At 34.4% G+C, this 288,358-nt stretch overlaps 14 protein-coding genes and 6 non-coding genes across 21 annotated transcripts; 12 read left to right on the forward strand and 8 right to left on the reverse strand.

Moving 5' to 3' along the window:
• Window positions 1-1,805: 1,805 nt before the first annotated feature.
• LOC128987797 (peptidoglycan-recognition protein LF-like) lies at window positions 1,806-11,768 on the forward strand. Its single transcript, XM_054408823.1, has 5 exons — window positions 1,806-1,888; window positions 3,037-3,152; window positions 9,035-9,153; window positions 10,458-10,585; window positions 11,550-11,768. The coding sequence occupies exons 1-5, from the start codon at window positions 1,879-1,881 to the stop codon at window positions 11,657-11,659; spliced, it is 483 nt and encodes a 160-aa protein (XP_054264798.1). The 5' UTR covers window positions 1,806-1,878; the 3' UTR covers window positions 11,660-11,768.
• Window positions 11,769-13,129: 1,361 nt separating this feature from the next.
• LOC128986846 (kallikrein-11-like) lies at window positions 13,130-70,939 on the forward strand. The gene is made up of 11 exons (XM_054407403.1): window positions 13,130-13,216; window positions 24,142-24,283; window positions 59,830-59,911; window positions 62,139-62,266; window positions 63,635-63,745; window positions 64,451-64,635; window positions 65,370-65,503; window positions 65,785-65,981; window positions 66,861-66,995; window positions 67,424-67,648; window positions 69,196-70,939. The coding sequence occupies exons 2-11, from the start codon at window positions 24,188-24,190 to the stop codon at window positions 69,472-69,474; spliced, it is 1,572 nt and encodes a 523-aa protein (XP_054263378.1). The 5' UTR covers window positions 13,130-13,216; window positions 24,142-24,187; the 3' UTR covers window positions 69,475-70,939.
• LOC128986847 (uncharacterized) lies at window positions 38,007-39,069 on the forward strand. Its single transcript, XM_054407404.1, has 2 exons — window positions 38,007-38,152; window positions 38,677-39,069. Exons 1-2 carry the CDS (start codon window positions 38,024-38,026, stop codon window positions 38,863-38,865), a joined length of 318 nt encoding a protein of 105 aa, XP_054263379.1. The 5' UTR covers window positions 38,007-38,023; the 3' UTR covers window positions 38,866-39,069.
• Window positions 70,940-80,223: 9,284 nt separating the features above from the next.
• LOC128987912 (delta-like protein D) lies at window positions 80,224-103,572 on the forward strand. 2 transcript variants are annotated; one of them, XM_054409003.1, is made up of 9 exons: window positions 80,224-80,342; window positions 94,034-94,211; window positions 95,593-95,712; window positions 96,253-96,313; window positions 97,546-97,676; window positions 99,256-99,316; window positions 101,151-101,281; window positions 102,323-102,459; window positions 103,011-103,572. In XM_054409003.1, exons 1-9 carry the CDS (start codon window positions 80,235-80,237, stop codon window positions 103,125-103,127), a joined length of 1,044 nt encoding a protein of 347 aa, XP_054264978.1. In that variant the 5' UTR covers window positions 80,224-80,234; the 3' UTR covers window positions 103,128-103,572. The 2 variants fall into 2 exon arrangements, with proteins under 2 accessions (XP_054264978.1, XP_054264977.1); XM_054409002.1 differs by lacking the exon at window positions 80,224-80,342 and adding an exon at window positions 93,092-93,276.
• Window positions 103,573-109,818: 6,246 nt separating this feature from the next.
• Window positions 109,819-114,877, forward strand: LOC128987866 (uncharacterized). The gene is made up of 4 exons (XM_054408927.1): window positions 109,819-109,839; window positions 112,787-112,906; window positions 113,187-113,916; window positions 114,779-114,877. The coding sequence occupies exons 1-3, from the start codon at window positions 109,822-109,824 to the stop codon at window positions 113,910-113,912; spliced, it is 864 nt and encodes a 287-aa protein (XP_054264902.1). The 5' UTR covers window positions 109,819-109,821; the 3' UTR covers window positions 113,913-113,916; window positions 114,779-114,877.
• Window positions 114,878-117,318: 2,441 nt separating this feature from the next.
• Trnav-aac (transfer RNA valine (anticodon AAC)) lies at window positions 117,319-117,391 on the reverse strand. The gene has a single exon. It is a non-coding gene; the product is annotated as a tRNA-Val (tRNA).
• Window positions 117,392-118,123: 732 nt separating this feature from the next.
• On the reverse strand, window positions 118,124-126,782 carry LOC128986842 (zinc finger protein 512B-like). The gene is made up of 3 exons (XM_054407398.1): window positions 126,725-126,782; window positions 119,159-119,491; window positions 118,124-118,659 (listed from the first exon to the last, which is right to left on the reverse strand). The coding sequence occupies exons 1-3, from the start codon at window positions 126,734-126,736 to the stop codon at window positions 118,321-118,323; spliced, it is 684 nt and encodes a 227-aa protein (XP_054263373.1). The 5' UTR covers window positions 126,737-126,782; the 3' UTR covers window positions 118,124-118,320.
• Window positions 126,783-157,138: 30,356 nt separating this feature from the next.
• Trnav-aac (transfer RNA valine (anticodon AAC)) lies at window positions 157,139-157,211 on the forward strand. The gene has a single exon. It is a non-coding gene; the product is annotated as a tRNA-Val (tRNA).
• Window positions 157,212-161,610: 4,399 nt separating this feature from the next.
• On the reverse strand, window positions 161,611-192,915 carry LOC128984864 (uncharacterized). The gene is made up of 5 exons (XM_054404234.1): window positions 192,904-192,915; window positions 188,159-189,157; window positions 163,769-163,905; window positions 162,661-162,931; window positions 161,611-162,105 (listed from the first exon to the last, which is right to left on the reverse strand). Exons 1-5 carry the CDS (start codon window positions 192,913-192,915, stop codon window positions 161,710-161,712), a joined length of 1,815 nt encoding a protein of 604 aa, XP_054260209.1. The 3' UTR covers window positions 161,611-161,709.
• Window positions 176,702-176,774, reverse strand: Trnav-aac (transfer RNA valine (anticodon AAC)). The gene has a single exon. It is a non-coding gene; the product is annotated as a tRNA-Val (tRNA).
• Trnav-aac (transfer RNA valine (anticodon AAC)) lies at window positions 180,837-180,909 on the forward strand. Its single transcript has one exon. It is a non-coding gene; the product is annotated as a tRNA-Val (tRNA).
• A 2,113-nt stretch (window positions 192,916-195,028) lies between the features above and the next one.
• On the forward strand, window positions 195,029-203,943 carry LOC128984865 (apolipoprotein D-like). The gene is made up of 6 exons (XM_054404235.1): window positions 195,029-195,033; window positions 196,044-196,137; window positions 197,384-197,523; window positions 201,920-202,011; window positions 203,129-203,239; window positions 203,621-203,943. The coding sequence occupies exons 1-6, from the start codon at window positions 195,029-195,031 to the stop codon at window positions 203,746-203,748; spliced, it is 570 nt and encodes a 189-aa protein (XP_054260210.1). The 3' UTR covers window positions 203,749-203,943.
• A 3,739-nt stretch (window positions 203,944-207,682) lies between these two features.
• Window positions 207,683-214,817, forward strand: LOC128986900 (apolipoprotein D-like). Its single transcript, XM_054407506.1, has 6 exons — window positions 207,683-207,843; window positions 209,775-209,880; window positions 211,281-211,420; window positions 212,420-212,511; window positions 213,926-214,030; window positions 214,496-214,817. Exons 1-6 carry the CDS (start codon window positions 207,839-207,841, stop codon window positions 214,621-214,623), a joined length of 576 nt encoding a protein of 191 aa, XP_054263481.1. The 5' UTR covers window positions 207,683-207,838; the 3' UTR covers window positions 214,624-214,817.
• Window positions 214,818-218,316: 3,499 nt separating this feature from the next.
• Window positions 218,317-222,187, forward strand: LOC128987468 (apolipoprotein D-like). The gene is made up of 6 exons (XM_054408327.1): window positions 218,317-218,379; window positions 219,267-219,396; window positions 220,400-220,539; window positions 220,918-221,003; window positions 221,473-221,580; window positions 221,948-222,187. Exons 1-6 carry the CDS (start codon window positions 218,375-218,377, stop codon window positions 222,079-222,081), a joined length of 603 nt encoding a protein of 200 aa, XP_054264302.1. The 5' UTR covers window positions 218,317-218,374; the 3' UTR covers window positions 222,082-222,187.
• An 862-nt stretch (window positions 222,188-223,049) lies between these two features.
• Window positions 223,050-226,186, reverse strand: LOC128987440 (zinc finger protein 512B-like). Its single transcript, XM_054408283.1, has 3 exons — window positions 226,160-226,186; window positions 224,434-225,340; window positions 223,050-223,152 (listed from the first exon to the last, which is right to left on the reverse strand). The coding sequence occupies exons 1-2, from the start codon at window positions 226,169-226,171 to the stop codon at window positions 224,447-224,449; spliced, it is 906 nt and encodes a 301-aa protein (XP_054264258.1). The 5' UTR covers window positions 226,172-226,186; the 3' UTR covers window positions 223,050-223,152; window positions 224,434-224,446.
• Window positions 226,187-239,452: 13,266 nt separating this feature from the next.
• Window positions 239,453-239,998, reverse strand: LOC128984866 (uncharacterized). The gene has a single exon (XM_054404236.1). It carries the CDS (start codon window positions 239,996-239,998, stop codon window positions 239,453-239,455), a length of 546 nt encoding a protein of 181 aa, XP_054260211.1.
• Window positions 239,999-249,495: 9,497 nt separating this feature from the next.
• Window positions 249,496-249,568, forward strand: Trnav-aac (transfer RNA valine (anticodon AAC)). The gene has a single exon. It is a non-coding gene; the product is annotated as a tRNA-Val (tRNA).
• Window positions 249,569-250,988: 1,420 nt separating this feature from the next.
• On the reverse strand, window positions 250,989-251,061 carry Trnav-aac (transfer RNA valine (anticodon AAC)). Its single transcript has one exon. It is a non-coding gene; the product is annotated as a tRNA-Val (tRNA).
• An 829-nt stretch (window positions 251,062-251,890) lies between these two features.
• Window positions 251,891-259,593, reverse strand: LOC128987295 (uncharacterized PPE family protein PPE40-like). Its single transcript, XM_054408065.1, has 2 exons — window positions 259,552-259,593; window positions 251,891-254,230 (listed from the first exon to the last, which is right to left on the reverse strand). The coding sequence occupies exons 1-2, from the start codon at window positions 259,573-259,575 to the stop codon at window positions 253,094-253,096; spliced, it is 1,161 nt and encodes a 386-aa protein (XP_054264040.1). The 5' UTR covers window positions 259,576-259,593; the 3' UTR covers window positions 251,891-253,093.
• A 7,974-nt stretch (window positions 259,594-267,567) lies between these two features.
• On the forward strand, window positions 267,568-271,277 carry LOC128985261 (tetra-peptide repeat homeobox protein 1-like). The gene is made up of 3 exons (XM_054404652.1): window positions 267,568-267,627; window positions 269,171-269,286; window positions 270,678-271,277. Exons 1-3 carry the CDS (start codon window positions 267,604-267,606, stop codon window positions 271,156-271,158), a joined length of 621 nt encoding a protein of 206 aa, XP_054260627.1. The 5' UTR covers window positions 267,568-267,603; the 3' UTR covers window positions 271,159-271,277.
• Window positions 271,278-288,358: the final 17,081 nt, after the last annotated feature.

A 288,358-nucleotide genomic window follows, 5' to 3' on the forward strand; every position in this document is an offset into this window, starting at 1 on the left:
ATACAGTACAGCGAAAAATCACTTTCGGTACAAGTTGTGAATGATACTTTTCATCAAACTCAAAACTGATCTGTAAAATAATAGCTATTGCATTTCTTATTTAACATTATTTAAATATGACAGTAAAAGTCATGGGTTATAGCAAATCTACATAACAAGCTAAAACTTATAAGTTCAAAGTTATGTTTATTGTGCAGTTAGAGAAGTTTAGCCTAGACTTTACTTTAGCCCGGTCACGTTTTTGATTGGCGTTTTTTGCAACCGTATTTCTATTCTATGTTAAAAATATGTGTTTGGTGTTTTATTTATTGAACTCTGTTAACGACCTCCACATGAAGTAATCACCTGACACCTTGAGGCCTGATGATGGTTCAGAAGAACCGAAACTTACCAAAACAGCAACAAAGGATAACCATATGCAGGTATTGTAAACCTTTACAAGTTAAATGCAATATAAGCTTAAAAACTAGCTTAAGCGTATTTTGTGCTCACATTTTTCTTGTAAAGCGGTAAAAATCAGCTGATTTCAATTAAATCATTTGCAAACAAACACTATCGTGCGTAGTGAGAAAAGGTATAAGTGATTGAGATCATCGGATAGTAAATTTAGATCAAGGGAAAATTAGGTTATCGTTTTCCTTTGCTCTGGTCTGGTCTTTTCTGTAAGGAGTTATGGAATAGTATATTACGTTACTAGTCCTGAAAATAAGTGTTTACCGGACGAGTGTGGTCGTTCCCGTGCGAGACGAAGTCGAGTACGGGATTACCATACGAGTCCGGTAAACACATTTTGGACGAGTTACGTACGATAGTTTACGCCATATTACTAAATCTGTACAAATCCTTATATATTTCTACCAACTAAAGGACTAAAAATCACTAGTCATAACCTCTCTTAGGGGTTATGTTTTTGTGCATAACCACTTATTGCCACCTAAATACAGTTAAATCAGCTGATTGGTGTCCGGTAAAACTTATTACAGTACAGTAGTACGCAATGAAACCCCATTTGAATAAGCTGGTGGCAAACATCTGTTTTCTGGACTAAATCCTTGCGTGGGAAGTTCGTCAAACTAATATAGTGTGGCGTAATAGTATATTTCGTACCTAGGGCCGAAAATGAGGTTTTGCCGGCTCGAGATAGTTTTTAAATCGATCGAGAGCGGCAAAACCATTTCGGTCCGTGGTACGAACGCTATTTTTCACCACACTATACCCTATTACCACTATTCACCACTATAATAATGCACTCTGATAGTCAACACAACCAGAACTTTAAGGTTATGTGAAGAAATAATTTGAGGAATCAGCAAAAATAAAAATAAATAGTTGCTAGGCAACGGTGACAATAACACAATTCTATTGCAATGCTATGAATTTTGATTGTGTATTTAAAATGCATTCATGTTTTAAGTAAGTAAGCGGACAGCTGATTTTGCGGCACCGGCCTGTAAAAACCTGCTCGGTCCCCAAATTACGATGAAACTTTCAGCCACCAATTAACGCATGTAATACAGCCAAAAACATCATAGTGTGGTGAAAAAGGAGTTTCATAACAGAAACATACGTTAACATACATTGAAACGTGTGTCGTGTTGAATTATACCATGTATCAGATACGATCTTGTATAATTCATTGAACTCTCCAATCTTATCTCAAACGTATTTATTGTATTAGATAGGGATATGGTCAAAGTTAGATAAACGCTCATAGATACAGAATGTTGCTATGTGTTAACATGCGTGTGATTTGACTAAAAGTTTAGTAGTGTTAAAAATGACTATTTGTTGTGTCGACTACTTGTGTTATGTGAAATTAAACTTTATATTGATCAGTATTTAGACACTTAGGCCTGCTATCGAGTTGTGAAAGACAAAATGGACGGACGTACGTTCTTTTTTGTGAATATAAATTTTAATTTTCTTAACTATAAATTAATGTTAGGCAATATACTTAAATTTACTGATTATTTTACATTTAAACTGTGTAAATTAACGTTAATCAATTGATTTTCTTTTACTTATATATATATATATATATATATATATATATATATATATTTGTTTGTGTTACTACTATAATAAGGGTTCAGATTTTCTGATGACAATTTATTTACATACTAATATATTAGAAATGATAATACAGCAAACCTACAGAGATTATGTGGGTTTTCTGTTTGGGAAAAGTATACTAAGTATAGTAGTTGTAAGCTTGACTGCTAGATTGCACCAAATTCTCATGTCAAGAATATTCAGATAGGTTCAGCTAATTTTATTGAGTTTTAAAGGTTATACACACAAAGATATTGCACGGGGAGGTTTATGTAAAACTTTTAGTCTTTGAATCTATTAGGTTTAAAGTTTAGTGTGACTTAAGGTGACACTATTTTCATTATTTTCAGCGCTCCCGATCGACATGTCAGTGATAATTTCAAACAGTGTTTGTATACTGTTTCTGGTTCTATTAATATTCCATTTGGGGACAAACCTTGTGTAGTGGTAGAGCGTGGAGCTTTGGAGCCCGAGTTCCCGGGTTCAAATCCCACCAATCACTAATGGACCAATCCATGTGATAATGCCGCAGCCCACTGGCATCCTGAAGTAATGTGTGTAACAGATCTTAGCTAGAAACGCTCTAGGATGTGAAGGACATGAAAAAAATTGTCAAACCATATAGACTATGTGAGTCGTGTTTTAAAAATATACAATTTGGATGGCATTATTATATCCGACCGACTATGAACCCAAAATCTCTCCCAAAATCAGCTGTAGGTGGCTTTATGACATGCTGCTGCTATCCTGAATGTTTTTTTTTTTCTCCTAAACATACTAGGACGATAGGTTTTAGCCTGGAACTGCTTTCACATTGCTGTAAGCTAGGCATAGAGGTGTCGTGGTATTAACTAGATAAAATCCATTGGGTGGATTTGAACCAAGGCCTTCTGAGACCGAAGCCCCGTGCTTTACCACTAGGGTAGCTCGTAGGCAATGCTCTTAAAATTTTCTTTCATATATCCGGAAAATTATTTTTTCTAGCGGGTTGGAATCCTAAGCCCCAGACGACGTCGAAGCCCCTGGAACTACTGGGGAGAACAGAATGGGCAGCACAACCTCCCAAGTGGACGGACGCACTTGATCTGCCTGTCAATAAGGTGAGAAAAGCATGAAATATTACCTCGTTAGTGTAAATATAACCTTCAAAATACCAACTAACGAGTTTAAATCACAGATTAGTACAAAGGCGCTTTTTACTTTGTTAGGGAACAAAAGGTTTTTTAGGGATTCAAAAACTTCCCTAGGGCCACATTTTTAACACTCAAAATACATAAAAAATGTGCTTGTAGCTTTGGGTCATGATGGTACCCGTATGCATATTTGAATGTCAATTTGTGCAACGATTTTATTAAAACTAGTGTACATGTTGCTCGAATTCGAGCAATTGCAAAGTATTACAGGAGTTATTTCAAAACGAATAACAGTCATATTTACAATGAGTTTAAAAGAGTCAACTCAAAGATTACCAGTGTGTAACTCAGATCATATTTATCTTCGTTGTTGATAAACCTAAAGCATTCCGGCCGATTTTCTCCTTCTCAAAGTGCCTCGTTGTACAGGCAATACAGGTCATTGATAGAGGGCCAATTGAGAACGAAAAGTCGTTTTGGGGTAGTGTTAGGGCGCGAGATTGACCAGGGTCAGGTGCTGACTGGGATGAGTTAAGCCTACCATCGATGTATAATAACGCCCTTTACGCGCCACTGTTCTGTAGCTGCGGTCGTTATCACGATTACGCCTCTTGTCTAGTTTCGTTGTCGTCGCGTCGGAGGCATTTAAAAGGAAATACAACAAATAAACAAATTATAGCTATACAAAACAACGATAAATGCACAAATTTAAGTTACAATCATGCTAACTCGATCCGTCATAGCGACACAAAACAACCATAAATACACAAATTTGATACAACAACCATACTAATACGATCCATCTTGGGGGTTATGTTTACACAAACTCAAATAGTAAATAAATGTACTCAATGCGTTTCATTGAATTGAAAAATAAATAACAGCAATTAAATTATACAGCTGATCAAAATGTAAACAATTATGTTCTTCATAAGGATAACATGGGACCTTTCAAAGCCACTGGGGCAGAGCCCAAGGGACTATTCCAAAAGGTGTCCTACTATTTGCCACCAGTGTCGTTTGCCACCAGTGTCATTTGCCACCAGTAGGGTCAGTTCCTGGAATTCCCGCCGTGGCCGTTCCTATGAGTCATAACCATGTAGATGTACTTATAATTTTTTTGGATATTAAATAAATGTTTATAATTCCAGTTACAACTTTGGAAGTGAAAATTAATTTCACCATCTTGTTCGGCAAAAGAAAACGCACATTTTGAGTCCAAAATCACATAATCGCAAGTTAAACAGTATAAGCCTATCTATGTTAAGGTATTTTAAGCTATTTGAATATTCCTTACATGGCCTAAGATTAGATAAATAATACAAAAATAACATTTGGCACAGTATACAACGCATCAATGAGATTAAATCCTATTAAAATACTTGAAAAGACGCAGTTTCAGTGTTTAGTATTCTGCGAATATACAGGGCGAAGAACTTAAATGTACCACCTAGTTGCAATCTCAGAAACTATTTGATTTAGAGAAAACATTATATGGGGAATTTCAACTACTATCTTATGACATTCAAAAATATGAATTCTCTTCCTTTAAAGTGTGATATTTTCATTATTTAACTTAAAAATTTCTTATCGGACACCATGTATTTTATGACGATTTTAGACTGTAATTTCAAAAATGTTTTCAGTTTATTGTTTGTAGCTTTTGGTTACATTCAGCAAGATATAGCTCCTAAACGAGTAAGTTTGGAGAAAAAGTGCAAAGAATAAATTATAAATGTTTTAAAATTACATCTACATTCTAAAAATATCATAAAATATATTGAAACTAGCTGTGTGCCCGTTCTACGCACGGGGATATTATTGTAGTCAGTTATTGAAACCTTTTTATTAAGAACAGAATTTGGTTTGCATATTTTCAGATATGCTGGCAAAACTATTATATACAGTATATAAACCTTCGCAAATACAGTATCTGACAGTTTCAAGCCAAAACAAATGCTTCGAAATTAAATGTAACCTGGGTCGTGTTGGTCCATATGTTAAATCCAATGATTAAACTAAAAAATGCTTTATAGATCTATGAGGCATAGCCCTAATGTAGGCCTATAATTGAAAGTTACCTTCCACAATGGTTAAAAGTATTTAAGGTACTACTTCAACCTCCCAATTTAACACTTTATTCGTGTTGACATTTTCATTATAAAGGTACTTTTGTCCTTTCCGCGAAACACTGAGAAATAAGGACATTAATGCTTTACTAACAGACATACACACAAAAATACAGAACTTAATTAGGGGGTTTGATACGCTTTAAGCATAACAAAGTACTTGTAAAGTTAGTATCTAAAATATTTTGTTAATGTCATCAAATTTCATCATAACAATGTATATTTGCTTGGACCGATGATGACCCGAAATGACGGCTTACTATATGAAATGAAGACGACTGGTCCAGGGTGGTCCAGCCACCCTGGTATAGACGATTGGTAATTTATAGTAAATATTACCAAAATAGGCCACGAACTATTGATACATAAACAACGTAAAGCGTTTAAACAATTCATTATGGTTAGCTGAATAAATGTTTTACTAAAGTGCGTTATCGTTTTCTTAGCATAAACTAACATTTTGGAATCAAGAAAGAAAAAGCAAAAATTGTACAGTTAAGACATCAATTAAATTGAATACGCCTGTAATAATAAATAAGGTGCAACACCAACGATAACTAATTTGTAAAGTACAGTGATGTGTTGGTACTTAAAAATGATTCTTGCTACTACCAACAGTACCAACGGTTCTAAGGAATAGAACCGGTACAAAAAACCAACGTTCACAGTTGAGAACTATAGTACAGCCGACCAATTATATGAGTTAATCAAGTCCCGAGGTTATTGATCTCTTGGTTTTTGATTTTCTCGTAAAACGTTTTAAAACGGCAATCAAAGTTATTTCCCAATAATTGCTTTATTTGTAAAAAACTTTTAATGTAAACTTATCGGTGTTAGTTTAAAAAAAAAAAACAACCTCATACAAACAACTTTTGTTATTTAATAGATTAGGCCCTACGTACCTATTCTCTAAACAATGATTGGTAAAGGCTATCTTAGAAGGAAATGTGACAAAAATCACACAACGTTGGGTTTTTGGACGTTTGTAATTTTATTTCTTAAGTAGGTAGGCCGTGTATTCTAGGGAAAAGTACCGGTATCAAGGATCGTCGTCGAACAGTTTGTTATGAATAATGGGTAGGCGTACGTACCCAAGAGCATGGCTGTATGGTCCAGCGATTGCATCACACGGTGAGTAGGTACTATTGACTATATATATATAGTCAATGGTAGGAACAGAAAATAACACATTAGAAAAGCGAGTTTAGCATCATCCGTAAACCTCTGTTACAATCAACCACTGCAGTTGTGATTTTTTACTTACCACTTTACACAACCGCCATTGAAGCGCCGTGTCAATGAGTGGAAACCATATTTCTAAGCCATTGGCGACGATCATTATTAAATTTAAAGTTTCCCAGCCGTATACAACACTGATTCAAGGTCTTCTTTCTGGTTATCAAAACTCAAGAACAATTTATACACAAAGAATCTCTGGTTCCTGAACTGGATGATGCCTAGTTATTTCATTTCATTTACACGGTTACACTATTACACTATATTATTGCACTTTCGATTAATTAAATCCGTTATGTAAGAAAAACGTTTTTAATCACTTGGGATTTACATTCAAAACGTGATTGAAAAAGGTTGCGGTATTTGTAAACAACATTTGTAAACATATCAGTGACAGCTAGGAAAAATAATCTTGATCCGAACAGCTGTTCGTTATTTCATAGATGATTATGCAATAAAAATTGGACGAAAACTTGACATAAATCGCACAAAACTACATTTTTGAACGTTCGTAATATTATTTACAAAGTAGTGAGGCCATATTTTAATGGCTAAAGACAATCTCGCCAATCCAGTGAATACATTAAAATGACTGGATCTTGATAGGTACTCTCGTTTTCCAGGAGAAGATAGCGTAAAATGCCATCTTGAGTGTTACAGACAAAGGGAAAGACAGACAGACAGACAGACAGACAGAAATTGAGATAAGACTCGTTTCTGCTTATTTAATGTATAAGACGTAAAAATAACCTAAAAATATATAATTCTGAGCAATGTACAGACAAAACTCTAATTTTATTTATATAGATTATTCCTTTGAGACGTTAGGTTCATGTAACAGTTATGGGATAAACAACAGACCTAAAAACGGTGTTTTGTTATCATAAGTTATCTTGAAGTTCTTTGGAAAGAATCCTTCATATGTCGGTATTATGTTGTGTAAAATTCTGCCTGATAACTTCTTAAAAATAAGCAACTAAAACATTTATGTTAACCAAGTGCGTCTATGGTATAAATTAATTTATTGATTGAATGTGGTTTATTTAGTACGTTATTAGTTTACATTTTTATTTAGCCGCTTTAGATTAAGTTTGTATTAAAGATTCATTTAACCGTGATGTCATTCTTGTGCAATATGCATCTACTTATGTATAATTCAACTTTAAAAATCTTTGTACAACTAAACCTAGAGTTTTAATGGACCGATTTATTAATTAGTGGGTCATTGGAAAGCTTAATTCATGTAGATTTGCAAATAATTATGAACGTTTTTAGCGAATTAATAAATAAATTAGACTAACACTTTGTAAAACTTGAAGAGAACAGCACTAACTATGTCGTAACACTACAAAACCACAGATAGGAATGAGCGTTTCCGTTATGTATTCCCCTACTCCTAGAGAGAGTGTTGGAATTTTTACCATACAAATGTTGCAAGAGAGGGTGATAGTGTGAATTATAGGTATTCCTTGGTCCATCGGCCGGTGCCTAGAGGGGTGATGACCGACGGACTAGGGTTGGGGCTGATGACTCACCCAGCCAGGTATAAAGTGGTGGCAAATGACACAAATCCTAGAGTGGTGGCAAATGACACTGGTGGCAAATAACACATATTCCTTTCAAAAATGTAAGGCCAGTTTGCAAATCTACGCGACACGCTCTTTCCAATGAGACGTCAATGGATAAAATCGGTTAAGAAATGGCGGAGGAGTTCAACCGACAAAGTTTCATGTAGCGTATTAATTATATAGATATGTCTAGTGAAAATGAATTATTTAAGTCTAAATTGCAAAGGGCATATACACTATAGTAAGAAAGTTAGGATTACGCAATTGTTTTTAAATGGGCAAATTTAAGTTTTAGCTAAATAGTTGGTCATTAAAAGTTTAGTATTTCATCTAAACCACGGTTTACTTATCTTTAAAACGGCGCAAAAAACCAGGGGAAAACCAGGGGGGTTAAGGATGGCTTTAGAATTGATCAGGTACCTTTTTGACCTTAGGGTGTGTTTTGTTGTTGTGTTTTCGTAAGGTAACAGTACAAACCCTAGATTTTACATATACCTTTCGTTGGATACATTAGCGTCAATTGTTAGCCTATAACATACTGCAGTGGTTTGCCTATAGTGTCTATAGTGACTACAGGCATCTGGGTCAGAATCGACTTGATCCAACCGTATCGTAACACTTCGGCCCAACTTCGTCCCAAAAATATTTGACATAACTAACTATTTTTTTGGAGGATAGTAAAAACTAACAACACTTCCCTCTTACTACTTGAACTGCTTTCCTCGACCCTTTTCAATTTTTCGTACAGCCGAAATGTTACTCTGTTAGTTTATTTAATTAACTGTAAAAGCGAGTGGGACGATGTATTAGCCTACTGTTTTTCCAAGAAATCTGAGCTCTGCCGAAGTGTTACTACACTGATTAAACCAGTTAACTTTAGAAAATGAATACAATCCAGATATTTTGTCTTTTCCAGCTGTTCCTCTCGGCCACTGGCAGGCAGACTTGCTACAGTGTGAGGGTATGCACTGGCGAACTGCAGAGGATACAAAACTTTCATATGAAGATCGAGATGATACCTGACATCAGATACAAGTAAGTTTGAACGTCATTGTTTTAAATTGTTTCTTTATATTAAAACTACAGAAAAAAATGTGTGTTCCGGATGAACACACATGGTTGAACCATTAGGCTGAAACTTGTAAAACTTAAGTAAATAACTTGGCCTATAGGCGTTTGTATATTCTTAAAATCCTATTTGGCTGTACTATGTGGTTGTCCAAATTTTAATATGGATTTGTTTTTAAAGCAAACTTAATCATGAATTGGTTCCAATGGTAATGTGAGAAAAACACATAGTTTACGTTTTAGGCAATCTACATTATTTTCTTTGTTTGCATTAAAATAAATGTATCAACCCAACTTCCACACAATTTAGTTTCCATACTCGCTCTTCGGCTCTTTGGATATGGAAGAGGGTGCTGCAGAAAAGAACAGTTTGGTTCTAAAAATCGAAATTAGACAATCGTTACTCATCCATCAAAGCCAAGCTACATCTTAGTTTTATAACACTTTTTGCGTTTATACGATGATATTTTAAGTTTTAGGATGTCAACAGCAACAGGCAATTGAATAATTATCGACTCCTTCAATATACGCGCTACACAGAACCGTCCAGACTTTTACTAGCCACTAGACCTTTTGAAGGCGCGGTTCAAGCAACACAGTAAATGATTCTTTTAGAATATAAACATTTATACAATGCCAGCCGACCTGGTTAGCCAGGCAAGTAGGCTAAATGATGAATATTGGACCAAGAATAACAATAACTTTGTTGCTGATACTAAAATCAGCTGGTTCTTCAGGACTATTAATGAGAATCCGGGATCACAGCCTGCTGCGTATTGTTTTAACCCATGCAAAAATATAAAACTTCTCATAATTAAACCAGGAACTTTATGATTACTCAGCATTATAACCACCCTGCTAGCACACACTTAGATTTTTTCATTTTGTATACTTATGTCATTTCACGAATTGTTTGAACTTTTTCCATCACTGTGGGCTTTGTTCACAGTTATTTACTTATCATGATGTTAATATCCACAATAGTAACGGCTGTAAAAATTGCTGTTGACAGCTATAAGTAAATCCACTGTGAAGCGAGCTGGTCTAGTAGAGATCGGGACTTCGGAGACCGAGGTCTGGGGTTCAAATACCGCCAAACACCAATGGATTTTATCTTATGCCGCGATCCTTTAGGACTAGCCTGAAGTTGTACAACAGTTCCGTGTTACCTAGCGTACCATCATGTAAAGGTTGGACATGAAAAAATGTCGATCCATATAGGTTATGTGTTGGTGGGTTGCTAAAATAAATTTACATATTTTGTTTTCCAGTTTTATCATCGGTGGCAAAGGTATAGTTTATGAAGGTCGGGGCTGGAATGTGAAGCCTAACCTACCTAAAATGTACGACTCTCTCGAAAACAAAGCACTCTTCATTGGATTTACAGGCGATTTTAGAGGTAGGAAGTAATTACACTTAGAATACTGATAATCAATTAATAACCGCATATAAAAATCAATAAAATTAATCTTTTTGTGACAAAATAACTACATAACACGACTTAAATCAGCTGCAGATGAATTAAAAGACTGCATGAAGGTGTTTCATAAAAAACCGCTGTTTCCTAAAATAAGACTTGTAAGGTAAATAAAAATTGTTATGTTACTTACTTACTCCTATGTCAATGTAAATCCAAGATGGTTTTTAGCCTCACCAACAATCCTCGGATCTTCTATATCTTCAGTAATTTCCTCTCTTGCTCTCAATCTTCTTACATCCTTCAGTACCTGGTCACTCCACCGCAGTCTTGGTCTTCCTAAAGGTCTTCTATCATTGGGTCTACTATTATAAGTCAATTTTATCAGGCTGGAGTTATCCCTTCTTAAAACATGACCCAGCCACCTCAGACGTTTACTTTTTATTATTGCAATTATGTCTGGCTCATGACAAATCTATCTCAGTTCTCTAAGTTTTCTTATCCTTCACACTCCTGCTTCATAAATAGATCTAAGTATTTTCTTAGTACCTTGTTTTCATAAGTTATGAGCATTCTTTCTGAATACTTATTTAATGTCCAAGTTATATGTTAGTCATTAAAAATACAATACTGATAAACTATACTAAAATGCATGTACGACTCATTGCATCACAAAATATTATTAATGTTTCAGTCTTTCTAAATCTTGGAAATAACAAGGTAAAATGAACTCAGGTTTAATGAGTATCACAGAAAATGGTGCATTTATTAATTTCTTGTGCAACTGATTGAAACGATGAAATAGATTGGAAAATATAATTAAAGTTTTATTCATTATTTGTACACGCAAACTGGTTGGGAAAATATTCATTTTACAGGTCAAAGGTAGAATAATTACTTTACTAATACAATGTTCAGTTCAATAACAATAACTTTTTCTGTCTAGATCCAAAGATCGCAGTGCCACCGGAAATGCTGGAAGCGATGGATCTCCTAATTAAACTCGGGATAGACTACAAATATATTTCACCTGACTACGAAACATTTGATTTGTAATTTGTATAAATATAGTTTTAAATTCACAGAAATTTCAATGGTTTTGGATCAAACAAACACTAATTGGAATTACGTCGAATTTTTACGTTTCTTAAGATTTTTCATATAAGCAGCCATTAAATTTGTTTTAACGTGTCTAACTTTACTCCTCCCTTCCTCAATTATTTTAATTTTAAATTGTAAGCTTACCTTTTCCCGTCCATGGGCAGTTTGATTGTTAATAATTAACCCTTTAAACTGGAATAGGAGTGTTATATAAATTGTGAGTATTTCCATTAGTTAATAATCTTTAGGTTGACTCTTTTAAAATCATCGGAAATTATGACTGTTTATTAGTTTTTAAACAAGTTATTTGTTTATAAATAACTCCTGTACTTCTTTGCATGTACACTAGTAAGAATTAATTCAAGTCTGTGCTCTCTGATGTGACATTTGCAAAATTAACCTTCATCTACTGGCATAAGAAGCAATGAAAAAATTTTAATTTTTGTAAATTTGACTCTTTTAATATAAAAATTACAGGATCACAACTTTTTAGATAAAGGGGGAACGTTCCCTAGAGATAAAGGGGACCTACACAATGCATCCACTGCCCTAGCAGATATCTTCCCACATAAACGTCCAAGCGCAGGAACGAGTTTGTGTAAAAAATGCGCGAAAAAAGCGAAAGCGCGTGGGTGGGGCCATATATTCATCAGGCGCGACAGGCGAGCCAATAGCCCCCGATGATTTACAGAGGTACCAACCTTGAGTTTCCGGTAGCTGACTGTCTTACCAACAAAACAAACTCAATTTTAAGACTTTAAAGCTTGCTGAGTTCATTGTATGCATTATTTAGGACAATAATAATTGTTTTTATTGTTACACTGCAGTAATTTGATTTTTTAATGCATTCTGGTCTTAAGTACCTTGTTTTATCCCCTAGAACCAAAAATATTCAGCTGCGGTTAGGGACATTTTAAAACTATATCTATATAGTAGTCCATTTATTTTTTCCGAAGAAAATAGTACAAATTAATTTACTATAGGCCTACTACTTGTACTATAATTCATTTTTGTTTATCATATTTTATCGGAACTATTTTCCCCATCAAAATCTGTACAATATGTCCTTGGCTTAGGCAAATTTTTTCACCACAGGTAAAAATAAAAAAAAGTACATATACCATTATTGCAAAAATAAACGTGTACTGTTCAATAAGCAACATACTTTTGAATCATCCTTGAATCCTTAAGTAAGTAAGCAAATCCGACGAATGAAAACATCCATAGTTATGGGACATAAACATATAACTGCATATAATTCCTTAATTCCCGGATATGTAACATAAGTATGAGTGCCTCGTAGTCCAAATTGCCATCCATGCAGCATAACTTGTACAAATTACACGTGACCAAGTGCATGTTATATTTACCAACACCCGGGCTGCATACCAACAATGAAGTGATAAGTGTGGTTCTGGTTTTGGCCGCTGCAGCGCTGTAGTCGCAGGTAGTTGGAATCAGTCACTGCGCGCGCGCCCATGTGCGAACATCAGCTGTTAGATTCTGTCACAGGTTAGTAAACTCTTTTTAAGACGAATAATTATCTTAAATTGTTTTATAGTACAACCTACTAATGGTTTGGGTTTGGTATTTTATTTTTAGCGATTATTTGATAAAGTTTATAATTTGAAATCGCTTAGGTTATATTTTATTATTAATTGTTTCACCTTAGTCAAATCCTAAAAGTGTTAGATTTTAAGGCAAAATATAATTTGTTCAATAGTTCACTGAATGTGTGTTTGCGAAATTTATACAGTAAAAAGATTTGGTTTGGAATGAAATCCTGTAAAAACGTAACATGTACTATTGACGTAAACAAACATCAAGGAAAAATCAAATAATTCAATTCTTTAAAAGATTAATGTGTCAAAAAAAATCAGACGTTTCTTAATTGATTCCACATTTAGGGTTAAATGTTAAGTAGCTGAATCTGAGTGATTATAGTAATAGCCTATTTATCTGGATGTAGCTAGTTCGATCCTAACATAAGTCAATAAATATTCGTAACTAAAACCATAGTTTTTGGCACGAATTCTAGAAAAGACCCGTTATGAATCATAAACATAAACAAATGACGTTTTTGGACCGAAAGTTAATTAATGCTATTAGTCTAGGGGCTTTGTTTACTTTCGGGCCAAAGACGTCATTTGTTTATGTTTATGATCCATACCGGTATTTTTCTAGTATTCGTGTTCTTGGTCATAAGGTGGTAAATAAATTAATCGTAGCTAACGAAACAGCTGATTGTAGTCAGCAAACAAAACTACACAAAGCATACAGTCATGTGCTTCTCTACCATAAAATATATGGGTTATGAGCCCATTATATTTTTTATTCATAACTCCGTTTCACAAAAACAGTATTGTAGCAAGATAACAACTTTAAAAAGCACCCTAGTAGCTAACAAACACAGTTTAGAGGAAAATTGTCGCAATTTGAAAACTTATTGATAACTATTTAACTAAGACAGCACACCTATAAATAGGACGTGTTCTGGTATAATTATTTAATTTTGTTGTCCCTAACAAAGTTATGTGTTGAATATGAAATTTTACTGTTGAAATGTTTTTAATAACTCTCTAGAACAGATGGATTAAGTATTCCTACAACAAATTTTTTAATAAAAACAAAACCCTGCTAAATACAAGGAGTTTAATGAATACAACCACTTAGGGAATAGGTTTTATGTTTTTAAAAGGAGAATCACATATTTACCCAAAAACGCCTTTTTAACAAAATAAACCCATATTTAGAATTTGTTTTGAAAACTTTTTTTAAATGGTTAGAGATACCATGATGAAATTTGGTATAGTGTTAATTTGGTATATCTTAAATACAGAAAAATAATTCACACACAAAATCTATTATAGTTTCAAAATTATATGTTGGATATTTTTTATACCTGTTGTTATAATGTTTCTAAGTCAAATAAATATAAAAAATCTGTTGGTTTAATGGAAAATGCAAAAAATAGCTATTTTGGATTTTTATATTTCTTATAAGACAACACCGATCTAAAATGTTTCGATTATAAAAATTGCTGGAAAATCACGATTTTAGTTATACAGACTAGGCGCACGCTAACAGCTTGTCCTTATAACCTACAAAAATCAGCTGATTAAAGAAAACACATCGCTCCATTGTTGGTAAACATATGTTTTGCTATTTTGGTGAGACTTTAGCGAATAAGATCTTTTCACATTATCCCCCTATAACAAACGGATAAAGTATTGTTATCATAAAAATTTTCAAGTTTGGAATTCGTATGAAAATTACACCTTTTTGTGTCACACTGAACCCCAAAAAGTGGTTTTGGAGTAATTTATGTCTGTGTGTGTACAGATCTACGGACCACACCTCCTGTCATCCGATTATGATAAAATTTGGCTATGGGGCTTATGAGGATAATAATCAAGTTTTCCCATTTTTTACCCTCAAAATGTCAAATGTTGCTATTTATTTCCAAGACATTTTATAGAATTTAAAAGATAAATAACATAGTGTAATAAAACATTGCTTTACGTCCAATCGTTTCAAGAATCTTTAAATTTTCAACGTTTTTTTATAGAGAAATAGTTAACTGTTTAAGTTTACTTTTTGTGGATTTATTTCGATGAATTTGACATTTTTTTTGTTTAATTATAAGCTATCAACATTTTACTAAATCACACTATTACCTTCGCTATAGCTATAACCCCAAGTACTCAAGAAAATAAATCTGACATTTAAAAATATTTGAGTGAAAATCCATTTAGGCTACAAATGGCAATGCTCAATCTGTAGGGTCTTAGTCTAAGGCAGGGTTATATTTATATTACTCTTTAAACGCCCGGTATATGCCATACTAGTATAACTTCAGGATTAATTTGCTCCAGTGAGGCACCGCTTAAAGCTTAGTAGGCAAGGTCAATGTCTGCTCACACACACACACACACTCAAGACTATTTTTTATGCGTCCGTTGTCTCAAAATATGAGTCCAGCCGTCCAGACTGCATACTGTACGCTACATTGGGCTTGTTCTGCATCTTTGATTCTGATTGTTTAGACAATAATAGTGCTGTTAAGTAATAGAGGAGGTGGAACAAAATAATCTTATGATTACCACCGTTAATTTATATGTAAAACAGTAAATTACAGATACGGAAGGTAAACAATATATACTTTGGTGCCATTTTTTTCGGTGGTCCTCCTAGGTTTTTTGTGATTAACTTACGATCATACACACACTGCAGTAAGTGTTAGAATTTTGGAATTTTATGGTTGGGTAACAAATGTCTCTACGTAATTGATTTGAACAAATATGAAGTGAAAGCTTCCTATTTTAAATTGACAAAAGCTCAACGCCAAAATAGTCAGATAAAGAATAGGCCTCGGCGTTTGCCATTAATTTACTAGTTTTACATGGACCAAATTTTTTACAAATTGATCTCATTGGTTGGTATTGTGTAAGAAGACAAATTTAACAACTATTCTAATTACGATGGAAACTGTAAAAATTTTAAAAGTTAACTTTTCAGTACTTTTATGTTATTTTGACTCTATAATTAAATGTAGATAAAATTAATTCATAGTAATAAAATATAAAATTTAAATACTATTGAGTTATCTTGACGTGTGTATTATTTAGAATGACTATGTAACCTTACCTAACATGACAACACAAATATACAATACAATTGATAGGGTCAGGATATTTGAAAAGGACTGTTCTTAAATTTTAACGCATTTTTCAGTTTCTATCTGGACAATTTGAATTGGCAGGTAATAGGAGTTTACTGTATTAAATCATGTATATAATCTCGAACCATTCTAGATCAATGGTAAGACTATCAAAACCCATTACAGTAAATTATGAGTACAGAATATTTCACAATATTCCACTTAACACTTGCAGTTTCCTTGGGATCCCTCCCACCATCTCATTATTAGGTCATAGTTTACGTACAAGAGGTGTGATAAACCCTGGCAATAATGACTACAATAAAGTCAACTGAAACACCCCTTGCTAATCACCTGAGTCACACTTCGCCTTATAAGGAAGTGCCTTTTACACGTTTTATTACGAGCTTGATGATAAGGTAGAATGTTATTTGAACTTCAAACGTGGGAAAATTTATGACTTTGATGTTGAAAAGACACTCGAATTCTGAACATGACGTACTTGTAATACAGAAAAATATTATAAATGTTTTTAGGATAAGTCGCCCTGGGCGTTACCAATCTACTGACGATTTTGTCTTTATTTCTGTTATTAAGTACGAAAATGTTTAACGCGTAAGGCAGGGTGCACACTGGAGAAATCCGTTTCAGGAAACCGATTTCATGAAACGAGAAACTTTAGTTGCTCGCAACAGATAGATTAGTTTAACACAGGGCAGTGCACACTGCGTTGCATGAAACTGTAATTTCATTTGTTTCTTGCAACTGGTTTACATGAAATCCAAAAAACAGATTTCGTATAGGCTTCAGTTTCACGTTTCTATTGGTTTATTGACTTCCTCAATGTACCATTGTTATTTTTCCTCAGCACTAAGAGCTAACCTCCGGTTGGTGTCCTTCTTTGTTATTAGTGGGCTAAGTAATTCCACCAAACGTTCAAAAAGAGGCTTTGGCATTCTAAAATATAAAAAAATTGACAGGATCACTGCATAATTAATGAGCTACAATGTAAGTACTGTGTTGACCATCCCTAATCAACAGGTGAACCCAATACTTCCTTCTTTTAGTTTCCTTTAGCCACCACCAATGTAGTCACATAATCATCATCCGAATTCATATCACGAAACTGATGGAATCCCGTTTCTTCTGTGTGCATTTGTTAAAGAAATGGTTTCCTTGAAACCAATTTAATGAAACCAGTTTCCTGAAACGGGTTTCTCCAGTGTGCACCCTGCCTAAGCGAATGCAAAATAACTAATATATTAATACTTATACCAATTTAATGTACCAAATATATATAATGAATACTTGTAACACAAATATTTATAGCTAGTTTTATTTTGGTTTATTTGTTACGATACTTCATCGAATTCATACTCTACGAAACTAGGTTTTTGGTGAACGAATTATAAAACAATTAATTTTAACTCAGTATAATTCAAGACTTTTAAATTTTAAGTACACCTCAATTGTTTCTTGGCAGCAAGTGTTTCTGTTTTTAATTTGAACTTCCGATATTTATTTCAGTGTCATATTTTTTTGCTAGACCTCAAAAAGAATAAGAGGTGGTCCCTACAAGACACGGTTGTTTTCTAGGGGTTCTCTTCTGAAAATATAATTGTAGGGTTCATCTTGTTTTAGTGATTTATTACTTGGGGTAGGCCACACCAGTTGTTTTTACTGTGATAGATGAAACGCCTTTGTTCTGTATCGAATGTTGAAAATCAACAAGTTTTAAACAGCATTAGTTTCTTTACATTAAAATAAAAAAATTAACTAGGTTTTACGTGTAGTTTAATAGCCTTATGCATGTCTAGGAGTAAAACTGTATCTAAAGCTGAAGATAAAGCTTCATTTTTTAATTTAAAAATATATACTGTTCTTACAAATTTACATTCGCAATATTAGTAATAACATTGACTATATATATAGTCAATGGTAATAATTATCAAAGGAAAAAGTATACTTACAAAATGTACAAACAAAACAATTATTGTTGTAACAGAATTCAATTGTAACATCTGGCTTATTGTTTCTTTCTTATATAGAGCTTATGTAAGCGTACAACTATTTATTTAAGTAGAGAAAGTATACCAAGCAGCATTTTAAAAAATTATAAATGTAAAAACAAATAATGTACTGGCCCATTGAAACTTAAGGCGTAAAATGTAACGTTAACCAAATCAAATAAAAACTAAAATTCTAAGATATAAGAAAAATCAAATATAATGTAGTATTGATAGGTAGCAGCAAACACTGTCTCAAAATAGATGAGAAAATGAGGACAAATTTAAAAACTAACTATTAAAAATTAAATTACTGTATAAGCAAAATTATAGCGAATTCCCCATATAGGGAATAAGCTACTTCTCTTAGTAGCAACTCGAAGAAGTTATCATTCAAAAGACATTTTTTTTAAATTCACTTTACAATTTCATCCTCTATCCTCTATTTGGATATTATTTTCAAAACAATATGTAACCCAATAGAAAAAGGGTTTTGCATTAATATATCGTTGGAATATATTTTTACTGGGATTGTAAAGGTCGAGGTAAATTTATACTGAAAGTATAGATGAAAGAATGTCAATAGAGTTATCAAACAATGTTGTCAATACCTGTCACAGGAGACTCTAAGCATCCGTTAGGTAACTATTGTCACATTCTAAAAGTTGTCACTTAGATAAACGGGTTAAAATGCCATAAACTGAATGAATACGATTAGTAATTACTTTATTAAATAGTTTGATTGATTTATTATCTGTTGAATTTATTGAATACACGAAAGCAAGGCCTGTTCGCCAGTTGAAGATCTTAATCTGCGTATTCTCTATGCCACATAGTTATGAAATGAAAACAATTTTTGAATTTTTTCACTCTATACATTGAGAATAAAAAAAATGTATATATTAGGTACTAAACTTTCTTCGCCACCTAACTCTTATACGTATACTTAAATAATACGTAAAAGATCGATACTCAACAATTTAATTACCCAAAAATCGTTTGACCTATTGCATAAAAAGAACTAACTTTGTTAGTAAAATACAATTTAAAATCTGAACTACACAACTATGCATGATATAGTGAAGAATACTTTACACTATAATACCATGATAATGCACGGTAAAGTACGAAATGAAAGTCTAAGAATGAAAGAATTTATATTTCCCAAAAAGTTGTAAGATATCGTATATTTTATTTTTCAATAGTAAAGAATATAGTAGCTTACGGCCATCTAAAAAACAACAAAACTTACTGTTTGAGTAATAATACATTTTACTAGAGAAATCGTTATTGTTATAAAGCGCAGAATTATAAACAATTCTTCATTATTTTATTATATTTCTTTATACAATATGTTTGTAGTTTTAGACAATTTATTAAGTATAGTAACTGAAGCCAATACTATATTTCAAACCAATTTGGAATCCTTTTTTATGTCCAAGTAAAAAAATATGGTCTCCAACAGAAAGGAAACATTTTCATTGTGAGGGTATATTTCTCTTGGTTATAGTTTTGCAGAAAATGATGAAGGAATTTATAGAACCAAATATAGGTTGTAAGTATTAACCTATATTATTGTAACTATTATCCATTCTAATAAAAACACAATTACATTCATATTAGTGGTATTATCTGAACAACAATTATTAGTGTAATGACCAGTTATTAACCAGTTTATATCTACCATTGTATAGAATAATAAATATACTTTGTAAATTACAGCGAAATGAAAGATATTCTTTATTCGTTTTGATACTTTTAAAGGTCCACCGGCTATCGCAATGATCTACTCGACCTATATTAAAATACCTAACTTAACCTAACCAATACAATAATGACTAATAGACCGTTATTCAAGCTGTACATGTATAAGCTCTGACTAGTAGACTTGCTAGACGCTGGAGTTATATCGTCTTTTATTGAGACAAATGGTGTCTGGGCGCTCTCAGGCATAAATCTTATACATTCTCCATTGGCTGGCGATTGCCGCTCAAAACACAAATGATTTATCGGCTCTACAATCCAAATCTTTGTTTAACTTTTAATTTGTTGGGACGTCTCATGAAATTATTTCAATGTTTGAAATGTCTGTGTATCAGTGTGTAGTGTCAGAACGTTTACTCATACACATTAAATTTTTTTAGTCTTTAAAATCCCCTTGGTATAATGCACGTCCAATGTTTTCGAAGTGAAAAATTTGCAAGTAAATATTGATTGGTGCAACAAAAAAGATAACGCGTTATGTTTACATATGTAAAATCTTTGGTTAAAATTTACCTATCACATTATAATCTAAAACTATTCTATTGAATAAAATGGGATTGCCACCAAGCATCACACATGACATAAGCTCAATGGTGATTAAGGTAGTCTGTTGGACAATATCATTGACTATATAACACTTCTTGTAGTGTTATATAGTCAATGACAATATTACATAGTTCATTTTATATTTGTTACCTGCAAGCCAATATGAAGTTTAGACTTAGTTTTACCTTATGAGTGAAATATTTCAAACTTTTTATCACTTCTGATTATGTATAGATTATAGTAAAGTGCACACCAGGTGATCAGAAGGCCAAGAAAAGAGAAAAGCCAAAAGCTTCTTGATAGTTGAAAGAAACAGAACCCAGATGTTTTCTTGGTAATTGAATTTCTTTAACTTAAATCTTTGGACGTTTAATGAGATCCAGGTTGAAGAAACAGTTGATCTCAGTAATTATTTTTGTCTATGATCTTAGTCAGTAAAAAGGTTACACAGAAGGTTACAACGCTCGTTTATCAAAACACGCCGTTGTTGTTACTAACTGTGCCCTTGAGCGTAATAAAATGTAGTTTGAAATTTAAGTGTCACTTGTCTTCAAAATAGTTCTAACGATTTTTGGGTAGACTTCCCTATCTGTTGGCACAAACAATCGAATGAAAATATCGATTATTCGATTGTTTCATTCAATATATCGATCGATATTTTGATTCGGTTGTTTGTGCAACAAGATATGGAAGTCTACTCCGATTGTTTTCGGTATTATAAGTATGTCATGTGCAGCATTCGAGTGTGTCTTCTACGTCAAACACATACATTCCTCCACGGTCATAATTACATTGTGTCTTATCAACTTCATTATAAAATCGCGTAAAAGGCTTATCCCTAAAAGGCAAAGTGTGACTCAGGTGTTTAGCAAGGGGTGTTTCAGTTGACTTTATTGTAGTTATTATTGTCAGGGTTTATAACACCTCTTGCACGTAAACTATGACCTAATAATGAGACTGTGGGAGGGATTCCAAGGAAACTGCAAGTGTTAAGTGGAATATGGTGAAATGTTTTGTACTCATCATTTACTGTAATGGACCTTATTGTTAGGAGACTTACCATGGACCTTGAATTGATTAAAACTAAATACATAATTTTATATAATAAACCCTTACCAACCTGCCGGTCCAAATTTTCCTGATTAGTGGAAACAACAATTTCGTTAAAATTAATGAACAGTACTTAATGTTTATTCCGACCCCTACTAAGTTTATGTTATATTTTTTCAGGGTAGGAATTTAGATGTAGTTATAAAATATTTCTGCATTGAGATGATTCAAAATTACCTTCATATTTTATATTATATTACACTATATCAACCTAACTTAAGTTTACAATACTATTACATTAAACTGTTGAAAACAATGAGAACAATATTTCCATTCGATAAGATTAAAGCTCAAACGATCCAACCAAAAATTCTAGACCAGTAGTCAACAAAGACAAAGGACATGCCTTCCCAGAACTTTGACAATGAGTTGAATCTGAAATTAGTTGGAGTTTTCAATGACTCGCCCACGATTCCAGTCATCTTTAAATATAAATTTACAACAAGATAATTCAATTCTTAAACTTCACTACACTTACTGTCACTTTTCGTATTGTATTTTTAGACTTGCAGATTAACTTTTTGACAGTTGGGAATTCTATTTTCAGTCTTGTTTTTTAATCAAATCTAGTAAAATGTGGTTATATTTTGACATTGAAATTAAAAACATCATTGCGTACATTTAGGAATAAATATAATCAAAAATTATATGAAAACAATATTAAAACAGTTTATATGTACTCTTTATAGCTTTGGTTAGTCAAACATCACACTATTTAAAGAAAAAAAAAATATCAAGCATTTTTCATCAAGCTCAGGTTTAACGACCGATGTAAAACAAGGATTAAAATAAATATATTTTTGGTCCGTATAGTGAATTAAATTTTGGTCATACTTCACTATTTTTCTGTTACCTAATATTCTAACAATTTCCCGTACAACTATCCTAAAATAAAAGTATTCTGTTAACGCACTCAAATATCAATATGTGAAATAACCTCAAAAAAACTTAGATTTACAATAGGATGTTAAGTACACGTACACTACTCAAAGTCAAAAGAACTTTATTGAGAAATTCTGTTTTCTAACCAAACGACGACCAAACCAGGACAGTTTGAATAAATCCATTAAATCCTTGTAAACCTTGTACAGAACATCACTATCGTAAACAAACAGAGATGTTCGCGTATAAGTTATACACGCGTACACGAAACGGATAAAATAAAGACATCTTAAATCCAGGACCTCTGTAAGGTCACTCAGCGGGGGCTGACCTTTCACCCTTAGTAGTTGTCAAACACAGCACGCCAACAAACTTGTACTTCTAGACATCTTGGTCAAACCCCACGGAGTCAGCAACGTCGACAGCAACTCATCGGGCTTTTATTTTGTGTGTATAAGCCTTTGGGATTGTTTTATTTTATGTAAGGGAACGGTCCAAAGACGGATTTTGTTTACTTATGTCAACCTTTAGTTGGATAGCATTGATTGATAGCGAAATGACAAATACGGTCCAGAACTACCTCACTTGGGAATCGAACCAGCGACATTCATAATTGAAGGCGAATACTATAATTTGCTCGATACAATTCTGACTGTTATTGAATAGAAATATTTTTGTACCAAAGGGATAGATTTCTTTACGTGCCTGTGTGCTTTATTAACTTTGTATGCTGCAATCAAATTCCTTCATTGCTGAGTGGTTTTCAGTTTAAAACTGTTTTGTAGGAATAACGTCAATAGTTACAAAATGTCGTACTCACAATACATTAACATAAATCAAATTACAATAATAATCACCCTTACTTTCAGCATAGATTGAAGGAGTACACACTTTTAACGTAGTGAGTGGTATGTATACTCTTTTAATCTATGTTTAAAGACAGCAACGAACACCAAGGTGAGGATTTTAAGCTGAAGAACACGTGGTGAATTTATAATCATTGTAGAATTGAGTGAGTTAATTTGTGTAGCTTTGTTAGACAATCAGCTGTTTCATTATTCTTAGAGCCCAATGACTAGGAACAGCTGGGTTCAGTTTCGAACCATATAAAGGTAACTTTAAACAATATTCTGCAAGCTAAAATTAACTTCGACGTTTAATTAACACTCTCACGTTTGTTTTACAATACCGGGCCGAAAACCTCCTCCAAAATATTTAAACGTTAAAATTAATTATGACTTTTATTATAGTCTGTATAATGAGACCTTTCTCCTGATCCGTTCACCTGGCCCGACGAAAAATCAGGGGACAGATTCCATCATACAGACTATAACAGAACACATATTGAGAATGTTAAAACCTATCTAAACTCATCTCTCTGGTACAAAGTCTACTGAACTTCCCAAACACAAACTAAGGGTTACAGCTGATAAAATGTAACGAAGAATAATTTAATCCATTGTTTTCAGAACACTTGTGCGAAATGTGAAAAAAATGGTTACATGAAGAGACAAAATGATCAACCGGAAACCGAGCCTGAACGCAGCTGTTTGGCTTAACTTCCTGTTGGTATCAACAATGGCTGTGGAACAACAGCTGAGCAACAATCAGGTGAGAAATACTATGTAAATATGCCTTGTTACTACCAAGGACCTCTGCCTCTTTTCAATGAGGCATCAGAAATGTCTAGGTTGATTGTTTACCTATGAATTGCAGTTAGGTTAGGTTAGTTTATTTCTGGTTTTATTTGGTTTATATTTTATGCCAGTTGTGGTCTTCCCGTTGTTTAGTAGTTACCAACCATTGTTTTATACAGTTCTATCGATTATAGTCTGTATAATACAACCTGTCTCCTGACCATCTGTATCCCTGGAACCGGCCCGGGTCTTATACAATTGGCCCAAGGTAGATGGATAGTCAAAATATAGGTTGCATCGTACAGACTATAGTGGTTACGACCTAACCTAAACTATTTCTTGAGAGTTTTAGCTTTGAGTGTTGGTAGTTTATCATCACCATGTTAAATTTTTAGCCATTTCCAGAATAAAAATGAAAGAATTTGCTGCTGCCAAATTCTGTGTATCAAATCCTCCGACTTGTTATTAAAACTAAACTGAAAGAGTTTACTGTAATGTAATCTATTATGTCCAGCTATACTATCCTAGATAAATTTTGAACATTACTTAATCTGATAAAACCAAGCGAAGAGGTTGACATCTAAGCCAAACACAACCTACATACCTTGGACTCTTGCTGAATGGACAGTGATAAAGTAAATATGCTTACAGAATGCATGTGTTTCAGTAGGATTGTTCAGTTAACTAGATTTCCCAGTTTCAAGGACACAAATATTACTTAACTTATAACAAATATGTACTAGAAGTTTTGGATACTTCGATTTCATCGTTTCCTTGGTCTTCAAAATGCACCAGTTCCACTGTACATGCTCTTTATTGCACATAGTTTGTTGGTAAATACTTAGAAAACTCATTATATTTATGTTCTGAAGACTAGGCAGTATACTCAGTAAGCTAACCTACTTTGCAATTTTCTTATTTATTAAAAGCCCTCCTCTTCATCAATTCGTTCTTAGTTTTCTTAAAGGTTTAAATTGAATTTACGAACATAACACTATTTTTCTTGAGAAAACTGAACAAATAGGAAACTTCATATTTGCTAAGGCATCTTCTCGGTTTACTTAAGCAACACCACAAGTGCATCGATTTGTCCAATAAATAAGATCCCCAGGCCATTGACGTTGGCCAATTTCCTCAAGCCATAAAGACTGACAGCTCTATGCTATTGGCTCTGATTGAATTGTAAATTTTAACGCCATCTTGGAAAACCACGTCAAATGAGGCTAGTCCTAAATGCTGCCCCCGGGGCTGAAATCAATTTTCGACTCCGCTGCAATCTTCCGTTGATTAATTTATGTATTACGAGATCGTCGCTTTTTCTCGGAGTTTTTATCAACGCCGAAGAACCTGCTAGACGCCCAAGGCGGTCCTACTAATTCGTTGTCCATACATCTTAATTTGGGTAAAACAATCAAGAGGTCCAAGACAGTAGGTAGGTGTAATTTATATCGTGGACAAAATTGAAAATTACAGACCAATATGTCTTCTGTTGAATTAATGGGTGGAATAAGCTAGTTTTCGAAGAAACACGGGTTAACGCTTTCAATTTGTAATAAACCTATGAGATTGTTCTGTATGTAAATAATTTACTTTATGAAGTTCGATACAAATGAGCTGATGACGTAGGCCTAATAATTTATGAATCAGAAACTTTATTTCATATCATTTATCAAATTCAAGATGCATTCAAAACATACAGGATTAGGATACAAACGGTAAGTATTTCAAGGGAAATAATCCACCCTCTTTAGGAAAAAAAAAATTTTTTTGAGACCCAATATGCATTAAAAACAAATGTATCTCCTGACTGTGTATTTAACACCTCCCTATTATTAAGACCCGAATACCTCTCCAATTAGGACACTCCCAAAACTCTCTCTGTTTTGAATTATTTAACAGAAAGACAATTGCCTTTCTGTTAAAGCATAACAGAAGAAAGCTGATCACCTTTTCAACTAAAAGAGTGTTTCTACTCTTGCCGGTTCTTATACAGATACAAGGCAACTATTTATAGCTGACCAGCTGAATATTTAGTACTCAGTGTAAAAAAACGTCACCGGCTCGATCCTGAAAAAAGTAAGTACCTTTTTGATGGTTCGAAATTGGACCCATCTGACCTTGATCAGTGACTTTTAATAAATGGCTCTGGCACTAAACCAGCTGATCAGTAAAAGCTACACAGATCATCTCACTCCATTCTACTCTCATCCTCCATCATATTTGGGTATAAACATCTAGGGTGTCACGTAATTATGGCAATGAACTTCTTCACTAGTTTCTCTGTTGCCCAAATGATTTTCCATCGCAAAGGAATGACTATAAAACTACTTTAGCTTCTCGCCTGGTCCATTTACCATCAGACGTATGACCCTATATCTACAGTAACTGTCCACATTGCGACGAAAGAAACCAGTTTGGTTCACTGAGCGATTGTCGCGGTATTCTTGTCCCGGTTGACCGATAGAACTCCGAGACATACTTTGTGATTGGAGTTAACAAGAGAGGAGAGGTCGTTATACGCGATAGACAACGGTTTTTATGTTTTTTAGCGAATTTTCCATATAAGGAATAAGCTATTGTAGGTCTCATAGTAAGGCCCGGGACTGATTTACTTTTTCGTCTTAATGTAATTAGCAGCAGCGAAAAAACCCAACCAATAAAATAAATAAATATTTGTATACAATAAACTTACATAATATGTGTCCGTTAGAACGGTAAAAAGAGTTAAATTGTTCTTAATTCGATATATGGGAAAACGTGTGTTTATTTGAACGTGTTCGCGAATAAGCATGACCGAAATACGAAGATGAGGATTTATGGGGTAAAAATTGTGCTATGTACTTCAAATTGTCATTATGCAAAATAAATTATCAATTAAAATTTTCTGTTGAGAACAAACCGTCGTTGGGCGAAGAGTGCGAATTCATCACCTGAAGTCTCGACCAAGTTATCAACATGAGGTGGCAGCTAATCAGCTGCTAGGTAGTTAGCACTACCCACGACAAATTTGTCCTCGATATCTCAAAACGTAATTGAACATGGAACCGTTCAAGATATTGGGGTCGGCCTACGCTCCACCACAAGGCCTGTTGTATCATATAGAACTGTCAAAGTATGTCTATCTTATTGAAGGAGGGTGTACACATGACATCACATCTATGAACCAGCTGTTGATTGAATAAATTCGCTGGTGTTCTTCTGACAACATTCTATAGATTCTTTCTCAGCTGTTTCTAATGAGAACAATCACGTGTTTTACACCTATCCCTTAGGTTCAGGCAGCTAAATTGGTTTCTTCCCTTTCAGGAGAAAATTAACTATTGATTACCGTGCGTATCTTACCAACACTGTTACAAGTGCTAACGCTAGGCATTAAATAAATAGTTCAACTAAGAGTTTAAATAGAAACCGACCCTTATGGACATAGTTTTTTATAGCATGGATTTGTCAATAAGAAATGTCATCGTCGACCAGAGGTTGAGGAGTAAGCTGATCTAGTGAACACGGTAGGTCGGTCCCAGAAATCCCTGGTTCAAATCCCGGCAATCACCAATGGATTTTATCCAAATGATAATCCCCCAACAATCTATGCCTATTCTGAAATAATGTGTAAAGCTTCTCCAGGCTAGAGCTGCCATCCTAGGATGTGAGCGACAACAAATATGGACCAGGTGCTGCCAATTTATTTGAAAAGAACATACAGTAGTTGAAGCTCTGACTATTTATAGAACTAGAGACTCCATCTCCATCTTTAAGTTGTCATAGTTTTTTGACCAAAACGGACGTAGATGAGGCGAGCAACCGACGGATCTTGGTGACGAAATTACTGATGTCTGTCGAATATGCAGACTTTTAAACCAAAAGTCTCATCAGACTCATCAGAAAACTTATTGTTGGCTACAGCATCTTTTACAACCCTTTAATTATCTCAGTAAAAAAAATAAGTTATAACATTTAATTTTAGACACTAGCAGGCTGAGAATGGCTTACAGAAATGTGTTATTTTTGAATTAGTAATTGGCAATAGCTGGTCCATATGGGATGTATACTTCAGTATCCCAAATAAAGGTAAATAGTTGAAGCCATTCACGAAAATTCATTATTGTTATACACCATCTTAGTAAATCTACGGATGGAGATTAAATTAAATTACTTCCTCTCGTAATGATCTAGTCTGAATTATTTTCAGTGCGGTTGAAATCCTGTTAACCCAACAAGAAAGCCAGCTAGTGTATCACTGTCTGGATCACATTTCCCACAAGTTTTGAACGTCTAGAAGCCACTCAAGCAGAAGTGGATTCCTCCGCACAGTTATTAATTACGACAAGCTCTGCAACTTCCTGTTGAAAAAATGCAGCGGAGACAGTTTCTATTTGCTCGGCGACGGAAAACTGACGGCGGTCTACGTGATCTGAAGACTTACAAGTGTGAGAAGACGGCGACATCGGTGGTCTGCAGTAAGAAAACAGTAGTGATTGGCTGAATGACAGATAAATGCAGCCTGATCCCAGTAGTATGGTCCATTTGGATGAGATTGGAGATGACAGATTTGATACCACAAACAGTACCTCTTGATCAGCATCGTACGTGTTATTTAAATTACCTGGAAGTACAAAAAATAAGTCAAATAGCACTTGTAATAATATATTTACACTTATACTGTTGCTGTTTACTCACACAACGTTAGATAAATAAAAAAAATGGTAAGTGGTGATCGATTTTGATTGGACACTGCAATTATCATGATACCCAATAGACGAATGACAAGAATCTCAATGGCATCCCTTATTATGTGATCCCTTATTATGTTATGTTGTGTGTCTTGATGCCAAACAATAATTTAGGAACGAAAGGAATAACTTCTACTGACAGTGTTCATTATTAGTTACTCTCAATAAAGTCATTGGCATTTTCCAACTAGAGTTTAGGGAATAGACCCAATACAGAAGAGTTCAATCAGCTAATCAATTTCGCTAGGGTGCTATTGCTCAATGAATGCTTTAGGTAAAGGAAGAAAAGAAACAAGAAAATATTGGATTATGTATTTACTAATGTTTTCCCTGTGGTTGTATCAGTATTATTAAACACCTAGCTGCATAAGAAAGAAAGTTCATTTTGGAGGTGAAAATACTTCCATTAGAAAATACTTATGAGGCTTCTAACAAAGACAGCTACGTAGAAACATAATATGGAGATATTTAAAACTTGTAAACCATATACTCAGGATCACTTTTGCAATACTTCGAAGACAAAACACTCACTCTACTCACGATGCAAACATGGATATCCTTGCCGAAGAGTTTGAATCCAAACTACTCGTCAATCACTGCCCAAGGAATCTCCAAGTAAAAAGCCACCCGGGCCCAGACACATGCCCCATATAAGGGTACGGCCCGCACGGGTCTTCCCATTTAAGGTCTAGGATAGGAATTCCTATTTTCGCCGATTCCCTCTGATCTTTAGTACGCTTCAGTACGTCAATCAAGGACGCTATATAGGGTTTTCAATACGGCCAGGAATCTATTTATATTCCCGATAATCCTATTAAGGATGAAACAATGGAATATTACTTTTTTGTTTTTGTCTTCGTGAATAGGTTTTACGCGGTTTGCGTAAATGTGCATTTGTGTTTTTTTGAAAACTACTTGATTATTCTAAAGAGGCGTTGTTGTAGTGTGCTGTTTTATCCATTTATGGAGATATTTTAAAATGGTTGTTTTGTTCATAAAACTATACTTATTTCATCAAAACAATCTGAGCAACAATATATAAATTGATTTTTATTTTATACGAGTTTTTGTTTCTCCGCTCGTTGCAAAATGTCCTTAATCGCCATGCGATTAAAATTAAACATCGAAAAGGAATCCAGTTCATTTTCAAGGTGTGACAGAGGTGTGAGCTCTATCACACCTTGCTGTATTCAATAATCAAAAGCTCAATGTTTTACCTTTTCATAATTTGTTTGAGTCATAAAACACGTCGGATTGTTTTTCATTTTCGTGAAATCTGTGGTCTAAAAGGTTTTATTGGCGATACAAATTTAGATTTCTCGACATTGTCATTATTGTACCCATCCCATCAAGTCGAGCTTATTTTAAATTGAATATCAGAAGAAAATAATTAAATAATGGATTGAGATACATTGTGAAGCATTTTTACTGTCTAAGGCTGATTATTTGTACCAAAACCATTAAAACGCCCAATAATCATGACAATTAAGCTCAGTTTAAAGTAATTACAAATCTACTGTCTTTTCTTAAAATGTTTAAGTACTTTTGGAAGAAAAACTAATAATTTAGGTTCAAATAATGGAGCTGAAAATCTCAGAAACTTTGTTACTAAACTAAGACTGTTCCTTCATCATGGATCATATTAAAAGCTGTATCAACACATTTTGTTCCAACGTCGAACTATCAAAAAGATTCACTGTCAAAACGTTTACCTTATGAAAACTCTTTACTCTCAATTTTCAAAGCGGATATGATTCAGAATAAGCTGTTCTGCAACTCGTCAGTCCAGCGCCAGACGCCGAAGTTACCTTGAATTACTGATCACTCTGCCATATCGGAAACTCCACTTCTTATCGACTCTTATCAGTCGGCATTTGGCTGACCTCATCTCGTGTAAGAAACCAGACTTGGAATATTCTGGTCAGTGACCATCTTGTCTGACGTTGACTCATCGGAATAAACTGAGGGAACTTTGATAGACGTTCCATTATAAACACTCTCAACAGCGCTTCGTTAAACATGTTTGTTTTCAGCCTGAATAAGTTGATTTTGAATCTAATTAGTAAATAGTTTTCTGGAATACAAAGTTTTGAGAAAACCATAAGCCTTACAACTATGAAGCTTGAATGAGAAGTCAAAATGAGAAATTCATAGTCGATGTATTATATTTTCTGTAACACTCTCCTAATGGATAGGATTTTAATTAGAGGTTTGTACTAGAAATTTCTTATAGCCTATTTATTTTAATTTTTCATGAGCTAATTAATAGTGTAAACTAACTTCAAATATGAACCAATTCTCAATAAAGTTAAATAAAATCAGTCTCAAGTTAGTTGGAACAAATTTACTATTTCTTTTTTCAACACACAATGTTTTCATGTTTCTTTTTTTAACCATCATAATTAAACATCTGTTAATACATTATTTCTTTGCAAAGAGGATAATATTGAATTATATAACAATATTACATTTTATAACAAATAGTGTTAATGTTAGTGATGAAATTTTCAATACAAATAGATAGTCTTGATTCTGCCACACAGCTGATTTCGAATACCAACAGAAGAGATTCATTTTACTGAATCTCTTCTGTAGTGTATTCGAAATCAGCTGTGTGGCAGAATCAAGACTATCTATTTGTATTGAAAATTTCATTACAATGGTCTTAACTTGCTTTTTTGCTAACTTAAGTTAGCAATTGTACAAAAAATCCAATTAGCTTAGTAAAATTAAAACTAATTTTTCCTTTTCGTGTTGCTAATATATCTGCCTTGGTCTACAAGACCACTCGATCAGATATGAATGCGTTATGTGAAATAGCTCAAGCAATTTAAAATGCAACAAAAGCAAAACCGCTGTCGTTAGTCAGTTTATGACATCGCCCACAAGTTATGTTATGCAAAGAGAGGCTTAAATGTTATGCAGAGACGCGAGATGTTATGCAAAGACACGACGGCAAAATCTCACTAGCCGCATAAATCCACTTACTTATTGGTCACATTGTAAAATGAAAGTTTTTCGGACTGTTCAAATATTTTAGTAGTTTAATTTTTTACCTTGGAATACAAAAGGTATGGTTGTAAAAATTTGAAGTGGGTCCCTGAAACATTATCCTGCTACTTCATTGAATTTATAGTGACATGTGATCTAGATTTTGAGTGAAATTTACACCCAAGCTGACAGCTGTTTTCTTAAAGTATTAAGTTTCATTACAACATATCTCTAAGAATTTATTTTTTTGTATATATTTTCTTAAAATGTTGTAGATCTCTTTACATCATGGTAGACTTTGGACAATTTATGAGAACATTTTTTATATCAAATCGGAGCAATCGTGAATACTAATTGAGCGAATGTTACTTAATAAGCATAACATTGTTTATTGTTAACTTTTTTGATTGAAAAACAAATTATAATCTGCAGGTTTTTTGCGGGGAGTATAGGAGTCGCGGTCACTGGTCGTAAATTCAAGGGACATATTTATATAATCTAACTTAACCTAGCCAAACTCCTATATGCGGATTAGGACCAGAGGTGGCCGGTTCGCCGTTACCCCTTTGCGGGACGGGTATATTCTAATATTGTAAAGGCATTTTTATTTTCTTAGTATCAAACACATTGTGGCTATAGATGCTGAATACCCTGGCCTCAGCAAACCTGCAGACCAAGCGAATTTCCATTTACCTGGCTGGATTTCTACTAAAATATTCCCTAAGAATTGCCAGATTTATTTCTTATTTATAACATTAATTTTAGTGAGTACCTAGGTTTGCTGCTACAGGGAAGATATTGAGACGTGTTTTTTTATTGCAATGTCGATAGCTTAATAAATAAATAAAATTGTATATTGAAGCGTTTTATGCCCAACGGTTACGGAGATAATTTTTACAAATTGTAAATTTAAAATTCCCATGTTATTCTAATGGAGAATAAATAAACTGTTGTAGTTTGCTTGTTTATGGATATATTTAAACCAAATTTGGAAATTTAGTTTATTATGAAATTATGTTGTTTTTATGGTAAATAAACATAAACAACAACACACTAAATAAACAAAATTTCCAAATTTGGTTTAAATATATCCATAAACAAGCAAACTACAACAGTTTATTTATTCTCTATAAGAATAACATGGGAATTTTAAATTTACAATTTGTAAAAATTATCTCCGTAACCGTTGGGCATAAAACGCTTCAATATACAAAATTATTTATTTATTAAGCTCTACAAAATGGTTTAGGGAGAAATTATGAAATTTTGTTGTTTTTAGGGTCAAAAATAGGAAAAATCCATTTTAACCCTATAAAACCAACCCCCATTTGCTTTAACCCCAATTACCATTGTCCGATTAAGCTGGTTCGCGAACTCGTTCGAATAAACGTAAGTTTACACGTTTGTACCAAATTTCATCAAAATCGGATCATTTTTGCTCTAATTATTGCGCTCGAATTATCGCGCTAACACATATTAGACTTTGAACGGATGGTGTTTTGGCCTCTGGGGACCTCAAAAAGAAAATGTAAATCTTCCCGGGTCTAGGTCTTACTATGAGACCTGCTCTAATAACTTATTCCCTGTATGGGAAATTCGCTAAAATTACACAGACTACTTGTAGAATAGACCCAAATATTTGTCTTGTGCCGATTGTTGTTTGTTGTCTGTTGTTGGTTGTTTTCTGTTCGTTGTATTTGTATTGTTTGTTTTTTGTAGTTCTGTTGACCATGTTTGTGTTTTATTCACATTCTTCAGTTAACATGTATCATAGTGTGCTGTACAGCTAGTGTATATGTTATTCACAATGTAGCCGTGGTTTATCACTATCCCAGTGTCCACAAATTACACAACTCTAAGCGGGGCAAGGCTCAACTACGTGGGCAGATGTGGCTACAGATTGTCCAAATTGCTGGTTTTGATAAACTACAACTTAATTAAACAGGTTGTATAAACAAACCCAACACTTTCTTGGCTGGTTTTGATGACAGGATGATGTTATCTTTGCTACATCTTTGAAAATGTGCACCTCTTCGTACAGAAATGCAGAGATAGTTGTGAAATATACTTTGTTTATATTGTGAACACACGTGTTCTAAGTACGTGGCATGATACTATTTTGTGGTACAAACACAGACAGATGGTGACGTTTAGTTGGTTAGTTACTAATATTTTTGCCCCAGTCAAGAATTAGTTGCTACTATCAATATTTCGACGTTGGTTGTGTCATGATCAACCAATGTAATTGTCAAGAATATAACATTCAAACAACATTAGATCTTTTTAAATGTTAGTTTATGGACTTTTCCTATTCTAATTCTTTCGACTACACTAGGAAAACCCCTTCTGTTTTTAAGAGACTAGCTACTGTCTTAATCTACATTTACCTGATTGCCCTTTCTAACTCCTACCTAATGGGGATTTCTTCCACACATGGATTGCATTTGATATACTGTGTTACGTAATCTGAAGAATATACAAAAGAAAACAAACCAAATCCAAACACAACTATACTTATTGATGGAAAGTCTCCAAGCTGGAAAACAATACACTCGCGGTCTCTACTAACACGTCACAGGAGCCACACTGTCAAATACTTAGCTTAGGAAAAGTTATAGAATTAAAATAGTTACCCTTCGTAACTATTGACCTTATCACATATGATTTCTATATAATGTCTATATGAAATATAACAATGGTCAGTCGCTAGGATGTAGTCAAAAGGCTTATCATACACACACAAACACGTCACTCACATTGTATAAATGAGAACATAACGTCCTTTAATTTGGTGTGTATGTACAATGAGCGAATTAATGTTGCTAAAATTTGATATTTTTGAAGACGGCATATGCGAGATCATGATGCAACCCGGTTTAGTTGCTAATTTTGGACTTTGATGTAAATTGAGGTAAATAAACCACTAAATTTGTCTTGCCAGTTTCGGGATAAGACGCAACAACGAGTGAGGACTACAAAATTATTCATACATCTCTCCGTTTAAGTAAAAGCTGTCAACTATCTTTTCCGCTAGTAGTTCTCACTTCTCACGGCTATCGCTGAAGGTCATGACCCCACTTCACCCCCCCCCCTAATTTTGTTTACGAGGACGAAACTTTCATTCATCATTCGTGTTGACGAAATTTGGGCTTCGTAATTACGTCCTTTAAGGAAGAGATAAAGGAAGTCTTCCTGACGCATGATTTATCAAGAATAAGCTGACGATAACCATATTTTACGTAGCTTTGCCAAATTTATTTATTAATATTAAGTGACTTTACCAGGTAAATTTACTCGTCGTAATTTTTTTTATTAGTGAATTTCCCATGTAGGGAATAAGCTACCTTTGTGTGTACCTTTGACTATTTATACAACTAAATGCTATTACCGTAGGTCTCATGGTAGACCTTGGCCCGGGACCGATTTTCTTTTTCTTGTTGAGATCACATAGGCAAAAAGCCACCATCCGTTCAAATTCATATTTATATAGACTATGTGTCCGTTCGCACGATAACTAAAAAAAACATTAGATTTTGGTGAAATTCGGAAAAAAACGTGTAAATCTAATAAGCCTATGTTTATTGAAACAATTTGACGAAACCAATTCCCCGGCATTTCACTTCTTTCTTTCAAAGAAACTTTCATTACAATTCCGTAAAACTATTTAATAGTCTTCTTTCATTTTACAGCGTCCGGGAATACTGTACCTACTTTAGTGGTCATTCACAAAGCCATGTGCGTATGTTTAGTTATTTAGTTATATAGTTTTTTTCAGTAAGGAATTTAGGTTTATTAAGATGTACAGTACTAAATTTATTTTACTTGTATTGACTTGGCTAATGCAAGTACTGTATTGTCAGTTTTGGCCAAATAAATGACTTATTGACTTATTGAAACGGTATGTTCCATGGGAAAGGGGGAAAATTGGGGTTCAAATTTTCGACCCTTAAAACATTAAATTTCCCTTAAACCATTTTTAAGAGTTAACAACAAAATAATTTAGTCCATTGAAGTGTTTTAACGGGTATTGGCTACGCAAAAAAATTAAATAAAAATCCCCATATTATTGTTACGGAGAGTAAGTGGTAAACTTAGCTTTTTAATGGAAATATTTTGATCAAATCTGGAAAATTTTCTTTATACCAATCTATTTAAGTTTCACTATCAAACACTTTACCTTTTACCATCCCTGCAGCAGCAAACCTAAGTTCTCGTTAAAAGTAATGCTATTTAAATACAAAATAGATAAACCACCAAATGGAGGAATTTCACTAAAAATCTAATCAAGCAAATGGAAATAATTTGGTCTGCAGGTTTGCTGCGGGGAGGTATTTATTACGTCGCAGTATGTAATTTTATCTCAACTAAGGAGCGATGACTGAAACCGCTAGCGCTTCTGCGGCGTTGAGAGGCAACTGGCCTAATAGTTTGTGTATTCGCCGCCGACAAGCGCTAGCAGTTTCCTACCACTTAGTTACCCACTGTAGTTTACATTTACTATTAATTTAAAGGATATAGACATTTTAAGGAAAAAATTGCTTGAGCTAGAAAGAAAATAAATGCTACATATTGTACATGGCACACACTGTGTTTCAAATTAAAGCTGTGGTATTTAACAAAGACGTCTTTGTAACCGTTGACTCTCGCAGTGAATTTTGGTGACTAAATCCTAAACTAGCTCACTTGGTGCGATATCACGCAAGATTGTTAGAGAATGATTTTCTTTATATTACTACTAGTTGTTGTACCCGTGCTTTGCAACGGGAAGAGGACACAAAATAGAAACATTTTAATCTTTACATCTGTTGCATATATAATAGTTACACATCCTCCAATGCTTTTTAGAAACAAAAATCAACTTTTATAGCCTTAATAGAAACGTTTAAGTTATGACTTTTAAATCTGGTAAGTAGTGGATACCACCATTTTGGTTTATGCTTAATTTTAAATCTTGTGTAGGCTGATATGAGAAAAACTGACCAAATCTTCGAATAAAACTTTGACATACATGATTTACCTTCATCTCCCTTAATTATATATATTTTAATTTATTATTGACATTTTAAATTTCAATTTCGAAGTTGCAAAAATACTAATTAAATATTAAATTTAAATGAACATTAGTAGGGTAAAAATGAGAGAGCTAGCACCACCGTGTTATTAAACGGCTGAGAGAACTGGCACGGGGAGAACGTACATGGGTGAGAGAGCTGGCACGGTGAGAGAGCTGGCACACGGTGTCGAAAGTTTCCGTCGGCGTGTCGGGGTGGACGGTTGAGAGAGCTGGCACCGCGGAGGCTGGCACACGGGAAAGGTGTCGGAGGTGTGTCGGTTTGGAAGGGTGTTTGTTACCTGATGTCGGGCGTACGACAAGATGTATTATAAATATTTTTATTTAAAACTCGATTTTTAAGGTGGTAACGTTTGACTGACAAACGCTTCTCGCTTCTGCCATTTAGTGTTGAGTGTAGATAGTTTTCCAAATGTGTGGAGTAAATAGAATGTTAAATTGTTAGCCTTATGTAAGAAATAATGGATAAATAATAATATCTTAATAAATTAATTTAAAAACACTTATGGTGGACTTAAAAGCGCTTTTATGGCATGTCATTTAACGATGACGTTGTTTACCATGAAAACAATTTGTTTAATAAGGATATTTGTACATTTATATCTGAAATTCATTTATATCATAAAACTACTGTTTGTATATTTAAATAAATATTTAGCGCTGAGCTGATAATTATCCTTGATGATGCAAGGCTTATCGTGGCGTGCAAAAACTCTTGATAGGGATTATCATGGATGCAGCATTAGTTTATCAAAACATAATAATTTGCGTAACCATTACAAAGTGCAGCGTTGCAGCGTGTGTGTTTAATGACTTCCGACTGATAACGTAAATACCACGTGTGGAGGTTAAGGTCAAAGACGTCATATCTTATCAGTATATATATAGATATATAATTCGCGCACACAAAATCATTATCATCATGTCTTCCTCCAACGCGCTGACCACACCCTCCACCTGGGACGTTTCCATCGTCGAGGGATCAGGCCTGGAGAGTCTTGAAGACCTCTACATTATCTTGAAGGCAGTGTTCCCTCAACCTAATGTTCAGGTAGGAAAAAAATAAAAATATTATTGATAAAAAACTTTAGATTTATAAACGTTATACTTTATATCTTTAAAATGTTTTCAACCAAATTCACCTAAGATTCAATAGTGATGATATGTTATATCACTATCTGATAAATACACTGTATATTAAACTTATTTGCAAGTAATAATACCCTAAATTAAATAATCATACTTATGAATTAAATTATCAATGTCAATTTCTATTTTTATATCTACATTTTGAATTATGATTATTTCAAAAATGATTGCCCAAAAAACTAAATTGTCATTGTATGGAACAAGAAGGCTTTAATTTATCGTTTCATGTTCATCATTATTTTCTTTGTTAATTAATGTTTAGGTTGATTAATTATTTTTTTACCTATAAATTAAACTTATGACTAAACCTATAACTAAACTTTGATATATTTCTAGATAAGGTACAGAAGATAACAGCACTTAATTTATTTTAACACACGTTTAAAAAATATTATAAATTAATTTTATTTTACATGTTTGTTTAAGTTTGAACGGAGGGATGACCAAACATACAGAGTACGGCTGCCGTATTGTGTGAAGCTCACATCGCTCCAGGCCAGGTTTGGGGAGTATGCTGGGGCAGTGACAATAATCTCCGCTGCGGCAGACCTCACGTTGGCTCAAACCAGACGCCTGGCTGAGCTGCGCTCGAAGATCATCAATAGTAAGAGATAGTGAAAAACCATCAATTACTATAGTACAATTCATCGTAGGGACTAGCCAATTATAGAAAAATACATTTTATAATTTGAATAAGAAATACTCCATATCATTGTCAAATATAAATTACTATTCTATTGTAATCTGTTAACGATGCAAAACTATCTTGCAACGATTAAACTCAAATTTTGTAAACCATGTAATACGTGGTACAGAGAATCTGACAATCACCCTGCAAGTAACACTCATTTAAAAAATACATTGGGCTATTTGCCAATTATTGAGACCGGTCTGCTGCAAAATGTAGGCTTAAAACCTATTACTTAACAAATGGTGAAGGATACATCGATATAGGTAATTTTTTAAAATATCACACGAAACCTTTGATTATTTCAAAAATTCAAGAACACCTTCTTAAGTCGAAAACTCTGAAATGTAATATTATTTTAAAATGTATCTATGCAAGAACTGAAGGAGAAGAAGATGAAATCAAAGAACTGTCATTTAAGACTGCAAACGAGCCCATACTACTAGGTACAGATCTAAACACGTATTGTAAAAACGCTTTTGATAAACTTTTAACAGAACAATCAGAACACCAAGGTAAAGGTTCAGGATGGAGTCTAAAGAGTATTATAGGGCTGGAACTAAGAATTAATAAATACTATCCATTAAGAGGATGTAAACATATATCCTTACCAGCTTTCATTGCAAACAAGAAAGCTGTTGTAAATGTAAAGAATCAGGATGATTATTGCTTCAAGTATAGTATATGGGCGAAAAATGTACCTCGTAATCCACAAAGAGTCCGCAATTATATTGATAATGCAGAAATGAATGCAGCGTATGACTGGGACTGTATTAACTATCCTGTAAAACTTAAGTCAATACCTAAATTTGAACAGATAAACAATATGTCTATAAATATATTTGGAATAGAAAAGAAACACAATAGTGAGGAATATATTGTATATCCTATTAAAGTAACAAAACAAGAAAAAGATGATCACCGTGATTTATTACTATTGAAAAATGAAACAACATCTCACTATGTGTGGATTAAAAACTTTGATAAATTAGTAAGCGCGCAAACCTCTAACCACAACGGAAGAAAATTTGTTTGTAAATCATGTTTAATCCATTTTAATGATAAACCTACCTTCGATGTACATAAACAGCTATGTAACAATCATGAACCTGTTGCTGTAGAAATGCCTAATGAAGATAATTGTAAACTTAAATTTAAAAATTTCAAACACCAACAACAAGTCCCGTACATTGTATATGCTGATTTTGAAAGTATATTAATACAAAAAAGTCCATGTAATAATTGCAATTCTTTTACCTGTAAAAATCCCAATGAATGTTGTATTAACTGTTTCCGAGTCAACTGTAAAAATTTGAATCAATGCTGTTTGAACTGTAAAAGACCGAATTGTAAGAACTCCCACACCTGCAAAACTAAACATGCTACGCAAAATCAATCTACCTCTTCAACTGTTGACTATCAAAAGCACTACCCATCAAGTTTTTGTTATTATGTTGTTTCAAGTAATGGTGAAAAATCAGAACCAGTCCTTTTTCGCGGAGAAAATGCTGTGAAGGTATTTTGCCAAAAGATCAGAGATGAAGCTCTTAAAGTGTACGAGATGTACAAAAATAAGTTGCTTATGGAGTTAACGGATGAAGAAGTGGACATGTTTGAACGTTCATCTTGCTGTCACATATGTGAAGAACAGTTTACTGCCGATAATTTAAGGGTTAGAGATCACGACCCTAATACAGGGAAATTTAGAGGTGCAAGTCATTCAAATTGTAACTTGTCATATCAAAATCCACACTTTTTGCCCGTAGTCTTGCACAATATGTCAAATTATGACCTCCATTTTATTATTAAAAGTCTCGATTATGATGAAATGGAAATAAAGGTAATCCCTAATACAGAAGAACGGTATATCTCTTTATCAAAGAAAGTTGCTGCTAGATTTGAAATTCGTTTTCTTGATTCGTACAAATTTATGTCTAGAAGTCTTGATGAACTAGTCAAAAATCTTGACAAAAATCAATTCAATGAAACACTTTCTTATTTCGGTTATGATAAACTTAATATTGTTACAAAAAAAGGCTGTTTTCCCTACGAATACATAGATGGCTGGGAAAAATTTAATGAGACTAGCTTGCCTTCTATTGATCAGTTTTACAGCTCTCTAAATAAGTCAGAAGTTGCTGTAGAAGATTATAATAGGGCTGTTGAGGTTTGGAACAAATTTAACTGTCAAACCTTAGGAGAATTTTCTGATATCTACCTTAAGACTGATGTGTTACTATTAAGCGATGTATTTGAAAATTTCCGAAAAGTTTGTAAATCCAATTATGGTTTGGACCCAGGTTGGTATTTCACAGCTCCTGGCCTTTCGTTCGACGCGTGTCTTAAATTGACTAAAGTTGAAATCGATTTGTTAACAAGCTATGAACAGTACATGTTCATAGAAGCTGGTATTCGTGGTGGTATTTCTATGTGCACTAAACGTTACTGCGAGGCATCAAATAAGTATTTAGTTTCAGAAACAAATCTTGACTCGGAATCACAACCTGGTGTCAAACCTATGGATCAGGGACTCTGGACAGTTGATAATTCAAACTTTATATTATTCCTAGATATAAATAACCTTTATGGGGCTGCAATGGGAGAAAGTTTACCGTTAAAGGACTTTAAATGGTTAACCCCTGTTGAAATTGATGAAGTAAAAAATAAAATTAATGATATTGGTGAAAATGATGAAGTAGGGTTTATACTTGAGGTAGATCTAGATTATCCGGCACATCTACATGAACAACACAACGACTTACCATTTTGCGCCCAAAGAAAAGTACCACCAGGTAGTAAACATTCAAAATTGTTAACAACTTTAGAACCTAAACGTAATTACATAATTCACAGCCAAGCGTTAAAACAGGCCGTAGAGCATGGATTGGTTTTGGTTAAAATCCATAGAGGTATGAAATTTGTTCAGTCTAAGTGGTTGTATGGATACATCGAAAAAAACACAACATTTAGAAAAAATGCGCAAAATGAGTTTGAAAAGGAGTTTTTCAAACTCATGAACAATTCGGTTTATGGCAAATGTATGGAAAACGTAAGAAACAGAATGAATATGGAAATAGTTTGTAGCACTAAAAGGCTCGATAAGCTTATTGCTAAGCCTAATTTTCGTGATAGAACTATATTTACAGAAAAACTGATAGCAGTTCATCTAAATAAAACTAAAGTAAATTTTAACAAACCCATTGCAGTAGGTATGGCTATTCTTGAACTAAGCAAAATCGTAATGTATAGATATTTTTATGATATTTTTCCTCGTGTATTTGGTCAAGGAAATGTAGAACTATTATATACAGATACGGATAGTTACCTTATAAATGTAAACTCAGTTGACGTATATGAGCAAATCAAGGAGAATATACATTACTTTGACACTAGTGAGTACCCAATAACACACGCTTGTTTCTCTCTCGATAATAAGAAAAGACTTGGTGTTATGAAAGATGAAACTTTATCAGTTCCCCTAAAGAAATTCATTGGTCTTAGGACAAAGCTATATACTACTCTTAGTAAGAATTATGATTGTAAGAAACGTGCTAAGGGTGTAAAGAAAAGTGTTGTTAAAAATGAAATAACTTTTCAGGACTACGAGAGAGCTTTGTTTTGTAATCAAAACCAGTACAAAGAAATGAATATAATTAGGAGTAGGAAACATGATGTATACACAACGAAAGTACGAAAACTAGCGTTATCGTCTCATGATGATAAAAGATTTGTATTAAATGATAATATCCATACCATGGCATATGGCCATTACAAACTAATTGAGAATAAAAAAAGGAAAATTGATTTACACAAAGAACTGATTGCAAAAAAAGCTAAAATGACCAATGATTCTTGTTAAGCTCAAATTATTTGTTAGATTTGTATGTAAGTTAATTTAGTTTTTTACTTTTCAGATAATGTTTTTTTGGAAACTGTACCGGTCAGGTACGAACAACTTTCTGTTGACGAGGGCTTCCTTAATATGCCTGAATACGAGAACATGGGTCGGGTTGCTATACCTCTGCACGCATTTTTCCCTTCCTGTATTTACACTATAACCTTAAATCCTGGAGAAAGAAAAACCATATCTGCGGGTATAAAAATTAGAATACCTGAAGGTTATGAAGGACAAATTCGACCGGTAGCATGGCAAGCGGAAACTTTCGGGGTGACAGTTTTAGACTCTCCAGCGTCTATTGACTCCAACCATACAGACGTAGTCAGGGTTAACCTAATAAATCATGGAAACGAGCCGTTCAGCATTAATTACTGTAGTCACATCGCAGATCTTGTCCTAATAAAGGTTGCTAGGGTGTGTTGGGTCTTAAACGGTGGTTCCGAAGATCACGATGATCCGGACTGTAAATTAGAGGAAATAATTGTTGACAATCATGTGTCTGTCATTGTAAGAAGGGACATTATCTAGTTACAAATAAATCAAGTAATTTGAGCTTTACAGTAAATTTATGTAAATAGTGGAATAATAGAAAGTATTATGACTGTAATGAAAAAAACTGTAAACTTAACTTATCTATTTAGTTTGATTGTTTATGTTTTTAATTACTGTAACCATTGAATCTTCAAATTAATACATAGATTTTTTTTCATAATTTTGTAAGTGTAACAATTATATTTGACATTTGTTATGTATATTTGTAATTTTGATATGTTTGTAAATAAATATAAATTATTTTGACATACAATCTGTGTTCAGTGTTATTTATTACCTACCTTGTTTCAGATTAATTTATCTCCCTTTCATTTATCTGATATAAATATATATTTATACACAATTAAATATTACGTCATGAATAAAAACATAGTTATATCAATCAAAATAAGAGAATAGCATCATTTGATGTTTGACTTTCAAGACGATGAAACCAAGTATCGACAAGTTTGGAGGTTATATAGGTTTTACTTCCAAAGAAAACGTTGTAGTAGGACCTTCAGGAATAGGTTTCAAGCTAACTGATAAACAAAATTTTAATATTGAAAACAAAAGGTTAACAAACGTAGGGGAAGCTGTCGATTCTAGTGATGCCGTTACTTTAAATTATATTTCATCAAAATGTCTATTGTTAGAGGATAAACAAGTTAATTTAAGAAAGAGAAAAATTGTTAATGTCAATGATCCTGAATCAGACATGGATGTTGTTAATAAGAGGTACTTTCAAAATAGTATGGACAAAGAACTACGAGATACTATTAAGTTTGATAGAAAGAAATTTATTATTGATTGCGAAAATCATAATATTAAAAATATATCAAACCCTGTAGATGGAAAAGATGCAATATCTCTCGATTATTTCAAAAGCAATACTTTAATGTATGAAAATGGCAATTTTAATGCTAAAAGAATGAGAATTAACAATATTGGAGATCCTACCGAGTTAACGGATGTAGTTTCTAAACAATACATCGAAAATTATGTTAATTCACAGATTAATTTAAAATGTGTGACTTTTGGTATCAATGATGAAATTAATATGAAGAATAAACGATTGAGCTTTTTTAAAATTGAAAAAGATCCAACCGATGACTCTGATGCAATAAATAAACTTTATCTAGATAAAGAATTAGTTAGGGTAAATCAAATAATTAGCAAGACGGTGGAATCCTTCATTAAACCAGAAAAAGGAGAATTAAACTTTAAAAAGTTTATAATTAATATAAATGAAGCCATAAATAATTATTCTCCCATTACTTTAGGTCAGGCAAGAACACTCATGCAGAAGTATTTATACATTGATGACAAAAGTGAAGTAAATATCAATAATTCAATAATAACAAATGTCAAAAAGCCAATTGAAAGACATGATGTTGCAAACAAAGAATATGTAGATGAAACAGTACGAAGCAACAATACAACTTTAGTTGAAGTGGTACTGAGGGAAATGATAAAGGATTATATTAAACCTGATATGAATGGTGTCATAGATTTAAAAAAGTATAATATTCAATTGGTTGTCAAAGCGAGCGAGAATGAAAATTCACCTGTGACTCGTAAACAATTAGATGCTTTCAAAAACAGGATAAACTCTGATATGTCACGTATTGATGAAAAGCTTAAGGTTTTTTATCCAGCTTCTTCGTTGACTGCAAGGTCCCGAAATAGAGAAGGTAAGCCCATATCAGATGTCATGAGTGCAATGATAAATGACTTAGCTTATCTTAGGTCTGAAATAAAAACCTTGAAAGAAAGTAAATCAACAGAAGATGATGATAAAGACGACTTTTGGGATAGGGTAGGTAAGTTGAATAGCAAGTAGGACTGGTCATCAGTATGGTTCTGAGCTTCAAACGAGGTGGAGGTCTAATTAATAAGCTTATTGATAACCTACCTTTTGAGGCACATCTGTTGGGTGGATACCAATTTTGTGGGGCTGGTACTAAATTGGAGAAACGTCTGGCAAGGGGCGACAAAGGGATCAATCCACTTGATAGTTACTGCAAGGAACACGATATAGCATACGCTCAGAACAAGGATTTAACGAGTAGACACAAAGCTGACAGGCTGCTGGCCGATAGGGCGTGGACGAGAGTATCGGCTCCGGACGCTAAACTCGGTGAAAAGGTAAACGCTTTTTTAGTAACGAACGCTATGAAAGCAAAACTTAAACTCGGTGCTGGTATGAAGAAATCGAAGTCAGAAAGTGTTACAAAGAAAAGGCAGAAAAGGAGTCCGAAACATGACAGTAAGAATGGAAATACACAGAAGAAACACCTCAAGGATGCTATACTGGCGGCTAAAAACGAACTTAAAAAGAGTAAAAGCAAAGAACTTAAGGTATTGGTTCCTGCAGCGTTGAAAGCTGCAAGAAATGCGATGAGGGGTGGTAAAAAGGATCAAATAAAAAAACCTAGAATCATACCCATACCCAAATCTGGAGGAGCGTTACCGTTCCTGTTGCCATTATTTGCCGGACTGTCTGCCATCGGAAGTCTGGCCGGCGGAGCTACCTCAGTGTATAAAGCCATAAACGAAGTTAACAGAGCAAGAAAGGAAAATGTAAGTGACGTTAAGATTAAAACAGGAAAAGGATTGTATTTGAGACCATACAAACAAGGGATGGGTATTTTTTTAGATCAAACGCACTAACCAATCTGGATTTGGAAAGGTATGCTAAACGATTGAAAATACCTTACTTTAGAGGAGTATTCTCTAAGGATAAACTGCCTTTGCATCCATGGAATAAAGAAGCGATAATCATAAACTTAGACGATGATGATGGGCCCGGGACTCATTGGGTCGCTTTACGTAAAGATGGATCACATGCAAAGTATTACGACAGTTTTGGGAACCTCAAACCACCAATGGAAGTTATACATTATTTAAAAAACTGTATTATTTTGTATAACTATGTTAGGGATCAAAATTTTAACACTGAAATATGTGGACAGTTGTGTTTGAAATTTCTGTCTGATTGTAATTAAAATATTCTCCAATAACTATCTCAGTCATTATTTGACCATCGTACAAGCAACATGTCTCACCTATTTGTAATTTCGGGAAATAGTTCACTCTTAAGCTGTGAAATATTCCCCAAAATTGAACTAGAAAATGATCGAGATTACGTGTTAGGGTTCATCAATTTTGAAACATTTAATTCAATTCCAAATGTTGAGGAAGGGTGTAATATGTTTTATTATCTTACCGATAAAAATGAAGAGGTGGGTATAGAAATACCTACTGGATCATATGAAGTTAAAGATTTGCAAAAGTATTTACGAAAGGTTCTTGGAGATAAGAGAGGTGAAACAGAAACTGACATCGATACTAGCTTATCATACAAAAATGCGTATCCCATTAATCATGATGTACTGATAACAATTCAACCAAACAATAATACGTTAAAAAGTGAGATAAAGTGTTCCAAAGACATCGACTTCACTCCTTCAGACTCAATAGGTCCTTTATTAGGTTTCAAAAATAGAAAATTAAACAAGTTTTTCACTCATGTGTCGGATGGAACGGTAAACGTCTTAAAAGTCAATACTATAAACGTGGAGTGTAATATAATTACGTCTTCGTTTGTAAATAGTAATCCAAGTCATGTGATACATACATTCTTTCCCACTGTTCCACCAGGATTTAAAATAGTTGAAACTCCCGCCAATATAATCTATCTTCCAATCAACACAAGGACGATTGATAACATATCCCTTAAAATAACTGATCAAAATGGTAAACCTATCAATTTCCGTGAAGAAACCATCACAGTAACATTACATCTTAAACGTTTGTAATCATGCCTATGATCTTCACCCCAGTTAAGAACATACCGTATTTGAAAACCGTGAACATTTCTACACCGGACACCGTGAAGAGAGGTTCTCTTTCTAAGAGTAATAGAGACTTTTTAGTATCATTAGGCTTAAAAATTAAACATGGCTGGTAGTATATTACAAGTAAGAGAGCAAATTTACTTTGACGAATCGATAAATAAAATAGAAGTACACGCACATCAACCATATGCTAATTCTTCATTCAACAATAATGATGAAATTAGAATACCAATCCAACATCAAGATATCTATACGTATCCCTGCAACAGTACTCTCTACATCGAGGGGGTGGTTAAATCAACAAATACAAAATTCATTAATAACGGATATGCTTATTTATTTGATGAAATACGATACGAAATCGGTGGAGTTGAAATAGATAGGGTGAAAAACGTTGGAATTACAAGTACAATGAAAGGTTATCTGTCTTTTAATGATAGTGACATTAAAATGTTAACTAATGCAGGCTGGACGAGTGAAAAAGGTAGTTTATTGACTCTCAAAGAAGACAGTACAAATAAAGGTACTTTCTATTTTAATGTCTGCATTCCTCTTAAGATTTTAATTGGGTTCGCTGAGGATTATAATAAAATTATATTAAACGTTAAACAGGAACTTATACTTATAAGATCAAGAACTGACCTAAATGCTGTGCTTGGTGAGGTTAAGACTGAAACAGGAGCTGCAGGTACAAGTACAAGTATCGAGCCAACGATGGACATTAACATCAAGAAAATTCAATGGAGAGTTCCCTACGTATTCCCATCAGATCAAGAAAAACTATCTTTACTCAAAGTTATTGAAAAAAATCAATCAATTTTCATCAATTTTAGAACATGGGAGCTTTATGAATATCCTTTATTACCGCAATCAAATAGACAGACATGGAATGTAAAAACATCAACTCAGTTGGAAAAACCACGATATGTTGTATTAGCATTTCAAACGGACAGATCAAACAATATAAAAAAAAAATGTCAGCGAATTTGATATATGTGACGTTTCAAATGTAAAACTTTATTTGAATTCAGAGTGTTACCCGTATGACGATATGAACCTTGATCAGTCCAAGAATCAGCTAGCGATTCTTTATGAAATGTATGTAAAATTTCAAGAAAACTACTATTTTAAAAAGGGCGAACCCCTATTCACATATAGTGAATTTGTAACACATGCTCCGTTAATTGTAATCGATTGTTCCAGACAAAACGAATCCATAAAATCAGGACCAGTGGATATAAGATTAGAGTTTGAATCGAAAAGTACAATCGCAGCTAAAACTACAGCATATTGTTTAATATTACACGATCGTGTCGTTGAATACAACCCGATGACAAGTTTGGTAAAAAAGTTAGTATGAGGTGAAAAAAGGAAAACAAAAGGTCAGGAACAAGGTCAAGGGTTAGTAGGTTGAGATTAAACAAGTTGTAACGTGATAATTCACAATTTTTATTCCAGTTGCTAACAAGATGTCGAACAGAACAGTCGTATGTGATATCCAAGGGTTCCGTGGACTAAAAAATGAGTTCATCGTGAAGGAAGCAGCTTTTCTCACAACTTCAGGTAGTAAAGTGCAATCGATTATTTTCAAACCACCTTTTCCATATACAGCGTTACCTGAAACACAACAAAAGGTTGCAACATGGGTTAAGCAATTCTGTCATGGAATTGACTGGAATGACGGTTACACTCCATATTTCGAAATGAAGAATATTTTTAACAGGATATTAGGATCTTACGATGTTGTATTAGTCAAAGGTATGGAAAAAAAGATTTTTATTGAAAATACTTTATCGAATAAAACTGTGTCCGTGCGGGATATGGATGAAATTTGTTGTCCAAGAATCAACGATCTGAGAAAACAGATGAGCTTTAGAAAGTGTTTTTACCATTCTCGAACGACTGATCAATGTGCAAGTGAAAATGTTAGACTGTTGTTACACTGGTATATAAACAAGGTTGAAAAGAAATCCACATTATTGGAGATCGAAGACAAAACAGTTGACAAGATTGGAGAAATTATTGATAAATTCAATACGCTTGATAAATACGGTAACAGAACTTTAGCCAATTTAAAAATACAAGAAATATCTTACCTACCGAAAGAGTATTTTGTACATCACGTGTCCCCGAGTGACCTATGGCACGTGTGGGACCTTCTCCCAGATCACAAAAAAGATAAGCTAAAGGATATAATTCACTGCTATGAACATTACAACTCCTCAGGTGCGGGTACAGATCACATCGACGGAAAACCTCAGAGAAAAGAAAATTGTGCAAGATGTACGCAATCGAATTAGAGCTTTTTATTCAAAGTAATCCACAAATCGTTCAACATTTTAACGGAATATTTCACGCTGAAGGTAGAATACCTTCATACATCAACTATCCCTCATCATATATATTCAATACTGGAGACCGATGGGTAGCCGTTTACATTGACGAATTTCATCGGGGTGAATATTTTGATAGTTTCGGTTTACCTCCACCTTACAAAATATTTCTCTTCATTCAAAATGCTACTGAAAAATGGAGTTACAATCGACATCGAATACAGAGTGAATCATCAGACTACAGTGGATACTACACTTTGATGTATCTGATCCATCGATCTTCTGGGCAAGACATTGAGGGGTTTACATCATTATTTTCAGACTGCACAGACGAGGAGAAAGATAAGCGTATCGGTGATCTGTTTTCAAAAAGCTTTAATAGTTCAAAAATTAAGTCAGTAAAACTTGCTGTAGAAAAAATGAAATCTTTATATCATAGGATGGAAAATAGAACCATGTGGAAATAAAATAGTTTTCATTTATATTTTTTCGTTTATTATTTATATTCCCTTGTGTACTACTTATAAGATTACATAAGAATTTAAGAATGCCGATCAATCTCATTTCTGCATAGAACGTGGTAAGAGAAGGTTATCTCATAATAATGAAGGTGATTAATCAAAAACAAAAATTAAACATTGAAAGTTTTGATTTAAAACCGGTTGATAATAGACGAAGACATAGTGGGCTCCTTCCAAATCAAATCAGATGTTTAATTACAGGACCATCATCTTGTGGGAAAACTGCTGTGATGTTAAGCCTAATTACAGATCCTAATGGATTAAAATTTGAAAACATATATGTTTACTCAAAGTCCTTATATCAACCAAAATACCAGTTTTTGGAAAACGTTTTAAAAAATGTAAAAGGAATTGGTTATTATAAATTCTCTGAAAATGAAGAAGTAATTCAACCTTCTGAGGCTAAGAAACACTCGGTGTTTGTGTTTGATGATATAATATGTGATAAGCAAAACAACGTAAGTGCATTTTTTAGTATGGGTCGACACAAAGACGTGGATTGTTTTTATCTTTGTCAATCTTATTCCAGAATTCCGAAGCAGTTAATTAGAGATAATGCTAATATGATAATTGTTTTTAAACAGGATAATAATAATCTTAAACATGTTTATAACAATCATATTAATCCCGACTTAACATTTACGGAATTTGTAGATATGTGTCAAATTTGTTGGAATAAAAAATTTGGATTTTTCGTAATCGATAAAGAAAGTGATCTGAACAATGGTAGATATCGCAATGGGTTCGATAAATTTTTTATAAGGTAATATTGTATGTGATACCACACAGTCTTCATCCAACTTCGAAAGGAAATGGATGTTAAAAAGGAGTTAATCAAAACAAGTAATACGGTAAGAAAAAAATATTTAGCACTGAAACGAGGTATTGTGGATGAAGAAGAAATATTCAAAAAGAAATTTAAACCTATCGTCGATCCTATTAGTGAAATAGTAAAAAATATTGAAGAGAAAAAGAAAAAAAAGAGTGACAAGAATTCATCAATTCTTGATAGTGAACAAACTCCGTCGTCATCACTTAAAGTTATGAATGAAAGCAAACCTTCACAAATTCAAACCAATGAATCATTATCAGAAGAATCGGATTCCAATAGTGAACATGATGAAAACGAAGAAAATTTTAACGATTATATCAATAAATCTATTAACGATAGTAAAAATGAAATGGATCATACGTATGGTGTATATTTAGGTGATAATGATGAATGGATGATTGGAAATAGTAAAATTAACTACGATCCATCTGATAGTTTCATTAAAATAAAAGGTCAAAAATTTAAACCAACAATTGGTTTGTTGGAACTTATGTTTAAGAAGAAACCAAATAAGACACTTATCACTAAAGATGATCTGAATTCTTTTAAAGATATATTACTGCTTACAAATGCTCATTTAGTGAGACATTCTGATGGAGAGAAGGTTCAAGCTACAAATACATTTAAATACAGAAACTATATAAAAAATATTTTTAAGAAAGGGAGTGGGTTAAAAACTCCCTATTTAAAATTGGATACTTATCCATGTGCTCCAGACTATGTGCATTATGATAATATAAATGAAATTGTGGACAGGCTGCGATTATTGAAATTATCAGAGATTTCAGGTAATACTAGTCACAATAACGAAGTTATAAATATAATATCAGAGCTCAGAGATAAAGGAGTTATAGAGTAACTAATATTATGGGTATAAAAGAAGATATTGCTAACGAGTTACATAAGTCGGTAAGAAAGAATTTTCCTCGACGAAAGGTAGTTGTGAAAGGGTTTGACGACCTTTGGCAGTGTGATTTAATTGATATGACAAAATATTACAAGGTCAATAAGGGATTCAAGTATATAATCACAGTAATTGACGTTTTTTCAAAATATGCTTGGTCAAGACCTCTCAAAACTAAAACCAGTAAAGAGGTTACTTTTGCAATGGAAAACATATTAAAACAGGGAAGGGTTCCAAAAAATTTACAATCCGATTTAGGAACAGAATTCTACAATTCCGAGTTTAAAAAGTTGATGGGTGATTATAAAATTAACCACTATTCTACCTACAGCATTTTAAAGTCGAGCGTGGCAGAAAGATTTAATCGCACGTTAAAAAATTTTATGTGGAAAAAATTTACAATTAATGGTACTTACAATTGGATCGACATACTAGACCAACTAATGGACTTCTACAATACAAAGAAACATTCGACTATAAAAATGAAGCCGTGTGACGTATCAAAGAAGAATGAAATGGAATTACTAAAGACCATTTATTCATATAAACAACCCAAACTACGAATGATACCTAAGTTTGAAATTAACGACTACGTCCGCATTAGCAAATATAAAGGGGAATTCGCCAAGGGATATACTCCGAATTATTCCACAGAAATATTTCGCATCACGCAAGTAGTTCCGACAGAACCCGTCACTTACAAGTTGGTAGATGCCGAGAACCAACCCATTGCCGGAGGATTCTATCAAGAAGAGCTAACTAAGGTTAAACATAAAGACGTTTACTTAGTCGAAAAGATTCTCAAGAAGAAGGATGATAAAGTGTTTGTAAAATGGCTTGGTTTTCCTTCGTCCAAAAACTCCTGGATTCAAAAAGATAATATTGTTTAACATGATATATAATAGACATTTTTTATACTGTAGTACTACTGCTTATTGTGAATAAATATATACTAAACTCAAAAACATTTCTTTTATTACATATATAAATTACAATTAAATATAGTAAAAATAAATTATCCTAATATACTTACCTTCGTCAGTCCCGAACCCGGTCCCGTGGCGTCGAAGCCCGAGACGATAACCGCTCGTCAACCTGAAACATGACCTACACAACCTACCTCGTATCGATATCAGTATAAAGACTTGCTTCAGATTGTAAACAAATAATTGGTATATAAATTAGACATCTTATCTGTTGTTTGACTCAAATGAATTGATGATGCACTCGCAGTTATCACTATCGCATGTTTTCTGCAACGTCACGATAAGCCACGATGCAAATCCATTAAGCGCTTATCTAAATACTATACAATCTGTAAATTGTTTAACTTATTTTAAAATACAACATATGTCAGTCCTAAGATTTTTTAAACAGATGAAACTAATATTTTATATATATATTTTTTTAATCACATGGTAGTTTTTAAAATATAAGTTTCGAACACAAATTCCCAAACAAAATATGTCACATATTTGTGGAAACAACCTCAACGTTAAATGATATACGAGCGCATGCCATAAAATCGCTTGCGATTCCACCATAATCGTTTTTAAATTAATCTATATAAACATATTATTTATCCATTATTCCTTACATCAGGCTAACAATTAAACACTCTATTTACTCCACGCATTTGGAAAACTATCTACACTCAACACTAATTGACAAAAGCGACAAGCGTTTGCGAGTTAATCATCACCACCTTAAAAATCAAAATGTTAATTTAAATATTTATAATACATCTTGTCACACCTGTACCCTCCACGGTGTCAGCTCTCTCGTCCGTCCACCACGACACACCACCGACACCTTTCCCGTGTGCCAGCCTCCGCGGTGCCAGCTCTCTCAACCGTCCACCCCGACACGCCGACGGAAACTTTCGACACCGTGTGCCAGCTCTCTCACCGTGCCAGCTCTCTCACCCATGTACGTTCTCCCCGTGCCAGTTCTCTCAGCCGTTTAATAACACGGTGGTGCTAGCTCTCTCATTTTTACCCTACTAACATTTTTTTTTAATTTCACTCTTTTTTATATTAAATCACAAATCTTTCCATCTTCAGTTTCTTCACTCACAAAAAATCATTAGCAAAACTAAGTCAGCTGTTATAAACTTTAGAAATATTGCTGTGCCTTATCAATACAGTCTTTTGAAATATTAAAGAAACTATATCTATAGGTACTATAAAAAATTTAAAACAAATAATTTAGCATTAAAGACAGCAGATAAAACTAATATGATTATCAAAGCATCAAGGACTAAAAAATGTAATAGCAAATACAGTATATGTTTTATTGCATCTCTGATTCTACTCTACAAAAATACCAACAAACAACCTAATATACAAACCAGTTCTTTTAATCAGTTGCATCGTCCATTGCCTTTATATTTTCACACTTACCATTAAGTAAACATAGTAACAGATATTTCATTGATTTTAGAAACAAAAAGAACACTGTGTACTGCTTAATGGTTTTATGATATTTTCCTTGGTTAAATTTAATCAGTGGTGTGGCAAAACACAAATAATAAATGTATCAAATAAAGTTCATGTGAACTGAAAACTATGTTAAGATAAAATAAGAGTATGTATTATTACAATTTGATAATTAAATATAGTTACACATATACAACAAATTTTAGAAAACAAACATCAACAACGTACAATTTAGTTATTGATGATATTCTTTAGTTTAATTTAAGCATAGGTTTAGCAAAACACAATCACTCAATTTACCTAAATATATATATAAAAAACAATGTGATTTGCAAGTTATGTTAAGTTAATCGAACACATGTTAAGCAGTTCGAATTTTTAAGTAGCCTCCAAATTCATACAAAACATCTATACATTGTAATTTTCATACTGTTTCCATGAAAACATACCAATAACATTATTTTCATAACTTAGACACTTTAAAAAATCCAAAGCAGAGCCGGAGTTAATACAGCAACGGTTATAGAATCTTTTTTTATAATCATTGACATACAGTAGTTTTAGAATAAATAATCCATGATAAAAGGTTAGATTAAAATAAACCTACCTTATGGGAAATATTATATTTAATTTCATTGTATCAGCTGTCTGAAATTGTGAAATATGCAGTTTAGCAGTTCTTCTTGTTTGTTTACGTTTAAATGTCAAAGCAAATGTAAACAAACATTTTTAGTGTTCTCATCGCAGCCATGGAGACAAATCAATATTTACTTTTAAAATGTTCACCTCAGAACTTTTAAAGCCAAAGGGGCAAAGCCTATGGTCAGTATCGAAATGTGAATAGTCCTATAATGGTCCTTGGTATGGTAACTATATTTTTGTAAAATTTAAGCCCAGTTGGTTCTTTTAGTTTTGCACCTATTAGTAATACACATACAGACACCATCAGATTTTTATATAATAGTATAGATATAGATTTGGAAAGCCGAGAGTCGTGTCTCTTACCTGAGGCCGATAATTGGCTTATAAACAAAACAAATAATCAATACGAGACCTTGCCGTCACCCGTCAGACCAGGCGTGTGCTCAAATTCCGATTTGATCCGCGGTCAGAGGGTAGTTTTGAGTCATTCAAACTGACCCGGGGGTCTGACAGGTAGATAATAGGGTCACTTGAAACATGAGATCTGACCCGCAAGTCGTTGAGGGAAGCATGGGAATTCTCCCCGTCCTCTACGGGAAAAATAAGTTGAGTAATAGACTTAGTATTTTCTTATACGGTATACCCACATGATTTAGCCTATTAGCTTATTTTAGCAATTTAATTGATTTGCCTCAATATAGCTAGCCTAGTTTGGCCTTTTATTTAGTTTATTGTGTGTATTCAATTCCGTCCAAATATTCTATAAGATTCGATATCAAACGGTTTCTACGATTGGCAAAAAGTTAACATAATAATTTTGTATTAAGGTTGTCAATTAATTGTTTTGTATTCAATGAGGATAGCATTTCAGAATTAAATTAATTTACTTAATTGCAATTTGGTTTACATTAAAAAAGTAAACAGTTTTCTACCACGTATAATCTTATAACCATAAAATAAATATAAATAAATCGTAAAATTAAATATAAAATAAATTGTACGCATATTAGTTTGTCTGTCAGCATCTCGTATACACACATTACTAAACCATCCTTGCAATCGTAACGCACCTTTAAAGAGTACCTAGTTGATCTCTGGCTACAAATGTTTACTTTTAAAATATTCAATTTTACTGCAAATATTTACTGAGAGTTGCTATGAAAGTCTTAGTGCTATGACTATGAGCGTTCAATACGGTTTAGAGTACAAGTAAGTATATCAATGATTAAAATATAAAACTAATACTATTATATCCTAATAATCTCACTCAAGTCAACATCTTACAGCAATATCAAGTTTTTTCAAACTGCATACTTAGTCTAGACCGGGTCGAGCTTTCGGAATTCTTCATCCAAATAGACATCGTTACGCAAGACATTTTTACAGAGAAGACGTTAGTCAAATTCTTTATAGGGTGAGTGTACCTGTGTATACCACCTCCCTCTGAATGACCTCTTCCTATATAAATGGTTTGGATACTGAAAATAAAAGGTGTTGGACAAGGCAGCGACAGCGTAGGCCTACAATATGCGTGTATATGAAAATATTAAATTTTATTCAATATTTCATTGTTTTCTAAAACGATCTGGAATATTCTAGGAGGTCTTATAACTTTATGAATTGACTATGGAAGTGCGTGATTGTAGTTAATCTGGAATGGAATGGAAAATTCATTTTTTCTTCTGCAATTTTTAAACGGTAAGAGATAGAAAGAAAACTTAAATACGTAAAATGTTTGTTAAAAAAGGACTTTTCACGTGGTATGAAATTGGTTATACTTTGCTATTTAAGAATTTTGAGTTTTCAGCTTTCTTTTATTCTTCAAATTTGAGATTTTTTTTAAATTAGAAAATAACATGGAAAATGCCCTTATTACAAGCTATCTGAAAGAGTAGATCAAGAATAAGCTTGGAAAGAAATATGGCGCTGTTCTGTTCAGTAGTTCGGGTAATACGGTACTTTTCAAAGTCCTTTTTTAAAACGTTTTGACCCACCCTGTAAATACGGTTAAAGATAATTACATTTTTTTTGCACCAAAATAGTCGGGGCGATTAGACCTTTAAATTGATGTATCACACAACCCATGTTTACTTTTGAAAATTTCTCAAAAAGCACCCCTAACCCCCAAATTGGGCCCTTTTAGGGCATTTTTCGAAATTGAAAATAATTTTATTGGATTTGTCATGTCCAAATTAGGGGGAAATGAGAACAAACAAGTGTTAAAAGCCTTACCTTTGCACACAACAGATATGGAAAGTTTTCAAATGAACCCTGTATAATGATTTGTACAGATTTATTAGTATGGCGTAAACTATCGTACGTAACTCGTCCAAAATGTGTGTACCGGACTCGTATGGTAATCCCGTACTCGACTTCGACCACACTCGTCCGGTAAACACTTATTTTCAGGACTAGTAACGTAATATACTATTACGCCACACTACACTGTTTTGACGAGCTTTCCACGCAAGGAAACAGTCCAGAAAACAGCTGTTTGCCGCCAGCTTAATCAAATGGGGTTTTATTACGTATTTGGCAATGAGTGGTTATAAACAAAAACATAACCTCTTAATGCTGTTCAAAGGTTTATTGCGGACATTTTCCATCATGATTGTAAAAAAAAACAATACACAACGTTTCGGGATCTGGAATCTGATCCCGTCTTCAGGTGAAAAAACTTAACTAACACATTACACCTAACAATACACAAACGCCAACCTAAGTTGGAATACACTACAGAGGGTAGCAGTCAAACAATATGCACTGTATAGCAGTCTAGTCATGATACAACATGCAAAAAATAACCAATCACAAAACACTATCCTACTAATATTATAAATGAGAAAGTTTAGATGTATGGATGTATGGATGTATGGATGTATGTTTGTGACAAGTGAACGTGAAAAATACTGGTCGGATTGGGCTGAAATTTGGCATGATGATAGCTCACATTCCCGATTAACATATAGGCATATTTTTATTTCAAAAATCCTTTCGGGCTCCGCCCCAGTGGCTCTGGAGTTTCCCATGTTAACCTTATGAGAAATGGAATTATTGAATCTTAACAGCTGTTTCAATTAAACAAGTTGGTTATGTTCTGTGATGTTCAATAGCATTAAAGTTACAAGGATTACCAACAGGGTGCAGCACTATTATTTCTTTTACATTTATGACAACAGCTAATTTGCAACGAAAAGGTGAGTGAGCGTAGCGAACGAACTTCAACCTGGAGGCGAGTTAGCGTAGCGAACGAGCTAACCTGAAGGCAAGTGAGCGTAGCGAACAAACTTCAACCAGGACGTGAATGAGCCATGCGAACGAGATAATCTTGAAAATGAAGAAGTTAAACGGGGCAAAGCCCGCGGGTTACAGCTAGTAATCTATAAAAGGTGTAACGTGAAAAGCTCACACAATGGAACACTAATGCAGTAGCACCTCTCAGAGGTTACGACTAGTGATTGTTAGTCTTTAAGTTGGTGGTAATATATAAGTTGGTGGTAATATATAAGTTGGTGGTAATATATAAGTTGGTGGTAATATATAAGGGTTTGTACAGATTTATTAGTATGGTGTAAAATAAGGTACGTCACTCGTCCAAAATGTGTTTACCGGACTCGAAATTTATAGGGTATTTCAATTTGAAGGTAAAGATAGAAATAGTGGAAGGCCCAATTGAGTTTGCGGTGTATTGTCTTTGCCGGTTTTTTCGCTAAGACACTTTTTCGATTATCTAACATTAACCTGAATGATTCTTTTGGTATTAATTTCATTTTGTATACAGTTAAATATTGATTTGGGCTGATTTGAAAATTGTACCATGCGTGGGCCACGTGTGTATCGACATATGGCTTGTGTTTTCATCACTACAACAACAAAACTCAGGGAATGTCGCTGAGATTTACTTATATATGGTAAACCATAACTTTGTTTGTAATTGCATGATTGTAGCCACTTTTACTAGCCTATGTTTAAAAAAATGGACCTAATGGGTATACCCCACAATTAAAAAAATATAGGAATGTTAACTTGCTAAGACAAGCACGATGTTTGATCATACTCCCTTAATAGATCTATTTTCTTTATGGAACAGCTGAAGCCAATTTTATTGTTATTTCTGTCCGGTGCACTGGAGAGGTCGTGTATTGTGTACAATTTCTTTCTTGTTATTTCAGTCTTTTAAAACCTCGTTTAATCAAATAAAACGATCTAATCATAAACAATAACTCCTGCGCTAGCTATATAACCAAACAGTAAAGCACACATCAAGCAATTAACCCCAAGACAATGGAAACAAAATTCCGTCGACACTAGCACATTAAAATTTACAATGGTATGAGAGGTCTACTCGTGTTAATCAGTCTATTGGGTGTAGCAGTTTTACAATACAATTGACGTAGTTGGATTGAGGCACTGGTAGAATGAGCTGATGTCTGTTACTGATTTATGTCTGATTTTCAAAATTATCCAAAACAAAATGGAAAGGATCATTGTAAATTTTTCACGTCCCATCAAACAACAGAAGAAAATTACAATGTATTCCATTATAAATTCTAAGGAAATCACGTTTCACGTTTAAAATGAGTGAAATAGTTGATAATTGATAATTTATTTATCTATCCTGCCCTGAGTTAGACCAAGGGTCCACTCTTCCACCAGGACAGGCTCCACAAATTTACAATGTTTGAGGGAACTGATGGGTTCTGATGATTTTCTATACACTGATGATCGTATGCTGTTTATATTCTGTTAGTGATCACGTTTCACGTCATTTTTATTCCAAGATGGCAGTTAATAAAGATTATTTTTACTTGCATTCCGTCCCAGCAATAAGCAGTTAAAATAAAAATGTTATGGTACCTATAGGTTTTAAAATTGTATATTTATTAGTGTTAATTTATAATGTTTGTATGGTAAAAGTTTCGCAATTTTCAGGATTCAGACTTGACAAGTTTCCGAAATCTGACTATGAACGATACTTCCACAGACAAGACTTTAAGCATGGACCTCAGTACAGGTAATATACATAGTTTAGTTGCTACGGTACTTCATCATTATTTTTATCTCCATTTTGAGTTCTAAAACTTGTTTAAAGCCTGTAATTTTAATTATACCCTACTGTACTCAATTAAATTGGTTATGTTGGTCAACAAAATTTTCAGAAAGTTATCTTCTATATTTAATTAAGTACCTAGTTTTTACAATTTAATCCATAGATAAGTTTGTTTTCACTTTCCACATCACAAACTACAGTACAACTTCTAAATATATCACTTGATGTTATAATTAGTTTGAAAGTATTCATAATTAACTTTCATTGATGAATTGTCAAGAGATATTCCAGTTTGTTGTTCGTGTTGTCTTCTATTTTCATAAATGAATTTCTGTTTTAAAAGAGGGCATCGTTGCACCCAATGGTAGAAGAAAATTGGATTAAAAAGACAAAGTACGCCTGCAAAGCCGATTTGGCTTCAACACAGCTCTCAACAGTGCGTGGCTTGGTATCGCTTGAACTGAAGGCGCTGAAAACAAAGTTTTTATTGCATTATTGACTATGACTATAATCACTGGTTTTTCAAGGTTCGAATGTTCCTAGCATACAATAGAAATGATGGTATTACTAACCATTCAAACAGTAATAAGTTATAATAACTTTTTAATAATTAAAAATGATCGACAGTAATATTATCACGGTCCGAACATTGATTTTGAATATTGCAAATCCAATTTTAACATCTATTTTGATGTTTGTTTCGTGACTAATAAAGTTTGGGTGTGCTGGTGTTGACTATATATATTTTTCTTACTTTAGGGTTAGGGTTAGATGAAATGGTGCAAGCTGGTATCAGTCAAACTGTAAAACCAGAGAATGCGAGGTAGATTTTTGGTTTCGTTTGGTTAAATTTGTTTTGCTATAGCTTTTGAACCGTACTTTTTACGCCATCTTGTTTAGAGTTAAAAGGGGTATAACATATATTAAAATCCAAATTGTTAACACTTTTTTTTGAAATCCAATATTTTTGTAATTTCTTTTTTAGCTTGAAGAAAATCACATTACAAAATTAAAATTTCAAAAAAGCAAAAAACTTCTAAAAAGACTATGAGTAGTGCCCGAATACCACATTTCACAGTCCAGGACCACAGGTGTAGTCTGTAGCTCTGTACAGATCCGTCATCCACTTACATGCATCTTTTTGAAAACAACTTTTTGGGTTCAGGGGGACACATAACCAAAACAGGGAGATATTTACACCCAAAACTCAAACTCAAAATTGTTTACGAAAACCATACTTTCTCAATATACGGGTACTATGATGTATTGGTGGAAAAGTAAAAATATCAAGGCACACGGTGTGTGACACACGTGGTGGATCGTCCGCGCTTCCGGTTGAGGTTTCCCAGCCTACGTACTGAGATTCTAACATGGTTTAATTCACTCGTTCTCGTTGTAGTCATGCAAGAAACACGTATGTTAGTTTCTGCATTAGAAGCGTGTGGTGAGCTAGGGCAAACCAAAATCATTGGGTCCATCATTTCATAACCGATAAACCATTTGTGTTCCAAACCTTTTACAAGCACATGCGAAACCATAGTTCGGAGTCTTTTTTGTTACTATCGCATGTAGATACCATCGTTTGACGAGCTACTTCAATTGCTTTGACCGCATATAACTAAGGAAGATATACTCATGAGAAATGTACAACATGAGAAATCCCACATTATCTTTAACAAGTTCCATTGATTTGTCTGTATCGAACATTTTACACTTATAAACCGAAATGCACAAACACAAACTAAAAAAAAAAAACACTACAAATGCTTGAAAATGAGCTCCAACCGCGCGGACAATCCGTATCGTGTGGCCACTCTCATAAGACTACATGTGTCATCCCCTCCAACGCGGCTTATGATCGCGCGGACAATCCGCGACATGGCGCGGACAATCCGCCCAGGCGGCTTAGGATCGCCCCGTGTGGCCACTCTCATTTGATTCAATGTGTTGTCGCACCACGCGGATCATCCGCGTGGTCCGTCCGCGCGGATGATCCGCGTCGTGTGGCCCCGGCCTAAGAGGAAGGTTTCCTGGGTTCCCCCACCTCTTTTTAGCCTAATTATTACATCAGCTGATCAGCTGTCAGCTGTTTCAAAGTTAGGGTAGGTGAGGTGGAGGGGGTGGAATCGCTTCCCCTCAAACCTAAATTTTGTGATCTGGTATGGTTTAACAGATTGTTTGTTATTTGCAGATGACTCGCCCCGCCTGGAGTTGTATGGAGGATGGGGGCCGTGGACCAAATGTAGACCTCACTCTTGTACCCAGAATCGGAGCAAACATTGCAAATCGGGGGCCAATTGTAGCGGAGTCATACTCAAGGTAATACTGGGTGATGTAGGTTAGAGTTAATACCGGGTGAGGCAGTAAAACGGCTTGATTTTTAAAAAATAACTGATAATTTATTTAGGAAAAAGGATAATTATTTTAACATAAATCTTCAGTAAATGTCTGAAAATTAATGTTTTACCCTTTAAAATATATTTTTTGAAGTGTCAGAAAAATGGCGTCCTTGGTTTTACACACATTGTTGAAGGCTGAGATGAAATCTATTCATGACGTTTTGTAGCATCTGCAAAACATTTACAAAACTTCTGCAATCGTTTTGTAACTGTCGTGCTAGCAGTGGCTTCAAAGTTAATAACGCAAAGGAGGATAGATTTCCTTGATGATACGGGAGCCTGCAGCTAGACTGAACTCAAAACAGAAAGCGCGCTGAGCACAAACAACATTATCCCTGATTTTTTATTATGCTTTTATAGCAAACGCACGTCGTTCTCTCGTCCAATGCTCCATGGCTACTGAAATGACCACTTGTCAAGACAGTTAAGAGGTCATTTCAACCGTTCGCTCATAACCCCCCACAACCCGTCAGCTGGAGTCGGAATCGTGGAACAAAAATGCTGGGACCCTTCATGGTATACTTCATGAATTGGATTGTTATCTAGCTTTAACAAATAAAACGTTGCAGCTCTCTTCGTACACGTACACTCAAAGTCCCCGTGATATTGGGACAAAATATTGTGTACTGTGTCTTCTATGTGTTTATAGTCAACCAGTAGTCCAGTAAAAATCTATCAACATATTCTACAAACGGAATCTCAGCATTGAGCCTTTCCTGGAACAAAATTAAATAACAAAAAACTTGTTTGGGAATATACATCTTCTGGCTTTTTCTATAAGCTAATCTGTACAGTAAATCTTTTAGAACTAGACTATACTCCACTTGCACTATCATATTATCAGACTTTAAAAATGAATTATAGAGGGGAAACTGGACGTTTATGGATAGGTATGGACAATAGTTGAAGAAAAGTGTGAGGGACTTACAACAAAAAATTGAAATGCTGCTATATTACGCAGTGCTTTCAAATATTTGAAGAATCTAAACTACAACCTAACTAAATTGAAGGTTACGACCTTCCACTCTCTTCTCCTCTTTTCCAGACATTCCCACTCCCTATTCATAACAGTTCAATACAACAAAGAGTAGTACATCAAAGACAACATATGGGAATTAATTATTTTACGAATCAAACATATAACTTTTAGATTTCTTTAGAAAGAGATGAGGTATTAAAACACCGATTTCAGTTTGTTCTTCTCAAATCGAGCCATTACGTTATGTAAATTTTCAAATTAAAGAAGCTTATAGTTGAAACATTATTTTAATCTGTGTTTAAATTGTAGGAAGAGCGACCTTGTAAAATCTACACAAATTCCCAAAGAAAATATTGTGACAGAAGTAATCGGGGAAGAAGAAAACATCGTCACAAGAAACGCAGACCGCCCTTTCATGTGGTAACTGTTCAATCGTTGTGATCATTTAGGTTTAAGTCACTAGATCACTAGATTAGAGTAACATGGGTTTGATGCCTTGGAAATCTCTGTTAAGACTAAGTTTAACCACTTAGAAGTAAGGGACAGAGGAAACTTTCAATGGCACACTTAAGAGGTGTCTATCACTAGTTCTGGTGTCTAGGACAAAGTTCCCCCTCTGCCCCCCTTGCTATCATGTACTACAATACTCATGGTGGACAAAGACCATGTCCCTTGTTTGATAGGACTTTCTGCACGGTGCTCCACATTTGGGCTCCTTGCTCGTCACAAGTATATTTTCATCAGCACAACATGCCACATCTGATAGTGAACAGCCACTCCACTATCACTCGGTACCTCATCACTTATCTGTGGTTAAGCTGATACTTTTGTCAGAACTTGTCAGTATGTGCTTCTTCAAGTTAAATTCTGTGTTGAAACAATTAATGGGGATGTTAAGTCAGATTTGACTCAGAACTTGTGTGTTTTGTGCCTGCAATGTGTTGTGTGAGGGTAAGGAGAGGTTTACGTTTAGGGAAACGTAAGAAAACATATGTTATATTTTTTACCAGAGCTGCAATAGGTCTATAATTTACTACTAAAGAGGATCCAAAAGAGAATGGCAGATTGAGGTTATAGGTGCAAACAAAATACTATTGTATACATTTTAACAACGTTTCTGTCTAGGTGGTGAACAGCCCTCGTAAGTCCGTCCAGAAGATCGGAGCCCGCAGTGGAGACCTGCTGGGCCGAGGGGAAGAGGGAGATGGTTCGGACAACGAGTTGTCGCTACGCGGAGAATACAAGAAAGCTTACAGTAAATGGAGCCGATGGACAACTTGTACCAGGTCTTGTACTACCCAGCGATACAGGTCAGATAGGCTCAAAGCTGACTTGTTGTCTTATTATAGATTTATAATTGTGCTAAAAATGTGTTTCAACATTTCACTTGAATTTATTTTACTGACCAACTTTAGTTTTAGACATGCCTCTTTACCTGCTGTAGCTTACTTTTTTTCTCAGCTCGTATGCATCACAGGAATCCACCCATACTGTTAGAAAGATATTTTCCTGTAGGTGTGCAGAATCCCTTTATAAATTAAAATAGGCAATAAATAAGTACAAAAAAATGAGTTTAAAATTTTAAAAAATTAACATGAGCCTTATGGGTTGCTATGTCGGTAACGAAATAACAACGAAATATAAACAGAAAATCAAAACTAATGGATGAAATGCCAAGTACACGTTTTATTTACAGCGTGGGGTAAAAATAGAGAAGTCTGTACATTACATATTTTTGGTTGTGTTTTTGAACACTGGACAACCAGTAGTCTAAATAAATCATCACAAGCATCTTTACGGCATCTATTCTTTTTGGCAGATCTACGTACACACTAAGCTTCATTTTGATGTGCCTTGTGTTCATATATTTATTTGATAAAAGGCCTTAAAATGATTACCACAAATTTTAACATAACACTTTAATGAACGCTGGGGGTAAGGTAGCTTTTTATGTGTACAGTAAGCTAGGTAGTCATACCTGTTTTGCATAGATGTGAACAGAGGAATAGAAATAAATGCTGTTCATGTTGTAATAAATGTTTAGGTGGTGCAAGAGACCTGTTGTCTGTGGAAAGGATGTGATAAGGGAAACAGCATTCTGCTATCAAGAAGGTTCTCAATGTCACACCATACACAAGGATATGATGAGGAGGGGTACAGACGACAACAGTGTCTACAGTAAGTATTCGTGATACTGAGGAATTATTAGATTTACCTTCATTGTTGCCTGGATTCTTGTAGGTAAGATGTTTGTGTCACCCTGTGCATTTCAGCACCTGGCATATTCAGAGGTCTTATTTTTGTAAATTTATCTTCTTACTAAAGTCTACATTTATACATACAACTATTGTACAGACTACCAAGGAATCCCTTTTGGTCAGAGTCATACTGATAAATAATAATAATAATCAAACCTAAACTAGCCGTCACCATCATGTGCTGCATTTGATGTTTTTAAGGTGACAAAAACGACATTGGTGGCCGAGCTTACAGCATTGCGCCAGCATCGGCGAATCCTCGGGTCAGCCAAGGGGTGTGTGGTTTCGGGCGGAACACTACCAGGGGGTATGCAGCCAATATGTTGCGTATCATAGGAGGGCGAGACGCATACCCTGGAAGCTGGCCGTGGCAGGTCGCTGTGCTTAACAGGTTCAAGGTAAGTGTAACCTATTGGTTACTTGATTTTTGTCAGGTGGCCTTCAGAGACAACCAATAAGATGGTGTGATATGAATAGTTCATCTCTGAACGTTGGAGACCATTACAGTAGGATCCCGCTATCCCAAACTCCACTATTTTGAATACCCGCCTATTCAGAAATAGAGTTTTGGAACGATTCTACAAATACAATAATGTAGTAAACCATGAATTTTGGCGAAGTTAGTTATACATATATATGTAGACAATAAAGAAAAAAGGACTATACTTCACCAAAATATTGCAGCAATATTGTAATCATCTCTACAAAACTGAGGATTAATAAAAACGTGGAACAATTAAAACTCTTTGAAATTTAATAGCCATTTGATGGTTTCAAACTAGACCCAGCTGTCCTTGACTGATTAAAGAAGAAGCTGATCTGCCAAGAAAAAGGTGTCATCTTTCAACATTTATCCTATCAGTTTATTACCTTTTAACACACTCACTCCTGTGTGTCTGGAGACTCTACGGAGAAGTGTAAAGGCCGAGGCTGGACCTGTTAAATACACAATTTACGTGTGTTGACTAGTATCATTGACTATTGGATACTGAAGATCAATATCCAAAGCTAGTATCTATTCCAAACATCAGTAGGGAGAGAGCTGGTCTAGTGGTAAGTAGAGCAATAAAGACTTTAGTCTCCGAGGTTGGGGTACTAAATCCATAGATATATAATCTAAATCCCACCGCTGAATCGATTTTATCCAAGTGATAATGCCGCAACCCTTAAGTCATTGACTGAAGTAATGCGTAAAACAATTCCGGGCCTGGTCCAGAGCCTATATGTCCTAGGGTGATAAGATGGGACATAACAAATCTAATCACATGTGTTTGTAGGAAGCCTTCTGTGGGGGAACTCTGATAGCCTCCCAGTGGGTGTTGACAGCGGCCCATTGTGTTCGGAAGAGACTGTACGTCCGACTTGGAGAACACGACTTGGCCGAGAGGGATGGCACGGAACTTGAAATGAGGGTAAATATTATCTCCTATCCGTTCTTTAAATGAATAACTCCACCAAACAACGTTGCAAGTCACAAAAATGAATATTTTCAGAAAACACAAAAATTTTCTAGCTGTGCTGATGCGAACACAGCCATGACCTTGCACATTCAATCGCTTGTAAGTGCTGCCAACCTTTGTAGGCTATTTTAAAAGTTAAATATCTTACGCAGTATAGAATGTAATTGGCATCAATGATCTTTAAAAATCTCTATTTCACAAAATGTTGTTTGCAACATTGTTTAGCAGATGTATTCAAAGGTTCTTGAATTTCATTCTTTTGCTAGGGTTAGAATGAAGAAGAATCACAAGACAAGAAACACAAAATTTTACACTTTCCCAAAACATCAGAATATTTCTCTGTTACTAACAGCATTTTCAACAATATTAACTTATTACAGGTAGAATATGCAGTCACTCACCCCGATTACAACATGGACACAGTAGACAACGATTTGGCATTGCTACACTTGCCGTTCCCCGCGACTCAAGACCCTCAACACAACATTGCGTGTTTACCTCGTGCACGACAACCCCTCCCCGCACGACGTCTCTGCACGATCATAGGCTGGGGCAAGAGACGAACTTCCGATATGTTTGGAACAGATGTTCTGCAAGAAGCTCAGGTATGTATCATTTGTAAATAAGTATAGATTATGTCAGTATATTCATCAGTATACAGTGTGTAAATTAAGTATGGAAACAAATCTGTATTTTTAAAACCGAAATAGATAGAAATATTCTATTTGTGGCAATAATAGTTAACAAAGATTCCGCAATTTTTCACATGAAAAATATTTTTTTACCCCCCTAACAGGGTAGGTGGTAGGGGGTGACTTATTTTTTTCAAATAGCAACCCCTATTGAGTGACCCCTCATTTTGAAGGGTTTGTCAAAAGAAACACAATGACGCAAATCCGAGGTGAATATCTCACTCCTAGCTAACATGGCGGATATTCCAAAATGGGCTTTTTTTACAAAAATTAAATTTTTCATTACCCACCATTTAGGCTAGGGGTGAAATATCTACCTCGGGTTTGCGTCATTCTTTTTCTTTTAACAAACCCTTCAAAATGAGGGGTCACTCAATAGGGGTTGTTGTTGAAAAAAATAAGTCACTCCCACCCCCTACCCTGTTAAAGGGGTTGAAAAAATATTGTTAATTAAAAAAATTGCGGAACCTATGTCAACAATCAATTCCACAAACAGAATATTTCTATCTATTTCGGTTTTAAAAATACAGATTTCTTTCCATTATTTGTGAAATTGGTGCTTTTCACGTACAATAAATCAAATTTTGGAATATCCGCCATTTGGGCTAGGAGTGAGATATTCACCTCGGATTTGCGTCATTGTGTTTCTTTTGACAAACCCTTCAAAATGAGGGGTCACTCAATAGGGGTTGCTATTTGAAAAAAATAAGTCACCCCCTACGACCTACCCTGTTAGGGGGGTAAAAAAATATTTTTCATGTGAAAAATTGCGGAATCTTTGTTAACTATTATTGCCACAAATAGAATATTTCTATCTATTTCGGTTTTAAAAATACAGATTTGTTTCCATACTTAATTTACACACTGTATATATAAGTAGGAATAAGACACGAGGAATTTGCTTTATGGTATTTTTTTCTATTGATTTTCTTTTTTTAAACTGCTTATCTTCACAAATCACTTTTAAATACAGTGACATAGCCTATTTATTATTTTGCAAATTTATTTCAACCTGAAAATTAAAATTGGAGGAGTTTTAACATTGTGTTAGATTTATAGCTAAATTTATAACCATCAACTCTGTTTCTAATTGTTTTTTACCCATTAACCAAGGACAACATAACCAGGACACATTTTACCCAGGAGTCTGATTTCAACATAAAGCCACAGTACTGATCTCTCACCATGCTCATTATGTAGTTATATTTTTCATGAGGGAAGTAAAAAAATAGATCATATTTTTTTAAACAACAGTACAACTCTTCAACAAAAGTGGTTGTTTGTAAATTTTGTAAAACTCTCTCCTATACTTAATAAAATAAAATAATTATTAAAGAATGTCTAAAAAACTAAACCAGAATTGGAATTTAAAGAAAGAACATATAAATTTCTCAAACCCACTGTCACAGCTTACATTTACCATTTAACAACTACACATTTTCAAAAGCTTCTGTTCCCAGGTGCCCATAGTGACCAACGAGGAGTGTCGCAAGGTCTACCAAGACTACCACATCACGGGCAACATGTTCTGCGCGGGAGACAGACGGGGCAGGATGGATTCCTGCGCAGGAGACTCCGGGGGTCCGCTACTGTGTCACTTGGCGGGGCGTTGGATGGTTTTCGGCATCACCAGCTTCGGGGAAGGCTGTGGCAAGCGGGGCAAATATGGTATCTACACCAGACTGCCCAACTACGTCCGATGGGTTCACAGGGTGATGAAAACATACACTACTGTGTGAAAGATGTGAAGTGCAATAGCCACTGTATAGCTAAGGGTTGGGGTTGGAGGAAGAGTGGATAGAATGAATAATCTTTGACTTTTGATTTGTGGAGTGCACTTCATTCATTGGGTTTAACCACTGATGATGGAGCTGCAGTGCAACTTCAAAACCTCAGTATTCATCAAATACAGCTAGAAGACATGGTCCAGCACAGAAGACAACCATAGTATAAATCTGGAGATCTGAATCCATTCAGTCTAAATTTTTGTCTCAGTGATTTTTCAATTATTGTTTTTGTTACAGTAATTCAAACTCTAACTATAAATCAGTAGATAAGCAAGAGTGTTGTGGGAAGAATTCATACACTGCAGATCAACCTCTAGCGTTATTGAATATTTTCATTTATCTGGAATAATTGTCTGATTAAAACTTTTACCATTTACCTTACATTTATTATAGTTCAGGTGATGAGTTTATGGCTCAGTCGGCATCACCACAGACTTCGGACCCAACCCAAGGCAGCGATGTCGTGGTTTCTGATCCTTGTAACTACACTTTATCAGTACAGTACACCCTTTTACTGTACGGGCTCACCTCTTGCTTTGCTGGGGACGCTCTACAAACAGTTCCGTAGTGTACAGGACAAAGGATAAACTAACCAACACATTGTAAACAGATAATAAAATAAAGTTCACATCAGGAACAAGATTTGATCAAATCACAAAAGTTCAAATCTATCATTACTGCGTTCAGTAAAGCAGAAGTTTTATGAGACAAAAAGTATTTTTATTTCCAAAGTGATTGTACCCATTCCCTCCTCCCAGATACATCACTTGAAGCTGTTGATGCTTATCATACTATTGTTCTTCAGTGCCATGTACAGTGTAGTTTCGTTTGGTCTGTGATCTTGTCCTTAGTTATTCTTCATTGTTATTTGTGTTTGTAATGCTAATAATGTAATATTGAAGTGTCAAAAAGCCCTTGTCAAGAGATTGAACAACATTTACTCAGGAAATGCAAACAAATATTTTGGGGCTGTTACTTGAACAATAGTTGTTGCCCATTGTGTTGAAACGAACGTAAGCGAATAATTTTGAATTTTTTACTTTATACTGAAGTTTGTCACTTATAGTTGTCAATAATCTATAGTATTAGAAAGGACCTCATTCACTGTATGTATCAGCAGAACTTTAAAATAATTTTGTACCACGGTTAATTTTTTTTTTACTTTCTAAATCCTAAAATAAAAAAATTGAAGTAAACTGTTAAGTATTCATACCAGAAATTTTCAGTATTTTTGAGTTTTCACTATTGCTTCAATAATTCATTGAAGAGTATTTGTATTATATTTTTAATACACAGCATTCTTTTAGAAAAACTGTTCTTAGAAATTACTGTATACTACCCGAAAGATACTGTAAGAAAATAACACAAAATAACAAATTATAGTAGTTTAGTATAGTAAAACATGTATATAGTCTTAAGGTATTCTTTGTATATTTTTGTAAAATAAACACCATACAAAATATTGCATTCGTTTTAGTATTTTTTTATCTAAGAGGGTTCCACCATTAATAAAAAAATATTAAATATAGACTGTCAGCTGTGCTGCGGTTACCATGGTTACCATAGGTTCTGGCGCACACCGCACATGGCGGCAGCCACAAAAAACATTTCTGTGCCACAGCACGGCTGACAGTTTAAATTTAATTCTTTTTTGTCTATGGTTCCACCCACCGGAATTTACCACCTAAACATTGTCTTCCAAAAAAGAACCTCTTGGCATTATTTCATCTAGTAAAATAAAGTGTAAAATATTCAAAAAGATCCAAACTATGTACTGGATGAACCAAAACATCGTATCTTTATGTATTTATAAAATCATGTTAAAATCTTTAAATTATTCTTTTTTTACATGACATGTAAAATGTTTGTATTCCCAAAGAAGTGTTTCTTGGTTTTTTTAGAAACATTAGTTGTTAACACGTGTTCCTAAGCTCCTGTTTAAACGCCTCTTTAAATCTATATAATTAATACGCTTCATGAAACTTTGTCGGTTGAACTCCTCCGCCATGTCTTAACCGATTTTATCAATTGGCGTCTCATTGGAAAGAGCGTGAGAATTGCAAACTGGCCTTACATTTTTGAAAAAGGCCCTTGTTATCCTAATGAAGAACATAATTGTTTAAATTTTGATCAGCTGTATAATTTAATTGCTGTTGTTATTTATTTTTGAATTCAATGAAACGCATTGAGAATATTTGAGTTCGTGTAAAAATAACGCTCTAGACGGATCGTGTTATTGTGTTTGTATCTGAAATTTTTGTACTTATCGTTGTTTTGTGTCGATATGACGGATTGTGTTAGCATGATTGTAAGTTAAATTTGTGCATTTATAGGTTTTTTTTGTGTAGCTATAATTTGTTTATTTGTTGTTTTTTCTATGCCTCCGACGTGACGAAAACGAAACGAGGCGTAATCGTGATAACGACCGCAGCTACAAAACAGTGGCGCGTAATAGGCTTAACTTATCACAGTCAGCACCTGACCCTGGACGATCTCAACTATTAGGTTACAAATGCGCCCTAACTACACCAAAACAACTTTTATTCGCTCTCAATTGGCCCTCTATCAATGACCTGTGTTGCCTGTACAGCGAGGCATTTTGAGAAGGAGAAACCCGGCCGGAATGCTTTAGGTTTATCAATAACGAAGATAAACATGGTCTGAGTTACACACCGGCGATCTTTGAGTTGACTCTTTTAAACTCATTGTAAATATGACTGTTATTCGTTTTTAAATAACTCCGTTAATACTTTGCAATTGCTCGAATTCGAGCAACATGTACACTAGTTACAATTACATCATTACACGCTACAGTAGTTTGTCTCGTTACCGCTAGGGCACTTACGTCGTCGTCCGCAGTGGTAGTTTGTCGAGTCACCGCTAGATAGCACCAAAGTTGAACTCTCAATCCACTGTTGTTTAGTTAATATTATCAATAATTTTAAACTGTATTAATTACAATAAACATATTTAACCATAGTTAAACAAATACTCAAGTTATTTATTTATAGTCAATTCCCAACATTCCTGTATACAACCGTGGTAGTACTGTAAATAAGCTGTTGCATTGTTTGACTCTCGCAGTGATTTTGGAGTATCTCGTGCATATAGCAACTTTACTCTTCCTCATCTGATATCGTTGGATGATATAGTTTGTTGTTTTTCAATTTGGATTTGATTATTTTTGAAAAGCCGAGAGTTGTACCTCATCGTGAGGGCGACGATTGGCTTATAAGCAAATAAGCATTTCATCATTCAAAATTAGTAATTACATTAGTATAAATAATTATAAACATCTCATTGAATTGTTAATTGCAAGTCTCGTCTCGTCCTCGTATTGAAAACATGAAAAGACGATAAATATTATATTACGTTACTAAGCCTGAAAATAAGTGTTTACCGGACGAGTGTGGTCGTTCCCGTGCGAGACGAAGTCGAGTACGGGATTACCATACAAGTCCGGTACACATTTTGGACGAGTTACGTACGATAGTTTACGTCATACTACTAAATTCGTACAAATCCTTATATATTTCCACCAACTAAATGACTAAAAATCACTATGTTTTTGTTCATAACCACTCACTCACTGGCACCTAAATACAGTATAATCAGCTGATTGGTGTCCGGCAAAACTCATTGCAGTACAGTAGTACGCAATGAATCCCCATTTGAATAAGCTGGCGGCAAACAGCTGTTTTCTGGACTAAATCCTTGCTTGGAAAGTTCGTCAAAATGATGTAGTGTGGCGTAAATATATTTATATAAGATAAGCACGATCTTTGACGGGCAGAACTCACTCTTCCGTGGTTTCTCAACCGATTTTGTTTGTTCTTGGGTCATTGGAAAGATCCAAAGATCTCATTAAGTAGTATTTGTCATAATAAGGTCTAACGTTAAAATCGTCCCTGGTCTCTGTCCCGAAGGCTTTTTTAAGTTCCCATGTCATCATTATTTGTTAACATTATGATCAGCTGGCTAATTTAATAGCTGTTAACGTTTTAAGAATTGTGTACATAATGTTGGGATCAGACTTACGGGAGGTATAGAGGCAACGATGACATCATAGTTTAGTTCAAAATTCCTCCGTGAACGGCGTTGTAGTAGAGATCACAGCGCATCATTGTTATTTAACTATAAGTTAATTATAAAATTAATTATTAATTGTCATAACCTAACCAAACTTGTTGATCATTAAAAAATCGAATGAAGGTTTACTAATCGAAAAAATAGTTATGTTCATAAAATAAAATTATAAATGCCTCAAATTCAGTTTTATAATTTTTAATCATAAAATTAAACCAAACCAACCAAACTTGCTGATATGAAAACATTGTCGATAGAAAGTTAGAATAACCGGCGGAATTCGAACCCGGCACCTTCACATTCTTAGCCTGACACGCTATATACAACACTACCGATACCAATGTTAGATTTCCGTGTTGTTGCGGTAATGGTGTTCCCTCAAGAGAAGAGATCTGACAGCTGACGTCATCCAAGGCTCTTATATACCTCCCTTGAGTAAATAACATAATGATCTAATGTTGTGTTTGGTTATATTTAGTTTAATTGACACAATAACTTGTCCATGACGATTAAAGATCAGACATCATTCGTACATTTGAAAAATAATAACGCAACTTTCAATAAAAATCACTGAAACACTTATTGTTTAGAAGTATAAACTTACGACAAATCTTAATTAAATTTAACATTTCGGGTTACGTAGTTCAAAATTATGGGTTTTTTTTTAAACGGATATCTTTTTCGATAGGAAAAAAGTTACATCTCGATCTCGTATGATCATAAAATAGACCAAAGGTCAACATGTTGTAACAACTTGAAAGTGAACATTACCAGCGTCACTTTGCAGAAAGTATATCAGATGTTTTTCAGACGAATCATAATTTGCATTCGAACAGGACTAATAAAATCTTAAATGAGAATTTAAACCCCGGAGCACTTATTGTTTGGCGTTTGAATTTATTACAAACCTTTTTGATATTAAACTACATTTCATATTATGATAAAATATATCGTTAAACATTTTGTAAACTAGTTAAAACGTAAACTTCAATGACACTTTGCAGAAAGTAAGTATAAAAGATGTTGGCTTAACTTAATTGTGTAGTTTAATTTGAACTAACTAACTTTAGTTTAAGCTATCTAATACTCCGATGGCTAACGCATGTGTTCAACATTCGTAAATAAATAATATTTAAAAATACAACTCCGCCAACTTAAACGACTGTCGTAACAGTACGTCTAGTCGCCGCTAATAGCGCTTACATCGTAGTTCGCAACAGTTCGTCTATTTACCGCTAGATAGCACCAAAGTTAACTTCTCAATCTATCTTAGTATAGTTCATGTTATCAATAATTAACAAATGTATTTAGTACAATAAACAAACACGACCTTAGTTAAAGAAATAATCAAGACATATTTTAACAAGCAATTAACAATAATGTGGGATGCAACAATGGTATTAGTATAAATAAGCCGTTTTACCATTTGACACTCGCAGTGAACTTTGCGTAGCTTGTGCATATAAGTTTCTTATACTCATCAGCATCAATTACGTTGATTTTACTCTGTTTTTGATCTCTTTGAAAAGCCGAGAGTCGTACCTCTTCTGGAGGGCGACGATTGGCTTATAAACTTATGATGCTGATGCATACTTAACATTCCTATCACAAACAATGAATGTTTCAGTTTCAGCACAGCACAGCCTAAATCGATAAATCGTTACCAATCGACATTTCTATTTTTACTTAAGCTTCATTTCCCCCTTTGTATTGTGTACATGATGTTATAATGTTGTGTTCTGTTGTTTATAATGTAATTGACACAATAGCTTATCCATGATGATTGTTGATCAACATTCGTACATTTGAATAGGATTAAAGCAAAATCCAATAAAAATCACAGAATCACTTATTGTATGCAAGTATGAACTTACGCCAAATCTTAATAAAATTTAACATTTCGGAGATATGTAGTTCATAATAATATATTTTTTCTAAAAACGAAAATCCTTTTCGATAGAAAAAACGACATCTCGTATAATCATGAAAATACCAAACGTCAACATGTTGTAACAACTTGAAAGTGAACATTTCCAGCAACACTTTGCAAAGAGTATACCAGATGTTTTTCGAAATAATTATATTGCATTGAAACCACGAATACTAAAACAAACTTAAATTAGCGTCATCTGCTAAACTTAAAAAAAATAAACCTTGATTTTTGAAAATCATAAACACTATGTTATAATGTTGTGTTTGGTTGTTTTTAATGTAATTGACACAATAATCCATAAGTACAGCTTTGATATTTGATTAAACTCAAAATGATCTACACCTAACATAAGAATCATGAAAATACGTCAAAGTTGTTGACTATATACAAATAAAAAAATAGTATCACATTTTATTATACTAGAAGTACGCTTATTCTGTACGTAACACTATTCTAAAATACACTACTAAACAAGCAAGCTACAACGGTTTTTTTTTAATTTTTCATAAGAATAAAGTGGGAAATTGTTATTTGGAAAATTAATTTTTACCGCATAATACCATAAAACTCCGTTCTCATAGCTAACACGCTGTTCAACATTCGTAAATTAATAAAATTTACCAATATAATCCCGTTGGCATAGACCGACGATCGTAACAGTTTGTCTAATCTCCGCTAGATAGCATCGTCGTTCGGAACAGTACGTCTATTTACCGCTAGATGACACTACAACGGAACTCTCATTCCATCGTAGTAGAGCTTATGTTTTTAATAATTTAATATTGTATCAATTACAATAAACATACTTGACTTTAATCAAACAAATATTTGAGTTATTTGTTTCAAACCAATTCACAAAATTCGGGTATAAAACTGTGGCAGTACTGTAAATTAGTCGTTTTACTGTTTGACACTCACAGTGATCTTTGGGTATATCTTGCATGAAGTAGTCAAAATCAACATTTGATTACATTGTTTGATTCTGTTTATAATTGTTTAATCTTTGGAAAGCCGAGAGTTGACCTCATCCTCATGAGGTTGACGATTGGCTTATAAGCACCCGTTGAATTAATTTTAGACTAGTAGAGTACACACCCTTCGTACGGGGCTGGCTAAAAAGTGTAAAAAGCCTATTCCAGTGTTGATAGTCAAGATCTCAAGCTTTGCGTTTACAATGGGAGAGGACACAGTTTTCATAAAATTTTGCTCTTCAAATATACGGTATGCTACAGTATAAAACATCCACCATAGCCATTATCTTCGACCACTGCGACTAAACAATAGAAAAACACAAATTAACAAACATTTACATAATGTCACAAATAATTCATGAAATTAAAAACACAAACAGCTTTAAACTATACTACTTTGACATTTTTCATTGTGTATCACAGCTTTTTGTTGCTGCTTAGTTCAAATTAGCGGTTGTCTTAAATTCAACAAAATAATAGTGCTGTTTTGTTGGGAATCTACCCCAGTTTTTTTAATTTTTCATAAGAACAACATGACAATTTTTATTTGGAAAATGAATTCTTACCCCATAATACTCCGTTCCCATAGCTAATGCTGTGTTCAACATTCATGAATGAATTATTGAATTTTTAAATTAATCATAATTTTTTATGGTTTGACTTGATAACCACTACTGCACCTGAAAGTAAGCTCTGACAGTGTTGTCTTACAGCTGGGGGTGCGGTGGGGAGCAGTGAGGCAATGTTGGATATAGTTTTGTAAGCCGAAGATACGTATTGACTGTATCTTAATTAATTTAAACTAGTCAATGAATTAACTAGTAAGTATAGTATCACATTCACTTGATTATTCCTAATTTATTTACTTGTTAATTTACACAAAATTTAAAAGCTTAGCAACATTATATGCCTACATAGCACTTTTTTATGTATATCTTAATGTAAAGGTATTACGTAAATACATATTACATGGTTGAAAGTTTGTTATTTTTTTATGTTTAGTATTACCATAGATAAAACATAGTCCCTTAGGTATTACTTATGATGTGTAGATTGGGTTTATCTACTAATAACCTTTTGGAATTGTGCAGATGAAAAAGCTCGGACGCTCACAAGAGAGCCCGCCCCAACTGTGAACTCTGAAACAGGATAATTTAAACTGCGACGGCTCATGTAACCATTCTGGAAACGAAAAATTAACGATTCAGTAACACAAAATTACACAATTTCAACACTGCGGATTTGTATAAGACCTTTACCTGGGCATATACATTTATGACACTGATAGAAGAATTTGAGAAATTTTCAAATTAACACAAAATACTCCAATTTTTAAATAGCTCTGGAGCCTAAATGGTTCATCGGAGATTAACATCCAAGGGGTACATTTTTTTAGCAAATTGTGTACTTTAATTTTGATAATACATATTATGTACAAAAAGTTGATAGATTTCATGTTTTGGGGGTCTAAAATGGTCCCCCCATATTTTTACCCTATGTAACCTTCCAACCTTGTTCACATAGTCCAATCATGCTGGTTCGTGAGCAAATAGTCATGCATGCAGGTGCATGGATGGCTCTGCTCTGCGTCCGTTTCCCGCAGGCCGCAACGACGGCCGACCACAGCGAGCACTCTCTAGTGGCCAGTGAGTGACTCATTATGACCGGAAGTGAGCGACCCAGTGGTCCACATTCCGCTTCCGGATCTGCCCTTTCACTAAAAGAGACCTGTCCGGCGATTAAATATCAGCTGATTTTGCGGCGCCGGGTTGAAAAAGTTCTAGGCTACCGTACGGTATCAGGTGTGTGGAAATTATGGAGTCTACACTCTAAAGACAAAAAGCGTTCAATGGAGACAAATTACTAAACAGTATGAAAAAAATTGCTATTTTTAAAATATCAATATTGAATTGGAATTGGAAGATTTTTATACTATACAATTTTATTCTTTTTTAAACGTTGGGTTTGTTGTTAATTTCAACTGGGTTTTAAATAATGCTGCATTATAAAAAATACCCCGTCACAGCAAACCTGCAGACTAAGCAAATTTAAATTAGCCTGATTTGACTCTCTCATGGACTGCCCTTGGGGCCCTCTTTGCTCTGAGGTACTTCTCCATACTGGACCCTGGTCACTGGGGTACTCCTCCATACTGGACCCTGGTCACTGGGGTACTCCTCCATAATGAACCCTGTTCACTGGGGTACTTCTCCATACTGGACCCAGGTCACTGGGGTACTCCTCCATACTGGACCCTGGTTACTGGACTACTCCTCCATAATGAACCCTGTTCACTGGGGTACTCCTCCATACTGGACCCTGGTCACTGGGGTACTCCTCCATACTGGACCCAGGTCACTGGGGTACTCCTCCATACTGGACCCTGGTTACTGGACTACTCCTCCATTATGAACCCTGTTCACTGGGGTACTCTTCCATACTGGACCCTGGTCACTGGGGTACTCCTCCATACTGGACCCAGTTCACTGGGGTACTCCTCCATACTGGACCCTGGTTACTGGACTACTCCTCCATAATGAACCCTGTTCACTGGGGGACTCCTCCATACTGGACCCAGGTCACTGGGGTACTCCTCCATACTGGACCCAGGTCACTGGGGTACTCCTCCATACTGGACCCTGGTTACTGGACTACTCCTCCATAATGAACCCTGTTCACTGGGGTACTCCTCCATACTGAGCCCTGGTCACTGGGGTACTCCTCCATACTGGACCCAGGTCACTGGGGTACTCCTCCATACTTGACCCTGGTTACTGGACTACTCCTCCATAATGAACCCTGTTCACTGGGGTACTCCTCCATACTGGACCCTGGTCACTGGGGTACTCCTCCATACTGGACCCAGGTCACTGGGGTACTCCTCCATACTGGACCCTGGTCACTGGACTACTCCTCCATAATGAACCCTGTTCACTGGGGTACTCCTCCATACTGAGCCCTGGTTACTGGGGTACTCCTCCATAATGAACCCTGTTCACTGGGGTACTCCTCCATACTGAGCCCTGGTCACTGGGGTACTCCTCCATACTGGACCCAGGTCACTGGGGTACTTCTCCTTACTGGACCCTGGTCACTGGGGTACTCCTCCATACTGGACCCAGGTCACTGGGGTACTCCTCCATACTGGACCCTGGTCACTGGACTACTCCTCCATAATGAACCCTGTTCACTGGGGTACTCCTCCATACTGAGCCCTGGTTACTGGGGTACTCCTCCATAATGAACCCTGTTCACTGGGGTACTCCTCCATACTGAGCCCTGGTCACTGGGGTACTCCTCCATACTGGACCCAGGTCACTGGGGTACTCCTCCTTACTGGACCCTGGTCACTGGGGTACTCCTCCATACTGGACCCAGGTCACTGGGGTACTCCTCCATACTGGACCCTGGTCACTGGACTACTCCTCCATAATGAACCCTGTTCACTGGGGTACTCCTCCATACTGGACCCTGGTCACTGGGGTACTCCTCCATACTGGAGCCTGTTCACTGGGGTACTCCTCCATACTGGACCCAGGTCACTGGGATACTCTTCACTGGGCCTCTTAGCCCTAAGGTCCACAATGGACCCCTGGGCCATGGTCTGGGGTACTCCTCCAGACCGATGATGCAACTGATGACCGTGACCTTGGAGGTATTAGCAGCTGAGGTGAGTGTCCTGAGTACAGTTAGACGTAAGTGGCTCAGGGGGTCAGCAGACGATGAGCAGTTCTCTCTTGATGATGAAGTCGGTATGTTCTCTAGCCCTGGTGCTGGGGCTCGTGGTGCTCGTAGAATCTGCTAAGTACGTGCCAAAGTGGAAGAAACAGGTCAGATAATAGGCCTATTATTTGTTTATGTCTAAATGATTCATATGATTTTATAAAGGTTTTAGTGTATGTACTAAATTAAAGTCGATGTATTCTCCTCCAATACAAGGAAACTAACAATAATACCGTTATTGTTATTTTAATAAAGTAACTAATAAAACTGAATTTTTTTAACAGAATTAGAAAAAAAAGTTATCATTTGTATAAGGTTTTAGTGTTTTTTTGGGAGGAGTCTTGTAACATTTTGTATACGGTTGTTGGATAGGATATGTAAAATCATTCTAATATCAGAACGATTTTTCAAAAACAACTTTTTATAAGTTACTAGAAGTTGAATACACAGTATCATCGGCAATTGCAGATTAACTTGTAAATGAGGGTGGAGCAGCAAAACCACTTTTTTATACAGAATATTTTTTATGTTATGTGAAAAAGTTGTCTTGTGTGGTGTAATATAATTTTAGTTAAAGAGTTATCAAATATGATATTGATATTCGAATCACCCAAATAACGGAATGATATCCATACAAAGACGAGCTGTGCTCAGTGACGGGGTTGAGGACAGCGTATTGAGTCCTATTAAAGCTGCTATAAAAACCGTAGAGAATGTTTTAACACAACCAAAATTACACAGTTATTAACCAAAACTAGACAGTTTTTACACTTACGACCAAATAAGCTTATATGTTTGCACCCCTGTTTCCTTTGCTTCATTGTCTATCAGCTGATTTGCATTGTTAAACAAATTGTTACATAGTTATCTAGTGTTATTGGAATTTTTTAGTATGCAAATACTCAAACATTGTGCTTTTGCAAGCTCAAAGCGTATTGCAGAATAATAGGTCAAAAGTAAATCCTTGGTATTATACCAAGGAAGGTTTTTATGTGTGATTCTAGTACTTAATAAATCAACTATATTTATTGACTAACAATTTAAGGAAACCTATATGTAGGAAAAAAGGAAAAGCTGTTGTAGACCTACAACACAAGTCATACTCTGTTTGAGCTTGCAAAAACTTGCTATCTTGAGTCTTATTTACAACTGTTTATTACGGTACTTATTACTAGCTCAATGTTACAGGACATCATTCACAGAAGTTTAAAAAAAATTATAAAAAATAACACCAGTAACATTGTGGGTTCGTTCAGACCTAGACACCCTGTAGCGTCATACATTTAACGGTTAAACATATTCAAATTTATACAATAAATAAACTACAATTTTCCTAATATCATTAAAGTTAATAAATAACTATGCAACAAAGTAAAGAAAACATCGATGCCAACATAAAAAGCAATTTTGCCATTTAACAGTACTGTATCTCACAGTTATTCTAATTTTGCCTGTGAACAAAATAGAATTCCATGTATTTTCATAATCAAGTAATGAAAAAAACTACGTTTTTAAATAGCCAAATATATTCTTAAACATTTTGTGAATACGGGAAAAGAATTTAATCTTGAGCTGTACTCAAACCTTTCGGAGTCAACAGTTTTGCAATCGACTGACACACGTACAAACACGTACTACCGAGAGATACATATTTTCGTTATACCTACCTTATTTTACATATAGATAGATACCTATTCTCGTTTCCTATTTTTTGCTCCTGAACGCAAAACTGCCAACATTTTGATAATCATACGTAGTACTGACTAAACTTTATTTTTGTTTATGATACTTTTATGAACGATATATATATATTTAAAGAAGGCTTAATGAAATTTATGATTTTCTGTGTCACACCTGAGTTTGACGCTTTATCTCACAATATCAAAACTCACATTTTAATGTTACCTATTTGGACCAATGTTTTATTTGAGTTGTATAATTTCTTGACTAATTTGTATTGTTTGTACAAATAAATTATGATTTCTAATTGTTCCAGCTATTTAATACAACCATTTAGTAACAAAAACAGTTTTGTTGTGACGAACGGTTAGTTTATTGTACAGTAATACCTTTTCATCTTTACATAGCACCCATTCATTTGTGTTTGTATAACAATACACACACATATCTGCTAAACCCTCAAATAAGTGGTATGGTGATATCAAAGACTAACCAACCACAATAGTAGACCTTTCATCCCATTGTACATTTTGAAGCTCGGCTTTCGTGTCTAGTTCATGTCCGGTGACACTATGGGCGTTAGTGTTGGACGAAATTTTGTTTGTATAATTTTAAAGTTAATTTAATGATTCGTGCTTTACTATTTGGTTAAATAACTAGAGTATGAGTTATTGTTTATGATTATATAAAGTTTTACCTTGTTAAACGAGGTTTTAAATGACTGACATAACAATTATCAAATTGTAAACAAAACACGACCTCTACCGTGGACCGGACCAGTGACGTAGCCAGGATTTCTAAAAGGGGGGGGTGACAGACCGGGGGGGGGGGGGGGTTGAAGGGTAATTTGAAAGTGATTCCGTCAGAAGGGGGGGTCCGAGGGTCCTCCCCCGAAACATTTTCGGAAATATAGGCCCTAGAATGGTAAATTGATCAATAATTTGTCTTTGTATGTCCAGGCGTATTTTAAAATATGTTAATTGAGATATTTTGAAGGATATTTTAGTGGATATTTTTTGTCTCTTATTACTAATTTGCTACGTGTTTATAGTTCATTTCTGTGAAAATATGAAATCGTTATACATTATTAATCTAAGTACTGTCGTGGAGAATTTAGATTGCTGCTAGCTCATCAATGCTGTGACAGTTTCAATGACCTCTCAGACGTCTTAAGACGTCATTTTCTTAGTGATAGAATAAGTTTAAAATGAGATGAAGATTTAGTTGGAACATAATAGCAACTCCCAAGGTGAAAGTTTTGTATTTTAGTACAATAACGATACACCTAACCTGAAATTATTACATTTTAAAGAATTAGTTTTCTCTTTCCTTTAGCCACCATCACATTCAAAACATCTTCTGTGGTACAGGATAATGAATAGCCGGACAGAACTAACAATAAAATATTGCTGACTTCAGCTGTTACATAATAGTCCGGGGGCAAACTGTATTCCGTGGGATTTTTTGTGAAGCAAATGTGTGACTATGTGGAATCTCTTTATTATATGTCACATAATGGTGTAGTACCGGGTGTTTACCCTCAAATTGCGGGGTTTGGTTTTTATGACGTCGTAAATCCAAGATGGCCGCCATGTGTGACATCTATTCACTAAATTAATAATAACTCTTTTCAGAGTAAAATAATCGAATTTTAATTTACACCATTGAATTCAGCTCAAAAAATCAAACAATTTGGTGTTTTGAATCATTGCTCTATGACCATTGGTTACCGAGATATTGAAGGCGGAAAACACAGAACATTGTCGCCATGTTATCCTTATGGGGAAAAAATAAAATTGTATATCTAGCTTATTACTCAGCATATCTTAATAATAATTGGTATGTGGCTTCATTTAGTAGAGATCTACTTGATTATGGCCTAAAATCCCCCATTTTTACATTTCCGTGGCAGCAAACCTGCATACTAACTTCCAATGTTATTCTTATGGAAAATTTTTTGCATGCTTGTTCATGAACATACTTTGAGAAATGATTATGTGTGGCTCCATTTTAATTATTTATTGAAGCATTTGTAATTCGTTGAGTATACAGGTCTGCTGCTACGGGTAGGTCTGCTATAAACAAATTATAGGTATTAGCAAATAAAATAAATTAGACTATAGTTGTGAGGCATATGTAATTTTGTAGGATTTTGAATTAAGCAATTGTATGATTGTTGGCGATTGATAGGTAATGACATGTAGAACCGTGTACTACCGAGTATTTTGTCTGAAAGTGTGGCCAAGCTGGTGTTTTCGGTCGCCATCTTGGATTCGCCATATTGGATGTTAATAACTTTTTTATACAATGCTAGTGTTGTGACACATCATTTTGAACTAAATTTTCAAGCTGATTTCAATGCTGAAATATGTTTTTAAATATATTTTTTCGTTTGGAAGATATATTTATACACTAGGTTAGGCAGCCCACAAGTGTATATTTTCTATAGGGTATCTGTGCTATTTTTATACGCCCATCACTCACCTTAGCTACATGATAGTGAATATTCCAACCAATTAGTTGACTGTGTAAGGTGATAAATTGAAATATTAAGTAGTCAACAGCTGTTGCAAGACTTCAAATTCCTTGCTCAACACTAGATTTTAATTTTCTTAAATTTTAATTAAATTTAATTTTTTTATACTGACGCTTAATTTGCTTTAAAATCTGAACGGAAGGAGGTAAACTAGTAAAGTCATATATATTATTGAAGGGAATTTAATTTTCTACAACCCTATGCCCAGCATTTATTTTTTGGGTGCATAGTTTGAGAGGAAACTTGTCAAAAAGAACAAAAAAACATGAGAAAAAAATGTATTTTTCCGAATTTACAAACTTTTGATGGCAAATAACACGAAAACCATACAAGATATCGAAAAATAGTAAATTACAAACTTGCTGGAAATTTAATAAGCTTTCATTTTGTATATTAGCATAATTTCACTTGGACGCATGGTTTCCAAGATATTATCAAAAAACCAAAAAATGGTACCTTCAAGCCCCCCCCTCCCCCACAGCACAAGGGCTAGAGGCGGGGACTTTTGGTATGTTAACCTCCTAACTATACTAAACAAAGTTACGAAGTCAGAAATTGTGTTCCAAACATTTCCCTCTATACCCTTTCGTTGCCTGGACTAAATATTATAAATGTGAAAGTTTGTGTGTTTGTTTGTTTGTTTGTTTGAAGTTCAATCACGCATAAACCACTGGACGGATTGGGCTGAAATTTGGCATGATGATAGCTTATATTCCCGATTAACATATAGGCATATTCTTATCTCAAAAATCCTTTCGGGCTCCGCCCCAGTGGCTCTGTAATTCTCCATGTTAACCTTATGAGTATTCATATTTAAAGGGAATTAAAGACTTTAGTCAGCTGTTTCAACTAAAAAAGTTGGTTCTATGATATGGAAAAGCATTAAAAAGTTATAAGATTTACCAACAGGGTGCAGCACTATATTTGTTTTGCATTTATGAAAACAGCTAATTTGAACTACGCAGCAACAAAAAACTGTGATTCGCAATGAGAACTGTTAAAGTAGGATTGTTACAGTTATGTTTATGTTTTTCATTTCATGAATAATTTGTGATATTTTGTGAATTGTTTATAATTTATTTTTCTCTATTGTTTAGGTGAAGTGGTAGAAAATTATGGCTATGGTAGATGTGTAATACTATAGAATACTGTAAATTTAAAAAAGCAAATTTTATCAAACTGTGTCCTCCCTTATTGCAAACGCAAAGCTTGAGTATAACTGCAATAAGCATTTTATACTTATATTCCAACCCCGTACGAAGGACGGGTACTCTGCTAGTTAATATATAGATATGAGGAGTTTACTTGTATGGTATAATGTACCAATCGTAATAGATGAAATGATTGAATCCATTGCTAAACAGCTGCTTATTTGCTATAGCAGAATTGAAAACAAGCTCATTTTGATAGGTTATCTATACACAAAACCTTATTCGTTTTCTAGTTTAGTTTGTTAATTAATGATGCATATGACGAAAAATATAGTTCACCACACGGGCAATTTTCAACTCTCGCTCATTTACCGACCTCGGCTTTGCCTAGGTCGTAAAACTTGACCTCGGGCCAAAAAGAGTCACTTGAGGTCCTAGTGATTAAATATTCTAATAAGATAATTGTTTTGACGCTAATATGCAGTTTGTAACAACTGTAAAAAATAAAGATGTTTGAGTAGCCGACCCTGTAAGTCAACATAAAGTTTAAATGAGTGTTTTAAAGTTTGTTTGATATTTATGCCAATGTTAGTAATTAACAATGTTTAATATTTAGAAAATCATAAAAAATCTTACTTTAATAAAAACAATTGTTATTGTAGGCGTACCACTATCACACACTGTACACTACTGCAATGTCTTGTTTGTGTTTTTATGCCATATATTAGGGTCTTTTGTGTTATATATTCTTTTGTGTTCCTTGTTCACTTATAATAAATCAACATTAACAATTCATTATAATTAACAAGGGAAATCTAATTTTTTAACACCTTTTACAACTAAAATTAAGTCTATTTGAATGATTAGCCAGCTGTACACTTTAATAACCCCAGTATTATGTATTCGATATTGTTACTTATGCATTGTAATTACATTTTAACGTTGGACAATTTTAGGAAAGGGTTTGTCAATCATTAAATTTTAAGTTGTTATTTCATGACAACGTAATACGTACCACTTTATAGTCCAGGAGCTGAGGGGGGTTGAGCATGCATGAAAGTAGTACGCAATGTTATTGCTGATTATTGTAATATGGACTGTGGTGATCAAAATTACGTATGTCGCCTATTTCAAAAGTGGTCGATAAGGTGGGGGGGAGGGGGCAAACATGGCGGTTTGCGCTATGCGTTAAAACGCTGATAGTTCGAAAACGGTAAAAGATAGAACATCTGTTAAAACGTCGTTGTAATCCTAAAAATATGGACAACAATAATGGTCATTGGGTCCGAGGTCGTATCTCTATAAATAAACAAGTTATTGTATAAAATATGTAAAAATGGACTTTTCGTGTAGATTTTTTACCGAAAGTAGAATTAATTTGTGAATGTCGCAAAGAAGTAATATCAAATATCTTTGCTGATACTTGTAATATGGACTGTGGTGATACAAAATACGCATGTCGCCTACTTTTCAGGTGGTCGAGAACTTGGGGGGAGGGGGGCAAAGATGGCGGAACGCGCTATACATCGAAATGACTGTAGCTCGAGAACGGTACGAGATAGGACATCGGTTAAAACGTAGTTTTAATCCAAAAAATATTACAAATAGAAAAGGTCATTGGGTAAAAAGTCGTATCTTAACTAATAAAAAAGTTATACTGTAACAATAATAAGTTTAACAAAATCTACATCGTACAGCTATCTTTTTCGAAAATCGTATGGATTGTTGATAAATAATAGTGTAATTACTTAATTACTCGGCTATGTATTAACTAGATGCATTTTCTTATGAGAAAAAAATATATTATTACGAATACATATGGTTTAAAATGTAAAACACGGCCTCCAAACGCCTTGGGGTTCGTCCGTTAGGTTGCGTTATAATTGCTGCTGTTTTTAAAATAATGATTGCTTGTATTTTGTATTTCATTATACACTGAGTATATAAATGAAATAATGATAAATAAATAATCAAACAAATAAGATAATAATTAAATATGAAATATAATATATAGTAGTTTAATTCCATTGTAAATATAAACACCATAAACTTTAAATTTCTTGACCGCTCTCATGCATTAATTATATATAGATGTATATACATTTGTATAAAAGAAAATATTTACAATTTTTTATTTGTATTACAGGTGCTAAGAGAAATTAAAAAGGTACCTATTTAAATTCAACAAATAATATGAACAACCAGTGTAATTGTTATGGATAGAATGAAGAGATTTGCCGTATTTTTTATTATAAGGTATTTACTTTTGTAGTAATGTTTTTTATTTCATATAACTGTATTAAATAAGAATCTGTTACATAATCATATTGTAATAACCTACAACATTATAATAATTAAAATTGGATTTGTAGTGGTAGTCTGTATTATGCATTTGATTGCGGCGAAACCCCAAGTATTATATGTAGTTTGGAGGCCGTGTTTTACATTTTAAACCAAATGTATTCGTAATAATATATTTTTTTCTTATAAGAAAATGCATCTAGTTAATACATAGCCGAGTAATTAAGTAATTACACTATTATTTATCAACAATCCATACGATTTTCGAAAAAATAGCTGTACGATGTAGATTTTGTTAAACTTATTATTGTTATAACTTTTTTATTAGTTAAGATACGACTTTTTACCCAATGACCTTTTCTATTGGTAATATTTTTTGGATTAAAACTACGTTTTAACCGATGTCCTATCTCGTACCTTTCTCGAGCTACAGTCATTTCGATGTATAGCGCGTTCCGCCATCTTTGCCCCCCTCCCCCCAAGTTCTCGACCACCTGAAAAGTAGGCGACATGCGTATTTTGTATCACCACAGTCCATATTACAAGTATCAGCAAAGATATTTGATATTACTTCTTTGCGACATTCACAAATTAATTCTACTTTCGGTAAAAAATCTACACGAAAAGTCCATTTTTACATATTTTATACAATAACTTGTTTATTTATAGAGATACGACCTCGGACCCAATGACCATTATTGTTGTCCATATTTTTAGGATTACAACGACGTTTTAACAGATGTTCTATCTTTTACCGTTTTCGAACTATCAGCGTTTTAACGCATAGCGCAAACCGCCATGTTTGCCCCCTCCCCCCCCCCACCTTATCGACCACTTTTGAAATAGGCGACATACGTAATTTTGATCACCACAGTCCATATTACAATAATCAGCAATAACATTGCGTACTACTTTCATGCATGCTCAACCCCCCTCAGCTCCTGGACTATTAGCATTGCTCTGCATTTTACCCAGAACTGAAAGAGTAATATTTTTTTTTATTACAATTAAATAATATCTCATGAACTGCCATGCTGTAATAGCTAGTTTCCGGCGTAGGGCTATGGGAGTAATAACACCCTGGATGCCCCAAACTCGTGCCGATTATTAAGTATTGTGTGAACCCAAATCAGCTATTATTATTTCTTTTTCTTCGCCTCCATACTAGGTACATGGCTAAAACCTTCTTTTGCCATGGTGTTAGCATCGCAACTACTGAGCCACAACTGAACAGAAAATAATAAATATTCAGGCGTGAATAATATTCTAATTAATAACTATAAACTTTTTAAAACCTCATACCATCAAAAGAGTACTAGTTGGAGCAAGGTAATAAGAAAAAAAACCTATAGTTTACCCAAGAATTGAGAGTTTTAAAGCAGGAAAGAGCTAAAGACCACCTACAGTGACAGTTCCATGTGACGTCAGGCCTCTGCCAGACCATAGGACACTATACATACAACATACAACCATGATATGAGTCATGATGACATACTGTTTTTTTGGTCAGATATTGTAGAGATTTAAATCATATACATTGTATACTTATTCCCATACTGATGGGTTGAGGCGTTCGAAATTTATGGGACTTTGAAATCTCAAATTTAGACAACTTTCTTCACCCAGAAAATCATATTTTCAGTCTTACAGTATTTTCAATTAAATTCTCAACAGTTGATACAATTTGTCCTCTTGATTTAATGTTTAAAGGTATTTCAAACCTACATCCTTATTCCTTATAAAGTAAAATTCAGAGACATGCCGGGAGACAGCTATAGTGTAAGAGTTCCTTATCTATTATCAGGCTCATGTAACCTATATCCTTGTCCTTCTACTGTCTGTGCTGTAGTTTGACCAAGTTCATACAGCACAGGTCAGTTTCATACAGCACGGACAGGATATAGGAATATTCTCAAGTCATTAAACAAGCCAAGTACAGTTTAAAAAAAAAATAAAATCGAAGATGCAGACGGAGACTCCAGAAAATTGCGGCACATCGTAAATAAGGTTGCAGGACGTCCAAGTAGGAAGGAAAAATTCCCAATAGAAGCATTCTGCGCGCACGATGGCACTGCCACCTCTGTCCAGATAATAATTGTATGCAATAATTTAGATTCAATTTAATTATTAATTAAATTAATTTAATTATTAATCATTCCCTAAGACTTTTGAAGCATGGCTTTGCATAATTCCATATTCACTTGACATTTCCCACCCACCAACTTGCCTCCACTTCCTCTACGTCGTGGACCTGTTTCCATCATTCCCTAAGACTTTTTAAGCATGGCTTTGTATTATTCTATAGTTACTTGACATTTCCCACACTCCAGACCTTTTGCCCTTGCAACTTGCCTCCATTTCCTCTACGTCGCGGACCTGTTTCCATCATTCTCTAAGCCTTTTTAAGCATGGCCTTGTATAATTCCATCGTCACTTGACATGTCCCACACTCCAGACCTTTTGTCCTTGCAACTTCCCTCCACTTCCTCTACGTCGTGGGCCTGTTTCCATCACTCCCTAAGCCTTTTTAAGCATGGTTTTTTATTATTCCATTGTCACTTGATATTTCCCACACTCCAGACCTTTTGCCCTTGCAACTTGCCTCCATTTCCTCTACTTCGCGGACCTGTTTCCATCATTCCCTAAGCCTTTTTAAGCATGGCGTTGTATAATTCCATCGTCACTTGACATGTCCCACACTCCAGACCTTTTCTCCTTGCAACTTCCCTCCACTTCCTCTACGTCGTGGACCTGTTTCCATCATTCCTCAAGCCTTTTTAAGCATGGTGTTGTATATTTCCATAGTCACTTGATATTTCCCACACTCCAGACCTTTTGCCCTTGCAACTTGCCTCCACTTCCTCTACGTCGTGGACCTGTTTCCATCATTCCTCAAGCCTTTTTAAGCATGGTGTTGTATATTTCCATAGTCACTTTATATTCCCCACACTCCAGACCTTTTGCCCTTGCAACTTCCCTCCACTTCCTCTACGTCGTGGGCCTGTTTCCATCACTCCCTAAGCCTTTTTAAGCATGGTTTTGTATTATTCCATTGTCACTTGATATTTACCACACTCCAGACCTTTTGCCCTTGCAACTTGCCTCCATTTCCTCTACGTCGCAGACCTGTTTCCATCATTCCTCAAGCCTTTTTAAGCATGGTGTTGTATATTTCCATAGTCACTTTATATTTCCCACACTCCAGACCTTTTGTCCTTGCAACTTCCCTCCACTTCCTCTACGTCGTGGGCCTGTTTCCATCACTCCCTAAGCATTTTTAAGCATGGTTTTGTATTATTCTATAGTCGCTTGGCATTTCCCACACTCCAGACCTTTTGCCTTTGCAACTTCCCTCCACTTCCTCTACGTCGTGGACCAGTTTCCACCACTCTGATACGTCTCAGGAAGCAAGTGATACAAAATATGCCACAGAACATGAACAAGACGCAAGTGATACAACTTACTACGAGAGAGCTCAATGACGAAACTGACGAAAAATCCAACGCAAAACCTGGTACATATATATATATGTATATATATGTATATACTAGCTGTTGTACCCGTGCTTTGCAACGGGAAGAAGACACAAAATACAAACATTTTGATCTTTACATTTGTTGTATAAAATAGTTACACATATAGGCTACCACTTTTAGAAACAAAATTTGGCTGCACTTTAGTATCTGTCCTACACTCATAACAATGAAAAATATCGATATAGGCTATGGATTATTCTATATATTCATTTAAATTAATAGTACTGTACCCTGTCAGTAAACTTTATAACTTGTTAATGCGAATTTAATATCACAGAACCAACTTGTGTATTTGAAACAGCTGACGAAATTCTTTTATTCGTTTTAAATATTACTCATAAGGTTAACATGGGAAATTCCAGAGCCACTGGGGCGGAGCCCGAACGGACTTTTGAGATAAGAATGCGTCTATATGTTAATCGGGAATGTGAGCTATCATCACACCAAATTTCAGCCCAATCCGGCCAGTATTTTCTGCGTTTACTTGTCACAAACATACATCCATACATCCAAACTTTCTCATTTATAATATTAGTAGGATTAGTAGGATATATATATATATATATACCATAATACCATATAACCACACTACAAATTTAATTCTACAATATACGGTACGTAGTTTTATCCAAACAAACGATCAAAAACCCCGAATGAAATTTTTAATTGACTTAATAGTCAATGCATATAAGCGAGTCTTATCTTTCGATGCAGATTAAATAATACAAAGGCAGAGGAATGCGCGAGACCAAGGACAATGTCACGGCACGGTTGCTATAGAAACGACGCAACGAGAATTGCGCGCCAACGTCAACTTAACGCCGGACTGTGTAAACACGCCGCGTGTGTAGTGTTCGACGGAGCTATAGTACTTTCAGTTGGCAATACTGGCTTCTAGCCTCGAGTGAGGTGGTTCAACCATGAGAAGCGCCTCAAACTCCTGGGTAATCCCCGGTTAGCTCCTCCCACTCTGCCCCCTATCCCCACCTAAAAGACGAGCAAGTGGTAAGTCGGTCGGGAGGATTGACGACAAGTTGGTTTCTCGAATATAATAATTTAGTTTTACAGGCCGGTCAACTGGACTGACGATGAAATAACTTGTCGACGTACTGGTTTTCAGCATTTATCTATTTAATTAAAAAAGACGGTCTAGTGGCCAGACGACAAAGTATCTTGTCGGTCTACTGGTAGGCTCCCGGTTGTCTTTACATTATTAATATTTCAAAATATCTCTCTTTTATATTCATGGCCGAATTGTTACTTTATAATATTACCTTACCAAGACAAAGACAAGATTATTTGTTTCATCTAGTGCATAACGTTCGGATTATTTGGATAACAACTAGTATTTTAAAATATTTTAAGTTCATTTTTTAGTACTTTAGAAAAACCTAGTAGTTAAGAGTCTCAGACGTCGATAAAACAATAAATACGATGTAGTTGTGTTGTAGATTGTGCAAATGATGTAGTTTACACTTTTGTCCTCGTGTAAATGTATGTTTATAATCAATTATGACTATGATACTGCTTAGATAGATCTGTTGCCATTTCACTGGCTCCTAAGTCCTAAAACAGCTGTATTTTCCCTAATCCCTATGAAGTAGTCGACTGCAATATTTGCAACAGCTGGGAATCGATCTCATCCTGTTGCTTGTTGCTTTTGTTTCCTAACCTAAACTCTAGTCTTGTCATTTTCTCTAATAAACTATAACATAAATATCTGTTTATGGGGAACAGCAAAGTGAAGAAACAGTGTATTGAATGTTGTTTTGAAATAACCGAAATAAAAAGCCCGTCAATAACATCAGAGCCATCCGAAACTTATGTTAAATACACGGTAAGTCAGTTTGCCGGTTAACAGGTTGATAGACCTTTCCTGTTGTTTTTTCTTAGTTTTAGAGTTCTTTATAGCTTACATTTATCTAAAACAATAAGTGTTCATCTTCCTATTCAATGAAATCTTTTGCCCTAGTAAGGCCTACATATTATGTAATATACATATTAAGCTATACCTATGTAAGTCATATATTTCAACAGTCCAATGTTGAACCCTAACACATCAAGGCTGCACTTTACTTTAGGTCCCACACTCATTCCAATTAAAATATCAATCGATATATCGTTTGGTTAGTTAGGTAAGGTTAAACTAACCTAACTAACCAAACGATATATCGAATGAAACAATCGAATAATCAATATTTTCATTCGAATGAGTGTAGGACCTAAAGTAAAGTGCAGCCCACATCAATAGTCAAATAATAATATCTTTGTTTCTAAATGTAATGTAATTCACTTATAAACAAAATACCGTAATCTTTATGATAGTTTTATTGTATTTTCTTTATTCCAACATTCATCTCCATTCTTATGTAACAAACCAAAATCTCATCCTTTCAAACTGTTTTCTGTTGTGTTTGTTAAATGTTACGGTATTTAAGCCATCCTGAGTTGTACTGATTTGATTTGAAAGGTTGTAAAATGGAGATGTCCTTTGAAATAAATAAATAAATAAGACAACAAAGGAAAGAAGTACACAAACTCAGGGTAATTGCAAACAGAACTGTCGAATGTTTAAAACCTAAATTGTCTCGTAGGCATGTGAGGTGCCTGCTAGCCAGAACGAGCACAGTCACTACATCTGTGATGACAACGGAGATGTAAAGTGTCTTCCTGGCTGGACAGGTGATCTGTGTGATGTCCCCATCTGCCGTAAAGGCTGCGACCCACTGCAGGGTTACTGCAAACGTCCTGGGGAGTGTCGCTGCAAACTAGGTAGTCTATTTTGATTTAATTTTAATTGTTAATAGACTTCGGACTCTGCTAAGTTATTGACTAACTTATTGAACTTTTAGTAAATGGTCCTGGCCAAAGACCTCATTCATTCAACATTCATTTTACTTTAAAACACACACACACACACACACACACCCTAGTATGTCGGCATTGTCTAAATGAATCTCACCTGTTGGTCAACTGCCAGTAAGGTTCATTTAGGCTAGAGCCTGGTCTTAGTTATGTGATATAATTGCAAAACAAATAAAGTTTTAGCGTTTAAAGAATGTTAAAAAACACTCAGAAAGTTAGAAGCAGATGTTACAGTTACAGACTTCGATTAGACTCTAGGCCAAATGGGTCAATTGGGACAAAACTCCATCTGAATGATAACAAAATTGAATACAAAGATAGGCCTATACAGAAATAGTAGGCCTACCTTACAAGATAGCGTCACTAGATAGATTAATCATCACCCAAAGATTGATCGACACTCAAATAAACTCACCGCATTATGGACCCTATCAGCACACATTGAAATACTGTAGGCCTATGTACTGTATACCCTCTGTAACTGATAACCATTAGGTACCACAAACTGCAAAAAAGTACAAATAAGTATGAACTATAAATTTTTGAACTTAATTTTTCTTGCCAATATTTTCCTAATTGAAGTTATCAGATTGGAGATACAAATATAGGGTTCAGATAGTTGGAGATATAACCTTGTACACTTGTAAATTTTAGTCAATATTTGATTCAATCTTCTATGTATTAAACTTTTGTAAACCCCAAATAATGTTAGCTTTCTATCAAAGAAGATAAGGCCTGGTTACACAAATTATGTTGAATGGATCAAATCTAACAGTAAACCACACTCTGTCAGTGGACCAAGAGCGCTAGCATATCAGTAGGCCTACTAGGCTTGTCGCTCTTTGTACAGCATTTTATTTTTATGCAAAACATTTAGTCTGAGTCATTAACAGTTCTGCTTGCGTATAATTGTAATTGAAGGTTTGATTTGAGACGTCCGATTTCTAAATCAAAATAGTAATGAAATGAAATGAAAAATGTGTTTTTGTGAATTGAAATGATAAATATGTTTGTAGGACTTTCCTCGTTTCATTATGAATTGAATGATAGCATATGAGCCATAAACAAATTTATGATAACCCAACCTAACATAACCATTGCAATGTGATATAAAAAGGTGGCCTCCATGTAATACAAAAGTACATAAAAAGGTTAAGGATTTATTGTGAAAAATCAACAGAAACCTAAGCAGCAAGCCCAATTTAACAAATTTCTTAAAAACTATAGGTTATGAAAATTTAAAAGTGTTTTAGACTAAGTTACTTAATAATGATGTTTTTTATTTCAGGGTTTTATGGTGAACTCTGCAACAAGTGCATTGCCTTGCCAGGTTGTCAACATGGCTACTGCAATAACAGCTTTGAATGCATCTGTGAGGAAGGCTGGGACGGGCTCTTCTGCTCGGAGCGTTAGTACAGCTTTTATTTTTCTTTGAATATGTTCACTGATTGTCATTTGTGGTTTATTATTTCTCAGTAAGAGTAATATCAATTTGTCGCTCTGTTTGAGCTAAGAGCAGGTAGTTTGATAACATCACAGGACATTAAAAACTAAAAAGTAGGGTACAATGTAGCGATTGACGAGAGGTTATTATTATTAGGTTGTATCTTGTTTGTATATTGCTATGCTAAAACACTGCAGATTGATAGCCTATTAAGTTGATTGAGGAAATTAATTGTAAGAGTCTGAAACTGTACTTTATAGTTGCCCTGTATTTTCTTAAGTTTCTTAGTTTTAATGTTAATATTCCTCATCTTTAGAGTGTATTTTTTGGTATTTTAATTGTAGTTTATGTACCTTTCCTACGCTATGTATATTAACTACGGTACACCATGTTTCGAGAGTTAAGGAAACTCCTTGCATTTTCAAATGACTAACTATTGACATTGAAAAATCTTGTGTGCTAAATATTAGTAGGCATTAAATAATAAAAATAAAACATTTTCAGCAATCTGCCGTCTGGACTGCCATGCTACCAGGGGTTACTGCGAATATCCCAACGAATGTCGGTAAATATGTAAACTAGAAAATAGTTATAAGAATTCAACAAATTTTGTGTTAAAAGTTGAAATGTTACCTAGATGTTATTTGTGTAATTTGTTTGCTACTACTTTAATTGAAACTGATGTTTCTGCGATGCCATTTCACTAATTTACTGACTAACCAATTATTTTGATTCAATTGGTTGTAGTAAAAACAAACACTGTATGTATGTAGGAAACCCTAACTCAATAAAACGTCTCCATTATAATAAATTATTGTGTTAAGTTATTCTGGAATGATGAAGGTATGGTTTGGTACACATCGTATCGTTATCTTCTCTAGCTAGCTGCCAAAGGGTATATGCCCGATTCAAGTCCTAAAAATCTTTCAGTATGACATACTTCTGATCGTAATAAATCTGGACTTAGGTTGATAACCGCCTAGATGTAGCAATGATAATGCAGATGCTGTCGTTTAGAACACATTGAACCAGTTCATTTTAAGGTGCTAAACATTCCTCCAAACACTAACACCTCTGTGAAAATGAACTGCTGCATTTCGTCTGAAACGTCATCTACATCATCATCAGCTACATCTACGCAATCGTCAACTGAAGAACAGGATTTACCACTTTCCGGAATGGAAACCTAAAACAAAAAATGCTTGTGGTCATTTAACCTTAATAAAATCTTAAATTAATATTTTTTAAAACTTGTCTTTGTAAAGCCAAATCGGAAAGTGATAGTGTTCACAAGTCTTTAAGCTATCATGATCTCGAGTGGAACATGGAACTATTTCTTCTTGGTAGTTGGATTAAACACTTGCAGTCTCCCCGATATGGCAGCTCAAGCATTAAATGGTTACCAAATAGCCGAGTGGAGTAACTAAGTGGTTATAGTGCTCACCTCCAGTAGTCAGGAGGTTCCCAGTTCATGAGAAAAGACGGACACTATTTGATGATTTGAGACAGGACCCAGCTGCCTTTAACTATTGAGCCATAATTGTCCCTTGAAGAAACAGCTGATATTATGCAGCTTCAAACTAAGCTACTAGGTATTGTATCTCATTCACTCCACAGTCTACACTCATTCTTTACTCATCTTGTCTTTAAAATGCACACCCTAACGTGTTGGCATTGCAGAAATTCAATCTAATCTAAAACAAATTGTTTTGGCCATTTAAGAAATCTAAATTATTTTTAGGCCTAGCACCATCTACTCAGTGTGCAAAGTATACGTGTTGTGTTGTGATGTGGCAGGTGCCGCCTAGGTTGGTCCGGAGAGACATGTAAGGACTGCCAGGTTTTGCCCGGATGTCAACACGGATATTGTACTAAGCCTCTGGAGTGCCGCTGCAAACCCGGATGGACGGGAATACTTTGTCAGTCAGGTAAGAAAATGTAGATTTTAATTGTGAAGGATAACTATTTTAATTTTAGTTCATGGGCTTTTCCTACACTATGTGTTTGACTACACCACGTTTCGGGAAGTAAGGAAACTCCTACCGTTTCCAAGTGACAAATTAATCTACATTTACCTAACTACCCTATCTAGCCTTACCTAGGCTACCTAAGGTTTTTTCCTCCACATTGATTAGCCTAAATTTTATTTATACATAACCTGAAAAAAACAATATCCAAAAACATAATGAATCTAAAACCAAACACAACTATACTTATCAGTCCTAAGCCTACAAGCTGGTCGGAAAAAACACAACACACAGGCGGACAATACCTTTTGATCACTTCCACTAACCAAACTTATTATACTTATTATACTATTATAATCCACTGCAATACATTGCCGAGGTCACAAAACAGTTGCACGCGCAACTGGTTTGCAACAAAAATTGTAAAACAGTCACACGCTGGGCCTTAATCTTGATTCCAAAAATAGTTATCATGCACCCCCTTTATAAAAAGTAGGCTATTGAAACCTATTTTGCACCATTGTGGGTAGACAGGATTTTTGAAAATTCAAGTGGAGATGGGTCCCAAATTAGTGATATGACTTTGTGGTGAATCTCAGACAATTAGGCATACAATTTCCCTTGGCCATTACAGTAGAGTCCCGCAAACTCGGCACTCGATAACCCGGCAGTCTGGATAACTCGGCCATCACCTGGCTCAGAAAATTAGTGATATTTCGAGTCCGAGTTAAACATGGACTCAAGCCAGCTCAAGTAAAATCATTCACAACTCGTACCAAGGATTTTTGTACTATATCTGATGACTTAATACTGACTTGTAATATAAAAGAAGGAGGTTAAAACGCTTAAAAATTGTATTGTCCTTATTTTTAACCCTAGTTCCTGATAACCTGGCATTTCACAAACTCGGCACCCTTCCAGTCCACATTACGCCGAGTTTGCGGGACTCTACTGTATTATCATTTCTTAGGATAGTTCAGCTTCACAATTCCCATTTCTTAGATCCAATAGAATTTGGCTTTGACGAGATGTATATGCATATTGTTGTCTTTTATTTGTCGTAGATGTTTGTGCAAACGTTTAATAACACGTGCTACATACCGGTAGGTAACGACAACATTTATTAAAAGTTACTTACAGTTAAATTGTTTGACTTAGTAATTAATCAAACACGAAGAATAATTATCCAATTCCGCAACACATGTTCTTCCTTCAAGCTAAATATACTAGAAACAAAATGTTTGTAGAACTAAAATAGAGTAAAAGCTTTAGTTGTTTTAAAACCGTTTGGATCAATGATAACATACCATGTTGTCAAAAAAAATATACCAGATTACATTTCAGAATCCTTTCACAAATTGATGAGTTGTGAACACTGTTGGCTTAGAAGCACAGAAATGTCCAGATAAGTGACAGAAATGTTTTATTTAAGTTTTGCCTTACAATTATTTTAGTAAAATAACATACAATGTTTTGTCAAGGTTTCTTAAAACTCACAGTTCTCTTATGTAGGTTTACATCATTCTTTGTTATCTTTCAGCGATTTGCGCAGAAGGATGCCACCGAGAACATGGCTACTGCCGTAAACCTGGCGAATGCAGGTAAATGCTCACACTCTTAATCATAACATGTACGGTTTAACTTGCCTGTTGCCTTTCATAAATTGATTTCATTAATTGATCTCCATAGACAATGCATTATACACAGATCAGTTGTACTTTAGATACAATTAGTTGATGAGTGATCAATACTGAACTGTTAGGTTTACTAAATAGTTTTCTGTGTGGTCATAATATTACTGTGTGTAGTAGCAAATAGAAAAAATGTGTTTTTTAGTGAATTTCTCTAGTGGGAAGATGCTTTTATAGGTGCTCTGGTAAGAGCTAAGCCCTGACCGATTTACTTTTTCATTTTGATGTCCCTGAAGCACAATTTGTTCAAATCTTTGGAATGACTGAAATCAACTGATAGACAGTTGAATGTCAGAATTTTGGATGCAACTGTAACTGAACTGTGACGGAACTGATGAGCCTGGATGAACCTTAAGAGTCCTTTGAGCCTATAGGTTATAACTCATAAAACAATTACAAAAGTAGGGAAAACATTTTTAATGTCACAGTGCACTGGATATTTGAATTACAATCACTTTGGTATTTGAAAAATATTTTGAGATGGTAAATAACTCTTCAGTGGCTGTTTGAAATCAACTAGGGATGGACGAGATTGGATATTTAGTTCAAGACAAGACAAGATGAGATTTTTTATTTCTCATAAAATTTTGAGACGTGATCGAGACGGGATTTCCCTTCTCATACATAAGGGAAATGCATGTTTGACATTTTGTAACATTGTTAGATACTGTTTAAATACAAAAATAATTAAAATTGGCAAGAATATTTGAAATCTTTTATTAAAAAACATCAGTACAAAAAATGTATATTTATTACGCCTTACTTATTAAAAATAACGCTTACGCTTAGGAAACATGGTGATATCAGATAGAGTTAAACTTATCCTAAAATAAAATCAATATTAATTTGTATAAAATACTTACTTGTTTTGGCTATGTTTACAGTAGTAAAACATGCCTTACACTGCTTAAAATCAACAAAACTTCTCACATGATAAAACAGTTAAAGTAATATTATTTACATGTAAAGAATTAATAAAATAAGAACGCCTTCGCAAAGGAAACGCAACTACAACACTCTCCTGTATTGCGGGTATTGCATGGACTCTCTGCAGGAATGTTTTTTAAGTCTTGTCCCAAAAAAATCTCGATCAAAAAAATATCGTCTCGTAGAACAAGATTTAAAATTACCAAAAATTTCCAAAATTTCAAGACTTGTCTATCCCTAAAATAAACAAAATTAACATTAGGCTACTCTTAGGGCGGGCAAATCCAACAAGGTAGTTAGCCTCTGTTGACTCCCTTGGAAAACAATTATAAAATCACAAAGAAATTATCTGATATTATAGTGCACTTGATACATAAATTACAATCAATTCGGTATTTGAAAAAATATTTTTCCCATACAGTCGTCTGATAAAGTGTCATTCCTTGCACACTGCTTTTATTAGGCACAAAATATTTAGATATAGGCCTACCCTTGAAAATAAGTTGGCAACACTTAAATATATTATGACTGTAGAGTTTTTGAAAGACTGATCCTTAAAGTAAATGAAGGAAAACTATAATCTGCAACGCGAGTGCAAACAGGCTGCATCCGAGAAACTTCCCACACTCGCCTACGGCTTGTGCGTAAACATTTCTCTAATTTGCAGCAAAGTGCCACTTCGCCCGCTAGTTATACAAATAACTATTGGATGATAAAAAAACCCTTCAAAAGGTGTTTTAAATAATCTGAGATGGCCACATGCATCCAAGGACTGACTATTAAGATTGGCCAACATTGTAACAATGTGTTTGTGTAGATGTAAAGTGGGATGGTGGGGCAAGAACTGTGACCAGTGCTACGCCTACCCTGGATGTCAGAACGGAGACTGCAAGAGACCCTGGGAATGCAGCTGCAAGCCAGGCTGGGGTGGAATGCTGTGTGACCAGGGTGAGTTGCCATGTCATGTGTCACAATAGTTGGCCCTAATAGGAGTTGTTTGCTTATGGTCTGTAAATAAAGTCAAAGGTACTGTAATAGTGTTGCCAACTGTGGCCGCCATAGTAACAAACACGCAAAGAGTTTTCTAAATTTATAGAGTACAAGTGTTAAGTTGACCAGTGTTTCCCAACATGTAGTGGTACGCAGAGGTCAGTGTAGTGGTATATGGTGAAGTTTTAAGAAGGGAGTTTTATGTTACCATTGACATTGTTAGTAAGGTGTGTGAGCATTAACAGCCATCACAACTGTGTTTATTCAGTAACACTTTAGGAAGAGGAGAAGATTATTTTGATAGTTACACATAAAATTGGCAAAAGCTAAGTGGCCGGTTGAATTAATAACCCTTAAAAAAAACGAGCAAAAATATAACTTTTGCCCTTGGTGCTCAAGTATTCCTCAATTGCAAAAATAAATAACCTTTTTGGAAAAGTTTGGCGCTGATTTTTTTTACCTCTCCCAAAGAAACTAACTCGCGACATTCTCCAATTGGCTTCTCTAATCTACAATCAGTGTGGACAAATGGTCTTCGGCTATTGGAGACAACACAAAATCTTTTCCTACAATAGCATCGAAACACCTCCCGAGATTGCGGACATCCACATAATCTCCTGCAATAGTGGAGACATCTTACATTTTGGGATCGTTGAAAATTGCGGACAGTTGGAACAAATTCCATCCTGTGAAAACCCCAAATTAAATTTATTTCCTCCCATAGATGGGGAAAATATATTTCTCCTCATTTCCGGATCCACTGATTCCTAACAATTACCTCCATGTTACCAAGGGGTGTGCAAAACATTTTTTTCTTGTGAAGTGTTACCCAAGTAAAACAGGTTTGAAATCACTGGCTTAGACACTTAAGATTAGTCCCTGGCCTCTAATTTTCTCTGGTAACGTAGCTGAACTCAATTCCTAATAGACAGTTGTAAGTGGAAGTTTGGTTATTTTACTTTGTTTGATAGAGAACTTCAACATGTATATTGTCCACAGAGTTGACGTACTGTGACAACAACACTGATGTGTGTGAGAACGGCGCTACTTGTGTCAGTCTGGCAGAGGAGGATGGCAACTACCGGTGCCTGTGCGCCGATGGATACACAGGTCGCAACTGTGAGGTGCAGAAAATGGTGAGTGTCGGACATAGGTAATAATTCAGCTTGTAATGTGAAATTCTCATACAGCATATGAATGCAATAAAAAATGCCCATTCCAAACATTATTTTTACCCATTTTTTTACTTCCCCCATTCCTCATTTCCTCCCTGTTGTAACTTTTTCCCCTTTCCTCCATTTTCCTACTTTCCTCCGTTTTTCATTTCCTCTTTTTCCCTTCCATCCGTTTCCTAACTTCCTTTTACTTACCAGGTGGGATAGTTCGACTCTACAACATATATCATGCAACACCATTCAATTAGATTTCTCTAGATTTGATTAGGTGTTACACAGGTAACACCTAATATAACACCAAGAAAAAGTATCTAAAATGATTTGGATTTTAAATTTTACCGAATTACCAAAGGCCGATTTCCCATAGAAATTTTTATTCACATCTAGCAACTGGTTTCATAAGTGATTAACTACATTTACCAACAACTGTAGGCCTATACCTAAGTGATAGGGTATTTACAATTTTTTTTTCAATGAATAAATAACTCTAATTTTGTGGTGATTCTGTTTAGGTCCTTGGAGGAATGGTAAATTCCACAACTTCCACCTCAAAACCTACCGAAGCTTCCACTTCAGCCCCCGAAGCTTCCACCGAGGAGCCAGACGCAATCAACGAAGCCGTCAAATAATGCAGCACTTGACACTATTCTATACTAATGTGTGTTTAAAATCAGTTGGTTCCACTAGTAATAAACTTTAATATATTTAATATATTGCTCAACATCTCATTGATAAAGTATTTCACTTATTGTTAACACAAATAAATAGGAGGAATAATTGATATATTTACCAAGGTCACTATGGAGGTTGATACATAATTGTAGCCAATAAATATTTTACTAACTTTTCATGTAAACATGAATAATTCGCCGGTGCCAAAGACATTCTTTATTTTTGTATAAGTACAAAAGACTTAAGAGCTTATATTTATAATGTTTAGGTTATTTAACGGCACATGTTTTTTAAGCACTATGTAGTATTTATTTTTAGATCGCTTTTTATTTATTTCCTATTATTTATATACTGTTAGAGTATTAATATTTATTGCTTTTTGTGTATTTATATATGAAACTATTATAATAAAATGATGATGTAAAAATGGTCTGTATTTATTCTGAATCATGGTAAAAACTAAATAAATGGTTTTGTTGTAAATAAATGCTTAAGACACTGCAATTGGTTGTCTTATACGACTTGACTGCAGTGCTCGATTTGTAAAAAATGAGGTGCCGGAACTGCACTGTGTTTTAATGTGATTTGTATATTTATCTATTAGAAAGACAGGTACCGGAACTCCATTCCGCCGCGTTCCCCCTCAAATCGAGCACTGCCTAACGGCATTTCCATTAAAATAAGTACATTTCTTAATTTTGTTATTTGGGCAGTATGGTGACTGAAGGAGGAGGTGCCGGTTGGGACATTAAAAATCGCTTGAACAAAGCAAGAGTGGCATTTGCACAGCTGAGGCCAGTTTGGAGAAGTTCTGAAAGAAGAAGAAAAACTAAACTCAGAATCTTCAACTCAAAATATTAAGTCTGTCCTCCTTTACGTCTGTGAGACATGGAAGGGGACAAACACGAGCAAACGCAAACTGCAGACTTGTGTTAATAAATATTTTAATTGCTGATTTGAATTTTGAATGACGGTTTCTGTTAACAGTGTTAACCCAGATTTGGTTTAATGGAAGGCAGTTAAAAAGAGTTGTAATGTAAGTGTTTTTTTAGCCAAGCTGCTCCAAAAGCCCTGAATACTATGAGTTGAGGCTATTTTAAAACGTTTGTAGACTAATAACGTGGCGATCAACACAAACGGATTAGTTAGTCAAAGGGATCATCTGCGATGTTCATAGGACCTTAACCATTTTGGAACATAGTTACGTAAACATTGATGCCAACTATCACCTCTTGGGCATAACAAAGAACGCGAGAAGAGGCTTGCTTATAGGACCTGAGTTGACTCACACTTAAGTATCTCGCAGCATCAAACTGCTGCAGAACTTCTTACCCAGGACCAGATCATCAGTAAAAAAAAATGCTGTAATATCACAGGTGTACAGGTGCGCAGAATGACTATTTTGCGAGTAACCCCGTAAGAAAAATGTGCGGGCTACTGGATGAAATGGCTTAACATCTATTCTTTAACCTTAAAAAGCTAGAGGTCATTAAGAGCTGAATGTTTAGTTTGTCGTAGTTGACTAATGGACAGACAATTTCTCAGGCTCAAATCAAGGGAGCCTGAAACTCTGCAAGTTCAATAGGCCTGCAGATAATGTGTTAGGTTCTAGGTTCCTAGAAATGTTGCTGTTAGATATTTTAATAATGTAACATTTAAATGTAGTAACTCAATTTTTCTTTATTTAATCACAATTATATTATGTAACTAAATTATCATACAAACAATAATAAATAAGAACAGATGTTTATGAACCACTTATTAGCCAGTTTTGGAATGTACATATCAATCCTCCCCCTTGAATTTGGTGGGTAACTTGTGATTGACATGCCGTCTTCATATAGATCCATCATCCATTTTCAGAACATAAATTAATTTACCTTCCTTGCTTTTAACACAACCAAACATCCACTTGTTTTTACTATGTCTGAAGTCGAAGTCGTATGCTTGAACTCTCCCCCTTTTTTAAATTCCCTCACTACCTTTGCACATTTGAAGTCATTGTTCGAAGATGTGTTGTTTGTTGTCATTAAATCTAATCTTGTTCTTACATTTCGTTGAAACATTAGAAAATAAGAGTTTGACCCAGTAGAGTTTCTTGCTTGTCTCAATTGCATTAAGAATCGTTGTAACTTTTTATGTCCTGATCCCCTCCTTTATCTTTCATTGCTAGTAGACCCTTCTTTATGGTTTGGACAAACCGAAAATGCTACCGATGTGGGAATGTAAACCATAGAGCGAATGTTTGTCCAATGATTGATGAAACCTGTAACACCTGTGGAAAGTTTGGACATATTTCAAGAGTATGCCTTAGTAAATCTAAAATCAGTAAAAGACAAGTTCATTACACTGAAAATAATAAATAAGAACAGATTTTTATGGACCACTTATAGCCAATAGTTTTGGAATGTACATATCACTTTCATATTTAAGGAGTGCAAAAATCTGACGTGGCTGGTACATATCAAGATTGTAAGGTAGATCGATTACTGATGATCTATCTCAAACGCATAAATTATTGTTAGAACAATTGTATACCTTTGTAAATTATGTTGTATGTATTATCTGCCTACAGCCTATATAATCTAATGCAATCGTTCACCTCAAAAATTGGAGAATATTTGTTGTGTGATCCCATTTTCAAGAACTTGGAGTCAGCAGGAGTCAATATAATTGTGCATTGTTGTTGACCATCAGATGCCAGGTGAAACAGTGGTTTTCCTAGCGCTAATCAGCAAAAACATGCACACCATGGTGGTTGTGATATTAATCGTGCACGCTTGATTACCTAGCAGAAAATGTTATGTGATTCTTAAGTATATTTTCCGTGTGAATTGTTTTTTAGATTTTTAAAACTTTTGTTTTAGAGGTTGGAAAAAATCACCGTTTGAGTCGATATGTAGTTTGACAAAATAATAACAATTAAAATTGAAAATTACATAGCAAATCACATTCGAGGTCTCAATTGCTCTAAAATGAGATATGTTGCAAATGTTTATCTTAATAAACAATGCAGTAATATCATAATATGCTTCAACCACATTGCAGGTATGAACAGAAAATCCAAGATGGCGGCGGTCTTGCCGACTCTTTTTCCTGCATTTGTATTCGCACCCTATGTACATTTCGCTAGCTTTGTGCTGCATCCTGGGGGAGATGTTTTCTCTAAATTTAGTAGTTAGTAGTTTTGAGAGGGCTACCAATGGTGGCACGTAAAAATTGTTCACCCCGTATTTCACTACTATACTCTCCATTATTAATATTTACACAATGTATTTATGGTGGTCGGGTAACGCAAGCTGGTGAAATTTTCATATGTCACACACTTACACTTACTCAAGGACGCAGAAATCGAAAAAAAAGATAATCATTCATAATATCGTAAAAGATTTAATTGAGTTGACTGTTTTTAACGTACTGTATTAGACGTCTGCAACTGCTCTTTATAATCAAATATGCTGCAGCTAGTTGCTCCTGTTTGTTTGTTTTGGTAGAGACAAAACGAGCCTAATTGGGTTGTATAACGACAGCTGACAGACTACGCAAATTCCGGCAATCGGTCCCGTTACAACACTCGGCAAAAACTCCAAAGGACGAATGCTCTAGTGAAAAGCGTATCGAACAATTGTCCACCAGATCAAGGTCGGATGAGGAAACTTCTCCTTGGACCTACCACCATTCCACGTACATCTACCGTAATATGCAGCTACCTTTGTCAATGTTTCGCGCCACATTTTAGATTTTACGCGCGCTATTTGTCTCCCGAACATATTGAAAATCTCAAGGCCACTCGTAAATTACGGGCGATTTTCCTTGCAACATGGTAATAAAGTGAAATCGAGTGCAGAATCGACGTTTTTGTGCGAATTTCAGATGTGTTGGAATTCCCGTGACGTATTTTATAGGCCTATAGTTTGAGATTGGTGTGTTTTCTTTTCAATTTAAGAATGTAGGTTATGCTGCAACAAAGCTCCCCCTATACAAAAAAAGCTGTAGACCCTTCCTATGTGAATTCAAGCAACGTCTACAAATTATTTAGGAAACAAATGCTCCAGCAGTAATTATTCAATTATTTTTGTTATCTTGCAATATGAAACAAAGCGTATGTTTGACAACATAGACAACTACAAAGTTCTGACAACGTAAAAAATATCTCACTAATCCGAGCAACTTCAGGTTATGCAATGGAAAAGGCACAATTCATAGTCAATATCTAGGCTGTGACGATAACGGTGTTGGCAGATCTCAAGCTAAACTCCATGAAGACTGACGTTTACTCAAACCATCGAGGAACCATTGATGATAGCTGCAAAAAACAAGAAACAGTGAAAGTCTTCCGGAGCTGGGAGACGGATAATACTAAGCCCGGCTGATCCCTCAGTGTTCCTTATTGCTCACGATCTCTGCAATTAAGTTGGTAACATTGGTGGTTTAGTCTAGTTTTATAGTTCTGCAATGGGATAAGGCGGCAGAAAATGTTTTAATGGGTTTTAGAAAGAGGGAAATTCCGAATGAAGAAGTTATGTTTAGACTGTGCAGGAATGAAAATTAAAACCAAAATTCAATCCATAAACTCTTCGAGACAACATTGGGTGCAAGGTGAGAGTAAGATAATCTGTGTAGCTTTGTTACTGACTAAAGATCAGCTGTTTCATTAGTCATAACCATTTACTAAAAACCCAATGATCAAGGACAGTTGTGTTCAGTTTCCATCAAACCATCAAAAAGTTACAGCATTTACCAAATTCGTCTAGAAGTTCAACCATTACCAAACACTTCTAAAAGTTCAGTTACTACAATAGTAAAAGTGAAACTAAATAAGAGTCTAGATGACAAGTGGTCCTTGATGACAACAACAAGAATAATTTGAAAATATCATTGATTTCATACGACACTTAAATATTGTTGTGAACCTCGATAAGAAGTCAACGTTCATAAAAGTATTATTTCATCCCAAGAACAGAAGCAACAAAAAATTATGCAATTACCACTTAAATATGATTATACGGGAAATGTGTGTTCAACTGGATACAAAAACAAAAACTTACAGTTCCTTTAGGTTACTTAAGCGGTTTTCTAACCGATTTTGTCACAACGGAAGATGATCGCTATTAGAGAACAATAACAAGAGACAATTGTCGGCAGATACAATTCCATTATGAAGCGTGAACAATGAACAAGCGCGGGACTTTCTTTCTTGATAGTTATCCAGTTATATGGTTAATGCAGACATCGTTGTTCGGCCTTAAAAAAGAACAATTAAAAAAAATTAGTTTCAGGTTATTAAAGTTAAGAAGTTACTTTTTTTGTTTCGCATTCATGTTGAAATTCTCATCCTAAATGTAATCAAACAATTGAAATGATCCATGATACCCTAGAAACTTCGATATTGACGATGGATTTACAATTCATGTCTGTAGTTTTAAGGGTAGTAGTTACCATATGTTTCGGCAGAGCGATATTTCTGAACACCTAAGTCCAAGGGTTATGTGTATAGAAAATGATGGATAGTGATTTTATGGGATACGATATAAATGTTTATTTTTAAAAGCGTGTGGACCATTGACCAACGGACGAAGACGTATTCAAAGACTAGAGAAACACCATTGATGAAATCGTGTTTATACAAAGTGGTATACTAATTTTCGATTTCCGTCAGCGAAGAAGACGGTGCGTGGTCACTCGCACATTCATAGACCATTGTGTCATTCTACGTATAAGGATTTCAATTATGTTCGTAGTAATCTTGTTATTTTCTATCACAATAACTAGTTAATTTATTACGTTTCTTATCTCCATGAACACCATTTCATTCTTTGAGAGAGAAAACCAGACATTATCACCATAGGGTAGCTATCACACCTTTCATTCGCACTCCCTGCAGGAATAACTACGGAACCGAAAGAGGCTACCGTTCAATGATTCAAAGGGATTCTAGTGAAGACATTACCATCGTAGTTGACTGAGGATAAATTGATTAATGACTCAAAAGTCGAGTGTTTACAGATCTACAGTCCAATGATTATCTTCTATCTTGGCAAACTCGACCCCTATGACTATGGCAAAGTATTTTCGTATTGGTCAACATAAGTATCTACAGATCAATTTTGGATAGCCCTTCCCGAAGTTCAAGAATCTTACTAGTCTGGTGAGAGAGTGAGGAACTTCGGTCCAAATGGATTTTATTTAAGTGGCTCAGACCATAGACAAAAATAACTCAGACGTATATTCTAGTCCTAGAGAGTAGTCCAATGTTAAACGATAACGAGCAAGAGTCTAACGTACTAAGATGTGATGGGATAAAAAATAATCTAAATAGTAAAACGATTCAAGGTCTTCATTTTACTCAACAAGATCCACCTACGAAAGGTCTCCATCTAACACACCTAAGTTTCTATACGTGTAAATATTTCCACGTACTATTCTATCACAACGAAATCTATTCCATCTTCCATTCAGTGAGTCATCCCCACAGGGTGGCTCCCATCGTACGTGTGCAAAAACCATGAAACCGATGGAGCACGGTCCTACAGCCTCATAATTGTCCCAAGCTGACGGAAGCCGCGGGCTTTCTACGGTCCAGCGGGAAAGTGACAATTGCTATATAAAAACCATTGTTGCTGTCAGCCTAGTAGTTGTGTACCCTGCAGCATGGAGCGCGCAACAACTGTGAGTGGAGCTATACAAGGGAGTGTTTTTAGTGCTGTGTTTTTTAAAAAGTGGTCTTGTGAGGTCTAGTGTTATTTTATTCCAGTTTGAGCTTTTTTTGTGTTTTGACTAATTTAACATTTTTGCGTTGACAAGGGGTTGGTTTGCACCCTTTTTGTTACCTGCAAACCTTTCGTCCGGTTGCGCCAAAATATTATACGAAATTAACTGTAAGAAAGGACCATGTCCGAATTTTTGCCTCAATACGTAAATATTATAATTCATTTTTTATTTATGGTCCAATAATAAATAAAATGTATCTGAGCCTAGAACCAAAACCGAGATTGGACTAGCAACCTTTAATCATGAAGGCGAGCTTTTTTATTACTAGATTACTCATGTACTTAAAATTTCGTACGTGTTCAAGAAGTGTTCTTGGCAATAAAGTAAATTTGTTTTCAGATTTTAATCAAAACTTTCAACAAAACCTGGCTTAGCCTGGGTACAAATGCGACGCACAAAAATGGTTATAAAATCGAGTTTTCTAATTTATAGACGTTCAAAAATCCTAATGAAGAAGTTGTCTATTTTCTATCCATCCATCATATATCCCAGGAAGTTTTATATCTTATTAGGATGTTATAAAATAGCCTAGAATATTATAGACAGGCAGCTCTGGTATGTTGTAAAAAATAATATTTTCACGCGCATACAATAAAACTAAGAGTGTCATAAGATTTTGTTTTGCTATAGTATCAAGTAGTTTTTGTAAATAAAAGAGAAAATATTTCACGATTTTTACGTTGTTCAAAATTTTAAGAATAATTAATGTGAATAGAGAACTTATTCGAACATTCGTCGATATTTACATATTTATTCTGTGTAAGCATTTATAAGGCGGTAAGTATAAATAAAAGATTTGTACAATTAATTGCCATGTATTTCAACCAGTTACACCGGTCGTTATCAGGTAACATAGGATGCATGAGTCTAACGCCTTGCAAGTGTTAGTAAGGGTAGATACTTAAAAGTTTTCGGAAATATTATGTTTGTTTTGCATACGTTTATGCTACTAATTGACTTTTTACAGTAAAATGATATAAAGTTGGGGTTTGTTTTACTATGATACCTCGTGCTTTTGGTGTTGCAAAAAAGGTATATAAAGAATTTTACGTTGTGGAAACATTAATTATTTATCCTTTAACAATATCTTATGCTAAGTAATTTAAATAATTATATCACCAGTGCGAGAACTTGAATATAATATCATAAGCAATTTTTATGGGAATAAATACCTCTTGGCCTCTTTTGAGTTGGCTAAATATTCAACTATTTAGATAAAAAAAATTTCAAAGAGAATCGTTTTTCACACCTACACGTTTGGACGTGATTAGCTGTGCGCTGGAATCATTGCTTAAATAAATGCATTTAAACTTTTTTTTGTTTAAGTGATTGATTAAAATTACATTTACAATTTTTAGCGTACGTACAGTTAAAAAGTGTTTAGGTAAATTTATTACAACAACCATGGTAAATTTTAACCTTTTAGTCCTTAGCATACAAATTATTTATGGAATAATCAAATGAACGAAATTTTAAGTAAATTTTGTTTGGCCAGTTATTGGTTGATAATTAAAGAGAAAAGGTTTTATCTAACACATAAATTATCGACCCTCTTTAAGTTGCAATTGTAACTATTCAACTTTAGCTGACGTTTTCACAGAGCAAAGGCCTAAGTAAAAATACCAGAGCTATAATATCTGGACAAAATAAATTAATACATATATCTTAAAACAATTTAAGGTAAACTTATATATTATTTTGTCTGATCAATTAAAGATGGGCATAGCTATAGGTTTAATATAACATCGGTGATATTTGAAACATTTATAGGAAATGTTTAGAACATTAAATCTCTTATTTTGCTAGATGTGTGCTGTATATCTCTAGCCCTGAGATGTGTGTATAGTTGTATGTGTGTGTATATATCGGAAACGCGACAGTTTTTTACCCCACAAGTCTATTTCGTACCAAAGCAGGCAATATAATCATGTGGAATCGATTAGAAAAAACTGAGTTAATTTATTTTTTCAGCCTACGCCTTTTGTGACTCGTTTAAATGCAAATATAGCTTAATGTTAAATACTAAGGTAGAAAGAATTATTTTATACGTTGTGTGCCGTTTACTCCTCAAATAATAAAAATGTACAACATTTTAAAATCTGTTATTAATTATTCTACTTAGTATGAAACAAGCGATCAGTATAAATAGTAAAATTAGACGTGTATTGAATATGTAAGTATTATCTGTGCGTTGAAGGTACAGTAGGCTCATATTAAATGAAATGAAATGATATTTATTCGTCTATAGACATTATATAAATGCATGAGACACAGTCAAATTATATAAATACATGAAGGTAGAAGCATAAGTCAAAAACTATTATGTTATTCTATTATGTCAAGAAAGGACAAATATAAAAAACTGCCCGAAACTGCTAATACCATTGTAGTATTAGGTTTTAGAAAAATTAAACACAATCGGAAATCAAATTAAAAATTACTCATTCAACAAAGCAACAGAGGTTTCAAAATGCGTAACGTAATTTTTCCGAAAAATAATATGACGAGATTTTGTAGTTAGGTTCTTTGAGAATGTGGTAAGTTGCCATATTCACGCATTTGAGGGAATGTATTTCTCAACGACTCTTTAGTCTACCTCCACGTTTCTACTTCTTCCTTTACTTCTACCTCTTCCTCAATGGAACTGTGACTGACCATACCATACCTCACAGACCCACAAAAAACTTCTTTAGAAAACGTGTTATATTTCTAGTCAATGACTAGACTCTTTCATGTATTATGTCATGTTGGTTCACTGCATGAGCTGACTTTTATGACTCCTATTACCACACCTTTCTGTTTGAGTTAATTCACAATTAATTATTTCACTTGTGTTTTTCTCCAGCTACTCCTTCTAACGCTGTTATTGACAGCAGCTTGTGCAGAAGATAAGAAGAAGGGAGAAACAGCTGCAGTGGACGCAGAAAGAAAAACTGACAAACGAGGAGCTACGAGTTACACCCAAGTGAGTATTCATTGTAACGTAAGTAATAGGGTAATAGGTTACTAAAAAATACCTATTATTTATGTAACGTCTTCTAATCCGTTCAAACGCGTGAGTGAAATAACGATCGCGTCTTCCTAATAGTGAATATCACGAAATATAGTAACATGGTAATAGATTTATGAGAATAGCGTATTATTTTTGTAAACTGATCTGAAAGTGAGTGAAATATCGCTGATCGTATCTAACTAACTAATATGACTGATAATCTTATTAAAATAACTGTATTTCCTCTTTTTAGGTGAGCGTTGGCAACAACTACGAAGGCAAAAGCTACGACGGCGTCGGTTCCGCCACTTACCATGTTACCAAAGGAGTTCCTCACTACGAGAAAGGATTCATCCCCAGTCCGACCTACGGCTACGACAAGGGATACGGAGTGAAGAGCATAGCAGGATACGGAACGAATAAAGGATACTTCCCAGGATTCGGCACCAACAAAGGATACTATAACCACGGACACGCAGCGTTAATCCCAGTAGCTCTCATCCCCGTGTACAACCACGGGTACAACCATGGATACGCCCACGGCTATGGAGGATATGGATACAACAAAGGAGAACCGGTTAAATCAATATACACCAAAGAAGTACCTGTACCTGTTCCACACCTTCTACCAATAACCATAGAAAAAAAGATTCCCTACCCTGTTAAAGTCCCGGTAGCAGTTCCTTATGAAAGACCGTACCCGGTACACGTCTACAAACACATCCCTGTCCCTGTTGAGAAACCTGTTCCTTACCCGGTTGAAAGACCTGTTCCTTACCCTGTGAAGATTCCTGTGAAGGTTCCAGTGGCGCAACCGCTCCCGTACCCTGTTCCAACCCCTGTACCTGTTCCAGTTTATGTGAAGCCTAACTACAACAAGGGGTATTATGACAAGGGGTATGACGAGTATGGAAGCGCTAGTTCCAGCAGTGAGGTGTATGATGGGAAAAGCGGTTATAACAGCGACTCCAAGAATTGACAAAGTAAGTGGTGCAATTTTATTTTAGACGTAGTTATGTAATACCAATACCATTGACCATGGAGTATTTGTGAGGTCCTGTTGTTGGTTGAGTATTATAGTGGTATTCAACAAAATTCTTATGAAGAAGAAAATTAGGCCTCTACGGTTTCATAGTGATTTGTTTGTTTTGTTTCTGATTTATAAGACGTTCGTGATTTAAATGCAAAAAACGAGCACTCCTATCCTATACACAAATCACTGAAAATAATTTGCATACTAAATTTATTTCAAAGTGTGATAAAGAGTAAATGCATGCACATTCTAGTTAAAAACTTAATTCAAACTCAAATTTGGTCACGTTATCCTGAAATAAATTAGTCTTGCTCCAAAGACTAGATTAGATAAATAGTCTTGTTTTTAAACCATTCGCAAACTACGACTTATGTTATACATTAGAGGTAAACTAATAGCATCATATAGACCGTCAGCCGTGCTGCGATTAGCATAGGTTCTGGCGTCCACCACTGGGAACGCCGTGTAGTTACGGAATACGCGTTATGTAAATACACGGCACTCCCAGCGGTGGATACCAGAACCTATGCTAATCGTAGCACCGGTGACGGTCTATATTTAATTATTTTTGTCTATGATATAAATCAAATAAATGATATATGATGTGTTAGTTACAAGCAGTTTTAACATTTCGATAAACATCACTTCATGATTTAGAAAAATTATGATATTGATAGCAAACCATTTCTAAAAAGGTGTACTTTTAGTTTGATTTTACTCTGAGTCTATCGAGGTGTTTTAGCCTGTGAATCTATATAGTCAAATGTATATTTGTTTTATTGATACTAATAACCAAACATGTTTTTTTTCAGGCAGCACGTGGAAAAACAGAAGCCAAAGCCAGATCTACTCGTAAAAACGTTCTGCTACATTAGCAGAGACCATAACGTAGAATTTCAGAATAGTTCCTCTATAAATATTTTTTAGATCTCATTTGTTTTATTCAATCCATATCTCGTTAGTTGTAATATTTTTGTTTGTAAGTGAAGAAGTAAGAAAATGAAAGAATACAGGAAAAATAGGACTTTGGTTATGGTCTAAGCTGGAATTTTATTTAGTAGGCTATTAATAAGTATTTTTAACATTACCGGTCTTAAAATTCACTTGATGTTACTTTTCCCTGCCTTTGAATGAGGTGTTGAAACGTGGCAGTACTGGCAGTTAGCATTTGAGTCCAGTATCTGTGTTCAGATTTAAAATTGATATGGAGACTTCTCGATTGGCTAACGAAAACTACAAAACTGATTTTATATTAACTCTGTTTCTTAGAATTCACCTGAATTAGTAGACTAATGAATTTTTGGCAAAAAAATTCAATGTTTGAATCATATGATAACAAAAAAATGTTAAATAATTTGTACAAAATTGTTTCTAAATTGTTCTCTGTCACCACTCACCAAATTGATCGTAACAGTTATGATGTTTTACAATTCAAACATATTAATGTCTCTTAATTGCTTTCTAAGTATCTGACGTTGGAGGCAGAAAAAAATCCATATAACAAACAAGTAAACAAATCTTAAATGAGAAGATTTACTGAGCTAGCATTTTTTATGTGATTTTCAAAATAACTCGTGTCATAAAAATAAACTGCATAGAATCTAATATGTATAGAGTTTTATGTAGTTTTATGAATACATAAAACTACATATTCAATTTTATAGATTACTCGATTTTATAGAGTACACAAAAACAAACTATTAACAAATCTATACAAAACAATGCACGCAAACAATTTATGAAAAAATGTAAAAATGATCTGTACAAACAATACCTTAATCCAAAAGAAGTTTTAAAGTTCTTCCAGCACTTTTAATTTATAAAATGTAAATTTTATTGATAATTTATCCAGCACTTGTGCAAGAACAGTAGTAATTACAGTAAAATATGTTTTAAATTAGCACGGCCCCTCGATTTTATAGCGCCTGCAATATCATAGATGGTTTCTGCAGTACATTAGTGTTGTGGTTTGCCTACGCTAGAGTTCAGGCACTTACATTATCCCGTCGTGTCTGTTTTGTATACGAATATTGCGCAAAAATATTTAATTCAACTTTTATAATTATATTAATTTAGAAAGTGCAAAGGTTAAAACAACTCTTCTCTATTTCTACAAATAATCCTAATGACAATGTAATTTAAAGGCCACAACTGTATTATAAAAACTGCATTCTTATTATTGGCTACATTATTATTAAAAATAAATGAAAACAGAAAATTGAAATATTTTCTGATATGTAAAATTTTATTTTAGAAAATTAATCCACTCTCTGTTACCTATGTAACTTGAAATGAACAAAATGAACATTTTAACGTTGAAGGTATTTAATGGGTTTGGACCATTAAATCAATTAATCTACAAAAGTTTTCTCAAACGTAATTCAAATTAATATTTTCATCGAAAAAACACAGTATCATTCAGTAAATATTTTGTTGTTTATTGTAGAAGAGAAAATATACAACGTAGGCCTTAATATAATATGAATCTTAGAAATCACAATGCATGCAAATTGCATACAACCATCTTACAATTCAATCTTACAATTCTTATCAATTTATACAGTGTATAAATTAAGTTTTGAAACAAATCTGTATTTTTTTTACCGACATAGATAGAAATATTCTGTTTGTGGAATTGATTGTTAACATAGGCTCAGCAACTTTTAAAATCAACAACATTTTTTAAGCCCCTTTAACAGCGTAGGGGATGGAGTGATTTATTTTTAACAACCCCTATCCAATGACCCCTCATTTTGAAGGGTTTGTTAAAAGAAATACAATGACACAAACCCGAGGTAGATATTTCATCCCTAGCCTAAATGGCGGGAGATACCTGCTAAGAAATTGTTTTATATTTCAATCAAATTTGTAAAAATTTGGAAATAAAAAATACTTTGACTTTGACTTTGACTTATTCCAAAATTTGATTTATGTGAAAAATCACCCATTTTGGAATACCCGCCATTTTGACTAGGGGTGAGATATTCACGTGGGATTTGCGTCATTGTGTTTCTTTTGAAAATCCCTTCAAAAGCAATGGGGTCACTCAATAGGGGTTGCTATTTGAAAAAAATAAGTCACCCCCTACCCCCTACCCTTTTAGGGGGTTATACAATTTTTTGTGTGTAAAAAATAGCGGAACCTTTGTTAAGAATCAATGCTACATACAGAATATTTCTATCAATTTCGGGTTTAAAAATACAGATTTGTTTCAAGACTTAATTTACACAATGTATATTTTAATAGGCAAGCAAAAATGTTCGACCACCGGACGACAATATCTAGTACTAAACAAATATATAAGCACTGCCCTAGTTTATATCAAAATTATTCTACATATATAAAATAATAATGTTTCCGCCCAGGATCGAACTGGGGACCTTCTGCGTGTTAGGCAGACGTGATAACCGCTACACCACGGAAACCACAGAAGTGGTTCTAGTCTAGAATCATTAAGAGTGCTTTTCAATATCTACTATCCTAATGTTTCACGTGATTGTAAAAAAGTGCTAAACTGAAATACAGTACCTATGAAGACCCTGTATGATAAAGAAAAATAATAAACAACCTTGCAAAACTGATTCATAAACAATACTTGCTCCATATACTAAGTATAGGGGAGAGCAAAACCCTTAATTTTGTCTCTACAGTATCAGCCCAGATATATTTTGATTATCAGGTGTGCACCGTACCATTGACTATTGGATACTGAAGTTGTGTCAAAATTCAAAGAGTGTATACACTCGGTTCGGTGTTTTATTTCAGTCAAAAGGAAAACTTGATTGCAACCAAAAGTTTAAACCTTATCAGACCGAAAAAACAGAAAAATACTATAGTACAAGGTGTTCTTTTAAGAAGCGATTTCAGATGTTTGGTTAGGTTATATGTGAAGGATGAAATGATCAAAATCGGCATTGGAAAAGTCACTCATCACTGGTTTATTACCATATCACAGGTACAAAAGTCTGTGATAGCAAGAATGAATAGATTGGTTAAGTCGGTAACAATCAGCAACCGTTGTTAACAGTTACAACGACAAAGTTCGTCTACGGGTTACTTTTGAACAGTTCCAGGAACAGTTACAAGCCAAGTGGTAACTGTGTTCCCAACTACTCAGCTATGTTGTCAAGTTAGGAGGGTTAAGTAATCAAAACCAATTAGGAAAAGTAACTTATCACTTTATTACTATATTACAGGTACAAAAGTCTATAATAACAGGTATAAATACAAGACATTGGTAGAGGTACCGTTGTAAACTGTTACATCGGCAAAGTTCGCCCGAGGTACAGGTTACTTTGGAACAGTTCCAGAGAAGTAACAGTTCCTGGAAGGAACGGCTGGAACAGTTTCAAGTTTAGTGGTAGCTGTGTTCCCAGCCTCCATAGCTTCCGTAACCTCCGTAGCTTCCGTAGCTGTCATAGTCTCCGTGGTAGCTGTGGTCGCTGATGTAGACGGGTTTCTTGACCACGATGGGCTGAGGGTAGGGAACAGCGACGGGCTTGTGTACATAAACGGGGTAGGGCTTGGGAACGGCGTATGGCACTGGGTGTGCAACAGGTACCTTGACTGGAACCTTCACGGGGTAAGGCACTGGCTTCTCGACGGGGTATGGCACGGGCTTCTCTACTGTGACGGGGTAGGGCTTGGGTACGTGGACGGGGTAGGGGCGGTCGACGGGGACTGCGACGGGAACCTGGTGACAAAAATGTATGTAAGATTAGTCAAAAATTCTTAAGTGTAAAAAGTAATAAAAGAAAAATTTTTTGTTCATAACTGAATATAGTGTTTTACATTACTTTTAGGAGGCAACTAAGTGACTACGAACAACGTTAACTTATTTCAACCGTCAAAATATTCATGATGATGAAAAGAGTAAATGTTCACTATAGTTATCTTCTATGCATAAAGTTTAATTTGTTTGGCGTCCAAGGGTCTAGTAGTTACGTAAAAGTACAACCATTGGTCTCATAGGAACGTTGGGTGCTACACACTTATAGTGTTTATTATGAAACCTATCTCCCGACTTCTCGTTTAACTGGGAACTGGCTAATGGTTTAGGCCCGGCAAATATCTCAGGTAGACGGATGGCCAGGAGACAGGTTCAACCATACAAACTATAAGTTTTTGGTAACAAACTAAATTCTGTTGCTACCTTCATATATAACTACGGCGGATTGCATTAATATCAATACCTTGACGGGGTAAGGCACGTGCTTCTCTACTTCCACTGGGTAAGGCACTGGATGAGCCACAGGCACTTCCTTGGTGATAGTGACGGCCTTAACATGGCCAACGTCGTAGCTGGAGAGTCCACCGTATCCACCAAGACCGTAGCTTCCGTATCCGTAGCTGCCTAGACCGTATCCGTCGTACGAGTCCAGGCCGTACCCGCCATATCCGTAGCCGAGGCCGAAAAGCCCACGCTTTCCTTGCTTCTTGTCTTCGGCAGGCTTGGCATCAGACGCTGCAGCCTTGCTGTCTTCGGCTGCTGCGAGAGCTAGCAGTGCAACCAGCACGGGAGCGAACTGCAATAGAAAATATAATTAGGGGGAAAAATACTAAAGGAAATATAGAAGCTTTTGGGTCAAATGCCGTGGTCCGATCGTGTAGTTTCAATGGGTGATGTGTTCATTGGCTGTTCGTTTTTGTTATAGGACATTGTTCTCTTCAGATTTGGATAGGTCAAACGTTTAGAACTGCGTGAATAAGGCATTTAGTATTATAATTATGTGACGTGTGTTAAGTTTTAGTGGTTCTCAGACTGAGGTGTGTATGCTTAACAAGTAATGAGCTACTTAAAAGAAGGATTAGCTTGTAAGAGCAGTAGAAACAGAAACACTAATAGAAAAACGCCAAAACAGAAACAGAGATAGTGTTTAGAGAAAGTAATTATTTTGGCAAAATAAATATCTATTAGATGGGAAGAAATAGAAGCACATAAAATAAAAAATAGTATAAATGGTTATAGAGAAAATCATAAGTAAAATTTGACGAAATATAGCTAGGGGCATGACTTGGAAGATAAGTAGAAATAAAAACAAAAATTGATAATAAAACTAAGGAAAAAAGGAATATTTGTTAATATTCTGGGAAATTAAATATTTTGAACAATAATAAAACTACCTATTCTTGGGAAGCAACCTTTAAAGAGAAGTAGAAACAGAAATTCAAATAAAATCAAACACTAAACAGAAACTGAGTCTGTTTCGGTAAGCTGTGAGTTCATATTGTGCCAAGATTATACTCGTATCAAGGGGTCAATGCCAAGTACATACTACATGTAGGTGAATGACTCTTTGCTGGCTCAGCTCCAATGTATTTCCATTGTTTATGTTCAAACCGTCATTAGGGCAATACCTACATACATACTTCACGTTTAGAAATTAAAATATCTTAGTATTACACTCTTATAGAATAGGTTTCCAATATAATTAAAATACGATTTATTTTACAAACAATAGATTAATGTGTGTTTACATATGTAAATGGCATACAATTCAAAATATAAATATAAAGGATATATTGATTAAATCAACTGGTTTTACGTCAAAGTTGGGTTTCCTATTTTCATATGTACGGTAGTCTAAATTTAGATGAGCTAAATTTTACCATTTGGATAAATATACAAATAGAAAAAGAGGGTGGCTTTTTGTTATAAAAGGAGTCCAAGAGCTATAAAATCAATTGTTAAAATGTTTAAGGACAAATAATAAATGTGTAGGCACAATAAAACTATAGTACAAAGGTGTAAAATATTTTGTAAGATTTCTTAGCCAAACGCAAATAAATGAAAATATAATGAGGTCATTTAAATCAAAATCACTCGTATTTTCAAAAATCAATTAAAGTTTTGAGTCAATACAATGCAGTAGAATACGTATAGTGTTACGGAATATTATTCGGAAAAGTTTTATCAGATATTTCAAAAGTTCACAACATTAATTTGAAGTTCATAGTAAATAAAATAAGTATTAAAATATAATAACAAATTTCAAAATAGTTAACTTCCAAATCAAATACATCTTGAATGCACAGTTTGTTTATGAGATTATTCTTTTGTTGTGAAATATTCCTCTTAACTTTGCAACCTCTGTTGTAGTGATGGGAAATGGGCGTCCCGCTTCCCATAAACTCTTACTTAAGAGGTATCCAATACCTTGACAGAACAATACCATCATTACACCACAGTGTTGTATGGGATTGTAGTTGGGGATATTACTGGTATTGCGTTATAGCTGTAAACTTTTATGAGGATACTTAAATTTTTTATAGTAAGTAACCATTTAAATTACAGAACCTTTAACATATTTTGTTAACATATTTTTTAGTACATTTGGAAATAATTTTTGTTTTATTTTTTTCTGTTCAATAAGAGCAATAAATAAATTTAAGCATTTATCAAAATACTCTTACCTAACAAGGTTATCCGTTTACGGTTTAAATTTATGCAAACTGTGAACAACATAAACGATTATCTATTCCCATTGCGTGGTTTTTCAAAAGTTCGTGTAAATAATTTGAGTTTTTCTGTTTGCATAGTATTAGAAATTGCATCATTTGCAGTTAAAAATATATCACATCTTGTTAACCACATTTTCTGTGGTACTTTTTGGAAACACAGTTTAAAATTAATGAAACACTTTTTTGACAACCTATAGTGGTATGAAAACTATAAAATTTTATTTAAACTTTTATAATTGAACTATGAATTAATTAGAGGATGTACATTTTAACAATAATCGGACCCAAATTTGCAACTTAAACTTCCAAAGTTTCAGCTAATATTACATAAAGTATATATTTTGGAAATGGATAACTTCGAATGAAAAAGAGAATTAATAGCGACAGCTTTGCTTTAAGCACTTTTGGAAAATCTGACACTCACAGTTATTTGTTTATGTTGCACTATAATATGTTTAAAAAATGTAAAATGTAAGTAAGTTTAAAAAAGTATAGACTACAAAGGTTTGGCACGACATCAAGTAAAATTGGGAGTAAAATACGAATACAGTTGTTTAACACGATTACAATGATTCAGAAGAAATTATATCTTCTAAGAGAAACAATGGGCTTTGGAAGTATATCTTCCATGGCTAGCGAATGACAGAAAATGAAAACTACATCACGATTAGGTATCAATTAAAAAATACATTGAAGTTTGCACTATTCCTACTCTTTAACTACCTCCCTGCCACCTAGAAACCTACACTTTCAAACCTACTTCAAAACTGCGTCCATTGCATCAGTCTATATTTAACCTCTATTAAAAACCTGTCGGACTTCCTATACAAAGCAGGAAATACTGCGTTGCATGTAGACCTGAGAGCAGGTTACGTACAAATTGAGCAATACATTCATTATTAATGTCCAGTGAGCTGCATTCCCTATGCTGGGTCAATATTACCATATGTATACCGGTCACTGCTGGTAATGGTAATAGTAATGGTACTAGTGAACGGCATGGATAAGATTGCTACACTTCTGAGGCTATTACGTTGGAAGGATATGGGGTCTTTGGGAATCTGCTTTCGGAAGGAATAATTATTGGCGTAAATGTTATACAATTAGCATAACCATACCAGTCACATTGGTAATGGTAGTAATAGTAGTATTCGAGGAACGGCTATTGGGATAAGATTGCTGTGTTGTATTACTTTTGAGTACTTTGCGATCGATAAAGATATGGGATCTTTGAGAATTTGCTTTTGGAAGAAATAATTGGCATAAATGTTATAAAATAACTATATCCATACCAGTAACTTTGGTAATGGTAAAACTAGCGACCTAACGGCTCTGGATAAGAATGTTGTGTAACATTACTTTTCAGGGCTTTGCGATGTATAAAGATATGGGGTTATCTTTGGTGCTTTTGGAGGAATACATAACAATAAATAATCCGTTAGTATCAGTGTTACTGTATCAATAACGGTTACTAGTGGTAATCATAATTGTGGTACTGGACAAGGGAATAGCTTGTATGATAACATTTATGTGATACGATACTAGGGGTTCGCAATCGATAGAAACGTGGTTATCTTTGAGAATGTGTTTTTAGAGGAATCCCTAACATTACATTCGCTAAAGACATAGAACATTACATAGGAAATAAAGAAGCTTAATAGTGCAATTATGGTTTCGAAATGTTAACTATGTGTGTAAAACCAGTAGGCCATAAAAATCTACGATTTAACATTATCGTATTTTAAACTCCTTAAGAAAGGTTATTACAGGACATTGCCTATCTACTATTAAATTACAAGTATATTACGTGTTTCGTATTAATCTTAAGTGTTGGTGTAATGGTATTTCTAAACCATTGAAACGCATGGTATATGGGATCAAATTGGGGGTTTCACACTGTATCGAGGATAGGCATTTAGATTTTTAAAATACGGGGAGCAAGCTGGTTTAGTAATAGAGCGCAAGACTTCCTACCTAAGGTCCCGGGTTTAATTCCCGCCAAATCACGAATGAATTTTCTTTGTGATAATGCAGCAAACCATTAGTTTTAGCCTAAATTATTGTGAAAAACTTACCCGGTCTTGAGCCTAGCATTCTAGGACAACAAAAAATTTGGAAATAATTATTGTGAGGAATTCTAACGTTCATTTTAGTGAGTTGACGTACATAAAATAGTATTTTGTACGTTATGTTTAATTGGGCGTACCCGTATAGTGATTGCCATGTGCCTGAGTTTTAGTGTTCCTACACCACAAGGACTATATAGAGATCCAAGGCCATATGAATTGAATTGTATTGGGGGGGGGGGGGTAAAATGCATTACGAATCTTTGTTACTGACTAAGATCAGCTGTTTATACACCCAGTACCATTTAGCTGGGTACAATACCATCCAAAAGCTACTAAAGGATGGAACACACAAGAACACACATGAAATAAAATAAATTTTATAAGATCCTAAAACACTTTCACTACAAGGTCAAGCTAACCTGATTCAATGTCCTTCGATGCAACTGCATTATTTAACATAAACAGTCCAAGCGTGAATGAATGAGAACATGTCGAGTTTAACGAGTTGAGGCCGTGCTCAGTCGACCGTAATGTATGTAGTGTCGTGTTACCGAGAGCAACAGATCGTAAATCTAGTATACTCCGAACCTTGGAACACATATCCTAAAAGGGCAGAGTTACTGTTCTATTTAGCCTTCATACTTGTAACAAGAGGTGCACTTATTAACGCTTTTGTTACAAAAAAGTAGACACTGGCAAGGAACTCCAAGGACCGTATGGGCAAGTCTAAGAGCAACCGTTACAATTTACCGTTACTAAATAGGAACTACGTATGTATTCTCCTAATAGACTTATCAAACTTATGTAAATTGCAAGGCAAATTTAATATACAGATAATGACAGTTTCTGTACATTCCTATGTGCGATATGATTACTTCTGGTTTAATCGAAAAACTAATAACTTTACGCATGATTGAACTAGCGACCTACTAATTGCCTGCTGCACTATATCTTATATGCAAAAATACAATAAGACAAATGATGAGTTGAGATTGCGCACACATCATTGAAAGCTTCAATATGTTATTAAAAATATGAAAGATAAGGCTATAAGTGTAAATTTTGGGAACACATTTAATCTCTCAGCAGAACTAAGTAAACTTATACCACTGATACCTGGTTTATACTATAAACATGTTACTGTACTGTAAGTAATAGTAACATTGACATCTGTTTTTCATTGCAGAGTAATCAGAATTTTCAGGTAGTGGGTTAAAAAATATTTATTTAAAAATCAGAAATTACTATTTTCAATATTGAATTCACGGTTATACTTTTGCAGTCACACCTGAATTCGCGATCATACATACGGAGTTAAATCTAAATAAGCAGCTATACCTAAGCACACAGTTATGGATAAATACGTGGTCATACCTAAATGCACAGTTATACCTAAAACGTATTAACATGTATTCAAAGTCATACCTAAATTTTACAGCAGAGTTATCGCATTTACTTTCACATTCTCAAGTACAAAGACATAATAAGCACGGGCGTACAAGTGGGTGGTTATGACAATAAGTTAGGATGCGCGGCTCATATTTCCTAACATCGGAAGTAATAACCTAAGCACTCGGAACCGAGTGGTCATCTTGTGGGGGAAAGTTGGCAGCAGTGACGTGGTGAGTATGGTAATGGTAATATGGTGGTAATGGTAATCAATAATCCTCTAATGGAATTACCAAATTTTTTAACCAGATTAGAGTAATGGAAACAGCAGGAGATTGAGTGTATATTTAACAGGGGCTTGGTTGATGATTGTAAATATTGTACAGTTTTTAGGGAATTCCTTGCTTGTCCATTGATAATTGATTTTAAGTAGACAGAAATGTGTTTAAACTAACATTTACTTAGATATTTAAGGCTTAACAATACTTAAGTGGTATGTATCCATAGTATGTTTTTAAATTGCAAATATATTTATTTATTATTTGTTTCATACTTTGTTTAATTTGGTTTATTAGTGGTGTAATATTAAGGTGTTATTTTGTTTAAAACAGTTAATATATTCATTAAATTATTACAAAAAGTTTAAAAAGTTTATCCTATTAAATGAGGTTAAATTAAACATCAAAGGTTTTGCATCACTAGAGACATTCAAAACACCTTTTGGAATACATATTATAAAAAAAAAAAAAACACAGCGCGTATTTCTTAGCACAAGTGACTGCATAGTTGATAATAATTGTATATCAAGACAAAATAGTCTCATTACTGTATTGTTTGTTTTTTTTTTAGTTTAGATAACAAATGATTTGTCGAATCAAATCCAAACAATGCTTTTATAACTTATAGTTAAAGTTTACATGTAATATTTTTTTAAACGTAATTTATGAAACATGGTATCTGCATTTCTTGTTAAACTCTTTGTCCGTAATATTTAAACACTTTTTATTAATTCTGTCGAAATAAGTGATGGCACTACCAACATTGAAACACTAACCGGTGTAATAAATTAAGTTTACATTTTATTAGTTTTATTGACACACGGTTGATTAAAAAACCCCTACACAAAGTTTTATAAGGCGAACTGTATAGAATTTCATTGGGTACCTATTTAAAAATATCAGTCACTGTTAGCAAGCTCCAGTCATTATTTTACTTCTCCTGTTTAGATGTTTTATTATTTTTGAACTAATAATGTTATTTTTTTTTAATTTTCGTGGTTTTAGATACAACAGTTTGTAATAATGGACATTATTAGACACACAATTAATGTATATGTAATTATCAATACTATTAACTTGTAACTTTAGAATAAAGTAAAACCACTTGTTATACAGCAGACTGTATAAGAATTAATTATCTAAAATATGTTAATCACCTTTTCAAACGGCACAGGAAATTATTAACTTTATAAAGCTAGATGATTATTTAACAATTAAATTTTATATGCGATCAATCCTATTAGATTTTTAACATTTATTTTAAGCATGGAGAAAAATTCTGGTAAAAATATGTAAGCCCTGTGTTTTTACAAAATCATCGACTGAATGAAAAAAAAAAACTGACAACTCAATTGTTTACGTAAAAGAAATAAAATTATAACTTCGAAAACACAAGGATGTCCTAAACTAAGATTTGTATGTTTATCTACTATAATAAATCTATAAATTGCATTAACACCGATCCCCGTACAATAAAAATATAAATAAACAATTTTAAAGTCACAATCTTAACCTAAACTCACTGTGAGCACAGAACACAAACACATCACAAAATCTGTACCTTTGAGACCATGGTGTGGTGAATGACTTGATCCTGCAAGGGGCCACCACTTTATATAGTACAAGACAGGAAAGGCGCAGTGTGTGAAGGCAGTGGCGTTGCGTCACGGGGGTGGGGGGAGGACTTTGTCTTATCACATAATTAATTCTTTGAGAAAAATTGGCAATCTATGAGACGATTTCTCCACCGGTCATCCTGGCAGATTTACTGCGACAGTTGAATTTGGTCAAGAGTTCCGTAATGGTGTTTGGAGAGCGATTTGTGAGATGGACCTTTTTGTCTCATCTTTATTGTTTGTGTTTGCAATAGTGGCATGTAATTTTCTTCACTTTCTTCCTCTAAACATAGTATATTGATCAGATATTTTTTAGTTAAAATTTCGAGTGGGTTTTGGTGGTAATATCAGTTTTGGGTCCTCATGAACACAAAATAGTGGGATTTAAAAAATATAATATATATTTTTATATAGTTTATACATTAGTCATGCATACTTGAACGGAAACCAGTATGACCCATATACACATAAACAAAAGACGACACTGGCCCAAACCTTATACTAATTACATTAAAATATGGCTTGTACTCATTTAAACTATTATAGAATAAAAATATTTAATTTTTGGCCAATGACATCATTTGTTTGTCTTTATGATACATAACGTCTCTGTTGTAAAATTTAAGGTAACAATTAATTGAGTTATGAATTGGAACGTGTGATTAACTTCAGAAAAATTCATAGCAAAAATATTTTGAGATGTATTATTTTTATATTTTCTTGTTATAAATCCAGAGGGAACATTCGGTTTAGTACCAATTGGTGTAAGAGCTTAGAATTTCTTAAAATTAGGGGGTTACATTTTTTGTTAAGCCCCCTAACAATTGTTTTCATAGGTTAACATTTGGATATATTTTGTGATGATACTTTTGGGTAGAGCAGTCTTCAAATTATAATACTGTAAACCGTTTGAAGACATTTTTGTTTGAATATGATATGGAATACACTGTCATTAGTTTTACTATTGTAATAAGGATAATTTAAACATATTTTTACCATTTAAAAAATGTTACTTTTTGCGATAGTTGTAAGTTTGACGAAACTGAAGCAGTTGTAACATTAAAAAAGCTACTCCCCCATAAGAAAATTTGTTGAAATAGGCTTTTGCAACGGTTTGAATACAAAAAGAATACGGGAACAAATCTATACAGAATATGAATAAATAGACTAATCTAACAAAACAAATTTAATAGGCTACAAACTTTTTAATGAGTTAAATGAATAATTAAAGATATATCTTCTAGAAATCTATACACTGTATCTATTAGCTAATTTTACACTAGGAAATTTATTTAAATATAGTAATCCACACATAACATATTGAAGGAAATTTCTTTTTCAGAACTAAGTTGGGCAACAGAAGCTCGTTGGAAGATTTGAAAGTTTACGTCCGCCATTCATCCGAATTAAAATTCCTCAGGGTCCATAACTTAGCTGGACAAGATATTTGCACAAGTCCAGCACCCAATAAACGAATGATGGAGAACTTATTTGCATACTAGGTTTGGAACAGAACTGAGTGTGAGGAGAATCACTATCGCGGAGCTTTATTTTTCACTTGACGTTAAAATATTTGTTTAACCCTAAAAAAAAACAGCTGTTTTCAATACATATGTCGCAAGACTCAAGTATTTCTTTTATTCTCAGAGGTAAAAATAATCAGCTGGAGGTGAAGACATCACCTGTGCATTTAATTATTGAAAAAATCTCCTGCTAGTTTTTTTAGTATTGTATATTTAAAGAAAATCTAAAAACGACAATTTCAACTCCTTCAGAGATTATGTTACGGCACTAACGAGAGTACTCAAATCGAACCCGCTGCAAAAACCGTGAAAGAAACCGATTTATGGGTTTGCATAAGCCAAATAATTACAACCTGCGAAAAGTAACGCACAAGCATAAAGTACGTTGACTCTGCTCCCGGCGAATTCGAAGGCGGAGATTAGAAAAAGAATGCGGACAAAGAAGTAGTCACGAAGGTCGTGATTCATTTGATCTAGATAATTAGCATTTTCTAGCAACCTGAAGCCACTGACTAGCTTGTTGTTTAGTAGTAGTTTTTCACACTCAAAAATGCAGTGTGGACTTTGAATCGGTTAATAATAGTTTGGTTTTGATCTATTTTTCGTTCTGGCTATGCTCAAACTAACTTTCTCTTTCATATGTCAGCCAGTATTTCTATTATCTGCAAAGGGGTTGTCTAAACGTTTTTGTTTCAAACAAATCGTACATAAAATTTGCACTTAACGTACGTTAAAAGAGTATTTTGCGATAAAATTGGTTTTGCACACTGTTTCGATGCTTAAGAGTGGTTAGGGTGGACTGGTACTAACGAAATTTGATTTAAGTATATTGAAATTTATTTAAATGCCATTTTAAGATCATAATTTTATTGTTAAGTGCTCAAAAATACTGTTAAAATAGGATAGAAAGTGAATTTCTTTAACAAAATCGTGGACTGACTTAAAATTTGACGACTTAAGTAGTACAGTAACACTAAAATTTAGGTGTACTACACGTCCGTATTTGCTGAGTGCAAGTTTTGAATAATAGTAACACTTACTAAAGGTTAACAAATTGTAAACATCTTGACAAATTTTCAAGTTGATTGAGAACATTTACACTTATTAACTATTTTAATTTGGAGTAAGAAAACAATATAGATTAACCCAAATAAAACATCGGAACAACATTTTTGTAGCAACGTTATTGGTGGATGTTTGCCAATCGGGTGAAAACGATCGAATTCAACGTAATCTTTTAACTTGTTTGCGGAATCACAAAAACTGGGCAAGTGAAAAACTTCTCCACCACATGGCAGACTGAGGAATTGCAAACCCCGAGGGTATGGGTCATTGGGATTGTACTCGGAAAGAGGGGAAGTTTTGGAACACCTAGGGAATTGATTATAAGGTGTTGTATGCTAGAATTGTGTTGTTATTTTAAAAACATACAATAACAAATAGTTGCTTAGATTTTTCTTTTTGTGAGTTTGCATTTACGTTCCATCACATGATGACGGGATCAGGTTCCAAATCCCGAAATGTCGTGGGGATTAAAACCAATATTTTAATATTTTTCTAATTTATAGATGTAATTACCTCTATTTTCCGACTTAAACAAAAAAATTACGAATCCCTTAAAACCCTTCGCAAAATTTTATTTTTCTTGGGTTGGGTTGGTGGATAACAACTTTCTTGTTCATATTAGATGTATGTGGACCTCCGTACTACAGTCTGTATGATGGAGCCTGTCTTCCAACCCTCCGTCTACCTAGGGCTGTCCCGGACCGTAAACTATTGTCCGGTCCCCAGGTAGACCCGATCAGGAGACAGGTTTCATCACACAGACTATAGCAGACTGTTATGGAATATGTTACTTAAGTCTACAATCTCTTAATAAGCTTAAGATATTTTGAAATATCTACAATCGAAACGTAATGAATTTTCTCATGCTCACGTAAACTAAAACAAGATAAATAACGTGTAGGATGTTACCGATACAATTATTGTGCAAGGTGAAAGGAATTGAATGCAATGCACTGAATTACCTCACACGAAGCTATGTCTCTTATGTTAAGTGCTGGACGTTTTCCGTTCTCATAGTTGTGTTTTACAATAGAAAATTAGGAGAATTTGATGGAAGATAAAGATTGTTTTGTGGGGTTTATGCAGAGAACCTATGGTATATTATGAGATGAAAAATATTAGCTTGATTTAAATAGCGATTTAAATTTCAATCGATATTAATATTGATATTCTGTTATGTAGCTTTTAAAATTGTTCTGTAGAGTACTCAGTTTGCTAAGGCGTTTCGGTACCTGGTGTACGTATGACCAGGTATTTTAAACGTACATACTTATTTCTCTATTGATATTCTATCTTCTGATCAGCTTAACCACAGTAAATGACCTCATATAAACCACTATATACCTTGATGTTATATTCCAACATGTCGGTGTATCGAATAAGTATATGACCTCTGTATATTAGACCTCGCTTGGCTAACCACTTCTCTACAATATCTTCTGATATATCCACTAGTTAGCCACATCCACATCCAAGCCAAGGATAGTATTAATTAACATTGCGGTTCGTTGCATTTGTGGTATTGCAGATTAATGAAGGTCAATGGATGACCTTGAGTTTGTGGGATTATAACAAAGGATGGGTTGTGCAACTTACAATTTTTTTCGAATTTTCTATAGGGAATAAGTTGGTTAGACCTAGACCCGGGATTGATATAAATTTCGTTTTGATGTCACCAGTGGCCAAAAACACATTTGGTTTAAACTCATCTTATAATGGAGTTGTATGGAGGTATAATATTTCAAATGGAGTGATGAATTTAAAATTGTCTATGATATAATGAATACAGCTGTAACTGTAATGACGTCACAGAAACCATAAAGGGTATTAAAATAAACGCATGATATTCTGCAACAATTAACAATAGGCAATAACATCAACTAAAAGGTTAGTTGCATAGGTCAAAGTTCCCAATGTTATAAACAATTCGCTAAACACCGTCTAGAGATTCCAGATGTTATCAGTGGCTGAGGTCAAGGACGTTTGTGAGAGTTCACTATTATCACAGACAATGGCACTCTTATCAGTAGCTTCAAGGACATCTTACTTCTCACAGATGTGGTCACTTTCGATTGTCAAACGACGAGAATTCTATCTCTTGAGAAGAGCAAAGTCTTACTTTGTCTCTGTGTCTAGTAAACGTTGTGGAGGAGTAATTAAAATAATCAAATATTGCACTTTAATATAAAGTACTCAAAGTTAAAAACATGTGATACTTCACCAAGAATGATCTGTTCTGAGTAAATTTTAGGAGAAGAAAGGAACTTGTCTCTTAGGCTAGTAACAGTTCTAAATCATGGCTTGAAATAAAGATTATTGCGTGATTTAAATTTAAAATTTCATAGGATAAAATATGGTTCTGATTGGTCAATTAAATAACTTATGCATCACCAAAATGAGTTGGTAGTTTGTTGGTTACACAGTGCAATTTGAGAGATTATTAAATATTTTGTTCACCAGTCCCAAATCCTTTTGTTTTCAAATGATATTTAATGGACATGGACGACTTTTTTGTTCTTAACCTTGTATGGCCTCCTGTACATTAATTATTTTTAAAATAAATATTAAATGTCTAAATACTTAAGGATTGTATATTATTTCGTTTTCTTATGACTCGATTAATCATTTTTCATTTTAATATCACAGATTGGATTAAGGAGAACACTATTTAAAACAAAAACAAACATAAATTTCCATAGAATCAGGACAGGATTAAACTTGATGGTGTTCCCTTTTGTTCTCTGAACTCTAATGCAAACTTTAATAAATTTTTTATTTCACTAATCCAAATATGTTAATCATTAGAAATACAGTTAGTTTTCTGTCCACAAATAAAACAAAACAGAAAAATTGTGCTACTTGTCCTTTTTACTCCGTCATCATATTTTGCATAAATAATTAAATTTTTATTTTTAAATAAATCATTTATTATAATCTCTTTCCTCCCTGATTCTTAACTAACGTGCAGTTAGCTTCTAAATTAAGTACAATTAAATATATCTCCTAAAGCAGATTTTTTAAATAAAAAATCTTAACCGTGACCTGGTACTCATCCATTCTGTTTGCTGAACACGTCCATCAGAGGTATGAACTAAGAGTCTAAACAGTGGATAGAAATTATGATAGTTGTATGATCCATGCCGCCTGGTTATTGAGATTGACAACAATTATTTTGTAGGGGAAGGAATGTAGATCAAGGTTAATCATTCCATGAACATCTGCTAAAGAGATCAATCAACAAGTGAACTGAATTAGACGGATTTAACCTTATTTTTGATCAAATATTTGCTGCCTCTTTTAGGGGTTGAGATTTTATGAGCATGCAGGTAAAAATATTTACACAATTTTTAATCAAATCAATTTGTTGCATTCCAGGATTTTTTTTCGTCTTTGAGAACAGTACATAGAATAATACCATCGCCGACTAAGCGAAATTCCATTTGTTTGAATCGATTTTCAATTAAATTTAAGTAACATTAGGTTTAAAAAGTACCTAGGTGTGCTGCTACAAGGAAACTAATAGAGTGTGTTTTTAATAAAATATTAAAAGCTTAGTAGAAGATAAATAAATTTGCCAGTTCGATCAAGATATATCCATAAACAAACAAACTACAACTTTTTACGATATTCTCCTAGGCCTTAGGATCAACAGTAGTTTAAGAGCTGTACATAGAATATTTAAACTGCATTGTATCTGTACAATTTAGTTAAGGTAAAAGTGTTCGTCTGATAATCAAATAAATGGTATCAGCGATATGACACCTCCCATAAGCTTATCAACAACCTTTATCATGGGTAAGCGGTGGGAGTAACTATGATAATTTTATAGGAAGAATATCACAAAAGTTGCAATAACTTTTGAACCGCAATTGTTAAGGTGATGAGGGTTGCATTATTTTGTTTAGAATTATATGGACCATAACACATTAATTTTTATTGAAGCAGGATTTTTTGTAATTTTATGGGAGTTTTTGATGGGAAAATAACGTAAGTTACAATAACTTTTGAACTGTAATTTCAAAACTAAGTCCAACTGGCTTTGAATAATTCATACCGGTTAAAAAGAATCACCAGAAAAAAAGAATCAGATTTGTAACATCAGTGGTTGTGAACTACCAAAATCTAACATATAACATAAACAGTCATATTGAGGATGTATAATTACGATAGAAAATCGATAGCACTTTCTTATCAGAGGACCCTCCTAAAATTTTCGAGACATATCTTACCGTCAATTAAACAGATGGGGAATGAGAAACCAGCAACCATAACATTTCACAAGAAGGTGCGTGCGTATGTGTGCGTGCGTGTGTGTGTGTGTGTGTGTGTGTGTGGATGGTTGTGCGTGTGAACTCAAGCTCATTGTTACCAATTACTGTAGATTTCCACACTAGGAAATGTCGCAAGGATCAAAAACTTTGTAACCGACAAAGGAAAAGTCACGCATGCATGTCTATTCAAGGTCGCGTAGAAAAGAAATTACAAGGACGATATGTGTTAGTTCTTGTCAAATCGTTCACAGAAGATATTATTTTTTTATCTTTGTTTTGCTTTATATAATACACGGGCTAAAAGCCGATATTACATCTTAACTGCTACGTATGTGCTACATATATTTTTCACGTCAAAGGACATGAACGCACCTAACAAGGTTTGGTTTGTATACCGTTATATTATTAAAATGAAATACACGACCCAATATACCAGTTATACTAAAATATACTAATGGAAGCCAAGCAATTTATGTATTCCATCTATTCCAACGAAAGATATATTCACACCATATCACAACAAGTTATTTACTAATAGAGATTATAGGTTATTGTCAGAAAGTCCATGACATCCAATATGATAATGGTAAAATAACAATATGTGTAATATTTATGATTTTAACAACAATAAAGAAAGTAAATTTATTATAAAAACAGTTTATCAAGTTAAAAAGTCAATGTCACTGAAATATGTGTTACTAAAAGGAAAATACATGCAAAATTACCGTTTTTTATATAAAGATGGTGGCCAAACAATTTTTTTTTTCAATAAAATAAATGACGGAGCAATCATTAACTACTCTTTATTATCAAATAGTATTTTGGCGAGTCGATGGCTAAATTGTTAGTGCCACGGACTTCAGGCCCAAGGCAGCAATGTCGTGATCGGTTCCTGGAACCTGCCTTTAACCGTGTATAGTCAATGCTTTAACTCACGGAGTGCCGACATTCTCCTTGCTTTGCTGGATACGTTCCACGCACAGGCGCACAGGCCTCTATGGGAAAGAGGCTGCCAACCTTTTAAAAACAATAAAACATGAATATCACACTAAAATAAAGTTGAATTAAGTTTGTATTTTTTACAGGTTACAAGAGCATTTATTTACACTATGCCACACAAATCCATAACCCACTTCACTTTATATAGTGTTTAACTATTTACAATAAAACAACTAGTCGGGAAAGCGACATCTTTCTCTAGTCCAAGCAACGTTTCTCTTGATTACCAGGGGATACTTAGAATGTCTCACTATATGTACACTCAGCACAAGATAAATTGTATCTCATTAAGCGGAATCTGAAGATTGCCATCGGAAGAAGGAAATTCATTGTTGAGACAAAACAGATAGTGACTTGGCTGTTACGTGAATCCTCCCCACTCTTCTTTGACTTCCGGCTACAATATTCTATATCAAGATAATATTTAATTAAGATTAAGATTATGGGGTTACTAGCAAATCAATAAGCAGAGAATTGGGACAACACATAGTATACAAGCGAGGTTGTGAATTTGATTCTTCTTGTCTTCGTATTGGTCTGATGATGATTGGAGCGAATCAAGCTTCATGGCAATTCTAGTATTCGTGTCTTTTATCACTTTGTAAATGTTTACGAATGGTGGCACCTGCTCGAGAACCGAAGAAATTGTTGCCTCGGATCCAAACGCTTCCAACTAACAGTTAATAGCGTATTTCATAAAAATCATTTTATTTCATTTATCAATTTTACTCATCTGTTTTACTCATCCAAGAACTCATTTCCGTTAAAATCTAATTTACATCATTGTAAATTACCAAGTTAGTAGTAAATTTTTGTAAGCTTTTTTTAGGAAAATCCTATTTCCGGTTATTTTTGTGAATATAATCATCACCTGGTAATAAAGTTCTGAAGGATTTTCATGGCTGGCCTTGCTTTACACTTACAAATAGTGGGTTTCAAAACATTTTATATAAATGAAAATAAACTATCAATGTTTCAACTTTAACCCTCTCCCCACCATCTTCAAAACCTACGAAAAAAATTATGTAATTTTTAACCAAATTGAACGGGGAATATTTTGAACGGTTCAGGATGTTGAATTTTTACATGCACCGTAACAAAAAACAAAAAGAATCTGCTGATCTTCGTGGTATCGTCAGTATCAAAACTGTCACCTCAATCATTCAAACACTCAAGCTTCACTATTCTTCACGCAGTCTGATGTTTCAGAAAATAATCACTCTTTCATTCAACCCTAACTTTTCACTCCTAAACCCTCATCCTGATGTTTCAGCATAAAATAATCCAATCCAAAAAAATACCTAACAAACCCGTATACGCCAACATATCCCAGTGTTTATATAGAACCACTCACTTATGCAACAGTAACGGGACCTGCTATGTGTTCTGCTTTTGCCCAATTGATTGACAGTCTGTTGCCACATCGCAATTACGTTTAATGGATGTCCAGTGGAATCGGAGCAAGGTTCGCGTTTACGGAGGTCCGAGACCCTTGTTTCAGTCCAGTCTAGTCCACTGTCAGACCACGGTCGCATGTTATTTATTGCCACTTTCACACGTCAGGCGATTGTTTAGTGTTTAGTGGTAGTTACCAGGTGGCAATGACATTTGACGGTGAGTGTGCTAGGGGTGTATGGTGACGAGGTGGAAAATGTAGGAAATAATTATTGAAAATGTTTTGAAAATGATTGAATTTGATGTGAAAGGGGTGTTGTATAACGCTAACAGTGTTTAAGCATTTTAAACTGAGGAAAATTGATCAAATCCAGATCCCAGATTCATATTTGAAACATATAAAATTTAAGCTAATTATGTGATGGCTACGTTAATAAAAACGAATTTTAAAGTTACCTTTATTCATCGAGAATCAATTTTATGACATTGCGAAAGTTACTAGTTTTATGTGGTACTACCATGGTTTTGATTAGATGATGACTTAATTTTACGTTTCCTACATTGACTATCTTCTTCAACCTAGATGACCCTAAAAACCCTTAAAAAATAAATTATGGATGTAGCTTCAGTGAGTAATAATCGTGGTCTTCATTCAGTGACCACATTTTAGGGTATAAACTAGAAATGGACAAACTTTTTTCTTCATAATCGGGTAGGTCCTTAGAACTTAACATGTTTAGGTGTAAAGCAGGTGTTTGAGTTTTTATCCATGAAGTTAATTATAGTCTGTTTGATTAAACCTGTTCTCCTTACTCTTCGTCTACCTGGGACGTGCCCGAGTCTTAAACCATTGGCCATTCTAGGTAGACGCAGACGTCAGAAGACAAGTCCCATATTACAGACTATACAGTGCCATAAACCGATTATTTTCTCACATTCCACAATATTACCTCAGCACGCGCCCCTCAACACACTATATATCACATGTTGAAACTATGGGCCTTTCACCCTTTGTTTCCAGTTACAATCGTGCCGTGATCTACTGTTTCATACAGCATTTCCTGCTGCAGGTCCTTAGTGTGTTTAGCAACGTAACTAGAGTCCGTAGTCGTGCTATGCTGATGCGGGGTAATTGAAGCCGTCAATGGTCTTAGCATGCTGCACTGGTCACAGTGACCGAGTAACAGATCCAGGAACTGCTCCGAAACGCATAATCCGAAAACTATGCTTAGTGACACATTTTCGGAACAGTACCTTTCGGATTTATGCCTTTTCGTTCCGTGTCCATCCGATCATATTCTTTCGTGCAGAGCACTATAATGGATGCACATTATTTTCTTAGGATTGCTTTTCGGAGTTACGCCTTTCGTAGCAACGCTGCACAACGATGACCTCTACAGCTTAGCTAACTCAAGTGATTATCATTATTAACTAGATTATAATTCTTATTTATGAGCTCTATTGGAGGAACGCAAATCTAGTAGTGAGTACTGATTTTATTTTCGCCACACTGAAAGGATAATGTAATTTTTACCTTAAAACAATATTTTTGTTTTTGCAGGTTTTATTGTGCTTTAATTAATTGTTTCTGATTTTTTTTATGGACATAAATAGTAAATGGCTGGTATTTCAGAATATTTTTGAAATTAAGAATCGATCCTTGTGAAAGTGTCTTCTCTGTAATAGATTAGATTCAAAATACCTACACCACTTTTTACTTAATAATTATTTTCTTAGTTTTAGAGGGTATTTTTAGTGAGTAGTCTGGCCGATGCTGGAGTCTCACATAATAAGCTGTACCAAAACAATATTACCATTCTCTCCCTCCCAAAAAAAATTTGATTGTTATTGGTACCTTTTTCTTATCAGCGCACAGTATACACCCTAAAGTGTTAGGCAATCATTGTAAGTCTCAGCAGTAATGTGCACTTTATTTATTTAAATGTCCAGTTATTTAAATCACCAGAGTGAAAGTGAACATTGCAACGTCGCAATGACCGATCGCCAGTGTCGTTTAACTCAAAGAGATTTTAGATAATGACATAGTACGAGTACGTAGGTAGTTAATTAGTTTGGATACAGTGACGGGTAAAAGTTGTCTCAATGGACGTGGGAATTGTATAAACTATAATATTGTGCAATGTTTGAATACGTTGTTCCAATCAGTACTATTGACTTTGGATAGTATGGCCCAACTGTAGCAAGTTCTTATGTTCTATAGTATGTATGAAGGAATCTGTCTCCTTACCCTTTGTCTACATGGGAATTGCTCGGGTCTTAATTGGGTTCTTAGGCCAGGAGACAGGTTCCATCATACCGGTTATAGGACTTTTGTTACACCACTAAGCTCTCATTGATTACACAGTGCTAGAATCAGAATCAGAAATACTTGTAGATGCCACCCTTCGTATTGCCAAATAATATCTTAATAGGGTAAAATATTTACTATTAGGCAATCAAATTAAAACTAGGAAAGATGAAGCAAAGTGAATGAGTGATAGCAGAGGTCTCCGCCTTAAAAACGGCCCAAACCCCTTAATCGTTGGTGATCACCCCTAAAGTAAAATTATGTTTTTAAAAATCAATGAAATATATTCGCGCTCAGATGACTTTGATTGGGACAAAATAAATTGTTGAAAGCGGTATCTTGCCTGTTCTTTTACTGCTTGTACAAGTAATCAATTTATTTGGCAGTTTATTGTAACGTGCCCGAATAACACCTGTCTGTTTTCCCCAATTGGTTATATTAAATTGTCCCTCAGTCCCCTTGACTCCCCTTACCTCACGTCGCCTTCCGCTATCCTACGCCGCCTTCCAGATCCATCCTCGACCTTCCTCTTACCTTACGTCACCTTCCGCTACCTTGCGTCGCCTTCCGCTATCCCACGTCGTCTTCCAGACCCTTACCCGACCTTCCCCTTACCTTGCGTCGCCTTCCGCTATCCCACGTCGTCTTCCAGACCCTTACCCGACCTTCCCCTTACCTTACGTCGCCTTCCGCTATCCCACGTCGTCTTCCAGACCCTTACCCGACCTTCCCCTTACCTTGCGTCGCCTTCCACTATCCCACGTCGTCTTCCAGACCCTTACCCGACCTTCCCCTTACCACACGTCTCCTTCCAACACGCCACGTCTCCTTCCGCAGCCTCACGTCGCCTTCCCCGACCCAGCGTCTCCTTCCGCTACATCCTCCGACCTTCCCCTTACCACACGTCTCCTTCCAACACGCCACGTCTCCTTCCGCAGCCTCACGTCGTCTTCCAGACCCTTACCCGACCTTCCCCTTACCACACGTCTCCTTCCAACACGCCACGTCTCCTTCCGCAGCCTCACGTCGCCTTCCCCGACCCAGCGTCTCCTTCCGCTACATCCTCCGACCTTCCCCTTACCACACGTCTCCTTCCAACACGCCACGTCTCCTTCCGCAGCCTCACGTCGCCTTCCCCGACCCAGCGTCTCCTTCCGCTACATCCTCCGACCTTCCCCTTACCACACGTCTCCTTCCAACACGCCACGTCTCCTTCCGCAGCCTCACGTCGCCTTCCCCGACCCAGCGTCTCCTTCCGCTACATCCTCCGACCTTCCCCTTACCACACGTCTCCTTCCAACACGCCACGTCTCCTTCCGCAGCCTCACGTTGCCTTCCCCGACCCAGCGTCTCCTTCCGCTACATCCTCCGATCTTCCCCTTACCACACGTCTCCTTCCAACATGCCACGTCTCCTTCCGCAGCCTCACGTCGCCTTCCCCGACCCAGCGTCTCCTTCCGCTACATCCTCCAACCTTCCCCTTACCCCACGTCTCCTTCCAACACTCCACGTCTCCCTCCGTAGCCCCACGTCGCCTTCCAACACGTCACGTCTCCTTCCGCTACATCCCTCGACCTCCCTCTACCCACACGTCTCCTTCTCCAATCCTACGTCACCTTCTATCGCCCTACGTCGCCCCCTGATACCACCGATACCTTTCAGCAGTTTCCATTCCTGTCCAAACCTGTTCAGCCAAACATAACCTTAAAAATGTTCCCAAAAATAAATTTCCAATGCAAATAGATTGTCCGATCCTCACCCCTAAAAGCCCAAGACGTGACTAACCATTTCAGGACTACTGCGCATGCGCGGACTACCCCCACCAGGCTGACCAAGTTTTCGCATAAAAGGAGGGCTGCTCGGGACATCATTCTCATTCGCTCCCGGGCAGCTGACCAGTACACTTCGATATTAAGGTAAGCACACGACCCGATCCTGCTAGAGCAATCTTAGCACACGACCCGATCCTGCTAGAGCAATCTTAGCACACGACCCATTCCTGCTAGAGCAATCTTAGCACACGACCCGTTCCTGCTAGAGCAATCTTAGCACACGACCCAGTCCTGCTAGAGCAATCTTAGCACACGACCCGTTCCTGCTAGAGCAATCTTAGCACACGACCCGATCCTGCTAGAGCAATCTTAGCACACGACCCGTTCCTGCTAGAGCAATCTTAGCACACGACCCGTTCCTGCTAGAGCAATCTTAGCAAACGACCCTTTCCTGCTAGAGCAATCTTAGCACACGACCCGTTCCTGCTAGAGCAATCTTAGCACACGACCCATTCCTGCTAGAGCAATCTTAGCACACGACCCGTTCCTGCTAGAGCAATCTTAGCACACGACCCTTTCCTGCTAGAGCAATCTTAGCACACGACCCGTTCCTGCTAGAGCAATCTTAGCACACGACCCGATCCTGCTAGAGCAATCTTAGCACACGACCCGTTCCTGCTAGAGCAATCTTAGCACACGACCCGTTCCTGCTAGAGCAATCTTAGCACACGACCCTTTCCTGCTAGAGCAATCTTAGCACACGACCCGTTCCTGCTAGAGCAATCTTAGCACTCGACCTGATCCTGCTAGAGCAATCTTAGCACACGACCCGATCCTGCTAGAGCAATCTTAGCACACGACCCGATCCTGCTAGAGCAATCTTAGCACACGACCCGTTCCTGCTAGAGCAATCTTAGCACACGACCCGATCCTGCTAGAGCAATCTTAGCACACGACCCGTTCCTGCTAGAGTAATCTTAGCATAATCATAGATCCTGTTAGTTCGAAGTTTAGCACTAATTCAGACATCCTACCAGTTCCTTATCCACAACCTTTCCTTTGTGGCTGTGATGACATAGGTTGTTTGAAAATTGATGTGCCACGAATCTGAGCCATTCCTTTGCTTCCCGTTGTTTCGACCCCTGGAACCGATACCCAGCAAGCACTGAGCTATCCCGGACCTCACTTGAGAGAGAGAACGTCACAAATTTTGGCGCCCGAACAGGGACTTGATACAGCATCAGCATCGACTTCCTCGTAACATCGAACGAAGATGATCGAAGAAAACCAAGCGACCACAGGTGAATTTCTGCCTCAAAAGGATTTTCCGCCATTGCCTGCACCACATGTTACGACAGTTACGACTACTACTACAACCACCACAACCACTTCGGCACTTCTTAATCTACCCATCATGTCATCTAGCACCACGACCTTCCAGCAGAAGGCACCACATCAGGATGAACGTGTTGGTTGGATCTACACACTTAACAAAATACAACTACAAGATGAGTGCCTGCTTAGAGGTATAGACAACTCTGGAAACGTAAAAGAACTGAGAAAAAGGCTTGTTGACAACTTAAGAAACCCCGTTGATACTCCTGAGGAAGACTGGGAAAACTATAAAGACATCGAAGAAACCGCTTCAGGGCCTTCCCATAGCACGAACCTCCTTGGAACTATTCCTAAAGTACCATACCAATCTCGCATATCCTCAAACAGAGATGATGACTATAGGATACTAGTAGACAACCTGAAAGAGATTGTTGGATTATCTCCCCAGGGTAGTAATAATACCCTCAGACACAAACTAATTGAACTCATGAGAGCCGATATGGGTAAAACTGAATTGATCCCTCCTCCCTCGAAGGGAATCGACAAACATCCGATGCAAGATTATGGCCAAAGTTACCAATCTATTATTTCCTCCCAACCAAAACTTCGAGACCACGAACCTACAGGAGGCCGACATCTCGAACGTCACCATGACCTGTACCAACGAAGAGAAGTCCCCGCTGAACGGAATTCTCCACCCGATTATCACCTACGTCAACAGGGTCAAAGCAACGAAGTTGATTTAAGTACACCAGGAATCTGCAATCTAGTCCGCAAATGGAATTTAAAGTTCGATGGAAGAAATGATTCTGTGTCATTCTTGGAAAGATTGAATGAACTCATCGAGTCCTATGATATCCCCCCCAATCGTATTCTACGCTCATTGCCCGAAATTTTTAAAGGCCAAGCTTTGTTATGGTGGAGGAACAATAGGGATTTGTGGAGAACTTTTGAAGATTTTTGCCAGGATTTTGAACAGCAGTTTCTACCACTTGGGTACTACCGCAACCTTGACAAGGAAATCCAAGAAAGAACCCAAGGCGAACGAGAGACCTGTCGAGAATTTGTAGTTGCTATCTCTACGCTAATCCGACGAAGAGGAGGATTCAACAACGCAACTCGACTGGACCGAATTTATAACAACCTGAAGCCCAACTACAAACTATACATTCGAAGACACGAAATTGCTGGTCTCTCAGACCTATTGAGAAAAGCTGAAGAATACGAGTCAGTTCTAAGAGACAAAACGACCTATCGCCCACCCCCGTCCCCAGCCCAGGCTCTGAATCCAGAAACAGCTTACCAATCCAGAGAAAGACGTAAAATTTATTGGAATGATCGTGTATATCTTGAAGAATTGTCTCCTAAGTGGTCTAAGCCTGAGAACCTGCCATCTTTTCATCGAAAAGAAATCCGTCCGAATCCAAGAGACCCAGTAAGAAACTTCACCAACAGAGCTACACCTGTCCTCCAAGATAATCAGCTTGCTCCCAATGAACGCAGCTACGTTAGACCACCGAACCAACACCAGATTGGAGCTATTAATAGACCACAAAATGCATTCGTGTGTTGGAACTGTGACAGTAGTGGACACATGTTTCGAGAATGCCCTAAGCCTCGTAAAATCAGATGCTTCCATTGCAAACGAGAGGGACAGTTAACCACCACCTGCCCTTGCAATTCGGGAAACGCCACCATGGCTCTGGGGGAGAGAAGTCGTCAGAGCCAGTGAAGAAAGAATCTTCTCAAGGTTGGTTAGAATGGTTGGACATTATCGCCAACTTCCACTTGAACTTCGTACAGACCAAGAAAACCCCTGATCAAAGAATTTATGTTGATGTAAATATCTATGGCCAACAGTTTTCTGCGCTACTTGACACCGGCGCCATGCTAACCTTTATTTCCGATACTGTCGCTACATATCTGAAAGAAATTGGAATCCAACCATATGCTTCACAAGTATTCGTACATTTGGCTGACAATAGAAGATTTATTGCCAACTTTGCTAAAATCTGTGTGCCTCTTACTGCTCTATTAAAGAAACAAGCAAGATGGGAATGGACCGAACAACATCAAGCTGCGTTCGAGACACTGAAATCCAAACTAAGTTCCGCACCCGTCCTGGCGTGCCCTGACTTTACCCATGAGTTTATCTTACAGGTTGACGCATCACAGTGTGGGGTTGGAGCAGCCCTTACTCAAAGACAAGATGGGAAAGAAGTCGCTATCGCATTTGCTAGCCGGCTGTTGAGTAAACAAGAACAAAAGTATAGCACGACAGAAAAAGAATGTCTAGCTTTAGTATGGGGAATCAAAACCTTTCGACCATACCTCGAAGGGTATCATTTTAAAGCTGTCACTGACCACCAAGCTCTCCAATGGCTTCTTAAGATAAAAGAACCATCAGGACGACTGGGAAGATGGGTCCTTGAAATCCAGCAATATGACTTCGATGTATGTTATAGAAAAGGAATTGATAACAGCTTGGCAGATGCACTCTCACGCATCCCTAGTCAATCGGCCGACGGACTTGATTGCATATTGGTCGACAGTTCTCTAACGAAAGAAACTTCTAAGACGCCGCCCCCATCCGATACTTGGTATGAACGGATGTTCAAAGCCGTTAAGAAGACTCCCAACAAATATCCAAATTACGCCATATACCAAGAACATTTGTACAGAAGACCACTAAATAACCGAACCAAAGAACTGCCAGTCTCTACGTGGACACTGCGTGCCAAAGGAGGATAGAGAGAAGGTTCTCCTCGAGAACCATGATGAGCATAGTTAAATACAAAAGAAGTTTTTAGTTTAATTTTGAAACAGTATTATTTGTTTTGTTGGAAAAGATATTTTATGTTGTTTTTATATTGTTAAATAAAGTAAAACTTGTGTTCGTTGGCAAAAGCCCGTTTTTTTTTCTTTTTCCCTTTTCTTTTTTTTCTCCCGAAGAAAGAGGGGGACTGTAACGTGCCCGAATAACACCTGTCTGTTTTCCCCAATTGGTTATATTAAATTGTCCCTCAGTCCCCTTGACTCCCCTTACCTCACGTCGCCTTCCGCTATCCTACGCCGCCTTCCAGATCCATCCTCGACCTTCCTCTTACCTTACGTCACCTTCCGCTACCTTGCGTCGCCTTCCGCTATCCCACGTCGTCTTCCAGACCCTTACCCGACCTTCCCCTTACCTTGCGTCGCCTTCCGCTATCCCACGTCGTCTTCCAGACCCTTACCCGACCTTCCCCTTACCTTACGTCGCCTTCCGCTATCCCACGTCGTCTTCCAGACCCTTACCCGACCTTCCCCTTACCTTGCGTCGCCTTCCACTATCCCACGTCGTCTTCCAGACCCTTACCCGACCTTCCCCTTACCACACGTCTCCTTCCAACACGCCACGTCTCCTTCCGCAGCCTCACGTCGCCTTCCCCGACCCAGCGTCTCCTTCCGCTACATCCTCCGACCTTCCCCTTACCACACGTCTCCTTCCAACACGCCACGTCTCCTTCCGCAGCCTCACGTCGCCTTCCCCGACCCAGCGTCTCCTTCCGCTACATCCTCCGACCTTCCCCTTACCACACGTCTCCTTCCAACACGCCACGTCTCCTTCCGCAGCCTCACGTTGCCTTCCCCGACCCAGCGTCTCCTTCCGCTACATCCTCCGACCTTCCCCTTACCACACGTCTCCTTCCAACATGCCACGTCTCCTTCCGCAGCCTCACGTCGCCTTCCCCGACCCAGCGTCTCCTTCCGCTACATCCTCCAACCTTCCCCTTACCCCACGTCTCCTTCCAACACTCCACGTCTCCCTCCGTAGCCCCACGTCGCCTTCCAACACGTCACGTCTCCTTCCGCTACATCCCTCGACCTCCCTCTACCCACACGTCTCCTTCTCCAATCCTACGTCACCTTCTATCGCCCTACGTCGCCCCCTGATACCACCGATACCTTTCAGCAGTTTCCATTCCTGTCCAAACCTGTTCAGCCAAACATAACCTTAAAAATGTTCCCAAAAATCAATTTCCAATGCAAATAGATTGTCCGATCTTCACCCCTAAAAGCCCAAGACGTGACTAACCATTTCAGGACTACTGCGCATGCGCGGACTACCCCCACCAGGCTGACCAAGTTTTCGCATAAAAGGAGGGCTGCTCGGGACATCATTCTCATTCGCTCCCGGGCAGCTGACCAGTACACTTCGATATTAAGGTAAGCACACGACCCGATCCTGCTAGAGCAATCTTAGCACACGACCCGATCCTGCTAGAGCAATCTTAGCACACGACCCATTCCTGCTAGAGCAATCTTAGCACACGACCCGTTCCTGCTAGAGCAATCTTAGCACACGACCCAGTCCTGCTAGAGCAATCTTAGCACACGACCCGTTCCTGCTAGAGCAATCTTAGCACACGACCCGATCCTGCTAGAGCAATCTTAGCACACGACCCGTTCCTGCTAGAGCAATCTTAGCACACGACCCGTTCCTGCTAGAGCAATCTTAGCACACGACCCTTTCCTGCTAGAGCAATCTTAGCACACGACCCGTTCCTGCTAGAGCAATCTTAGCACACGACCCATTCCTGCTAGAGCAATCTTAGCACACGACCCGTTCCTGCTAGAGCAATCTTAGCACACGACCCTTTCCTGCTAGAGCAATCTTAGCACACGACCCGTTCCTGCTAGAGCAATCTTAGCACACGACCCGATCCTGCTAGAGCAATCTTAGCACACGACCCGTTCCTGCTAGAGCAATCTTAGCACACGACCCGTTCCTGCTAGAGCAATCTTAGCACACGACCCTTTCCTGCTAGAGCAATCTTAGCACACGACCCGTTCCTGCTAGAGCAATCTTAGCACTCGACCTGATCCTGCTAGAGCAATCTTAGCACACGACCCGATCCTGCTAGAGCAATCTTAGCACACGACCCGATCCTGCTAGAGCAATCTTAGCACACGACCCGTTCCTGCTAGAGCAATCTTAGCACACGACCCGATCCTGCTAGAGCAATCTTAGCACACGACCCGTTCCTGCTAGAGTAATCTTAGCATAATCATAGATCCTGTTAGTTCGAAGTTTAGCACTAATTCAGACATCCTACCAATTCCTTATCCACAACCTTTCCTTTGTGGCTGTGATGACATAGGCTGTTTGAAAATTGATGTGCCACGAATCTGAGCCATTCCTTTGCTTCCCGTTGTTTCGACCCCTGGAACCGATACCCAGCAAGCACTGAGCTATCCCGGACCTCACTTGAGAGAGAGAACGTCACATTATTTCCATCATCCGATGTTTTTCCCTAAGATTTGCAGCTCTATTACCTAGGTGACAAATTTATTCAAGCGTTTAAGGTTTGTACGATCGAAGAGCAGGGAAAACAGATAGAAAACTACACTCTAACCAATGTAAAGAGTAAAACGTTCATACAACCCAACTTTCACATTTCCTTAACTTCACCAATAACTTTGTAAAATATTCATGAAGTTTACCCATATTCAAACTCACACTTAACGTCTCTATCAACTGCCACCTTGCAGAGATTCTGCGAAGATAACTTTCCCACTTCCGCAATCAAGATCAAGAATGTGGAATACGTAAAACGGTTACATGATCCAATAAACCATTTATGGCCATTACCGGTCGCGGGGCTTTTTTGGCCAGAAACAGCTGTTCAATAATCAGCTGTTCCTACGATAATATCACGTGTTACACGTAACCACTGATCGCTGGACAGGTTGTTGTAATTGGGTCAGCTCCTACAGTGAGAAAATAATTTGTGTACAGCGAAAGTGTTTTTTAAGTATTTTATGTAGGAGGTTGTCTGATTGGTAATGCAAAGAGGGGGTGATAGTGAAATGCGCTGGAAAGGCGTATTATGTTTATTAACTTAAAAAATATTTAGGTGATATGAATTAAGGTTAAATTGATTTGTCTTAAAAGAATGACCTCATGATCAACTAAACAACAAACAATTCTTTTGTATTCACTATTTATCAAAACACTACGCCTTTCAAAAGTTTTTCTTACTGATATTTTACCAAACACATCCATTTCAGACTAATCAATACATATTCACCAACATTAGGTTCAAAAGTATGTTATGTCACTGTTAATTGAATGGTGTAGAAATATGACCCCACAATTAAAAAAAAAAAAAAAAAAAAACTATTCATCTTCATCATCGTGGTGATCATCTATATCGAAATAATCATCGTTTTCATAGTCTTTATCAGAGTAAAGTACAGTTCCACACTTTAAAAAATGTCTCTGCCTCAGCAAACCTGCATACTAAGAGAATTACCACACGATTCAACATTTACTAATTAGTTAAAAATCTATTCCCCTACCCCTACTTAAATAACACTACATCCAATAGTACTTGGTTTTAAAATTGTTTTAGTAGAAAATCACAAATATAAATTCATCTGAAAACCTAGAATAACACGAAATTAATTTGTCTTCGAGTTTGAATCATACTAATCAGGAAAATTGGAGATGAAAGTCCTTTCCCAGAAACCATCGCGTGAATAAAATCTTGAAAGCACCATCTTGGTCAATGTATCTCAGGAAACCCAGAATTTCCCTTTGATTTGTTTGCAAGAAATGTTCGACCCTTGCATAACGAAGTTACGTCAAGCGAACTGGTTTATGATCGTGTAATTATAAGATGGGCGAATATAATCAACTTCAGATCAATACAGATAAACTCTGATTGCAAGTTTTGAATGTTGAGAGGTTGGCACAACTGTGCAATCGTAGCTCAGTGGAAACATACTCCAGCCAATGATGGAAATGCTGCATGGTAAAGTGAATTTGCTAGGAATATGTAACTGGGGGATACGGAAGTATGGGAAAACTGGAACAGCTCAATATCAAAAGAAACCTAAATGAACTGTATACTTATATTTGACAACATACACACAGTAAATTAGACATGAAATTGCCTTGTTAAGGATATACCATTGTACCATTGTGTACTACTTTGTAGGGTTTTAATCTTTATAGGTCAAAATGGCGTTAAAGTTTTGTCCGATTTAGTGTATGATGTTTAAAGTTTTTCCTTATTAAATTAACTTCCTAACTATGTTACCCTAATAAAAGAGCTACACACTTTTGGCTGTTCTCTGCTATTAAAACAACTAGTAAATTACGAATCGTGTACTGTAAAATAATACCTAGAGAACCCCTTAACTATCATCAGCACAATCAAAAGTCTCCAATATGATGTGAATTAGATTTACAAATCTGAGATTCTACTATTGTAACCAGTTTTATAATTCGGCTAAAAAACCATCGGCAAAGTGCTGTTGGTATAAACAATAACAAACAATTCCAATCTGCAAGGATGTGTAATTTCAAACTATAATACTCTTTATGTTTCCATCAGCTTAATCTTGGTGAGATATTAAAAAAACTATATAACTTCAAAAGTTACACTAATCTGTTGAATTTCTCCTTTGAGTAAAAAACGATCCATTTTGACATGTCCTTTCTTCAAATTAAATGAACATATTGGGATGATAAATTTGGTCATTCTGCTTAATGTTAAAGTGCTTAGTTAAAATAATCAGAGAAGATATCAATACTGGATGGGCAAGTCACTGGATGGTTTGGAGTTTCGCAAATTCACCGCACCTCACGAAAGAGCAGAAAACCGGTAGCAGTCGGTTTGCCAACCATTAATCATTTTAATCTTAGATTATATCTTTGCTGGGATGTTTTGACACCAGGATTAAATTATTTCACACTGAATGCTTCAATGTAACTGTACACAAAAGGAATCGGTTATAGTTTTAAAACTCAAACCGTGACACCTTCTGATGTTGTCTCCTTCAAATCCAATTTCCAGATATTTAGGAAAACAAGACCTTAAAAGTTTGCATAGAACAAATATCCCATTAAATATTCTGTAACTCCTTTTGGCCGAATCGTGGTTCTCTTAACTTAACTGTCTCAAAATTTCTTAATTGTGGCATATAAGTTACAAACAAGCATCCAGACTACTTATTTGAAATATGTTGCACTAAAGACCACAGTTCTGATATTTTGTTTATAGCTAATCCCTGTCGTTATTTACCTATTACTGTACTTTAAATAATGTCCTTGATTAAAGAAACATCTGATATTATTCAGTACCAGAGCTACACAAATAATTTGTATTTTAAACTCACATTTCAATCATATTCAGCTTATTAAAGCACTGCTGTCTCAAAATTTATAATACTAACAAAAAGTCCACCACGGAATCTAAGTGAGCCGCATTTTTACTTTTCCTTGTTGAACCGCTTTTACTCTTTGAACCGAAAACACGTCCAGTTGCAACCAGCGAACACTCGCTGGTTGCAACTGACCAAACTGGTCCAGAAACATAAAGACTAACGATTTCGGCTTTGAACAACGCTTCGCAACCTTTGTCGCAAACGGAACATGTCCCAGCTGACATTTTAGGATGCGAACAGCTGGCCCGGGTCTCTTGGCTAATTGTTTCAAAACGTGTCTCATGATCAGCTGAAACAGGGTTGCTTGAGCTGGAATTGTGTCAACATTCGTATTCGTGATGATAATGTACATTAAGTCTTCGAATCTAAATAGTATCAGAATGGAAGACAGGTTATGCACAAGTGGCATGGTAGAAGGAAAATACATAGGTGTGCTATTCACGTAATTTGCTGACTTCACCCAAATTGCAAACAAAAATCAGCTGATGTTTTGCCATATGAGTATATATTTGTTTTGATTTGATTGTCATTGTTTTTATAATATTTCTAAATGGTAAAATGGTGTTTGCAATCTGAGTGACGTCAGCATATGACGGGAATAGCACACCTATGTATTTTCCTTACACCATGCACAAGTAGAATAAAATTTGGATGAGTGTGGTGAAATCTGCATTCAATGAAATATGGTGTATGTGCTGTTTCTATGTGAAAAGGTGTTTATTTTCATACTGTATTTGTTTGATAGCTCTTATGGACCGATGAGCCTTACATTGTTTTAAAAAGCTATTATATTTTATGCCTGATTTTAAGTAATATATTTTAAATCCCTTGAATTATAATCCTAATATTTAATTACAGATTTTATACATATTTTGTCTATCCCATCTTGAACACTATTCATAGTCATTATAGTCTTTTACATATTGGAAGGTGAAAACTATTACCAACTCGTACCAGCTTACAAACCACACTGTTCTTTAAGGCCTGACTCTAGGGAATCAATTAGTAATGTTATCAGTAAAATATCCCTTATAATAGTATGTCCATGTTTCCTTAATCCGTTGTTCGAATTCCTCCTAATATCTGTAACAGTATAATGATGATATCTGGAACCTTAAATATGTTAAACTTAAGTAATAAAGGCTGTTTTTAACATTTTTAAATCTAGTTCAACCATACATTCACATAAAAAAAATACACGACCACTTCTTATACTCTTAAATCTTTAACACAGTTTACAATTAAGCTGCTAGTCAATCAAATGAACAATCTTAAACAACTCATCTGTTATGGTGTTTTTGCAACATTACAAACATTAAGCAGTAAATATATTTTTATTGAAACATGACTGTTACAATTTGGAAAAATGTATATGTTTAAGTTAACTTTTCTGAATTTTTTCTCCCTTGAACACAGTTATGGCAGTTATGACCAGACAACTACAGCCTTCAAAGCCATCAGATACAAAAATTTTTTATTATTTTTCTTAGCAAATGATCAAACGAAAATTAAAGCAACCTTTTCATCTCAATCTATAGTGCGACCACTAACCAAAGACATCCTCGTATTTTCCTTAACACGAGTCTCTACCCACTATATATTTCAAGCTCGTAAATCTCCCCTTTATGCAGCAGACCTTCAGGAATCTCCGAAGTGAGGCGTCACACGGTCCAGCTGTTGCAACATTTGCCATAAAATAAACCAGGTAGATTATACAACGTTGGTTATACAAGCTGTCAATTAAACAGTATATGGAGCCACTTCCTCAGAACGAAACTTGCCTCGGGGCCGTGGGCTCTGCCCCAGTGGCCGAGGACTCTGCCCCACTGGCCAATGCTAGGGTTACAACATTCAACCCATCTGGGACATCTGCTTCAAGAACAAAAACAACCTGGGAGGAATGCTATGGAAAGGAGTGCGAGTGACAAACCTGTATTTTGGTGACCGAATTTTCCATTCTCGTTTTGGTTTAATTGCAGGTGATGTGATTCTGAAACTATATCACTTCATACTCTACGGAATGTCATTCATAGCCACTGCGATTTTAAAATTCAAAGCTTTAGAACAGCTTTAGCATGATATCAATATTGAACTTCTTTTGTCGCATTTGGTAATTAAAGTAGCATTTTAATTTAATTAAAATGCTATATTTTAATAAATACCGTTAAATAATTTGTACGTGAAATTTATTTCACGTTTTTAGCTACAGTATTTACGTGTACAAATTTGACTGTCCCTGAAAAACATGAAATATGTCAACGTATTTGAATTTATCCATAGCGTGTTGTAAATGCTAAATAATAAATTTAAATTCTAAAAATTTGAAGGGATATCGATTAAATCGAGTCTACACAATTAGGGCTTTTTCAACAACGAAATCTTGATTTTTAAATCGAAAGAACATTTAACTAAACAAGTAACTTGTACTATATAGTGGTTTAAATTACCAACGATCCTTTGATACAAAGGATCGTTTTGACAGTAACAAGGTAATTTAAACCACTATATAGTTAATTCAGACGATCCAGAGGCCATTCCACCATGAAAGTAACTTGTACTGTAGTGAAATATCTTTACATTTAAGTTTGGTTGAATATTATAAGAGAAGAGCTTTAAGTATCACTTATATGCCAATGAATTTAACTCCAAAATTGCTTATAATCCAAACACACTTCATCACACAATTAAAATAATAAATAATATATTCCATGCCTTCGTAAATATAAAAAAATCGTGATGTAGAAAGTTACGTCATAGGATCTCCAAAAACAATCTTACAACCTATTATTTACATAATGTGTAAATAAATATTGATACATTAATTAAACGACTTGATGAAAGTTGATTAAGTCATGATCTACTTAAATTTTGACCAGTCTCGTTTACAGCTGCGGTAGAGTTTGACAAATTGATGGCAAGACATCGTTAAACCCGTTCAATAAATCTACATAGCACTGAACGAGCTAAAGAGAAATACGATCGAACTTGAATAGTCGAGATACGTGTACTCTTGTGTAATCAGTAGTAAATAAATCAATCATTTATATTTCAGTCCTGTGGTTTAGTTTGTCACAAAAAGACACCTTAAATACAATACACTTCGTAAATGTATTGGAATTTTCATTGCATGTTTTCTTACATTCTTTGCAAAACGTGACAGTTCTATCCATACAATATGGAAAAAATATGTTTTGAATAAGACTTAAAATTGATGAGGTTTTTTGAAAGCTAATGTAAACCTATTGGTGGCGTCGATTAAACCCACTAAATTCTAAGATGTAAAAAATGGTTTCCTCATAAAATTGCTAAAATTTTAAACAGGTGTATCAGTAGGTATAACCATCGAAGTAAATGATACAGCATGTATTATACACTTAGATGGGTATAACCTAGGTATAACATAGCGTCTAATGACCTTTAGACATTATACCTTTGTTGCTACGTGTTAATATTCAATGGGTTAAACATAGACTATGGTTTTAACCACAAATACTTTGTATTTAAGTGGGTAACTTTAATACAAAATTAATTAAATGTTGTATTTTAAATATCAGATTTAACTCAGACAAAAACATTAAAAAAACTGCAAAACTGTAAAAGAGTCACACCCACCACTTCATTCAAAGAGGTTTTTGCCTTATAAAAAATCGTTGTTTTCTGATATTTTAACAACTCAAAATGTCCAGGTCAACTAGTTTTAACCTATTTTATTAATTCAAGCGGACCAACAAACCAATAATGGTTATGGTTTAAATAATGGTATGAATTTATTTATATGTTAAATTTGTCATAATTTGTTAGTGAAAATAGTTGTTAAAATGTTTTCTGAAAATATATAAACAATAATTTTTTTAATTCTTGTATATTTTATCCCCATTATGGTAGCTAAGTTTTAGTCCAAACTCAATTTTTTTACTTTTCCAATTGTATAAAATTCCTCACAAGTAAAAAATAACTTATTATCTTTGTGATTGGGTACCACACTTATTCGTTATAAGTAAACAAGCTATAGACAGTTAGAATGTGGGAGTCAGAAATTTAGATTATGTGACTTGTGTTTACTATTAGCGATTAGCTTTACGTAGAACATTGCTTAGCTTAGCTAATTCTTCATTAGATCTAGACTGACTTGTGAAACATTGATAAGTGATGCTTTATCGTACAAACAGTTGAAATTTCTAAAATGTCATTATCTGTTAATCGTTGTACCACACCTTTGACTATTGCCTATTTAAAACTGAATTATTTAATTTTTCTATTATACTATATTTATGACTACAATATATTACAGGCAATGGTACCTAATTATATTTTAATTAATGAAATTAGTACTGTTATAGAATATTGATAATTTATTCAAGTTACAGTCGTTTAAACATAATTCTGATTTCACTACTCCATTAGCAGGTAATTAAATAAATCGATTAATGGATTACGATAAACAACAGTAATTAAAGATGCTGACAGTGATGTTGGTGTTGTGTTTATAATGATATTGATGATGCTGATACTGATGCTAACGTAGATATTGGTGTAAAGTAAATACTGATGAATGTAGATACTTTTAGATATCAACTTTAAAACGAACGCAGGTGTTGGTTCAATAGGTCTCCAGTTAAAAGTTGGGTCATATATATTTGATTATTGATAGAACAAGACATTCCTCACCAAATTGAGGTCATCAGTTTTATTCAAAATGAACGTTTTTGAATGTAAATTCACGTAGATTATCGAAGAAATTTAACGTGTAAATTACTGACTTTCTGTCCAATAGTTTGCATACAAGTTATTGTAAGCTATGGGTTCTTATGTCAAGAAATATCTCAGGAACAAAACCTAAGGCAGGAAATAAAGTTTTAAAATGTAGCGCATTTTAAGAGCGTTTAGTTAACTCTGTTCAATTAAAAAACTAGGCTACAGCTGGTCCACATATGAGATGTCTTACTCCAGCAATACAATAAATAGCCTTACTGTCATTTGGTCTATTCTTAGACCAGTATAGACACAAATAGACAAAAACCACGTGACATTGTGCGCTATAGTCTGTATGATGGAACATGTCTCCTGAACCGTCTACCTAGGATTGACCCTTAAAACCATTGGCCAGTCACCACGTAGACCTAGGTTTAGAAGACAGGTTCCATCATACAGACTATAATAGTGCAAATACGTCTGCTAGGTGCCGGTATGTCTTCTAAGTGCCGATTTGTCTACTAGAGGTGCCGATAAATCTCCAGGTCGCCATTTGTCCCGTTCTAGTCGCCATTCGTTACCTGATAGACTCCACTTTATGTGACCACTTACAATTAGAGGCATGACCGTAGTTAGCATGTAGCTTTAAGTCAGCGCCAGCTTATCCTGGCTGGGTTCCATGTTCATTGTAAAGTGTTACATGTTAAAGGCTATCCAATGTGGACTCGAGGTTTTGTAGATTGTAACGAGGATTACGATGGAACTAAAAATATGTGAAGCTAGCAAATACAAACGCTCAAAACAAGAATAAAAATTTATTGTGTTTTGGTAATAATTTTTACTTTTGATAATACGTTTTTTAACTGATGAGGTACATTCATTTTGAAAATAAATTGCAACTTGTAATAACATAATAACGAATGGAAACATAAATAGCTAGGTTAAAACATAAAACAAACACATTAAACTATTAAAAATCATTTTTTGTCAAGTCCGTCAAGGGAATACTTTAATTTATGAAGCAGGATTAGTAAACAGATTTTAAAATAAAAATATAAATTCCGGCTTTGCTCTGGAAATAATAAGTCCAGCAGTCTGTGGATAACCTTAAGAACTATTACAAACCATGTCCATATGTTTGGTTGTGAAAAAGTGCGTTAAATGCAATGTAGACGGGTAGCGCCACTGGTCCGAAAAATTAGCTCTCAAGTGATGCCCTTTTTTAATATTCTGAGACGTATTTGCACATCTACGTGAAAATACCTTTAATTTAACACCACAAACGTTAAAATCCGTCAAGTTGTTATTAGGTATTGACTGTGAAAAAGAAAACTGCTTGCGTATATAGAAGTTAAAAAAATAATTAAATAGCTCCCTGAATTACACTAACCTCCTCCATCGTGCATTTGAAAAAATTAAATTTTATTATGATTTCCATCAAAAAAGAAAATTTATAAGAGTTGAGGGCATCTAACGGATTTTGACCTCATTTTTGTAAGCTTCCTAAGTACACTTCACTAAGTGGCATTGCTAAATAATGAGATCACTTACCTTAGGATAAATTTTATTACCTTAACAATATTTGATATGCAACCAAATCTCAAATTTGTTTAGGTTAATCAACCTCAAAGAGTTTAGTCTTCCAACTAGTTGAGGTCAAAATAGGACACACTACTAACTACTAGATTGCCTATGTTGAGCAAGTATTCCTCTCGCAATCTGTTCGTTTTCGAACGTTCTGATCGATTTAAGGCCTGTAATTTTACAAAATTTGCCCCAGCCCCAGGTTGTAGAACAGTTTACGCACTTTGGTCTGTTGGCAACATTTCATCCTTGTTTGGTCACAACACTTGTTTCACAATTTAGTCTGTAGTGTGACTGTAGTGTCTGATACGGCAATAGTATGGAACTATGTTGTTTTGAGGATATGCTACCTCTTGATTAATACAAACATATGTTAGATACTTAACCTACTACTAGTAAATTAACTTCAAACTATATCTAATAGATGGGTAGCTCAGTGGTTATAGTGCTCGACTAGTAATTGAGAAGTCATCGGTTTGAGCCAGAGAAAAGTGTAATGCTTTTGAATGATTTGAAACTGAATTCAGCTGTCCCTGATCGTTGGGCTTTTAACAAAATACGTTCCTGACTAATGAAACAGCTGATCTTAGTCAACAAGGTCAAGGCACAAGGCATCACACTTCATTATACACTCATCATTCGGTCATTTGAGTTGAAATACACACATAGGTGGTGTCCCCTATCTTGATTGATAATAATGATTATAAAACTATTGGCCATGGATGACTATTGTAATATGTTCATCTGTTCCATTTACCAAGGATTTTAAAGGTTTCTAAATAAATTCTAATATTGCTGCTATGTAAAATCCAAGCCGGCTTACTTGTAAAACGAACACTCTAGTGAGCTTCAAAATACAAAAATGCTGTGAAATTAGAAAATCAAATGTAACATGGCGATTAATTGCAAAAAGGCGATTAGACTAATAGTTCAATTAAATATCTACACTGATTAATTTTAAATACCTGAACCATTAAATTTTACTGACCACCCTCAGGATCAAACCATACCATGAAACTTTCGACATTGCATTAAACTCTTGTTTTGTGTAAAACTAGTACTGTAATAATTAAATTGCTATTCAAAACTAGTTCGAAATAGACCTTTCCTTATGTTAGTGTGAGATATGTCGACTCGCACCTCTTGGTCGGCGCCCAACTTCTGTTCTGTCAAGTTGGCAAACAACTTGACCCCGAATCAAGTTTCCGTGGTGTAGCGGTTATCACGTCTGCCTAACACGCAGAAGGTCCCCAGTTCGATCCTGGGCGGAAACATTAACTTTTTTCTAATCGTTATTTTTATTGCGACGAAGAGTTACACGATATACTAATAGAAAATAGATTATAGTTATCTTTTTCCCGAAAAATATATTATTGAATGTTAAACTCAGGGGTCCAAAATTCATACAATTTTAAATCTATCAAACCTTGTATACAAACTAATATGTTACAGTATTTGAAAACGTATGGCTAGGATGTGTTTATATATCGATGGGATAGTCTAATATTATCACGAACATTCATACATGATATGCAATAACAAAAGCCATATAGCTTAAGATTGAATAATTTTATTCCAATAGATTAATAGATATGTGAACGGAGGTTCGCCAGATTAAAAACTATTAAAATATGACGAGAGGATTTGTCTAATGAAAAAAAATTGATCGCCTCAATAGCAAAGCAGTGATGTATAAAGAAATAAACTAAAACATTTAATTCCAGACTTTAATTTTTAAAGAAACTACTGTAATATGGTACTGTGGCACTTTCGTAATTTTAACATCCATTATAATACTCTATTACCACCTATAAATAAATCAATAAAGTTTTTGTGAAATCCAAAATTGCATACCATATTGATATATGGGACTAACGTTATTATTACTGTAATATTGATACACCATACAGTTGTATGTAGCCCAGGTATAGCCAAATATCAAGTAAAATAAAACAACTAAATGTAAAAGCAATATACAGAATTTGTTGCCAACTAACTTTTCTTTTTATATTTTAGAATTTAAGATTTATTTAATAGGTGTACAACATTGTTAAGGGCAGTGCTGCCCAGCTAACCAAAAGTGTCGTAAGTAACAAAAAGTGGATTTTGAGAAAACTCAATTCAAAGTTCACTATATTGCTGAATGTTTCCCTCTAGTCCTATTTTATTTTTATTTTTACCAATTGGTAGATACATTAATGTAGAATAAATGTGGCAAGTTAATTTGATTGTTCTTGATATTAAATAAGTTAATAAAATGATAATAAAAAGGCATGTCGTACATACGGCAGTTATGCTAAGTAACATATGTATTTATTTGTAGATAGGGTGCCGTAAGTAACAAGGAAAGCTTTCATAAAGGAATAGTGTTCTAATTAATCACCAGTATTTGTTCTAAAAATTATTTAATATTTGTTTATAGGCAATTTTTAATAAATAAAAATATTTTTATGCAAACTTTCAAAATGTTATAGGTACTTAGGGTTGTAAATAATACGTAATGGGACTTCTGAAATAACACAAAAATACATTTGTATGGTTGAAAAACAAAGTAATACAAAATTACATTAAGGAATTTTGAATGAAAAATTAATGGTATAATGAGGTAAAGTTACCGTAACTAGTCATAGCAAGACAGGTTTCAGTTAAATTAAACAATATGGTAATGGCTATTATTTACCAAAATGAGGAATACATTTTAAAAACTGAACAGAAGTTTTTTTAACTTAAAAATTACATTAATGTTAAAAATGTAAATTTTTATTTCATATATTATTACAATTTTATATATATATGAAAAAATAATTAATTGTATAATGAAGTAAAGTACGATAACATGACAAAAAGTAGTCACAGTAAGACAGGTTTCAGTTTACACTATGACAATTGTTAGGCCTCTTGAATCTAGAATCTATTATTTAAAAAAATGTGGAACAGAGGTTTTTCAAACTTTTCTGACAAGCCTGATCTAAATTTAACTATTTTATTGTAACAATCACTAATGCTTACCAGAGAAAAAAATATAAGTACCGGTATAACAAAGTAAAGTCTGTTAACATAAAAAAATTAATCAACCTACAGAAATTGGCAATTTGAAGTGTAACCTTTTTTATGAAGTAAAGTATTTTTCTATTTTTTTTTAATTGAATTCATCTTTAAATGTTGCCTAACAACTGATCAATACATAATAAATCAGAAAAATGCCGTAAGTAACTTATTCCTTCAGAAACTACTAAGCATAAATGCAGTATGTGATTTTGCTAAGCTAGAAGACAGTAAATCCAGTGGAGATACTGCTCTTTTGATTAGTAGAATGTACTTACGGCAGTTTTGTTTAGTAAATGCCTCAAATTCAGTGTACATACGATCAGTACCATGCTTATATCTTTAAAACGGCTGCAGATACGGCATTTTTGACTAGTCCAGCGTGTTCTTTGTGAAAATTTAAATGTAGAAACATATTAATCCCAATTTATCAAATTTTGGACATACGGCACTTTTCCTTAGCTGGGCAGAGTGGGTAGGTGCTGCGACCTAGCAGAGAAAGGTGTAACTGCAGGTTGCTCCAGTTAGACAATTCTGGGGGTCAAACTGCAGACAAATAAGGATGCAGCCACTAGGATTAATCTATCAATCTAAATCATTGAGTTGGGTACAGTACCTAGGTGCGTATTTTAACCCAAATATGATTGAAGAATGAGTGTAGAATGGCGTGGGATGTGTAGCTATGTTACTGACTAAGTTCAGCTGTTTCATTAGCCAGGATCATTCATTTAAAGATGAATAATAAGGAACAGCTGGTTCCAGTTTTGAATCATCAAGAAGCTACTGACTTTTCACAGAATCGAACTGGCGACCTTTTCAGCCTAGTGGTATTGCATGTTGCTTAATTCATTTATCCATTGCAATTATTGCCTAATTAATTCACAACCTTTCTTTTAATCACTGTATCCTGTCATTCTTAACGTTATATATTGAACTCCACTCTCATTAATTATTTTAACACAAGTGTCGTAAGTTTTACCCTTTCAGCCCGTCATTGATGTATATAAATTTATCTTGACTCAATATAAAGAAGGGCTTTGGTAATTAGAGTGGGCCTAACTCTTGACCACTTCAAAAATTTGAGTTCGCCTGAAGACCACTTTAAGAGGCTTAAAACTTACACATTTTGAATTTATACTTCAATCAAACTCAACTAAACATTTGACCTTGAAAATAATTAATTTGTTTAACAGTTCACTGTCAAATTATTTCCCGGATTAAGGCTCCTACTGTGTTCCAGAATTAAACATGATAAGGGATCAGGACTGGTAGAGCATGAGATTTTGGTCCTTGAAATCCCGGGTTCAAATCCGGCTAATCACTAATGGATGCCGCAACCTCTAGGCTTAATTCAAAAGTCAATCACGGGCTACGGCTAGAGCTTAGTAAAAAAAACAAAACATACACGAGTCTATCATTAGAGACGTCCACTAAATACAATGGTGATGTCGTAATCAGCTGTTTGTTGTAAAAGTTGCACCCGTGTTTTGGCAGCAGTGCACGGAAGACTAAGTAGGTCGTCGTCAATGTCGAAGTTTAAAGACGCGTGCCTCTTGTCGCAAGGTTATACAATCGCCCGCAGGAAGAACACATTTCAACACTGGAAAGCTGGTTCCTTTCCGAATCATCAAAATGTTTTATGAAGGTTTTATGTAATGACTTTCTTGCTTGTTGAAATGTGAGAGCTCTCTACGAATTGGCGTAGTTTAGAAGGTGTGGAGGTCTGTGAGAGATTCAAGCCCAGACAAACACATTTGATTGAAAAATAATAGTAATAAAAAAAATAAGATATAACTATTTTATGTAACCTATTGGAAGTGTATAGTATCATTGATTGTCTTCATTTATGAATATCACTTATCACATTGAGACAACACACAATGCAGTGTATTTGAATCTGACCAATTATAAATTACCAATGATCATGGTTAGGTCCAGTTTTAAACTAAGTCTGTTGATGTTTGTATAAGCTTTATACGAAATTAGCAACTCTACTGAATTCCTTTTTGATGATCTATTTTTAGACATTCCACTTCAGACGTATATAATTACAATTATGCAAAGTAAGGCTCATTTACAGATATAGACATAGAAATAAATCAATTAACACATTAAATTGCCTTTTTAGGTGTACATTTCTTCTGAAGCCAATGGGGAAAGAAAAGTTTAACTGTATATTAAATTATTCCAACTAATCTTACTCTACCAGGAAGCGTGAGTGGGACGAGGACATAGTCCTAAAACAGTCCAGTAGGGATACTCTCTGGACTCAAAACGTCACTAAGAAGAAGAAGAAGAAGAAGTAGAAGAAGAGAAAAAGAGGAAGAAGAAGGTAAGAAGACCCCTGCGTATCTTCTCAATGGAACAGGGGGAGAATAGTGATGAATAGTGAAGAGGGGTGATAAAAGAGGGGTGGTATTTATGTGAGCTTACTAATTTCCTTTTACTGTATAAAACCGCTGTTAGTTCAATATTGTTATTTATGTTAAATTATTGTGTTTTTAGTCCTGTAAATCCATTCTTTTAAACGTAGTTTTGCTAAAATAAACCATTTCAGTTGGTTCAAACTCTTTTCATAAAAGTATTATTCAATATACATCACACTTACAAAGGTAGACAAAAAGCCAATTTATAGAAATTTGTAACATTTATTTACAAAATAATACAATAAAAACAGGTAGTCTAGGGTGGGTACCCAATTTGGTCGGTGAGATTGTCTTGGATGTTTTAGTGGTAGGAGCTGTAACCGTGGTCGGAGCTGCCGTAGCTGCTGCCTTCATAACCTCCATAGCTGCCGTAGCTTCCACCATAGCTGCCGCCGTAGCTGGGAGTCTCGTAGCCGCTGTAGTGTTCGTAGTCGTGGCTCTTCACGTACACGGGGACAGGCTTGTGGACGTACACAGGCTGGGGTACGGGGTAAGGTACCTTCTTCTCGATGTGGACGGGGTAGGGCTTAGGCACTGGGTAAGGCACTGGGTGTGCAACAGGTACCTTGACTGGAACCTTCACGGGGTAAGGCACTGGCTTCTCGACGGGGTATGGCACGGGCTTCTCTACAGGAACGGGGTATGGCTTGGGTACGTGGACGGGGTAGGGGCGGTCGACGGGGTATGGCACAGCAACCTGTGGGGAAAATAATATTTTAATATATTTATAATATTGAATTTTTAAATTTAGTGGGGATTATCATAAACACTGGTTGTGAAATTGTGTGTTGGATTTCTACTTAAACTCATTAAAATATTCCAATCAATACATGGAAAAAATTTGAAAGATCTACAATCAAGCTTATTACGGTCTACAAAAAAGACCAATGCAACATATTCTTTCAGAATCCTCATCGATAAGTTTGTTTGTACAAATCGATCAGGTGATTTAAATTTTTGCATTGTTGACTGCACGGTTAATTTTTTTTGAAATTTATTGTGAAAAAGACTACGTGGTTTTCTCTAAGACGCAACCATCTTAAAAGTTTTCCAGAATAATTTCCCAACAGCATTTACAATGCTAGCAATAATAATGCAGATCAGCTGATCCGTAATGAAGTTAAGAAAAAAGGGTTACCAACTTTTAAGCTTATTTTGCCCATAAACAGTGACTCTCGGTACCAGTAATTTGGGCCACGCTTTAACCGTGGCCTTGTATACATTTCTGTGTAAACACTCTGTATTAACATACCTTGACGGGGTAAGGCACCTTCTTCTCCACGTGGACGGGGTACGGTTGTGGTACAGGGACAGCAACCTCCTTGTGGATGGTGACAGCCTTGATGACTCCCTCTTGACCGTAGCTACCGTAGCCGAGACCTCCCAGACCGTAGCCTCCTAGGCCGTATCCACCGCTGTAGCCTCCGTAGCTTCCACCGTATCCACCACCGTAGCCGCTGAGCAGAGAGCTGTGGCCGAGACTGTATCCTTGGCCGAGACCGTAACCTCCGTAGCTACCGTATCTAGAACATAGCGACTCATTGAGTAAGGAAGAAACCTTATTGCGCTACTCATATTTACTACTATAGCCTGTATGGTAGATCCTGTCTTGTGACCCTAGGTCTGACTTGGGCCTTAAACCAGTGATGCCAGTCTCTAGAAAGACGAAGAATGGTCAGGAGACTAGTACATTCAAACAGGTTATATGGATTGGAGTATATCTTGTAAATATTTATGTTTTTGTGCTGTACCTAGTAGTTTTATTTGATGGTTCGTTATCGGAAATTCTATTTTAATATCACATTCCATACTAGAAGTTCCATGAATGAAAAAATATTTTAAGGGTGTGATTTGTTAATACAAAAGTATTATATCCAAGAAATTGTTTTTGTACACCAAATAGAATTAACTGGTCAAATATTATGATTTTTAGATACCCAGAGTTAAACATATTTTTGATAGGAGTTTGTATAGAGAACACGTTTTAATATAGCACACCAATCTAAGAGTTTCCTATAAAAAAAGGTGTCTGCAAATAAATGTTAAAGGTGAAATTTGCTGTTGTAAATTAGTATACTAAAGTGATATTTATTTTGGTAATTTAAAATCAAATACTATTTGAGATATAGATGCAAATGTAACGTAGAATGATGAAATACCGTTAAAAATTTTGATCTTAAGAGTTGGTGGATTGATTCGTGCTATCAACAATAAAAAATACACAAAAACAACAACAACAAAATTGAAAATGCCAATGGATTACAAAATATCAAAATATTAAGGAATAACTTCTGAAATAGATCAAAATTTTACTGATACTTTTTATTTTTTTAAGTATGTTGAAAACAAGAGATACATACCCGCCATATCCATAGCCCAGACCAAAAAGTCCTCTCTTCTCTGTCTTGGAGTCCTTGTTATCCTCTGTCTTCTTGACTTCTTCCGTCTTCTTCGCCTCCTCGGCAAGGGCGAGGGCTGCCAACAACACGACACCAACCTGACACAGAGATCATGATTATAGCTCACTGGATATGGACTGGCCCGGGCCTTAAACTATTGGTCAGTCCACAGGTAGATGGAGGGACAGGAGACAGGATCCATCATACACACTATAATGCTCGTCTACTCTAAGAGAGTTGTGAGTTTGATCTGATGAAATTCAAGACATCTTTGACGTTTCAAAACTGGACCTAGCTTTTCCTAGATTGTTGAAGTTTTACAAAATGTTCTTGGATGAAGAAAAAGCTAATCTAAGACACTAACATAACTGTCATATCCTTAAATCAACACTCATCCTTCACTATTTCTGCCTTTAAATATGCTTTCGTATCAGCATTTAGTAACAAGGAATATAATAGTACCCAAATGTGATGCACTTTTCAGTTTTAAATCTCTAAATAATAAAAGGTTTAAATGATAAGTAAATCAACGACAATTTTTCGATAACATTAGAAGTTATCAAAACGTTTAAGAACATCACCAGTTTATCACAAGATTTACGACGATTAAAGACCTCTGGAGTTTAGTTTACATAGAACCTTGTATAAGAAGACAAGGACGTGCACTTTCTAAACTCAAACTTGAACATTGGTTTAAACTAGGTTAGTAAAATACATGGGTGTAATGTCTATAGTTGGGATTCAGATTCCGGAACTGGTTTCATTTAAGTGTGTCATTTTATCAGAATATTTAATTGTAAACAATTTAATAGCACAACATTTATAAATTAGAAATATCGTAAAAAAACTAAGAAAAATCCAAGAATACATAAATTGTACAGTTGCAACCCCCAAACAGTTCGTTCAACTAAAAAGAAATTTAAAAAACTACTACATCTGGTTTAAATTGAGGCGATATTTAATCTAGTATCCAACGACCAGTATTATTGTCCAAAATATAGTTAAAAAGTTAAGTCTTTTTTTGGTTATGGTCTTGTAAATAAATTACTAAACGTGTAAATATTTTTTTACAAAATTTTCAAGCAGTTAGGTTAATTCCTTACCCCTCTTTCATGACGATTAACAACACAATCTTGTTATAACCTCTTACATATTTTACATAAAAAATACAAGCACAAAGTTTCAGCAATTATGTTTCACTAAACTTGACCTTAATATGCAATACCACCCGTGGAGAGAGCCCAAGAGAGGCTAACCGATTGCCAACAAACTACAATCACAACAAAACCCGCTCTACAAATGGAACATTCACAGTCTATGATTGAGCGTTTAGCGCGGTCTCTATACTCCTTGTAGGGGTTTAATGAGCCTGTAACGTAATAACGAACAAAAACAGGGCCCTAGTGACACAGTTGGAACCGGTTACTGTAACAGTTGCGCAACGGTGACTGGACCTGTGACCGGTTGTGAACGGATTGTCACGGTGGCGTCTGTTTTGGAACTCGAGGTCACTCGGTGACATTGCTTTGGGGTCCTTGAAATGAAATGTGATAAAGGTTAATTAAGTGATTTTGATTTGCGAATAGTTTGTATACACTCTCTGTTGTATTTAAGTTAAAGCATTGCGTCTCGTGAAGATATATCTGTATATAATGAGGGTTGTTTGTCTAAGTCATCGATTTTTTTTGGTAGATTGGCATACTACTCACGATGAGCTTCGGACTACGTTTCATGTTATCGTGTGACACCTAAAAACAGTTGTGTTTATTTTCACATGTGAAATGTATCACAGAGTAATTCGAAACTAGGTATGCAGGACAGATAGGCTAGACCAGTTTTACCTCTGCATGGACCTTCTAAAACAAGGTTGTTTATAATCAAATGGTTGTTAATTGTAGTGGGAACTGAAGAACGTACTTTTCATTTTGGTTTCAACAAAATCAAAGAATTAATTCTTCCAAAAAATAGTAGAATTCATTCTTTGGATGCTCTAAGCTGTTCAGTGGTTGAAAACTCATTCGATAATATGTTTTTGTATATAAAAAATACTATTTTGTTGAGACAAGTATCCAAGTCCAATCCTAGTATCACGGTAAAGCGCTGGATAACTTAATGGATTTCAATAAAAAATCTATATATATTTTTAACACATATGATTAAACAAACAAACAAAAAATGATAAAAATACAAATCAAACTGTAAGACAAATTAATTTGTTCAATAATACTCGCATATGAAACATCGACAAGAATGCATTTTATCATCCATGTCCATGGTGACCCTAGGGTAATTATTGCACAATACTGTACAGCAGGTGACCTACTCTAGGGTTCAGACCGTTTCCCACACTCTTGCATAATCCGGTCGTCACGATGCGAGTCTACCGTGGCTTGTAAATACGTTTATATGTTAACGTAAAATCGTTAACGACATCAACGTAAGTTAGCTGGACGATACAAGCTTTAATTTTAGATGAGATAGTTTACTTGGTTGCCCTAGCGTGAAGTGTACATTATTTTACTAACGAAAATTGACCTATACAATTTGAAACTTGGGAGGGAGGGGTGCAATATTTTGTACTGTACATTTAAAGAAATTACAAGCAAAACTAATACTTTTCGAAGAAATATATCTGTTTTAAAGAAAATTATGTTAAAAGTGTTATTACAAAAAAATATTGCCGTCTCAATACAGTACTTGTTTTAATTAAATAAAGTTTGTGCTAAAATAATTTGCCAAACGTTTAACAACAGAAATAATTTTTTATATTGGCTATTTGGATTCATATAAATAAACCAAACCGTCTTCCACGAACGTCAAACAAACGAAATTTTATTGAGCCAAAAATCCGAAGATAGTACAATAATTTATCAAGTACACATATTTGACCTTTAACAGATTACCCTACAAGGATTCCAAAATATCAACCGCCATATTCAACTGAAATTCTCATAGTTTCAAAGGGCTGCTTTGTATTTTAAGCTGTACGTACTAAAACATCGCAAAGCACATAAAAAGGTTATAGATAAAAAGTTCTCCAATTATAAAATGTACAACAAAAATCCGTTAACCTAGATTGGAACAATCACATATTTATGAATGACGTCACATAATATCTTCGAACAGCTGATCTATCAGCATTGTTGCGCAAGTCGGTCATCATCCGGTCGAGTCAGCAGTTCCGGTCATCCGCACAGCTGATCGCACGACCATGACGTCACGTAATCGTCTTAACTCACTACTCGCAAAGGTCATTTACATTGTTTACATTCTTACGTCACATTCATAAATAATGAATTTTATTCAATAACTCTACATTGAAATACTAAATTGTTTCTTTTGTTGTGATTGCAAACTTTCACATGTTTTGAGTTTACTACACCAATAAAAATAGTTAAATTCTTTACTATTCGACGTTGTTGTTTAAGGTTTCCCCATAACTTAAGAATTACCTTTGACACATTTATTTATCCATTCATATTTTAATCAATGGTAAAATCTTAGAAAGATCTTTTAACGTGTTATCTTAAAACATTCAAACTACCATCACAGAAAATATTAGTCGATTAAAGAATATCTATTTGTCGTATTTTCAGTTTCAAAATATAATTATTATATTTTTTGTAAGTTAATTAAATTACACAGTAATATGCATTTTTGATGGACAGAGTTCTTCAATAGATCAATAGTTCAATAGTTAATAGTTATAGTTATTCCAATTCAATAGTTTTTCTATAGAGTTCTAGACCCCTGAAAGACCTCTATATTTTAGTTTCTGGATAAACTAACAATTACCTTAATGTGGGTTCCAAACCATTGGGTACATTATTTATATTAAAGTTAGATAAGATTAAATTAACCTGATATTTGTTCCTAACTGAAGGGATGGAAAAATATACGTATTCTAAATTAATAAACGAGAAAATTAAAATAGGTAATCTAATAGTAAAAATATTATTATAGTAAAACCATGAAAGATTTAATCATAAAGGAGAATGGATATAAGAAATACAAGAAAATGTGCATTTTTAATTTGGCTCATAGATAAAGATGGTGATATGTATTTGAATTATACAAGTAAAGAATGATTTTCATATTATTAAAAGGTTTTAAAACCCGATTGGCTCATAATCATACATTGGCAATCATACTTCAGTTTGAATATATTGAACTAGCATATCAATAACGATTTTAATTTAATCTCTCAGTACATATTTAGTATAAAATAGTATAAACAGATTAATAGGCATTTTAGTTTCAAGTTGACCAATTTGAACATATGTTCTTTTTTACTAACTTTTACATTATAAAATGAATTTGTACTCTGAGTCAAAACCACCTATTCTTTAAACTGCATATAAATACTCTAGTCAGGTTGCAAATTTTTCCTATTATTTAGTTTTATTGTATTAATTTCTCAAATTGAAATAGTTAAGAGAATGTCTTTTTCAGAACCAGTTTCGTGGGTAATACGATTATTATTTTCTAAACAATAGCTAGTAGCCTTAAAACGTATTAACTAAAAAAGATAATACGTTGTAACACAACAATGATCTAAATCGAGTTATTCTAGTTGAAAATATATACAAACACCTCACTAGTTAATTAGAGTCCTTAACATCTGTTTATGTGAAGTTAAACATAAATTAGGAATATGTTTTATATTTGAATGTACCATAATTATATTATTGGTAGTGGTTTTAAAGGTTAATTTATTATAGGTAATACTCATAGCAAAATTAAACAGGTATGCAACTCAACAAAATAATAGTTTACGATTGATGGTACATTTGAATTATTTTAAGTTTTTATTGTTTACGTTTATGAAAATGTACTATAGACAAAGTTGTAATACATTTTTCTCTGTCTAACTTGTGTTATTGTTTAAATTCATAGTTAAACAGCATGTACGTGTTTTAAAATATTATAAAAATACTATATGTGTTTAAAAAATTATATTGTTTTAAAATGTTTTTTGTTGGATAATAGGTTATGTTTTAATTATTAAAATAACAATCAACATATAAACGAATGATTTTACCTGTAATTAATGGTTCATATTTGTTTATATAAAAACAAGTACTCTACCAAAAATCATTTTATGAGAGAAATTTGCAATTAAAACTATTTTATTATAGAAATATATTTTTATTGTCTTTATTATTAATAAGAGACACACATTTAGGGCATCACAATTTTTACTTACCAAATTCAATAAATAAAATAAACATTATAAAAATAGTAATTTAAAATAAACCATAACAATAAATAAATATTGTTTAACTTCAAACCATTAAACATCCAAAAGCCTTTCCTTAAAAATTAATAAAATGCTTGAGATCTGTTTAACTATATATTTTTTTATAAATAAGTAAGTAATATTTTAGGAGTTAGACTTACCAATAACTTCATGTCTGTGAGTGTGTTATGCTTGTAGAAGGAACGCTTGTATATATACTTGCCTCACTTTCGCTACCCCTCCCCCGTGCTGGGCTCCCTGTGATCCTTATGTAAGGATGCTTGGAGGTCGAGCCTCAGGGTCAGCCCTCGGTCGTCCTTAGGAAGGGTCAGAGGAGGGTGGGATTTGGGGGGTTGAAGTGGAGGGTGTGGGGGATTTTTTTACTAGGCACCTGGGATTGTTTTTCACATTTAGGTTAGGTCCAGAGGTTGCAGAAGTACTTAGATAAAGTCCATTCGTGATTGGGATTTGAACCCGAAACCTTGGTGACCGAAGTATCAAGCTTTATAAACACTCACCAAGATGTTGAGAGTATGAGACTTTAGGGGTTTGAGATGTGCAAGGGTTTCACGTTTAATGTGGAAATGCAAAATAAAATAATTGGTATATCGTGGCATAAAGAACTATGTTATAAAATGTATACAACATGTAAACATTACGAGGTGTTATGCACAACCCTATAAAGTATAAGCGTATTGTCTGAGGAGTGTTTTAAATTGCTCAATATTTCTTACTATATCACTTGTGTTGGGTGGGTAAACTAAGATATCAATTTTACTCAATTAAAAAAATAAATAACATAAGACACCCTACCTGAATATTGTTTAAGGATGTAAAGATGAGGTTTGTAAGGCAAAGAGGGAATACCATGCTATGAAGGTGAATGACATGGAAGATTATTGGTGTAATGGGAACATAAGGAATAGTGGGTACAACTATATCAGGTTTAAAGATGTAAGCTGATAGTCTACTCAATGAAGTAATGAGTAGATTGATGATTAAAGGTTGAAAGAGGAATAATAAGGGCCTAAAGGTGAAATATGTATGTTTTTAACAGGGTTGGTAACAGGTCTAACGAAGAAGTAAGGCTTAGGATGTTTAAGGAGATTCCTGCTTCATGGTACAAGAAAAAAGAGGAATACTAGGAAATGTATTAAGGAAATAAGTCTTTGAGCGTTTAAAGATAATAGTATGTGGGGGTATACATTATATCAGCCTTTGAGAGTATATAAGGGACCTCATCCTTAGAAGGCAACACATCAATTAATTTCCCTCAAACAATAAAAGAGTCCTTTCAGAAGCTATTCACAAACTACCTACAAAGGGACCTCATCCTTGGAAGGCAACACACTTAAGGTACCTAATTAATTTCCCTTAAACAATAAAGGAGTCCTTTCAGAAGCTATCCAAAAACTACTACTTACCCACCTTTTGTATTTTCTCATATCACTGGAGAGGTATTAAATGTTCATTAGTACTCAGGCTATAGCGGGTTTATTTTATCTCACAACTCTACTCATATTTTGAAATTTCAATTACTTTTAACAGTACATCAAATCAGATATTTATCCTGTGTTTCTCTAAAAAATTAAAAAATTTACCGATCGGGATTTTTTTATGTGAGTGACAATACATAGAGTTCAATACTACTCAAGATATTGAATAATATAAGAAAAAAACTTAATAAAAGCACAGCAAAATAATGTCTTCCTCTACATACATAAAAACTCAACTATGGTATTGCTGAAATATGGAACCTTAGGCCGTCATTTTATGCAGTAAGTTAATTGGTAAGTTATTTCGCAACGGATTACCTTTACATAAAAACAAAATTTACTGCTTTTAAACAATTTAAATTGTATTTTCAAGCTATTTTTGGTATCCCATATCTTCTATCTTCTTCTAAATATTTTTTACAATAAGGGGGCTACTCTATAACATACCTTTTTCAGCTGTCCTAAGTTACCAATTTTCACGATTGAGGTGTCAAGCTTTGATCCATGTATCTGCGAATGGTAACAAACAGGTGATATTGTTTAGGGCTTCGCCCCCTTGCGTTTCGATTATTACTAGAGTTCGCCTTCAAATATCCAGTGTTGCTGACGAACCTTTTAATAACGGTTTGTACATTAATTGTAATCTAACAGCGGATCCTTCAGTTCAATGTTTAACCACAGGATCATTGCCAACACCAGACAGACAAAACAGTTTGTATAAATGGATTTTAAATAGGCTACTCTTAAGGCTGATTGTGGTAGGTAAACCACCCTTTAGCCCTTATGACGTAGAGTCAGATATTTGAATGGGCAAAGGCTTATTACCTAAAAATTAACTTTTGAAACCTTCCGAAATGCACAATCTGTGCATGGACCCTTGCATTAAAAAAAATAGTATATTAAAGTTCTAAGTATATTAGTAAGTGTTTTCTAACAATTATTGGTTAAGGAGAAAATTTAATAATTGTTATTTTAAATTTCTTATTTTATTTTTAAGGATAATTTTAAACTAGTTTGTTGTCTGATGATGCCAGCATAGCTGGTGAAAGGCCTCATAAAAATTAAAAACTCAGATATATTGGCGAAGTTATTATTTCAAATTAGTATTAATTCCAATATAAACAGTTCTTCTTGAAGATTAGTTTGTTGTAGTTTACTTGTTTATGGATATATTTTGATCAAACTTGGCAATTGTATTTATTTTATACTTATCTATAATATTTTACTAAAACACACTTCATTACTCTTTTTGTAGCAGTAAACCTAGGTACTCATTAAACCTAATGGTATTTAAATATGTTTAAGTGAAAATCAAATCAGAAAAAGAAATTCGTTTAGTCTGCAGGTTTGCTGCGGTGGGGGTATTTTAATTGAGTCCTGTCGAGTTTTTAAATGTTTAATGCTACAAATAATTTAAAGACACAACCGTTGAAAAATCATCAATTTTTTGCCAGAGATTAATTGACCAAAACTATTTTGTCAATAGCAAAATTGTCTGTAAAATTACAAAATAATGCTATGTTACTAAAAACTATTTACATAAGTATAGTACATTTCAATGAACTAGTCCTGACAAGCTTAAAATACGTACTTTTATGATCGCAATTAATTTCAATGAAAAGTATAGAAGTATTCATTATTTGACGTTATTGGCTTAAGAAGATTTTTTATTTTTTCCCCTGATGTGCATAACGTTTTGAACCCCGAAAAGAAATCATTCGACATCCTGAGTGCTGAATTATTACGCATTCTATCAAACTCACGCCTCCCACTCCTTTTCATTTCCTGTTACACGCAATTTCAATCAGTTTATTATATAATCGTCTAGGACAGTTTCATCTAGATATCCAGGTATTATCATTACTGTCCAATACGTCAAGCGGACCTGTTCAGAAAGTCCCGTTTGTAACATCGTAATATCAGCCCAAGGCGTCAGGACTAGTTCATTAGTGAAAAACTTGTAGCCAATTAGCAATTACCATAATCTTGGGATTTTGTCAACATGACGTTTACAGCTGTTTAATAATGCTTTATGGGATCTTAGGTTTCCTGATTTGCGGAGAAGTTGGAGTTATTCTATAGACTACGGAAGTAGACTTTCTTATATAGAGCTTCTGTGGTTTTATTACTGACTTCTCCTTCTAAAGTGTAGACGGGGTTATAAATGCCACAGTTAACGATATTTTATCCTTGTAGTTTGACAACGTTGAATAAAAGAAAGAAAATTAATGGGGTTTTACAGTACTCTGTCCATGACACAATTAAACACATTATTTTAGCGCTAAAACTTGGTTCAATTTTAACATGAGAATAAAATCCATTATCAGAGTTGTGTTTTATATTAAAAGGTTATACACAAATTGATAATGCTTAATTACGACAGTTTATATGCCACGGACAGTGAATAAACTTTTTCTGTTTTTATCGAGTTTTCAGGCAGACTATTCGTAAACATTTACTTTAGGTGGGCTATGTTAAGTATGGAATACTAGTAAATTAAGTAACTACTGTCAAATAAACAGTAGTCAAGGCTTCATTCAAAACATGTGTTCATCACATAGAATAGTTTGTTAATAAAACCATTGACTATACAACGACGCACCTTAAAAGTAACTTTCCTAAAAATAATCAAAAGTCTGTTTCAATTGCAATACCACTCTTGCAAAATATAACCAATATATTTATGATTTCGGAATGTAAAGTGGTACATTTTTTCAAACATGCTACTGCTCAATCAATAAAAATTATCATATCTACGAGAGGTCAGATTCTAATAATTTTTCATGAAGTAAAATTTTAGTCTACCAATTAAAGAAATGTTACATTACCTATTAGTAAATTTTTTAAATATTTAATATATTAAAAGATATTTACAATAACTAGGTTAGAACTGACGATGTACTTAAACCATTACAATTGCTCGGTGATAATTAACTTTTAAGCACATCCTTATATGTTAACTAATATTGAACATTATTTAAATATTAATATTAAAGCTTTGAGAAAGTATATCATTTAAGGGTCTGTAAATCTTATCTTAAAATATAGAGCTTCTTAATTAAATTTTAATTTGAGTTAATTGAACTTTTTGTTAACTACAACATTTTTTACCATCCGTCTATAAGGAATCAAGGGAGTATACAAATTATATTCACAGTAGAAACCTCAACAATCACCATTTATCTATGTTCTATTTGAATTAAAAAATTCTACGGTTGGGCCATTTTTATCACAACTTCATTATCCAAAACCAAAGTTCCAACACGAAATTGAGGTCAAACGGCGAGGAAGGGAGAAAATTGGGAGCGACGACGGCGAAAAGATTCGCAGAGAAACCTAATTTGTGCTCGGAACCGGTGGACGCTCCGGAAGTTAAGCAGTTCCAGTTTTTTGGCCTCCAGGGAAGCAACTTTGGACACTCGCTACACCCTGACATAAGCTGTAATAATATTTATATCCTGTCACACTACAGGACCTGCTACCCATACCAATGTGAACATTTAAATCTTTAAACTGCCTACGCGAGGGTTTCTGTTACAACCTGTTTTATTGCAATTGTAGTAATAAAGCTATAACAAGACTGAACTTTCTTTATTCATATGGAAAATAAGGTAGCTAAGCTGATATGCTAGGAAACCCCCTATGTACATATGAAGTCATACCAGAAGATGATTTAGGGTTTAACAAAACGGGGAAAAAAATAGAGTTGAATCGTTACCGAACAGCTAAGGTATCTAAAGTATATAAGGTGGTCTATAAGGCATCAGTTTCTTTTTAAGGCATCAGTTTAATTTTTTTTTTCCTCTGTAGATGTAATAACACATTTCCCTTGATTTTGCATTTTAATCAGCAGTTGGTTTTGTTTGCAATTTAATTACCTTGTAATTTATGTAATGGTGATATGCCAAGTAATCTATTTTTTTCGATAAAATCTTATTTTGAACGTACATGTTTATTTTCAAAGCGAATGTTTGTCCCTACAAATCCGAGTAATTTAATTTTAACCATTTTAGTCCTTTGCTCATTTGCTCAAACGAGGCCCGATGGCTAAATATATTGAAGAAGGTAACTTGTGATTGTTTTTGATGGTCCATAATAGTTTTGATTGTTGTTTACGTTTGTTTACGTATAAATCAATTACAAATTCTTCAAAAATCAATTGCCTTAAAGCTCTAATTTTTTATGCTGTGTCGAATATACAATATACGGCTTTTAGATAGAGCCCTCCTTTTTTGGCAAGTCCGAGACGATAACCCCTAAGCTAACAATATCCCTTCCTTTGCCCATTTAAAATTAGTTAATGCTTTTTGTTTTCTCATTTATGATTATTTGCTAAAGAAATCTCCATTCCAAAATTGCTACTGCATCTTAAAGCTAAATATCGGCATGTTCACTTGCACCTAATCTATTTAGTTTTTACTACACTTGCGATGGATTCATTCATCCCTAACACCAAGCTATTTCACTTCACACATAAATAATTGCTATAAACATTTAAAATATAGTTTCGAAACATATGACCTTACATAACCCAGTTTTACCATGTGTTCCTAGGCTAGCACTACGTTTCCAACATAAACTTTTAACCGTCGAACCTCACAGGGAATTATGCTATATTCTACTTTATTAAACTATTCTTAGAACCTGCTTTATGTGGTGTTGTATAATAGTCCAGAATGAGAGTAACAATAGTGTTTTATAGGATGCCTTGGGAACCTACATGCCTTTCTCTTATAAGGTCACTCCTCCCACTTAAAAAACCTTGCACGAACTAATTTCAGATTGAAATTTATTGATTTTCACAGCTCATAAACCACAGAGACTATTAAATGTTTTACCTCAGAGAATCCTTTGAACACAAAATTTAGGCTGTTTTGTTTGACATTGGTTATGTTAGAAAAGTGTACAGGGTGTATCCAAATTGTCTGGACATATTTTGTTAAATTGTTCCTTGGGCTAAGACAAACATAAAATGCCATATAAGTATGAGTCGAAAATTCCTAGATTTCTGTTTATCAAATAGGAACTAGGCCTAGACAATCTGTCCGCAATTTAATAGGACTACCATAGGTACTGCTCTGTAAAATCTATTAAATTGCGTAACTCAATGAAGAAAAACCCCGATAACTCGGTGATTGTCATCTGATTTTAACAAACAAGGTCTCATTTGATTTGGACTTAATTCTCTATATTTTTGAGCTGAAAAAAATGTTCTTAATATTTACGGTTTTCATGAAATTTGGCATTACATATTTTTTTATGGCCGCCATATTGAAACGGCTTGAGATGTTAAAACGAAACATTGTAAGCTCTTTTTACCTACTAAAATACATATTTATACCAATTTTAAAATTTATATCTCAAAAAAATTTCCAAGCTATAAAATAATTAATAAAAATCACAAACATACAGAAAAACAGAAATCTAGGCATTTTAGACCCATACTCATACAGCATTTTATGTTTCTCTTGGCCCAAGGAACAAGTCCAGAAAATATGGCCAGACATTTTGGAAACACCCTGTATATTGCACTATTTCATTATTTTAATGATTTAAGTTTTAAAATTTGTTATGGAAGTAGTTCAACTCATCATAGCATGGATTTTTTTGGAGAACTTTTGAATGTGCGATAATCCTAATTAACATTAAATTCATTATTTAATAAAACAGAAGCTTAAGAATGGATATGGATACATAAGTTGTACGTTTTGACAGTTTATAACTCAGTAAAGTAAAACCTTGCATTAAGTAAAAATATTACAAATAACAGCTTAAAAATCAAACTATACAATATTAGAATACAACTCTAACAATATATACTCTATTTCGATCAAAGCCATAGTTGTACAAGTAAATGCAACGTTTTTCTGCTGGGCTAAATAGTCTATCCTTATAAGGTACTTCTCAGGATTATTTATAAAAATAAAAATAATAAAATCCTTAAATATCTGAAACCCCATTCTATATGTATTATGAACTGCAATAATTAATCATTCAGGGGTATGTTTTGAATGTAGAAAATCAGATTTGTAAAGATAATTTAATAAACGCTATAAAATATAAGCTACTTACTTTCACCATAATATTAGTCTCCCAGCACTTTGCACTTGTACTTTATCGTAAAAGTTTGAATAAATAATCACCACGTTCAAAAGTTTCTGTTTCCGCCCAGGATCGAACTGGGGACCTTCTGCGTGTTAGGCAGACGTGATAACCGCTACACCACGGAAACCTTAATACAAGTTGATACATATAAGCTTATCCATTAAAAAAGATACCACTTTAACATATTTTGTCTCTGGATCTCGCTTATGTAAAAACAATGGATAAAATACTTAAATGGATCAAAAGAAATTGTGAGCATACGTAGTAAAACAACATTATAACATTATAGTTTGGGAAATAAACAAGTAGGTTTGAAATTATATATTGTAAAAAAGATCATTTGACATTATTACACTTACGCAGATATTGCAAAGTTCCTAAATTGCAAAAAAACAAAACTTCTTGAAAAAATACGATCATATTCCAGTATAAAATAACTACTCAATGGCATTTTTTGGTGTTACATCTTAGATACCGTATTTTCCACCCATGTGGAAAATTATATTCTAGTTTTCCTCCCGGTTCTGACCAGGTTCAGCGCTAACTCATCGCCTCAGATATGCCTTTATCTGCTGTTATTTACTTGCAAACTTCAAACCCCAAAATATTATATGGTCATAAATTGTAAATTACCTAAATTCCGACTTAACCTAATTTCCTTACAAAAAGTCCAACTGTATACCAAACAATAGACGATCAAAAACATCATTGTTGTTAAGTGCTAGGCCAAATTCATAAAGCTTCATTTGTCTATTAGGATTTATATTTTACTGTATGAACTTTAAATAGTGTAGCTAATCCATCAAAGCACTTTTTCATTCATTGAAATTCTTAGATCATTACAGACATTCATACCTCTCAGGAAGCGCCGAGAATTTCGAACGATAACAATAAACTTTGGCACACGTTATCTAAACGCTAATTGACTAAAGATGCCTGACATCCTCTAGAGAAAGTGAAGTTGGGGAATCGAACTGTGACATTTAAACACGGCCAGATGTTGGGATGGGGCAATTAAAAAGGTGTGTCTGTGTTACAAGAATGGGCCTAAAGAGGCCTCACGTCCTGCACCGGGTCAAATATCACAAAAGGTCCTAATGGGGAAGTATGACGTATTTTGAAATTGTGTTTGCTTAAAAATATATATATATTTTAGGTTTGTACATTAAAGCCAAAAAATAAGACCCAAGGTGACACGTCACCCCTAATAACAAGTGACCTTTTAAATACCATTGATTTTAAATTATCCCTAATCACGTGTTATTGAAAAACTCGAGTCAATCTTAATCAGTCTTATTTTACTATCCCCATGAGAGACTTGTTTTAGTGGTTATACTGTATCCTATTAAACACTTGCTCTTCGAGAAGTGCCATAATGTTAGGACTTTCGGGACTTCACATAAAAAAAAACACAACAACAAAAGATATATCGAAGGGGAATAATTTAGTGTCCCTTGTATAACATTTAGACTATAAGTTTATTTGATATTTGATATCTGTTGATATTTTGGAAATGAGAAAATATATTCATAATATTTGGAGATAAAAGAATTCCATATCCGTAAATATGGCATGTAAACCCTGAAGTGCCAAAGGGCCCAGAAATTCACATAGTATATCCTAGGATTCATCTATAATCCGTAAGGCAGCTGTATTTACCTTTTAATATTCCACAAAAGACTTATCGGTTTTACAAACACCAAAATCTAAGAAATTGGTAAACTATCACTCCAAATTTGAAGCCGATATTTTATTATAAAAAAGTAAGGACACAATTTTGATTCTCTCAGTTTCCAATTAAACCTACACCTTATGATGACACATTGTAAAATCTTAAATGTACATCATTTACATGTAAATATTCACAACATAAATGTAGATGTATCGAAGGGGTAGCGGATTTTTATCCCCCTGGAATTTTACCCCCTGGGCAAACGTGACGTCACAAACCAGGGGGTAAAATTCCGGCCGCGAACTTTTGAGTTTCGCGACATCAGCTCGATGGATTAAACGCGGAATTAAACATATATTTTCACGGTTGTGAATTTAATCAGAACACATCAAATTATAAAAACCTAGAGTGTACGGCCCGGATTTTTACCCCCCGGAATTTTACCCCCGGAATTTTACCCCCCGGATTTTACCCCCGGAATTTTACCCCCTGGCTAGATATAGAAATTAGTGAGAATGATCAATTATCTTCATTCTATTTTAATTTAATAGTAAACATTTTATTATTAAGTAGCCTATCTTAATATATTTGTGACATTAACTAATCGAACATGTTTTTAATTTTAATTTTGAGATTCAAGTATTAGGATTCGATCTTTGAAGCCAACTTTTGGTTAATATGACGTATATACAATCAACTGAATGATAATTGTATCGAATATTTCTTTAACGATTTATTATACAACCATGGTAAAACATTGTTTTTCACTAAATAATGAAATGTTTACAATTAATTAAAAACAGAAATAAGAAAACCAATCATTCAATTTCTAAAATCGGCCAGGGGGTAAAATTCCGGGGGGTAAAAATCCGGGGGTAAAATTCCGGGGGGTAAAAATCCGGCCCGTACATTTCAGTTGTCTAAACACTAGTTATATGGACAGGGGGTAAAATTCCGGTTTTTATCGCTAATTGAATTAATCACGCTCTGACTATTTTCATTAGACTTCGAAATCCGCGGGGGTAAAATTCCGGCCGCGAACAAACTTTTGGCCACTCAGGCTACTACGTCATAGTGACGTCAGCTTTGCCCAGGGGGTAAAATTCCAGGGGGTAAAATTCCGGCGACCCGTGTTGAAATAGGTATTTACTGTAGTATATTCGACAAATAAACTTATTCTTAATAGTGCGTTTGCTCGTTGTGTCTAGTCCATCTTCCGTGTACAGTTACAGCACACCGGACCGGAAGCTGCTCGTGACATCTAAGCTGGCACTTGGCCTATCGCTACTAGAACCTATTTCAAAAACATCATGTCTCGTCATGCGGGTTGCATCAACTGTCCTCGCGACCCATATGAAGGCGCTCAAGTACAATGCAAGGGGAGTCAACCCCGTGAGGCAGCGGAAATGTTTGCAGTCCGGTCTTTTCCCTACCTCCACCCTCCTCCCGCCTACATTGCCCGCGCTAGGCCAAGTGCCAGCTTAGGTGTCACGAGCACACTCTCAGCAAAGTGGCAAAGCGGTCGAGTCAGTGTTATTAGAGCACATTAGTTATGTGCGCTCCCGCCAGGCGCGCTGCGTTCCCGCCAAACAGCTGATCAGATGTGACGTAACAACGCATGCGCGGTGTGTGTCACGGTCCATTGGCTGCCTTATCTGTCGTCTGGCTCCCGTCTAGACTGTGTTGGGGATATGGGACAAGATTGGACTTTGGTTTTTCGTAAAAGTTTGTTGATAGTGAAATAAAAATTGATGCAACCTGTTAAATACTATAACCACTATAAATTGAAATTGGGTTAGGTTAGGATAGTTATTGCATTCATCTTATTTCAACGAGATGTATTTTTAATACTGTATTTGCAGAGCAATATTATTTATACGTATGCATGTTATAACTATCTATAAATACTGAAAAAAGGATTGATTTATTTTGAGTTAAACGACGGTTTTCTGTTAGGTTAAGTTAGAACCAATACATAGCTGACAATTGCAATTGCTTATTGTCATGTACAAATTAGTGGTCGTGAATTAACGAGGAGGTCTCAAACGAAATAAGTATTTCCTATTAAGAATAAAATGAAAACTAAATTAAATGAACTATACCAAACTAACCCCCTAACCCAACTTGCATGTAGTATTTGGGTACAGATAACGAATTACTCTGGCATTCGAATGATTTTTAATTCCAGAACAAGGGGATAACTGGTTGTTTTTAACACGAACCTCGCAATTTAATTAAAGATAAATGTTAACATTTTTCGTGTATAAAATGGTCAAATGTTAAGAAAATTTGCTTACAATTGAGCATTAAAAAACAATCACAATAATTTTATTTGGAACCACAGGGAATTCGTCTATGTAGGGAACTTAGGGTAAAACATTATTCCAATTTTATAAAAAATACAAACAAACTTGCGTCACAGTTTTTTAGTGTTTTAATAAAAAAAAGAGTTAGAAGACTTCAAAAGACGAATAGACCTGTCTATTTTTAATTGGTATTCCACACTCCGTTTACAAGGTTTCCGTGGTATAGCGGTTATCACGTCTGCCTAACACGCAGAAGGTCCCCAGTTCGATCCTGGGCGGAAACAATATTTTTTTTATTCTATCACTGTTAGTTTTTACTCTAAAGTCTGTACAGCAGCATAGAATATTTATATTTAGTACAATCAAAACTATAACATTCTTTAGGTTTTGTTCAACTGTTTTTACAGGGTAGTATTCAATACAGTAAAAAAATGATATTTACTAAGTAAGGATTTTAAAATTGAGTTTAGATTTGTGTCTAAATTTAAGTATGTATCTAAGTATGTATCTATAGATATTAACCGTTAATGCTGAGCTGTAATTTCATAGTAAGAGAAACAAACGCAACTTGTTGATACATTTGATATATTTTTTTTCTAAGGATAGGAGAGTGAGCTCTGTAGATTAACGACTCTCCGGTCTCCACGACTGTGAAGAGGAGCGCCGATGTAAACAGAGAGAGATGTAAGCTAAAGCAGGACTATTCTAAAACCATCCAACGACGCGCCGTAGAAGGACAACATCCCACCATCAAAACTAAATGAGATCCTACAAGGAAAAGTCTTTGTCTAAATCAACTCCATAGAATCTACAGGTTGTTAGGAAGACATATTACATTTACCACTCTAGTTTTCGATATCGAAACAATAAATCAGCTGTTAAAATATACGGCAGTAAATCCTGTGATGTTGAAACTTGCAGTCTCCATTGTTCATTAGTCTGTGTCTGACCACTAGCGCCTCTAGTGGGAGATGCAGACAGTTCAATTATGACTACAGCGAAGATGTACGACATGCATAAACTAAATAACATCAGCTGATTAGCTGGTAAATCAGCTGTCCGATCAGCAAATTCCATACTCCATATTCATCACTATCGGGTGTTCTGCGTTATAACCTTATTAACAAAATATTATTTCTTGACTCCGAAACGCATGTATTAAAAATGTTTTGTCACTTTATAAAAATATCTCATGTTAGTTGTTCTTTCATATAGCAAAACAAATGCACTTTCATGATTTCTTCAAAAGACGTCCCCACTAGCGCTGTCAGGTGGCCTTGGTTTTTGCCCAAAACCTGGCAGACAGTTGGTAGAACAGTCAGAATGTCAACAAACTGGTCTGCTGAGTCAAGGCAAACTGTATCATATTTGCATCGTTGTCACTTGGACTGGTGACCTTTGTAGGAAATGTAGGTCTTTGAACGTATTACTTTACGTATTTATTTATTAATTTATTTATTTAACGGTAAAGACCATTTTTACATTGAACATTTCAATATTTTTTTATAGATGGCCAAAGGTAAAAAAAGAATACGTAATAATAACATGCGTGTGACCATTAAAGCTATCTATGTACACTTAGAATTACGAAAGAAATTTGAGAAAAAATAAGAACTATTGTATCACAGCAAGTTGCAATAAATAACTAGTAACACATACAGAAAAATAATAATAATAAATATTAACAAAGTAGAATATAACAAAAAGCAAACCCAATTTTTGAAACACTAAAAAAATACATAGTATGGATGCAAAAGCAACAAATATCCAAAAGAGAACAATGCGCAATAGATACGATAAACTCTGAACATTTTAAAACTTAACTAGAGGCATCAACTAGATAAACCATAAAATATTAATAAATATGATAAGGCAATAGCACAGAAGTGAGGCCCCAACACTATATCACCACACAGAAAGAAACATGCACACAAAAACAACAACAATCATGAAAGAAACATGCAGAAACACATTGGACATTCTGCTACAGTATAAGAGAAATAATTTATCGAAAGAAATTTCTGTGTGGTGATGATGACCACTTAGTCCATGATGCAAACATGACATACACCACCATGCAAACAGAATGTTAATTTAAGAGGTTTTAAAATTACTTCACAATTGATTATACGTAATCATAATTCTAGTTCTCCTATGTAAGGAAACTGATTTTATTACAGTTGATGATTACACATTACGTTCTGTTCCAGATTTATGAGTTGGGTGACTGGATTGATATTATCAATAATCAGGGTTGGATAAATACTATATTGATAACATTATCAAGAATCTAAGTACCACGTGTACAGCTGATTCCGCTTGGAAAGTAATGTAATTGGCTTGAGTAATCCTGCCTACTCAGCCGAAGATTTTGAACTAATAAAACAACGATTGTATTATTGAAGCTGTCATCCGTTGTATTTACAGTCTCTGTGTTAATTTAATCAGTAAACAAAAGTTTTACACTAAATAATTTCATTATTTATATAGATTTATAAATTTTATTGCTTATTGAAAAAATATACTACAGTATTTGATATTTGAATGATTTTTTCTATTTTAAATCAACCATGAAACAGAAAATGTTTGTAAAATCATTCAAGACACTTAACTCATATAGTAGAAAAGGTTAACTCTTTACAAGCTGTAAAAGGTTACGATATTTTTTTTTCCTGTACAATTTCATAAATACCTAAACCATCAGCTATGGTTAATGAATCTCCATTCTATAATCACCCTCAAATGTTGTCCTCAACTGTTTTTCCTAATTATAAAATACGTTAACTATCATGACATTTCGAATGTATTAATTTTAATTTCATTTCAACGCGAATAAAATAAAAAAAATTGAGATTAAACCTTTAATAAAAACATCTTAAAAACTTCATTAAACTAAAAAAAATAAAATGTATAAATAAATAAAATAAAGCAAAACTGGAGTAAAACACAATACACGATTCTAAAATGAGATTTAGTTGTATAATTCAGTGCGATTAACCAAAATTAAATTAAAATCATATGTAAATAATTCGTTTACAAATTAGTACTATGAATGGAGAAGCTCATGAATGGGATGAGTCGTACTAGTAATGACAGTGTAGTAAAACCGGTTGTAGGTGACCTTTCAAGGTCAAGGTGAAGGTCAGATAACGTGTCATCTTCTCAGCTGGGTCATCTGCCTTTCATTACAACTTCACTACTACATACTCAAGTTAAGACTAGAGTTACTTGTTAGCCAAATCGGCAAGGGTTGAATCTTATTTTAATATTAATAATAACTTTTTGATTTTAAAATAACCCAGCGTTTAACAACGTTTTAATAATTACAGCGTTCAATTATTGATGTAAACTGTAGGGTTTTGAAATTTTAGTTTATCGGAATACAATTTGATATTATTTATGAGCAAAGTAAGAAGTAGTGGAGTAATTTGTGTTTAGTTTTTGTTGTATATATCTGAGGAGTGAGCCAAGGACAAGGTACATAAACCTCATAAATGAGGTCTCCAAATTAACCAGTTACCATTAGTTGTGAGTAGTTATTACTTTTCCAGAAGTTTTTCTGAATGGATCTTAAAAGTCAGTTTTTACTTCAGATTCTCAGGTTCATGGAGTGTTATGAATTAGTCAAATACCTTTCAGATTAAATTATGATTTTCAATTGAATAATCTACTATTTGTATCAAATCACTCTACTTCTGTATATTGCATGGATGAGGGGTTAAGCTTATATTTGTTAAATATATTTCCAAAGACGAGGCACTTAAGCATATCGTAGACTGTGCGGTCAAGATTATTTGTCAGTTCTATTTGCTTGTTAAAACACGTTTGTGTAAACCACTTGCAGTCTGTGTAAGACAACTTACTAGAGTAAATATAAAATAACAGAAGAAAATTAATTTTGATGGTAAGTTAAAACTAATATCACTTAATTCAAAAACGTTCAAAATCCATAAAAGTGTGGTATAACTATATAGACCCACTATAAATAATAAAAAGTTAAATAAACACAATAAAAGACTAATTGAACTAAGCTAAACTCATAGCTAACTTAATAACGAAATGTATGGAGACGGTGCAGTCATACAATAACCTTCTCTATGTAGTGATTCTTTTCTCTAGGTCAAGGTCAGCTGTACCTGTAACGTAACTGTTACTTTTTCTCATCATTGTCCTTCTACAGTCAATGACTACTGAAGGAATATGTAACATAGTATACAGTATAGTCAGGTGAGATGACAATAACCCACTTTACAACTCTTGTACAGATTGTAACTAAGTTCAAGGCCAGCAGTACATGTAACGTTAGTTCTTCTAATGATTGTCTTTTGAGAAAAGTCAATGTCTAATAAACTATACTCATGTATCGTGGTACGCAGTATAGTCAGGTGAGGTGACAATAGACCACTTTACTGCTCTAGTAGTCACAACCTACATAGTAGTTAGTTACTATACATCCAGGTCAATGCCAGTCGCACCTGGCATGCATCCTTCTCTTAATATTGTCACTCTCTTTTGCAAATGCCAATTAAATTAATCTTTTGTAAAATAATTAATGTGAACTGGAATAATTTAGGAAAGCTGTGATTATTTTTCATCTTATGTCATTGTACCCCCCGTGCTAAGGTCCTAATAAAGTTTTTCATACCTAATGCATCTGATACCCGTAAAATGTGATTAGTCGTAAAATATTTAGCATTCATAAATCATTGCAATAAATATGTGGTGTTCTTACTACTTATGGTTTCTTGAAATAAACTGACACATAATTGCAATATATACTTGGCGTATTATAGTTTTTGACATAGGTTACAATATATCTTTAACAACTATAAAATTTAATCCTTATAGATGCAATATGTAAAATCTGCCATAGTTGTTCCAAAGATGACATTTGAACAAGAACAATAAACATTTTTTTTGTAACGATTAAAAAAGTGTATAGGTAAAAACCTTAGATACCAAATTCATCGCCTTTTCATCAAAAGCACTCATGTTACTCATGTTACTTGCATGTTTATATCTTAACTCCTTTGTCAACTTTAGTATTTAGATCTAGCTTTTTAACATGTTCTAAGATTATTTAACCAGAGTAGCTTAATCTTATTTAACTGTAAAATAAACTGCTTATTTGTTTGTTTTTATTACTGGTTTGTCGTGCTTTTTAATAATGTGTATTGTCAAATTGCATTTTATATGAAAACATTAAGTAAATTTGATAGATTATTCATATAAATATAGTCAAATTAAATTAAAAAGTTGAACAATGTGTGATACAATGTTATTAGTTAAGTTTCATAATATAATTTTGGGGACACGTTTCATCATACTGATTAAATTCATGGTAAAAATGTCATGTGTGAGTGTGATTACACACTTATGTCATAAAATAACGTAAACCCAGCATAACCAAAAATGTACTTAAAAGAAAGGGACAATGTATAAGAAAAATGTAATTGATGATGGAAGGATATGCACAAGGAAGTAGCATTTACAAAATAGGAAAAGTATATATTTGGCAGCAACATGAAACTTAATTTTACTAATCCAGGATGGTTTCTAAACTATGTACAAAATGACGGCTTGCAGTCGTTATGTTTTCTCCTGAAAATAATGAACAAATAAATTAGTAGAAAATCCATAGAATAAACTAAACTACTGTACACCAAACTAGTTAGTTTTATAAGTTTCACCGTAGTATGTAACTCTTTATACCAAGTATAAACATGCTTACGAAAACTGGGATTAAAATGAAAGCAGACAGAAAGTTTATAATACAGATATTGTCAGTATTATATCATGAAGAAAATCACATACAGAGTGTTTAAGGAAATAATTTTGTATCTTTGAAATTTTGAATAGGCTTAACTTTTAATTTATTTACATTAATTGTTTCAGTACAACAATATACCAATGTACGTCAAGATCTTTTCTTTTTCAATTAATCATGATGATAAATAGGAATGTAATAAACATTTTAAAAACATTTGTAATAAAATTTTCCGTAGTGTATAAAGAGCTTTAAATACTAACTTTGAACCGTTGTAGATATCTTTTGCAAGATACGTGATGGTTCTCCGTTTAGGGATTGGGAAAATGTTGTGGCTTTCGATTTCAGAAAATGGCTCAAAAGTGATTAAGAGAAGTAATACAGTCTTTCTAAATAAAACATTTTGCTTGTACGGTATAAGACGTGGAAGCCACATTGGACATTTATGTGTTTATGCAAAACTGGAAAACGTTAGTATTTTGAAAAGTTATGACCTGAATTACCTGTAAATAAAACTGACAATCAATTACAAACTGTTGCCAAAAGTTCCTTTTGGAACACCCTAACCATCTCACATTTCAAAGTGATTTCTTAACAATACATGCAATTGTAAACGCCATATCTCGAATGTATTTCCAGATCAGAATGATTCTTGGCCGAACACATATTTTTGCATAACCTGAATGGCAAAATCATGTTATAGCAGAACCGGGTATAATGGTGTGGGCGTATTTACTTTCGGGGTGAATAAACGCAACTGTACAATGCGAGCATTGCACTCACGACGGTCGAGATAACAATCGAATGTTCGGTTGCTGAGGTCCTTATGTGGGTTTGTCGTGATACGATAAAGGAAGTGATACGGCCCCGGGCAAGTACCTTATTAGGGAATGTTGCAAACCGTATAGGTAATGTCCGGGATTAGGCATAACTGGGATAAGGTTATGTTGATGCGCAGTTTTTGCCGCTGAAGCTTTGTTAGTTTTCTGGATTTGTATAGGTCTTGAGTGTTTATTTTAGATGTCAAGTGATTGTGGTTGATCTGTGGGTTTAAAATAGCGAGGTTTCAAACGCAAAAAGAAATGTAGTTGATTGATTTGAAAAGAAGAAGGTGTGACGTAGATCTTTATTACTCATTCATCAAATATAGCAGTAAGGGATACAAATGTTTTATTTCCGTTGAATTTTGAAATCTGCACCGATGTGTGTTCAGTATCATATTTTTTTTATAGGTTAACTATTTTCGGTAAACACAGTAGAGAAATGTTAACACTCGAAAGATCTAGGTTTTAGAATTCAGCTGATCTTGCTATTGCTCAATGCTTTGAGAAAATGCGTTTTGGCAGCTTTATTATGGAAACTAAAGAAATCACTGATGATTAAAGTGATTAAGTGATCCCCATTCTACCGCCACTGCAGCAGAGATATCTGAACCTATATTATCCCAGATTCTAAAATGAGTTGTCTACCTGGCCAGCTAAATATAAACATAAATAGGCATAAGCTAATTTTTTTGTGTTTTAAGCTTATCCTCCTTTACTCAAAAAAGGTTTTATTTTACTGACTTCTGTTTAAGTGTTATAGCTTGTCCTTGACGTGATTCCCCGACATTTTCTGGGATTATTCCCGTCTTTGTCACTAACTCGTATGTGAAAATAAAGCCCCTTTGGAAATAGTCACTCTTGATACATATAATGAAATATACTATTACTAGTAAACAATTTGGTCTGTACTTCATACAAAATGTTTAGCTACTTACACTTTCAACACTCAGGCCTGTGTTCATGGACGACAACAGGTTTGGGAACCGCTACAGCCACATCCCTATACACCGCGACAGGCACCGGCCTGGCCACAGGCACGGCTACAGGCTTGTAAACAGGATACGGCACAGGCTGCGGCACAGCGTACGGCACTCGCCTCTCCACAGGATAGGCTACATGCTTCACCACAGTCACAGGGTAGGGCCGGGACACGGGCACAGCGACAGGCCTGTCGACCGGAACTGCGACAGGTTGAGCCACAGGCACAGCAACGTCACGATGGACTGCGACAGGGTAGGGCTGAGGAACCGGGACTGCGACACGGTTGGTTACAGTCACGTGTTGTCCTAGGGCTACAGGGGTACCAACACCGAGGGTGGTGAGCGAGGAAAAGTCTGGTGAACCACCTGAAATAGAGGCTGAGGAGAGTGATGGGAAGGATGCAGAAATACTGTTTGAGGGGAAAACTGAGAAGGATCCAGGAGAAATTCCGGAGAATCCAGAAGAAAGTCCTCCACTAGGATATCCAGATGAAAGTCCTGAAGAAAGTGTTACAGTAGGATATCCCGAAGAAAGTCCTCCACTAGAATATCCAGATGAAATCCCCGAAGAAGGACCTGTTGTGGGATATCCTGAAGAAAGTCCTCCGCTAGAGTATCCAGATGAAAGTCCTGAAGAAAGTCCTACTGTGGGATATCCTGAAGAAAGTGCTCCGATGGAATATCCCGATGAAAGTCCTAATGTGGGATATCCTGAAGAAAGACCCCCGCTTGAATATCCCGACAGCCCTGAAGAAAGTCCTCCAAAGTTTGAAGACCCATCGGACGATCCAAGGCCAGATGTCAATGACCCTGAAAGACCTCCTCCAGGCAGACTGGTGCCCAGGTTTCCAATTTGTCCACCAGTGATGCTTCCGGTACTTTCATAAAGGGACCTTTTGTTTTGATTTTGATTTTTTCCCGATGCACTTGCCGAGTGGAGAAGCAGAATCGAGAGAAACACCTAAAACAAAAGTGTATTTATAAAAAAAAGCTATGCTTGGTAAAACAATAAAATTTGCGAACTAGTTCTAAGTTGTGAATCTTTATGGTTATTGGTTTAAAGTCTCAGAATAAAGTTTCCCTACAAGAAAGATGTAATTTGTAAATTGGAATTTGCATTAGGCTACCAATACTGTGCAAATTTTTTGAAAAACTCCAAGATATCAAAATTATAACCAATTTAAATTCAAAATATAAATTAGTTGTTACTAATTTTCTTTCTTAGGAATTTTAAGAGGTAGATGGGCTCTATGTACTTTGAACTTGTCTGTCTACATTGACCTCAGAGGCCTGTTTGTGGTACGTCTTAAGAAAAATGAAGTGTTACATTACAGTACGAGAATTAACCGTACTAAAAAGTATTATTTGGAGTTGTAGTATGCAAACAAACGAAATTTCTGCTTTGTTTTCACAGTGCGTTACGCCGATAGAGCCACTGACTCACTAAGAAGCTTATAAATAGCAAATAAAATGTTATTACTACATTAAAACTGTTCGATAATCAGGGTATGCTTGTTTTCAAACATATTTATAACGGAAGTACTCAATCTTTGACACTTAAAAATATGGTGTTAAAAAATCATCAATTTCCACATTCTATTACAGGGTTATTACAGGATTTTTCTCTGCTACATTCCTTTTGCATCTGTCTTATTTAACAGATTTTTACCACTGAGGTGTCATTTTAAAGCTTATGATTTAGGTAGTGACAAAAGGACTAAAAAGCTAATATCTTTTCGGGCTTTGCCCCCAAGATTTTGATTTATTCTTAGAGATTGATTCCTCGATCCAGTGAAGCTGACAAACGTTCTGTTAACGGTTGGATTATATGTTTATTGTAATTTAACAGCTGATCCTTCAATTGGGGTTTTAGTTAAGCCAGATTGTAATCAAGAGACGAAACAGTTTATGGAACCGAATTTTAAATAGATAAATTTTATAATTATGTTTAAATGGAATATTTGCACATGGGTTCACTCGTACTAATCAAACACGAGTAAAATAAAAGGTAACAGCAATATGACACATACTTCCCCCCATAAGCGTATCAACAACCTTTATCATGGGTCAGTGGTAGGAGTAAATATTATATTTTATAGTTAAAAATCACAAAAGTTGCAATATTTTTTGACCGTAATTTTTGCAGCAATGGGGGTTGTACTATATTTTTTTTAGGAATATGAGGACTATAACATATTAGTTTTGATAAAAACCAAGTTATTTCAACAATCCGACTTTTTGTTATTTTATAGGAAAATAACATAGGTCACAATAACTTTTGAACCGTAATTTTTACGGAAGTGGGATTTGTACCATTTTGTTCAGAATTTAAAGGACTATTACATACAAATTTTTTATGAAAATCGTTTAGGCCATTTTCAAGAATATCTAACTTTCCCGTTATTTTATGGTGTTTTATGGGAAAATCCCCATTACAATCAAAATCTACAAAAAAATGAAATAAATATCTGGAGATACTGTGGATTAGTACCTACATACCAAATTCCATAAAAATCTGACCACAGGTGTGGTCATACCTGACCATAGGTGTGTAGCTCTGTGCACATCCACACGCACTGACACCACTTTGAAAACCACTTTTTGGTGTTCAGGTGGGCCCAAAATGGATATGTCCACTCAAAACTCAAATTAAAAAATTTTGACGAAAACAATACGTTCCTCCATATACTATGTATAGGGGGGGAACGTAATTACATGATAAAGTGAAAATCTAATGAAAACAGTGGCAATGGACGAATAATCAGTCCAACCTCTAACCTGTGACGCAAGTTTATTGAAGACCGCGCGCGCAAAAGCGGCGAATCACACGACGTTTCGAAATTAATTACTCAGCCCTTGCTCACGTTCACGAGTTTCCGCTGCGATCAGCTGATTAACCGCTGTGTAATAACACATAAACCGACTGCGATCAGCTGATTAATTGCAAGGCCGGGCTCTCATTTCGTCACTCTTCGCTGGTCGCGTAAACTTGTTTTATGGTTTAGGTGGCGAATGGTTGAAGTTATTTATCCATAGTAATTTTATTACAATTAAAATTCGATCGAGGCCTATTTGGGTGGATTTGATTTCGTGAATTTCGGTCGTGTACGGATACGTTCTATACAGTTTCCTGTAATTTTCTGAATATTAGTTGCGACGATAAACTGTTTCAGTATAATCCATTAATATGGGTGGTATTTTTCACATTACTATTATAACATTAATTTAAAAGTAATTAGTTTATAAGTTACCTTTTCCCAGATCAGTACAAAACATGTCTATGGTTGCTTTGATTAGTTAATCTAAACAGATTTTTTAAATTGAGTTTAATTTTCAGATAATTAGCTAATAATTTTGATAAAAATAAACATATAAAACAGTCGAACGAATTAAGAAGAAATAGCGTCAGAAATATTGTGAAGAACTTGTTGAACGAAAACATAATAACATTTTGCAAAGGTACGTTTTAAGATTTACAGTTTCATAAAAATTCCTTACAGTAGATAGCGTATATTTTTGAACCCACATGATCTATCACTAACGATGTGATGTTTCCCATCATCATTATTATAGTGGTTTAAACTTTGTACGTTGTTGTACATAACTAAACATCAATAATAGTTTTAGACTGAAGAAAATTTATTTTAATTGTATTATAAAGAGGATTTCTGGTTTTAGAAAGCTCTAAAATATGTTTAAATATGTCCTACATAAAAATTGTTGGAGTGGGAAATTTACTTTCCGGTCCTAAAATATTTACCAGTTAATCTTTCTGAAAAAAACCCTATGGAGCTTAGAGGTTTATTTTTTCTCAGTTAAAGTAAATATTTCTGTAATAAATAGTAGTCTGTAATAAATATCGGTTCTATTTTGTAGCCTATTGAACTACCGGAATGGTATTCGCCACATTTACGGAAAACAATTGAATAGGCCTAGTGTTACTTGTATAAAAAATATAGAAATCATCTTTACTTTTGTTCTATATTTAAACATAAAACTCTTCATACAAAATACTTCCAAAAGATTGGAGTTAAAATATAATCATTGTAATTTAAAGAGTGATTACATTTATTTAAATAACCAGTGGTTTAGATATGTGGGTATAACCACAGAAAACGTACTGTTTTCTGTGGTATAACGTAGAATTGTAAAAAGAATTATAAAACATTTTAAAAGACTTATATTTATAACGGAAATAATAATTCTATAATATTATAAACGATTGCGAAAATGTGTATGACCTTTAGACAAAAAGGTTTTGTTATCATTTTAATAAATAACCCTCATTTACACATTGTCATTTTACAAACACAATTGACTAATACCATATGATTAAATGTCGGCTTTAATTATTTATTTTTTGCAAAACTTCAAAACATAAAAATATAATCTGGGAAATAGTTTTTTAAGAGGTTGGTGGCCACTTTTAACCTTGCATTTGCGCGTCCACATAGACTAACTGCCCGTGCGTAAATCGTATCCAGCAAAGCAAGGGGTCTGGTACAGTACGAATGTGGTTTGATTAATCAATTAACAACCAATATATTTAGCAACAGAAAAATTCATAAACCTAACTGAGTCCTACAATGCAATTTCCCTCATACAAGGGATTACGAATTCAAAACTCTAATTTCAAAATAATTACCTAAATGAAATAAAATTATTTTGTTACAAAAATAATTAAAAAAACTAAACTATATTGCTTACCTTCACGGACATGGCTGGGGAGTGTGTGAAATGTAGGAGTTCTTTGGTTCTCTTATATTCCTCCGTTTAGAGAAAACTTCCCCAAAGGTCACCAGACCTGGCTTTATGATACCTTCTTTTTGCATAATGATCTTTTGGCTCATCTAGAAAGTAAACAACTGGTGAGATATTACAATGTAATAAACGCTATCAAGAGAATTTGACTGTTCCTAATTCATTTGAAAAAATAGTAAACCTACAGACTATTAGTTTGGTCAACCATTTGCGTTTTATATTGGTAAAGTTGAGTTGAATGATTTGAAACACATTACGCATTTAAAAGATATTGTAGTGTACTCCTTTAGAAAAACGGTTAAATATGAAGAGGATTTCTACATTTAATGGCAACTGCTAAATAAGTATTGTAGCTAGGAATAAACACTTATTAAATATACCCCTGCCACAGCAAACCTGCAGAGTAAGCAAATTTCCATTTGCCCGATTATATATTTAGTAAAATATCTCCTTAAAAATGCCAGATTTGTTGCCAGATTTAAATGACGAAAACATAGGTTTGCTGCTACAGAGAAGTTAATAGAGTAAATATTTAGTAAATTAGTAAAGACTATATTCATAATCAAGCAAACTACAACAGTTTACTCAATCCCCATAAGAATAACATGGACAATTTTTATTTACAGTTTTTTTAATATATATTATCCATTAACATGAGGCGCATAACAATGCTGCAACATAAAAAATTAGTTTGTTTTCAAGCTCTACAAAATGGTTGAAAGAAAATACAAAGTTTTATGTTTTTAAAGCCGAAAAGGGGAAACCTATTTTGTAACCTAAACAATTCCCCATAAACCTAAGTTACCATAGTCCGATCGTGCTGGTTCCCGGGACAAAAATAAATCCCGGGCCCAGGTCATACCATAAGACATACGGTAATAGCATTTTCCCCCCAAATGGGAAATCCGCTAAAATGCAAATTTTTTCTGTAATTCTAGCCTGGTATAAAACTCTTTTATACGACCAACTCGGGACCCGATTACGATTTGGCCGCATAAACTGATGTGCTATAGAAACATATTTAACCCAGATCAGTTTTAATTTCGTGGTTACAGTAGGATTAATATACTGTATAGAATATTTGAATAATTATTATTAATGAATTTTATATGTATAGAGTAATGTCTAACTTTGTAAAGAATATTGTATACTTACTGTATGAGTTTTACCATAATCAATGGTTTTACATTATAAATACATTCGTGAGAATAATTGGGTGGGAAAATTGGCAAAAAACGGGATTTTTCGAAGTTTGAGGAAAATCACTCAATAACAAACTATTTTAGTATCAAAACTTTATAAAAAAATTATCGCTTTGTCTAGAAACCGTAATACTTTTAATATGATTTTCTTAGTTTGAACTACCTAATTAATTGCTTCTACAATATTTACAAAGATTTTTAACCAACCAAAAAGTACAAAATTCAAATTAATTTCAGAACTTAAAATCAACACCCTTCATAACCCTCCTTCTACCCAGAATGTCCCTTATCACCTCTCGAGTTGGTCATCCTCAAGTTCCAAAATTTATAAATAATGCACGTGTAAGAAATACGATACATTTTTGTGCTTCGTTTCTTGGTATGAAGTACTAGTACTTCTTACTATTATTACAAATAATAACAAATGACTCATTGAGATTTATAATTTGGATCCATTATTACAAGAACATCACGTTTTGATTAAACATGTTTGATTGTTCAATGGCATATTGATTCGTTGACAGGACGCTTTATAATTCTTATCATTTCGCTTGACAGTTAAAAGGAGTTTTCAATTTATATTGAGATAGGTATCATTGCTTCATTATGTTTTGTATGATATTACTCATCATTCTTAGTTATTATCGCATTTATCTTAAAGAGGTAAGCGAAAATCCAATCAGGTCAATGTAAATTCACTTAGTCTGCAGGTTTGCTGCGGCGGGGGTGCTAGCAACACTTGTTAACTTATCTTTACCTGTTCTTGTATTCCTAGTATCACTTATGAAACTGTGATAAACAGAATTCCCTGTCAATTAAAACTCTTTACCCGTCAACATATTCGTCAGTAGTCTAAATAACGATTGGACATGAGGTAAGAAAACCACTTGAAATAATAGAATTAAGTTTTTATTAAGTAACAATTTGTTTAAAATACTTGAATACATTAACTTGAAATTAACTAAACTAGGTCCTTACGACATCATGCATTAATCCAAGAAAACACGAATCAATAAGTAAAAGCAAGAAGTGTTTTTCCAATATCAATATTGATTCTTTCAAACATTACGTACCACTGAACCCGAAAAGTGGTTTTCGAAGCGATGTGTAAGTGTGTGTTTGTGTGTACAGAGCTATAGACCTCACAGTCCGATTTTGATGAAATTTGTGATTTATGTACTAATCCATAGCATCTCCAAACGTAAATTTTGTATAATTAATTATTTTCAAATTTTGTTTTTCATGGTGATTTTCCAATAAAAAAGCCATACAAAAACGGATAATCGGATGGAAAATAAATGGCTCAACCGATTTTGATATACAGTTACTATGTTAATTTTCATTTAACTTCAAACAAAAGTATTCAACCCCCATTACTGTTAAAATTACAGTACAAAAGTTATCACTACGTTTGTGATTTCCTCATTAAATATCATAGTTACTCCAACAGCGTACACGGGTTGTTGACAAGCTTATGGGAGAAAGTATGTGTCAGATTGCTGATACCGTTTATCTTATTCATCTTCAAGAATAATGTCATATGAAGAAAATATAGTTGATCACACCGGCCAATAGTTTTCCGGTGGTTCCTTATTTAGTCCAGATTTAATGTAGTTTCGAAAAGAGACACTTTAGGCACTAGTGAATACACCTTTATATCACAGCAAAAAATATCGTTATAAACAAATGGACTACCATGCTTAATTTTTTGTTACAATTTTAGGATTCAATACTGTTTGACGTGTTTTTAAGGTATTGCCCTACAATCGATGTTTTGTGTATGGCTATTTAAAAATAAAAACATACATATATAAAAACTTTAAATTTACCACACATAAAAGTAACTAACTACACAGTTAAAGGTACCATTTTCCATACTTGCAGGACCCTTCTGCTGGTGTTGTTAACGTTGCTGGCTGGCTCTGAGGCTTGGCTTCACTGGGGGCGCTGTCCTGATCCAACACCAAAATATGATTGGGTAGGTAAAAATAACTCTAGTATCATAATTTAGGTTAATTCAAACAAATTACTTCGTTAGATTAAGATAGGTTTGTTTAGAATTTTTGAATATTTTATTTGACTAACCCAATTACTTCAAATTATTAACCTACACAAAAAGTCATACACATACAGGGTTTTCCTAAATGAATACCTTAATCCACCATCATGTGCCCTGCAGACATCTAATCGACAGTCGATCTCAGCCTGTATGCTGTGCAACGTGGCTCTTGTTCCCATGATACTGCTTCATAGATCCTTTTCCTTTAATTGATCTCAACATGCATCTTCTTTGTACAGTATGCTTTAGCGGTATCCCCATAAAAAATTGAGTTAAATCTAGACTTCTAAGGCATGCTGTCTTACGTGTTCAATTACTGTTACCTCTGGTACAGGTGGCTTCCCAGAAGTCTTCCTTTTTTAGGACTAATCCCGTTTCTTCAAACTGTTCACTCTAACGTCTGATGTTTTTTTTTATGAGAAACAGCTTTGTTAAAATAATAATCTTCTAAAGGCGTTTGCACTGAAACGGCTGACTTTAATTAACTTAAAAATGGCACACGCTCTGTTTTGTCTTGATCAGAAAACATGTTTTATATCAAAATTAAATGTCAATAACAACAATAAAACAGCTATTTTCCGCTACACTACTGTGAAATAACCTGTTTTCGTTAAAGTGCTATGAGTTTTGCAATGTCCAGTAAAATAATTGGTCTTTGTAGTGTAGCAAAAAGTAACATCCAAAATACGAGTGAAATTGGGGCCATATTCTCGACAATTTAAAGTGCTTGTTAAATCTCGCACTTCAAACATGGTCTCAAATATGTAATGACTCACTTTCTACTCTTGTTATGAAATATGCTATTTCCAAGACAGTTTATTAACACTCTTTGAGCCAGATAATTCAGTGGTACCAACCTCATTTTACTACACCACTTGGTCGTTTTTGCATAGGCACTCGAAACTGCACCAATAATTTAGGAAAAACACTGATTTCTTTATTATTTTAAATATAATTACTCTTGTAATTATTTAACTGAGAGTATGTCGTCAATGACAGTCAAAATAGATTGAAAAAACTAGCTCCATTTGTTGGTGTATACATTTATCAGTAGGAGTATGCTATTGAATGCTCAACGCAATATGAGTATACTTTTAGTATGTTTGTTCGTATAGCAGTTGGTATCTTGAAATTTTCATTGAGCTTTAATATCTTGATGTTACAGGACTTAATAAACAAATGGTACCTGAGATCTGGATACAATAGTTATCCTCTTATACCAGGCTCAGGACGCTGCGGCTACGCAGAATATAACAACAACTTTTCTGGAACAATAGAAGTTAAATTCGCATATTTTTCATCTTGGTAGGTTGTTTTACAGTTTTTTTCTTCAAAACCAGCGTGTAAAAAATTATTATTGGCAATATAAAGTATTACTGTATTAATTGTGTCTACTACTGTATTAAGTAGTACTGTATTAATATTACTTTGATTTGTAAATCTAAAGATTTGAATAAAGATTTTATTCATAAATATAAAAATAATTTTGATTAGGAATAAGTGTTGAAACATCAAAATATATCAGCTGAATTCATCATGGATCATGCAATAAATATTGAAAAATTTAAAGAAAAAAAATGATTATGATGAGGTCGATTAAATATTTGATTTTGATTGAATTTTTCCTGGTTCCAAAAAACTTTTTTTTTATTTTGAATTTTGTTTCTTTAATAAACAACAAACAATTATGAAATTGAAAGAGCTGAATATAATTTTTTTTTATTATGTATACAACATGTAAAAGGAACCAAAACAAAAATTGAATTTAATATTGATTTTGGTGGTTGGTGGATTTTGTTCATCTAAATTTAAATTTTATATTTTAGGAACATTAAAACAATATGATGGTGCTGATTATAGTGCTGAAAATAATGTAAAGTGAATTGATTAAAGTGTTCTTTTCATTCTTTTCATAAAATTATCCGTTTTATAGTAATATTAATTAAAATACAAAATAAATGGCCACCATTTGCAGTTTTAAATTCCATCAAGATAACTTTTTTCTGACATGGGTCTCTTTTTACATTAACCCTTGTTACTTGTGGGTGTTCGCCTCCGCTGTCCTTTAGAAAGGGGGCTTGTCCGGTTTTATTTCTGTTCTTCACATCATCTTCAGTAATCAATAGCCTCAAAGAGATCATTTATTTTGTAGTAGGGTCTTGTTAAGAAGAAGTCTTTTAAGTTAATTTTTAAAGCCGTTGGTGTTTTGAATATTTTTTAACTGATCTGGGAAGTGGTTGAAAAATTTAAGTCCTTTGTAGTTTGGATGGTTTGCAATTTTTTAAGTCTATTGTATGGTACGTCAAATTGTTGTTGAGGTATTATACATCGATGAAATTGTTGTTTTCGTCTTGTGTTGTGGTCATGTATGTCTTCTCTTCTATTGCTGTTTGATGTTAAGGAATGTATGATGGTTTCGTAGATATAGATGGATATGACTGTTACAATTTTAATTCTGATAAAGTATGGTTTGCAGTGTTCTTCATCTTGCAGATAATTAATTGTTCTTATAGACTTCTTTTGGATAGTTAGTATTTGGTCTAGGTAGATTTGCGGTGCCGCTCCCCAGGCTATAATACCAAATCTTAGGTGAGAAGAAATTAGAGCGTGGTAAACCACAAGTGCGGTATTTTTTCCTGATATTCTTTTAATTCTCTTTAGTCCATAAAATGCTGAGGATAATTTATTTGTTAAGTTTTCTACAGGGTTTTTCCAGCTGAGGTTTTCATCAATTATTAGTCCTAGGAATTTGGTTTCTGATACTATTTCAATATTGGTGTTAGGCTTTTGGTTTGTTGTGTTTCTTGATGTAAAATTTACTATGGCGCTTTTTGTCTGGTTTGTAATGAGATTTACCTAGTTTTTTAAAGTTGTCGCTTGCAGAAATTGTTGTCGCTTGAATTCAGTTTTCCAGTTCTACTATATTTGGTGCTGGAACAATGAGGGTTGTATCATCGACAAAAATTATACATTTTGTGAATTCGGGGAGGTTTTGTGGTAGGCTAATACTTTATACTTTCTTATGAAATGGCGACCGTACTGTGTAGGTATTTTAAGCCAAGTATGAATGGAGATGAGTGTAGGATGAGTGGCGCGATCTTGTAGTCTTGTTAGTGACTAAGGCCGACATTCCTTAGACACAGCTGTTAATTAATAGCCCAAACAGCTAATGGCAACTAAGGGACCTACAGTTTATAGTGGAATCCGAACCACATTTTTCCTTGGTATATACGAATTGGTCTAATTATCAGGATAGTACTGCGGATAGTAGTAGTACTCACTAGTGCGGACGTTAATCCACACCATAATGGCGTATATTAAAAAGAGTAATGGTCCTAAGACGGAGCCTTGTGGTACGCCATTTTCCATTTTCCACAGGTCGATTTTATTTTTGTTTGGTATTGTTAGTAAAGTGGGTTACTTTGACTATTTGCTGTCTATTGGAGAGATAACTTTTTAGCCACGTTTTAGCACTTTTTGTATTTCCTATTGATTCTAGTTTGTCAAGCAATATTAACCAGTCGAGGCAGTCAAATGCTTTCCAGAGGTCTAAAAATATTGCTGATATGTTATGATGTGTTTCCCAGTTCTCGGTTATGGATTGAAGGAGATCGGATATAGCTGTGTTGATAGATCTGTTATTTCGGAATCCATGTTGATGGATATGTAATCTATTGTTGGCGTTTAAGAATTTCATTATGTGTATGTGGATTACTTTTTCTAGAAATTTTGATATAGTTGGAAGTTGGTCTATAATTTTCTATATTTTTTTCCGATTATTTAGGTATATTTCGGGTATACTATTGATATTTTTATTTTGTCTGGTACTGTAGATTCGGCTATGGAGGAATTTATGATATGTAGCAGGGGTTGAGCTATTTCTTCTTGGCAGTGATGTATAAATTTCCCAGACAGGTCATCTATTCCTACTGTATTATTATGTTTTATAGAATTGAATAACTTTTTGAGATCTTATTCTAAGACTGATTCAAATTTCTTCAGCTTTGGTTGTTGGTTGTTTCGAAAGTTGTTGGTCGGGGTGTTTAGGAGTTTTTTAGATCCGGTTGTTTTTCCTATGTTGATAAAAAAATCATTGAAAGAGTCGGCAATGTCTTTTGGGCTGTAGTTGTGTCGTTTACTTGTATGCTTATGTTCTTGAAATCTGATGGCTTATATTTATTTATTTCTTCATTAATAATTTTCCAGGATTCTTTGGATTGGTGTGATACACTGTATAATTTATGAGTAACATACTCCTTTTTTGCTTGGATATCCTTTTGATCATATGCCTTTTTTGCCTAATATAGCGAGCTATCTGTTTTTTGCTTCGATGGTATCTTTTCTATGTTGTTGTATGGGTTCGGTTATGGCATATGCTTGTCTTTTTTTGGATGATATTGCTTTTGTTTTGTAGGGGCATGCCACATCCAAGTAGTATGTCAGAATGTCTATAAAGTTGTTATATTTTCTGTATACCGTTCTTTCTTCAAATACTGAATACCAGTTTTCTTTTTTTTAGCAGGATTTTGATTAGTTGCGTGTTAGCTTAGGAAAAGTTCATTATCGTTGTTTGTTCTTTGTTCTCCTCATTTATATGTGTATTCAATGTACAGAGAACCGCTTCATGACCAGAGATTGTATTTTTTATTACCTCGGTGAGTGTTTGAGAAGGTTGGTTATGCAACAGTCTATGCTTGTTTTTGATGTAGGAGTTATTCGGGTTGGCGGTAATTTTTGTATTAAAAGGTTGTGTTGTTTAAGATGGGTTTCCAGCTTTGTTAGATTATTTGAAGGGGAGAGTGTCTCAATATTTATATCGCCGAGGATTGCTATCTGGTTGTTTTCGCTTGATATTTTATTAAGGGATGTATCAAATATATGTAGAAATGTATCAATGTCGGCTGGTGGTGGTTTATATACGCAGACTATTACCGTTGCTTTTGATGTTGTTTTAATTTTAATGGCTGATATTTCACATTGCATTTCCCTGGATAGGTTCTCAGTGTCAATTGTTTGGAAGTCTATTTTTGAGATGTGTGTGTATGTTGCTGTTCCACCCCAAAGATGATTGGTTATCGAAAATTCTGCTGCTAAGTAATATCCTGGGATGTTAGTAGTTTCAATCTGTTGTTTAGTTAGCCCATGTTCGGTGATAAGTAAAACGTGTGGTTTTATAAAGTCTATTTCTATTTTAATTTGATCAATTTTTGTTTGCAGGCCTTGGTTTATATTAAAGTGGTAAATTTTTAGTTCTTTTTTATGCTGTTTAAGACTTTCAGATTTTTGGTTATTTGGTAAGTCTAGGTTACTATTTCTACCCCTGTAGTTTCTGTGTTTTGTTTCGCATTCATTTTCGGTTTGGGCTTTTTTGTCCGCATTCTCTGATAAATCTGTGTTGTTGGTATGTACATCTGCCTCCGTAGTATGATTTGCTATTTTATGACTTGATATAACTTATTACATACTAAGTTTCATAAGGATCGGTTGGAGCAATCCAATGATAAAAAATATTTACGTGAAAAATATAAAATGGCGTATATATGGTTAAAAAAGACATACTGGAAAACATTTTATTTTTAATTTTCTTTTTATTTTGACCCATACAACCATTTCCCGGAGTTTGGCTGTTTACTTACGGGAAACCCTGTATAGCAACTACTTGAACATAAAGTTAAAGGTATGTCTATGTAACAATTTGCAGGTGGAATCGTTGGGAAGATGTCAATGGAACTTTAACACTAGATGAACCATCAGACAATTCAAAGATGATATTGAAAATTCCTAAGAGATGGGGTAAGTAATAACAGCTTTAATCAAACAACACTGCACAGTGTTTATTATGCTGAAGACGCTACAGTCGCTTATCCGAACACTTGTTATATTCGGTAATTTCCTCTCCTCTTCTTTTTCTTACTATGTTTCTTTCGATGTAGTCATTGAGATGAATAGATTATAGCTGGAGTCAATACTCTCTGGTTGAACATTAGAGAAAATGGTTGTTGCCGTGTTTTGTTGGTCACACTGTCTCAGTTGGTTGGTCTTGTCAAAATTAACCCATCTGATTGGTTCGAATTTGACAGCCCTCCAACCAACCAATAAAAAGCCAACATATCAACATGAAAAACTGAAAAAACCAGCGAAAACAGTGGTACGCTTTTTAAACGTAGAGTGACTCTAGTATAGCTCTGTGGTTTTAGTATGCGTTGCCAGTTATGTTGAGAATGGAAAGATTATGAAATGTTATCCATCAGTTGCATTTTAGAATTTAAGGGCAACTTCCATTATATTTTCTGGTTTCTTAGGGTTTATTGTTTTGAGATACAGTGATCAATGAGTAAGTAAGTAGTATTTGTACGCTCTGTGTCCGCTTTTTGTTCTGATCTCTTTTTTACTTTGAGTTTTTACTTTTACTGATATAGAAGTGAGGACGCAAAGTTCTAGAACAAACTTTATTTTACAAATTTTAGGAAGTCTTAAGCCCAAACTCTAAAACTCCAAAATCTAAATATATCAGCTGAATTCATCATGGATCATGCAATAAATATTGAAAAATATGATTACGATGAGGTTGATTAAATATTTGATTTTGATCAATTTTTCCTGGTAAAAAAATATTTAGAATTTTGTTTCCTTAATAAAGAACAAACAATGTACAACATGTAAAAGGAACCAAAACAAAAACTAAATTTAATTATTTTGGTGGTTGTTGGATTTTATTAATCTAATTTTCAATTTTATTTGAACAAAGACACAAAGTTCTAGAACAAACTTTATTTTACAAATATCAGGAAGTCTTAAACCCAAACTTTTTTCCACCCTGAATAGTTAAAATAAACCCCAAATTAAAACTTCACTGTGATTGCCTTTTACAAGTATGCAAGTAACACAATGAATACGTTTGACTCCACAGGATTCTGGGACGAGACGATGCCCTATTGGATACTTTACGTTACTAATGGACGCCCAGATCCTTACATGGTTGTGTACAGTTGTGAAAATGTCCTTTTCAACTTTCACCACTGTGAGTATATTATTAGCATTATCATTAAAATGGGAAGGTGCGTATTTCAACCCAAGTATTAGTAAAGGATTAGTGTAGAAAGGAGTAGATTTGTACTAAGACAAACTGTTTAATTAGTCAGAACAGTTGATTAGAAGCGCTATAACTAGGGACAGTGGGGTTCAGTTTTGAACGATTAAAATCTACTTACTTTTCTCAGGATCAAACCGGGGACATTTTGTTCTCTAGGTGAGCAATATAACAATTGCGCTACCCTGCTATTTCGCTATAGTTTCGATATTATCCAATTTACTTTACAAATGTAAGGTACGATAATATATAATGGCTATTTTTTAAGTTTTTTGTATACCTAGATTTATCATTTGTACATTTTTGTTGCAGATAGTGTTCAGGTTTTATCCTTGAATCCAAATACAGATTTGAGTGGAATTGACGACGTTTTGACATCTTTCAACCTAGATTCAATCAAATTCGTGACGTACGACCAAACAAATTGCACTCACCATTAAGAAACCAATTTCAATTGCCTTATCTGTTGAAGAAATTGCTTTATATTCCATCATCCAACGTGTTGAAACAAGAAGTCGAGCTTTACAAACGTTTGTCAGCGTATGGTATAAATAATGTGTACAATATAATAATGATATGTAAATGATCTTAATTCCTATTAATCTTGGTTGAATAAAAGTTTGATCCAAAATTAAAAAGAATATGACTGTGCCCTTATTTTCTTCTTTTAACATAACAATGTTTATAAGGGTATCTTGGGTAAAGATATATTTATTAAACAACATATTAGGATATTCTTAAGCGAGAAAATTCATCTACGTTAATTATTCAAACTACTCTTAAAAACTCTCAGATTCTAATGATTACAAAAATGCCTTGATAAATACTAAATATCTAAGGCCTATAATGTCTTAAATTCTTACGGTTTGATATAACGAAAGCAGCATTTCATCCGTCCTAGCTTTTATGATTTAAAATTTCAATATTTACGAGATCCCGAGTAGGAACTGTGATAGTAAAAATTTAGTTAGTTTGTTTATAAAATACACATAAAATAGATGGTTTATTAAAGCCTTACTCATCACCATAAATTACTCTAGAAACAATGTGTGTATAGTATTATTAAAATATTTATTGATAAATACCATAAACAAACAAAGTACAATTCAAAATACAAATATGCAATGTATCGTATCTATAATATTAAAACGAAACAGTGTTTTTTTATTTCACGATTCTGAATCAACCAATCGACGGATTTTCATAATTTTTGTGTTGAAAGAAAGATAATTTTAAGAACTAGGGAATGTCGAAGCCATAATTTTAGTTTCGGGTCCCAGTTTTTAGAAATTAAGTTTTAATTTTTAAAAAGTCTAGCAGCCGACGTTAAGATTATAAACTAGCTTTTGGCATAAAATAATTTGCTTAACATAACAGCTGTAAACATTCAGATTTTGTGTCACAAGTTCAGCATTTGGATAAAAATGTAAAGACATACTTAGGGTTGACTTATTTATACTATGTGTAATGCTAATCATTGATACGTTCAATTCTTCTGTAAGAGGATGACAGATTAATGAAATATACATAGTAAAATACTAAAATGTTCAAATTATTTTTTAAAGCAATCTTTGTAATCTTCGATTTGTTTTAGAGCAATATAATTTGTTTTAACTAACAGCTGGTTAAATAACTATGGAAGTATGAGGTTATTTCATTTTTGTCATTGATTATAAGAAATAAGTAAGATTAGTAGAGATAATTAGACCACAGTTTAAACCACAGTTTTAACCAAAATTAATTAAACCACAGTACAAATCGAGGCTCTGTACACGAGTCTTAATAACAAAAAATAAATGCAAATTATTTTACTGTTCCACTTTTCAAGGAAAGATTAGAAAAATAACAAATTTTACATGTTTTAATTCTTTATGGTAGCTTTTTGTTTACAATTAATGTTTGTCTGCTTTAACTTTGTATGGATTAGGCACCGGAAATATTGATGTCATAAAAAGAAGATCAAGAATAATCAGGAATCACGATTTTAAATTACCACCACAATCTCAGCCGAGTTTTATACAAAGATTGAACACAACTTCAACATTGACCTAAGATACTGCAATTAGACCAACCATCCTTTTATGAAATCGTGTTCAGGGTGGTTACGTTTAGGGGTGCCTATCAGCGCCCCCAAACGTGAAAATATCACTTTTATTTCAACTATGAATATATTGTAGTTTAAATAACTAATATGTGAAATTACGATGTACCAGCGACCACTGTGGTCGCTGCGATGTACAGTCGTAGTTCTTTTAGAAATCGTGAGTTCTTTTTTTTTCAAATGAATGTTATTTGAACCAGACAGCTGTTTCAAAACAAACTGTTATTGTTTTTAATTTTCTTTGTTTACACTTATTTATTTAGCAATTAATGCAGTGAAATTGATATAAAGGATAGGTGTGACGATTTATGTGTACTGTGAGTTTTATTGGATATTATCGTTTTATTTTAGGTCTTTTCTATTCAGACCTACTGGAAATTGTGTATAGTAGTTGTATTGTGGTGAAAATAATTATGGAAGAGGCAGGTATGCTATGGAAGATGATATTGTTGACTAAGTCTATACACTTCTCAATTGGTTATTACTCTCTCTACTCTAGGCTACTTATAATCAGTGTGCGTCGGTGCGAATCGGCTGCAAATCTCACTTCAACGCTTCTTACATCGTAAAAATTGCAGAATTGCTGTTTTATTGTAAAATTATCGGATTTAAAATGCATATCTTATAGGCCTATGATGGAATAAAAACATATTTGGTCACACAACATTTGTTTACAAGATGATTTTTCACATTAAAACTGCAAGAAACTTTGTCTTTATATGTGTAAACTAGCTGATCTGAATTCTAGGCCTACACGGTTTTATCTGACTACTGAATTCCCGTACGTAGGACGGGCTAACACCTTGTTAGATATTAATTTTATCTTTGAATTCTTAAGCTAACTATTCAATCCAATTATTTCAGATGGGTACCAACATAATAGGTATGTATTTGATCCCAAATATGAGTAAAGGAGGAGTGTATAATGGTTTGAGATAATCGGCGTGGGGTAGAGGAATTTTATCCCCCTAGAATTTTACCCCCTGAGCAAAACTGACGTCACAAACCAGGGGGTAAAATTCCGGCCGAGAACGTTTGAGTTTCGCAACATCAGTTCGATAAATTAAAGATGGAATTGAATGTAGTTTTTGACGGTTGTGAATTTAATCAGAACACATCAAATTACAACAACTAGAGTTTACGGGCCGGAATTTTACCTCCTTCATGAGGTCAGCTCAAACTATACGGCCCGGATTTTTACCATTGGATTTATACCCCCATCTTTTTACCCCCGGAATTTTACCCCCAGGCCATATATGAGAAAGTAGTTAGAGTAATTGATTTTCTTCAAAATAAATAGTTTTTCTACTGTCGTATCGTTTAAGGTTCATCCGATTATCATTAAAATACACTACTCAGTTTGTTTACATGTATATTAACTAACAGTTGGCCCCAAGAGTCAAATCCCGAAACTCGAATATTAAAATTTAACAGCGAAACCTGTTTACTTAATTGAGATTACATAAATCAAGATACCTAGGCTACTAAAATAATAGAATGTTTACTATTCATTCAAAACTGAAATCAGAAAATAAATTAATCTCAATAATTTATGTATCTACACAGGGGGTAAAATTTAGGGGGTTAAAATGATAATAATACATTAGTTCAATAGGGGAAGGTAATTGTAAACTATCTATAGCATGCACCCCACGTTTTTCGTTTTAAATCTTACAAGTATTTATACTCTCCACATATTTATAAATTATTTTGTACTTTTTAGTGCGTTTAAAAACGTTTTGTTTTTAAAAAAGTTGTTTATTTACATTAACCCTCCTCCTATCCAGGATGTCCTAGATCACCTTGCTTTTCGAGTTCGTCATCTTGGAGTTCCAAGATGGGTGTTTCGCGTTGAGATATACTGCAAGAAATTCTGGTTCATTTTAGTTAATAAACAATGCACGTGTTAGAAATGTGATACATTTGAGAGCTTCTTTTCTTGTTATAAAGTATCGTTACTTCTTACTATTATTGATAACAAATCACTCATTAAGATTTATAATTTGGATCCATTATTACAAGAACATCACGTTTTGATAAAATATGTTTGATTGTTCAATGGCATATTGATTCTTTGACAGTTAATGCTGTTTTATAATTCTTATCATTTCGCTTGACAGTTAAAAGGAGTTTTCAATTTATATTGAGATAGATGTCACTGCTTCGTCATGTTTTGTATGATATTACTCACCATTCTTAGCTATTATCGCATTTCTCTTAAAGAGGTAAGCGAAAATCCAATCAGGTCAATGTAACTTCACTTTGTCTGCAGGTTTGCTGCGGCGGGGGTATTAGTAACACTTGTTAACTTATCTTTACCCGCTCTTGTATTCGTTGTATCACTTATGAAACTGATAAACAGAATTCTCTGTCAATTAAAACTCTTAATCCGTCAACATATTCGTCAGTAGTCTAAGTAACGATTGGACATGAGGTAAGACAAACACTTGAATTAGTAGACTTAAGTTTTTATAAAGTAACAGTTTGTTTAAAATACTTGAACACATTAACATTAAATTAACTAAACTAGATACATGGTCCTTACGACATAATACAGTATTCCAAGAAAACACGAATCAATACAAGAAGTGTTTTTACAATATCAATCTTGATTCTTAAACGTCGAATTCTATCTGTAGGATGAGTTTTGTATGACTGAATTTAAGGTTAAATACGAGTCGCATATCACAGACATAGCATCTTAATTATTGTAATAGTTAACTCATAAACGTTTAAATATACGGAGGTTTTTCTTTTTTTTATGAAAATAAGAATTCTTTTGAAAAAAAGAAGTTGGTGGCGTCTCGTACCTTGCATTTCAGCCACATAGGTTACAAAAGATCTTTTCACCACACTATGATGTTTTTGGCTGTATTACATACGTTAATTGGTGGCTGAAAGTTACGTTTTGCTGGCCATGCCAGCTGTCACCAATTTGGGGACCGAGCAGGTTTTTACAGGCCGGGGCCGCAAAATCAGCTGTCCGCTTACTTACTTAGAACATGAATGCATCTTAAATACACAATCAAAATCCATAGCATTGCAATATAGAATTGTGTTATTGTCACCGTTGCCTAGCAACTATTTATTTTTATTTTGCTGATTCCTCAAATCATTTCTTCACATAACCTGAAAGTTGTAGTTGTGTTGAGTATCAGTGTGCATTATTATAGTGGTGAATAGTGGTTATAGGGTATAGTGTGGTGAAAAATAGCGTTCGTACCACGGACCAAAATGGTTTTGCAGCTCTCGATCGATTTAAGTTCTCGACTACGTCTCGAACTTAAAAACTATCTCGAGCCGGCAAAACCTCATTTTCGGCCCTAGGTACGAAATATACTATTCTTCCCTATCTTTATATTTCTTTGCTATCTATCTTGTTAACGATCTTGTAATCTTTCTTCCCTTATAGCCTACATACTATAAGCATATACTAACCAACACAAGATTTACTTTTGGTATGGTTTGGAGAAAGTATTGTTTTTGAAATACTTTCGAGTATAAATATTTTTATACGTATCAAATTTGGGAACCCCTGAACCCCCCAGAGCTGGAGACCACTTAAATTCCGATTTTGATGAATTTTGGTAGTAGGCACACATCCATAGCATCTCCAGGCGTTTTAAATTCTTTTCAAATCTAGATTTACATAGTCTTTGTCCCATAAAAACCAATACAATAAATGAAAAGTCAGATGGAAAATAAACGGCATAACTTATTTGTATTCAAAGTTTGTATGCAATTTTAATTTAACTCTAAACAAAAATGTTCAAATATCATAGTTAGCCCCACAAACTTACCCATATCATAGGCTAATGGGAGGACGTTTTTGTCAGATTGCTAATACCGTTTGATATCTTTAAGAATGGTGTTAGCAGGATAAAATATAGTTGATCAACCGGGGTCTCGTCCTTCCTTTATTTAGTCCAGATTTAATCTTGTTTCGAAATAGGCAATTTAGCTCTAGTGAATAAATATACTACCTGTATACCGTCGCAAAAAATTTTGTTATAAACACTTGCGTTACAAGAGTTAAGCAATTTTTCATCTCTATGCTAAAACAGAATTATGTGAAGACGATGGCTTCAGCCGTACATTTTTCTTACTCACACATTAAACGAAAGTGTTGTTATCGATTGATATTAAAAATTGCTATTTAGTTTAACATTTTTGACCGCTGGATTAATTTTGATACAACTTTAGGATTCAATACCTTTTTGACCCGTTTTTTTGCTATTGCCCTACCATTGATGTTTTGTGTATGGCTATTTAAAAATAAAAACATCCATACATTAAAACTTTAAATTTACCAGACATAAAATTAACTAACTGCCCAGTTTATAGTACCATTTCGCATACTTGCAGGACCTTTCTGCTGGTATTGTTAACGTTTCTGGCTGGCTCTGAGGCTTGGCTTCACTGGGGGAACTGTCCTGATCTAACACCAAAATTTAACCAGTACCTTAACACGGTAAGTCAAAATAACTCTGATAGTAAAATTTAGGTTAATTCAAGCAAATTACTTCGTTAGATTAGGCTAGGTTTGTTTAGAATTTTATAATCTTGAACTAACCCAATTATTTAAAATTATTCACCTACAGCAAAAGTATTTTACATACAGATTTATTTATTGTTTGAAATATAATTACTCTTGAAATTATTGGATGAAACAAAGTGGGGGTGTCCTCAAACTCAGGTAAAAAAATATGCTAATCTTTTTTACCATAATACTTTTTTTACGAAAACATTAAAAATATGTACCTCGATTTATTTTTTGTGTAGTTCTTTCTAACATACATTTCAATAATTTTTGTTAATAATTTCAATTTAACGTTATTAAGTCAATTTATAACTTTTTTGGTCCTGGTTGTTAAGGTTAAATAATCCATAAATTGTTCACCCTATAATATTTAGACTACTATCAGACTTACTGTAGTTGTTTTGTTTTTGGATATCATTACGAAAGAGAGTATTCCTCTTCGGTCTAAAGAAATGTTACTGTGCTACTAGAAAGCAAACGAGTTGACTTTACTCACCGGGACCGGGTTCATAACGTGTAATTGCGTTTCGTCTCCGTGCCTTTTCGATCGGCTAGCCAGCCTATTGGACAGCCGAATGACTAATCGTTGGTTGGTTCCTTCACCAGGCCCGATAATTTAAACTTATAAAACTATTGATGAGATCAACTTGCCTCTATATAATATAACAAACTACAACTCTTCTTCGAATATATAACAAAATCCTATGAAATGTATCTTAGCGTGAAGTGATGTTTATCTTCCTGTATTATTCCGGTTATTCGCCCTGAAATGTAACTTTGACTAGGCCTACCGTATAGAATCTTGGCAAGTTAGACCTAATGCTGGGATATGTTCTTGGGGTTAATTTATTTTAGACATAAAACTATTTTAAGATAGACCTGGGGATTTATGTTTTTAAGTAAGTGGCGAACATAGTTTTGATTAAGTGGGTGGCCCCCTTTTAACCGATAAGTAGAGTTAAAAGCCCCAAATGTTATCAGCCCAATCTGTTAAAATGAACGATAAGTAAGTTACGATTATTAAGTTTGGTCACAGATTAATTTAAAAGGGAGACAGAGAGTGTAGGAGTAGCGGATGCAACTGTAGACGCAAACTAAAACATAAGGCCAAATCAATTATAAGTTGCGTACACCTAGTGCAACTGAGAGTTTGTTTTCAGTGACAGTCCATATAAATGAAAAAAGCTTTATACATTTGTTGTTGGATACATTTATAGATATCAGAAGGAGTATGCTTTCGAATGCTCAACGCAATATGACTATACCCATAGTACGTTTAGAAGTTAAATATCTTGAAATTTTCATTGTGCTTTCATATCTTGATGTTACAGTACTTCAACGGAACGTGGTACCTTAGATCTGGATACAATAGTGATCCTATACCAGGTTTTGGACGCTGCGGCAACACAAAATTTACCTACAATAGCACATCTAAAACAGCAAAAGTCAAATTCACACATCTTTCGTCTTGGTAGGTTGTTTGAATTTTTTTTCAAAACTAGCTTGTTAAGTAATACTACTATTGACAACATAAAGTATTACTGTATTAATAGAGTGGCAGATTATTAGTAAACATAACCAAGCAACTCGCCCTGAATGTATGTAATACAAAACGAACTTATATTTTTACTAATTATTGTCTACCTTCTACATGGTAGACGGCATTCTTCGGAACACTTTAGGTTCATAAAAATAACCTTGACTTTAATAATAATAACCTTGAATGGAATATACTTGGGGCCTCACTACTACAGCCACTTTTTAGTAAACGTTTTTCTCATAATTTGAACTAGCTAATCAAGCTAAAATAGTAATTACAATTATTTGTTGTAGTATCCGCTATATCCGTGCATTGCAAGAGGCAGAAGAGACCATGTTGGTTTCTTGAAATTGCCGTAAAATGGTTGTTTCATCCTCCATTTAATTTACAAACGAAATTCAGGTGTACCACTTAACTTGAAAACATTCTCTTTTTGTTAAATCCGACTATGAACACTTATTTGGGCTCAGTAGTTTTAACCAAAAACCATAGAGTACACTGCCATCTGGTGGAACACGCTGTAATCACCAAGAATAGGATGACAAGGAGAATATTAAAATTAATGAACTTTGACGACCTGTTGTAGCAGAACAACTGAACTAATTTTAATGATCTTAACAACATTCGACTCGGAATTTAATGTTCTTTAGAAAAGTATCCAAACACGTATTTGTGGGATGCACTGTTTTTTAGTTATAAGTGAAAAAATGAAAAATGAGCGAAATAGGCCTAGGTTTTCGGGCTAATTTTCCTGGGCTACATGTTGTATTACATTTTGTTTACCTGTTTTGACCTTTCAAGTATTTTTGTAAAAACTGTCCTAGTTGAAGCTGGACACCCAGTAGATTGAAAAAAAAATCACCCAAAATGATATATACACCACTAAGACATAGCCTATAATTTAAGGTATATATATGTAGGTATTTACAGGTTGAATCGTTGGGAATCTGTCAATGGAACTGTAACACCATCTCAACCATACACCGATGGAAAAATGATATTGGAAATTCCTAAGAGATGGGGTGAGTAGCAAACGCCTTCATTAATGACTGCATACACTATCAGTTTTACTCAAACGACACTGTATTATTTGATAAAACCACTACCGCAGCAATCCTGCTAAGCGAATTTCCATGTGTATATATATACAGGGTGTTGAAAATGTCTGGAACCAACATTATATCTGGTGAGTGGTTAAAGAAAAACAACTGATATTTTGGGTACGGATATACTATGGTTTTACTTATCTTTTAGTGCCTTATGAAAATTTTTACCACTTATAGGGAACGTCCTGTGGAGGATGCAGTAAAAAGTTTTAATGGAAGCCTATGGTAAATGATACATCATTTTAAAGGCCATCTTTTTCTGAGTAAGGAGCCACAAGTTTCATCTCAAAAGGACCACCCTAGCAAAAATGGCGACTGTTTGAAATTTAAAAAAATCACATAGGGAACAGAATTTTTAAATTTCAAACAGTCGCCATTTTTGCTAGGGTGGTCCTTTTGAGATAAAACTTGTCGCTCCTTACTCAGAAAAAAATGGCCTTTAAAATTATGTATCATTTACCATAGGCTTCCATTAAAACCTTTTACTGCATCCTCCACAGGACGTTCCCTATAAGTGGTAAAAATTGTCATAAGGCACCAAAAGATAGGTAAAACCATAGTATATCCGTACACAAAATATCAGTTGTTTTTCTTTAACCACTCACCAGATATAATGTTGGTTCCAGACATTTTCAACACCCTGTATATATATTATTACCAAACTGTATCCTGGTAAAAAATCAAATAATAATACCATATAATTAGCTCTCTTGGATTTGTAAACATTGTACATTTATCCAGCTTTGAAAAACAGATATGTATTTTAAAGACTAATCAAAACAGCCTAATAATATCGCTAAGTCCCATGAGTCAGCGTCCTCCTCCTCAGGTACAGCAGTCACTATTATATCACAGAATGAAATTGTTTAGTTGAAACAGCTGTTAAGACTCATTATTCCATTTAAATATAAATACTCATAACGTTAACATGGGGAAACTCCAGAGCCACTGGGGCGGAGACGATTGGACGGATTAAGAAATGGATGGTGTTAACCATATTCCATGAAATTCTACACGTATGTACCAAGTTTCGTGGCAATCGGTCCAAACGGTTTCGGAGTCCATTGCGTTAAAATATACAAACTTCCTCTTTTATAAATATAGATTATTATATTATATATTTTATTTTATATTATATATTATTATGGGTTTCCGTAGTCTGTACCCAAGGGCTGTGATGTGGACGGGCTTATTATGCAAGGTTAAAAGAAGCCGCCAATCTCTAATCTATGCATATATATATTAATATAATATGTATATAAATTAAAACTCCACATATTTTGCCTTTTATAAATATGTAAGTAACAAATGAATATGTTTGTCTCTACAGGATTCTGGGACGAAACGATGCCCTATTGGGTGCTGACCGGATATTATTACATCGATTATACGGTTGTCTACAGTTGCAAAAACGTGCTATTCAACTTTCACTACCGTGAGTATATTATTAGCATTATCTTTTGAGATGGAGACTCCACCAATGTGTGTATTTTAATCCAAATATTATTTAAGGATGAGTGAAGTATAGTATTATATTATTAATTTTCTTGTGACATGCTAGTTTTGTTCCTATAACACTTATACATTCGTTGCCGATGATTAATTTCTAGTACAAATTTCACAAATTTATTAATAAAACTTATTTAAATGTGTTAATTGAGATTAGATAATTAATAAGCTAGAACCATTCACTAGCCCAGTTTTTGAGCCATCAATAAGCCAAATTTTCTCAGTACGACCTTTTGATCACTAGGCGAGCACTATCACTGTACTACACAGCTGTATAGGATAAAGCCTAGATATTATAGAATTTACTTTACACATTTCAGGTACCTACCAAACGTAATTATTTTCATGTTTTATGTATACCTAGCTTTATGATTGATATTTTTTGTTACAGATAGCGCCCGGGTTTTATCTCGTTCACCCGATACAGATTTGAGTAATGTTGATGACATTTTGAAATCTTTCAACCTAGATCCCAGAAAATTCGTGACGTACGACCAAAGTAATTGCACTAATCATTAGGAAACCAATTTTGTAAACATCTATTGAAGAAAATGTTAAAAATGTTATCATTTCAACGTTATGAAACAAGATGTTGGGTTTTAACTTTGTCAGTGTATGGTAAAAATAATGCAAAAAATATGACAAAGATTAGTTAACTATCTTAATTCCTATTAATCGTGCTTGAATAAAAATTTGATAAAAAATCTAGAAAATGTATGACTCAGACCTAATTTGCTCCCTTTAACATTCCAATGTGTATGATAATCTTGGTTTAAAATATATTTGTTAAAAGATATTCAAAATTCTGAAGCATGAAATGCATCGAACCTAACTATTGCATACGAATCTAGGGAGTGGAAAATCTGTTTGATGAACAATAAATATATAATGCATATGATGTCTTAAACTCTTAAGGCTCAATATCATGTTAGCAGCATTCTATCCCCTCTAGTTTTTCTAATTTTAATCTCAATATTTACACGAATCTAAGTAGGAACTGCAATAGTTAAAATATAGTTTCTTTTGTTATAAATTACATATCAAATAACTGGTTTATTAGCCTTAGTCATCGCCATCACTCTAGAACCATTGTATGTACAGTATTGTTAAAATATTTATGGATAAAATACCATAAACAATCAAAGTACAACTCAAAATACAAATATGCAATGTATCGTATTAGATTTAAATTTTGATCCATAAATTCATAAACTTACTATTCAATTTATTTATTTCCGATGGGTACCAACATATTAGGTACGTATTTTAACTCAAATATGAGTGAAGGATGAGTGTAGAATGGTGTGAGATGATCTGTGCAGCTTTGTTACTGACTAAGATAAACTGTTTCATTAGTCAGGATCATTTATTTATTTATTTAGCCCAGTGATCAGGAACAGCTGGGTCCAGTTTTGAACCACCAAAAAGCTACTGAATTTTCTCAGGATCGAAGATCGAACTGGTGAACTTGACATTGCTAGGTGAGCACTAAAGGCAAACACCTCTGAAACTTGTTAGTAAAAATGTATTACGCGAAGATTTAATCAATATAAAAAATAAAAATGTTACTTTACCTTATCTTATTTTAGCAACGCAGTCCAAAAATATTCAAGAAGTAAATTCTTGAACATATATCTAATTTTTCTACCAATTGCTAGAGGAGCAATCATCGAGACCCGAACATACGATTTTTCACTTTCATATATATATATAATTATGCCTTTGGATAGTTAAATGAATCTTTCACAAGGCGTGGCAGGAAGTAGAATTTTTAATTCGGGTTTTGTAACCCTCCAAACAGATTGCGAGCTGGGCTTTAGTGATAAAGCTCGGGGCTTCGAAGCCCAAGGTCCCGGGTTCTAATCCCATCAATCACCAATGGATTTTAAAAGTTTCAATGCTGCGACACCTCTAAACCTAGCCTAAAGCTAAAGTAATATAAAAAAACAATTCCAATTATGGTTATTTATACAAAAGCACACTAGAACAAAAGACATTTTTAATTGAACTTCTAACTGGCTGCAGAAGCGTTTGCCATTCATCAAAGGCAGTTGTCCCAGCTGTTCAGATGACGTAATCTCAGGCAGGAAGCTGCAGAACATCTTCGACGGTTATGATTGTATGGAAATGCCAACCAGGCTGGATCCAGATCCAACATATGTTGTACAGCTTGTCTATTAGTTGTATCTGGTTGATAATTAATTGCGGTTTAAGTGTTTTAATTGACACTTTTGTTTATCACAGTATTTCCTTTAAGTGTTTAAGTAACATAAGAACAAGCCGGAAAGCAATAAAATCATAGAATTATCAGTGACATTAGAGAAACCACTAACTGCTATTTCTTCATCAACTAAAATTCCTTTTTACTGCCAATCAAGTTGGCAACAATAATTCAAGGTATTTTCTTTCATTAAGGTATTGTTGACTTAAAATTAATTGTTGAACTTTAAATTGTAGCTTATCTATGAATATACCTTGATTGATAAGGGTCAGTTTTAATTCGTGTGATACGATTTACCGGCAGCGTGGCTTGGGTAGGCACGTAAATACATTAAACAGATTAAATAATCTTAGTGAATTCTGCAAAATCTCCAAGAGGAAGATTTAAACCAATTTCAATTTACGGAATTAGCTGTAGTTGTTATTAATTCAATTCAGACCAAGTGGATTCATGCGCCAAAGGTTTCCAAACTTGTTACCGAAGGAAAAAATAATATATCAATATAGACATACTCTCTTACCCCAAAAATATTATGTTTGTTTAATACAGCAATTAAGTGAAGAAAACAACTATTCAAACTGAAATTGTAATGTCAAAAATTGTGTCTTTTCTTGTACGTTTTTTGGGAATCGGATTGTGCTGAAATTTGGCGTAATGATAGCTTCAGCTATCACAAAAGACCATTAGCTCATACACTTAGCATATAGGCCTATTTTTTCCTCAAAAATTCTATCGGGTGCCACCCCAGTGGCTCTGGAGTTTTCCACCTTATCCTTATAAGTATTCATATTTTTAAAAGAAATTAAATAATATTTTCAGATGTTTCAACTAAACAAGTTCATTTTATGAATTTCAATAGGATTAATTAAAAAAGTTACAAGGTTTACCAACAGGGTGCAGCACTATTATTTTGACGTCAACAGCAAATTTTAACTGAACATAAAAAAACTGCGATACCTAATGACAACTGTCAAAACAGGGTCAACATAGGGTGTTCGATGAAGATTATGGCAAATCGTTTGCATAAGTTGTTTATTGAAAACTTGGGGCAGAGCAAGCGTACTTGGAGCAGCTTGCATTAAGAGTCAGTATACAACAATGGTTATAGAATCTTACTTATTTCCTATAATTGATAACAAATCTTAGAGTAGATAAACTTACCTCGTATTTCTATAAAAAAATTTTATATAACGACATATACTTAATCACAAATTTACAATTTTAGAGTGAAACATAAATAACTGATTTAGAGCAGCTAGTTTTTAATTGTGTAAATTTAAATAATCAGTCATCTCCTTACGGTATAAATGAATGTATCAATCATTATACCATTAAAAATAGTAGGAATAATAAAACATTTCGTAGACAATCTTTATCTAAATTAAGAATTTGTGTCACTCTGATTGTATGGCAACTGTTACGTTAAACAAATGTATATCCCAAAAGCTAACCTAGAATATTAGTGTCGGCTGCTAGATCTTAAATACAAATAAGTTATTCAAATTCAAATTCTATCTCCGACAATCTCTTTCTCGCAAAGTTATCTAACTTTATTAGAAGAATGTGAAAATCTGTCTCGTGGTAATTCAGAATATTCCAATAAAAATAAACCAACATGTTTGGATAAAAACATCTTTCATAACCAACACAGTAAAATACTATTGCCGACAATATTTTAATAGATCAAGATTGAAATAATATTTTACAGTTAGGTATCTTTTGAGTTTGTCCAAGTAGGTTATGTCTCGTTTTAGTGTGTAATTATATCTGACTCATTCCAGTTCCTAATTGATTTAAGTTTTTTTTTTTTACAATAAAGGATGAACTTAATTTACTCGAACCAGCAATTATACATTTGAATAGTTTATCGTCAACTTAAATATTTAAAGCATTTTACTTAAACTGTCGAGTGATAGTAAAATCTTCTAGTGTTCTTATTTCATAAATGATTTATAAACATGGCCTTGGTAAAGCTTTTGAGATATTGAAGATATTCTAAGTTTGACAGTTTTATCTGTAAAATTTTTATCATTGTTGTATTGCTTCAACATGAGGTAAGAGTAGTGTTAGCAATTTGCAATAATATCCGTAACTGTTTAACGTTGGGTTATTTTCCCACTAAACTTTGCACAATCAATAAATTGCTTTGCAACTTACACATTGATTTCAGAATCGGTTGTGTTAGCTTATTATATTAGTAGTAGGCCTACAGTATTATATCTGAAAATATTTTATTAAGTTCTACAATTAATTTTAAACATATTTAGGATTGAATGAAATAATTTTATTTCTTTGTAACAGTTTGCCTGTATGACAAAAAATACAGTTGCATATTCAAATTTGGTAAAAGTATTGAAAAAATTAGTTCAACCACATACATAATTTGAAATAGTTTATCCCTCACGATGTTAGTATGGTTTTGAACCAGTTTTAAAATGTTTGGGTTTTTCAGGACTTAATTTAAAAAATAGTATGATTTTAAATTAAAGAACAAAACAATTTGTGTAATTAGGACAGAAGTTTATTATTACGAGTTCAAAATACAGTATGCCACTCGTTATTTGTTTAGTTTCCTATTACTTGCCCATTTTAGAAACGAAAGTTTTGAAAATTGCTGTAGATTAAAAAAACTGTTTTGTTAAATAGTTGTCGGATGTAAAAATTTCGCTGGATCCATTATAGAACACAACCTTACCAAGGCGCCACTAGAAAAACTTTACCTAACCATCTCAAGATCAATGGGACAGAAGTCTAATTGATTTTTAATGTTAAAGAAAGTCAAATGTTGTGACTGAAATACTGCTTTTGGTGACGTCAAAGAAACAGTTAGAATATTGTTTACAACACAAGTAAAGCAACCAGTTTCTATAAGAGATTTTTAACCAACTTCGTGGGACACCCTGTATAATATATCGTAGTTAACCCTCAATGGCGTTTTCAGGGCGTTGACGTTAGAAACTTGTCTACCATTGCTGATGATTTTGGTCCATACAGAAGCTTGGTTTATATCTTGGCCAGAGTGGGGCCGATGTCCCTACATGGATGTCAGTAACAAATTCAATCCTAAACAGGTATGTAAGCAAAGATATGCTCAAATCTAGCTGGGATGTTCAACGTTTTTAATAAAAATAGCAAAGGCATAAGCACACTGGTGCATATCCCAATAGCTTGACATTAAATTTGAATAACCTATTAGTTTTATTGTTAGAATGACTGAGCAGAGAGCTTTTCCATGGTGAAATCACAAATATTGTAATTACTTTTTGAACCGAAGTTTTTACAGAATTTTGAGTTATGCAATTTTGTAATTAAAGGATCTCGTAGCATACAAGGTTTTAACCAAACCAGTTTCATCCTATTAGCGAATATATGGGTTTCCCGATGTATAGGTTGTATAGAACAACCACCATCCAAATTCCATCAAAGTCGGACTATTAGAGAAGTATGTACACATATACTCATACAGTGATTAAATTGAAAACCACTTCCTTAGGTTCAAGGGAACCCAAAACCCGAACTCGAAAGTTTTACGGAAACAATATTATTTTGTACTCTATAAGAAAAACTATTATTTTGTACTCTAGGTGGAAAAACTAAAAATGAATCGAATCGTATGTGCCGTACGTGTCGTGTGTCGTGTGTGTCGTATGTCTCGTACGTGTGGTTTAGTTGGTTAAATCTTTAACACAATGTTTGCGAAAATAAAAATGTATTTCCCGGCAAAATATTCTAAAAATCTCACACTCGATCCGAAAATAATTCATAAAAACATTTCTTTCGTAACTGGACCTAACAATACTTGGTTGTTAAGAAATACTGACATAAGATACAGTTGATATTAGTTAGCAACAAAGCTTAAAAATGCATCATGTATATATATTCCTTGTTGGTAAACGATTAAATAGTGCCCTGTCTTGTAATATTACAAATACGTTGGGAGCATGGGACTTCGCGGTCCTTGAGGTCCCTGTTTCAAATCCCACCAATCACCAATGGATTTTATCTAAGTGATAATGCAGCAACCTCTAGGTCCAGCCTGAAGTATTGTAGAAAATGATACCTCTGTTTTTACAGTATTTCGATGGCACGTGGTACCTAAGAAAAGCTTACAACAACGAGTTTCTAGATGGAAGAGGACGATGCAGCTTCTCCAAATATTCCAACGACAAAACGTCGGGTTTGACGAAAGTTAAATTCCAACATTGGTCTATTTGGTTAGTATAAGACTTAACCACATTGGTCTATTTGGTTAGTATGGACTATACTAACTTTGGTCTATTGAGATCATACAATCATTGGTCTATTTGGTTGATATAATTATTTTTTTATATACCTATCATACAACTTTAAACATTATGAACCGCTGTAAATACCTACTTCGTTGTAGGCCTAATCTTAAATGTTAGTTTCATTTAGTTGCAATTAGTTTCATCTTCCACAACGTCATCTCCAGGCGTCGACGGATGTTTAAATTGCTCAAGGTGTCAGAAAATGTATCTTGTTCTTTATTATAGACATTTAATAAACGTAAACCTGTAACTAAATTAAAACCCAACGACAATTTTAGTCAAAATAAATTTGATAAATTGCAGGAAGAACGACTGGGCTTCTGAAAACGCTACACTGTCACGTGCAGAGAGTGACGCGAAATTTCTACTCAAGTTCCACGACAAATTCGGTGAGTTTAGAATATTAGCTATATAGGCAGCGGCAAGACAAAAGTGGCAACACCGCAATTCCGGCCTACCGAAACAGCTGTTGCACTAACTCATATTGGAGAACCTGCGCAGTATTTATGTTTACCAATTTGTTACCATGACAACAGGCCGACCGGTGCAACGTTGCCATACACAAAGGCCACAGTGCTGTTTATAGAGTTTTATCTTAACACCGCTAGATCAGTGTGGTTTTCAAGAGATATACTTGGATAGGTCTAGGATAAGAATTTTATCGTTTTGTGAATTTCGATTGCTTCATCATTTGTGTGTGAAATTGGCCATTATACTTTGTATTTAATTTATGCTAAGACCTTTTCTATGGACTCTTCTCTAAAATTTTGGACGAATTTTCCCATACTCAATACCCAAATATTACTATTACTTTGATTATTTTTTCCAATTTAATTAAAGAAACTTTCAATGTTTTAGGTTTCCTGGATGAAACCTTACCTTACTGGATCGTGGAAGTTGACGCCAAATACGAAAAGTACAGCATTGCTTACAGCTGTGAAAACGTCTTTCTTTTCTTCCACCAATGTAAGTATATATTTATACGAAAGTGTCATCCATTAAAACATGTGTGTAACATTTGAGCAGAAAAATACTTCTTGTTCATCAATTTTACCTCACTTCTCGTCGTGAATTTGAAAGTTCCTCTGTTAATTTTATTGAACGTGCTCTATACTAAATAAACTAAATAAATACAAAATTATCTGATGAGCAGTTCATAACTTCATCAATTGTATTTTAATCCGAAATTTAGGTTTTATTTTATGCAGACGATAACGTCTGACAAACCTCAGCTGTTGAGTTGAAGGTAGGGACTAATGGAGAAAATTGATCTTCCCCTAAACCTCCTGAATTCTGTGGACGAAGTACAAACTGTAATAATTATTTTTTGCAGACAGCAGCTGGGTAATGACCCGAGATCCAAGTTCAGATATCAAGTATATTGATGAGAGACTGCGCTATCACACGCTGGACCCGAGCTTGTTCGTCGAAATCGATCAATCGAGATGTCCGCCTGAATCTGCGTAGTAATAATTGCACCGATATTAGAGTGTTCTAATAAAACTTGTATGTGCTACAATCGTGTATTTTATTTTTACAGGAACAATAATGAATAAATTTTTGATTAAAATTATATAGGGGTTTATTGTACTGTGTCAATATCTATTTTCCGTCGACAGAATCGTAAGCAAATATTCGAGTAGAGAGTTAACAGATTTTTAGTAAGTTCGCTCGAAAACAGCAAACTATATTCGACGTGATAAAAAGTTATTCCCACGACCGAATCTCTAACCAAGGAAATTGCTTGATAAAATCTTCTGACAGCTTCATTTTACCTTCTTACTCCGATTATATTGTACTAGCAGCAAACCCCGGCTTAAAAAACCCGGGCTTTTACCTGGGCTTTTTTTGCCCGGGTAAAATTATACAATGTACAATGTACATTGTACAAGGCAGTGGTTATAGAATTAGTTTTTTTCAGTTTTCATAGATATACAAATATCTTGGTACCATTAAATCTAGAAATATGTTAAATATTCTTTGTAGCACACAATTCCTTAATTTGCAACTGAAATATTAACATCAGTTAAATTATCAAGCTGATCATAATGTAAACAAATATGTTCTTCATAAGGATAACATAGGAACTTTAAAAGCCACTGGGGCAGAAACCATGGGACTTTTTCAAAAAATGTATGGCCAGTTTGCAAATCTACACACCTAGACAAACATTTTGGTATATAATATGTGGGGTTAAATCTTAAAACAAAAAAGCCTTATTGTTCCCAAAGTTTCATGTAGCGTTAATAATATAGATAGACGGATAGTTACTTAACGAATACCTCATATTATCTGCGTATCGATTGAAAAAAAGCTACTGAAGCAAACGCCATTTTTAAAGTATTGGATGGAATTAATTTTCAGGTTTTAGCTTAACAGGTCTAAATTAGTTAATAAATAATAATTTTAAGCTGTTCGGAAAAAATATAAATCAGTAAATATAAAAGATATATTTATTTATAAAAAAATATATAAATGTACAATATGTAGATACTAAACAATGAGATGGCTTCAATCTGGACTAGACAATCGTTCCTCCTGAAACAGACAATTCATTTTGTTAGATTAAGATACGAAAAACTTAAAATATTTAGTTACTATTGCCTTATCAAATTGGCTTGTAATAAGACTTAAAAAATATTTTTGAGACGAAATTTTCAATTAATCGAAATCAGTTGTATTCCTCAAAAACATAATGTCATTATAGTATATACCTTGATGGTCTAACTACATAATAATATTTTGTTTTAAAAATCCGTTTACGTCCTCTGTAAATAATGTAAAGTTCATAATTCATTCGTTTCGTAGATTACTTTAAATACAGTATAAAAAATATAAACCTAAAATGTAAATCAGCTGTTATAAAGTTTAGTAAGTCAGATGGAAACGTTACCAAAACCATTACTCACACTGAGAAACAATAAAAAAATATTAAGTTTCCATTGGTTTTTAAGTTTAAAAATTACATTTGAATAAAGTTGTGCAACTGCCATAAAAATATGCCAAGAAATTTATACCTACTAAATTGTATAAATGATCTATTTGTAAATGGAGAGTTGGTGAAAACTGTATCCCTTATCCTTCATTTGATCGTCTGTAAAATTTTAAAATCAATTCTGTTCAATGTAATTCTACGCCACACTGTTTCAACGAACTTCCCACTCAAAGATCAGAATTCAGAATATTACAGAATACAGATCAGAATACAGATTTAGTACAGAATACAGCTGTTTGACGCCAGCTTAATCAAAAGGGGTTTCATTACGTACTACAGGACACCAACCAGCTGATTATGAAAAAGTGATTATAAACAAAAACATAACCTCTATTAGATGTTATGAGTAGTGATTTTTAGTCCTTTAGTCGGTGGAAATGTTTAAGGATTTGTACAGATTGTTTTGTTTAGTTAGTTAAAAGTAGTGTGGCGTAAAATATCGTAGTCACACTTCCAAAATGTGTTTACCTTACTCGAATGATAATCCCGCACTTTGACTTCGTTTCGCACGGCAACGACCACACTCGTCCGGGAAACACTCATTTTCAGGACTATTAACGTAATTACTCTCATGTAATAATCAAAAGACAGGCTAAACTACAATGATTAAAATGTAGTGTAGTTAATATAGTTTTAGGACCAAGCTGATCAAGTGAGCGCAGGAATTCGATCCCCAAGCTGCTGAGTTATATCCCGCTGACCAATGTATTTTACCTAAGTAATCCTGCAACCTCTAGGTCTAGTAATGTGAAAAGAAAAGATCGAGGGCTAGCGTCCTATATTTTTAAGAGAAAAACAGTTTATGGAATAATTATTATACTCACCCTCTCCTTCAGTCTACCACGAGTGGTCTGCTAGGTTGAGGGAGCTGTGTAGGGAGCCACTGTATGTTGAGCCACTGTGGGTTGAGCCACCGTATAGGGAGCCACCGTGTAGTGAGCCACTGTAAAGTGAGCCACCGTACAGGGAGCCACCGTGTAAAGAGCCACCATATCCTCCAACGTTCAAGGTTGTAGCGGGAAGTGACGAAACAGACGCTTGGCCAAGATTTCCAACGAAAAGAGACTTGTGAATAATAGGTTGCGGTACAGAAACAGCTACGTGCTTATAAACAGGAACAGGGTGTGGTACAGGAACAGCTACGTTCTTATACACAGGAACTGCAACGGGTTTGGGAACAGGTACCGCAACTGGTCTCGGAACGGGAACGGCTACCGGGTGTGGAACAGCGTAAGGAACTGGTTTATCAACGGGAACGGCGACAGGCTTCTCGACGGGAACGGCTACTGGATGAGGAACTGGAACGGGGTAGGGACGATCCACGGGGACTTGTACAGGGTGAGGAACTGGTACCGCGACTGTTCTCTCGACAGTGACAGGGTACGGTTGGGCGACTGGAACTGCGATCCTGTTTGTAACAGTGATGTGACGGGAGATGATTGAAGGGGCTCCAACTGAACTGGAGCCTATGAGGCTAGGAGATCCAACAAAAGACCCTAGAGCGAGGCTAGGAGATGCAACGGCACCCGAAGATCCCAAAGCGAGGCTAGATGTGTCCACGGCACTGGATGAACCAATGGGAAGGCTAGATCCAAGACTATTGAGGCTGGCTGAACCATATCCTCCACCGTAGCCCAAACTGGCTCCGTATAAACCTCTCTTGTCCTTATTGGCAATCTTCGTTTCTTTGGCAGAAACAAGAGTCGTGACAAAGAGAACAACGAAGAGTGCCTGGAACAAAAAAAATGTATTATTATATTTTTGAACCAAACGAATGCAAAAGTAGGATTACAAATTTCAAGTAGGCTACTTTTGAAAAATATAGACCTATGCAGGCCCTACATATAACAACAATGTATAGGAATGAACATCAAATACTGTATTTAAATTCAAACCACAATTGAAACGCATACGTGTGGTATTTGTTATTAATGAAGATAATTTTATTGACTTTTGCATACTGAATCAGACATCTTATCTACATGGACCAGCCGTTGAATTTTTTTTTTAACACAGTTGGATAAACTATCTCTGAATGATTGATTCTAAAATTATATTGTCTACATTTTTTCAGAGATAGTTGAAGTGACTTGAAAGATGTTCTCACAAAAAGTCTGTCAACTATCAGTTTTACTTGCTTAAAAAGATTACCTATTTAACTAAACAGAAATAAGTAAATGTCTCATTCCTATCTTACTAACTACTTATGTTTCATAAACTCGTTTGTATATTGTTTAAAATTTGACTGGAAGTAATTCAATTGAAGTCATTCAACTGTTAATTACAATTTCAAATATTAAAACATTACTGGATCTTTAAAAGCACCCTCTAGAAATAAAACATAAAACCTACCGGAGCGGTGCCTTAGGAAATGAATCTTTAGTTACGTATTCGTAAATGACACAGTCGTCAAAATCTGTTAAGTATGTCAAAAAAGGGAAACAGAGAAAAAGTGTGTGTACTTAAAAGATTTTAAAAACAAAATTCTCTAAATAAATAAACATCCAAGCATTTCAGTCTTAGTTGACCATGTCTAGAGATAAGACTTACCCGGGAGTCCATGGTGTTATGTGAGATGTCCCAAGCTTCAGTTGTATATATAAGGCAGCCAGGGCAGGGCTCCGTCGTGTAGTGAATCTTGATGACATTTACTCGAGAAGAGCTTTAAAAGGTGGCTAAATGAACACCAGTTTGATCGTAACATTAGAGATTCTTACACTTTTAACATGTTAGACTATATCTGTAAAATCTGAAACTGGGGATACTACAATTTGAAAGTTAACAAATGTAGAAGATTTTTGAACGTTTTCCGTATTTGGGAAAACGTAAGATTTTATGGGAACCGGATTCAGTTGTAGAGGAACAATTTCTTAAGATTTTTCATGTAAATGTGATATGATTATTAAATTATCTGTACAAAATTGTTTATCATACATTAGCTGTTGGGGACATTATCGTTTCTTTGTCATAATGTTATATTTTGTTCTCATGTTTGCAGATTTTATTCCATATCGATAAGCTGTGTGGGTTATGAACTATGAAAATTTTCACACATATTTTTTATTATTTTTATTTTAAAACGAAAGTACCCACAGGCTTCACTCCGTTTGACTTCATAAGTAGGCATATTAATAAAACTATTGATTGGTTAAGTTAGGCTGAAATAAAAAAGAATACAGTAATACCATTGGTAATACAAACAAATAAGTACAGCTGGGGTATTTTTAACATTAGGTATCTGGAGAGTTCACTTTAGAAATGAATTACGACCTTAAAGGGCGAAATGAAATAATGAATAGTTTTGCGCAAGGTTTCTCGTAATGGCGAACATTTTAAGTATGTTTTATGGGGGTGTGACTTGTATTTTTCTCAAAAGTTCATGGGTACTTTGGGATTTATATATGGATTTCACCTTTTCATGAACATTTCCATGAACACTTAAAATGAAAACTTTGGTTTTTGGTGTACATTTAAACAAATGTTAACGTTTTAATCACTTTTTTCAACCTACAAATTTAAAATAATTCGTGTAGATACATTGTTAGTGTAGATAATATTAAAACTTTCCTCTATTTCCCCCCCATCATACATATTTTCCAAAATCAACGATATTTTCCTCATCAAACTATATTTACATTCATCTAAATCTTTCCAAAACAATTTTCCCTTCATCAACAATATTTCATATAATCAAAAATAACAATTGTGGTTTCCTTAGCAATAATATTTCCCTCATCCATCATAATTCCCATAACCAACAATATTTCCCCCAAAGTTATCATTAACTATATCAATCCCCTCATTAACTATATTTTTCGTCAACAGCCTTCCTTTATCAACCACATTTTTCTTCGAGGACTATGTTTTTCCTAAACAAATTATATTTTTTCTTATCACCTCCTGAACTAGATTTTCCCTCGACAATTAGACTTTCCCTAAACTACATTTTTCACCTATATTTTCCTTTATACATTTTATTCAACAACCATACTATCATTCAACTCAATTTGCCCTCCTTTAAGACAGAAACCACCGGAAGATGCGATTGAAGCGGTCACATTCCACGATCCCGGACAACAACCAAATATGGCGACTACATCTCGACCTGTTACCGTTCTCATCATGGGACTACAGCTATTGTATCATCTTGTTGAATAATACTATTGAATGCGAATCGATTAGATAATGGCCATTGTTTTATCACGATTGGGGAAATCTGGGAGGGTATTCAATTGTTGAGGTAAAATCATTACTTAAAGGATCTTACAAAGTGTCAATCTGTGCCATATCTTAGTGTGATGATTCATTCCCTAATCCACCTCTTGAGGGAGATATCCACAAGATATACTATTTCAGCTTCGAGTATTTTAGATAAGAACTGAATTACAAAGTGAACTCTAAAGAATTACCCGCCATTTTACTGCTTGTCATTGATTTATTGGCTTCTATGGAATTACAACCTCATAAATGTCATATTATACATAAAGTTAACAGTTATATTTGTTATCATCATAAATGTTATACATTACCTTAAACTACTGCTATAAGTACACTTTTCACTCCCGTATTAAGTTGTGGTCAGTTCATTAAAAAAAAATTTACTTTGGTAATTTTAGCCACTAACCTACTTTGTTAAATTACTTATTTCTGTTGTCCAAACCAACCTTTACCAAGTCAAAATTATAGTATACCCCCACTGTATTTCTAGAACATAGTTTATATCATAAAGTATTAAGAATTAGATAAAAAAGAATTTCGTCAGCTCTGTCAGTTGTAAATCATTCTAGTATGTTCCAGCCGAACATAAAATTGGCTACAGCTATGTCATAAATTAGATTTTTTATAGGGACACAGACACACTGAATGCAAATTTCAAAACGAAGACGAGTAAACGGATGAGTGAACGAGATGAAAACTTTGTTACCTAGAAAGATCGACTTACTTTTTAGTTTTGACTATTGAAACAACCGGACATTCCATCCCCATGTTAAGGTCATACCAGTTTCAAAATCAAAATCGTCGTAGTTGACGTGAGACCCTGACAGATTGGGCTGATCTAAATTACTAATTTTAGTCGAATACTCGAATTTGTTTACCAAATCAAACTAATGAAATGACTTACATTGGGCTATATCAACTGTTGAGACTCATCAAGTTGGTGAGAAACAAAATATTACTTAAGGTGGACAATAGAATTAAGGACACTAGTGCATTCTGTAATTGGCTCACACAACTATGTGTTTTATACAGGATGAGGCAATGAGAACGTTACAATTTGTTTTACCTGTCACATGTTAATTGCAACAATGAATGCTCAGCTGTGCTTAAAACATCAATTAAACTATGCCATTTTAGTAAATATTATGCCTAAAGTTATTAACACTGAGATTTTGATGTGGAAACCTATTTTAAAAATAAGTGATTATTGTGCAAAAACCCAGAGATTGTTTGGACCACATTCCATCCTTGGTCAACATGGCACTGTATCAGATTGAAAAACAATGGTGAAATGGGTAAAATTATTTAGGATAATCGCTTGAACAAAAAAAAAAATCGGTGGGTGCCGCAAAACTCATTGTACACCAGCAAATGTTAAAAGAATATGAGTCCCAGTAACTCAAAGTCCGAAGAGGAGGCCAGGAAGCTTTTGTTGTTGAAAGCTTTACGTTGGCTAGTATGTGTTGTTCTAATAAGCTACTTGACGTTCTAGGTTTTTCAAAGTCACCCCACAGATTGTCACCCTTGAACCGAAGCTAAGGATAGTCCAAAAACTAATGTGATTCCTGAAGAAGTGCTGGAGGAGTATTTGATGGTGTTTCAAGTGGCTAAAAAGGAATGTCAAGTAGGACAATGAAGTCACTTGTAGGATTTTTTTATCAAGAAATGGAAAAATGACTTTGTTAAGTTAAAATGGCAAAAGATAAGCTGTGTTTTGGTGTGCTATTTATATCCATAGAGTGAATATTATTGAGTTTGTAATGTTTATAAATTGGGGCGCTTTCATTGCCCCACCCTGTATAACAAATTGCGACTGTTTAGTCTCATATAGATGGGATGTCTACTTCAGTATCTAGTCAATGCTCCAACACATATTTCTAACTATTATATTTCATCCAAACAAAACAGTGTAAATTTTGTTTTACCAGAATTTGACTTTTGACTTTTTATTAGGTTTCCCAAGGCTCGAACCCTGGTACGGTCACATTGTAAGGACGGCAATGTTGCGCGTCTTGCGGTCAGACGCTTTCACATTTGATTTATCATCTCAGCTGGTTCTTCTTCTGGACCAGTTACCCTGTTGTGTAACCATGGTAACCCCGTCGTTTATAGGTTAATGTTGACTTAGTTAGGACCATTGTAACGTTGTAATGATTGATGGTACGATTGAATTGTTTGTGTTGTGCCTGATTTATTAGGAAGCTGTTTGTTTATTAGTTGTGCTGAATTTGAGAAGTGGTTATTTCTTTTTGGTTTGTTACCGTCAAAGGTTTGCCTTTTTCATTAAGTGCATTATCTCATATTTATTTTCTGTTAAAACACAATATTTTTTTCCAATGTGTTTCAATATATTAATGCACTGAATTGAGTGTAAGTGTAACTTAGTCTTTTCAGGTATGTCAGTATAGTACAAGAAAACTAAATATTTTACATTGGATTAAACTTTTATTTCTATTTAATAATTGCTGTTTTAATACCGTGTATTAATTATTGAAAATTCATTAGACGTAATGAAAAAGTATATTTTACCGAGATAAAATTACTACGAATGAACATTAAAAATATGAACATAGAAAAGGAAACAAGCAAACATATGTTAATTCTAACATCTGCATATTATTACAACAATTGCAAAGGTGCAAAGTACCTTTGTAACTCATTGTGGACTTTAGCGCATCCCGATTCCTACTCCATAGCCCGTAATTTTTTAAGTACATTTCATCATCCTGCCCTTATGATAAGCTCATAAGCTCATAAGCTCTGCATAAATCAAATATTTGATTCTCACCGTGGTTCCTAGGGTACTTTTCCTTACTTCAGTTAAATCTGTACACGTCAAGCAGTAAATTGACGTCATTCTTAGATTGCCTACAAAAACATTATTAAAATGTTATTTTATTTGTTAGATTTTACTTCAAAATTATACATGACTGCTCTGTCATTATATTGGTCAATTTTCCCACTTAGCAAACTTTTTATGAAGAAAATAGGCTATTACTGTAGGCGGCACGGTAAGACCTAGACCCGGCACCTTATGAAGGAAAGGTTAACTTTCGTAGTTTACTTGTTTTGTATATATTATTAATTTGGCAATTTATTTTATTTTATACTATACTATTCACATTTTACAAAAAAACTTGTCTCCTTCCCTGTAGCAGCAAACCTAAGCCCTCGTTAAATCTAGTGTTATTTTAAAAGGAAATAAATTTGAAACTTAAAAAATTTTAGTAAAATATTTGATTACTAATGTATATTGTCTTTCCTCTGAAATTTGAATTAGCGAGGTTCTACTGTACATGTTTGTAATACGAGTAAGTTCATGAGAAAATACAAATTGACGTAGTCATCTTTTCAGGATGGATGCAAGGTACATTTGCATATTGTCTATTTTAGAGGACATTTTATAATATATTCATTCATGCCTTTGGTGGCCAATTGCAAATTCCGAACACCACCCTATGCAATCTCCATTGTCATTTGGTCTTTTGAAAGAGAAACGGTTACCAGTCCACCTCATCCATTTCCGACAATTTGCCAATACCACTTGTTATGCAAGGTCTCAGGTCGGGTCAGTTTGTCCAGAGAAAGCTGTGGAAAGGTCGGTGGTTTGGTCAGAGGTTAGAGCTTCCTGTAGTCCGAGACATCCAGTTCGCTTTCGACAATAAATGTCACCAATGGTGGACACCGGTTTGAGAGGAGTTCCAAGTGTGGGTTTATCCAATATGAGTATATTGCCAAAAAACGTTGTAGGGACGTAGGCTTAACTGGGTGAATTTGAACTCACAAATATTAGTGGAGAAGTTTTCAGTCAGGATGATTTATTCAAGCATAAGATCAAGGAGAGCTGAACCCTTAGTGAACCATCGAAAGTTTACTTACTGTTCTCAGGAGTGAACCGGCGAAGCTATGTGTTTGCTAAGAAAGTAGTTTAATAATTCAGCCACAAAGCAATATTGTATGTTATAAGCACTCCATAGGGTTCCTTAATTTCCATTTTTCCAGTATGGTCAGTGTGTTTTCTAAAAGTGGTGTACTATCCACACCCCATATAAAATTGATAGAGGTTCTAATTAAAAATTATTAAGACAACTCCAAAGCCTCACTTATCACTAACACCTTCGACCGGCTAATTGAAACCGGGATTTTCCCCGAAATAAGTTATGGAAAATATTTTTATCCGTGTTTTAAATCAACATTGTAAGCACTCTGTTGAATTTTGGTTACATCAACTGCGACGTCAAGTTAAATTCAGTTCTCACGGACACCACTACTGTGATGTCGTTTTGTCTGAGAGGGGGTTTATTATGTAATTTACGTGATAATAACTATGGATTTTAACACAATTCACGAAAGCCTGCGTACAAGTCTCAATACAACGTGGCTGCAAAATAGTTTTGTATTTGAAAACCCGCAATTTAAATTAGGTATAGGAGGGAGGATCTAATTCGGCATTTGTGTGGCTGGAGAAGAAGTCTGCCGTATCACAAGAAGAAGAAGAGTGGTTAGAACGTGGGAATTCAGTCCAAAAAGTCCCGGGTTCAAATCGCCGATTTATTTTATCTAAGTGATAACGCCGCAACTCCTAGGTCTAGCCTGAAGTAATGTGAAAAACAATTCGAGGCTGTGCCTAGCGTCTCAGGACAAAAAAACCACAAGAAGATGAAGAATCGGTACTTTTTTTATACCGGTCATACCAGGTGAGGTTAGGCTAGCATAGTGGGCTAGGTTTAATGTAACCAAGTATTTTAAATTGTATTGTTAAATGTACAAATGACCTAACCCAACATTGTGTGGTCGGCATAGCAGAATAGTGTCAAAGAATGTTCTTTAACAAAAATCAATTAGCAGAAATTAAAATTTTTATACTATCATAAACATTTTAAGATCAATTAAACAATGCTGAATTCACCACCACTATACGAATATCACCGAATTCATATTTTCCACAACGATGTTGCATAAAGAAAACCAATCAACGAGTTTTATAGTCCAACGAGCGCGTGGCACACGATTAATAGCTGAAGAGCCTTAAATGGATTGAGATGGGATCTTGGGTAAAGGCCAATGGGTTCAGCGCGTAAATACAGGTTTAAGAGGCTGTAATGGAGGTTAGCAACAAGATGCAGCTCTGTTATTAATTGCTGCTATAAACAAGAGGCTAATGAACGTGGCAAATGGCTCTAGAATCACTTCCTTGTGGCAGTTAAAACTCGGATTTTTTCCATCGACAACAATGTAGTATATGTAATAATTATGGGATTGACCTTCTAGACAAACAATGTAGAAGACGAAGACCACTGAAACTTGGTATGGTTAAGGTAAAAGAGACCCATACCCAAAACACCAAGTTCCAAATGATAAAAATAAATTAAATGTCACAGTTTTTAGTTGTAAAATGAGGTCTAGATAGAAAAGTCCAAGCTAGTCAGGTTTGCCTCACTTTACGACGAAATAGTTATTTGTGCAACTAGTGAGAAAAGTGAGCAATTGACTCACTCGAGAGAAATCCTTACTCACGAGCCGTAGGCGAGTGAGGAATGGTTTCTCGAGTGAGGCAATTGTACTTTGAACTCGAGTTGCACATTATACTTTTCCTACAGTTACCATAAAACAAATAAATTTGTTAATAAACATAACCTATTTTTACACAGAAGTGAACTTTTAATATAACATTTAACGTGAAGTGACAAATACAACAGTACAACAGCTGACCAGCTGATTTACAGCCAGTGTTGCCAACGTATTTCGCGCGCATACGACGTTGCCTGCATGTTACGCGCTCACTATTTCGTGCCTTCACGTTGCAAATCTGGAGTGAGACAAAGTAATTAGAGTGAGACAATGTTAACATTGTCTCACTGATGAGCGAATTGGCTACTTTGCTTTCTCAAATCAGTGAGAGAACATGTACATTGTTAGGTAACTGTAGGAAAAATCATATTTCAGTTATTTTCAATTCTAACTTGAATTTTGTGTCGTTTGATAAAAAATTTTACATTATAATTAAAATCTTTCTTGGCATTGTTTCATATAACTAGCAATTTCTTTAATAATTTAAATGTTACACCACCATTTTGGAGTTTTGAATTTGATCAATATAATTTTTTTTATAGAATGGGTCTCTTCTACTTTAACATACATACCAAGTTTTATAATTCGGTTGGAAAAATCTAAAGATAAAAGTATTTATGTAATACATATAAAATTGTGGATATTTTGTTAACAAAGTTATTTAGAAAAAGTTTCATCCTTGATTTTCTCTTAATTTAGACCTATAAAAAAATCCCGGAGTTTTGTCCTAGTTGTTGTTGTAGTTTGTACTGTATGTTTTATTTGAATAAGAAATTGACTGCAGCGTGATATTTCCTCCAATGGAATTTTCTCCGAAGGATACATCTAATTTACATGATAAAATTAAAACAAGCTTTAGCATAAAAATACACATAGATAATCACATCCTGCAGTCAAGAATACACCATGCTTTTCTCAATTTTTAATTTCCTTCACACACTCAACTGATCTGACCGAAAAAAATTATTGTAAGTGGCTTATTTTTTTATACTAAGTATAGAATTAACAAGGGGGGGGGAGAAATAGAATTTTAACACTATTACACTCCGAGAATAACACGAGACCAAGATCCATTCAAGAACAAAGTAATATTTATATAGGACGTCTACTTCAGCGTACAAAGTCTATGTTAAACATCTATAGTTCTAATAACTGAAGAATGTACTTGACTTTAGGAATCTATAAATCTAACATGCTAAAATTTAACTTAATCGAGAACCCTAACTAATGCAGCATCCTATAGTACCCAAAACTTATCTAATTCAATTAGTTAACACTTATAAGTGTCATATACTGTTACTTTAATGTTGCCATTTAATCACCACTCAAACCTGTTAACCAACCAATGGGTCACAAGGCAGGTGTATTAGAACATGCAAATGCAATTACACGTGTGTGAAAGGATAATTGGTCCTGTCTAGGCGCGAGTAACTGGACTACTTAAGTGGGTCTAGAACTAGACAAGAGCTAACTGAACAAGGTGGCATAAATATTATGTTGCAGTAATCGCCTTAATCAAAAAGTCACAAGGTAAATCCGGAGAGGTGAATAGCTTTTTGTTGGTTCGAAACTTTAACCAACTGAAAAAATTGATGTTTAAATTGTCCTGGCAAAGGAAACACATGATCTTAGTCAGTAAGCTATACATCGTTTCACTTTATTACAAAAACCTTCACTCATATCTAGGTTAAGGAACGCGGCAGCGTTCCGCCCCGCCAAGTCCCCCAGCGGTACACAGCTGCTGCAGTGTATATATACATGACGTGACAAAGTGGCTTTTTTACTCGTCTATAGCTCTGAAGAAACAAAAGCTATTAAAATAATTGTTCATCCACTGGATAGGGGCAATCATTCTTGGCAAAATAAAAAAAGAATTTAAAAAAAGGTTGTGTTTGAGCCAAGAAAAACTAGTTTGAAAATTCACAAATTTTCCGTGTTCTCCTTCTTCTCCTTAAATGTTGATGGACCTACAGCCCAAACCACTGGCTCAATTTTAATGTTTTTTATGTTGTTTGAAAGCCCTTAGCGTGTAGATGTGCCTTTTGAGGGTCACAAGTCGGTGCGTTGACCCATAAACCCTTGGCAAGCCATCAAAGTACGATTTTGGCCCATTTAAATAACATGGGATTAAAATCAAAACAAAAGAAGGATCAGCTGCGATTAAATCTCAATTAATTTAAAATGTTAGAGAAATTCATAGGATCAGCTGAAAAATTATTTTAAAACTTTTATAAAGTATTTTTTTCAGGTATACCGAATGATTTGAGCTACTTACTATATAAAATTACTTAGAGTAGTGATATTCCCCGATACTTTCCATTGAAAAATGCAGTGTACCGATGGTACACTGGTACAGCAGCTCGTCATTTTTAACAGTTTAATACTACTTATCAAAACATATGAAACCTAGGAACTTGAAACTTAGTACTAGTACTAAGGTTAGTTTTAACATTGTTTCTTCATAATATTGCCAAAATTTATTTAACTAAATAAGGTTAGTTTTATGTTTTGATACACTAAAACAAATAAAACAATCGGGAAAATCCGTCTACGTATGTTAAACAAGCAAAAAAGTGAATGTAAAAAGTGATATGTAAATTTAGGATAAAAATGAGTTTTTCAATATTTGTTTTGCCTTATGCTATTTCTAACAAACCTAATCTGTTTGATTACATTTTTACTTCTCTAATAAGGGCTCAATTTACACTAGTCTTTAGATATACGGGTTTAATTATCGGAACACTTATGTAACACCAATGCATTTTATGTGTAGTTGTGCCCTGGTCTATATATAAGAGAAAAGAGGATTTTTATTTTAACTGTTAATTTTCTACAAAAATAAATACAATCTAACAAAAAACCACTAAGTGGTAACACTTCCCCCGCCAAGTCAGCAACCCAAAAAAGACAATAAATCACCACTTTTCCGCCAAGTAAAACAATGTAATGTATGTAAGTTTGGCCACTTGGCGGCAGACTTTTGCTTGATCACTAAAAAAAATACCATAAAATTAGTTTGACCTTATTTGTGTCACATTTCATAAAATCATAATAGTGATGGTTTTATATTTACTGATTACCTCGAAATTATTATACTTAGTTGGACTAATTAATTAGAGAAGTTGATTTGTGAAATTATCCACCAACGTAACTTTAATGAAAAAAAAAACAAGCAAAAGTCTGCCGCCAAGTTGCCAAACTTACATACATTACATTGTTTTACTTGGCGGAAAAGTGGTGATTTATTGTCTTTTTTGGGTTGCTGACTTGGCGGGGGAAGTGTTACCACTTAGTGGTTTTTTGTTAGATTATAACTAGGTGGCGTCCTAATCTCAATAGGTTATAGCATAGACTATATACATAGAATAGACTTTCTATGTAATGTAAAAAATTGAAGCCAAGAATATAGATGAAGTTCAGGACCATCTCACCGAGTGTACTAGTGTGTTGGGTTAAATAATAATCAAAATCAAAGCAGTATCATAGCAAACAGCTGATTGATTTATCACTTGACACAGAATATTGTCATTAGTTGGTAGACCATCTCATCAGATTGCACCATATGTTTTGGCTTCAAGTTTTTACATTAGATGGGAAGTCTATTCTGTGTTTAATTAATGGTAATAGCATAGCATCCTCTAATACCAGGCCGCAAATGTGGCAACACCGCAGTGCCAGCCTGTTGAAACAGCTGCACTAATTCATAGGAGCGTCTGCGCAATGGTTATGTTTACACGTTTGTTATCGCTGTTTTTACTATGACAACCGGCCTGTGCGACGTTGCCACAAACGCTGCACCGCGGCCTATATAATAGTGATAGACTAAACTGGCCTAACGGAGAACCTGGAGAAGTGATTGTAGAACTGCACAAGATCTATGAAGTATGTCATGACATGCTTCCTGTGATCGCGACGATATGATAGTATCTGTAATCATGATATGATACGCTTGCTTTGATCATGATGGTGATTATGAACAACTTCCTACCCCTGATCATTTCTACGAGACCTTACTGCAGAAGAAAGTAAGATGTAAAGGTTTGTGTACTGGATCTACTCAATAGAATATCTATTTATTTTTGTAAAATAATTTTTTTTTATTACGATAAAGGTATAATTAGTTGCCTTGTTGATCAAAACTCAAAGCTTGATCAGCGAATATTGAATCAGTATTGATGTTGGTAAACCAATTTAAATATTTAAGGAAATAAAAAAATATATATGAGTATTAATTTTGGACCTATAGTAATAAATGCAATATGAAGTTCTTGAGAATACTATTATTATCAAGATAATAGGCATTATTTTGAATTAATGAAAATCAATATCGTTGTTTATGTCATATTATGTTACATATTTGTTTAAAATCGTTAAAATATATTTATATAAAATTATTGAAGCATGATTAGGGCTGCATTACTATACAGGGTGATTGATATAAGTGTGCCAGCCGTTTCATTCGAAAACTATAAGAGATATCAAAAAAAGTTAAATAGTAGATGCCTTGGATTTTTTATTTAAAAAATTGTTGTCAAGTCAAAAAAATTATTTTAGCCACCATTTTTCCAATATGGCCACCAACTTTGATTATTCTTACGGAACACCCTGTATTTTATGATGTATTCTGGTAGAAAAAGTAATTTTAAGACGATTTTGTTCTTGTAATTTTTTTCATAAACCTAACCGTTTCAAAGATAATTATGGTTAAAGTTTTGAAATTTCTGCATGAGAAAGAGTTTTGATAAAGGCCTAAGCAAGCATGCCAGCTGTTTTGTTCGAAAACCATTCAATATTTAACAAATTAAACCATTATTATCTTTGAAACGGTTAGGTTTATGAAAAAAATTACAAGTATAAAATCGTCTTAAAATTACTTTTTCTACCAGAATACATCATAAAATACAGGGTGTTCCGTAAGAAAAATCAAAGTTGGCGGCCATATTGGAAAAATGGCGGCTAAAATAATTTTTTGGACTTGACTATAATTTTTTAAATAAAAAATACAAGGCACTTACCATTTTACTTTTTTTATATCTCCTATAGTTTTTGAATAAAACGGCTGGCACACTTATATCAATCACCCTGTATATACTGCGTATACTTCAAGTTGGCCGATGGACCCGGGACTACCTGTGGCCACCCCTATAATCCCTCGCAGTGTTCGCCGGAGCAGCCCGATGTCTAGGCGATGAGTCACCTACTGGCTGTGTTTATACAATGGTAAAACTTTTTAACAGAGTAATAATTTTACATTTTCAAAAGTGTATTTGAAATCTGCTAAAAAAGTTATGAAAAATGATATAAAACTCGACCTGAACAAAAGGATTTAGGCAAGTTATAAGCTGTAAATCAATAGTAATAGGTTAAGTTCGGGACTGTTTGGGTGAAATTAAATTGATCGTAGAATTTGTTAATAGTAAATCTGTTTTAATGAGATATAATAAGCCTAATACGAATCACAATAACAATCAGTCAAAAACGTTATATATACAACATGCTATATACTGTACAATGCAAAATACTATACAAAACAAATCATACGCATCAATAAAAAAACAATTCTGTACAACAAATTATTAACTATTAAACCAAATTAAACCTTCAGTGGTCTGTAATTGCTTCTGATAGTTTCACTGGCAAGGTCTTCTTAAATATGGATTCTTGTGTTCTCTCTGCAAGAGAAAAAAGTAATTAAGTAAATAAGTAAGTAAAAAGTAAGTTACGATTTGTTTGTAACCAAATTGACTGACGAAAAATTGAAAACCATTTATTTAATTTGAGCAAAGTTGTCAGCTGAAAAATTCAATTATGCTAGAAAAACATCTTTTCAAACTTCTTAGTAAAATAAAATAGAATTAAGCTAAAAAAAAAACAGATTATACACGGTAATTTATGATAACTATAATTTTTATAAATAATAATACGTTTGTTTACAATCTAGTATTTTAATAAGTAGAAGTTTTTATAGTTTTAAATATTAAAATAATTTTATTTATTAAAACTAACTCTACAAAACTGATAAAAATACTTTTTTTAATAAGGGAAATAACTTACTCATTCAAGCTGAGCGACTCCCAAGTCGTCTTCCTCATCGCTGTCCCAGTCGTTGTCATCCACATCCGAGTCCCCTGGAGCCAGGTTAATGATAAGTTCCTGCACACTGGTATCGTCGAGACCTTCACTAAGCCAATCGTTGTCCATTTCAGTCTTCACGTGCTTGACACATTTTTCCCAGGTTTCGGGGGGATAGGAGTTCACAGCTTCCATGAAGAGTGTCTGAACGTCTGACAACTTGAATGTGGTGTTCTTTGATGCTACGTACCGCTTCAAATGGCCCCATACCATTTCAATGGGGTTATAATTACAATGATATGGTGGAAGTCTGATTACTCTAAATCCTAGGTCAGCAGCTTTCTTGTCAATAACATAGGAAGTAAGCTGAGGCTTATGAAGTTTGATGAGATTGTAGAGTTCAGGCTTACGCATATCTGGAGTAAATGGAATTCCACGGTTATGCAACCAGTCAATGTACTCCCCTTTTCTAGACGATGTTGTTGGTGCTGGATTATCCACCCGGGAATGATAGGGGGCATTGTCCATCACTATTGTAGAGCTAACGTTTGTAATGAGCCACTGAATAGACTTGCCTCACGAAGTGTGACCTGAAGTTTTCGGAGCGTTGGTACCTCTTTGCGTCTGTAATAATTTACCACGTGCCGACGAATCGCAGTTCTGTCAAAATCGTCCATGAGCGAGAACCGTGACTGCTTGTGCTTTTTCTTTTTTGGCGTTTGAAGTACAGGAGTCGAGTGGTTACATACAGCTACAGCTTCTTGTTCACTTTCTTCTGCCAAGTCCAGTTGAATGTCACTAGAATGAGATGTATCAGCACCAACACTAACACTTTTCAACTCCGCCTTTATTCTTCCCACGGTCCGTATCGACACCTGACACGCTTCGGACACTCTTTCGACAACTTTCTTTACGTCTTTTAGCGGCCCTTTGTTGTCGCGTTCTCGCTCGAAATACTGGAGGACAGACGCAATTATCGTTCTAGCTTGGGAATGATACACTTTACCCCGTTTCTCTGAAGGAGGCATTACATAAGAATTTACGGCGAACAAATTAAATTGACTACTTTTAAAATTATATTCACTATACGTCCAGAAATGTAATTCTAAATAAGCGCAAAAACACTGGCCGAATTTCACGTACTCACGATGTGCACCCCTCGACTGTCACTACACACACTGGTCATATATTTGCAGTTTTACTAAATGAGTCACAACCCCTCTTTTAGAAATAGTATGAATCATCTAGAAACAGACTTGTTTGCAGATTTTCTTGTTGATTAACTTTAGCATTGTAACACCCTTATCACATTAAATATTATTTTGTTTTGGTCGAGTTTTATATCATTTTTCATAACTTTTTTAGCAGATTTCAAATACACTTTTGAAAATGTAAAATTATTACTCTGTTAAAAAGTTTTACCATTGTATAAACACAGCCAGTAGGTGACTCATCGCCTAGACATCGGGCTGCTCCGGCGAACACTGCGAGGGATTATAGGGGTGGCCACAGGTAGTCCCGGGTCCATCGGCCAACTTGAAGTATACGCAGTATAGTATGTGTAAACATAAAGGAAGAATGAGGATTTTAATAGAAATATAACTGAACTTTATATGAATGTTAACATAAAATGAGAACACTAAACTACAAGACATTTATATCGGAGTCTCTTGTGTCTAATTTCAACATTAAATGTGATTACATTTGAAGAAATTATGCAATATCTACGTAGGAAATGGAATTAGAATATTTTATTAATCATAAATTTTTCTCTTAGGAGGCTAAGCACGAGCCCAGAATTATTTCTCACATTACTTCAGACTAGACCTAGGGGTTGCGGCATTATCACTAAGACAAAATCCATTGGTAATTTGGCGGGATTTGAACCCGAGACCTCAGTAACTGAAGTTCCGAGCTCTAACTACTAGACCAGCTCACTCCCCTTATCAATCATTGTGATTAATTTAATTAATTGTTTTACAAATTATTTCACCCATTCTTTACCCAGTGGAGAACAGCCCAAACACATTACATGCGTGTACACATTTTATTACGATCATTACACAATAAAACATCACCAGTACCAGTACTGTATAATGTAAGACAATTCAACTAATTTCAGCCTGTGTTCCTTTTGCTATAAAGAAAGTACTAGTGTCGGTTTCTACATAACACTTCAAAGTCAATCATTGCTAATCACTTCTGTTATTGCAGTACAACAATCTGTTCTAATGTATCCTCAGTCAAAAGTACTGTAATACGATGTTTCTGGGACCACAGTTGTTATCTAAACACCTATAAGCAGTTACGTTTTATTACTAAATTAGCTTCCTACTTCGACCAATTACTAATAAACCGGTTTTGGACCGATTAATTTTGCCACCGGAATTTAATCTGTGTTTTCTTGTCAAACAGATTAGTTTAACGGGTTTATAATTTGCAGAACTATTCACCTGTAATACTATTGTATATTTTATCAGTTTAAAGTGTCTCTTCCTGACATAAGTCATGTGACACGCATGTGCGAGTGTGCAAGGGTAAAAAAGATAACTTCGTAAAAGGTATAAATTATAATGTTGTCATACGCTAACAACACCATTCTTAAGTAAACAAACCTATAAAACTAAACTATTTTACTTTGAAATCACCTAATAGGGTACTTGTAAAATGTCTTAAATTCTTTTAAATATTTTAACGAACTTTAATTATATACTTTTGCTACTTTTTAAGTGTTCAGTTAGTAGACCGGTCACAACCATTGATTTATACACCTTGCAAATTCTATAATAAAAAAGTTTTAGACACACTTACGCTCTAACCTTACTTATTGTGCCACTCAAACTTAGGTAGATTTTTGGCCTCACCAACAACAAGTCACCTTGCTCTGTCTTTCATCCACTCCTTACTGTCTCTGCTCTTAGCTTTCATATGTAATTTCACACTTGGTCCTCCTATCTTAGCCGAGGTCGTCTTTCCCGAGCATGGAGACCCAATTTTTAGCATGGAATCTTCTTCTCTTCTTCTTCTTCTTCTTCTTCTTCTTCTTCTTCTTCTTCTTCTTCTTCTTCTTCTTCTTCTTCTTCTTCTTCTTCTTCTTCTCTCAACGCCCCAGTTGTCCAGCTTTTTATTAGGGCTATTATGTCTGTATTGATTTCCTTTGATTCTTTGTTTGCTCTGATTCTCAGATACACCCTCTCAGTTATATAATTTTTGAAATAACACATCTAAAAACACTTTATAGTCCCTAGCGTGTATTCACTACATCATTACCTGTGTCCAGTCCTTTAATGATCATCCAGGTTTGGTTCTCACAGTTATAATGTTACACTTGTAACACTATTGTTGTATTGTGTGATTGTTCCCATTCCTGATTACACCATCTTTACAAAGTGTTATTGGAGGTGTCTAATTAATGACTCTATTCAGCTTAGATGTTCATCAAATGTGTGAACTAAATAGTAAATGTTTTCTTCGTCATAGACGAAATCCGATTTTTAAATGCGCTGCGGGGTTGAAGTAGTCCTTTTTATCTATAGGCCATAAAAAAATGTGATACTACTTGCTTAAAAATAAAACAAATAAGTTATAACAAACTTACAAAACAACGTAAAAATTAGGATTTCGAGGTTTTGTTCATCGTGCAGTAAACACGCACTACAAGCTACAACTCAAAATCAGCTTATACCTTCTGTTTACATTTTTGTATTGTTAAACATAAAAACAGCTGATTTCAATAATGGGAATAAATTGCAAACAAACACTAGCACGCATAGTGGGCAAATGGCGATATAATTAAAGGTAAATTCATATGATAATCTTCCATTGCTCTAAATAAGAGCTTGAGAAACAATAATTATAGATTTCTTTGAAAAGCTGCTATAAAAAATTGCTACTTTTGGCACGGAATGATGAAAAAGTCTTTTCATCACTCATTTAAAAACCTCACCTGTACCTCAAACACTAAACTAGATTTCTTGTTGAAAATAGACACTTAAGACTTTTGTTATGCAATACTATTATGGTAAGTTTTCATTATACAATATCAACTATGTAGTTTATGAAACAATGTTGTAATTGTCACTCAATTTCATATTGTGTGCTTTGCAGCGTATCCTTATATTAACGAATGAGGTCGGGTGCGTTTCTAGACTAGTTGTATACGTACCTAGCAGGATCTTGGTTAAAATTGTTGTTGTTTCATACGAAATTCCCGGTGTAGACACAAAAATATGTCTTTTTGCTCATGAAAATATTCATCTTCAACTAACTCATTATGTGTGTTAAATATATTTTGTTTAATATTGATATGATACTCAAACATATGCTCTCGCAAAGTTTACACTTATGACGTTTAGACGCAACCATTAGGTGCAACGTTGGAATTTATCATCAGTTTGTTTATTGAAATAACACATCACTTTCCACAGGTATATAGAACAAAATAGTCTGTGTAGTTTTTTTTTGTGATTTCACCTTTTGGTTGGGTTTGTTATTAATCTTGTTATGTTTTTCGATCTTTATCTCCTGAGCGTGGAATCGGATACCAGATCCCGAATCGCCTTTAAAAACTTGTTTCATCCTGATCGTGATGAAAAATCCACCCAATAATCCCTTAAGAGGGTTCCCTACCCCCGCCGAAAAATGTCAGAAAACCGCTTCGCGCGGTATCATATAGCGATTCTAGTTTTAACATTTAAATTGTGAACCAAACACCATTTTGTACATAAAGAGTGGTTCTACTAAGTTTGATTTTTAAAAAATGTCTATGGTTACGCAGTCAAGGGCAACGACTTGTCAAAGTTAGTGAACTTTACAGTTAAATAATAATATCTTTTTATGAAATTATCGATTTTTAATAAAGCAATATTAGTAAGAAATTTAACTAAAAATATCAAGTCACTTTTAGTTTCAAGAAAAGATTATTTTTTGTATGTGCAAAATGAAACCGCGTAAAACCTTGCACGGCGAAAAGTGCTATGATTCTGACGGACTCTAGCGGCCTTTATCGAAACTACTGTCTCGCGGAGGGACCACAATAATGTTAAATGGACCAGCAGACAGCAATCCTAGGGAATATTTTGTCGTCTTGTAGTTCCAACTAAACTCACCAGGGTCGCAGAAAATTGAAAACAGTTCGAGGTAGGGAACCCCCTTAAAAACCAAAGCTTGTAAACCATCCAATGAGAGTGTGATTCAGATTTTAATTGTTGAGGACTAAATCAGCTGACCAACTACTAAGTCAGCTGTCACTACGTGCTGAGACATGCTACGTGCTGCTCGTTGACTCCAGCTGACTATGTTTTTTAGCTTATGGTGTAATGGTCACGTGGTACAACGATCTTCTAAGGTGATAATTAACTGGACGTGTCTACTAAACTTTTATTTCCCGCTAGTTTGGGGATAAATGCTCCTTTCAATCCTAACTTGGCTTGAACGTGACTTATCAGAATCCAACTACTTGTTGGTTGGAAGATGTTTTTATTTTTACAGAAATTATAAATAAACACGATTTTAAGTAATTGATACTGACGTGATTGTTAATTTGGACGGGTTAAATACTAAATGAGCATCACTAAGTAACTTGATAATGAGGTTGGGTTAAGTTAGGTTAGGTCAGGTTTAATTTGTTTGTATTAGGCTGGGAAGAAAAAATGTAGGTCTAGACCGTCTAGATACATCGAACCAAGTTTGTTGTTTATGATTGATTTAAAAGGGCACAGGTTATGTCAGGTTGGGTTAGGATAGTTCAGGTTAGGTAAGGTTAGGTTAGGTCAGGTTGGGTTAGGATGGGTCAGAATATATTAGGATGGGTCAGGTTGAGTAATGATAGGTTAGGTTGGGTTAGGATGGATCAGAATATATTAGGATGGGCCAGGTTGGTTAGGATAGGTAGGTTAGGTTAGATTAGGATGGGTCATGTTGGGTTAGGATAGGTTAGGTTGGGTTAGGCTAGGTCAGGTTTGGTTAGGATGGATCATGTTGGGCTAGGATAGGTCACGTAGGGTTAGGGTTAGGTAAGGCTCTTTTCCGTTATGTTTAGGTTAGGTTTTTGTGTTAGGTTTTATTCGTTTAGGTTATGTTGGGAAGGGGAACCTATGTCCACACGAAACACACACAGCTCATTGTGCATGAACAGGAATGGACACAGATTGGGTTCCATCCAGGTTAGGATCCATTCGAGTAAGTAAATTATTCAATTTTTACATTGGTTATTTCTTATATACACTACCATCATTCGCACAACGCCCTCTCCTCTAACCCCGAGCTGCCAGGTGTATACTTCCTCTAATCGCTCTATCTACAGCTGATGTTTTGCCACTCTGATCTGATTCCCCGCGGTGCTGAAGACCCGGTGAAAGTGTGGACCCCGCCCTTAGTTGCGTCATACCCTGTACATGTCCCGTTGTACTAGGTAGTCCCCGGTCTGTAGTACATCATCCTATGTAACTCACCGGGACAGACAACACTACGCACTACGCAGATCGTGACACGCACCATAGATTGGCGATACGCACTACGCAGTTCGTAATACGCACTACGCAGTTCGTAATACGCACTACGCAGTTCGTAATACGCACTACGCAGTTCGTAATACGCACTACGCAGTCACTATACGTACAATGGCTTTGTATTCGTGTATTCGTTAAAATTTACACATTTTTAATTTTTTTTTCTTAGTGGATTTTTTACCCAGGGAAAAGGCTATTACCGTTCGTAGGTCTCATGGTCCTTCCAAGTCATAGTGCTTAAAAAACGCATCATTGAACATGTTTTTGTTTGCTACAAACTAATGATTTTTCACACGAATACATATTGGCTATTTCGCATAAACACTACAAACAATCGTTCTTCGGTATGTTAATAGAAACAAGAAAAGTCATATTCAATAAAAGTACAAAACAAAATTCACAAAGGTTTTTTAGAACTAGTTCAGAAGGGTCGATCATAATAAATAAAGAGAGCTGTGAGAACGAAACAAAAGTCCAATCATCACAGGGATAGTATAATGTAAAATTACATTTACAAGTAAGTTAACACAGAATAAAAAATAAAATAAATATAAAAAAACCTGATTAGCAACAAACCAATATAATTAATCGTGACCTCCTGTAAGACCTAGAATGCGTTGCAAAAAGAGGAAAATACCTGAGAATATTGTGAAGTCAAAAAATCAAAGATGACGGTGAAAAAAAACCAAAAACCTACCCAAAAGGTAGAGTCAAATAATCTTGTACTTATAATTTTAATTTTGGTAACCCTCAATGAAACCCTCGCCAAATTTGTTTCATACATTGTGTATGCATCATTATATACCCAAACATCTATAGGCCTATTGAGACTAGAAATGAAGACATTAAAAGTACAGGTTTCATTTTGATTCTCGCTTGAATCTGTATTTCTAACTGGGCAACTCCGCCTCTTCGCCAGTTCAGATTGTAAATTCTTCGAACCTTCAACAACAAACCACTTTTGGTTGGACAATCAAGACATTTAATTTAACCTCTTGATAATATCTTTACGTCTGTCTGACTTGTTTATGCTATTTGCTGGACAATTTATGACTTCCCAATTTTCAATTAGCGTTTGTACAGCTGTATGAAATCCACAGGTTCTAAATCATATTTGGAAGTTAAATTACATGTCTTGCTTATAATTGGTTTCAGTATTAAACTTTCGATTTTAAAAGCTAGCATATGTGGCTCTTGGTTTTTGTAATGAGTTAGAAAACGACATTGTTTATGAAAATAAGATAATTGGATTGTCAACAAAGGTTTTACCTCAGTAGAGGTTAATTAATGGAGATTTTGTAATTGTACCGAAATATTTTTTTATGTATTTTGAAAAAAAGTAAAGCGAACGTTAAATGTGTAGAACTAACGTTAAAACTGCCTGTAACAATAACGAATACAATAACAATAAAGGTATTTTTATACTCACGGACTGACAGCTCTCTATAGTGGACTGGTCGTTGAAACCAATGAAATATGTAACACCAATAACACAGCAACAACAAACAAATTTTAATACAATTTTTATATACAAACTGAATGCTCTGTAAGTTTTTGAAAAGTTGACAGTATAGTTGGCTTAACATTAATTTAATATTTAAATAAAATAATTTTTACCGCTTACATAAAAAATGCAATACAGTATATCATTTTAAATGTTTTTTGTCCTGGGACGCTAGGCACGAGCCCAGGATTATTTTTTCACATAACTTCTGGCTATACCTAGGGGTTGCGGCAATTTTACTTAAGATAAAATATATTGGTGATTAGGCAGGATTTGAACCCGGGACCTTAGGTACTGAAGTCCCGCGATATAACCACTAGAACAGCTCGCCCCCCCCCCCCACCAAAAAATGTTTAATGATCAAAATAATAATATAAAACCTTTTTAGACTTGGAATTTCAATACTGTGGCGCCTTCTATAAATCTTCTGCCAGCCGCAATACATGTATGCTGTACCTTTTACCCTGACAACTGTTGAAGGCGTTCTGGATTATACATTTATTACAATTATTGTGTATATAAATATTGTGTCCCTGAATTGGCATAAGATATTTAGAAGTAAATATGTGTAATGAATATAAGTAGGATTTATAGACTTTTGAAATTATTTTACTTGGAAAACTAGTACATTAATTAATTAATGGTTAGACAAGCAATACAAAGGAATTGAAAGCCCAAAAAAGTTAATAAAGAAGCTGTACACTTTATTTCATTAGAAGGATTAAAAGTGACTTTTTAACCTAGAGTAACTAGACTTCTCATCCCATTGTAAATTTCAAAGCTCGTTTTCCGTGTCTAGTTCATGTTGGGGGCAGTGTGTCAATGAAATTTCGTTTCTATTATTTTAGGGTTACTTTTATGGTTTTATGCGTTACTTTTTGGTTATGAAACAAGGGGACGAGTTGTTGTTTATGATTTTATTATTTGGTTGAACGAAGTTTTTAATAAGTCAATAACAAGAATCAAATTGTAAACAAAACACGACATATATAAACCCTATATGTCCCCCAAAATGCACACGCCGGGCAGAACTGACAATAAAATATTCTTCAGCTGTTCCTTAAGGATAAGAATTTTACCAAGGGAGTATATTTTATCTATTGTGCATCTATAAAAAAATCAAATAATCAAAACATACAGGTAAATAAAATAACGGGTAGGTAAAATAGTTCAGGTAAATGAAGATACAGGGTGATTGGTAATCAGTGTGACAAACATTTTTTTGTGTAAATTAAAATAAAAATAATAATAATTGAAATATTTGTTTTTGACTTTCAGGTATTGATGTAGATATCCTTTATACAGTACAGATACCAGCTATAGGTAATGTATACATTACCTATGTATAGAGAATGTATAGAGTAGTCAATTCAATATTTACTGTAAAAAAAATAATATGATATGTAATAGTACAGTAACTAGCAATACACTTACTAAAACAAAATTTTTGTTGTAAAAAAGAACTGTTTTATATTCATAAAATATTTTTATACTTTATATTAAAATGGCTACCAACCAATACGAAAGTAGGTATAAACCAAGTATGAATCCACGAGTGTAGGATGAGTAGTGCGATCTTGTAGTCTTGTTAGTGACTAAGGCCGACATATTCCTTAGACACAGCTGTTAACGAATAGTCCATACAGCCTACGGCAAAGGGGCCTACAATTAATAGTGGAATCCGATCCACATGTTTGCATTGGTATTAACGAATTGGTCTAATTATCAGGACTGCTGATTGTAGTAGCAATCACTAGTGCGGACGTTAATCCACACAAGGGAGTATCGTATCCACAGTGCATGCCTATAAATATCCACAAATCATGTATTCAAAAATAGTCAAACGTCTAGTGGTTGAAATAGTGTAACAGTTTAATCTTAACCTATCCAAGCAAATCCAGTTGAAATCAAACTGAAGACTCGCTAAGCATCTAAATATCTACGTACATTAACTTAATGAAATCAGTTTTTCACAGTTATTCATAAATAAACTGTATCACTCTCAAAGCCATGTTTCCGTGGTGTAGCGGTTATCACGTCTGCCTAACACGCAGAAGGTCCCCAGTTCGATCCTGGGCGGAAACAATAATATTTTATGTATTTAAGTTTTAGTTATTACACATTTGCTAATTAATCGACCATACAGGAATAAATAAATTTGCTTAAATAAGCTAACTACTCAAAGCCACCTACCCTACGTTTTCATGCCATACTAATTATTATTTATCTGCTAAATATTATTAACGATAACACTACAATTAATTACTACTGCAAAATAATTACAATAATACTGCATAACACTTTTTGTCTTGTGATTAAGTGAAAGGTCTTTGTTTTTTTTTTTTTTTTTTTACATTCACTTAGTTTAAAAAAATTTTAATGCAGACATTTTAATTGGTTCAATTACATTCTAACTTAAGTTTTGGAGATTTAAAAGTTAGGGAAATACAATTGTCTAACGTTTGTGTGCTAAGGTTGTTCTTTATGTTCTTAATAATTTATGATTGGGCCTAAATTGTATATACTCCAAAACCTGGTACTATTTATAAGATACTTTTGGGACGAGTATGAATAAATACTATCAACTAAATACCCCGCCACAGCAAACCGGCAGAATAAGCGACTTTCCACACAACTGACTGATTTTCACTAAAGTATATGCTTTAAAGTTCAGATTTATTTTCTATATAGCTCAAATTAATTATAATGATCACTTATGTTTTCTGTTAGAGGAAATTTCATAAAGTGTGTTTTTTGTGAATTTTTATTGTGCCAAGATCTTTTGACAATCCTAACAACTCTACCTTCACTGACACAAGAGTGAAGTATTGTTAGTTGTAGGTGTTGTCGAATGGGTTATTTAAAATATTATTTGTTTATGCACCCCCGCCCCAGCAAAGCTACAGAGTAAGCGAATTTCCATCTACCTGGCTGGATTTGTACTAAAATATTCCCTGAAAATTTTCAGATTTATTTCCTATTTAAATAACATTAATTTTAATGAGTAGTTACCGATACGGAAAATTTGCTAAATTATTGATTAACGAATAATAAAATAAAATTATGATATACATCGATACGTTAATAATGGAAAATTACGAGTTCACTAAATTTTCCTAACCAAACGCTTATTAATTCGGTTGAAAATTAGTAAATCAACGAATTCCCGACAAAAACTGGCCAATTTGTCAATGTTGTGGCGGTTAGTCAATCGGTACTGCACCTAAAGAAAATATGGGTCAAACAAAAATTAAGTAAAAATATCAAAATATATTTAAAGCTGAGAGTTTGTTGAAGTTTCATAACTCCACTTTTTTGTTATTATTGCTTATTTTTATTGTTGTGCTGATATTGTTATTTGGTTAAATATCAGCTTTCTATTTTTAAAAGATCATCCTGGGTTTTTACCATGACGATTGCCAATTTGCCAACGTTTTTGCATATCGTTAATTAGTACAGCACATATAGAATACGTGGACCAAAACCTAACGGTTTCAAAAGTTTCTGTTTCCGCCCAGGATCGAACTGGGGACCTTCTGCGTGTTAGGCAGACGTGATAACCGCTACACCACGGAAACCTCGTTACATTGTAACTCATACAAACTTATCAATCGTGGCAGATCAAATAAGGTGCAGAATAAGTTGGGTGTATTTCAAGCTATAATATTAGTATAATGTAGCTTGTAGGAAAAGAATAGTGTTTCATGGACACGGACAGCCGATAGTTGAACACTCTTGTTGCAAATGTTACAATACATCATCAATTACTTTCAAATTATAGTTCACATTCATTAAATTCTTTATAATGTGTCATTTTATAACCAAACAAAAAACTACTACCTATTAACAACACATTAAACATTGCTTGGATAGACTTTGTTTTAAACTATACAAAAACGTGTTAGCGCAGTAAAACATTTAATTTGTTAAAAATGTTGTTACTGTTAAAAATCAATTTTTGTGACATGAATTATTTAGATGTAAATAAAACAAAACACACTTTATTATCCTCCCTGTAGCAGTAAACCTAGTAACTCGTTAAACCTAATACAGTATTGTTTAAATATATTTAAAGAAACCCAAATCAGGCAAATTGAAATTCGCTTAGTCAGTAGGTTTGCTTCTCCGGGGGTATTTTTTAAATTTTGTTGGTAATTAATTCTGACTCTAGTTCAGAAAAATGTAATAATATTTTACCAATATAGACTGCATATTTAGGTTTTATTGTCTTTTTTCGGTCCTTCGGAATAATAACTACTGTTAACTTATAGAAGGAAGCATTTAAGAATTTATAGACAATTCATAATTTTTAACAGTTAAAGGGTAAAATCAAACTACAAACTCAGTGTATTTTTATTAAAACATTTTTATATAGTAAAATAATAATACAACTGATACGTCCTAAAATAATACAACAATGTAAAATGTAGTACAAAGCAAATAACAATTTTGTTTTGCAGCACAATCTTACACAAAAAACCCCTTTTACAATAATAACAAAAACAACATGCTTGTAACATGTTTATAATTAATATACTAAGTAAATAAAAACCAGGACTAGAATGTAACTTATAACAACTAACGCTAGAACAATCAAATTTATATCCATGGTGTATTGGAACGCCCCCTTTGTCAGCTTCAAATGGACAACAACTAACTGGTATAATGAAATGAGTGAAAAGGAGCTTACCAAGTTATCCAAAATTCCCATTGTAATAACGTAACGTTTTGTAATGTGAAAGTATGGAAGTTTGTTTCAATTTGGAGCTGGTGTAAAAAGTGCCGTAAATTAAATATATTTAACGTACAGTTAAATAAAAAAGTGCTGTTGGATTTGCAGCTAAAAGGCAATACTTATTTTTTTTTTAATTTTTTTACATAAGCAGTTTTTGTTTTAAAATAGCCACCTTTTACCGACTTTTAAAGCTATAATCATTAGATTAAATACGAAAATGACCCTGCTAAGTTTCAATTTTGTGGCTCAAATTAGCTTTCAGTTGCTAATTATTAATCAGCAAAAAGTATCGATACACTTACGAAATCGATATGTACAAGAACCAGTACGTAATCCAATGAGTATACGTATACGTTTTATGAGTATACGTAATCCAATGACAGAAATTAAAATGGCAAAAATAATGACTAAGCGAGATCCAAAACAATAATCCAGTTAAAATTAAATTTCATCAACATCAGTTAATCAATGAACCAAGGCCTTAATTAATTTCAGTCAAAGCTGTATTCGTACACATTTCGACTCATGGTTACATAAAATATATTTTTCTAAATGCAAGTAACAAAATAGAAGGCAGCAGAACATTGCGGGATATCCTTTAGATTCTTCAGAAGCTATTCAACCGCACTTACGAAATCGATATGTAATGCAATGACAGAAATAAAAATGAAAAATTAGACTAATGATCCAAAACAATAAGCCAGTTCAAATGAAATTTCATCAACATCAGTTTATCAATGAACCAAGGTCTTCCTTTAAAATTTATCAATTAATAAATATATATATACGTAAGTAGTTTGTATAAAAATTTGAAACTAAAATTTCTTAATAGTTTTTGGAACCTTGCACTGCGTCCCTCACAATATTCACAACACTCAGTACGAATGGTTTGATCCATCTTCTACTTTATTGTTGGATTCAAAGTTCTGGCCAAACATAATGTTGTACCTAGGATATTCCTGTTCTGTCACCCCGTACCCTTCTCCAGTTGGATATGTTTGAGGATTGGGTTGGTACGCGTTCCCTCCAATACCTTGCACATTGTACCCTCCAAAATTGTGTTCCATGGAACCATAACTCTGTTGACTCATGAATTCGTTGTATCTCATTTGGTTGTACCCACTTTGAGTAGAGTACTCAGAACTTCCTGAGTTACCGTTTTCATTTCCATAGTGGATGTTTCCGTCACCTTGAGTATAGAGAGCAACGTTTCCAGTTCCATATCCAGTTCCTCCACCGTTTCCGTAGCCAACGTTTCCGTTGCCTTGAGTATATAGACCGACGTTTCCAGTTCCATATCCGATGCTTCCTCCGTTTCCGTTTTCGTTGTTCCCTTGAGTATAGGTGAGCCCGACGTTTCCAGTTCCATATCCGATGCTTCCTCCGTTTCCGTTTTCGTTGTTCCCTTGAGTATAGGTGAGCCCGACGTTTCCAGTTCCATATCCGATGCTTCCTCCGTTTCCTGTGTTTCCTTGATTATAGAGACCGACGTTTCCAGTTCCACCGTTCCCATTTCCGTAACCCACGTGTCCTTCCCCATGCGCATAGGTGAGCCCGACGTTTCCATTATACCCGATACCACCGTTTCCGTTTCCGTTTCCGTTTCCATAGCTCAGGTACGCTTGGTAGTCGGACATCTGTTCAGGTCGGAACTGCGGAGCACTTAGCTGTTCAGCTGGCATGGAAACAGCTTGTCTAAACATGAACATCTGTGGAACCGCATAAGGTTTGGGAATACCTACGGGAATTGCCTGTGGAATCACTACAGGTTTGGCAACCTCGAAGGGAATCGGATGAGGGACAGCGTAGGGAATCGGTTTAGGGACGGAGATTGGAAGAGGGATATTTTTCGTGACTGGAAAAGGTACGGGGACTGGCACAGCTACTGTGTTGGTAACCCTGATGATCTTAACAGCTGTTGGTAAATGACCTCCAAAATTGCCTAGGTTGTAGACGCCTTTGAACACTGTTCCCATGGTGATGGGTGAGAGTAGAGTCAGAGTGAAGATCACCTGAAACGAAAACAAGTATTAGTAAAATGTTTTATCACGTTTTAAACATTGTTTTAACATTGTTTGACATTGTTTTCACATTATTTTGATTATCTTTTTGAAATAATGGAAACTTCACATCAATTACCTCACGAACAATACTATACCATCACAGCGTTGACGTATGGACGTTGTATTAAGGGAGCATACATTTATTCTGACAGTCAAGGTCACACCAATCATTAATGGTTTATTAAGCTATGTCAAAATTATCAAAGTAGTAAGATAAGGTGATTTGAAGCTGACCTTGAGCTGTTAGCCATGCAGTAGAGGAAACGAATAAATAGGTTTTTCAGGGGAGATTTCTGTGTATTGGAGAACTGAATGTGCTTAAAGACATACGAAATTTCTAACTAAACTAGTAGATCTTTAAACGATGAGATAAGAAAATGGTGTTTATGTGATTAATTATATTTCTAGTGATAGGGCAACATTCTTTCAGTAAACTAATTCCCAAAACAAAATTGTTTATATTGCTAATCTAATTTAGTTACCTCCCAAAATGACCATCTTGATTCTATTAACTAATAACGAACAGCTCCTACTCACAATTTTATTTAACAACACTATTGTGATAATTTATAGTAGAAAAGTTACCACCCAGTCTATATAACCGTAAACAACTTAAAAATACTCTAATTTTGCAATCTTTTAGGTAGGTACAAGTTCCTATCGATAAAATTGCATTTCTACCGGTTTTCCATATTTGGTACAAATTCAACATTACTTGTTATTTTAATTGGCTTTCACCCAGAAATGTGCAGACAATGCCACACGACTGGATTGTGGCTGGTTTTAGAAAGGCGTTTGAATTGAATTAGGGTAAGTCGAGTGAAATTTAATTAATTCTGTAGTCAATTAAATTGATTTTTAGTAGATCTACGGTTAGTAAGACACTTTTTTCATAAGCAGTTTTGACTGTAGAATGAAAAAGAGAGATATAAGTTGGAAAAATGACTTAGCTTTTGAGTATCATAGTGAATGTTTCATTTTTATAGCATAACGGGTTTGTTGGAATGAGTGACATACGGTTACGAAAAAGACTATAGGCCATTTAGGTTGATTTTAATTGTACTGTAATAATTAATTTGGTGATAAAGTGGAAGGGGTTAAAATTAAATTGTTAGAACTTTTTTCACTGAAACTATAAATGTGTATTAAACATGTATGCGTATAAGGAAAAAGAGCTGAGTTTAGGTTACCTTTGTATAAGTTAGACTAGGTTAAACAAGATACTGGTTTACAAAGCTTAATATGTAATTATCAAGGAAACAAAAGCAAATTGTTTAGTAATATACTTTTATAAAACGTTGAAAATATTCAGCTTTGTGTTTCTTCTGAAGGAAAAAAGAATCACAATATTTTGTCAATGATTTAATTTAAAATGGTCATGACTATACGAAAAGCCATAGCATATAGAGGGTGGAATAACAGAAAAGGTCCAAACCACATATTCGAGTGGCATTTACACCACACAACTAAGCACAGATGTTATTAATATAAACTTATATACTAACACTTCACCATGTAAATTTTCTATCAATTGGATTTTTAAACGTTTCCTGACTCTAATCCAAGATAATTTCCTGATTTAACTCAATCAAATTACATGGTTTACACTTGATCTTCTACGCCTACACTTCACACTTCATGGTTCATGGTCTGTGGTCTTCTACCCGGCGCAGCATGGTCATTTCCTGGTGGTGCTTTCGACCGGGCACTTTCTGTGTCTAAGACTTTCATAGACAATTACTCAACATAAGTACTATACATGGAATATCTATAAATCTCTTCCCTCCAAACAATCCTTAGTATTCCCCCCTTTAACCGTTTCAAAACCAACCGGGAAAATATTTATTTTATGTTTCATAAAGATTACTTTTTATTGTACGAAATAGTTAGTAATATTTTGGAAATGAAGTAATATACTGTAGTTTATTTTAGACTAGCAGAGTACCCGTCCTTCGTACGGGGTTGGAATATAAGTATAAAATGCTTATTGCAGTTATACTCAAGCTTTGCATTTGCAATAAGGGAGGACACAGTTTGATAAAATTTGCTTTTTTAAATTTACAGTATTCTATAGTATTACACATCTTCCATAGCCATAATGTTCTACCACTTCACCTAAACAATAGAGAAAAATAAATTACCAACAATTCGCAAAATATCACAAATTATTCATGAAATGAAAAACATAAACATAACTGTAAACAATCCTACTTTGACAGTTCTCATTGCGAATCACAGTTTTTTGTTGCCGCTTAGTTCAAATTAGCTGTTTTCATAAATGCAAAAATGTATGGTGCTGCACCCTGTTGGTAAATCTTATAACTTTTTAATGCTTTTCCATATCATAGAATCAACTTTTTTACTTGAAACAGCTGACTAAATTCTTTAATTCCCTTTAAATATGAATACTCATAAGGTTAAAATGGGGAATTACAGAGCCACTGGGGTGGAGCCCGAAAGGATTTTTGAGATAAAAATATGCCTATATGTTAATCGGGAATGTAAGCTATCATCATGCCAAATTTCAGCCCAATCCGTCCAGTGGTTTATGCGTGATTGAACTTCAAACACACAAACAAACAAACAAACTTTCACATTTATAATATTAGTAAGATTACACGTTTTGTTTTTGTATCGTACAGAACCGTATAAATAGTACACCAATAATATATTAAAAATAAAATTATGGTAAAAAATGCTATTAATCATTGCAATAAGTAATTTTAAAAATATTGGTTGTTTAAAAACAGTATTTTGATCATAATAACTAAACTACACAAAGAAATCCTTGGAGAGCTTTATTAAAAATTACTCCATACAAAAATGCTGAGGTATTATTAGAGTGATTTGTAATAAACACACAAAATATTATTAAAAATTTTGTAAAATAATTTTTTTTTTTTTTTGTTAAAAACTGAATGATAATTTTAATGGTAATTTTAAGTTTCATAACATTACAAAAAATTTGAATTTCTTTCGAAATATAACAAGATATTATTCATTTAATAGAATAGCTTTTATACAGTTTTTCAAGATTATTAATTCCCAGGGTTTCTTACGGAATAAATATAGAATTTAGAAAGCTAATAACAATAATTCCTTTAAAAATGTGCATGAGCAATCTAAATCCGGGGCTCTGAATTAGTCAGAAATAATAAAGTAAATAATAACTTGAGTCGAATTAATGAGTTACTTAATTTAAACTTGATTATAATTTTCAACAACTTTACAGGTAGTAAATGATTCAACATTTATGAATTGTCTTAAAAAATTAAGATTGTGAATTAATAATAACTAGTGTACATGTTGCTCGAATTCGAGCAATAATTGCAAAGTATTACAGGAGTCATTTAAAAACGAATAACAGTCATATTTATAATGAGTAAAAGAGTCAACTCAAAGATTACCGGTGTGTAACTCAGACCATGTTTATCTTTGTTATTGATAAGCCATTCCGACCAGTTTTATTCTTCCCAAAATGCCTTGCTGTACAGGCAAAACAGGTCATTGATAGAGGGTCAGTTATTGAGAACGAAAAGTCGTTTTGGGGTATAGCGTTAGGGCGCATTTGTAACCTATGCGCCACTGTTCTGTAGCTGTGGTCGTTATCACGATTCCGCCTTCTGCCTATGTTTCGTTGTCGCGTCGGAGGCATTTAAAAGAAAAAACAACAAATAAACAAATTAAAGCTACACAAAACAACGATAAATGCACAAATTTAAGTTACAATCATGCTAACACGATCCCTCATAGTGACACAAAACAACGATAAATACGCAAATTTAAGATACGACCATACTAACACGATCCGTATTGGGGGTTATGTTTATACAAACTCGTAGTAAATAAATGTACTCAATGCGTTTCATTGAATTGAATAATAAATAACAGCAATTATACTATACAGCTGATCAAAATGTAAACAATCATGTTCTTCATAAGGATAACATGGGAAATTTCAAAGCCACTGGGGCAGAGCCCAAGGGACTTTTAGAAAAATGTAAGGCCAGTTTGCAAATCTACGCGACGCGCTCTTTCCAATGAGACGTCAATGGATAAAATCGGTTAAAAAATGGCGGAGGAGTTCAACCGACAAAGTTTCATGTAGCGTATTAATTATAAAGATTGTATAACACCCCCACATTATTTTGAAAACGAATAGCATAGAGACATACCGTCAAAAGATCTTTGTTTGAAAAATAATTGAACAATGCACTAATACGATAAACTAACCGTATGATCAAAAACTAAAAGGTTTCAGGAATATTAAAGGAGAAACTGTCTGTATGGATCATAAATATAAACAAATGACGTTACTGTCCCATATCTTATACTAATAACCTGAACAGCTGATTTTAACGTGTTCCGACAGTTCCATAAAAAAATAATATAAACATCCTCATATTTGGGCCAGTGACGTAATTTGTTTCTGTTTATGATCGATACCGCTTTTAATAACCGTGATTAAATTAAACAAGGTTATTAGTTAAAAAAATAAATAAATACATAATACAATCAATACGGTTGGTGTTAAGGTATGATTTAAGTAGATTTTTCACGTTTACTCAATAGCGTGAGTATTTTAGTGTGAGGATGAGTGACAAGTTAATAAAATAACAGATTTGTTACAAACTAAAATCAGCTCATTCAATAGCCAAGAACGTGTACTAAAAGCTCAATCAAATGATTAAATACAGTGCTTTGAGGTATAGAATTAAAAGACTGAAGGATACACCTTTGACATCATGATAAATCAATAAATCGTTTATTAAAATGAGAAAAAAATCAATTACAAACCAAAAATACTAGAGAATACTTGATATAAAATAAGAATTGTACGTCTTAAGACCAAATTCAATTCTTACTAGGTTAATAAAAATATTAGAAAATTTTACAAACAAAAGACATTTAAGTTGTTGAAATATTACGAATCGACTCAAAACACGACCAATAAAAATGGAATAAATCCCATCACATAGAAATAAATACAGAATGTTGGGTTTAAAATATGAATCATCGGCCTACTACACGATCAATCAATAATAGTAAATTAAAAATAATATGGTTTAAATTTGAACTTAAATAAGATGGGTCAACCCACAACATGACCAATAGATAAATCTTGAATTTAAATAATCTGAATCAATCGTATACAAAATAAATTTGGAACACTGACTTTGAAATGTCCACAATCTTATAATAATAGAATCACTCACTAATGTATTAATTAAAATGATACGAGTTAATGACAAACAAAAGACATCACATACCGGGAGAGTGTAGGAGGACGGCATGATGGCGGAGAGAGTAGAGCGGAGTGAGTGAATGTGCTTTATACTTCACTATCTCCACAGGAAGTGGTAGGGGTAGAACCTACACTAAGGGTGTTTTTTATTGTTAAGTAACATGAAACAGGATTGGACAGGAAACAGTCCATTTGATTGGTTGTTTTTCTGGATTAGGTTGGTGCAAACAATGGGTCATCGTATCTTTAACTGTTTATGATCAACCATAATTCAATATTTAATGTGGGAAAAAATGAATTTAAAATTATGTGTTAAAACCTTGACTCGTCCTTGAGTTGACGTGTCTTTTGAATCCTATCAAGCTATAATAATATCCTTAAAGGCATTGAGGTAGTTCTTTCACAAAAACAGAAAAAGGTAACGTACAGCAAAAGAAATTTACTACTATGTCATAATTTTCAACAATCATAAATACAACCGATATCATGGTTAAACAATTTTAATTGTGAATCTGAAACTTCAGACTGGTTTCTTGATTTTATAATTTATTTCTTAAACACATATGGAGCTTAATTTGTCTCATTGATTCATGTTACAACCATACGTTTTAAATTTTAATAAAATATAACGATTGACATGATGTCATAAAATAAAGTATGCCCTACTTAAAAACATTTTAACCTTTTATAGGCTACAAAAACCAATCCATCAACTGCATTGGTACGTAAATAATAACATGCATATTTTCAAACATTCTATCCTGACCACATAACTTATTTAACGTTTAAAGTTGCCTTTGAGTTTTTATTTTAACTGTCTTTTATGTCAATTATTAATTAATTCTTATTAACCTTTGCAATGTTATAAAATATTTTTAGTAAAATTAAATTTATTAACATTTTTATTTTTAATGGTAATTTTTCTATAATAATCTCAAAAAATAACAGAGATGTCTGTTTTTTTTTCCTAAAAATTTTTCAAACGGTTTCAATTAAAATGTAGTATTCTATAGTCTTTTAAAGCTAAACTCTATATCACAAATCCTAATGCTGTAAAACAGTTCATGGGGAAACAACAAACTTATCTTTTTCATTAAAAGACCCAAACGAATTTTATTTCGCAATTTTATAATACTTTAAACTCTAATCAAAATGGTGAAAATTACCGTTCACAATTAATTACAATGGTATAGATTTTCCCAGTAAACCCCCATTCCTCAGGTCACCCGTTATAATAATTTTTTTTTTAAAGTGGATGATCAATTTTGTCAATCTAATGGCAGAAAGTATGTGTCAGTTTGCTGATACTGTTTATCAGTATTTTTTACACTTCATCTGCCCTTGTGTAAGCAAATAATACAGACAGTTTGTTTACATAACTGTGATCTCAGCCTCCATTCTTACTTTCACTGCCAATGTCACATCTCTGGCCCGGTTTGGTTTTTGCAAAGTTTTTGTATTGTGCCAGCTAATTATGTGACAGGCACTTGTAGAAAGTTTCACCGTGAACAACTCATCAATTTTATAAATTAAATCGATTAAACTATAACTAATTCTCCTAAGAGATTTACGTAATATTTAATAGTTATTATAGCTTTGCCTTGAATTTGTATGGATTACGAATGGTGATTGAATTAATGGTGTGAATTAGGTATTAAAATAAAAAAATTATTAATAAAAATATAATATGAAATTAAACGAAATAACTTTTACTACGGTTTATTAGACTAATCAGCATCTTATGACAGGCATAGGTCACTAAGTTTTGTCATAAAACATATCAATCCCAAAACTATTATCATTTTGAAGCTGACAAATAATCAAACCAATAGTTTGATTGTTAATACATACGATAATAATACGTACGATACTAATACATGTATTAGATTTGTTTTATAAAAATAATACTAATATTATATAAAATATAAAAATATAAGTGTTGAAATTTTTTCATCCCCTTTTGAGTTAGAAACTGTTAACCTCTTCCTAAAACAAGCTATACCGAATTCACTCTTATATTGCACAAATTTCGAAAAAGTCAAATCCTTCCTGGGACATCTTTAAATTGAACTGATTTCCAAATAACCAAAACAGGGTGTGCAATCTGGTATGGAAAGGCCAGTAGGATCCTTTGAACTTTAGCGTAACTAAACTGGGTGAAAACACCTGCTTTATGCCCTCCATAAACCGCAGTTTATATTCAAATGATCAAAACTTAAAATGTCAAAGGGACGTATTACGCTTGTGATCTGTATCTTCCGGACTATAAAATCGTTACATATTCCTGATTTAGTTGCATAATTTAACACACGCAAGTTTTTATGATGTTCAGATGAGGGAGCGAACTGGTCTAGTGGTTAGAGCGCGGGACTCCGGTTCCTGGGGTCCGGGTTCAAATCCCGCCAAGTCACCAATTGATTTTATCTAAGTGATAATGCCGTACCCCTAGGTCTAGCCTGAAGTAATGTGAAAAACAATTCCGGGCTCGTGCCTAGCGTCCTAGGACAAAAAACAATGATGGTATGGAGAGGTTAAGGGTACGGAAGGGCAAATACACCACACTTGTATTGAGACCCAAATAGAATTCATACCCATCACTATATTGTTTTATAGACCATACTAAAAAAATTCAAGTTTTTAAATGATGTGCACTTACGAACGTCAAAAAGGGACTACTAAATTTGTCATCAAGGTTAACCTTTTATATGCAATAAAATGTATTTAGGGGTTAAATAGGCCTATATCCTACCTAGGCGATCTGAATATCATACTTTTTATTTTATCTATTTATCATTTATTTATTTATCATTTATTTTTTTCGTTTTGCTGTATTTGGTTAGTCCTCGATTACGATACTCTATCAAAGCAGCTGCCAGATTTTAAAGCGTAGATTGTTTACGTCGTACTGGAGCGAAAGCGCCCGTTTTTAATACATGCATTGCTGGTATGAAGTAGTTCTTTCTCTCCCTAGGGAGTAAAAAGCTTGTAAAATTACACATAGAATTGTTTGACTGGCTGTATCTTATCGTCGCATTCAGAAAAATCTGAAATAAGACCGCGTTATTCTCGTCAATATTCTAACATATTGATTCTGCCACACAATATTAACGGACGGTTGAAACACTTAAAACCACTGCTAGTTTGCTTTAACAAAATTAAAAACAAGTTGGAAGTCGTTTTGAAACGTTATATCTTTTTACAAGAAAATTACTTTCGTTTTGTAACTTTAGTTTGCTCAAAATAGAACACTATAACGAAAAAATATAGTCCACCCTACGCGCAAAAGGATCTTTTCAACTCTCGCTCGATTTCCAGAAACTTCAGCTCGGGACGAAAAGAGTTACTTTACGCCCTAGTGGTAAAATTATACTCTTACAACTCCGATACATCAGGGTGCATTTTGGAGTAAACTTTGAGTGTTCAATAAGATGACAGCTTTGTTACAGAAGATCAGCTGTTTGAGGATTACGTGAGACCTAGACACTGACCAGCTGTAAGCAATACTGACTGATACAGTTACCTCCGCTCTTCCTATTACTTTCGCCCATCAAACCTCGGACGTCCCGGCTGACTGGATGTTGATGGCTGATGGTTTGATGGTTGAAGTTGATAGTTGGACAGATGATGGCTGAGCTATTGTTGTCTACGGCCTTCAAGACACTTCAAGGACCGTTAACTGAGGTTATATAACAGGTTAAACGCTATGGAAAATCTTTACTTGTTGTCCCAGAAGCTAGTTCTGACAAAAAATGTTAGGTCAATAACCCCTGTTAACTTAAAAGTACCTACAGCTATACTGACGTATACTGAAGCTATACAGTAGTATGTTTTCTGTGACTAAAGATATAAAAGTATAGAGTCATTAGAACCACCATTAGTTCTGGTTTTAAATAGTATTGTTTTTGTTCTATGTTTTCTATTGTGAAGTTTTCTTTTCGATTAAATGTTGTTGATTGTTCCATTATTTTGTTTCTCATTTTTCTTCATATTGTTAAACGAAGATGTAATATTGCAACATTATTCATAGTCAACTGTTTGTGTAAGATTTTATAGTGTGTGTATCAAAGTATCTTAAAGTTTGTTTTTATTCGGGGATATTTTATAACGTAAATGCTAAAATGTAATCGGATGAAATGCTGCAGTACTTGGAAGAATTTGAATAAATTCTAATATAAATATTTTAGAAAGCTTATGTATCATTTATAGTCGTTAAAAATATAGAAAAAAAAGATCATGAACATATCCCAAATGACTTCATGATCCTTATTTGAGAACTATAAGAGATCTATTTAGGGGATCAATCTCCAGGATGAACTATTAACAACTATTGAAAATACATGAAATGTAGTATAATACACACGAACTTTTGTTAAGTGCTTCTATCTGAGATGACAGTAAATAAACATTCAATCGAGAGTAAACTGACACTCAGCCAAATAGTGATTTACTTCGCTTTAAATTTCCAATAAAACTAATTTTAATGTGTAAGAAGATTTAATACTAATTTAATTGTGTCTTTAAACAATTTTTTGTAAGTGCGTCATTTAGAGAAAGGCTTAGGGATAAAGGTTTTTCTTAATGTAAAAAATAAATGCATGCCTTTACACAGAAGATGGCCATCCTGTAGTGTGAGACTTCTAAGTATACCTATCACAAAAACTCCTCATCTTTGTTGATCACAGACCTGGAATTGTTCGACATATTACTTTAGGTCAGAACAAAATATGACTTCCCCTCAGGACCTTCCAATCCTTACCTCCAGGACCTTCCAGGTCCTTTTTCAATTCATGGTAGACCACAACCCGATCCATATGGTTAAACAAACCATGAGAAACAGCTCCAAGGGTCCTTGTCCTTTTTACCTTTTTTTCATTTTTCACAACCTAGAACTCTAAGCTCTTTTTGCAATCGCCAAACACATTACCGGCACTTTAGACTAAAGCCCATAGATAGCAGAATTATCTTTTAAAATTCTTTGGTGATTGGTGAGATTTGAATCCGGATCTTCGAGGACCGAAATCCCGCACTCTCACCGTAGATTCAGATTTTAGACGGTAGGGATTGGTAATCACTCTAATAGATCGTACAAAAAATCAATTACAATTTTGTAACATAAATCAACAAAACGTAATAAGTCTTATTACACAAGTTAATCACCAATCGTGACATTCCCAATCAATCCAATAAACTGAAGATCAATCGAAGTGCTTCATGGGAGTTACGTGAAAGAGAAATTACTGCAAAGATCAGAGAAATGCTCGGAGAAACAATGCGGTTCAGAGAAAGGTCCGGAAACCATTGAGGAATGCAGCAGGGCGTGCACAGGTCCAAATCCGTACAAACAACAACAACCGAAACACGGTCAACTAGGAAACACCTCGAGTGCCAAGTGGTTACAACGGTCAATTAATTAGCAGTTGTTAGACCAGTTTGCACTTCTTGACGAGTTGCTTTATGACGTGTCAAGAGTGACTGCCCGGCAATATTAGACTTTAATCTGTAAGGGAAGAGTATTAGGGATGTACACTTAAAGGTAACTGCATAATGCAAAAGTTTATGCAGTCTTAATATTTTGTGCAATTAGAGATTATATTAAACTTAAGAAGATGGTCGAATAAAACAGAGGCTAACATGTAGAGTAAAATTAGTCCTAAATGTAGTAATTTCGCCGTTTTTCGTCTTTTACAATCATAAGACAATTAAAGTTGGTGGAATTGAAAAACTGAAAATTTATGGTCCAGTCTTGTTCTATACTCAGTTCACATAGGCAGTTTTAGGAATTGAAATATATTCCTTCCCCTTGATCCTACCTTTGAACCAACGATTCAACAGTTGAGGTTTGTCAAATGTTTGAACTGACTATAGTTCTTTGTGGTAGGAATATTAAGGAAATCATTTATGGTTATGTACCAAAAGGAGGAAGTATCAATCTTACCGCTTAGATTAAATATTTCAAGAACTATTAATTGAATTTTACATAATGTCTGAAATAACCATAGGATTTCTAGTAAAATAAAATAAACTCATTCAATATGAAAATGTTATAGAGTAATTATACTCACCCAGTAATTTTTCCAAGTCGATCCTGAGAAACATCCGTAGTTTTTGATGGTTCGAAATTGTACACAGCTGACCATGACGATATAACTTTTTAATAAATGGCCCTGAAAACCCCGATAATTTCAGGCAGTAACAAAGTTGTCCTTTTATTCTTTCGATACTCATATTCGCCCTGTAATACAAAACCTGTTTTTTATCCCCCCCCTCCCTAGGACGCTTGGATCTAGCTCAAGATTGTTTTTTACATTACTTCACTCTAGGGGTTGTGGCATTTTCGCTTATTGGCAGGATTTTAACCTGTGACCTCAGGACTGAAGCCCTGCGCTATACCACAAGACTAGTTATCTCCCCAATGCATTGCTGGTGTGACGACGATATTACATTGTAACCATTTTATCAATGCTTTCATGATTACAAATGTAATTTCAATTTTTGCTAAAAAAATGGCAAAATCTTCACAAAATAATCACCAAAATTTTTTAAAATATTAATTTAGTTGTTTAGTCAACCTTTCTAACAAGAAAAAATTTCACACAGCTGAAATGTAAATAAAATTGCACTTATCTCTACATTGAAGCTCTCCTATCAAAGTCCAACGGTAATTCAATCTACCTCTTCTCCTAGCCTCTCTTTCTCTTCTATAATTACAATCCACGTGGTCGATGAAACGGACGATATCACAATTCAAGTTCACTCGGCGTTTCCTTTTCAGATTATTTTTTGTCACTGGAAAGCAGTCTCCGGAAGCCTTGGCGGTGTTTGTCGTTTTGCCAAGGTTTTGCACGTTTATGTAAGTCGATTCTCACGACACAGTGTGAAGGGCAAGTTCAAGAGCGGAGTTTTTGTGAACTCTATGGTTTGAAAAATCTACTCTTGAAATTTATGTTGTTTATGAATCTTTTTTAACGTATGCTATTATATGCACAGTTACTTGAAATAGGTATTTGTTGTTTATTATCATTTGCGTATAAGCTTACTCAAACACAGAAAGTTTGTAGGCAACAATATCGTAAGTGATTTTTTTTGTTGTAAACTCCTTGAGGGTAACCATTGATGGTCATTTAAATTTTGCTGGAACTGTTCCTATTGTTTATTCCGATCAATCGTAGCTTAAAAAGAGCACAAAAATAAGGTTGAGCATTTTCGCTGTTATTTTAATTAAAAAAAAACTGATAAATAAAAATTTAATAAGTTCTTACTATGGCTTTTTTTATTACAAATAATTCTTATGGTGTAAAACCGCACAGAAATATACACTAAAAAATTAAAAATTAATTAGTGATTTCAATTAGAACTTCATTTGTTTTGTAAATAAAATATCGAACAATTCCATTATTATCTATTAAGTAATAAACAGAAATCTATAAACTATAAATTTCTATACCAAGAAAGTTCGACTTTAATTATTTATTTATTCTTCCATTGGTAGGGACCAATTTGAAAAAAATGTATCAAGTTGCTTACAGATGAGTTAGAAAAAACAAGAATTAATAATTAAGCATAAAAACAATAAAATATTTTCAGCTGAGGTACTTTTACTTTAGATGGTAAGAAGACCCCTCTTAATACCCCTTCTTAAATAACACAGAGTATAAATGCATCCGATTAATTCATTACCATGTCATATTTTACATACCTTTTACATTGTCCCGGATTGCTCTTCATCTAAGAACCCATCGTCTATAGATTTTATAATGAAATACGTAACCGTCATTTTCATGCCACACCATATTATTATTACCATATTATAACATATTATTAATTTATAAATTTTTTCAGAAAAGATTGCTAAGGACAATATATTTCTCGTCAATGTCAGCAGGATGAGCTGCAGGTTTGCTGAAGAAGGACCTTTCCAACACGTCCTGGCGATGGACACGCCTTCCGTCGCTTCTACCAATTAATCTTGAGTCAATGAAAGGTACACAAAGACACTCTATTTGTTATATATAGACGAAAGTCACTTTCTGTTGTCAGTTGTGTTTTAGAGACGATCTCAGGACCATCCCCTTGAATAATGTATTCACGAGCTTTTCATTTTGTAAGTTAAATTTTATTATTAGTCAAAATATGTGTTTTATAGTGTTTGGTTACTAGAGATATAAGTGGTTTAATAGATTTTTATGTATATGTAGAGGTTAAAAGCTATAAAAATATGCTATATTTCTTGACATTGTCATAAATGAGTTTTTGAGGCAGAATATTAAGAAAATAAGGTAGGTGAGTTTGGCAGATTTTAATTTTCAAAAACTAAATAACTTATTTATCAGCATCGTAGTGATATTAAATAACCTGAAAGCACAAATCTACCATAATATCAAGTTTATCCGACACTTTTCCGCTAATCATCGACGTATTACAGTAGTGATTTTTAAATACTGTTATGTATAAATATTTTCAAACTAGTAAGATTTTGAGAATTATACCGAAAAACCGTTACTAAAAATAACTAATAAGATTTAATTAGGTTCAAATATTTTGCATATTTACAATGGATATATCTTGTTAAGGTATACCTAAATACGACATTTAATAAAACACAGTCAAAAAGTTTCAAACACTTCTGTTGGCGACATACACAAATTATTTCCTAAGCGACTTCCTAGTGTCACATTAAATACCTAAATATTTTCTGATAATTGAGTACTGTAGAAGTATTGCTAAAGTCCATAATGTTTTTTTTATTTTTTAAGATTATTATTTGGGCTTAGATTGTAACTATGTAATTTACTTTTTTATTTTAATACTTCATTACAGGTCTCGGTTCAATTAAAATAATTTATTTCAAAAAATAGTTCAAAGTCTACAACAATCTCATAAATAATAATAATAATACTAATACTAATAATAATAATAATAATAATAATAAATAATACTGTTCTTCTCATGAAGTAACAATTATGATCTATGATAATTAGTAATCTTAGCCGATATCGATGAAAAATTTAAATATGAAATGTATATAAGATAATACATTTAATAAACATTATGTATTTAAGTATTCTAATCAAATCAGTTCAATATGTTTGGTATTTATTCATACACTGACACTAGAAACTGAGACATTTATGTAAATGAAAAAATCTACTAGTTTAATTATATAAAGATTTTCCTTTGTACAGTATTGTAATTTTCTTTCGTCAAGAATCAAAACAAGATATTCTGTAGGACTCCTAATAACGATAAGGATATAAATAACTGAAAAAAATCTGTATATTCTCTATCTATAGCACCTAAACGCCAAATGAATATTTTCATATCCAAGATGCTTGATAAATAACACATTTACACATACAAACATTTACTTTATTACACATTTACTTTACACACATTTTCTTTATACATTTACAATAAAAACTACCCTTTCTTGAGGGCATTTCTGTCAATGATGCATCAAAAACTAAAATTCCATCTGGAAACATACTACCGAAATACAAAATTCTACATGAAAACACTGTTTTTGACGCAGCTAATGTATTTTTTGTTAATTTGGCTGAATAAACGGCTTATGACTCATGACTCTTTTTAATAAAATCCGTAAGGTAATAATGTGAACTAATTTTTAATACATACATTATGTTTAGGTATTTCTTCTCTCTTTGGCGGCTCTAGTCAGGGCTGAGGATAATGAAGATGTCAAGGATACGAAAACTGCAGTGAAAAGAGGAGTTAGAGGCCTTACAGGAATCCCTGGTGTTTTGTAAGTAGAACAGATTCCAAAATCAATTATTCTAGTTAGAAAAGTTTACGAAAGTGAAAGCCACATAGAATGCAAAAATTACATAATTGAAAACTAAACCATGCATAACCCATAAGATATTGTATCTCTAAAAAGTATCAACCAAACTGCTAAAAAATTATATGTCAAATTTAATATGTAATTTGGTCACAATAGTGTTTTGAATGCATTATGGAGACATATTGTCTAAGAAATGTATGCATTTCGTTTTAAAACACAAATTTGTGCACAACCCACTTTCACCAATGTTATTGTTTTATTCTTTCACGAATTGTGTATGGGTTGTGCACAGAAAATTTACAAATATTACTTACAGCAGGAAAGTTATTCTACTTCATAAATTTGATATGAAATAACTATTTTACGGGGGTTTGTTTAATTTGTCATTTTGCTAAGGCTTTAACAACTGAGAATCTTGTTACCTTTTCTCAACTAAACAGTAACCGATTAAAATCCTTATGGGCACACTTAAAGATAACAGTTACGTTTCCTAATAATTTATTGCTGAGATTTAATAATATAATTGAAATCATCATATTTTAATTGTAAAGACATTGAATTAAATATGGCTGGAAAAGTGCAAATGATCAATTACACTAATTTCAGTAGCATTCATATGAAAAATCAGAGAAGTTCACTACCTTTATATAAAACAAGCAATTTTGTTAAAGTATAAGACTATACATAACAAAATTACTATTTTATCACGATCAACTATACATAGGGATGGGAAAAGTAGGCAAGCAGTTGTAAATAACCGTTCATATGTTTTCCAAATTGTTCAAGGGGTAGAGGTGATTTGCATTTAAGCACACTGAGAAGTTCAATTCCCTGATAATTGTCACTATTTGATATGTAATAAAGGTTTTACTATTCGCAATCAACGTATTCTTAGCAAAAATGCAACTGTCCTCTATGCAAAAGAGTTTTAACTCTTAAGATGATACTTAGACTGTTTATGTGGACCTATTACAAAGTACAAATAACATATGAACAATGCTTTATATTAACTCATCGATGTACGTTTTACACAAAAATTTGATGGTGCCTTATTCGTCGAATTTTTGAACGGTTAAAGTTTTTGCAAAAGACAAGTTTTTAATTTTTAATCACAATTTCACATGAAATGCATATATTGTTTATAACAATGATATATTAGTGAACCAACAACTTAAAGTTGATAAAACTAAAGTTGATTGACTAAAATAAGATAGTTTCTTAACTATTACCGTTATTACTAGTTTTAAACCAGTATATTAACTGAAGTTTCTACTGAATTTAAAATGTGCCCTTATCCACCCCTATTTTACACAATATGATAGCTTATATTACAAAAAGTTATTTTGGTGCAGATACAGCCAGTACTCGCCTCACGTACACACAGTCCCAGTACCACAACCGTACCCGGTCCCCGTCCCACATCCGGTTCCGGTCCAGGTTCCAAGACCATTCCCGGTGACGGTCCATAAACCTGTGGGACTTCCAGTCCCAGTTGGAGTCCCAGTTCCTGTCAACGTCCCGGTGCCCAGACCCTACCCGGTCCCGGTCCCGGTCAACCTAGCCCAGGGACCTTCTGGTCTGGGGTTCGGAAATTTCGGAGGAACCTTCGGACACTCGGGAGACTACAACTACGCTGGAGCTTTCTCGCATCTGGGACTTCAAGAGGCGTATGGTGGAAAGTTGGGCTACGGTTTGGGAATCTACGGTGGGGCTCCTTCAATCCCGATGGCACATCCTGGGCTGGCCGCTGCCTTAGCGTCCCTGGGCTCCGCCCCATTGGGTCATCCAGGGGTCCCGGAACCTCATATGGATCCTCACAGTCAGAAATACTAGGTTTATTAAGTGCTAAGTTTACAAGTTTTTCGAAATAGTGATTTTTCAATAACAGTGTATTAAGTATTTTACATAGTTTTAAGAATGAACATTTTTAGTATTCTAGGGACCATAACTGTAGGTTTAATTTCTGAGTTACGTCACCCAAATTAACTGGGGATAAGCCCAAAGTGCTGCCATACATTAGCCATGAACATACACTAAAAATACATTTATTATACATTTTATTTCACAAGTAAATATGGGGGGCTACCTCTGGATTTTTAGTTTTCAGAGAAGCGTTTGCAAATAATTATTTATTTACCACTGTACGTTTTGATTTATTTTATAGTTCCAAATTTTTCTCTCTTCTGTGTAATTATGAATACTGTCTGATTCAAAAGATTTTACAATATTATACATCATATTATTTATTATAATCACTCATTTTAACATTCAAACGTAAATCTGATACTAATTATTTTCTTATTGTAGTTTATTTTAAACTATTTATGAATACATATTAAAAATAATACTTTTAACACACACACAGTAGTTCGTGTAACACACGCAAATAGCTTATAACCTGCATATAAATGGCAGGACATGTAAAAAAGTATTTTTGTGTTTTCAATTATTATATTTATATTTGATATTTTAAAGAATATTTTTGTTTTTATTCAAAAACAAAGTCAAGGATTAATTTTAGAATTAACAGTTACATTCTTAAAATATCAATACGTATTTATATATGACACGCAAACGCTGCTGCTACCTATCGGAGAGTTGTAGAATACAACTAGTTACTTTTACATTCTCCCGCTAGACTGTGCTATTACTATATACAAATTGCAATCCTTTTGTAAAATCCAGAAAACTGTAACTAGGGTATAATAATAAATAGTGTTCTTGTTTGGTTAAATCAAAGTGTATTATTATTGGCTTTGGCCACCCATTGAAAACTAGCACCTTATCAAATAAATAGTTTATCAAATGTTTTCGATTCAACTGTTGGTTATTTTTGTATAATAGGCCTATATATTCCAAGGCACAGTTTTGATATGTAAAAAGATGTATATGACATTTCAACATTAAATAAAACTTAACTAGATTCCTTAATGTATTTTATACAGTAAAAATAGCCACCAATATTTTTGAATTAAAGATTATTATAGGTTTCTTCGAAATAGGAGACTGATATAAATATTTTACACCCCTGTATTCAATTTCACGTGAATTCATTAGACTCATAATTAAACTGTGAATAACCTTAAAAGTATTATTGTTAGTTGATATGGTCTTTATAAAATTCCAACAAATAAGATAATATTTTTAAGCATAATAGTTTTGTTCCTTTACCTTTCACAAATTACATAGTCATAGCATTCTCTGTCGAAAAGTGAATAAAGAAAATTTTATGAATGTATACATTCTTGATATTTATAAACAAAATACTGTAAACTGCAGTTACAAACTCCACAGTCACAATAAAAATGTCAGTAAGCACTCAAAAGTTTCGACATTATTTTTTGCCATTTACTGAACACGTATTATTTAACGTCTAAATCTTAAAATTATGTCATTACTCTACCTTATCGTCTCTATCTCATGTTTGTAGACGAGCTTATCACTATATCATTGGTCAAGCTTCATTTCTTACGATTACATAGCTCCTTTTGAAACCTCCATTCACCTATTTGCCTTATAAGTAAATAAGCACATAGAGATCGGTTAGTTGCATGTACTAAAACAAAAACTAACTTAAATGTAATGATATAATTCTTAGAGTTCGTAAATAATTTCCCTTCGTTTAAATTAAACCATGTTTTACAGTCTTAAGCATCACATTGTGTTAAAGCTAGGTGAATTATCACACTTTATTCCAACCCTTTCATATGAAATATTTAAGTAAAATAATTCAAACTTTTGCTTTATAATATACTTTTACCACTATGATATGGTAATTAATATTTTAAGGCTTATTCCATAAATAAAACAAAATAAGAAACGCAATACCGGTTTTTCCATTAAAACTTTGTAGTGAATTTAAAACCTACAGCAAAAGAGTCTCCATGAATTATTAAAATTAAGGGACTCATAGTATAAATGTATGTACTACGAATGAATAAAATTTTCTTTATTTCCGTGAAATTGTCTCTGAACCATTAAACAACTTTTAGATTTATTTAATTATTGAATTCATTTCCCCATGAAAATATTGACTTGTTTAATTCAAGAAAACGTATTTTCTAATTTTCATTCTTGGTCTTCTGGTGAGAACCATGTCAAAACAGTATTATTTACAATAACTAAAAACCAGATTTTTCGCCGATTCTATACCATATAGCATCCTCAGTCACAAAGCTATGCTAACCTATCTCAGTATTAGCTTTCGCAGTAACTTCTGGTAAATATTTTATAAACAAATATTTACGTGGCTCAGGGACGACCAAGAATGTAGTGCCGCTTGAATTTACGAGCATTTTTGAATGTTCAAATACATTCAAGTCCAATTTGTATAATTAACTCCAATGAACGCTTATTTTTCTTACCATGCCTCATTGTTTCCACAGAACTCTACTGTATTTACACAATTAGAAACTTGCGATTAAAGCCTACAACGATTATCACGACTTCACAACTCTTCTACAATGTTGTCTACTCAATCACACATACCTTCGCCTTTTTAGAACTACCATCTTGTCAAGATGAAGCCACTAACACTCTTGCTCGAGACTTCAACGCGTGGTATGACTGAAACCTGGAGACTTCAATGAGTGGTATTACTGATGCTTGGAGACATCAACGCGCGGTATGACCGAAGCGCTCAGCTCCACTTGTCTTTGGAACGTTACCTTCCATAAGTCAGTGTGGAGGAAATGTTACTCAATTTTAAGTATTCAGAGCGCAGTTGTCGTTCAATGTGACATTTTCTGGTTGAAGTCCTCAGTGAAGGGAGATGTCCTCGTGTGTATCTGCTGCCGCTAAAGGAATCTTGTCTGGAATTAACATTCTTTGACATCACCGATCTCATTGGTCTCCCGTATCTGGTTCAAAGTGACGCACTAAACATTGACTGACAGGACAACCTTGTAAATGCAATATACTAATTTATTTCTTGTCTCATTTGTTTTTAATTACTCTTGGCCATTCGTGGTAAGAAAGTGTCTCTGGTGAGTTGGTAACTCAGACGGTAATGTAACGGACGAATCAAAGACAGTAATGCACTAAGGTATCACAATTAAAATATATCATTACATTTTATACTTGTTGCTACCACATTGCTTTTCAATTCGTTTAACACACAGTACTGAGACTGGCGTGAACCGGAAAATGTAATGTTACATGAGACCACAAGGGTTTTTAAATTTTAGCATAATCTTGCGTTTGAAACAATGAAAGCTTCAAAGGAACATTTTTCTAACAAACATCCAATTACATAATATCTCTAAAATGATCTTAAGAAAAATCATTACCATACATTTAAAAATTATTTTACACATTTTTAAAAAGATGATACATTGTAAGAAATAGTTTTGAAAGTTAATATCTAAATGATATTGAATTAAAAGAACTAGTAAAGCTACTGAAGTAGGCTACTTATATTTCAGTGTTAGGACTAAGCTCTCTCAACAATAATAAATGTTTCCTATTCCGTATTAAAATAAATAATAGCACTCAATATTTACCGTAGTCTTTTAAATCGTCCTCAACGGCTCTTTAGCTATCTAAAATACCTTTGATTAGTTTGCAGCCTAAAAACGTCAACCGGGAAATAATTTAAGCACTTTCGTAACTAATGTCACATTAGTAATTTGCTAAGAGTGTAGGAGTTTTGCCAACGGGTATCAGGTAGAAAGATTACGTGCCGGAAGCGACCGTGCCAGAAGCGACCCAGCAAAAATCGTGCCAGAAGCGACCCTGGTAGTAGCGTGAGTGCCACTAGCGACCCATTGTTTGATAAAGGGTTTTACAATGTTTTGTTCAAATCGGTGTTAATGGCTTATAAACAAATCCTATTCTTGTTATAGTAATATGTACCACCTGGAAGAGCCCAATATTCGCCTAAAGAGCTGTTTTAGCATCTCTAGTTACCAGCTGCTAGCATAGACTCGAGTTATGTGTAGTAACTTAATAAAACAATTTTTCTTGAATTTTTATCATTTTATAAAAGCCAAATATAATCAATTAACTTATCTTTTCTTTATTTTTCAATTTATTAAATAAATATGTAAATATGAGATGGTGGATGTGTGTTTGTATAGGTCTACTACTTAATCGCACGGGAACCACTCAAAAGATCTAAATAAAACTTCACATGGAGGTAGTTTATCAAATATAATCAAAATAATGTTTATTTCAGTAAGTAAAATACTAAGTTACAATACTTTGTCAGTACATATTTTATAATTATGCCATAGTTATGTAATAATATACTGACATAGTCATTAAATATGAAATCCCCCTCACATAGTCTACTGTCCGTGCGTGAGAAATTTCCTCTATCAGTAAATAAATATTCTAAATTGAAAAAAATAGATATTTATAAAACGCTAGCTGTGGCCCGACAGACGTCATCCTGTCCTAATGTGGTTTTATGGCAAATGCTTGTTCATTTTCAAAATTCAAAAAGCAGAAACCATTCGAATCGTCAAACTTTGGATTTTTTCTACTAGCCTATTTGGAGATAGTGGCTTCTTGGAGCTTAATGAAGTTGACGTGTTAACAATTATTGTTAACATATTATGTTTGGATTAGGATTTGAAATAGATAGTTGGACTCTTTCTTCAACGTCCTGCCTGTTGTAAAGCGTAGGCCTAATTACAACAGCTTGTTTTCATTTGACTATTTTATTTCATTTCATTACGTTTAAAATGGCTCTCCGATGTTTATAAATGATTCCTTCCCTTCCCCCAAATTTACTGCATAATAGAAGTAATTGTATTTCCAAAACATATTTCGAAACTGAAATGAAATACTGAAATTGATCTTTAGGAAATACATATTTCAGTTCAGAAAAAACAGCCAATCAAATAGGGACTTTCATAATAAAAAATCAACAGTCTGGCTACAAAGTTTTTTTTTATTTGTGTAACAATAACAGTTGGAATTTAAAAAAAAAACAAGTATGTATAAAGATGAATTAAGAGCAATAAACTGTTTGGTGATATAGCCTATGACAGATAATTAATAACAATGCGATGGAGTTATTGACCTACACATTTTATCTAACGGTGCAAAAATATAAAAACAATAAAAATAGACTATATAGTTTAAATCATTAAATTTAAAAAAAATATTTTCAAATATACAAATCGTACATTTACTACAACATACTAGCAGGTGCAAAAGAAACAATATTTGTGACATAACCGGGATTATAGGCATAACAAAAGCCACAATCTTTATGAGCGTTTTAATTTTTTGGGAGTTTTTTTTATCTAAATCATCAGCTGTATAGATAGCTTCGTCATTATAAATATATAGAGTTTTTCTACAATAAATTCCTACCCTTTTCTTGCTCTTGCCTCATATTATTATTTTTGAGTTAGTAGAGTTTTAGTCATTTTTCGTGATAGCAGGTCAACAACATCAGGGGTTGTAAGCTGCCATACTATGACTAGAAACCTCAAAATCTTCTTTATTTAGTTGTGGTAGAATACTCTTTTCCATTTAGGGAATAAGCTGTTACCGTAGGTCTCATTGAAATATCTAGACCCGGGACCTATTTTATTTTTTGTTTTGATGCCCCGAGAGAGCAAAAACACCATTCGTAAAAAATATATGTAATTTGTAATTTAAGTAATTTGGTTATAATTAATTTCCATTCTAGCTCCTGAGCTGTAATATTTAATTTGATAAATAGGTTTACATACCTTATAATCCGACAAACAGCTCAAATAGTGGGTTGTTTACATGTTTCGGCTTGTATCCACCATTGTCAAAACATTGCAATTGGAAAAAAATACTTATCATTGTGTACTAATGTCCATAAACTTTCACACACACATACACGAAAGAATAAAAAAATAATAGGCCTATTACAATAAATGCACCTGGAGTCTACAAACTGTTATAGTTTGCTTATTTTATTTATGGATATGTGTTGGTAAATGTATACTCGTATAAATTATACGATACAATTTACATAAAAAAAACTATTATTTCTTCCCCAAATGGGAATAAATTTAGTCTGCAGGACTGCTGCGCAGGAGTACTTTGTTATGTATTTAATGTGACAGCAAATCGTTTTAATGGTTTTATAGTGAAATTCTGTTTAGTTTTTGTTAAGAATATAAGTTGAATCGGCGTTAATTCATACTCGCCTCCCGCTCCAAATTCTTGGGTCGCTAGCGGCACGGTAGAAAATTGGTGGGTCGCTAGCGGCACGGGTCGCTTCTGGCACGGTCGCTTCTGGCACGACACCGGTAGAAAGGGTCCCCATCCATGAATTCCACATACTGCGGAGTTTTGCCAACGGTTGTGGGTTGAGCGAGAGCGATTATACGTGACCGTGAGAGTGGCTTCCGCTAGGGGTGGACAAACCAGGCAGGATGCTGACTGTATTCAAAGTAATGGAGTTATGCACCTCTGACTGTGAAAGGAAATGTATAGAATTTTTAACCTAACCTAACCTAAACTAAACTAACCTAAGGCTCTTATTAGACGAGGCAGCCAAGTTGCGCAACCAGCCGGGCAGCCAGTCGCCTGTCTGGCTGCCTAGCGTAGCAACCAGTAGAGCAGCCACAAAATTACCAACTAGGCCAGTCTCTTGTTGACAGTGGAACAGTGTTGGTGGAACAGTTCTGTCGGGGAGAGACGCTGTCAGAATGCGAGATGAATATTTGCTTCTTCTGCTACTCATGAAAAAGAGAAGATGAAGGAAGAGAAGAATGCATATGCATCCTATTCTTTCATCAAGAACAGAAAAAGGATTATATTACACCAATTACACAATTATATTACAAGAATACTGAGGAAAACAACACACAATGATGTGACCGGCAGAGATGAACGCACTTCCACGAGTGATTATCTACTACTGATGTGTGGCAGAGGGCGACTGGCTGCCCAGTGTAATAAGATCCGTAAGCTACACAGGAGCGCGACCAGACCGAGCAGCCAGTGGTTGCCTGTGCGGTCGCCGGGCTCGGCAAACAGCCGGCAGCCAAACAGTGGCTGCGCAACTGGCTGCCCTCGTGTAATAAGCTCCATAAGAACCAATGCCCAGTGACTAGCTGGCCGACTGGCTGCCCGGCTGGCTGCGCAACTTGGCTGCCTCGTCTAATAAGGGCCTAACCTAACCTAACTTAACCTAACCTAACCTAACATAACCTAACCTAACCTAACCTAACCTAACCCACTGCGACAAGCGCATAACTGCCAAGCGTAGACAACCCTGACAATGACAATCGCTCTCCCTCCCTCCGTCACACTCTTTCTCCCACCACCACCGTTGGCAAATCTCCGCACCAAGAGGTGGCCGAAGGCATCCCCCCATCTACCTGACACCCGTTGGCAAAACTCCGGTTCCCATTTGCTAATAGTTTTCCTGGATGTGATTTCCTACAACCCGGTCCACACGCAACATCACAAGTAAACCGTTTCAACAGAGCATTTCCGTTAACGGGATACCAAGGTCAAGTTAAGAGAATAGATTTCAAAATATATTTAAACTGTATTACTTTTCTATCTCTAAAAAAGGAAAGTTTAGTAAATAGTTTTCCTAGCAATAACCAAACAAGGTTCTGAGTAACTCTGACAGTTTTGTCAAAATATTGAACCGTCATGCTACTGTTTTACCCATAAGTATTTCAGTCGCAATTTTGAAATTAATTAATATTTAGGTTTTAATAATAATAAAGAGTCGTAACAAATGGTTTCGAATAGGTAATAGGTCAACTCTGATGAATAGTCTGCATCTTACCAGTCAATAGCAATATTAAGTAACGCAACGAGCCAATTCCAAACAAAAGACAACCATTTATCCACTACTGACATTTAATTGGTTGCGGGGCTAATTGGAATTGAGCTTGATTAAATTTCAATCATCGAGTACCTTTTGGTTTTTGCCGATCGCGCCGCCTACACAGGTCTTTGACCTAATTCATTTCCTTTCACCTGGTCATCGGAGTCCGAGGTCACGGGGTAACAGGTATTTAGGGATAATTGGGAAAATGGTGCAGGAACACGATGGCGCGGTAGTTTAGGATTGTTTTGGTGCCGTGGCTAGTTGAGGAGACTACCGCTAGGGGCGTTGCAGTGTATAAGGTCATCCAGGTGCAGAACGCAGAACTGGCTGCTTCCTGAATCCTGACACTTATGAGGTCGTTCAACCGTAAACAACATTGTAGATCAAACTGGACGTTCTGAAGTGCTAGCTACAGTGTAATCAAATGTATACAGAACAAATTGCACTACTTTATGATCTACCAAATCGTCAACTCGTGCTCAAGGAAAGGAATGAAAGCCCTATGTTAAAAGTCCCATTGATGTTTAAAAAACTCTAAAAGAACAAACATAATAACAGAACGAAACAAGGTGAATGCACACATGGTAAATCAAAACAGTTAAATTTGGTATGCTATATTTGAAATCTATCAATTTTTACTTCATAGAACTTTATAAAATCTTAGACACCCCGTAGGGCATAGCGAAGGCAATTATTATAGGTATGTAGGTAAATCTAAGCTATTTTATTTTAGGAAGACTCCTAACTTAATAATATTCTTGTGATTACTTCTTAATTTTTAACGGTTTATGGCTAGTTTTTGTTTAATTTTACATACACTATAGAACTCTCTTTGAAAAAAATATGGGTTGAAACTTGTTTATGTTTACAGGTAAAGATTTTATTTAAATTTACAGAGACCTTGACGTTTTACTCAAAATAAAACATAAAAAAATAAAATTTCAGACAATCGATTAGTATTAGTGTTTAATAGTTCTGAAACAAGTTGAAAAAGTATCGTTACACATTATCCGCGAAAAGAAACAACAAGAAAAACTAACCTTGCAACATTTAAACTTTTAACAAGACAGCGACATTGACGAGCATGTAATTGGTTGTCATTAGATAATCTGTAACAATTCCAATCCTCAGACTTCTTTTTCTACAAAACAAGAGATGCATACACGATGTGACAAGGAAACTCGTTAATTAAGTGGATAAAGCGGTCGTGGTGAGGTACCGCAATCAGCTGATAGGTTAGAGGTTAGTTGACCATACGATCAGCTGATCCCATCAACAATGCACAGCTGACATAACCTCACAATGTTTACGACCAGCGCTAACGTTTATCTACAACTTATTTTCCTCTCACTGGTGAAAGTAATCCACCACCCCACCCCCTTATGTTGGGGGAGGTAATTCAACGGCGTAACGCACAATGCGCAACTAGGCTAACTAACTTGTTACTAGGGTTTAGTGTCTGTTATTATAGTAATCATTGTAGCAAATCGTAAGTGTAAGTAGGTCATGTGGTTGTTTGTGATTTTATGTTTTCTCCCTAAAGTTTTTATAGCTGATGGGACATGACATGCTGTGGTTTAAAATGTGTCAGTTTTAGTTTGGCTTGGTTGGATTGTTAAAGTGTACAATTACTATGAGTAACGGAAATCAGAACATTCTGTTAGGCCCAGTTTAAACTACTTTCATTTTTTTCTAAAGATCGTAAGTGCTTTACATACGAATAAGATATCTAATACGATCCATAGTTATAGGCACTTGTTTATAATACGTTGAAGGTACTTGTTGCAATTTTCTTTAGATAATATTAATTATTATGAAGGATTTTAATCAATAAATCCATCATACTTCATTTGCAATGCAGTTTAACACTTTAATAGTACAGAATCTAATTTAAACTATACTAATTTGCGATATAACAGCAGCATATCGTTGCATATTTGGGATAACTTTTGTGGGAACCATTTGATAGTTAGAGCAAAAAAAACTTAAAATTATGTTTAACTATGTAAGACGATTCATAATAATATCTCTATTACTTTGATTCTAACGTATCGTTACACGTTTTACTTCATAAAAAATCACAAAGCCAAAAAGTCAAACTAAATTTTTCACAATATGTCAACCCCGTAAGCAGACTAAACATAGTATATCCACAGTGCAAGTAAGCCTACTATAGCTTGACATATTGTTGGAGTGGGCGCATTTGTGTGACATAAACATAACCAGTTCAACAGTCCTCTGTTCGCATCTGTAACCTCCCTGTTACACAACCAGGTAACCAGGTCCAGGTAACCTTTCGTCCGCTTTCAAAGAACACCCGCACCCTCTCTGGCCACAGGTCCGCGATTTAGAGGATGACGTGTCCTGGGGACTACCGGTCCAGGTAGAAGTAGAAGTCCATTATTAGATTGTTGATATATAACCTAAGCTACAGTTCAGCTTGAATTTGGTATAAAATATTATTTTTCAAAAATACGCCCTCTAGGTAATTCAACAGATCTCTAACCCAAACTAATTATTTTGTAGAACAAGTTGGATTACATTACGAGGTAGATTGTACCACCAAACTAGTCATTTTATAGTAAACCAGAGGCTCCATGAAATTCAAACATTTACGCTAAAACTGAGTGACATTATTGATATTTGAAAGTAGGAAATGTTGTGAAATAGTTACTTGTTGTACAATGATAACCAGCGTTAACTTAAGGTCAGTGTAAGTCATATTAGAGTGATAAAAACATCATAGCAATAAAAGCAAAAACATGTAATGCAAAGTTTATGGAAACAATTTTTTAATGATCACTATCATCAGTTTAGTTGATTATTCGAATTAAACCAAAATTAAACCATCCTATACATACAGTATATTTAGACAAATTAGATTATTACTATGGGTGATAGTTTGAACTAACACATAACTAAAACAGTTTGACTACTAAGCGTCTACAGAATAATCCAATACTATTATAGAGTACTTTCCCAAATTAAACCAGTGTACCACTGATGCAACATGCAATGTCACTTCTTTCGTTATAAAAGTATATTTCTTTAAGTATATGCAAAAATGTATATGTTTAAACAATTAATCTAACAAAAATGTTATCGTTGTTTGAAAAATGTATGAAAGAATAAATAGAAGAATACTACCTATCGTTTTCTTTCTTTCCTGATCCAGTGTAATTTGATATAGAAGGATCACATGTGTTTTAAAGTAAATCTGCCTAAACCTGTAAATTATTTTATGATATCATGGGGATTGAGCCCGTCCCTCACAAACCGAGGTTTGAAACCTCAATTCAGGGCATTGTTGAACGATAATAAGACTACAATACAATAAACAACCTCAAAATTTAACAGCAATATTTTATTTACAAACATTGCTTAAGAACTCAGTAGCCATTCTAAAAAATGAGTATAGTTAGTATCAGTAGCATGAACAGGCCAGGTAAGCAGGCAAGCATTAATACGAAATGCCGGAAGAGACCAAACGAGCCGGTTCTTCATCTGTTCTAAATCTGACCCTATAATTGCAGCTGATGAAGCCATTCGGACATGTTCTTCTAAAGGTCGAAACCCCATGGTTACTTCACCTAATTGTCTTTTTACACTGTTCAAGATTGATAATGTTTTTAGATGCTACATCGTAGCATTCATTTTCTGATAATGAAGTAAGATTCCCATGTACATGGAACAGATGCAGCAATGCAGACGAAAAGAACATTCAGCAGTTGAATAAGATTTCATAGAGTTTTACAATCAATTTTTTCAAACATTTTAACTGGTTCAATCCTGTTCAGAATTGTGATTCGTGTTTAATGGTGGAAAGGTTCTGCCTAAACCTTTCCAATTCTAATAATTTGCTTTGTCCTACTCCCCTGACACCTGAATCCTGTGTTTAATCTGTCTGAGAAAATGTTGCAATCGTCTCTCTTGAGAAATTCTGGTTCAAATTCGGCAAAATGTTTCGTTTATCACGTTCTATCTGTGTTTACTATAAATGTATCCCGAAATGTCATAAGTTCAGTAACGGGTTGATATTTTTATTTACACTTTTTAACAGATTTTGAATTTTCTTTCGGCTCAAAACCCGTCATAGAATTCCACTCGCTTGCATTGCAAAACGGTAATTCTTTCCTTTATATCTTCGGTTAACACTGTACTTTAAGCTGTATAGATATGTGAAGCATTACATTTTTTCTTGTAAACGTGTCGGGATAATTTGACAGTTCTGGCGCCAAATTTACTCATTGGTAGTAAATGATTTGAGAGAGATTTCCAAAATATATTTTGAAATTGTTTCTGTTTATTCATACCTGAAAGGTCAACCACTGTTCCAGAGTGGTCAACAAAGTTCAGATCGTAAAAGTCAGCTGCTCTCTCCATCTCTCCTAATATGAATAATGTTTTCTCTGGAAATATCCTAAATACCACGATAAAACTTGTAAACATAACATCGACATAACCAAAGCAACAACGTTAAGTTTTACTCTGTATTCATTGGTTTGAGAAATATTGCAATCATTTTGTATTGATTTAATTAGTGAAGTTTCTTTGGTAAAGTTAGGAGGGTTAGAATAAGCATTTTCTCTTCCTAAACTATTTCAACGTGTTCTTTGATTGAAACCCTTATACAGCTACGAGACACACAATAGTCCTTTTCACTACTGACTTTGATCCAACCCTTTTAGTCTCACATATCCATGTGAAATTTCTTAAATACATTAAATCGCTTAGAGTTTGAAATGTTATTTATTGTATTGATTCCCAAACATTGTATTCGTTTGTATTATTTCCTATATCTATATTGCATAAGGTATATTTATTAAAAGTATTGAAGTTTCCATGTAAAATCTTAAAATCAAAAGAAATATTTTATCTTGAAATAAAAATGTATTTGTCTCCCATATAGGAAACATAAGGGAGAGCTACTCTTTTGTGATATCGTCCAACATCCTTCCATAACATAATTGTAGTATAGCATTGGCATATCGATCAGATAGTATATTATATTGGCTTAGTGAACTGAACCAAGCGATTTACATTTTTACTACCTAAAACCATCTGTGTTTGAACACTTCGCATCATGGCAAAGTCCCTTGGATAGCTTAGTTTTAGTACTCACCTGGCAATCAGAGGGTCGCCGATTCGATCCAGGAAATTCCAGTTATTTCTTATAGTTTTGAAACTGTGTCCTTTTATCATGAGTAATGGGAAAATAAATTATCCTACTTCAAGGAACTGCTTATCATTGGCAGTAACAAAGCAGCACAGATCGGCTACATGCCTTAAACTCACCCTGTTTTCATATTCAAGTTAAAACACTTACCCAAAGTACTTCGCTAAAGATACTAAGCGAGCACTAGGTTTTGGTACTATTAAGTCCTAAGTCTAAAGTCTTGCGCTAATCCACTCTCAACATTGTGAGGTGACCAGCATCAGAACACCCTGTACTGACCAGTGGGTTAACACGACTTTACATAACTACGAACCTTCAATTAAATGTCACTACTGTTTGTCGTCCCGGGCATTTAACTGTAATACGCGCGTTACGGACATCTTACATAAACTGTTTTGTAATGTCATCGTGTGCTACTTTGACTACCATCGTATTCCTAGATGGTGAAAAATTGTGTAATTGTGTCCAATGAGTTCAATCTTTGTTGGATTGGAGGTATGCAAATGCCCAAATTTGCCTAACTGTGACAGTTCGTGTAACCTAACATAAGTGGTAATCATCTCTAAGACTTCTATAAGAAATCAAAATGATAACAAACTTCCTGTCTCCTATAAATGTAGCCTCAAAACAGGGGTTATTTCTCATCCAACCACAAAGTATGTAGACGTGTTGGCCCAACAAGATAACAGCCTATAAATAAAACTGACGACTCCAGTGACAACCCTGCAAAAAGTTGGCTTGCACTTTCGACGGAAATGGGCGGCATTGCAGTTGTCTATGTTTGGTAACAGTTGGTTAACTTTGTATGTAAACTTAATAGAAAGGGGACATGTGATTGATAGAGGTTGTTAAGTGAGTTGGAACAATTACTGGGCGAATAATCAGGTTATATAGTAATTAATGTAAGTATTAATTGTTAAATTATGTAACGTTGTGCTCACTCAACTTTTTATTTAAGCAATTCTTCATACGATTAGTTTTTACAGTATTACATAAGCTTGATCATTGGGTACCATTTACACCATTTATAGGTTCTTAGTTTTGATTAAGTTTCTTTATTGATAGAAGTTGCTATATGCTTTTCTACCTACTATACTATCTGTTATTAAATCTTAAGAATTCAAGAATGTACAATAGAAAAAATCTAAAATCAGAATCATCCTGAAATCAACGAATTTATGTCCAACCCGTTGGTTTTCGATATAATCCTAAAACCATTTGACCCCCTAAACTCTTAAAGGCTCTACTTTTTCGAAAAAGATCGTCCTGAAATCATTTTACATGGTAATATTTTACCCTTAAATAACCCCAATGAAAATCTTTCTGAACATACATTTCCAGTTGATATTTCACAATTGTCCCTTTTTTACTCAATACTGCTTCCATTTCTTAGCAATGGTAGCCGAATCCAAACCCAATCATCCCTATATCAATCTTCCCTCCTTAAACATTTTTTGCTGTATTCTACAACCAGAAGATTCTAGAATCTAGAATATAGTTTGTCGCAGAACACGTTTCTCAAACCAGTAAGTTTCCCACTTCTTACTCCACATTCAACATGTCTGCTTGTAGATGATTGCTTGTGTATTAAACGCCACCGCCTGTCCGGTCACTGCAACATTAGCCTGTTATAGAAAGTGCAATAGTGAATCATGAACTGTCAATGCAACGTGCTCCGGGGTATAGTGTCTTCCGGGTGTGAGCTGGAAATTGGCGGCTGTCAGAGGAAACGTTTACTTGATTACTCCTAGAGTGGATACAGTAATTAAACTTGTATAAGTATAACAAAGTAATTTAGTGTTGCATTTTGGTTTAGCAATTGTAAACATACATTTCTTTACAGAATTGGTGTGCAAACCTATAAAATTAATGTGTGATAATAATTAGGGAACTACAATTTGACTGGCATAATACTTGGTCAACAAGTCACTTGACCTATATTTTAAATTAAATAAATACGACAAGACTTTGTCGTCTTATTTTGTTAAGTTCTGATATGTTTCCTCTATTTTGTAAAATTGTTGTAAAACTTTTGTATACGAACGAAACATTTTTGCTAACTAAAGCAACAAAACCATGTGACAATTTGTTGGTTGATTTGTAAAGTATTTATAAAGTGCTCATGAGCTAAAATTAAACTGAAGTCCAGAGTGAACGATTGATTTTCAACCTTTGTAAAAATATTTGCGTTTTTGGTAGCATAAAAATTTCTGTGGTGGCATTTCGAGAACTCAACATATTAGCAAATTAAATCATAGGATAATTATTTTGTGGTTATCACATGTTTAACCCTTTTACAACCCTTGAAAAAGTAAAGGTAGCCTACTCCAGCCCCATGGAAAAGTTTAGTTTGAGACCCTGCCCAGCGTAGGAGATCGACTACGTACAAATGTCCGCCCCCAGGACTCAACTAGTTCCGTTTCCGCAGTCTCCAGACAAGTTTTTGTACAAACTGCGAAGAAAACGAAAGCCAGGGGAAATGTCGCTCATCTTTTAGGATGCAGTTCGGCGTAAAAATACGATATGATCGACTAAATGTCATGATACATGTGTTTTCTAACTGCTCAAAAGCTAGCCTTGGGATATCTTCTAATTGCATCTTGATCATTTTGAACGTTTGACAATCTAGATGTATATAAAACCCCTGGGTTAAGTTGTTACTGTTAAATTGTGTCCAAGGGACTGGTTGTTCCTAGTCTAAAATAATTTGAACAAAAAATTTTGATAACAACAGTAAATGTGTATGGATACAGTGTTAAAATTAATATTGAACGCGATAGGTTTGAAGGTCACTAAGATGAAACTGAGACATTTCAATCATGGCTGGTTTTCCATTTACGTGTCGCCTTCAATCCCATCATGGCAATCTAGGTACTTTCATATTGCAGTGTTAATTCAATTTCAATTGATGTTTTAAAAATATAATTCATCCTGGACATATCATTTATTGTTATTTTACTGAGCAAAAAATTTTAAAGAATTACCATGCATTCGCTTTGATTATTTATTTAAGGTAATAGCATTAGAGATTGTGTCATATTATAGCACTGTATTGCAGTGGGTAAGGCTAATTTAATTATTCTCCTCTTATTTCTATGTATTATTCAGTGTGGCCCAAGGGAAAATGAATTCAGATGGTATATAAAGTAGATAGCAGTCACTAATGAAGTACATTTTGTTATTATGATTGAGTAAATTACATTCCCACACGTTCCCAGGTGTTTTATGTGATTACATTTTTATACATTTGAACGGAATTTTGACTATTATAAGTTAGTATTGTGCCATTGAAATAAATCACATGGATACATTTAACTTCTGTTGATTATTATTGTCAAACCTAAGAAAATGTGGAATAAAGATTGAGAGTTTTACTATACCTTGTATGGAAAGCATTAACGAAGTATTAACAACATTAGGCTTGTTAGGGTTGTGTTTTTCCCGGTATGATTAACAACATGGTATGGTTTTTTACAATTAAATATAAAAAAAACATAAATAAAAAAGGAAACATTCAAATGTATTTGGTCGCAGTGCTCCTTTGATAATATTATTTAAGTAATTACAGGAATCTGTTAAGGTCAAACAATTGCATACTATTTGATCAAATTAATACAAGAAAAAATCTTAGGTGCCCACACAAATTCTTTTTATACAGAACTGTTTCTGCTCTAAGAAAATTTCATTTTGAATGTTTGGTTTTAATATTTTATAGCAAGGCTGTCATTGGATGCGCGTTTATTTTTAAAACATCTGCGACTCTCAATACAATTTTAAATTTCAGCCTAAAAAGGTATGCTAGTATAACTTTAAAAACGTAAAAAAGTATAGGTGCGATGTTTAAAAATATTTTACAGTATTTTTAAATGTTTTTTATTTGCATGAATAATTTGATGTTTTAAGCCCGTTATAGGCAAAATATTTAACATCTTTAGGAACTAGACAAGAATTATTATATTTATTTATTACTTGGGGTTGGATAACTAGTAAAATAAAATGTAGGGTACCCGGTACCGGCCCTTAACTGTACCAGAAGAATCTGTACAGAATTATCCGTTGATTTTGCATATAAA

The sequence above is a fragment of the Macrosteles quadrilineatus genome, unplaced genomic scaffold (assembly GCF_028750875.1).
Source record: "Macrosteles quadrilineatus isolate MER2022 unplaced genomic scaffold, UCM_ALF_1.0 Scaffold_2__2_contigs__length_208266976, whole genome shotgun sequence".
In the NCBI taxonomy this organism is placed as follows: Eukaryota; Metazoa; Arthropoda; class Insecta; order Hemiptera; family Cicadellidae; genus Macrosteles; species Macrosteles quadrilineatus.

Bases quoted from the DNA above. Each gene is read 5' to 3' on its own strand.
- LOC128987468 (XM_054408327.1), top strand. The intron at 219,397-220,399 runs GTATGTAAGCAA...CTGTTTTTACAG, and splicing joins ACAAATTCAATCCTAAACAG to TATTTCGATGGCACGTGGTA. The intron at 221,004-221,472 runs GTGAGTTTAGAA...TCAATGTTTTAG, and splicing joins CAAGTTCCACGACAAATTCG to GTTTCCTGGATGAAACCTTA.
- LOC128984865 (XM_054404235.1), top strand. The intron at 196,138-197,383 runs GTAGGTAAAAAT...TTGATGTTACAG, and splicing joins CAACACCAAAATATGATTGG to GACTTAATAAACAAATGGTA. The intron at 202,012-203,128 runs GTAAGTAATAAC...TTGACTCCACAG, and splicing joins GAAAATTCCTAAGAGATGGG to GATTCTGGGACGAGACGATG.
- LOC128984864 (XM_054404234.1), bottom strand. The intron at 162,932-163,768 runs GTATGTATCTCT...GCTATGTTCTAG, and splicing joins CTGGGCTATGGATATGGCGG to ATACGGTAGCTACGGAGGTT. The intron at 162,106-162,660 runs GTATGTTAATAC...TTTTCCCCACAG, and splicing joins AGGTGCCTTACCCCGTCAAG to GTTGCTGTGCCATACCCCGT.
- LOC128987866 (XM_054408927.1), top strand. The intron at 112,907-113,186 runs GTGAGTATTCAT...TCCTCTTTTTAG, and splicing joins GAGCTACGAGTTACACCCAA to GTGAGCGTTGGCAACAACTA.
- LOC128987912 (XM_054409002.1), top strand. From the start codon at position 93,166: ATGGGGAACAGCAAAGTGAAGAAACAGTGTATTGAATGTTGTTTTGAA. The intron at 99,317-101,150 runs GTAAATGCTCAC...GTGTTTGTGTAG, and splicing joins CGTAAACCTGGCGAATGCAG to ATGTAAAGTGGGATGGTGGG. The intron at 102,460-103,010 runs GTGAGTGTCGGA...GATTCTGTTTAG, and splicing joins ACTGTGAGGTGCAGAAAATG to GTCCTTGGAGGAATGGTAAA.
- LOC128986842 (XM_054407398.1), bottom strand. The intron at 118,660-119,158 runs GTATTGATATTA...TTTTGTCACCAG, and splicing joins ACGTGCCTTACCCCGTCAAG to GTTCCCGTCGCAGTCCCCGT.
- LOC128986900 (XM_054407506.1), top strand. The intron at 211,421-212,419 runs GTAGGTTGTTTG...AGGTATTTACAG, and splicing joins TTCACACATCTTTCGTCTTG to GTTGAATCGTTGGGAATCTG. The intron at 212,512-213,925 runs GTGAGTAGCAAA...TTGTCTCTACAG, and splicing joins GGAAATTCCTAAGAGATGGG to GATTCTGGGACGAAACGATG.
- LOC128985261 (XM_054404652.1), top strand. From the start codon at position 267,604: ATGTATTCACGAGCTTTTCATTTT. The intron at 267,628-269,170 runs GTAAGTTAAATT...CATTATGTTTAG, and splicing joins ATTCACGAGCTTTTCATTTT to GTATTTCTTCTCTCTTTGGC. The intron at 269,287-270,677 runs GTAAGTAGAACA...ATTTTGGTGCAG, and splicing joins ACAGGAATCCCTGGTGTTTT to ATACAGCCAGTACTCGCCTC.
- LOC128987295 (XM_054408065.1), bottom strand. From the start codon at position 259,575: ATGCCGTCCTCCTACACTCTCCCG. The intron at 254,231-259,551 runs GTATGTGATGTC...TTTTCGTTTCAG, and splicing joins CGTCCTCCTACACTCTCCCG to GTGATCTTCACTCTGACTCT.
- LOC128984866 (XM_054404236.1), bottom strand. From the start codon at position 239,998: ATGGACAATGCCCCCTATCATTCCCGGGTGGATAATCCAGCACCAACA.
- LOC128986847 (XM_054407404.1), top strand. From the start codon at position 38,024: ATGTCTTCCTCCAACGCGCTGACCACACCCTCCACCTGGGACGTTTCC. The intron at 38,153-38,676 runs GTAGGAAAAAAA...TGTTTGTTTAAG, and splicing joins TCCCTCAACCTAATGTTCAG to TTTGAACGGAGGGATGACCA.
- LOC128986846 (XM_054407403.1), top strand. From the start codon at position 24,188: ATGATCAACCGGAAACCGAGCCTGAACGCAGCTGTTTGGCTTAACTTC. The intron at 64,636-65,369 runs GTCAGATAGGCT...ATAAATGTTTAG, and splicing joins TGTACTACCCAGCGATACAG to GTGGTGCAAGAGACCTGTTG. The intron at 66,996-67,423 runs GTAAATATTATC...AACTTATTACAG, and splicing joins GCACGGAACTTGAAATGAGG to GTAGAATATGCAGTCACTCA.
- LOC128987797 (XM_054408823.1), top strand. The intron at 3,153-9,034 runs GTGAGAAAAGCA...TGTCTTTTCCAG, and splicing joins TTGATCTGCCTGTCAATAAG to CTGTTCCTCTCGGCCACTGG. The intron at 9,154-10,457 runs GTAAGTTTGAAC...TTTGTTTTCCAG, and splicing joins ATACCTGACATCAGATACAA to TTTTATCATCGGTGGCAAAG.